At 37.1% G+C, this 288,358-nt stretch overlaps 9 protein-coding genes and 1 long non-coding RNA gene across 19 annotated transcripts in view; 4 read left to right on the forward strand and 6 right to left on the reverse strand.

Annotated features, from left to right (window-relative positions):
• The first annotated feature begins 35,840 nt into the window (after window positions 1–35,840).
• si:dkey-22o22.2 (neural-cadherin) lies at window positions 35,841–156,189 on the forward strand. Of its 3 annotated transcripts, none has more exons than XR_009266505.1 (33): window positions 35,841–36,727; window positions 95,928–96,116; window positions 99,267–99,492; window positions 101,094–101,298; window positions 105,424–105,535; window positions 109,728–109,977; window positions 111,149–111,291; window positions 113,131–113,303; window positions 116,422–116,590; window positions 117,035–117,205; window positions 118,002–118,174; window positions 120,204–120,371; window positions 128,302–128,551; window positions 129,912–130,039; window positions 130,383–130,569; window positions 131,560–131,703; window positions 134,913–135,196; window positions 135,658–137,275; window positions 138,183–138,276; window positions 140,315–140,499; window positions 143,677–143,912; window positions 144,785–145,062; window positions 145,206–145,420; window positions 146,934–147,061; window positions 147,341–147,468; window positions 147,807–147,930; window positions 149,079–149,426; window positions 149,544–149,808; window positions 150,786–150,966; window positions 151,044–151,297; window positions 152,779–152,936; window positions 153,436–154,040; window positions 154,128–156,189. XR_009266505.1 is itself a non-coding variant. In XM_058747743.1 (33 exons), the coding sequence occupies exons 1-33, from the start codon at window positions 36,001–36,003 to the stop codon at window positions 153,907–153,909; spliced, it is 8,205 nt and encodes a 2,734-aa protein (XP_058603726.1). In that variant the 5' UTR covers window positions 35,841–36,000; the 3' UTR covers window positions 153,910–156,187. The 3 variants fall into 3 exon arrangements, 2 of the variants coding, with proteins under 2 accessions (XP_058603726.1, XP_058603725.1); XM_058747743.1 differs by having other exon boundaries at window positions 135,658–135,760; window positions 135,941–137,275; window positions 153,436–156,187; XM_058747742.1 differs by having other exon boundaries at window positions 153,436–156,188.
• A 1,492-nt stretch (window positions 156,190–157,681) lies between these two features.
• Window positions 157,682–163,025, reverse strand: ccne2 (cyclin E2). 2 transcript variants are annotated; one of them, XM_058746882.1, is made up of 11 exons: window positions 162,936–163,025; window positions 161,985–162,025; window positions 161,795–161,870; window positions 161,619–161,669; window positions 160,938–161,086; window positions 160,492–160,627; window positions 160,193–160,339; window positions 159,822–160,052; window positions 159,623–159,734; window positions 158,841–158,998; window positions 157,682–158,756 (listed from the first exon to the last, which is right to left on the reverse strand). In XM_058746882.1, the coding sequence occupies exons 2-11, from the start codon at window positions 161,996–161,998 to the stop codon at window positions 158,649–158,651; spliced, it is 1,182 nt and encodes a 393-aa protein (XP_058602865.1). In that variant the 5' UTR covers window positions 161,999–162,025; window positions 162,936–163,025; the 3' UTR covers window positions 157,682–158,648. The 2 variants fall into 2 exon arrangements, with proteins under 2 accessions (XP_058602865.1, XP_058602864.1); XM_058746881.1 differs by having other exon boundaries at window positions 161,619–161,672.
• A 2,155-nt stretch (window positions 163,026–165,180) lies between these two features.
• On the reverse strand, window positions 165,181–173,397 carry tp53inp1 (tumor protein p53 inducible nuclear protein 1). The gene is made up of 4 exons (XM_058748036.1): window positions 173,156–173,397; window positions 170,523–170,843; window positions 168,164–168,515; window positions 165,181–167,489 (listed from the first exon to the last, which is right to left on the reverse strand). Exons 2-4 carry the CDS (start codon window positions 170,716–170,718, stop codon window positions 167,237–167,239), a joined length of 801 nt encoding a protein of 266 aa, XP_058604019.1. The 5' UTR covers window positions 170,719–170,843; window positions 173,156–173,397; the 3' UTR covers window positions 165,181–167,236.
• A 2,588-nt stretch (window positions 173,398–175,985) lies between these two features.
• On the reverse strand, window positions 175,986–197,715 carry nagpa (N-acetylglucosamine-1-phosphodiester alpha-N-acetylglucosaminidase). Its single transcript, XM_058746561.1, has 11 exons — window positions 197,485–197,715; window positions 195,878–196,357; window positions 194,013–194,152; window positions 193,727–193,835; window positions 189,553–189,681; window positions 189,268–189,467; window positions 188,493–188,540; window positions 187,865–187,993; window positions 186,648–186,779; window positions 183,077–183,158; window positions 175,986–180,290 (listed from the first exon to the last, which is right to left on the reverse strand). The coding sequence occupies exons 1-11, from the start codon at window positions 197,568–197,570 to the stop codon at window positions 180,065–180,067; spliced, it is 1,761 nt and encodes a 586-aa protein (XP_058602544.1). The 5' UTR covers window positions 197,571–197,715; the 3' UTR covers window positions 175,986–180,064.
• ndufaf6 (NADH:ubiquinone oxidoreductase complex assembly factor 6) lies at window positions 197,716–208,920 on the forward strand. The gene is given in 10 exon segments (XM_058746562.1): window positions 197,716–197,923; window positions 197,925–198,112; window positions 198,771–198,870; window positions 199,057–199,179; window positions 199,477–199,533; window positions 200,910–201,012; window positions 202,400–202,533; window positions 205,538–205,639; window positions 206,578–206,634; window positions 208,175–208,920. Coding segments are annotated over 10 exon segments (1,032 nt in total). The 5' UTR covers window positions 197,716–197,884; the 3' UTR covers window positions 208,304–208,920.
• A 4,908-nt stretch (window positions 208,921–213,828) lies between these two features.
• On the reverse strand, window positions 213,829–216,824 carry LOC131522246 (beta-2 adrenergic receptor). Its single transcript, XM_058747615.1, has 2 exons — window positions 216,401–216,824; window positions 213,829–215,711 (listed from the first exon to the last, which is right to left on the reverse strand). The coding sequence occupies exon 2, from the start codon at window positions 215,591–215,593 to the stop codon at window positions 214,532–214,534; it is 1,062 nt and encodes a 353-aa protein (XP_058603598.1). The 5' UTR covers window positions 215,594–215,711; window positions 216,401–216,824; the 3' UTR covers window positions 213,829–214,531.
• A 1,713-nt stretch (window positions 216,825–218,537) lies between these two features.
• Window positions 218,538–243,140, forward strand: plekhf2 (pleckstrin homology domain containing, family F (with FYVE domain) member 2). 2 transcript variants are annotated; one of them, XM_058747832.1, is made up of 2 exons: window positions 218,538–218,827; window positions 238,687–243,139. In XM_058747832.1, exon 2 carries the CDS (start codon window positions 238,698–238,700, stop codon window positions 239,430–239,432), a length of 735 nt encoding a protein of 244 aa, XP_058603815.1. In that variant the 5' UTR covers window positions 218,538–218,827; window positions 238,687–238,697; the 3' UTR covers window positions 239,433–243,139. The 2 variants fall into 2 exon arrangements, with proteins under 2 accessions (XP_058603815.1, XP_058603816.1); XM_058747833.1 differs by lacking the exon at window positions 218,538–218,827 and adding an exon at window positions 218,856–218,986 and having other exon boundaries at window positions 238,687–243,140.
• A 5,762-nt stretch (window positions 243,141–248,902) lies between these two features.
• LOC131522073 (T-cell differentiation antigen CD6) lies at window positions 248,903–285,580 on the forward strand. Of its 6 annotated transcripts, none has more exons than XM_058747311.1 (20): window positions 248,903–249,026; window positions 250,179–250,312; window positions 275,159–275,227; window positions 277,287–277,577; window positions 277,678–277,986; window positions 279,568–279,630; window positions 279,725–279,862; window positions 280,407–280,523; window positions 280,843–280,887; window positions 281,898–281,987; window positions 282,101–282,157; window positions 282,249–282,335; window positions 282,765–282,836; window positions 282,958–283,041; window positions 283,142–283,228; window positions 283,341–283,427; window positions 283,536–283,646; window positions 283,731–283,811; window positions 284,866–284,973; window positions 285,157–285,580. In XM_058747311.1, exons 2-20 carry the CDS (start codon window positions 250,246–250,248, stop codon window positions 285,276–285,278), a joined length of 2,085 nt encoding a protein of 694 aa, XP_058603294.1. In that variant the 5' UTR covers window positions 248,903–249,026; window positions 250,179–250,245; the 3' UTR covers window positions 285,279–285,580. The 6 variants fall into 6 exon arrangements, with proteins under 6 accessions (XP_058603294.1, XP_058603289.1, XP_058603292.1 ...); XM_058747306.1 differs by having other exon boundaries at window positions 248,906–249,026; window positions 280,843–280,992; XM_058747309.1 differs by having other exon boundaries at window positions 248,906–249,026; window positions 280,843–280,992; window positions 282,961–283,041.
• LOC131522075 (uncharacterized) lies at window positions 263,236–266,898 on the reverse strand. Its single transcript, XR_009266438.1, has 3 exons — window positions 266,405–266,898; window positions 265,414–265,633; window positions 263,236–263,479 (listed from the first exon to the last, which is right to left on the reverse strand). It is a non-coding gene; the product is annotated as an uncharacterized LOC131522075 (long non-coding RNA).
• A 144-nt stretch (window positions 285,581–285,724) lies between the features above and the next one.
• cfap418 (cilia and flagella associated protein 418) overlaps window positions 285,725–288,358 on the reverse strand; it is a 5,787-nt gene continuing 3,153 nt past the window's right edge. Inside the window, exon 6 of the mRNA XM_058747312.1 lies at window positions 285,725–286,074. Within this exon, the coding sequence (XP_058603295.1) occupies window positions 285,915–286,074 (160 nt within the window). The 3' untranslated portion in view covers window positions 285,725–285,914. The remainder of the gene's footprint in view (window positions 286,075–288,358) is intronic.

The following is a 288,358-nucleotide window of genomic DNA, read 5'->3' on the forward strand; positions in this document are numbered from 1 at the left end:
TAGAGGTTAAGGGTTTCAGGCCCTATTCATTTTAAAGTCATCCTGTCATTAACAGAGCATCTTTATTCATGTACAATGTCTTTTCTTGCATCTGTGCTTCTTTCTAGGCAAGTGTTTTGAAGACATCACAGGGAGCTGTAATTATGTTTCTCTGTTATCCCGTATGTCTCAGACAGATAGCCATGACCTGGAGGTGCTGCGGTGCTGGCACAAATGTGATCATGAAACTGCATGCTATTTTTAGGTGGTGCAGATGCTTCACACAATGGGAGCCAGAACACTTATTATACTCCATAAAAACCTTCCCTCTCCCACCTCTGCTAAAATTACTTGATGTGATTCTTTTGTCTGCCTTCTAAGCCAATAACACAGGATGGCTGATACAGACACACGAGACAATAACATGTCAATATTATCATTCTAGCCAAGGGAAATATGGTAATGGATAATTCTTAATGGACTTGGGATCAAACACCATAATTGTGATGTTTTTGTACTTTTCACCATTACACTCACAAATAGGATAATTTTTCCTCACAATGTTAAACCTTGCTCCAAATTAATATTTATTTGAACACATAATGGGACAGTTGATTTCCCATGTTGATTTATATATACACAACATAGGACAATGTATAAATTCTAAATATATTATACAAATAGAATTTAATTTTTGTAATAAAATTTATAGTCTGCAATTAAAAAATCAGTTATGTGTTCTGATTGAAACCACGAAAAAATATATACGTATATATATATATATATATATATATATACAGAGCTGTGTAGATTACTTACAAATTGTAATCCGTTACTGATTCCAGATTACATGACAAAAATTGTAGTCAGTAACGTAATCCATTTCATTACACATTTTAGGTAATATAATCAGATTACTTTTAGATTACTTTTGATTTAACTTGTTTATCACATTGATTTAAATAGCATTATCTTGTACCATAATGATGTAAAAAAATGCAAAAAGTAAGAGAACTTGTTCCATTCATTGTAATTTACAACATGAAGTGCATTAAACATTATATTACATCAAGGTTTCCCAAACTAGGGTTTGTAAAGGAACTGCAGGGGGGTTGTGAGTTTAATGAAAAGCTGACAATTAATTCAATCATAAAAATTTTTACTGAAAATAAATCATTTTAAAACAAACGTCTCATCATTCGGAATCCTGGGGGAATCCTGAAATCTCAAAAACAGCTGGCTGAACTCACAATTAAATTACATATGTCAGCAACAAAAATCTGAAATTAATTGCCCCATGAATGTTGTTTCTTATGCTCAAATAGCATTTAAAGGGCTTATTTTTCAGGCTAGACCAGCCAATGTGTCATAACATGCTTAAGACTGCGCATGTGCATTGGCTGGTCTGGTCAGGGCTGCGTTCAGCCCCGACAAAACGTTGCAAAACATTTTTTAAATGGAAACGGTGGTGCGTTGAACACTCTGTTCTGATGACGCAAGAGTTGCAACTATGGCAGCTGAGAAGGCCATTCTTTGTGTTCTTTTTGAAGAATTTTCGGAGCCTGATGAAATCGGTTTAAATAAGTGTTTAAGTGTATGAAATTTGGTATATAAATAAACTTGCCTTGCAATGAAGCTAAAAATATAAGCAACTACATCATCATGTTGATATGCTATATTGTTACTATAAAACTCTTATGACAAACATGTCTTCTAATATCTTAAATTGTTGCGTATACAGCGGACACATTTGTAAATGACTTTACTTGGACCCATTGTGCAAGCTGTCTCTTTAATATCGCGTGGTTTATATACATGTTGCTGCTGATGAGAAAACATATCTCAAACCCCGTTGCACACCGTTTCCAGGAAACATGTCGTTCAACCTGGAAACCATAGCAAAACGTTGCACACCAGTTTGAGCTTGAACGTGCCCCAGGTTTCTATGGGAAATATGGCTCTTTCATTTAGAAGGTAGAACTATTCCTCCATACTGCGCGTTACAGTTTCTCCCATTCATAAATATAGGAGTGAACTCTCATAGTGAACACTTACTAAAAAAGATGAAATATTTGTATTTACCTGCATGCCATGTGATCATTAATCAACATCAAAGAAACCGTGAACATGCAAATGTGATACTTAATTATTTAAATATTTATTTTAAAATCTCAGGGATACTTCAAGCAAATATATTTGGTGAACAGGATTTAAATGAAAAAAAGTTTTGTAATGCCTGCATTACGTGTAACTAAGAAATAACATGAATATGTGCATTTTAATTAGTTATAATTAAAAATACATGGTTAAAAAACCTACAGAGTAATAATTCAAATAAAAATGAATGTGTTCATCAGTAGTTGATGCAATGTTGAAACCCTTCTTAAACCTGAAATGATTTTTGTAAATCCAGTGGTCAAATGCAGTCGCCACCTGACTAATGACTGATCTTTGTGTGAATGTCCACAAAACTGGACTATATATACATATATAATATGTATATAATCGGTAGGCTATTTTAGAAAGGAAAATTTAAAAGATGAAAAAGAGAAATTAGGGAGAATCAATGAATTATGAATAATTTATTGCTATTGTGTGAATGTTAAATTAAATGTATTAGGCCTATCTTTTATCTTTTAATATTTTTCTTATTGAAAATAAATATAAACTTTGAATATGAGATTCTTCCAAGTGAAAGATGAATTATACTGTACAATTGACTAGATGCATAACTTTTGACATCAACAACATATAACAGATATCATGGGAAGCATTTTCTCCTTATATTTACAACTCTATGAGTTTATTTTGCTATCCGTTCTATGCGTGAACATAGGATTAGGCTTATACATTTGATCATTTTCATGAAGCATTTTTTTCCCTTGCTGTCAACAATCCCATCAGCAAACCTGCAACCCCCTTTTGGCTTGTGACCCACCAGTTGAGAAACACTAGAACATGAATTAACAAATGACAAAGTTCTAGTTTATCTCTATCCAGCCCTTCCAGAAGAGATATCAGTGTGGCAACATCTGACCCTGATTTCCACTGGCCCCTGACAGGCTTGTAACCAAACATGCCCCGTGAGTTATGCTTGTATAACAGAATGGGAGGCGATCCATCCAGCAGAGGTCAGGATTCACAGCGGTTGCCAAGGCGAACGACTGCGTGCTGCCATTGGCTTCTGATTACAGCAGGCGAAGGTCAGCTGGGGAGACGGTCAAATACGGATGAGATGAATGGCTCAAGCGTCAGAGACAATGACACAGACCGTTCAGGGTGCATACTTCTATATTTTTAGCATCTTAAAATACAGTGTACAAATCACTGTAATGGCTAGCAGGACAGATATAAATGTGGCGAATAAATATGGCAGCTGTTAAAGGTGCAATGTCATTTTTTCAGAGGAAACTAAGTGGCACTATAAAAACATTGCAAATATAGGCTAGAAGACCATGGCTAGGTAACTCTATGGTAGTCTTTGAAAATTCTAGGATGCCTGATTGTGGTCTATTGTTAAAATACCATTGTATATAATATTATATTATATTATATTATACATTGGCATATTAAAGTGTATATTAAAGTAACATCGATTTTAACGTCTGATACCATACTATACTTTTTTGTTAGCAGCAGTACTGTTTTTAGACACAGGGGGGAGACGGAGATGCAGTCTGATCATGAGCAGTCATCACACCACTAACCAACTATCTTTATCCTTGTAAAAGTCTTTTTTTTTTATCTTTCAATCCCCCTTTATCTCTGTCCCAGTAATTACAAATTTCTGTTGCACACTGGCCACACCATCCGCCTTGCCTAAGGCAGAGTGAGAACAACGGCACACACACACACACACACACACAAAAGACCGTGTTACTGGTCACCAAGTAGTATTTCTGTGCATTTTTTTTTTCACAAACCAGCTCAGGATTAATTTATTTTTTTCTCAGAATGTAAAAACTTGCTCCAAATGATCTGTGAAGGGATATTTTAATAAAGGAATGGTTCACCCAAAAATTTGTAATAGTTGCACCCTCATGTCATTCTAAACCTGTAAGACCTTTGCTCATCTTATGAACACAAATTAAGATATTTTTCCCTCCATAGACAGCAAGGGAACTGAAACGTTCAAGGCCCAGAAATGTAGTAAGGACATCATTAAAATAGTCCATGTGACATCAGTAGTTCAACCTTAATTTTATGATGCTAACGAGAATACTTTTTGTGTGCAAAGAAAACAAAAATAACAACTTTATTCATCATATTCAACAACGCAGCTTCATAAAATTATAGTTGAACCACTGATGTCACGTGGACTATTTTAACAATGTCTTACTACCTTTCTGAGTAGTTCTCTAGCTGTCTATGCAAGGTCAGAAAAGCTCTCAGATTTAATAAAAAATATTGTGTTAATAATTTGGGTTCTGAAGATGAACGAATGACATGAGAGTGAGTAATTAATGACAGAATTTTCAAATTGTAAATAAATATGAACTTTGGAAATCTTACAGGTTTGGGACAATGCGAGGGTGAGTAAACTGTCCCCAGCCAAACATCTGGCCATCATCCTCTCAATGCATGACTGAGGTGATTTACTTTCCTGGGTTTTCCTTCTACAACTCACAATAGCTTTGGAATTCCTCCATGACTCCTTTAATCTGCGTATTAATCTTACATATCACACTAATGTAAACATGCTGGTACACTTCCACACACTCCCAGGATCTTTTGACTTTGCGGAGCTGCTACAGGGACAGAGGCACTGCAGCGGAGAGAGAGAGAGAGGGAGAGAGAGCTGTGGGGTTGCAGGCTGCAGGTGAGGAGGGTTTCCGGACTGTCCTGGAGCGGATTTGGGTCAGTGGAAGTGATGAAACAACTGGGAGGAGCCAGAAAGAAGACTGGCTCTTAAGACTCATATGGTAAAAAGAGGGAGACCCCTTACAATTGCTCTTTGGCCATAATGTGACCCTGGACCATAAAACCAGTCTTAAGTCGCTGGGGTATATTTGTAGCAATAGCCAAAAATACACTGTATGGGTCAAAATTATAAATTTTTCTTTTATGCCAAAAATCATTAGGATATTAAGTAAAGATCATGTTCCATGAAGATATTTTGTAAATTTACTACTGTAAATATATCAAAATGTCGTTTTTGATTAGTAATATGCATTGCTAAGAACTTAATTTGGACAACTTTAAAGGCAATTTTCTGAATATTTAGATTTTTTTGCACCCTCAGATTCCAGATTTTCAAATAGTTGTATCTCGGCCAAATATGGTCCGATCCTAACAAACCATACATCAATGGAAGCTTATTTATTCAGCTTTCAGATGATGCATAAATCTCAATTTCGAAAAATTGACACTTAAGCCTGGTTTTGTGGTCCAGGGTCACATATGAATATATTTTACAATAATAGAATAATTCCTGAAAAATGTGACACTAAATAATGGCTGCTGAAAATTCAGCTTTGACATAACATTTTAAAATATAATAAAATAGAAAATAGTTATTATAAAATGTAATATTTTTTAAAATCTGATTTTACTATATTTTTTGATTAAAAAAATGCAGCCTTGGTGATGAACAGACCTCTTTTAAACAAATCTTATCAACTCAAAACTGTTGAACAACAGTACACACACACACACGTATATGAATTTTGAATAACTTTTTTTATGTTATTACTTTTTAAAATGTAATTTCTTCTTCTGTTGTCAAAGCTGAATTTTTACCAGTCTTTACTCCAGTCTTTAGTGTCACATTTGTCAGAAAATATTCTATTATTGTAAAATGTATTCACTGCTAAAGAAATATTCCTTATTATTAACAATATTGAAAACAGTTGTGCTGCTTAATATGAAACAGTAATATATTTTTGTAAAGTAATGAGTAAATGTTAATGCATTTTATTAAAATTAATATTTTTACCCATTTGACAAATATTTTTTCTTGTTAAAACATCACTTGACAGATAGATACACAAAGATACAGCAGTCAAGTAAGAACTACTGTAGCAACAATAGTATAGTGTCTTGCTGACCTCCATCTCTGTATTTGCTGTAAGTGTAAATGCACCTTAAGCAGAAAAAAAAAGTGTTCTTTTCATTGGGTTGCACTGGGTTGTGCAGAATGGAAATGGATGCAGAATTTGTGCTTCCATAATGAGTGAAGCATATTTCCCCCCCATTAAAATGCCTATTGAGGGCAATTCAATTACAAATAGGAATTTTAAATCAAAATCTTTTCGGGCTTAATCAGCGTTGATAAAAACCTTGCTTATGCTTTCATCATATTTTCAATGTACTTGCTTCTCTCTGATGGTAGACTTTAACTCTGACACAAGTCATCTTCCTTGTCAATTCTTTCCTGCTCTGTTTTCAACCTTTTTCTCCTTCTGTCCATCCTCATTTCTCTCCTCAGCAGAGAGAGTCCCCATGTGTTTGCAGCAGGCCAATAGACTGTGAAAATGTATATTCTGTACCGGTCACTTCTGTCAGGGTTCAGAAACAATGAGGCAGGAGTGCACGGAAAACAAGCGGGGCAAAATGAAGCGGGCCCTCACGAGCAGCAGAAGATCTGTCACTGCCAGCAGACGGGCGACGCGGTGAATCGGGCAGCTTGAGCTGAATGCTGATCCACCGCAAACTGTGCGCTCTCTCTCTCTAACTCGCTCTTCTGCTCTCTGCTCATGATGTTTAGAAAATGGCACAGTGCCGCGGTGGGGCCCTAAAATGTGCCCGCTGAAGAATGATGTCATTGATGGGTACTGCTGAGAGGGAGAGTGAGAACTCACCTTTATTTGACTTTAATGCTACAAGGAGCTGAAGCATAAAGACTGCGTGTGTGTTTTCCTTCAACGTGCATTTGTGAGGAATTGTGTTTAGTTTTCTTCTTTCACTAAACTAAACATGAATTAAACTGAACTGAATTGGATCAGGGTTAACTACAATTAAAACTATTAAAAACATTTTTGTTGTTTAAGGTGTATATTTTTCACTGTATCTGGTGTGTGTTGGGGTGGGGGGGCTTTTTTGTATTGTGTGTGTGCGCTTATTTTATGTAGGTAGACCTATAGGCAATAGCATATACATTTTTGTATACATTTTGAGAGACTTTTTGATTTGTTTTATGTTTGTATGAAAATGGCTGCATATAAAATATATATTTTTTTGTTCATTTAAATACAGATGAAATAAAATAATAAAATAAATAACAGTAATAATATAGAAATCAAATAAATATAAAATTTAATAATATGTGACCCTGGACCACAAAACCAGTCTTAAGTGTCAATTTTTTGAAATTGAGATTTATAAATCATCTGAAAGCGGAATAAATAAGCTTTCCATTGATGTATGATTTGTTAGGATCTGACAATATTTGGCCGAAATACAACTATTTGAAAATCTGGAATCTGAGGGTGCAAAAAAAATCAAAATATTGAGAAAATTGCCTTTAAAGTTGTCCAAATTAATTTCTTAGCAATGCATATTAATTATCGAAAATTAAGTTTTGATACATTTAACTAAAATTAAAATGAAAATTGAAAATAAAAGCTACTTAAAAATCATATAATATAAATAAAATATATTATAAAATATTTATATTAAAATATATTATAAAATATTTTATATGTTATAAAAACTAGAATAGTGTATAGAAAATAGTAAACAAGCACTGAATTGAATTTTATAGTCTTGAAATGAAACTAACTAACTACAATAAACTATAATTCACAATTAAATTGTATTGAAAAGAGCTAAATTGAAAAGTGAAAAGTAAAATAGAAAAGAACTGCACTGAACAGAATTAAATCAAATTGAAATGAACAGAACTGAATCAAATTGAACATAATTGAGTCAATGAATCATTTTGAGTCAATGATCAAAGGCAGCTGATAAAAGTCGTCAATTTGAATTAAATTGATTAAATCATAAGATTCTTTATGCATTAAGGCTTTTAAATGAAGTCATCTGAAACCAATGAAGATCTACAAGCCAACATCTGGGCAGTGAAAACCGATAGTTGAGGTCTTTTATTCCACACTGTGTTTGATGAGATGTTTCAAAGCAGTCTGAACTTCACCATTCTTTCAACATCATGCAGTGATTCTTTAGACCAGCTGGTAAAAACACTTTAGACGCACATAACGTTACTGCCTTGGCTTTCGTAGGCCAAAAAACTAGGAACTGTCATGGAAAATCTGTTTCACTGGATGCCATGGGAGAATAAAATCATCTGACACACATTTCAACACGACTTCCTGTGGACGTTTCCCAGACTGCGAGTGTCACAGGCCTAAATTGTTGAGTTGACGTCACAAGAGGATTTATCCGTCTTTGGGTTCTGTGATCACTGGCTGCTCCTGATGGAGACTGCCGCTCCACACGCCCATCACATGCACAAACACACACACGCTCGCTTATACATCAGCTTTGGTCCGCAGTCGTTTGTGCCACGCCACGGAGAAGGGTGCACAGTCTGAATATTTTATACTTAATTGGACGGCAGAATCGAGGCTGCATTATTAAAACTTTTCCCTCTCTTTTCCCCATCTCCTCCGCCACGCTCTCTCATCCTCCTTTGTGCTGCGTCTCCTTCTGTTCTTGCTTTTTCAAAACAACACATTGTCTTTGATCAGCCCTGCATAGTCGATGCGGCCCACCTCATTTCTGCACTCTGATTTGTCAGACTGGTGGCAAAATGTGAAGGGCAGAGGAATTATAGTGGAATCATTACTGCTCCATTTCATCATTTCATCAGTTTTTTGCACTACAGACCTCAAGTTTCACAGTTCAACCTGCTTTTCCGACTTCAGCTTCTAGACCGACCAATGACCGACGCTTGAAAAATCTAATAAAAGTTATTAACAGAGAGCAGCATCACACAAGTTTACTAACCACTCCCACTACAATATACACTAACAATTAAACACGCTCACTGCACTTGAAAGGATGCCTACTTCATAAAGCATGAAAATGACCACACCAGATGCTATTAATATAACAACATTATCTAATGTTTCCACATTCCTCATTTTATTTCCTTGTACCCTTTTTCTTGGTTTAAACCATTATTAAACCATGAAGTACTTAAAACTTATTAATGAAGCTTGTTAAATAGTGATTAACATGTAAATTGTACATATCCAAAAATGTCTTCCTTCATCCAAGGAATTGGTCTAGGGTTGTGTTTTGGTCTAAATATGACAAGACTCCGCTGGTCAAAATGATGTAAATGCAAATTAAACTTAGTCCAAATATGCAACATACAAAACAATAGAAGAATAACAACTCCAAAACCACAATATAGTAGTATAAAACAAGTAAGTAGAATAAAAATGTAAAAAATGAGAAAAGAAAAAACAATGATTTAAATGTAAAATGTATATAGAAAAAAACATGGTGAGAAAAAACCCCCAAAAACTTTTATTTTGGATGCGATTAATCGCGATTCATCTTTGCCCACCACTAATATGAATAAAATATTGTCTCATGTGATTTGAAAGTCTTTAAGTTATCATTTTATTCAAATTTGAAAAATGTCCCAACATTTCCGGAATTATATATATATATTAGTGCTGGGCAAAGATTTATCACATCCTATATAAAAGTTTTTGTTTATATAATATATGTGTGTGTACTGTGTATATTTATTATGTATATATAAAGACACACACATACAGTATATATTTTGAAAATATTTACATTTATATTCATAAATATATATATATATATATAAATATAAATAAACATAACATATATTTTTTAAATATATACATGCATGTGTATTTATATATACATAACAAATAAATGCAGTACACACATGTATTATTTACACAAATGTTTTTATTTTGAATGCAATTAATCGTTGCCCAGCACTAATATATAGTAAAAATATCTTAATGGAAAAATATATTAAGATTTCTTTTTCAAACAAATACCGTTTTTTTTTTTTTTTTTGAGCTTACTGTTCATTAAAGAATACTGAGAAAATGTTTCCACGAAAATATTAAAAAGCACAACTGTTTTTAATTGTAATTTAAATTTTTAATTTACAATATTAATTTACAATTAATTTTTATTTACATTGATTCAAAATTCAACAAATGTTTCTTGAGCTGCAAATCAGCATAATGGACTGATTTCTGAAGGTTAGCTTTGCATCACAGGTTTAAATTATATTTTAAAATCTATTCAAATAGAAAATAGTTATTTTAAATTGTAATCTTACTTCACAGTAATACTGTTTTAACTGTATTTTTGACCAAATAAATGCAGTCTTGATGAGCATTGGAGACTTCTTTCCAAAACATTAAAAAAAGTTTACCGACCCCAAACTTTTTAGTGTTTAGATGCAGCTTCTATACTGAATAAAATTATTTAAAAAATTCTTTTTTTAACTTGACTAGACTCATAATGTTGTAAAGGGCACCCTATTCGATATCTGTACATCGACTGAGATCAGAGAAGAGAGTCGATGATTAGCAGTTTCCACAAGATCTGTCGCCAGAGGCCTCATCAGCCTTCAGCCCCTGAAACGAAACGGACTGGAGGCATGAGGGAGAGGAGAAGGTGGAGAGATGGATAACTAAACAAAACAGCAAACAATATTAAAGATGCAGCTCAGAGAGATGTAACCCCACCAACTGCCAACATCCAAATGAGATCCAGTGGTGTTTAAAATGTGGATAGAATGAAGGAGGTCACATGAATAATGAACACTGAAGGGCTCTCTCTCTCTCGCTCTCTCTCTCTCTCTCTGTGTGTGTGTGTGTGTGTGTGGACCCTCAGTTTCCTTTGTCAACTTAGCAGGCAAGGTCACATTTTTAAAGCTGGCCTCATACTGGCAGCCACAGCAATCTAAGACCGCGGCTCCTTATTATGCACCTCAGCTGCTTTTGGAAATGTCTTTTTTTTTCTTTTTTTTTACTTACGTATAAAAATTCATTTTTTTTATAGCATTGCTGAAAACACATCTGCCTGAATCTCTCTCTCTCTCTCTCTCTCTCTCTCTTTCTCTCCTGAGCAGTAGATGCCATTAGAGAATTGGAGTTCCCCCTCCCCTGCTTCTGTCCCCACTCCCCTCATTATGTCCATGCACCAAGGTGAAACACACTGCCACAGCTTTCACTCGCAGGCTAAAGTTAGATTTACCCATTATCTCCCGCATCAGAATCGGCCTCCAAAGTTGGTGCTCCAAATAGGCGATGTGAGCAGCACCTGCTGCCTCGGTGAGTGTCTGTACAGTGGAATATCACTCCTCACCTCGGGTGACTGGTGCTGAGGATCTGCTTCATCACTGGATGAGGCTGCAGTTTTCAGAGGCACTGCAGATGTGCTATATTTAATCGCTAGGTTGGGATGGCTGTGGTGTCTAAATGGGGCGAACAGATGCTGGCTAGCCAGATCTCAATCACTCAAGTATTTTTAAAAGTCCTGAGTTGGACACATCGTCTGTTCGTATGCGCCTGCACACAGCTCCCTACTGACACACACACACGTGCAGGATAGTACTGTAATATATGAGAAGAAGCAAACAGAGCACAAGTAAAAAAAATTAAAAATTAAGATTAATAACAAATCAGTTGCTCACTATACAGCACAACAACGGTAACACATACACAATATGCAATATTACAGTGAACTGAACTGTAAACCTACATTCAACGATGAATACCCTTCTAAACCTGTTTCACACACTTTTACAGACTCTGCAAGAAATCAGATCAAACTTGATCTGATTTGACCCCAGCCGCAAAGCATGCTAGGTTACCAGCAGTTCCACATTATGCCAAGGTTTAGAGGTACTTAACTTAACACATCCCCAACAATGAATCTAAACCAAAATTAAACAACAACAACAACAACAAAACCTATGGATCAGGATATGGAACAGAACAAATAGAGAGCAAAATACAATAAATAAAGTAAAATAAAATAAAAATAAAGCTTAAATCATTCATTTTTAATAACTGTAAATTATTATATTTAAAAATTTTTTCAATTATATGAAACAATTTGACAGAATGTTAATACATTTTGTAAGACATTTTTGCATATATTTTTTGCATAATTTTTTTAACAAATTTTTCCCCCCATTTATTTTATGCAATGCCTAACAAGGGTTAAAAAGATACAATGTAAATAAATAACTTAAAAAAGTCCCTTTATATCAAACTTGTATTTTGACAATACAAAAATTAGTGGAAAAGTTCTTCCAAGGTCAAAATTCACAGAAAGAAGGGGTAGATGGTGAGTTTCCCTTCATTTTAAAAAGCCGGTTTTACTCAGTTTAAATGTACATATTTAATTGGTGTTACACTGTTTAATGTTTATGTGAAAGACTTTGGAAGCATCTATTTATACTTTTTTTTTTCTTTTTATAATTTGTAAGTAGCATCTAAATATAAATAATGACAATATCTTGCTTGCACATAGTACAAAAAGGTGCAAACAAAAATAAAAATAAAAATGCATTCACATAAAATTACAAATTAATAGCTATTTGTACAAACAGTAAAATAGTTGTGAGTGAAACTAATGAAAAGGGCCTTTGCCAACAAGGTTGACTATTTGAATTCAGTGAAATCAGACATTGGCAAAAAATTTTGTGCTTTTAAAGGTTTTGATTTCAGTCTGATAAGCGATGAGGTCGTCATAACAGGATGTTTTGACCTTTTATGTAGCATTTGCATCACTTAGCAAAACGTATTGGTAAAAAGTGATCAAATGTGATGAGGTAGATGTGAGGGTTTGTGCTGCAGAAATATGGAGAATTGTTGCTGCTAAAACTGTTTAAAGTTCCTCATAAGTTATTCATAAGTTCAGAAGCATGACTACTGATTGGTATTAGAGTCACATGACCGTCCTTAAGAACTGAAGAACTCTGGGAACCGGCCCGCTATCCTAATGCCCGTATCTCGCACGACTTCCAGTGCCAGCCCTTGATTGTGCTTTGTGAACACAGTTTAAGGCACAGACACCACAAGAGGATCTGCGGTCCTGAGGCAGTGTAAGGGAAGCTGATTTAGCATCTCTCCAGCAGATTATCCCCAGAGTGGGGAGACGCCACTTAACGGCTGCAGGGAATACAGTGTGTGTGTGTGTGCATGTACTGAAATCCTCTCCGTCTCTCTAAGCTCCTCCAGTCCAGTTCTGCCGCTTGGGGCGGGCCCAGCACAGCAGTCTGGGATTTCCTTCGAGTTAAGAGTTGAGCAGAGTTAAAAAAGTGGCAAAGCTGGAGGATGATATTTGCAGTAATAATGAGATTAGCGTGTGTGTGTGTTGGAGAAAAGCGACTTCTCATGGAAAGCGGATCTCCACTAAGTGGGACTTGATGGCGTTCCTTGACAGATGTTTTCAGTTTTTGAATAAAGACGGGCAAGGTTAGCGCATGTGTGAAGAGCAGTACTGGTGTTCACGGGGAGCTCACATGCCGAGCTGTCAGTGGAGATTTGCGCTGAGGAAAGCATTGTTTAAAGGTTAGCTGTGAGGCCAGGCATTCCTCTGATGATAACAGCCCATTGAGAAGGCCATTGCCAGACTGACTCTTTTCTTATATTACATCTGTCTTCTCTGTCTTTCTGGAGGATATCACTTCTCATGCTCTGGCAAGTGAGCTGTGTGGAGTTGCGGTGTGTGTTTTTACCCTTAGAGTTCAATAAAGTCAGACAGTGACTGATGCTGACATTCCTGTGTTTGTAGTCTGTGGAAAAACATGAATTGTTATATAGATTTTACTGTTTACATAGATATATGTGACCCTGGACAACAAAAGTCATAAGGGTCAGATTTCTGAAATTGAGATTTATACATTATCTGGAAGCTGAATAAATAAGCTTTCCATTGATGTATGGAAATTTTGTAGGATAGGCCAAACTATTTGAAAATCTGGAATCTGAGGGTGCAAAAAAAAAAAAAAAAAAAAATCTAAATATTTAGAAAATCGCCTTTAAAGTTGTCTAAATTAAGTCCTTAGCAATGCATATTACTAATCAAAAATGAAGTTTTGATATATTTACAGTAGGAAATTTACAAATTATCTTCAGTATAATCTGTAATATCCTAATGATTTTTGGCATAAAAGAAAAATCGATCATTTTGATCCATACAATGTATTGTTGGCTATTGCTACAAATATACCCCAGCGACTTAAGACTGGTTTTGTGGTCCAGGGTCACATATAAATTAGTTACTTATTTTTCCGTCAAATTTGTATCAGTGTTATTTTAGTATCAAGATTAATAGTTTTTATTAATGTTTTATTAATGTTTTGAATCACATTTTATATTTTATATTTAATGTTTATTTAAAGATTTAGTCATTTTGTTGTGTTTTGGTAATTTTAAAAATATTTTTTGTCTATATTTACAATTTTGTATATTTATTTAAATAGAGATGATAACCCTTAGTTTACTGCATTAATCATGATTTATTGTCAAGAATATATTTTAACATGACATTTTACAATTTGCATTTAACTACAATGTATTTTTCTAGTTTTCTTGCCCCTTTAAATAATTTTGTAATTATTTTTGCACTTGAAAGTTAAACAAAATGTATTTTCTGTCTAAAATATATATTTAAAAAGTATGTAATAAAATATGTAAAAAATATAGAAAAATAGTTTCCTTGAGCTGCACTACTATACAACAAACAGCCACATTGTCTACTGTTTACACAGACGGCTGTCCAAGATAGCTTAAGTGTTAGCATTTTGCATGGAAGTAGCCTTTGCCCAGAAGGTTGGCTATTTGCACTTTGTGTAAACAGACAGAGCATATATTTAATCAGCATTTCTCTTGCATGAATTTCTTTACTGTGCTGCATTCTGGGACCGCCTTATCCATGAAAGATACATGTGGTTCTGACTTTGGCCGAAACTGTGTCATTTAACATCATGCTTTTGCTGGCTGAGGACTGCTTTGTTGTTGAGCTTTAGTTTTTTTTCCTTTAGAAATTCTAAATGGAGTCAAAAATTAAACAATCATACAATATAAATTAAGCGAAAATATTGATTAAAAATAATTATTCATATGAGGCGCTCATTATGGCCCAAAAACAGATGCATGCAAACAAACAAACACACAAACACACGCACACACACTCCTCTCAGGCCCACATCAGACCCACCAAACATAAATAAAGAAAACATAAAAGAGGCCATGAAAAGTAAAATCAAAAGATCAAACTCCCCTTCTCAAATGAAAGATGAGAAGAAATCAATAAGCATAAAGTAAGCTTTAGATTTTTCATCTGATCCTTAAACCCAATTTCTCTCGTTTGTTTGGCTTTTTCTCGGAATATTGCAATGAACATTGTCCAGAAGAAGGGAAATTACAAATCTTTTAATCTCTTTAAAATCTCAGTTGTTTTTCCTAGAAATGAGATGAAATAAGGAACATATCTGCTTCTGAGCTAAACCTGTATTCAGATTCATAAAAGATATATTAAAGCACATTTAAAACTGACTGCTTTCGAAATCAGTGTTTTTAGTGTTATTTTCCAATATAGTATTTTGAATTACCTTTTAGTTTTATATTTACAGTTTTTATTTTAACTTTAGTTTAAGTTTTAGTGATTTTGCTGTGTGCTTTTCTCATTTTATTAGTATTTGTTTAGATTTAATTGATTTAGTCATTATAGTATTTCAACTTACACTTATTTCAGTCAGCTGCCAAAACAAAATTTAAATTTTTTATGATTTTCATCTGATATTAATTTTTTACATTTTATTTCAGCTTCATTTCAAATAATGAAAATGATTAACAGTACTGCTTTGAATGTGGTTTGAATAATCAGTTCACAAAAAAATATTTTGGACCATGTTTACACATTTATTTAGTACAGTCTAAATGATCAGATCACTTAAAACGGATCTTAAGACTAGTCATTGTTTAAGTAATTTTAGACATAGGAGATAAATTGTCTCCTGTGCTAAGAAAGATCAACTTCTGATAAAAAAATGTTCCTCTGGGGGAGGTTTGGCTGTTCTCTGATGAGCTGCAGTCTCCAGGTTCAACGTGGAGTAGGTTAGATTGCTCTGATCTTAGATTCTAACACATCGTAAGCCATTACGAACCACCTCTGAGGCTGTAGTAAAGCAAACTGCCACACAGAGAAAGAGAGGGTGTAAAGTGAGAGCGAAAAACACACAGAAACGTTTCATCTGCAGAGGACACAGGGTCTCAAGCACCGTGGAGCACATGTTCATTAGTGATATATTTTTTTTTTTTGTCTCTCTTTCTCTCTGGAATTGAGTATGTCTCAGTAAGGCCCATTAAAAACAGGCTAATGGTTATTACTCTGCTCTCCCATTATCAGCCGACGTTCATTTTTTTGTTTATCTTGTTCCACTGTATTGAGTACATGTTCTATGGAAATGCACCAGATTAAATTGCCAATTCATTCCTCATAATTCTTTGGCGAGAATTAAATTGCTTTTAGAATAATAACAGGGCTTATGTGTTGCACTCTTTGGGAGTATCTTTGTAATTTTCCATTTCCACAGAGGAACCGCTTCTGTCGGCTAGCTGTAGAGCATCTTCTGGGGCTCAGACACACTGCTGCGTTCTGTGTATAGAGTATCGAGAGAGTTTGTTTGTTGTAAAGTCTAGAGACGTTTGAGTGCCTGAGGATTTTAGTGTTGAGAATGTGGTTGGAGCAGTGCTATTTTAGTATTATTTATGTAGTATTATAATATTTATTAATGTTTTGAATCAGATTTTATTTTTATAATTAAAAATTGTTTTCATTTTTATTAGTTTGTTTTAGTATTTGTGTGTGTGTGTGTGTGTGTGTGTGCCATTTTTATTAATTTATTTTATAGTTTATTTTATAGCTTTAATTCAGTTTTAGCTTGTTTCAGTTAGTTTCTGTGGCAACATTTCTAATTTTCTTATTAATTTAATTTACCAGAAACTATTTTTTAATAGTTTTAGATTTAGTTAACAGTAACAACATTGGGCTGGAAGTCTTTTAAAGGTTGGAGACTGGGAGAGCTTTGGAATATGACTATATTGTGATCCAAGAGGTTATGAGTGAACTTTACATTCACTTGAGCTGAAACTGAGGGATCTGTTGAGCCTCTTTCCAAATACAAACAGAAAGAGATGATGAGAAATGTTTCAGGTGTAACCAGTTAACTTGATTATCTGTTCTTTTTTTCTCTCCTTCATTTCAAGGCTTCTGTTTTGAAGTTTCTTTGTTGTTGCTTTCTGTAGAAGTCCAGTTAACAGTGATGAGGAACATTAACATTAGCCTTTCTACTCCAGCCTTTCTGTGGTTTGGAAAATGTATGGATATATGGATAAAGTTTTACATTATTGTGTTATTTAATTTTAATAAAATTCAATTTACGGTATATTGATTCATTTATTTTTTATTATTATTTTTGTAACACTTTCTAACATTTATTTCATTTCATTTATTAACATTCAAAATATTATTATGTATTTAGCTTAATTTTCAGGCAAACAATATATATAAAAAAAAATCTGATCTCTTTGTTGATAAATAATCAGATTTCTTGAAAACATTGACACACACAAAGTGTGTTTAAAGGGACAGTTCACCCAAATACAAAAATTCTGTCATCCAAAGGAACCAGAAAATGATTGGTTACCCACATTCTTCAAAATATCTTCTTTTATGTTCCACAGAAGAAAGAAACTCATACAGGTTTGGAGTAAATGTGAACTATCCCTTAAAAAAAAGAAAATAAATCTCATTATCTAATGCATGCTGCTTGTTCCACATCACCCCCAACACTGTCAAATAGAGAACAATGCACTGGACTGGGTGTTTATGGTGAATTGTGTATGTGTACATGGGCACATTAATACTCTCAGTGGGACGTGGAGAGAGGGATGTGTGGCCTTCTCTCAAAGCAGGTTTAGCCAGGAATCTGCTCCCTCTCCTGCTCCGAGATGAAAGATTGATTGGCAGATGAAGAGACTGGCAGTGTGGCGGCCTCACAACAGCGTCATGCTAAGCTTTCCGACTTTGGTGGCAGATGCGTTTGCTTTTCCCTCTGCTTTCTCTCTCCCAGGGCACACCAGCCAAGCAAGTCCCCATATCAAATATTACGCTGAGCACATTTCAAAATTCATTGTTTCGTTTTGAGTTCACGCTATCTTGACTTTACAGTATAGTAAACGTTCTCATTTGGGCCAACTTGGGATGGTTGGTGAAAATCGCTCAGAAATTGGGTATCGGTTTGATGTGAGATAAGAGGCAGTGATAATCATGTCCCAGTGCCCATGGCATCTCTCAAATCATGAGGGAGGTGGTTTTGTGTCCGGTTGCTTAGAAACAGTGGGCTGAGAAAATGAGTTGCCATTGTAACGTTGAGGCCGAAAAGATTGGCAAGACCGCCGAACGCATTCAGCCATTCAGTGAGATTGCTACTGTGAGAATGACATTATTTAGCTGCCTTTCTGCTTTTGTGCTTCAGAGTTTGTGGCTTTGTGCTTCTACAGAACACACACAGATGAAAGAGAGGTGGGTCTTCACAAATATAATTTCTTAGAATATAATTAAATCTGCACTACATTGGATGGCCTACTAATGTTTGTGCATCAGTTAGCAAGCAAGAAACAACAACAAAAAAACAACAGACCATTTTTTTCTGATTAATGGTAAACAACTGCCTGCAAGTAAAAATTTTTTTACTGAATCAATTTGAAAAGTCATTGAATCATTTGCTCAACCCATTCATTTAAAAACAACGATTCATTCAGCATCAAAACAAGTGTTTATGAGTGAGTCATTGAAATGTTTACTCAACCGATTCGCATATTCGTTTGAGTAATCACATACTCTCTGAATAGGTACTTTATAAAAATAAAAAAAAGTACTTATATAGTGAAAAGTGGCCTCATGGTATAGTAAAGTGTCCAAATGACTACTTCGAAATCTCACTGGAAGTAGTAAATCATTTGGGTACTTTTCGCCTACTGTTTTATGAATACTATAGACATACTACTCTTTTCACATACTGCTTTTTTGTCTACTATATGACAGAAAATTGTGCATATTCAGATGCCAGACATTTGACTCTGATTCATTTTCCACTACTGTTTGTTGCTGTGGCTTTTGGATGTAGTTATGTTGACTAAGCAAAAATAAACAAACTATTTTGCATTAATATGTCTAAAATGTAATTTACTCAATTATTGTTGTATAAATGCTGCATAAAAGCAATATCACACACAAACACGATTATTATTGTACTTTGCACAAATATCTAGTTTAGTTTTTTTTTTTTAAATGTGATGATATGTACATTAACACTATACCTTGTATTACCCTGGCATTCATTTACAAAATGATTTTTTATTTGTGACCCTGGACCACAAAACCAGTCTTAAGTGTCAATTTACATCACTTGAAAGCTGAATTAATAAGCTTTCCATTGATGTATGGTTTGTTAGGATCGGACAATATTTGGCCGAGATACAACTATTTGAAAATCTGGAATCTGAGGGTGCAAAAAAATCTAAATATTGAGAAAATCGCCTTTAAAGTTGTCCAAATGAATTCTTAGCAATGCATATTACTAATCAAAAACGATGTTTTGATATATTTACAGTAGTAAATTTACAAAATATCTTCATGGAATATGATCTTCACTTAATATACTAATGATGTTTGGCATAAAAGAAAAATGTATAATTTTGACCCATACAGTGTATTTTTGGCTATTGCTACAAATATACCCCAGCGACTTAAGACTGGTTTTGTGGTCCAGGGTCACATTTAAATAAATAGTAACTTATGCAGTGGGATTTCTAATACAGCTGCTGAGAAAGTGACTGTAATTTTAGTGGGGGGTTTTTTTTCTTTCTCTATTCTGACTGAAATATTTGCTGTGATTTTCCATGTACCTGCTGTTCTATACTTTTATGTTCCAAAACTATAAATGTGAGAAGGGTCCAAAAACATCAGCATTCTGATATTGCTTGATTCTAAATGACTTGTTGATTATCTATATGTAGGGTAAATGATGTTCCATTTACCTGTGTAAACATCAAATAAAACTAAAGCAAAGATAACCAAACCCTCATTTCAGAAGTCCAGCACACGCCACTGCTGTCAGTATCATGTCTTCAAGCATCAGAGGTGTTGTGGTTACTCAGAGAGATTGCACGCCTGTCACGTAGTATCGACTGCTTATAAATTTAAGTAAGTGAATAACAGTGTGTGAGCGAGGGTGCTGTGTGTGTGTGTCTCACCCGGTGGCCTGGAAAAGCATTTTCACTCCAGTGAATCCGTCGTGACAACAGGTATTAGGGTATGATTTGCCACTGAGCTTAATGGAGCTTAAAGAAAGTGGCCCTGAGCTTCTCTCCTGTCTGTCCCTCCCATCACATCACGAGAGTGTTCGTGAAGGCTGGTGTCACCTTGATATCAATGACCTGCCACTTTGCATGGAGGATTTAAGACCGTGGAGCAGAGGTAATGCCTTGCAAACAAAAGTCCAGCACAAGTTTTGTTTGTCTGTCTGTTGAGTTCTCATTTTATTTTTTATTGGTGTACCGTGTTCTTCTTTAGGTCACAGGTCATGAGCTGGTATGGTGGTTGTGGAAGGTAGGAGAGCGAGAAGGAAGGCACACTGGATTAGAGTAAGCTCACCAGAGAAAGAGGTCACAGTCACAAAGACAAACAACAAGATTTCAGGAGCAAACCCTCTTAAAGGATGGAAGTTTAGGCAAAATTGAAAATGGTCATTTACTCATATCATTCCAAACTTATTTGATTTTCACATTTAAGATATTTTAAGAATGTCTAAACTGCATTTAAAATTTCTGAGGAATAAAGGTCCTTGCACACTGAGTCCAAAATTTTCGTATGCGTTTTTCGTATTCGTTATCCTTTCCTATCAAAATGCTTGCTACGGATGCGAAAACGCAGAAAATCAAACCTGATCAGATTTTTTTTTATGACCGACGAAAGTTTTGGAGGCAGTGTGTAAACGTGATTGACACAACATGAGGTTGTATTTATTTTTCAACATGCAAAAATTTTGGACTCAGTGTGCAATGGCCTTTAATGTGGACTGGAACTAAAAATAATAATAAAAAATAATAATAATAATAATTTATATATTGGGGCAGTATGAAGTCTTCTGAAAGCATACACTGAAAAAAAAAATTTACTCAGAAATTGCTAGTAAAGTTGTTAATTAATCACAAAGAAACAGTAAGTAAAACAATTAACTTGAGCAGAAATGAAGTAGAAAGTCTGAAATAGTATTTTATTGTGAAGTGTAAACTGTGAAAAAAGGGTCTATGATTAACTCAGAACTTGAAATTGTGACATTAGAAAAACTGAAATAGTAAAGCTTTTTTTTCATATTTGAATGGTATTTGAAAGCTAATGTAGAGGGAAAGATTTTCAATTATTATATAATCTTTTGTCTATTCCTCAGACAAATCTGTTGCATGGTTCCCCAAAAAAACTTTTTTTTGTCAGTCTAACCATTTTACACAAAATATTCACTGAGGTTTTAAGTTAATATTTTAACAACCAGATTTACATGTTTTAAATTTCTGTACTGTATGTAAAAAGTCTTTTTCATCATTTTGGAGCTTAAAAGCTTCAGTCTTTATTCAGTTACATAGGGAAAGAGAATAACTTGTACATTCTGGAAAATATCTACTTTTGTGAAGTTTGAATAACACGAAGGTGAACATACGATAACAGGTTTTTCATTTTTGATTGAACTGTCCCTTTAGGTGAAGAGGTCAGTGCCGTTATCATGAGATTAGGGTGCAATCTGTGACTGCATTGATCTCAGCGATGCTAAAAAAGCCTCCATATGTTGTCCAATTATCAGGAACCGTTGGATGAATGTACCTCCATACACAGGACATGTGAAATCCCTCAGAGACCGTTCTGTGAGTCATTACCCATCAGCACAAAGATCACACATGCTTTCTGCCTCAACTGGTAAAGGTTAACGGTGGTGTCTCATGTCATTCTGGGGCTTTACGACAGGGAGGAGGAGGTATAGGAGGCTTTTGTCTTTAACCGTCAAAGACAAACTTTCTATTCACCGAGACAGTGACCGTTACGTCTACACCCAATCCCATTCCAGTCATACTCTACTCAAAGCTGTCATTTTAAAAATTCATGGCCTGTTTTGTCCAATTTGAGCCCCTGAATGGAGGCTCTTTTGTGTTTTGTTGAGGAGATCTTGGGTGCTAGACATACAATGACATGTTTAGCTTGGAAACAAGCCAGCTTCTCATGAAATATTATGTGTCTTTCAGATATACGCCCTGCATAAACACACTCTGACGCTGTCAAACATGTCCAACAAAGCAGTTAATGTCTATGTAATGGCCGCCTTTTAACATGGGATTTAGAGACCCTTGGAGAGACTTCTTCCTGGCATTGATGGAAGAGATCAGCCGTGCACCAGGTGTGATAAATTTTCCCAGGTTTCCCGTTTAGCATGTTGTTCAAGAGTGCCAGGGTTGGTTGTTTTCTTTTGTTACCCAATGACACGCTGTCATGTAAAACGGAATATAAAACATTCCTATTAAGGGAACGAGCGATTAAACATGAAAAGGCTTGGATGACTCTCTGTTATAAATTAATAATTCCGAAATCCTTTTCCCCTCACTCTGTGTCTCTAGGTGTCAGCCTTAATGACTAGCTTAAAAAAAGATATGCCTACCGCGTACGTCTCTGCAGATGAGCGGTCATCGCGGCATTGTGCCTTAAAATTGCTTGTCATAAATTACCCCTCCCTGCGTTCGCCCGCAGCACTTGATGTCTTGAATTCAGGCCATTTTGCAAGCTGTATTCAAGCATGAACTTCAATTTGCTTTTCATAAAGGGATTACACAGCCACTATTGTCACTCTCCACCACATGTACCTTTCACTTATGAAGCACAATTGCGTTCTGATTTCCCAGCAACTGGTGTGGGCCCCTGTTGCCGTTCCTCGCCCTTGCCTTTAGAGTCATCCCATTTCGGCAGGACGTCTGAAGCAATAGCAGATAAAGATGAATACAGGGGTGAGGTTATAGAGGTTGACAGGAGGAGTGAGCGAGAGAAGATAGCAAAATCATTATGAGAACTTATAAATCTCTTAGGTGTGTATGTGGAAGGTTAACTGTGCTAGCATGTGCTTTGAGAAACTTTCAGAGCTGTTTTGGTGTTCTCCATAAATTCCTGGAGTACATAAAGTACACCTTTGAACACCTGGTATTTTCATGATCTATCACCTCATTGCAATGCAAAATGCTGAAAGGATGGAGACTTAAGTCAAGCGTTCTGATTCATCCACATTTAAGCACTGCCAGCTGTGTTTCTCAAGACGTTTGACCCGAGTCTGTTATCCCTGGTAGGTCAAACTAGGATCTCAGTGATGAGACACGCTCCACTTCACCAACTCACAGCCTCTTAATTTACATTTTCTAACTTTTAGCATTATTTGCTCTGATATAAATCTTAAGTGGACACAAAAGGGCTACTGAGTGAAGCATTTGAGTACATCATTTTACAGGGATTAGAAACAACAGATTTGTCTCTGTTTATTCTTTTCTCGTTCCATTTCACCTTGCCTCTTCTTGTCTCAGTGTCATCTGTTCTTTTTTTGTCTCTTGATGTATCATTTCATCCAGTCTCATCTTTTCTCCTCATCTTGACCCATCTATTCTTCTTGACTCTTTTCTTGTCTTAACTGTCCTCCTCCCCATATCTTCACATCTCTCAGCATCTCACTTTTCTCTCATCTTGATTCTTTTCATCTTATTTTACCTGCTCTTTTCTTGTTGTATTGTTAAATGTCTCTCTCAATGTGCTCCTATTTGTTCTTCTTTTTCTCTTCTCATCTGATCTCACTGTCTTCTCATGACTTCTCATCTCAACAGTTCTCCTTTTGTCTCTTCTCTCCACACCTCAACTCTTTCCTCTCTTGATGTCATCTCAGCTCATCTAGTCTCATCTTTTCTGCTTTTTCTGTCAATGCTTCAGTCTTTTCTTCTCTCATCTGTTTTTGGTCTTGATTTGTCATCTCGTCTTTTCTCTTATCATCTCAGCTGTTCTCCTGTCATCTCATCGTTTCACGTCTCTTTGCATTTCACTCATTTATCTTCTTGTCTCCACTTGTCATTTTTGTCATTTCATCTGTTATTTTCATCTCTCAAATCTTCTTGTCTCATCTCTTTCTCTTCTCTTCTCTCTCTAATGAGAAGGCCGGAGGCTCACGCTGGAGGCCAGTAGACCAACAGGCACATCACGGCAACTGTGCAACTTTGGACTAACAAGCTGTATGCTTGTCACAGACAAACCCACCTGAAGTGAACTGCGGTAAGCCGAGCAGCATTCCCGAGTGAGTGTGTGTGTGTGTGTGTGTGGGTCGAGTCCCGGCTCTGAGTGTCAGCTGATGTTTCACATTAAGGCCGCACAGAGACACAAGCCCCCCTCAACCCTCTGTCCAAACTGTCACATGGCAATCTGAGAGCAATCAGACCTGGTGAAGGCCACATGTTCTCCTTGAGCACCAGTGCTGCGCTTGTCTTCCTGTTGCAGGTACACGCTGACAGCCACAAACGTTGCCTGATTAGCCAGCTTCCTCCAGGTTTTTCTTTTCCTCAGGGCTAAATAATGGCAGTCCTTGGAAATAATTACTCACAATGAGTGAGGTGCCAGCACGAAGCTTTAATATCTCTGTCCTTCACTACCGTGTTTTTCCACTAACCCTCACACAGGTCCTCAGCCATTTAATCTCATTGGCCTTAATGGAACTCCGCAGAAATGTCAGTCAAGTGAGTTGCTGGGTGCCGGGAGTCAGCTGAAGATGGCTTTGCAGTGCTGGGAGACGTAAAGAAGGGGGAGAATTGTTATTGTTTGTTTACTTTCCAATGGCATGCATTTGGATGGATTTATTCAGTGAGCTGACCACAGGCTTGAGGTGATTTACTTGGATTATTCCCAGACTCCCTCATCGGGACTCTGACTGACAAACAGGGAGAGAAGTCAACTTTAATACTACTTAAGCCAGGTTGTCTTATAAACCTGAACTTTTTTTCCCCCTCCTCTGTCCTTTTCGGCTTAATATAGTACCAGTGAGTGTGCTACAGCAGCAAGAGCTTGAAAACTTATCACAAAACTAACTCGACCTTGCTCTCAGGATAGCTTTCCAGAGATTTCTCTCTGAGGATTCTTTGTGTGTCTGGGGTTCATGGCTTTACAGATGTTGGCTATTTTCTTTTCAAAAAGGTCATAGTCACATGTGGTTGACATGGGTTCTGACACTTCTCTTTTGAAGGAATAGTTCACCCCAAAATGAAAATTCTATCATTATTGACTTCATGCAGCTGTTTTCCATACAGCAACAGATAATGTTTGTATATCTCTGAAGTTTGTTTATTTATACGGCATATAGACCACTGTTCAAAAATTTGGGTTCGATAAGATCTTTATAAGTGTTATAAGATAATTTACTGTTTTTGATGTCTCTTATGCACACCCAGGCTGTATTTATTTGATCTAAAATTAACAGTAAAAATGGTAGTATTTTGAAACATTATTACAATTTAAAATAACTATTTTCTATTTTTAATGTATTTTACAATGCAATTTATTCCTGTGAAGGCAAAGCTGAATTTTCAACAGCCATTACTTCAATCTTCAGTGTCACATGACCCTGCAGGTTTGTTTGATGAATAGAAAAATAAAAAATGCAGCGTTTATAAAAACAAAATACTCAAATAAAATTATACATATAAAACATTATAAATGCCTACTGTCATTTTTTTTTTTTTTACCAATTTAATGTGTCCTTGATAAGTGAAAGTACTAATTTCTTAAAAATCTCACTGACTCTAAACTTTTGAATGGTATAGTGTAAAACACAAAAGCATAATTTTTATTAAATTTTGAATTTAGTTTGGGTCTGTTCTTCATATAAATCTATCAGATGACTGCAGTAGAGATTTTTGTGGTACTGCTTTGGTGGCTTATTTAAGAACATGACAATGAGCAAATAAGGACAGTATCTTAATATTTGAGTAAACTATTCCTAATTGAAGAAGCTAACTGGCTTTTCAGCCAGTCATTTCTTCATGTTGAAATATTATAACTTCATCTGTCACCCAATTCTTTGCTCTAACCTTAAAATTGCACTACTTCAAAACAAAAAAGCAACCAAAACCAGAAAACTCATGATGATTTTACGCCTATGTCTTAAACCATATCCTCAACCGCAGCTTTTAACCTAGGGTCATTCATGAAATCTCATTATGAGATGAGTTAAATCTAATCTCCATTCACTGTGTTTTGCATCTCTACAGGCATCACCACTTTAATTGTGCTTCACAGCAATATTAAAACTCAGAGTTGATGTCTGTGTTTGTATTTGCTGCTTTGTGTTTGTATTGTACAAGGTTATACCTTGTTATTGGTGTTCCTGCATTAATGTGCTTTTATTGCAGTGGCCTCTTTTATATGTGCCGGCTTTGTTTTCTGCAGCCATCTCTGTACAGTGAACTCTGTTTTTGTCATCTTTTTAAACAATACTATAATCAAGGGAAGATGTGGACTCACAAGTAACAGAGAAATACAGGGTACAAAACCCATAGAGCATACAAATCCCTCTTTGATGGTGTTTGAAAATAGTCAGGTGCTCCATTTTTGTCGCAGATGCAAAGAGGAGACGATGGCGCCCTGAAAAAGGGGCAGAGAGCACGTGTCTGCTTGAGAAGTGTGAGAGGAGCGAGTGAGTCACACAAAAGCTTGTTTGTGGATGTCGCAGCAACAATGCGGCCACGCTGAGTGTATTGAGGCGTACAGGGATGTACAGAGACAGCTTGTTTGTGAACCGAAAATGAGACTACCCACATTCTCTGAACACCAAACCGTACACGACTCCAGGCTCTCTGCGATGCTTTGTTAAACCCACATAGTCATGAGGTTTTATAATTAGCCCGTTCCTCCAAGACAAAAAGCGAGCTGTTCTTGTTTTTGCCCCCAACCTTTGAGGTGTATTTTTTTTTTTTTCAGGTTTCTGTTGTCATAGCACTTGTCAGGAGTTTTTTCTGTGCTGTTGCATTTCAGACTGACATAAAAACAAATGGAGGACATCAGTTTGCTCCAAAACAGTGGCTAATGTGGCTCTTCCTTTCAGAGCTTGGAGAAGGGTCCTATTCTGTTATCTAGGTTAGATGCAAGCACATCCTCTTCATTCATTAGACCACAATAACATCAGTCCTACTTCAGATTGTAAATCATAAAGTCAGCTCTAAATAAAACATGGTGTTATGTTAATTAATCTGTGCATACATTTTATAGCTTTGAACAAAAACCCAGTGAACTGCCTACTTCAACAGCATTTTAAAAATACACTATACACAAATGCATTTTTCAGTCAGCCATAATTTATTACATTTTAGCAAAATATTCAATATAAGAGAATGGTTATCAAGTGTGTAGTATTCATTATGATTTTTCTTTTATGAGGGAAAATGTACTTAATTTCGTTTTGGCAATTCAGAAAAAATTCAAAAACAAAAAAATTAAAGCTCGTGGATGAAGTCAGGAGAAATGTTGGTTGTAAACACTACTATTCAAAAGTTCAGAAAGATTATTTTAATGTTTTTGAAAGTGGTCTCTTATGCTTGCCAAGGACCCATTTATTTTACATAAAAATACAATAAAAACTGTAATATTCATTTATTTTTCATATTTTAATATATTATTAATTCCAAAAAGACTTTTTGTGGAAACTGTAATACATTTTCCAGGATTATTTTATGAAGAGAAAGTTCAAAAGAACAGCATTTATTTCAAATGGAAATCTTTTGTAACATTATAAATGTCACTGTGATTGCTTAATAAACATATAATTTTTTCAGCATGCTAACATACACCAAAGAAGAGAAGTGGTAGTAGCATCATTAAAAAGAACAAAGAGAGACATAAGTCCCTTACTTTGTCATTGATGCGAATGCTATTCAAATATGTCTGTGATTTTGAATAAGGCATGAATGCATTTTTATACACCTCTGCTAATTGTCACATTCCTTCCAACAATAGTGAAAGTTCTTCATTTTTTAAGTGAGGCCTCAGAGCTGAGAGTCTGAGCCGATGAGGGGAATTGCCTGGGATTCGCCACAGGTACAACAGATGATCATTTGTCTCAGATGATACACTCTGTCACAAATGGTTAAGCATTAACTGGTTTCAAGGGGGCTTCTAAATGGAGCGGACAGAATTAGAAGGTGCTTTCATTGATTGCAATCAGAGGGACTTGGGGGGGAGATTGCTGGCACTCTAAGTGGAGGAGACAGTGTGGAGAAATGGTTTGGAGGTTCAGGGAGGGTAAGGCGCTGTACTGAGAACAGCGTGCGTGTGGCACGGAGAGAAAAACAACACTGATTATCCATAAGACGTGAGGCAGGGCGCTGATGGCAGAGCTGCCGGAGGCCTGATTGAGTGATTTACGTGGCTGGCGGCCAGAGAGATGGAGGTGCATGCTGGGCACAGGTGGCACGTTTAGAGTTTAGAATGTGCATGGCTCAGCACAGCAACCTCTGCTGGCCATCGATAGAACTGGAAGTTGGTTTGTTGACTTGTTTTAGAATGGAAAACCTGTTAAACATCAGCTTGGCCAGACTTGGAGACCATTTTTAACTAACCCTCTTAATGTTGATAAAATACAGATACAGTGTGAGGTTTTTCACTCTTAATCCTTCCTTTATGGTGAAACTAAATGATAATATTACATATGAATGCCATGCAAGCTGCTTTGAATACAATTATCTGTCAGATGCATAAAATGCAAATGTAACGTATGTACACTACCATTCTAAAGTTTGGGATCAGTGAGATTTTTCTCTTATGCTAATCAAGGCTGCATTTATTGAATCAAAAATATAGGAAAAACAGTAATATTGTGAATTTTCTATTTTAATATATTTTAAAATATAATTTATTCCTCTGATGACAAAGTTGAATTTTTTAATTTCTTTCTTCAGTTTCACATAATCCTTCAGAAATCCTTCTAATATGCTGATTTGGTTTTCTAGAAACCTTTCTTATTATATATGTATTTGGACATATAACTTCAAAAGAACAGCATTTATTTGAAATAGAAATCTTCTGCAGCATTATATATGTTTTTACTGTCACATTTGATCAATTTAATCCATTCTTTTTGTATTATGTAAGAAATATAAGGGTTTTACTGAGTTTGAACGGTAGTGTATGTATCATTTAAAGAAATGTAGTCAAAACACACTTCATGAGACAAACTTCTCATAAACAAAGAATTCAGATGCATTTTTGTGTCTAAATACTTTTTAGGGCTTACTACTGACAAAAAGGATCTCAGTCGAACAAGATTCAAATCCCTCACTATGAAAGCGAGAAATATTCCACTCAGCCCCAACAGCTCATATGAGGGTATAGGGATGAGGGGCTCCAGAATCGCCCCTGGTTGGTCCAAAGTGATGTTGATTGGAGTGAAAGGAAAGCTGCTGTCACAGGCAGAGGGCTGGAGTGTAAATCTGTTGAGAGGAGCTGAGAGGTAAGGACACATGCATTAGGACAAGACAGGCTGTCCCTCCATTGGGGGGGATGGAGACAGAGAGTGATGTTCAGCCATGGGAGATTGATGAGCTGTCTCTACTCTAGCAATTGCATAGGTCACAGGAGAAGAACGGTGTCATTCTCTCTCTCTCTCTGTTTCTGACGCTCTTTCTCTATCATGCTCCTCTCTTTCTGTTCAACTAAGCATCATCTTTCACACAAACATATCTACCTGTCAGTCCTAGTCCTCAAAGAGCACAGGAGATCTCCTTAATATACAGTATCACCTGTTTAATGTACACTGTAAAAAAAAATAAAGTTGAGCCAACTTAAAATTTTAAGGCAACCAGCTTCAGCAGATTTTTGAGTTTTCTCAACATGTCGTTTTAAGTTTATACAACAAAAATTTGAGAATCTCCCACAAAAATAAGTTGAGCAAACTCAAAAATCTGCTGAAGCTGGTAAAACAATTTTTTTTAAGTTCGCTCAACTTTGTTTTTTGTTTTTTTTACAGTGTAGAGCAAATAATCTTCTGTATAATTTTTGGATAGCAAAATAACAATTGTTTTCAAATATATTTCCCAAACATTCCCTCGTCTTCCACTGACCAGAAAAACAAGGATTCGTGGCCCAAACTTGTACAATTTTTGGAGACAATGTTTCCAAGTTTAACTGGTTTAGATGCTGTAATTACATAATCTGGGACAAGAAATCTTTCTCCTTTAACAGGCATTCAAAAATCAGCGTGTCCTGATATATATTATTTATTTATTTATTTATTTTCCTAACAAATAGTCTCTTCCAGGTATTATAGACCTCTAAACCTTAAAAGTGCTACAAAGCCGCAGCATATAAGCTATAAGCACTTTCAAACGTTTTTCTCAAACTTCAGATCCCAATGTTTAAAACCTGTTTTCAAAGCTTTGCCAAGATACAGAAGTTTGCAATGATTGCCAGTTTTCCTCTGGGAAGGTAGGCCATTAAAGTTTTTTTTTTTTTTTGCAGGCATGCACAATATATATTAAACCTTATTGAATGACAGGTTGAATTTCAGCTTATATGCATTTTTATGTGTTAGTGCTAATAATTTATTGTCACTGTTAAATGTAATCTTTAGCACATCATTGTAGTATTTAAAAGGGTTGATTTTAGTGTTTTTTTATTTTTTATTATTATTTAGACACAATAGGTTTTAAAATGAGCTATTATCAGTTTAACATCAGTTTTGTTATTTTAATACAGGCCCATTTTCATTCTTTATATTTTAATTGCCTGTAATTTGCACATAATGATCAAGAACCTTTAAAAAAAATGAGCCAACTTTAAGGTAAAGTAGAAAGTTGTAATGAGCACACGTTTCCACAAGAGAGAAGAATGCAGATGGGATGGGATGAAGCCCGAGGAGCAAAAGAAGGCAGGAGATGGATTTGGAAATGACAGAGAAGTGCTGGTAGGAGGACGATGTGACAGAGAGAAGCAGCTCTGCAGACTCTGATTTAAGATGTTATCACTAGAGTTGCGGGGACGGGCCCGGGGACCGTCCCACACGCCTGCCTTTCTGTCAGCGAGCATATGAGGAAGCAGTCAGCAATCTGATACACCAGACAGGAGAACAGAGACCGATTCTGTGTACACAGAGAGGAGATGGACGAGCAGGGCTACTCTCGCTGTTGAATAATTCTTTCTCTGTCTGTGATACAACAGGGGCGGAGGCAAAAGAAATCCACCTGGCATTCATTTGACTGTCAGTTCTCAGATTAAAGAAAGAGCGCACGAGGGACGAAAAGAGGAGAGAGAGAGAGAGTACAGATGGAAATGAGGAGGAAACAAGCCAGTGATGGCGAGAGAGAGAATTCCTGTCAGTTCTGGTGACCTTTGACGGAGAAACTCAAGGTTTGCGAGATTGCCGTCTTTCCCTCTCCATTCCTGTCACTTTTTCCACAGAGAGGCATGCCAAAATATGATGAAAGACTGGCGTGAGTGGCTGTGACACGACATTCGACACTGTCAACTCGAAACCCATTCTGCTGTCACACGCACACACTGCCTCTTGGGGTAAATTGCTGTAATTTGTGTTATGCTTCTCAAAGAGAGGTAGTGAGGAGGAGGCGGGCTGCTGCGGGGGCTTTCATGCTTAAACAAGTCTATTTGACTTTAGAGAAATGTGCAGGTGATTGCTTTAATCCATTTAAAGCGTGCACACATCTTTCAGCTGTATAGCTTTCCGAGCGTACCGCAACATTCAGATGGTTCTTTCTCCCCAAATCAAGCAAAGACATTTCAAATAGGGAAATTGAGGTAGTATTAACATATTTCTGAGAGCTTATGTCATGTCATACCTTGTATATACAGTATTCTGTATTGTGGGGATGATTACGGTAGAGGTATGACAAGGTGAGGCATATGTTGAGCTGATGGGAATGAGGATAAATATTTCCATGTGTGGATCTTTTGTTTTTCCACCTTGCCTCATCTTTGGCACTGCACTCATTCATCACAATTGACAAAGGTTGAGCGCACATCTGAGTGCAATATGGACATGTGCACAGCACAGTACCATCATACGAGATTGTCTCTCAAGAGACATTAAAGGCATTACTAGTTCACCCAAAAGTCAGAATTCGGTCATTGTTTACTCTTCATTGTATCATTTCAAACCCATATGACTGCACTTTCATTGTTTGGAAAAGAGAAGTAGGGCTGGGTATCAATACTCATTTCCCGATTCAACATACTATCTCTGTATTTAAAAAATGCATTTAGTTACCGCTTGTAGTACAATTGAAACCATTTTTCATACACTGGTACACTCAAGTGTACTACACGTAGTAACTAAATACATTTAAAAATAAATAAATACAGAGATAGTATTTTAAAAGCACATTGTAGTTCATATTCATGGTGTCCCAAAATAATTGAGTACACTTAGATGATCTTAATTTTGGTCAAATTAACAATAGGCCTATGCAGTTAACTATGCAGTTCAGTTTTATTTATTTAAACAATGATTTTTTTTTTTTTTAATGATTCATTCACATAAATTCTTTAAAAGAGTGATTCGTTCATCAGTCGGATGATTACATTTTTGGCTATGTCGTCCACAATAATCCGTATGAATTAGAAAATGCATCTTTTTTTCTACATTATGGCCTTTCGTAAACACTTAGATTGCATTTTTGTCCAGCAAAAATGTAGCTTTTTGAAGTTGCTCTCTTATGAAACTGTGAAAACGTATGTTCGAAACAATAGAAGCCAGCAATGGATTCTATTTACACCAAGTGTATTTTTTAACGATATGCTATTTACACTAAGTGCAAATAGCTAGATTCTATTTACACTGTTAAAATAGCAAGATTTTCTGCTATGTATACTACTTATTGCAAATAGTGGCAATTATCTGCACCTCAGTATTGTAGTACATTATAAAACAGTACGCAATAATAATGTATTGAGTGTAAATTATAGTTTTAATTCATATTAGGCTATTAAATGGATTCCACCTTATTGAGACAATAAAGCCTTCCCTAACCCTACTATTTTATTTTCAACTTTTTTATTATTTCTTTAATTTTTATTTTAAATAAATGCCTTTCCGATGCGATATGAGATTTGAAAAGGGAGAAAAAAAGTTAGGCAAAAAGCAGCTAGGTTCGAACTCGGGTCGGTCGCGTCAAAATGCACATGCTTTATTATCTATGCCACTGAAACTGATGATCAATGAGCGTCTTTTTGCAGTTTTGACTAGCCCAATCACACGTTGGTGGGCGGAGTTAGTGTAAATAGCCTTTACCAACCAGGCGGGCTATTTGCGCTTAGTGTAAAAAGACACTCCGTAAAGGAAAGCCTTGACAATTTTATATTTCTGCAGCAACAATTAACTGAAAATGACTTTAAAACTCTGAAATTAACAACAATTTTGCCCATTTACAGATGCCCAATGTATGTTTGCAGATCCACACAGAGCTGAGGGGAAAAAATACTGTGTAATGAATCCCCCACTACAGAGTCATAATAGCACTCATATCAGTTAATTTCATTTCCATTTGAAAAGCGTTTCGATTTGAAAAACATTGTTACATAACAAAAGAAAGAGACTGGAATCGGGCCCATCCTATTAATCTCCTTACCTTGACAATATGGACAATACATGCAGTATGTGCCCATTATGCTATGATGGAACATCACGGAATACCCAGCACATGCAGACTAGCGCTAATTATCAAACTGAAAAGGAATGAAAAGGAAAAATTAAATGTGGTTTAATAGGAAAATAATTATGATCAGCAGTGTGCAATCGCGAACTGACCTCATGCCAAAAAAAGAAAAGAAAAGCCTTTTGTTTGCAATACAAAATGATTCCATTTATTAACATACGGAATAAAATATTCTCTAGGTCGGTTCTAAGATGTCTGATGTCACTGGCTGTTTGTTTTGATCTCACCTGTCTGTGTGTGTTCATTGTGCCTCAAACCGAATCCATCTGAGTGAATTCACTGAGTGAAGTGTGATGTAGTAATGGGTTCTACCAGCAAGGCTACTAAAGCTAACCAACCAAACCTTGATCCCCTGTCTTTCAGAGGCAATATGCCACCTAACAAAGGCAAAATGCAGTAACTATGCCAACACTGAAGTAATAAAACTGGCTTTAAAGTTTTTTATTACATTTTGATTCATTTGATATCAAATTTCACACTCCATTATCTTTGGATCTGAGAACAGTTGAGCTAAAGCTGTCTATCACAGGACGGATTATGGTCTAAAAGACCTGCTGTGGCCAGTTACATAAACTGCATAGACTAGTCTTATAAGTCATATAATTTTGATAAGACTGGTCATAACTTTTTTAATCATTTACATAAAACATAAAATGGCCTAATTTGAATCCTAAAAGTATAAGACCCTCTGTCTAACTGCGACTTGGTCAGACTGGTTCTTAAGACACAGCAGAGTAGCTGTGTTTATGGAGCAGCTGTGATTTCATCATAATTCACTTGTAGAAAATGTGTAGTTGCAACGTTTTGCCTTTTGTAGGGCAGCGAGTTACCCAGCATGCACTTGACAAAGGTTGTGTTTTACACGTCAATCTCTGGGTGAAGGAGGTATTTGGAAAATGTTCTCAGTTAGATACATTTAAGTACTAAATGTCGGTATAGCATTCTGGGAAATTTCTATGAATTAAGCATTACTCTGTCACATATGTTGGTAAGTAATATATTGGTAAGATTAAAATGTTTTTCAAAGAAAGTCTCCTATCCAGGCTGCATTTATTTGATTAAAAATACAGTTAAAAACAGTAATACTGAGAAATATTATTACAATTTAAAATAACTGTTTTCTATTTGAATACGTTTTAAAATGTAATTTATTCCTGTGATGTCTAATCTGAATTTTCAGCACCATTATCTTGTCTTCAGCGTCACACGATTCTTCAGAAATCATTCTAATATACTAATTTGATATTGAAGAAATATGTGACCCTGGACCACAAAACCAGTCATAATATATTTGTAGCAATAGCCAACAATACATTGTATGGGTCAAATTTATAGATTTTTCTTTTATGCCAAAAATCATTAGTATATTAAGTATCGCGTTCCATGAAGATATTTTGTAAATTTCCTACTGTAAATATATCAAAACTTAATTTTTGTTTAGTGATCTGCATTGCTAAGAACTTCATTTGGACAACTTTAAAGGCGATTTTCTCAATACTGAGATTTTTTGAACCCTCAGATTCCAGATTTTCAAATAGTTGTGTCTCAGCCAAATATTGTCCGATCCTAACAAACCACATCAATGGAAAGTGTATTTATTCAGCTTTCAGATTATGTATAAATCTCAATAAAAAAAAAAAAAAAAAAAAAAAAGAAGACCCTTACCACTGGTTTTGTGGTCCAGGGTCACATATGCCTTCATATTATCAATGTTAAAAACAATTACTTTTTTTGTGGAAACTGTGATACCTTTTCAGAATAAAATTATTAGTCTATTAAAAAACAACAACAACAACAAAAAAACTTCCTGACCCCAGACTTTTGAACGGTATAGGCCTAGTCGTTTTAAAACTGCAAAAAGTACAAATCTCAGTCTGAAATTATACAAAGACCCTTTGAACAATTTAAACTGCATCCCTGCACACGTTGGTGACTGGTGAAAGCTGCATATTTATTTAAATTTAGTAGGAGGGTCTATACCTCTAGTCCAACCCTTCCATCACTTTGATTGGCTATCATTTTGAAGGCGGGGCCTCGGGTACCACATGGAGATGCTGTGTATCGGTGGATGCGGGAATGAGTGAGAGTATGGTTAAATGATGCCGGTCGAGGAGCTACACACAAAACACTGACATCTTGTATTGAAAACTTAAAGTGCAGATAGTGTGCAAATAGTTTATTTATCTTATTCAATGGTGGTTTGAGCTACATTTGTAGCATGTTTTTGATGCATAAGGGATAAAAGTCAGATTTTATGGACAGACAGAGTGGCAGAATTGATGGAATAATGAGGGCGCATTCACGGAATCCGAATTTTTTCAGATTTCCTACCGCATGTTTTTTAATTCTTTTTCTTGCCATTTCTAATGTGCATTCGGCTGTTTTTTATGGACAAATTGTGGAAGGCGCACCTCCTGGAACTGTTGTCGCTGGCTTTCTTTTTCCTCTGGGAGACAAATGCAAAGAATTAAACTTGGCTGGACTTAAAACAGTTTTGACAGGGGAGGACTCGTCGGATTTTTCACTTGAATATCTGGACAACGCAGGATTCGTTTTAAAAACCACCAAAACTTTTAACAGGGGATCCAAATCGAGCTATACAGTGTGCGCGCGCTTGCCGCGCTGCAGTAAGACAGACGAAGAAGTGTCAGTCAAGATCAAGATACTTGATAAAAACAACAATACGCGACAATTTAACGTAACAACCGACAGGATAGAGATTCTTGCCGATGTTAAAAGCCGAGTTAGGAAGCCAAGAACCGTTTCTGAAGAAGTATCCTACACCGTTACAGTTTCTGAAGATGTGAAAGTCGGAGATTTGATCTTTACTGTACCGGACCAGAAGTTCGAGAAGAAATGGTTCGAGGTGGTTTCGGACGGAAACTCCCCGGTCCAGATGGAAAGAGACTCCGGACGCGTGTACTTAGCGTATCGTTTGATGTCAACAGCCGAGGTCATGGTCAAAATCCACAACATGAGAGGTATTTTATAGGCTACAGCTTTTTTAAATTCACAGTTTTCGCGTTAATTTGTATGTTTTAAAGGGATAGCGTAGTTCCCCCCAAAATGCAAATTCTGCCGTCATTCACTCATTATTATGTTGCTCAAAAGCGGTACTGACTTTCTCTCTGCTGTATAACACAGTATGACGTGACTAGGGACTAACAGCCTCAGTCACCATTCACTTTCATTGCATCTTTTTTCCGTGCAATGAAAGTAAATGGTGACTGAGTCTCCCTAACGTCTCCGTTAGTGTTCTGCAGATGAAATTATGTCAGTTGATGACAGAATTAGCATTTTTTGGTGAACTATTCCTTTAAGTTCGCATATTAATCTGCAGTTATGATTTGAAAACTGAGCGCTAAGGAGAGAGTAGCTATCATCTCAGACCCTCGATATTTCCATCAAAAGGGGTTATTTGCATTTCCACTGCGCCTCAGTTTTAGTGAAATCACAGCGCGCCTTTCCAATTTAGTTTTGTGACATTTTTTTATGATAAACTTAATATAATACCACACTCAAAAAAAAAAAAAAAACACGTTTTTTTTTTTTTTTTTGTTCATGAGATGCAGCATATGTGATGTTTAATGTAACGTTATGTCTACTTTTGATATAAATGACATGCATGCATTTAGCTGACACCTTGATCAGAAGCAATTTACGTTGCATTCAAGATACACTTTTTATCAGTTCATGCATTTCTTTGGAATCAAACTTGTGACACTGGCATTGCTAGTTCCATGCACTACTAATTGAGTACAGGAACCATATAAATTCATTGAGAGAATTTGTTTGGGTTGTCAAGTTTGACTAGTTCCACTTGTGAGATGTTTGTCCTCATGGTTTGGTAATCAGGTAAACAAATATTAGAGTAGTGGCTAGGTTTAAGTGACAAGCTCAAGCTTCAGAAATATGTTCAGATTGCATTAAAATGTTTTCTTTAAAAAACTGTACTGAAATCATCAAAGAAATGTAGAAACTGGAGCAAAGGAACAATCTGTGATTGGTACATCTCTGACTGTAATACACTAATGCACTTTGCTGGGTAACTCAGCTTAAATTATTGTGAAACAGATACATTAGGACATGTTGACTAAACTCAAATGAGCTCACTCGGTATCATCAAGTAACTGGGTTCAAGTGAACATAAATGTTATGGAGAAAGTCTTCTAATTATGACTGTGAGTTTAGTTTAAGTGGTTGAGGTCATACAGGTCTGATTTCGCTAATCAGAGCTCTAAAAGCAAACCCTTATTCAACTGTTTGTTTGGGATAATTAGTGATATTTATTCACCTGGAAGTCACCAGACAGCACATGTGGTCTCAAATACCTTCGCTGTGGGGCAGGATGTGTAGTTGACGTTGGGGGATATAAATGTTTGTTTTTGCAAGCGAAGGTCCCCGTCCATCACCTGAATACGCCATTGGGGTTGTTTGTGGCTCTGATTGAGGTCGTCTCAGTGATTGTTTGACAGAGTGAATTCAGCGATCGGATGAATATACCTCTTGACATGTTTACTGAAATTGCTCCTCTGAAATAATGGCGCCACGTGTTCCCTTGAAAAGAGAAATAAGAGTTATTATGTGCATTTCTTTAAAGTATCTCAAGCAAATCCGCTGAGGAATGTCTTGTCTGTTGTAATGATCCTGCATCTACTGATTGGAGAATTACAGGATAATTTAAGTTGGGATGAGAGCTTGTTAGAATGCTCTATCATCAGCAGTGAGCAGAACAGATGTGGCCTTTTAAAAATTAAACAAGAGGTTTTTCCTACACTTAAGAATCTGCGTAGCGTCTGCCGAACACATGTCTGGTCTTTGGGTGGGCGGTATGACCAAGCTTCTATATATATATATATATATACAGTATATATAATATATATATATATATATATATAATATATATATATGCACAATTTTATTACTCATATACATCATGATATAATTATTTATGCTGGAAAACTATGAAAAAATGTTTATATATTAAATAAATGTGTTGTAAAGCCTATTTTGTCAGATAACGTCCAGTGTACTTGAAAGATACTTCATGTCATTTAATTATTTTCTGTTATTTATTCAGTGTTGCGTTGATTTAATTCCAAATTCACAAGCTCTCTGTTAGATTTTTTTTTTTTTTTGATTGTGATTTCAGTGTTTCAGGCTGATTTAAACTGGAAACTTGTCTTTTTTAACTGTTTGTGTAGTTTTGATTTGATTGATTGTGTAGTTTACTAAAAAAACGGTTTGTAGTTGCGTTGTATGTTTCTTTGGCATGCCGTCCATTTCTGTCGCTTCACCATACATATACTGTTTGGTCTGCATTTTCTATCCTAGTCTGGTCTACAAAGACCAGAACTCGTGTTTTAGCCTCTCTGTCATTCCTACACAGCCCTCTCTTTAAAACACTACAACACAGTGGAGTGTCCTCTCCACTTTTCTGTGAGATTTCAGCACAATGGGAACACAGTCCTGTTGGCAGAAGAAGAGCTTTGTGTCTCATTTTCGGAGGCAGTTTGAAGGACTTTCTCTCTCCAAACGCTTGTATGGTGAAGTCAAGCCAATGCAGGGTCTTCTGGGAGACAATTATTTTTGAATCTATTGTGAAGCCTCATGCTAACACAGTCCGTTTGAGTGCTTTTGGAACTGCACTGTTTGTTTTGTCCCGTTTATGTGTGAAGTTTGGATGAGAAAGTCCCATCTGTGTTAACAGAGTGAAGACATACTCACAGACATACTCAGACATAGTCCCAGTCTTTGATATCTGACTCGTAATGTTGCTTCTCCAGGTAACAACTGCACAGTTGGATAGATTTAGATCTGTTTTATGCCAGACATATTTCATTTGAGATTTTCCTTTTGTTGCAATTGGGATCTAATCAGAATTAGCAGTTTTATTTGTTCTCATTGCCAGCAAAAACAAGATATTATCATGCACTTAAAAATTAGGGCTGTGCTCATACAATAACAGTATATTGTGATTATGTTTACTCTGATATTTCATTTAGATACTTTAGATCACCTTTTGCTATTTTTTACGGATTTATGTATGCATTAAACAATTTATTGATCTGTCCAACTTCCTGGGACTCAAATCTATGACTTTGGCACTGCTAGCTCCATGCTCTAGCATTTGCCATCAGCATATCAGTTATATTATTGGCCTGTCACATTTGTATTACAGCAGTACTGGATGAGAGACACCAGTATGGTTGACTCACCCCAATGTCACTTGCCATTTCATCAAGAAGCCACTCATAGAGCAGAGAGGCTTAACAGTTTGTCCTGCACAATTAGCATTAGCATTACTATGCAGTGCACACAGTCGGGGACCGCAGGCCAGCTTTCTAATCCTCATAAAGACCATCCCTGTGGTGCCTTCATTGGCTTGGTAAACACTGATAATGGCTTGCGTGTTGTACGCATTCTCTTCTTTTCCACCCTTAAAGAATCCATACACCCATGAAAGCTTAAAATATCTGTATGAAGAACTTTATCTGTCTTTCAACACTGTGTAGTCTGTTTGAAGAGATTGTCTAGTGGGTCAAAAGAGGAAGCAAGGGCAAATGATAATTTTTAATTTTCCAGTTTTTTTTTTTTTTTTGAGTGATTATCTGCATTACTATTACAAAATCAATATTTTTTATTTTGCTTAGTTTAACCACAGTTGCTGTCTTTTTGTCATGGCCTGTCATGACATTTACAAAAACTTTAGTTTCTTGAAACAAAAACTGATCTCTTGAGTGCTTTTCAAGGTACGTGTACATGAACATTTTGCATATTCTTGTTCCTTAGACCTAGAATTTAAGTCCAAATGTAATGATCAGGAAAGGTTCACTTATAGGAACCTTTACAAACTTGGGTCAGTTTATAATGCGAAGGGTTCAAGTTTACCTAATTTGGAAAAATGAAAATGCTCAAACATCCTCCATTGGACCACTTGAGATGGATTGACCCATCTGACATTGTGTCCAAAGTGTGGTTTTCTAGCATTTAAAAAAAAATCAGTATTGACAATTGTGGTTTTAGTTTAGATACACCTATTCCAAGTCAGAAAGACCATCTTTTTGTTGTATAAAATATATTTTATTACAAGCAAACTACTGTATTTTGTAGGGTTACTGTTTGCTTTTCCACTGGTAGTCACTTCATTGTGTCTTTTATGTCGCCACAAATTGTCAACTCTCATTGAAAATGAATAATGTCTGTTCACTTTTCAACAAATGTCTGACACATCTCTGTCATTGTGAATGCTGGTTACTAACGGCTGCGCATTATTAATGAACCTCAACCATTAACCATGGAGTTTCCATCTGGCTTCCATTGGACATTGTCACCCTCAGCCACCTCATTCATGTCAATAACAGCGAATCAAAAAGGGGGCAGCAAAGTGCAAGAGCATAGATTTGGTGACCTTGTGTGCTTCACTGTGATATTCGCAGCTCTGAGACAGTGGAGTTTAGTGGCTTCCTTTTGGCTCAAGACCCATTATATTCCAATCGTCCTTCTCCGTTGAGTGTACTTTAGTTGTGATTAGGGACAGTTTGCCCTTTTGTCTCCCACATGCACTTGATTTGTTAATAAGGATTGCTTCTTCTATCACACACCAGCCTAGCTTGAGCTCTGTGCACACCCAGGTCAGAAAGAGGCCTGTCTACTCCTGTCCCCGACACTTAAGGTGGAAAAATACATACCCTATGTAAATAAATGTATATTATTCCTGTGATGGCAAAGCTGAAATTTCACTACTCCGGTCCCCAGTGTCACATGATCCTTGCTGATTTTCTTATTATTATCAGTGCTCAATGTAATTTAATGTAAGCTTACTGAATAAAAGTGTTCAATCCTTTCAAAAAAAGGAGAGGGGGCGGGGGGTCTTACTGTCCCCAAACCTTTGAACAGTCATGTACATAAAATGTACAGTAAAATATGTAAAAAGATAGCGAATATATGCACATGTGACCACACATAAGATGAATTCAGTATTAATGCATCAAGTTGGGATATACTTAAAAGTTGCAGCGTAGTGTAAACCAGAGAGGGCTGGTAACTGGCAGATTGTTACCTTGGTCCTTACAAGAACTGAGCCATGAACCATCACCACTGCAAAGCACTTAACCTTAGGTTACTTCAGGGGGATTGTTTCTTTAATAAGCCCCTTACACCATATTGGAACAATAAACGATGGGGTGTTGTTATTATATGTGAGATTTACTGTAGAATGAGAAATAGGAATGTTGCAGACGGTTTTGATGGCCACCTTGGGCAGGTGATTAGAGATGTCACTCATTAGTCATCTGAAGAGATGCTCACTTAGGCGTGCTGTCAGTTTGAGGAGGTTTGTTTATCTGTAGTGGTCCATTAATTACCTCTTCATCGCTTATGCACTGACAATAAATACAAAAGAGAACAATGACCTACTCTAATCCCCTCCCAGACACCTTTTAACTAAATATAACTATTTAAATATTTCAGCAATCCCCTGTCTTTAGATTATAATTCTAAAGAAAGTTGCTTTCCTTAATCTTATTGTCCCCGTGCCCTTCAGTGACACATTCAACCAGCAGAAGGAATTCAAATGCTTAGAGGCATCTCAGACCACCCGTTTCTCACCCGTTCATTTGCTTTGTACAATAAGTCCTTTCCCCATCTGCTGTGGTTAGCCTAAGGACCTGACCATGATCCCCTGCTCTAGAGAAGGACTATTATAGCAATGTGCATAGGAGATTTCACTCGGCGCTGAGTTATTCTGAAGATCACACGTTGCGCGTGGGGTGATGGGCGGCTGTTTGAGACAAAGTGATTTTAATTGTGCCTTTAAATTCATGCTGTTGTGAGTGAGCGTGTGCGTACGCATTCAGAGAAGTTCAGACACCGCTGCAGGATATACTATTGTGAGGAAGCCAGAGCTTTACAGAATGATCTTTTTTGGTTGTAAATGAAGCCCTGGAGAGCTGTCTGGGTCAGTTTGAATCAGTGTTACTGAGGGCCGGACAAGGCTGGTGAGAAAAGAGGATTTGTGTGTACTTTGAGTGTGTGTGTTCATTGCACGCATATGTTTATGTTGTTTTTGGCAACGGTAGTAAAGTCAAAGCTGTCGGTTTTTGTCAAGCCTGCTACTGGAGGACAGAAGAATATTTTATGCTACAAGTCAGTTTACATCATGGTAAAAGGACACAAGTAAATAAATGAATAAAAAAATTAACTATTTTTTTCTAATAAATGGATTTATGAATTAATTATGCATGGTAAATATCTAGTTTTAGGAATCCTAGATGATGGATATTCTTTCAAACTACTGCTTTTTCTGTCTCTCCCTAGTGTAGTCTATTGCTCAGTTTCTCTGTTGTTTGTTGTTTGTTCCTGTTTTGATCTCTCTGTCCGTACCCTGTCCTCAGAGTTAATTGAACTTCGTGCCAGCATGGCAGGCCGCCTGTCCGTTGTGCTATAATAGTTTATTGACAGGATATGTAGAGTGGCCCAGAGCCATGGAGTTTTTTAACGATGAATTAGGGCAAGGTCATCAGAAACCCTGTCCTCTCACCCCGTGGTAAACTGCACCAAGCCTCAGCCACACGGGGCTCCCGTTTCAGCCTCGGTTTTTGATCTTAATTGTTAAATTGGTCACGCTGGCTTGGATTTATTTTAATTCCTGGAGAAGAACGCTGTCACTCCTCTTTCCTCCCTCCCTTTTGGAAATCCCTCACTTTCATGGCAAAAGAAATTGCTCTTGAAGTGCATTCAATTTAAACCTTCCGCTGTGGGATTTCAGTCACAAATTTATTTATCAAAGTCGACGATCAGAGTTTCAGCTGATTGAACTGATATCAGTAAGCTGGGGGGGAAAAAAAACAAAGAGATAAAAAATCCCATTCTGCCAATGAGCGGTTTTGATTCGTCTTTCAATCTAGCTGAACACACTTCCATTAAGAGATCAATGAGGACGAACTGTTCCCTTTTGTGTGGAAAGTGCAGCCACTGGAAAGAATTGCACAGTGCTTATCATTGTGTAATAGCCCTTGGAAATATAAGGTGGGATGTTTGCCACTGTGATTGTCCACCTGAGAACAGTGCAGCTTGTTTTTTGCCACTTTTATTTAGACCAGGCTTTCTCAACTAGCCTAGTAATTTGTGACATTTGTAATATAAAATAATATACATTTTTGAAAAGACTAAATGATAAAATTCCAAAGTAAATAAATAAAAAATAATACATTAAATCAAAGAAATGATTAAATTAGCTTAAATAATTTGCAATAATGATATGAAGGTATGGTGACACTTATTGGGGGTATTCCAAGTTAACAATTTAAGTCAGAGGGGTTCAGCTGAGAAAAATTTTGGTGACTCATTGAGTCCTGCACTCTATCTAGAAATAACAATCTTCATTATTCCATAGCATGAAGTTGATTTGAAAGGAGTGCAGATACTTTGTTAAAGTCATTTGACAGTTAGAGCCATTAACATGAAAATTGTATCCGCCAACCGGTTTGTGTGCCAAGCATTTCGATACAGTTTGTGGGATCAGCATGTTTTCTTCCTGTATTCTCTTCCTTTGTACGGTGGAAATGAGAGCTCTCCAAAGCCCTGACACACAGTAATTATGTGAACTCTGTTTGTGGCGAACATATGTCTCTCTCTCTCTCTCTCTCTTCTTTCTACGGTTTGCCTGCGTCTGCTGAATCTTGGCAACTGTCTGATGTCACCGCTAGAACACAAGTTGAGTGCAACCCAAGGAAAAAGGACCCATTGCATACATTGGTAGGGTATAGTTCACTCAAAAATCAAAATTCTGTCATCATTTTCACATTTAAGCTATTAAAATGTTCCACTCATACAGATTTGGAGCTAAATTAGGGTGAGTAAATAATGACACCCGTGACCCTAAAGTGGACAAGTGGTTTGGAGAAAGGATAGATGGATAAATGATGACAGAACGTTCATTTTTGGTGAACTGTGCCTTTAAGTACATGGAGGCCTAATTAGATCATTAAATATGTTCAAGCTTGGCTTGCATTTGGTCTTGAGACCTGGTGGCAAAGAATTATCCTGATCTGTATGCCTCTCTTTCTCTCTGTCCCAGTACTATGACCCAAATATGCAGCATGTTGTGAATGAACACCTGGGCCTGCGAGGCTTTTAGCCCACAACTGGAGGAACACCTGCGCCACACACTTGCACATCCCGTAGTCTCCAGGAGTCCGACACCAGCTGTTCCTGGCCTATGTTCTTGGAGTAAAGCTATGGAAGCATGTGGCTGTATGTTCTGCTCCGGTTGTCAGAGGAGACAGATAATTTTGATGAGGAAAACACATCAACATGTGTTGGAAGGTCCATGAGCCAATAAACTGTGATGGGAAATCAATATTATGTAAGCACGCAGTCGAAAATCTCTCCACTGTTACTTTCGATTTCATACGGGGCCGCGGCACAGTCCTAGATCATCATTTGCATATTGCTTTGCAGCTCCCTCTTTTGAAATGCCAACTTCAAAGAGCAAAAATAAACTGACAGAAAGAGGGACTCGTTTAAAGATTTAAAAGCTGCAGAAATCAATTAAGCAAATACGCAAAGATTTCTTAGGTCTGTACACGGCAGAAAATCAACAAACAAACACAGTTAGTTTAAGATTTCACGTTCATTCGGAGGCCATCCCGGAGACGTCTGCGAGTAAACTAGTCTTGTGAAATAAACACATACCCTTCAGCAATGATGCTTGGCCCCATGGGTATAGTTTTATAGAACTATTGCTCACTTGGTGAGGTGTGACTCTCAAAAGGCATCATTTATTCAATTTCACATGACAGGTGTGTGAAATGGATATTGAGTTGACTACATGAATCTGAGTAAAAAATGACTTAGTGGAGGAAAATAAATGCCCACGTAGGATTTAAGGGGCGACCTATTGATTGCACACAGTGAGCTGTATTCCTGGGATTCGTTTGTTTTGTGTTTTTAGCACACAGATGTCATTTTAGGAAACTGAGAAGAAATAAACTGAAATGTTTGATATTTCTCTGGTTTAATATCTTAACAGGAAACAAATATCAAAAGTAGCACCCAAATGAGCGATTTTAGAACGCAAAGCATTTTATTCCAAGATTGACTTAAAATGCTGAATGTGCTCCAGTTTTCTTTTTCTTTTTTTTAAATACAAGTGGGTCTCAGTGGCAATGAAAGTGAACGAAAAGGCATGAAAAGTGAACGAAAACTAGATTTTTTCCCCCCTGATAATACTGTATACAGTATATATTAGAATATTCTTTGCTAGTCATATTGTCCACAAGTGCAAAACTGTGAGACCAATCACACAAAATCACACAAATGACAAAGGCAAGTTATGCTCTGAGGGTTTAATACTTTGGGTTTGGAGTTTGTTCATAAGCATAACCCTAGGTATGAGCAACAATGACTACGTTTACATGGACATCAGTAATCTAATTATTTGCCTTATTCTGAAAAAGACAATATTATGATCAAGGTGTTTACATGAGTTGCTTTTAGAATAATCCTTTCATGTTCCCGTTTTACATATTATAGTACATAGATCGATTAATGGCACACGTCATTACGTCACCACGAGACGCCATCCGACGTCCCCTCCAGAATTTCACGTATAAACATATAGTTCGCCTTTGTGATGATGCCATATACAGATTTGGGTGTTTCATCTTTAATTTTATGAAAGCTTCAAATGCAGTTAATTATTTATACGTGCACACAGACGACGGCGGTGTTGAAGCTGTTTTATTTGCCGTCAAACGGTTGACCATTGCCGTCCTACACGATGGCAATAATGTGATTAAGGTGTGTATATGTCTATACTGCACTTCAGTAATGCGACTAAAATAGGAATACTCCACATTCGATTTGTGTTTACTTCGATTATGACTTTAGCTGGATTAAGGTAATCAAAAATCTCTGTTTACATGGTAGATTCTTAATCAGAGTATTGTCTAGTATTGAGTATTGATGTCCATGTAAACGTAGTCAGTGATGCTTGATATCAGTAGGTGCGTTTACATGTACACTTTTTTGTCATTCCGATTAAAATCATTCCGATTGAAAGATTCGATGAACTGTTTACATGAGACGTTATCTAATCCGATATGGTGTTTACATGTGCCTGTGCTTTCGATTTTAGGATATGCTAATAGCCTACAATGACAACAAAAACAAGTCACCAGAGGAAAAAACGCCCATATTTACGTTAATATTTTTAATATCTGTTTGCACTTGCTTAGAATAAACGGTTAATATTTGAATCCCTTGCGTTCATTCGAGCGCTCAGTCATATGGCCAGAACGCGATCATAGAAATCATATGTCCCTCTGTAATGCAGCTGAGATTAATTGTACTCTGATACTACAAAGTTGTACTGTACTTAAATGGAACAAATACACGATTTCTTACCAAGAGTTGCTGAACAATGAATCAAAGGAGCATTGCTTTATCACAATCGTGTTTCGTACAACATTCATGGCGTGAGCACGTATAAATTCAAGCAGACCGGAAATTATGAATCTGTCATCTATACAAATACAAATGACAAAGGCAACTTTTGGTCAAGTTGTTTATTTTCATTGAGCTACTTTCACTATCATCACTGTGTTGTTTCTAAGCTGAAAAGCAGAAAATTGCGCTTCATTTTAGATCTGTTTTTCACTCCGGACATGAGAGCAGATAGTCCGTCACACAGCAAGCGTTCTCCTTTCTAATGTGTTTTTAACTGTATAATGGAAATTTTAACTTGTACCGTTGTAATGTACCGTTGCCGACTTCACGTTCACGTTCTGACGACCCGACCTCTGGACGTGATGACGTAGACGCAAAGTAATCGGTTTAAAGTGTTTACATGGCAGGATTTTAATTTTGTTCGGTTTATAGAAAGGTTTATCCCACCCCTCTCAAACCGATTACAATTTCATTCGGTTTGGGCATTTTTATTCCGATTGAGGTGTTTATATGGAGCATTTTCATTCGGATTGGACTTTTAAACCGATTACAATGCTCCATGTAAACGCACCTAATGATGCAATGATATCAGTAATGATATCAATCATTGTGTCTAGTTTCCCTGTCAACAAGGAAATACATAAGCGAAGTTCCTCACGGTAAAGCTTTGGAAGACTACCTTACTCTGTTTCGCCACACTTCATGCTCTGAGGCCCAGTAGGTCAGTGCTGTTGGAAGCTAAAACTATCTTCACTGTGTGGGAAGACAGGTTTGGGTAATTTACCTCTGACATTACCGTCAGGTGAAAACTTAATGGAGGGCAGTTAACCCTAGGGCCCCATTTTAAAGAACATCTTGTCTGTTGGCTTTATTGTAGGACAAAAACGGGCATTTTGCTTTGAAACAGGTCTTGAACTGCAAAATAAAGAGATTCAGATCTAAAATGTTAAGTAGTTAGATTTGATGTGTGCAACTGTAGGTCCTGGTCAAGTGATGTTTGATTTTTGAGGATACTCTATTCTTTTCCCATAACTGAGTTTCTTGTAATATAATATAAATTGTACTTACTTTAAACTGAATTTGTTTTTAGGTTGTTGACAGGCACAGTTTACAATACTCATTCTTGTAGACCTTCATTTTTTCTCTAGTCTTTAAAATTTCAGTTCATTTCACTGTCTGGCGACAGTGTCTGACTTTGTTCCTTCGTTCTCTCTCCATATGCTAATGAAGCCTGATTCTTGATGTGATTTGGCTGATCATATTTTACTTCTTAAGAGGGGTTGTGTGCTTTTATGCTGTTTTACCAAACCACACAGCTTAATACTTTAAAGCCACTTTGGAAGAAGTCTCTTTTTTCCCTTACAAAACAGATGTTTCTCCAATCAACTCTCCATAATGGAGTGCTAACACCAGCATCCCGCTTCCATCAGCTCATGAAATCTGCCCAGCACAGACAGGAAGAGCTGCCCTAACCAGAACATTATGCCCGTCCGGTCAGCATGCTAGCACCCGTTCTCCGGCACGTCCCGCGGAGCCAGATTGCATAACCAGGATGTGATTGGAAACATGAAAGCTGCATTGTGTTGCCTTGAGCCATGTCAGATTCAAAGCCGAGTCCAAACGACAGTCAGAACCAAACGCTCCTCCAGAAACGAGGGCAACATGTCCACAAGGCATTTCCGCATCCACGGGCAAATATCGCGCAACAAAAACGTAACCAAAGGCTGTTCCTAACTATATCACACTGTCTTGCTAGTTTTGGCTGCCTAATTTCTCTATTTGATGCTGTTGTTACATCATTTTACAGTCCAGCACCTTAGCAGATGGAATTAATTATTAAAGGTTTGATCTCATGTACTATTTATGATCTTAAACAACACTTTCCAGCTTACTGCTTAAAGCAAAGCAATGAAGACCAACAGCATTCAGTCTCAATTTAAGTGGCTTTATGTCAGAAGATCCTATGACACTTTTCCCTACAAACTGGCACTGGTTCTTTCATAAGTTCTGAAAACATATTTAACATCCAGAGTAATTAATTACAATCTTTATGAAACCACAACCTGCTTATAATGCAACCTGCTAGATCATTCTCATTCACCATTCCTGGCTGGTGGAACGATCTTCCCACCTCTATCCGGAATGCTGGATCCCTGTCAATCTTCAAGCAACAACTGAAAACTCATCTCTTTCGACAGCACTTGACTTCATCCTAAACATAAAAAAAAAAAAAAAAAAAAATTATCTTTACTTATTCCTTCCTTTGGTAGTTTGTATTTATTTGAACAATGTCTGAGACTTGGTGTTGCAAGCACTTCGTATGTCTGATTGCCTCTTCAAGATTAATCGCTCGATGTATTCCCCAATTGTAAGTCGCTTTGGATAAAAGCGTCTGCTAAATGACTAAATGTAAATGTAAATGTAAATGTAATGCAGCGGTCAGAAATTATAGCGAATAAAATTGCACAAGTCTAACTAGACTGATTTGTTGCTTTGAAAACTTGACTTGGTTCCAGGTCGGGCACCAACACCCTGTCGTTGGTAACATGTATGCACATATTTTGCACTGAGCAGATGCGATTTCAAAGATTAATGGAGGTGACTACAGGGGTCTGTTTTGTGTGAGTCTTATAGGCTATTTAAGACGCCTGTTCACCACACAGGGTATTAAGGCTTCAGCTGCAGCTTGTGGAGTGTTTGTTGATTTATGAACAGGCAGAGGAAACTCAGTTAAACAGAAGGTCCCCTTAATGAGCAGACTGTGTGAAGTTTTAACTATCTTTCTCCCGTGCTTAGAATATCAGGAAAGGTTCTGTCCTCACTTGAGCTTCACAGGAGTTTCCCGTGACCTGTTTACCTTCTGTGTTGCCCAGGCTAGAGGCTAAATTGCGTAGCACGGGCTTCTCTAAACCCTCTATCAGTGTGACCGGACAAGCAGGTTTTCTCTCTTAGCCCTGATAAAGTGAGAGGGAGTGGAAAGCGACTACAGGAGATAACTCTTTGAGCATGTTAATTTGTGGCATTTCATTTCTCACTTGTATGATTTGTTCAGTTTGTTGAAATCTTTGTCATACAGGGCACCTCACGTTTTATTATTTGGAAAGAAGCACAGTTTTTAATAATAATAAAAAAGCAGTTCACTTTTTTCGGCATGCCTAGTCAAGCCAGTAGTTTGCAAATTTTTACTAGCTTTGCCAATTTTTTCACTGGCCCCATCAAAAAATTAAAAATAAATAATAATAATAAAAATAAATAAATAATAATGCATAATATTTATAATATTTTATATATGATATATTATTTTTAATTTTTACATTTTTTTATATTTGCTAGAAATTACTGTATACTATTTTTCATTAAAGCTAGAAATTATACAGACATAAATTAATAAACCTTCCTTTTTTGTTGTGCCTTGCATTTGCTTTCACATTCTTTTGTCATTATGGGGTCAAGGATCCTCCTTTGAGTAGTCCATCATTGGGCTCTTATTTTTTTGCAGTTTCTATAATCTGATGAGTTGAAGTGCATTAAATCTAAGACTTGTGAAAGTATCATGCCCATCATGCTCTTATAAATGATATAATAATCTACAGGATTTAAACATTGATGAGGATCTTGAGTAATTCATCATTGTTTATGAGGGTAATATAAGATCATTCAGCAATGAGCACAAGCTGAACAGCATCTGTGTTCGCTGTTTGTCTTGGTTTGCTACTGTCACATTATTTTGGCAGTAAACTACAACTATGTCTCCTTGTGGAGTTAGTCGATGAGAGGAAAGGTATGGGATAGAGAAATAAATGATTAAGAGTAGGATACCTATGAAATATGACTGAAGCCAATGTACAACCATAAACTATGCACATATATAAAATAAAATAAAATATTGGCTTATTGTTTTATTGTACCACTACTGTCTCCTTCTGTGACTAGAAAAAAACGCAAAACTACTAAAAGACCTACAGATAAAGAAATGACCCCACAGCTCCTAAAGAGACATGTGTTTCAGATTTCCCCTGCAGGAAGGGTGACCCGTTGCATCTCTGACACCCACTGTCTCCTTCCCCCTGAGACGCTCTGACCCAGAGGTCAGTGACAAGCAGCCTCCAAACAGACAGTGGACGTGTGGAAAGCATCCAGCCAGTGTTTCCAGATCCTGGACTCTCTGCCCACCATGGGATACAGAGACATTCTTCCATAAGTCTTGGATTTAATGCACTCCTCTAACTCAACAGATTATACTGTACATACTGACTACTCAAAGGAGAATCCTTGAGAATCCCATAATGACATAGAATGTGACAGTAACAAACCAAGATGACACGGAGATCACAGATGCTGTTCAACTTAATTTCACACTTTTTCCCATATGTGCTCATTGCTGAAAGATCTTACATTACTCTCATAAACAATTATGAATTATTCAAGATGCTCATGAATATTTAAATCCTGTAGATCAGGGGTCACCAAACTTGTTCCTGGAGGGCCGGTGTCCTGCAGAGTTTAGCTCCAACCCTAATCAAACACACCTGAACCAGCTAATCAAGTTCTTACTTGGAATACTTGAAACTTCAAGGCAGGTGTGTTGAGGCAAGTTGGAGCTAAACTCTGCAGGACACCGGCCCTCCAGGACTGAGTGTGGTGACCCCTGCTGTAGATTGTTACATCATTTATAAGAGCATGATGGGAAGGTATGCATAGTAATGTCTATTAATGTTTTTAATATTACACTAAATGTGACCACGTTTTCATCTTTTATGCAAAATGAAAGATTTTAACTCTGCATGGTCACATCAAAATATTTTTTATGTTATACATTGCAAAAACGACCTACATTATATTGCATTCATCACTTTTGAACTAGCAACCACCCAGAAGACCCTAGCAACCACCTATAGCACATTAATAAAACTCAGAGCCCCATGACAACCTCTATAGCAATGCTGGGCAAGACTCCAGTCATCTATTTATTACCTGTGATGAGAGAAAAAGTTAAAAAATGGATCTTCTGAAGCTGAGAATGTGAGAGTTTTTGGATGTCTCACCTCTGTTCTCTAGGGTGCAGTACGTCAGCTTCCATTAAAAGGTGTGGATGGTTTGAAAATGAAATGTTTTGAGTATTTTAAGAAGGTGAGGAAAGAGCTAAAAATTTCACAGTGTGTCGTGGGGAGTGTGGCGCGTCGAGACTGCGATTGTTTTTGTAATGAGGTGGTAGACTGTAAACCCAGCATTGCAAGGTGTTAAAGCTCTCTGCTTAAGAAACCTTCCCCCATTTAGCACACACACACACACACATACACATCACATACTTGCTCTGTATAAATGTAACGTTTATATGTGATGTGATGAACATCTGTGTAATCATGTGTTTGTGTCTTCTACCCCACAAACACACACACGCACACCCTGAGGGGTTAAAAGCGCTGCCCTGTTTAAGCAGTGTGCCTGTGTTTGCCCCTGCTGTGTGCACTGATGTGGATGTGTAAATTGTGCTGTGCGTCGCACGTCTGTGTTGTTGTTTTTTTGTCTGGGATTAGGGAGAAAAAGGGAACAAAGAGGTGCTGGCGTGCTCAGAAATATCTGCTATGCTTATTTTCAGCCCCAAACACCTTTTCACACTGCTTGTGTTACCAAGACATGAAAAAAAGAAAAGGCAGCATACAGAGGCCTGATGAATGGCACTGATTTCAGTGTATTCCTTTTCAAAACTTCCTTTCTTTGTGTCCTTTTGGCAGTTTTTACACTTAAGCCAACATGAAATCAAAACTGACCTTAAAGTATTTTGTTAGATACATATTCATGGTCATGTTGTGAACAGTGATGGGAATAACGATGTTATAAATAAACGGCGTTATTTTTTTCAGTAACGAGTAATCAAACGAATTACCGTTTCCCCCATTACAACGCCATTACCGTTACTGAGAATAAAATGCAGCGTTACTTTAATTTATTATAATATTATTAGAATTTTATTTTTCAGTTCCTCTGAATGGATGCGCAGTGTACCTGTATTTGATGTACCATAAACTTTAGTGTGAAGGCGCACAGCTCACCGTCGCTTTGTCTCACAAGCGCAAAGAAAGATACAGAGCAAGAGAGTCTTTCATAACATGCAGAATTGACGCGCTACATGTAAACGATATTGTTTGTTGTATTTTCCTGTCAAAATAACCGAGTTCCCTTGGAATTCTTCAGCTTTTAAGAATTACCGTGTTTCCTGGTAGTGGGCGGAATGCGCAAACGACAATCTCTTTGGCTGGCGCTCACCTATTATCGTCCCTGTTTTGATTTCAGCAAATCAATTCGAGCGAATGCAGACTACATGATTAATGTTCATGAACCCAGCAGCTCATTAATCCTTAGTGCATTTTATATTGTTATTAGTAGTAGAATTCGTAGTAGTTTTGTTATCTTGTCAATTTTTTCCCCCCTTTTTTTATAGAAACACTAAATGACAAACAATATCTTAAGCACCATCATCAGTCCCAAGTTCAGTCAACATGACAAATATGCATTCATACTTGGTTATTCTAATTACTAAAGTTCCATCGTCATATAATGATAAATTATCCTAATATCATATTATAATGCTTGACTGACTGATGCTAAGTGTCAGTGGATAAATAGTGTAGATTAATGTACAATGTTTTATAATAATAATTTATTCTATTTAGTATCCATTTCATTAATTTAACACATTTAATATTGGGGGCATCCAAGTTATTTGACATTTGAATTTTTTTTTTTAAAGTAACGCAATAGTTACTTTCCCTGGTAATTTAGTTACTTTTATAATGATGTAACTCAGTTACTAACTCAGTTACTATTTGTAAGAAGTAACTAGTAACTATAACTAATTACTTTTTTAAAGTAACGTGCCCAACACTGGTTGTGAATGATTCATTTAGTTATTCTAAACAATGTCTTTGTAGTCTTACGTTTGTACGACCTTCCTTTTTCAGGTTGCGTTTCAGTGTAAACAGACCAAAACGAAGACTTTTGAAAACGATGGAGTGGCTGCCTACATTCTCTCTGCGTATCCTTGACGACTGTGTAAACAGTAACATCATGCGCATTGTTGTACCCGTAGATATGTATAGGTAGATTCACCATTCGACCGCTCCAAGCACGTAGACGCGTCCGCCATGTAAATAATAGGGAATCTACCTATACATATCTATGGTTGTACCTGCATGAATGGTCACGTGACATGCGTTTTTGGTTGTGTAGTGTAGACGGAGATCATTTCTGAAACGCAGCAGAAACGGCAGTGTAGATGAGGATCGTTTTCGAAAACGCACTAGTGTAAATGGGGGCCTTAGATTTTTGGCATGTTATGATTCTGTGGGAGACTGTATATGATATTGAACTCTATGATATTGAAAAATAAAGGTTCCAAAAGGTTTTTTTTAGTAGTGATTCTAGAAGAAGAACAATTTTGGGTTCCCCAAAGAACCTGTCAGTGAACAGTTCCGAAAATAACCATTTATTTCCTAGTATGAAGAACATTTTATGATCTAAAGAACTTTGGATGCATGTGTTTCACTTGGTCTCTCGCAGGTGTAAACAGGGACCGGTCCCCATTTAGTTCACTGTGCGAATGTTAATACCGGGTGTTTTTGAAAGACTTGCATGAATCAAAAGTTCTCCAGAAGCATTCAGTAGTATCTCAAATTTCTCCAGGTGCATTTCAATGAGGATGCAACTCAAAGGAGACTGTATATGTGAAACAATTTCCTCCCCCGTCCCAAACGCTCGCTTTTAATTATGCCACAGAAGTCAATTCTCAGGTTGCAGTGGTGCCTGAATCCAGTATGAAATTGCCACAGTGTATTTGGGGCTGTTATCTTGGGCGAGCTTTAGCTGAACACACATATTTGCAGTGAGTAACAAGTCCAAGCTTTGAAGTTGTGCTCCTAGCGAGTGTGAGGGACTCCTTTGATGTTTTCTGCCTGGTGTGTTTCTGCTGGGAGAGTCCTGACAGAGACAGAAAGAGAGAGAGACGGAGAATCCGCAGATACTACCTGGCCTCTAAGGGCTCACATAAAAGACTGTGTCATCTTACACAGTTAGCAAATGCCTCACTTAGTTAAGGACTATAGAAATTGGTGGCAGGGTGAGCAAGCAGGGTGGCAAAAAGACAGCGAGAGAGAGAGAAACAGCCAAAAGACCATTTTTCGTTCTCTGTTTTCCCATGACTCCAAGTGATTATGTCACGGTTTGTCCCTCTTAGTCATAAATTTAGGTTGAATGACGTGTGACATGTCTCCCCGACCTTGGCTGATCTTCGAAACCCTCCTGTTCAGTAAGACAGGATTAAATTGCCAGGGAACTTTGCGTCTGTGTCCACTGTAGCATGAGATGGAGGTTCCCAGGACTGAATTTTACACTGTTGAACTCTTGAACCAGGGAATGCTACGCCCACCGTGTCCAACTCTTTACTTTGATGGGTGAGAAAGTGCTAAAGATCACCCCACAACTCAGTCATGTTGTTTATTCTCTTCTCAGATGCTCCCTGCCTTTTTTCCTAGACTGCTTTGATAATAACTCAACCTCCTTCGGGGAGAGAGGTGCTAAGGTGTGGATGTATCACGGTTAGCAAGAGATTTGTACAGCCATTATGCTTGAATAAACAACTTGAAAGCATTATACACATGATCTAAAATTAACACTCAACATGCATGAAATGTGAGTAAAAATTGGTTTTGACATGTAAATTAAAAAAATACTGGCCAGTAGGAATTGGAACATAGTAAATGGTTTAAATCTGCAGTTTTTTATTATTATATTGCACAGCCAGTGTTAAGTATGTATTGTCCGATAATGGTTATTTAATATTTATTTTTTAGAATATTGGTAATAATTCAGAATTTAAATATTGTCCACCCATAGTTTTTTTTCCTTAATGAAACATTGCAGTTTCATGGCTTTTGAGAAATATTTATGGCTGGCAAATGTTCTCAGTTCACTCACTATTGGCAGAATTTATTTTTGGACCATGAGAAAACAATGAGTCATTAATTATGTGCTCATTAAATGTAGCATTCTAGATTAAATAAGTCAGTCTACCAGTTGTCTGTCTCAGCAGGCTAAACAGGAAGTGTAAGAGTTTGGGCCAACATCGTTGGGTGTAGGGGAGATGCAGGGTCTCGTTGTGTGGTTTGCACTCCACTCGTGTTTTATAAGCCTATATCTTGGTTTGTTTATTTCCCAAAGACTCCAAGATCCCTCAGCACAGAATGCGGTTTGTCTTCTTACTAACGCTCCACCTGCATAAAGGAACATCAGAAATGCTACTTCAAGTTTGTTTTTTTAAAGCATATCTTCTGGATTGAGAAGTCCTTGCAATCACTTACATGTTCTGAGTCTCTTTGTCTTTAGCTGTCTGTCTATTCTTTACAGCTTTTCAGTACTGATTCCAGAGTGGCTCCAACTCAAGTTATCACTCTCCTCACTTTGTCTGGCTCATAAACTCTGGTAAATATGTCAGACCAGTAGAAAAAGTGAACATGTCCTTGCTTTTTCCATAAATTTAGAGCATTTTATGTGAAACTTTATAGAGAATACATGTCCTCAATGTCCTAGTGAAATGCAACTGGAGTTTGGACTGGCTTTTGGATTCTGCACTGGGCGGTCTTCCCGTGGGGCGCTGTTTATGACAGAGGTTTTTCTAGTTGCGTCCAAAGCAGATGAAGCACTGATTTCCCTCGCCAGAGTCCATCTGGACTCTCTAGCCCTGTGATGGGTAGAGGATGAGGGTGGAGCGATCTCTCTCTGGGCCTCAGCCCGGGCATCCAGCTGCCTTCATCTGGGCTGTATGGAGTTCGTCCAGAGTCTGCCAGGCCAGGGAGTCCAGTACTCCCACTGTGCTCACCTTCTTAAACCCTTCAGACTGCTGTCTTTCAACTCAACCATGACCATAGTTACTATTTAGTGTTTTCACTTTTGCTTTTTTTAGTTTTTCATTGAGTAGATACTGAATTTGATTTTCCCCATCATGCAGGTCTGGAATGCTTGAAACTGTTCCAAGTTGCAGCAAGTTTGCAAAATAAAAAAACTTCAAATAGAGATGTTGATTCAGTAATAGATTTGTTTGACTGTTAACTCCTGAATTTGTGAGTCTTTATTAAAAATTAATTAAAAGAACCTTCTCATAGAATTCAATAACCACTCTAAATTATTCATTCTGTGATGAATTTATTAGAATTTGTTCAGTTGGTTAACTCTTGAATTTTGAGTTCAGTGGACCAACTCACACGAGTCACATGCTCAGTAACTGCTCTGACCAGTCCATTCACTGATTCATTCATTCATGAACTGAAGAGTCTCATTAAATTAGTATTATGAATCCTTCACCAAGTAAATCATTCAGAGAAGTTACTGATCACATTAGCAGGTTCTTTTAATGAACCGTTCAAATTGACTAACACATTCAGAAGTTGATTTGAATCAGTCTAATAAATGTGTCACTGAATTAATTGGTCAGACCGCTTACCAACTCTTATGAGCAGGTTATTTCAGTGAACATTAAAGGTCATCAACTCATTAGTAGAGACTCCAAGACCTGAAAGGAATGTGTCAGACATGCAAAGAAGACATGCAAAATGTGCTGTGTTGAGGGGGCTTCAGGAACTTGGTTGGGAACCACTGCTATAGAGACTTGTATATGCTTTTCTGTTGTTCTGACAGAGCACACTTTCAAACCCCAGCAACAACAGAGCGAGGGGCACTCGCTCACACATCTCCATTTCACAGGACGACTTGTCAGTCGGTACTTGTGTAGTGTCCAAAGAGCTGGCAGATCAAAACCCTTCTCCATACTTCTAAAAAGCGCTCCAAAATTCCCGTCACAGCAGAGAGAGCGAAGGCCCTGGAGCGCCCCCCTCCCCAAAACCTGCCGAACAACACGCTGCCCACGTCAGCCCATGACAGCTCCCATCTCTCATCTGCTCTTCAGTGAGCGAGTCGACTCAGACAGGTTCAGGCCTGGGAGGCTCCATCATCTCACTGTGTCTCCTAATGCTTCCATTCAGTGTAGCGTCAGGCCTCACGGAAAACTTCATGCTTGCTTCCTGTCTCCTTTCCGTTGGGTTTTGTGTTGAACATTGAACCATGCAGCTCCACTTAAGTGCAGAGTTGCATTCTAAAGTTTTACTTGAGAATAAATAAACAGCCTTGCTGAAAAAGTGTTGAGGTTTGGATGCATCACTTCCCATTTGGCACTCTTTATTTGTTGCCTGTTAGTGCCCATAATTAATAGTAAACCAACAAACAGCTCTAAACTCAGTTAACTCAATTACTCAATCATTTAAATGAAGTCACAACAATCGATGCAATCTAACAATCTAATCAGGATTGTGTCGTTAATCAGCATTGTCATTTACCATCTATTCAAAGAAATACAATGTGAAAATACAGATAAATGTACAAACTCTACATTAACTTTATATGTCTATCTTCACATATTATCTTTAATATTAAAATTGTGGCTGATATAAGCTGATGTTTTATTCATGTTATTTCCAATATTTAAATTCAGTTTTATTTGTCTAATAAAATTGTGCTATATGTAAATTTAGGCATCAGAAAATTAGGCACCAGGATGTACCAATATTATATTATAAGTCAATAATATTTCAGTATTATAACCAATAACTGATAAATGGCAGATATTAAAATTCCATACTATTTTGTCTAAATAAATAAAACGCTAAAAACTAAAATAAATCATTTTAGATATTACAAGTGAATTTACAAGAATAAGTGCATTGTAATATTCATGAAACTTACAGAATACCCTTTTTTAAAAAGTTTTTTCCCCTCTCAGTTTCTATTTTTTATTTATTTATTTTTTATGTCATTTCAGTTGATACAGTATATAATTCAATAAAGTGAATTTACATGGGATAAACATCTAGACATGAATAAAAAAGGCAAGGAAGCGTGGTCTCGGTGCCTTCCCTGACTATGTGTGTTGGGTGGTTGCACTCCCTTGATGAGACAGAGATACGCTCTGACCAAATACAGAGCCTCTCTCACCGCTGGATACACTTATCGCATTACAGCAACTTCATGTGCCCACAGTGTCACAAATACACACTAATGTGTACAAACTCTTCATGCATACAAAAGCACTTGCATGTATTGTAGCATCTCATTAATTTACTTCCTCATTCAGTCACTATTTTTCATTTGCTTTCGCCTCTTGTCACTCTAACCTCAATCCCCCCAATTATCTTTCTCTCTGCATTCTTCGTTCCAGAAGATAATACAGCGGAACGCCTTTTTTAATGCATAGCAAAATAACCCTGAAGTAAAATAAATTCCTTATTTGAGGCAGCTTATTTCATCTGTAATTATAAAGAGCAGTGAAAGGACATTCCAAGTGAGCGGAGTAAACATTCTCTCTCGGCTTCATTAAATTACACCGAGTTGCCAGCCGCTCTCATTCCATTCCGCTCTTGTTTTTTTTTTTTAACACGCTGTACCGCACTTGACTGAGCTGAAACCAGGAGGATAATGAAAAAAGGAGGGATGGGATGTGCGCTTGTTCTTCAAAGAGGCCCCCATATCAGCGCCCGAGCCAAGGGTCAACAGGGTCACCCGTCTGCTTGTAAAGCAAAGCACTTTAGAGGCAGGCTGAGTATGTGTGAATGAGCTCTATTCTCTGTGGCGCTGAGTGATACGAATCCGCTTTCAACACATCTCATCCCAAACAAGTTGTTTTAAAGGCCTAGGCTGCATCCAAAATCACATACTTTCCTTCTGTATAGCAGTGCAAGGTCTGAGTTCACTTTGTCGAGTCCGAGTTGGGTTTAATTCCTTAACCAGTCAAGTTTGAGTGGGAGTCATTTATTAATATCTTCTTGTCTTAATTTTATGTTATTTATTTATTTTTTATCTTATTTCCTTAGAGTCCAAAATGTCTGAGTCTGTGTCAAGTTTGAGTACAAATTTAATCAAGCAAGTAACAAGTGCGAGTTCATTCATAATTGGACTCAAGTCCGCACTTGAATCTGAGTCAAGCATCAAGTACTCTTCCTTTTTGAGTTTTGAATGGCAGTGAAGTGAGGCTACTGACACTAGTAGGTCACATGACAATGACAATATGACTAATGTAGTATGTCCAAATTGCATTCATACTACACTCATTCAGACTACATAGAACATACTTTTTTAATAGTTGCAAGGTAAATACTTCAAGTGCAGTACCTGTTCAGAGAGCATGCGATTTCGGACGCAGCCCTGGTTTTTGGGCCAAGCTTCCCCAAGCCTCTCGTCTTGACCGTTGATGTCGTCAGCAATTTAAAGACCACAGCATTTATCATAATCGTCCTTCTTCGAAGCCGCTCTTGTTCTCCGAGTTCCCCATTTCGACTCCTATTACGCGCCACGCTGTGCTAATTGATGTCATATTTCACTCTGACATTCGGTTGCATCCTTTCGTCCTATCCGTTCCTTTTCTCTCAAAGATTTAAATTGTGTATTTTCCCCTCTGTCAGCTATTTCCTGCAAGTCTGTGCTTTACAAGCAAATTCACCTCCTGTTTTTTTCTCTCATAATGTAGATCTAGGCAATTTTGGAGGCTTCCCGTTTACATCTTAAAGCCACTGCCCGTTCTGGTTACGTTTTGGACCTTATCTGGTACTCCTCAGTGCACCGACAAGCGCTGATGTCCCCCCGGGGGCAACAGTGGTCGAGTATGAAAGTGGGTGTGAGACGGCAGGCGACAGACCCAAATCTTCGCTGACAGGTAGACAAGAAAACCCCCAAGGGGTGAGACAGGGCAAGGTGCGTTGTGCTCCCACTGTCAGGTGATCGGTAACCAGCATTGCCCTCCTTCCACATGACCTGCCACCCCTCAGGGGGGCATCCCTTCACGGCAGTGACCTATCGTTGGAGCTAATACGTTTTAGCCTTGCCGGCTTCAGTGGCGGTAGCGTTATAACCTGCGTTGCACTGAGGCAGTGCGACAGCTGCGCAGGCCTGGATATAACAACTGAGCATATCAGCTTTTTTTAAAAAAAAAGAAGCAGGAACAAGATCGAATCAGAGATGGAAAGAAGATATGAACAAGTGGGTATTTGTTCCAAGGGTGCAAGGACACAGAAACGTTGGCTGTGAACAGGCATCAAAAGTGGCAAGCTACTTATTTATTTATGTCATTGCATACCTTGTCTCTTAAAATATGGATGCATTGTTAAAACGAGGAGAACAAAGAGGTTGAACAAAGGACTAAAGACAGCCTGTTCTGTCCTTGCCAATGGTTGATAGTAATCGCTCTTTCTCGGTCTACATTTGCTCAGCCCTTCAAATTCAGACATGAAACTTACGAGCATAAGTCTCTTGATTTATTATTACAGGTCATCTATCTATCTATCTATCTATCTATCTATCTATCTATCTATCTATCTATCTATCTATCTATCTATCCTATTTAATTTTGATTTCAGCATTTTTAATAAGATATCGAGACTTGTTTTTATAGATAACAATATATTTACCATTCAGTTTTTAAGTTTTAAATGTATGATTTTAAAAAGCTTTGAAACAAAAAAAATGTGAAATTGGCTTCTATTATAAATACCATAAAAATACATTTCTTTCACAGTTTCTTTTGATATGTTGTATGAATGATATCTTCATTTCCCTTTACCTCAAACTTCTCAACCAAAAATTGCACCAACTCAACCAGCCTTGGCAATATGCTGCGGAAAGCCAGTCATCAGGAACATGCATCATAGGAATTTGTGTGCGGTATTCAGAGTCCATTTCCCAGGCTAAGTAAACAGAGGCGGCATAGAAACCGCAGGTGCTGGCAGCCAGGATGAAGGACACTCAGGCTTTGTTCAAAGAGCTAAACAAACAGAGATTGGAGCTGTCATCAGAACAGTGTGGAAAAATCAAAGCCGCCTTTTCCAGAGAAATAAAACCATGATGTGTCTCATCTCTGGTCTGAAACAGTTCCAGCAGGGAGTTAAAATGCGTTTCAGTTTGTGAATAGAGATCTAAATCCTGCTCTGCTTTTGTGTGTGAATGGGACTAGATTTTAATTAGAAGTAAATGTGAATAATTCCTTAACAAGACTCTACTCCTAAAATTCAGCAAACCTCAAATCATGTGGCTTGTTGAGAAGGGAAATACTGTTACTTTTCTTCAGAAAATCTAAATTTCTAGTTCTGTTGTGTTTAAAGGCAGGCTTTAATGAATCATTGAAGGTCAGTCCATGACTTAACAGTCCAGATTCGTTTGAATATTATCGACAGCTGTGTTTCACAGGTGCGTATGGCTACTTCCCATCTCTCAGCATCCGGGCGAGGTGGTTTTGAGCACAGATTGTGTTTGTTGGTGTCGAAATGTGTGTGAAGTGGGACACATGACAGGATGCTGAAAGATCAAAGTCTGCATCATGTTCTGAGCATGTGATGTTAAACCTCAATTCACAGTGGTAGGAACGTTTTCCACTGAAGTTTGTTTTGCACTGTAGACACTTCTGGCTTGGCTTGACTAAAAAAAACATGCATGACATAAACACAGTGTTGGAAGTGTGTAGCAGACGTCTGAAGTCTCTGTGAGGGTAAATGAAGGCTGTGTCAGTGGACACAGAAACAGGCTTTGATCATATAGAGTTGATCAAATTCAATCCCATTCATCCCTCACATGGCTCTCCTTCCCAATTCCGTGTTTGTGTGTGTGTCGGTGTGTGTTTAGTTGATGTCTGAAGGCAGGAAAGCACAATCCATGCTTGAAGTATGTGTTGGTGTGTGTGGTTTTAGGGGATGGTGGAGGTCCCGTTCTCTCCTTCCCTGGAGCTGTGGCTTATCCCTCAGTGTAGAGGCGTCTGGAGCGTTCCATACGCTCTCAACTTGAGGCCAGCTGGCATGGCCTTCGTGCCGCCCAGAGAGACTTGCACACATTGATGGAGACCTTGAAGAAACACACTTTCTGCTCTCAATTTTACACAGGCACACACACACGTTATGGCCTAACAGGCTCTTTCAGATTCTGTGCTGTTTCTGCCACCTCCCATGATGCACTGCAGGGCCTGGACACACACTGGAGCATGGAGAGAAAAAGAAAGGAAGAGACATAGAAAGTTAGAGGTCAAATGCCCTCCGGCTATGATGTGGCTACTGTCTCACCCAATCAGATTCTCAGAATCGAAGATTTGTGCTGTTGTGACAATGCAAACACGAGAGCATTACCACAAGCACTATACACATCCACACACGCAGCTCCACACATCTTTCTTTTTTTTGTGATGGAGAGAACTTTCCATCAACATTTATTTTTTTATTTATATATTGACAATTTTGTTATACCTTAGCAAAAAGTTGTAGAAATAGTTGTATTACATTATAAATGTCTTTACTGGCATTTGATCATTTTAATGCATTTCTGCTCAATGAAAGTATTAATTTATTTTTCTTTTTTTTTTTTTAAAGGTTGCAATTGTGTTTTATTAAAATCACAGCTATGAACACATTCTCATATTTAATTCAACTTGGCATAATTTTTTTAATTTATTTTATGCATTTAGTTGAGGTCATTTAGGACCTAACTTTGGCTAACATTATAAGTGGTGCTGAGTGGAAAATATGGCGCTTTTCCACTGCGTGGTACGACTCGGCTCGGCACGGTTCAGAACGGCATGGCGCGGCACGGTTTGAGTTTCCACTGCAGATTAGTACCGCTTTAGAGTGGGCGGGATTATTCACGTGTCGTTATAGTTGCGCCGCCTCTTCTGCCGTGACTCCTGAAAAACTTTTTAATTTTGCTTCGCTTCATCACGCTCCTGTTCAGACAGGTTTCCCAAACACATGTCCTGACGTGCCATTGGCCAGACAAACAGACTCATGCCAATGTTGCTGTGTCAGACTGGTCGGGTTGCACAGTGTAAGCCTACAGAAGACTTGCTTTAAAGTTATCTTTGCATATTAAGCTAAAATAGGGGAAAAGATTACACACTTCAGCTTTCAATCCAGTTCCCTCAGAACAATCTGGCCTGTTAGAGAGGTTTACTTAAGAGGTTTACTTTGAACACAGAACACACACAAAACCCTGCAGCATTCTGCCTAAACAAGAGTGTGGAGAAGAGAAGGAGACAGAGGGAGAGAAAGACAATACATACATGCGTTTAGATTCCTGATCTACACGGGGATCAGCCATCTTCAGCAGACAGATTTAGGACACTAGTCAATCAGAAATCCATGCAAAACATGCAACATAAGCACAATATAAAGTGAAATAAAACCTGAAACTGATCCATCTGAAGTTGCACAGTTGGACATCACAGCTCTGACCCGTCTCGCTGACCTTTCTCTTTAGCTCAAATCTACCGATTTGCAGCTGAGCTTCTGTTTTAACATCACAGAGTCAAACTAACGCAAGCAAAGGCCAAAGAGTGTCTGATCCAATCCTCTTACATATACACACGTGCACACATCAGTAGAGTGGGCAGACAGTCGCCGCCTGCATCCCGCTGAGGGGACATTAACTGCCATGTGAACTTTATTAGAGAGCCCTGCTTTAATTATCAGAAGCCTCTCAAAGCCGTGTTTGTTATTTGAGCCCAGTAAGAGAAGAAAGGGTTTGAGATCAGGACTGTGTTCAAGCCCTTAGGGTAGAGGGCAGTCATTCGGGTCAAATATGTGTGTGTGTGTGTGTGTCTCCGGAAGTTAAAGCCAGGTGTGCTGTAGTGTTAGTACACTCAGTAGACTGACCCCATGAGGAAAAGAGAGGGCTTCATTAAAATGAGATGCGACTGCCACTGCTGCCACCAGAGAGTTGGGAAAACAAACAAACCTTTAGAAATCACTCTCTTTCTCTGTCTTTTCCAAAACCTGGAAAGTTGCATACCTACACAGCATTTTAAGGCATCATAAGTAAGCTGTTCCACATGTCATGTTGTCTTTTAAGATTACTTGTTTGGCAGAATTCTATTGTAGATGCAATGTAATTGACACAGTATGTATTTTTGTATTTTTTAAATCAACATCAAGATTTTAGGACAACATTTTTTGAATGTACACTTTAAAAATATTTTTTGAAGTTAGTATTTCTTTTTCATTTTTAATCATTTTGGGACACATTGTTTTTAAAAATTATTATTAAAATATAAAAATGTATTGTCATAAAAGCAGCATGCAAAAAATATGCAGTCTAAAATAGTGATAGATAAATAATAAAAAAATGTACTTATATTTTATTTAATACTAATTTTTTTTAAAGAATAGTCAAATCTACAATTTCTAGCTCTCATATTCATTATCGATCTGTGGAGTGTATTTTTAAACTTGCGAGAGTATCGTTGTTTTAGCAATATGATAATGGAAAAATCAATTGTGAGTGAAGTCTTGCTATTTGTGTTGCACATGAGGTTGCTGATGAAATTGAATTTTAAATTCAGTTGAGGTTCTATTTCATTTAAGATGTTGCCTGTGTAGAGCTTCTTTAATTATTTTATTCACCCCTTCAAACCATATTTTTTGGCAGACCTTTCCATTAAGAGAGAGACAGTCAGTCTATTTGGTAAACCATCCGTAAGCTTGAATTCAATTATACTGCCAAAAAATTGCCTGAACAAACAAAAACTAGTCTCTCTCTCCTCTAAAAACATGTCTAGCACGAGTCAGCACCCCCTGTTATCCACAGCAGCATGTGTCATTGAAACACAAGGATTTATGATTGCATGTTTAATTGATTTAATACAGAAAATTAGGGAGGAAAGCTGCTTATGCTCTTCCGCTATCTGCTCCAGGGGGGAAAATAAATAAATAAATACTGTCCCAAATAATTACAGCTGCTGTTTGGTAACACCCCCCCTTCAACCCCCTTCCAGTGACAATTAAGCAGAGACCCAAAATACCAGGCCTTGTAACAGGATTAACTCTGTATGTTTAAGAGGTAGAGGAAATAATTAGTCTTATTGCTGATAACAGTAATCAGGTTAACGGCCATGTCTCATTATGGGCTCTGGTCCTGGTATTCACTCTACTATTGTCCTTCCTTACTTCCATCCCTCTCTCTCTCTCTCTCTCTCTCACTCTCACTAAACGCTTGATGTTGTGTGTATATGTGTAAGTACAGAACATGCTGATGACCATTTTCTATCAGGATGCCATCCTGCTTCATCTTCCTTAGAAAATCCCATCATTCATATATATATATTAAGTTATATATATTAGTGCTGTCAATCGATTAAAAAATTTAATCGTGTTAATCACAGTCATGGACTGTGATTAATCATGATTAATCACAAATTTAAAATACTAGGATTTACCTGTAAACGTGTTGAAATAAAGATGCATGACAAACTAGTTTAAGGAAACAGAACCTTTCACACTTCTGCCAGGTATGAGACATAATCCTTATTATTCTTTTATCATTATTCTTTTGTTTTTATTCAGCCATTATCAGCCTTTATACTGACAATAAAACATTTACCAAGCCACATCGCTTCAATTCAATCGAAGAAGAATTGGACCTGTTCTGCAGGTGCATTAGAGCTAATATTAGCGTCATGCTTCATAAGACAATTTATGAGATTAATAGTACACTTTTACTCAGAACTCACTTCAAACCACCACCGAGTGTTTGTAATAACTTCCTTTTGCGATCACATGTGGAGTTTGGTCGTTTACTGTTGTTAAAATATGCTATTTATAGCCTTTTATATCGCTGTACAAATGAGCATTTCAGATGTACACATTCCACTCAAGAAAATCACATACAAATATTCTATCGTAATCGTGTGTTTATTATCTTATATAATCTATAGTGGCTGTTGTCATGTTTATTTCTGCTGTGTAAAAGCCTTAACGTGCTCTGGCTGAAACACACGATGTTTGTGATGTTACAACCGTCTCTCTGTTCTTAAGTTGCCAGGGATACATTCCAAGTATAATACACATTAGTAAAAGGATCTATTTTAATTTTTATTTGTCTATATACACCTTGGTAGTGGTACATTATAAAAGTAGCCCAAAAAACTGCAACCCACGGCTCTGTAATTTTTCCCGCTACTGTATTTTCAAAATAGCCCACTTGTGCCGTTACCCTGGCAACACTGTTTCGCTGTACCCTCATCACACAATTATAGATAACCTTCCGCGCTGTGATGATGGGATGAAGTTGGGGTCAAACCTTATCAAGCAGTTAATTTGGTTAAAAAAATATTAACGCATAAACTTTTTTAGATTAATCGCATGTGTTAACGCATTAACGTTGACACCCCTAATATAAATATATATATATGTGTGTGTGTGTGTGTGTGTGCATGCATGCTTGTCCACTATGAATGAATACAGCACCACCTTCAAGGTAACGTAAATACAACTTTGTGAAGTGTACTTAAAAGGAAAGCCGTGTGAATACATTATCGTAACGTCACGTTCTGTGTAGCCGAGCATGTTTGTTGCCCTTTCCACCTTGCCGCTTTCTTTTTCCTCAGATCAATAAGCACAGACAAGCATGGGTCTGCAATCTGCTTTAAATTAGATAAAATATTCTTTCAAGTGACTGTTAAATTGATCTTTTTAGCAAACACTCGGCCGAGAGAGGGAAAAAAAAGCCGTCAGCGAGAGCTGTTATTGAAATAGGCAGCGAAATGTATTCGGGACAGACGATTCCAATCTATTCTTGTCTGCTTCAGACATTGATGCGTGTGGAACTGAATAATATCGAGCAGTGGAATATCTGTAAACAAACTGTCAAAGCAGGAGAAAGGCACGTAGTGAGATAATCATTTTAATATATTCTCGCAAAAGAAAGCTTCAGATTGCTGTTGTGGATATCCAGTTTTGGCTTTTTAGTAAGCAGGAAGGCTTTAGATGAAAACCTTGTCTAATTTGAGAGGGGGTGAATTAAATCTGGAGTTGCATTAATGGTGTTTCAACAGGATGAGGGCAAATCCAATCAAATCTCTGTAATCCGGTTTGCCAGGGTGAGGCTGGCACCTCTGGGATTTGCTTTAAAATCTCTTGCCCATCAATGTGCCACACAGCTGGTCTGGAATCACAGCAGATGGACCGAAAGTGTTTTTCTTGCAGGATTACACATATGCCTATAACATGTAGGGTCATTTAAAACATGCTTTCCTGTTCTGCTTTTGATAAATTAATTAAATAAAGCAGATTATGTTTATTTTCAGATGCAACAGACTCAAGCTTTTTCCGTCCATCTCTTTCTTTCCACCTTCTCAGGCCCTTAAACAGCATTCCATTAGCCTTACTATTTTCTTTTCCCTCTTTTCTGCACTCTATCATTGTTCTGACTGTCTGAGTCCGGGCACTGAAAGCCTCCAGCCCCAGGACGTCACTCACTCTTCAGGGTGAGAAATAGGCGTGAAGCTGGAGGTTAATATCCATGACTGGGAGATGAGAGATCTTCTGTGGCTGAACAGGACAGAGAGGCTCCACAGACTGACAGGAGCAACATAAAAGCTCCTCACCTTCCTGCAGAGGGGCGAATCCAGGCCAGGAGGGCAGTAGACGAATGCTAATGCACCGTGACAGTCCTCTGTGTCCATTGCTGCGCCATGACGCCCTGTGAGGCTGAAGACAAGATGAAGGGATGATTGTGTCAAACCCCATTTGAAGAGACCATGGGAATCCCAAAGTCTGTTTATAGAATGAGCCAATATCATCATGTCAAGATTTGTGACATCTAAGGTGTTTGTCGTCTAGAACTATAAATTTCAAGTGTGGAATGGAGTATGGAGAGAGATTGGTTGTTCCTACCAGGGTTGGGCAAAATTCATTTGAAAAATTTGAAAAATTGACTGCCTTTCAATTCATGAGTGTGAATTTGAATTGAATTGGCCAAGGACCACAGAATCCTGAAATGGAAATTGTATAAACAGGAATAGGAAGTTACTAAATTGCAATTAAAAGAAATTCAACATTGATAGTGTATTCTTGGAGATGAAGTATTCTTCCACTTGTTTATCTATCTATCTATCTATCTATCTATCTATCTATCTATCTATCTATCTATCTATCTATCCATCTGTCTATCTGTCTACCTGTCTGTCTCTGTCTTTTCATAATCCATCCATCCATCCATCCATCATATGGTTTTATTTCTCCTTCCCTATATTCAAATTTGAATTGCAATTTAATATCCTGTTTACTGTTTAAATTGCAAATTCAATTCAAATTCCAACTCTCATTAAAAAGGAAAATCTTTCAGTTGCTTGGTTGCTACAAAATTGCTTATTGTAAATGCCTCTTGAGAATAAAAGTATTTACATTGACCTCTGGTCATTGTCAAGTATATGTACATGCTGAGAAATAATACTTAGACCAGTTTGGACCAGCTTAAACTGGTTTTACTGGCGCAAACTAGTTAATCTGGTTATTGTTGTAGGTAGATCGGCTATGAGTTGGCCAGCTAAAAGTTGTATGAAACTGCCCAAAACTTTCATTTTACTGGTTATAAGATGGCAAAAAATGTTATTTAAGCTGGTTACCAGCTAAGCTTGTAATGCAGGGTAGTGGAGCATTCTGCAATCATTGAGTAGTAAGCCGTATCCTCTCTCCAGCTCTATCACCTCTCTCCTCCCTCCCTCACTCACTCCTTGGTTAATTTCTGCTGTCTCCTCCAGGGTCATTACCTGTATGTAACCTCAGTGTCAGTGAGGGAATATGCTGATGGTGTTTAGAGTCAACCCCACTTAGCCTTGCTCCAGTACCGCCACGCTCTGCAATATCGATAACAAGAACACAAAAAAGGTTTTGCCCTCGGTTTAATTAAAAGAATTAAAGACCTTGTTTCTACTTTGTAGCTGTGTCTGGCAGATCAATTCTCACCTGAATTGTTTCTGGGTGCTGACTAATTGTTTCACGCGGTAATGGCTGGATCAAAGGGCCTCTGCCTTAATTGGTAGAACAGAGAATGAGACAGATAGCTGCATTAGAGGAAACAAAAGCAATTGTAGTCATCAGAGAGGTCTAGCACGATTGTGGTGAGCCAGCCAAATGATAAAGAAACACATTTTCTTGTGCTAAACTTGCCTTTTGTGTCAGTTATATAAATAATTTAGTAGAAGGGTATATATGTTTTAAGAAAGTATTTACAAAGTTTTGGAGAAACTTTGGAAGTTAGCATTAGTTTGACAGTGGCAGATTCAAAGTATGATGATGAGTGTTAGCATAATCAAGTAAATGTCCTTGATGGAAATGTTGAGTGTCGTGGAGCCTGATTGGTGATGTTACCTGCCACTGGAAAGATGGTGGTAATCTCTCTCCACTTTATATGTCTGAAGCGCTATTGATCCCTCCTGCAATCATGCTAGAGAAACACTTGGCGTATTCATTATTGAATCCACCAGCCTCTGCAAAAGCGGGATGAGTGTGTTTAATGAAAGGAAACAAAGGCAGACGGGTGCAGAGCACACTTGCCAATCACCATACTGTGTGATGAATAAGCAGAGAAAGGAATAGACAGAGTTGAGAAGAATTAGCTCTTCAGAGTTGGTCCGTGGGGCGAAGTGGCTGATGCAAGCCCAGTGGCTCCTCCTGAAATCCTCCTCAGGCCCAGACCCAGACCCTGGGCTGAAGTGAAAGCTTCCCCCTAAGTTTGATGCATCCCGCTCTGTAAAGAAACATCCCGCCTCCCCTCCCTCCCTCCCTCCCTCCCTACCCAGCACATGGTCTCCACTCGCTGGTGAATCACTCGCTCTTCCTGCTGGTTTTTGCTATTATTCAAAGCTTGTTGTGCTGCCAGTGCTCCCGAAGGCAAACGCACATCAATCCTGACTAATCCCGCTCTCTGTAGAATGAAGATAAATAACACACTGCTCTCTCTCCCCCCTTTAATACATGTTAAATGAAGTGTGCCGTCTCCGTTTTTTCTGGCAAAAGTTAAAGGCCTAATACATTTATTCTTAAAACGATAGGCAAATATATTCCCTTTGCTGGAGGAATATGTAGAGCAGGTGCGCAATACTGTAAAGTTCAATTTGCTATTAGCGTTGGAAGTTTTTTTTGTGAACAAACAATTTAGCCATGAAGGAGAACCAGGCATTTGCTAAATCCTCCTTTTAATGAGGAATTTGCAGGGTTATTTATTTATTTATTTAATAGATTCTATTCATTCATTCATTCATTCAAATATATTCTACTTATTTATTTATTCAAATATATTTGATTGATTGATTGATCAATTTTTTTCCCCCTGATATTTAATTATCTATTATCTTTTTTAGAGAGCTTTGGAAATTAACAGTGATTAATTTGATTAGATACAGGTGCATCTCAATAAATTAGAATGTCATGGAAAAGTTCATTTATTTCAGTAATTCAACTCAAATTGTGAAACTTGTGTATTAAATAAATTAAATGCACACAGACTGAAGTAGTTTAAGTCTTTGGTTCTTTTAATTGTGATGATTTTGGCTCACATTTAACAAAAACCCATCAATTCACTATCTCAACAAATTAGAATACTTCATAAGACCAATAAAAAATTTTTTTTTAGTAAATTGTTGGCCTTATGGAAAGTATGTTCATTTACTGTATATGTACTCAATACTTGGTAGGGGCTCCTTTTGCTTTAATTACTGCCTCAATTCGGCGTGGCATGGAGGTGATCAGTTTGTGGCACTGCTGAGGTGGTATGGAAGCCCAGGTTTCTTTGACAGTGGCCTTCAGCTCATTTGCATTTTTTGGTCTCTTGTTTCTCATTTTCCTCTTGACAATACAGGTTCAGGTCTGATGAGTTTGCTGGCCAGTCAAGCACACCAACATTTAACCAACTTTTGGTGCTTTTGGCAGTGTGGGCAGGTGCCGAATCCTGCTGGAAAATGAAATCAGCATCTTCAAAAAGTTGATCAGCAGCAGGAAGCATGAAGTGCTCCAAAATTTCTTGGTAAACGGGTGCAGTGACTTTGGTTTTCAAAAAACACAATGGACCAACACCAGCAGATGACATTGCACCCAAAATCATCACAGACTGTGGAAACTTAACACTGGACTTCAAGCAACTTGGGCTATGAGCTTCTCCACCCTTCCTCCAGACTCTAGGACCTTGGTTTCCAAATGAAATACAAAACTTGCTCATCTGAAAAGAGGACTTTGGACCACTGGGAAACAGTCCAGTTCTTCTTCTCCTTAGCCCAGATAAGACGCCTCTGACGTTGTCTGTGGTTCAGGAGTGGCTTAACAAGAGGAATACGACAACTGTAGCCAAATTCCTCGACACGTCTGTGTGTGGTGGCTCTTGATGCCTTGACCCCAGCCTCTGTCCATTCCTTGTGAAGTTCACCCAAATTCTTGAATCGATTTTGCTTGACAATCCTCATAAGGCTGCGGTTCTCTTGGTTGATTGTGCATCTTTTTCTTCCACACTTTTTCCTTCCACTCAACTTTCTGTTAACATGCTTGGATACAGCACTCTGTGAACAGCCAGCTTCTTTGGCAATGAATGTTTGTGGCTTACCCTCCTTGTGAAGGGTGTCAATGATTGTCTTCTGGACAACTCTCAGATCAGCAGTCTTCCCCATGATTGTGTAGCCTAGTAAACCAAACTGAGAGACCATTTTGAAGGCTCAGGAAACCTCTGCAGGTGTTTTGAGTTGATTAGCTGATTGGCATGTCACCATATTCTAATTTGTTGAGATTGAATTGGTGGGTTTTTGTTAAATGTGAGCCAAAATCATCACAATTAAAAGAACCAAAGACTTAAACTACTTCAGTCTGTGTGCATTGAATTTATTTAATACACGAGTTTCACAATTTGAGTTGAATTACTGAAATAAATGAAATTTTCCACAACATTCTAATTCATTGAGATGCACCTGTACATCATGTTAATTTGATTAGATACATCAACTCTTTGATTTTCATTTTCAATCGATTGGCAGCCCTAATTTTAAAGGGATTTTCTCTGGCGAATTTTTGCAGGGATAATTTAGAGGTCGTAAATGAACTTTTTGTTAGAACTCTAGCGTCCTTGATGGAGGTGTTCAATATTGATAGGACAAATTATAAAACTTAGGAGAGCTTTTAATGGTCTCATTGCAGGGACCTGGATACCTTTTCTACAGCATTACTCTCTGTTTCTCTCTCTCACTCCCACTTTCTCCCCCATCCTTTTCTTTCTTTATTTCCTCATTGTCACTAGTGTGTTTCTGAAAGCATTCAGCTTCTGTTGAATGCATTAGCTTGGCTCACATTGGAAATAATACAAGACCATTTTAATCAAGTACATTTAGACATCAATATTTGAGATAATAGACACATAATAGACCTTTGTCAAAGTAGACAGCATATTTGATTTGACGTAAATAAAGACAAGGCCATGAGACATTTCTGTACACTCAGTATTTGGTATTGTAGTTTACACGAATGAAGATCATTAGGTTGGTGAATGATTGAAATTATGTCTTTTTACAAATCAAGACAATGCATTGTGGAAAATATGAGTTTGTATATTTTAATTTTGCATTAAATGGACTGTACACCAGTCCCTCAAAGAAAGGAGAAAAGAGAATGAGATATTGACAAATAGGTGAATACTCAGGTAGAAACATTATTCAAGGCGACTTGCCCTCAAGCATACGGGCGTTTCAAAATAAAGATGCTGTGGCGCGATAGCACTCCTCTAAATGATTCATTGAGCTCCACACGAATGTGTGACTTCTTTGTCCCCTCTAATATCCATTCACACAGAGATTGAGATATTTACCCTGGATAGCCAGTAGGATAGCATCTTATTAATGCTGCCCATTAGTAAGGTTGTCGTTAATGCAGCAAGTGGCCAGTTCCAGGAGGAAGCTTCATTAGCATAATTGCTGTCTCTCTGCTTCTCATTATTGACACAAACACACTTCCTCTGTCTCTTCCTCTCTTTTTTCATCCACTTCCTCCCATTGATGTCCTGCTCAAATAGTGCATAACTAAACGTTCTAACCTTGCTTCTGGAAGGATTCATAAATATTTTTTAAATGGGTGTTTCTTCAACTTTTATGTCCTAGGGGTTGACTTTTATTTAAAGTAATAGAATGCTTTTTTCCCCCTTATTCATATGAAGGTCACTGCAACTGTCTGGGAAAGTTTTTTGCCATGCTATCTACTTTTAGATCCACTTTATGTTTAGATTTTAAACATTTTGAAATAAATTAGCCAACTTTTTTGTCTTGCCAAGGGTAATTTAAATTTATGTATCCTACACTGTAAAAAATAAAAAGTTGAGAAAGCTTAAACGTTTAAGGCAGCTTCAGCAGATTTTTGAGTTTACTCAACTGTTTCAGTTTATACAACAAAAAGCTGAGAAAACTAAAAAAATCTCCTACAAAAACAAGTTGAGAAAACTCAAAAATCTGCTGAAGCTGGTTAACTTAAACTTTTAGGTTTTCTCAACATTTTATTTTTTACAGTGTAGATATACACAGTTAAATAATATCTTTCACACATTTTAATTTTTTTTTTAAAATTTACCTAAAAGATGACAGTGTCAGTGTCATGTTTCACTGTAGACATCGTCCGATGCCAATTTTGTTGACATCGCCCAACCCTAGTCCAGTTAAGACGTAATTTTGTTATATCATGCAAAAGTCTGAAAAAAATTATTTATGTGTGTATTTAGAAATGCATAAAATGCTAGAATGAAGTCGGCCATTTTATTAAAAAAATTAAAATAAAAAAATACCACCACACAATGCAATCAAAAACAATACATCATTTGAGATATAATGGAAATCTTAATGGCTTTCAAAAAAATGACAGAATTCTCTTGTAATGTGTGTACAGTATGTCCACTTTTGGACACTATTGTTGGTCAAATTAGTGAGAGACAATTCATCATAAGAGAGTTATGATTGTCAGAAAAACAAAGCTGTTGGATGGCTCACATGGTGGGAAATATTGGTAAATTTTAGAATTTCTAGTCCACTTGTGTTTGAGACTCAGATGGTCATGTGTCATTTCAACACGTGACATCCATGCTGTATTGCATTCCTTGTTATTTTGTGTGTGTGTACTTGTGTGAATGAGTCACAGTCATGTGCGTATGAGCTGGATGAGATAGACCTCACGACACGGCAGCAGGTTCTAGTTAGATTACACACTGTAATTGGCTCATCACCCACGTTTATGTAACCGGCACACAGCAAATGACTCTAGGTGTTGGATCATTGCATAGAATACAAAGGTTTAATTACAACTTACATTAGTTAGAGTGTGTACTGGCATATTTTATGTAGTTAGGTGCTTAAAATAAACGGACAAATGCGAAAAATTTGCAATACATTAAACTTTCATTATGTTTCATAATTGCTGTTGAAAGAGTCTATTATACTCTTAAAAATTAAAGTTCCAAATGGGGGGGTTTCACAGCGATGCCATAGAAGAATAATTTGTCCTCCTCAAAGAACCTTTCAGGGAACAGTTCTCAAAAGAACCATTTTTTCTTAGTGTGAAGAACATTTTAATAATCTAAAGAATCTTTTTCCACTATAAAGAAACTTTTGTGGAATAGAAAGGTTCCATGGATGTAAAAGGTAGAAACGGACAGGTTTGAGAATGAGAGAGAGCTCACAAAAAGGCAAAGCAACAAGTGAAGACCAACGCTGCTGCATCTTCCTTTTCCTCCCCTACTCCACGTCCACACCAAGACCTCCAATACCCATCCGTCCTCTCCAGAGACACTTTTCCACACCATCTATCATTTCATGAAAACGTGTAGCCTGTGGACAACTTTCTGAAGTCTTTGTTTTAAGAGAAACTTCGTGTGCTGCTGTTTCCCTGTAGCATCTCAGAGGCTAGACAGCTTCAGTCAGAGCGTGAGAGGAGAAAAGAGCAGAGGAGTGAGGTAAACAACTTTATCACTGGAAATCCGATTGGAGAGCTGGTGTGAGTGGTTGCTTCTTATCTAGCTGCCTCCCAGCAGTGAGATCCTTTAAACAAGCGAAGGGAGACTCAGGCTTTCGATTAGAGCCTCTGCAGGACTTGAATTTCATAAAGCTCCGCAGTTTTTGTCAGATATCTCGGAGCCAAAGAGGAATGTAAAAAAGTAGTGAGTGGTTGAGGAACAGGGGGGAGAGAGAAGAAACGGATGCATAGGGAGTAGAGAAGAGGTGACTGGGGCAGAGATGGAGGCTTCCTTAATCATACTTCAGGTCCCAGAGTGAGAACTCAACACCAGCATCTAATCCTCTGTCTCTACAGGCCTGAAGTCTTGAAGTCACACTTCATGAACTTATTAGAGAATGAAACAAAGGAGAGAGAATGAAACCAACTCAGAAATCTGAGGTAGACTTTGACGACTTCTTGTTTCCCATGATTCTGTTCTCCTGCAGGAAAGGAAGCCATTGTGGCTGCTCAGTGAGATTATGCCAGATTCTCACAGTCATTGTTCGGCGTCTCTTTGCAAGTTGTTCGCTTTTTGAAATCGCCATCCCTCCCCAAACACACAGGCGGCTTAGCGTTCTTTATTTAGCCCATTTTGGTAGCCATTTATGCAAACAAAAAGACAAATCTTCCACTTTGATCGCCGAGCCATGTCTTTGCTCTACAGGGATGCAGATTGAGCCGCGTTGTGTGAGGGGGGTTGGGTACAGCCTTATTTATATTCTATTATTGTATTTATTCATATTTTGAATTAGATTTATATATATATATATATATATATATATATATATTTAATTTTCTTTTTCATTTTAGTATACGTTTTCTGATTTTGTCATTTTTTTAGTTATTTAATATATTATACTGTATATCTATACAGCTTTAATCGAGTATTTATTTACATGTCTAGTTTTTGAGTTTAAGTTTTTCATTAAATACATTTATTTTTATTTTTTATTGATTTCAGCTTTATTTCAATTATCAAATATACCGTAATTCCTTTTATTTTAGTTTTAGGTTTAGTAATTTTAGTACTTCAACTTATTACATTTTTTTAAGTTTAAGGTCTTCATTTACATTTTACTTTTGTTTAATTCTGGTTTATTTCAATTATTGTTTTTTTATTTCAGTTTTAAGTTTAGTAATTTTAGAACTTAAATTTCAACTTATTTTAGTTAGCTGCTAAGGCAACATTTCTAGTTTTTAAGTCTTTCGTCTAATATATGTATTTTGTTTTAATTTGAGTTATTTCAGCCTTATTTAAATTATTGAAAATTACTTTTATAGTTCTAGGTTAACAGTAACCACAATGGCTGGGTACATGTGTTTGTTTGGGTACATGGGCGAACCCCCCCATCAGACGGTCAGATGGGTCAACCCTGAACCTAATTTGCGGCGCAGCTGTAGGTACCTTTAATCTCTCCCAAACATGGGCGGTTCTGCTTTCACTTCATCTTTTAGTGTTTGAAAACATTGGCATTCATGTGCCCATGTGTGCGTCTGCTTTTTGTAGACTAGCCCAGCGGGTCTGCCAGGGTCCCATCCAGCTCTGTGTGCCACTTCTTCACAGAGTCACTTGAGTGGAAAATCTAGACGTGGAGGGGAGCATTTCACCTGAATGGGACATGGGAATGTTGGCAGTGGAACTCCGAGATTTCCCTGTGGGGATTCCGGGGGCCGGATGAATGGCTGGAAGTTTTTCAGGATTTGCCACTAAGCTCGACCAGACCAGCATACGCTGACTCGTTCCAGCGCGGCACTTCTCCATTCAAAGGAAAGAGCGTAGCCTCAACAGGGGTTAACGACAAATACAAGCACATTCAGCCTTGAGGAAATGAGCTTTCTTAAGAGCACACAAGCCCTCCTTTGGTTTCTGAGGGCTTTAGGTCATTATCTGTGTCTATAATTGCTTTCGTTAAAATGGAATGATGTATTGGCACAAATCCTGCACTTTACATGTTTTTTCATCATTTTTATTCTTGTAGGGCGCTATGCATGAGTGATGGAAGGATCCACTTTGTTTGTTCTCATCCCGTTGGAGCATCATAAATCTAGCCAGACATATGATACGCTAATGAATAATGAAGAGCAAATCTCTTTCTCGCTCTCCTTTTCAGTCTCTCTCTTCTGTTGTTGTCTATGGAGACGCTGAGGCCTGAAATGCACATTTTAACAAAGAACAGCAATTATGCTCCTCATTTGCATGACTTAACATGCATTTGCATGTGCTTGTGCAGAATGCTTTGTGTACGGCCTGTGTTTAACACGGCAGAACGTGGAGCCGTTAACAAGCTTTATCCTGAGACCGAGCCTAATGGACGACAGCCCTGCTGGAAGTTTAATGAATCTTTGCTCACAAATGTAGTGAGAGGTAGACGGACAGATGGAGTGACAGACAGAGGCATTAGCTTGAAGACTTACATAATCTACACAACTAATGTGAATGCAACAGTTTCATTTTACATGTGATTGCCCAATATTTGTTGCCTAATATCGGTACTATATTAGTTATCTGCTGATATTAGAGTTTTTTCAAATCATCGGTATCAGTTGATAATTCAGATGATATTCAACAAATTAAAAAAAAAGTTTTCTATAATTTTACATTTAGATTATACATTTGTTGTCATTTAATGCTCATATAAACTTCATCTTTAAAAGAGTAATGCTATTAAATTGTAGCCTATAGCAAATCTCAATATGAATATCCATTTTTTTATACTGTCCGTTAAAATGTTTAATGGCTAATTTCACTTTTATGATGTAAAATGATGATTTTAGATTTTAATGTTTTATTTAAAAAAAAATGTATACAATTTTGGTGTCCGCCATTTATCGGCTATTGGCCATTCAAATTAAATTAATTATTGATTTATTGGTATCATCCATCATCCTGTTGAAAATCTGCCCTTTCTTCTTCAGGCTTCATGATATCGACGTGATGAAACCACACACATGGTGCACAGCATCTCTGATTGTAGCTTATTTAAAGAAATTTCCTGGCATAAATCATAAATATGGTATGAGCCCTCGCATCAATTTTTCAGGGCTTTATTTTTTAATGCTGAACAAAAGTTCTCAGATATTCATAATTTAAATGACAGTTTCCATGTTTTAGATTGGTCTGTTTCCACAGAGCTTATGAAATGTGGATCCTCGACGTTTGCTTGATGATGAAAACCACATTGAAAATAGTCTTTATTCAGGGACCCGTTATTGTAAATGTGAGGACTGGTGAATTATTGAGAGTGTGTCCTGAGGGTGCAATGTGAAAAATGGGAAGTACTATACACTAACTTCTTGAGTCTCTCTGTCTCCATTTCTCATATGTCTTTCTTTGAGGTGGTTTATAGGGCTCAAAAACAGCTGTATTATTACATGCGGTTTGGAATATTAAGCTCAACGAGAATGTGTCTGTTTTTTCTTTTAACTGTTCCTCCGCTCGCTTTATCTTTGCCATTCATTGTTTAAGTGCTCCACATGGACTGAGTCTTCTCTTCCATCACACCTGTCTTACATTACAAAAGAAATGAAGCTCCCTGAAGAACATATTGATTTATTTGTCTGAATAAGCTGCAGGTACTGACTGCCGTACCCACAGGACTATTTAAGAGCATCCGATGAGACTATTTCACAAGCACATACAGCTTACTGCATGACAATCCTTATTGCTAGTGTGGAGCTTTTTGATGATATACACTGTAAATGTATATCCCAGAGGAACTGTTTATTGCTCAGATGTGGCTCTTTAAGAGCTCAGGAGTTCTGTTCAGTTAGATTTTGTTTCATCAAATTAGTGAAGGCAAATTTATTTAGCTATATAGTACTTTTCACAATATACAGTACATGGGTTCAGAGCAGCTTTACATAATTCATGATGTTAGAGTTTATAATTTCTTAATGTATTAATGCCCTATAGTCTATTTAGCAGATTAGAGTTGGGCGATAATGTAGTTTAAATTTTGCAACGATTCAAGCAATCAAGCAGTTCAGATATGCTATAGTATATATCGCCATACTATATATAGAAAGCTGTGCAATAATATATGAGGTGAGATTTGATATACAGCATATATCACTTTACATAAGCATACTACATGTATGCAAATAAGGTTGAATGTAGAGAATAAATGAAACAAATTAAAACGGAAACAGGTGAGAAGTTTGTTCATGTATGTTTCATTTTAGTTTCAACTTGGTCTCAGATGTTTATCTGAAATAATAGAGGGAAAAAATGTTTATGTATGTCAATTATTGACATACTGTAGAATTCTAGAGCTATAAAATTCATATAGTTTTATGGGTTAATATAGATAATTTAACCCTGAAAGAATGAGTCCATATTGAGATGTCAGACTTATGATTGCAGACTTCTGGTCTGAGCACAGTTTGAGAAATTATTTGATCTTTTCTCAAAATCTAGATGAGAACTGTAAGATTGCAAGAGTCTCTTTGTTTCTTTTGAAGAAATATTCTGAAAAGTGAAAGTCTCTATTTTTATCTCATCACTGTCTAGGAGAAGCAATTGAGATGTTAAAGAGATCTTATTGGTGAGTTTTATTTTGTCAGAGGAAGCATATAAAGAGAATCTGACTTGCTTTGAGAACATATGGAAAGAGATGTGTCTTGCTAAACCCCAGAAGCGACAGGGCAGTCAGCCTTTGTACGGAACAGATTGACTCATTTAATATGACTTTTCCCACATGGTCACCACTGAACACAGTTCGGTCTATTCTAATGAAGGAGTAGGAACAGCAAATGGAGCAGAAGACTTGCAGGTCATAGTTTTTAAAGTCACTTCTAGATGTATTGAGAGGGAGAGAGACCAGATCTCAACGGTGGAAGGGTGCTTGCAGTTCTCCTAACATCAATTTGAAAATGTTTCCCATGGTCCCCACTCCAGTAAAGCCGGTCAGACTCCACCAAGGTAATTGAGTTTCTGCAGAGGCGAAATGAAACTGAAGTTTCAGCAGCAGCATCAAAGGGAAAGGCGCTGCTTGTGGTTTGTCTACTCCTCACCGCCCAAGCGATCGATTTAATTCCTTGTAGTAAAGGGGAGAGTGGAAAGATGGATCCAGGATCAGGTATCTCATAGATCCGGCAGAGTTCTGCAGAGCACCTCTATGCCATGTGGGAAAAAATACCTTGATGTGCGAGATGATGTATGTGAGCAACCTTAAACTAAAAGTACCTCTCGTCGGATGGCACCTTTGATCACATATTGATGGTGAGTTGGGGTAAACAGACACCCTTGCTGTATCGCTTTAACCCAGTGGTTTTCAAAGTGAAGGGTGTACCCCCTAAAGCAGTGCCACTGTTCTTTTATTTATTTTAGTATGTTGTAAATATATCATGGCGTACCAGTTTTTTTAATAATTAACTCTTTCCTAGCCATTGACGAGTCATCTCGTCTTTTATGAGAAAACGCGGCTTCATGTTTTCACGCTCGGGGGCACTATTTCGCATCTTTCGATTGAGACCAGAATCTCCCGATCAAAAACACAAGTGAGAAAGTCGCAGAAATGAGTGATCTCATATGTAAGCAGATGCATATGAAAAATAACGCAAATCAGAACTGCCTAATGTTAGAATGAAATATCGATCCAGGTTGTGATGGAAGCAATCTATTGCATCTATGCTTTGATCATCATACTGGATATGATCCAGATGTAGTTTTTGATAAAAATGCAATTTTATTTTTGCTCAAAATGTTGCTTTTTATGAAACTTACCTACATTCAAGTATTGATAAAAAAAGAATGCTTGAAGCTAGAATAAAACTGATATTTGGCAGTGGCTGCCAGCTTTTTTTCAAAATCACTTGCAGGGAAAGGGTTAAATATTTTTGTGTACTTCGTCAACATAAAGTAATTGAACAACAGAAAATAACTGAATAATGTAAGCCTACTGAAATAAAGTATAACAAATCAGTGAAAAAAGAATATGCCTTTTTAATAAAAAAATATTGTCCTTTTTAATAAAAATATATAAGAATTTACACTACCATTAAATTTTTTATTTTTTTTCAGTACTTTTATTCAGCAAGGATGTATTAAATTGATCAAAAGTGACACTTTTACTGTTCAACTTTTACATTGTTTAAAAAAAAAATGTTCTTTTGAACTTTCTGTTAATCAGAGAATCCTGAAAAATATTAGCAGCACAACTGTTTTCAACATAATAATAAGAAATGTTTCTTGAGCATCAAATCTGCATGTTAGAATGATTTCTAAGTGTGTGACTGTATTAATGGCTGCTCAAAATTCAGCATTGTCATCACATTATATTAAAAATTATTACAAATTAAAAATTACTTTTAAATAGTAAAAAATAAAAAATCACAATATTACCGTTATTGTATTTTTGATTAAATACATGTATCCTTATATTTGTGAATATGTTATCTTATATATTTGTGAAATAAAAATGATTTATATAAATGTTTTTTTAAATGTTTTTTTAATTAATATTCACAATTCTTTGATGTGGTGGATACAAATGTTCATCTTTAAAAGCAGGGCATCACCAAAAACAATTAAGAACCACTACTTTAACCTGCAGTGCAAAGCCATATGAAATGGCAGGTGGCACATAAAGACATGTCAGACAAGGTTGGACAGTACAGACTGGACTTGAGTTGATCAGTTAACGCAACAAACAAAGTTAACTTGCTTCTCCACCTACTCTCAGCGCCTCTTCGCCCTCTACTCTTTTTGGTTTCACACTGCACAGACATGGCATGGAGCATGTGTATAGAGAGGAGTTCTCTCGCCCTTTAATGACTCCAGGTCTGAGTTGGAGCAGATCAGAGGTAATGAGACATCCTTTGATATAACGGCTCCACTCCATCCAGGAGAGTGAGAGAGAGCGTGTGCCGCACTGGCAGGCTTCCTTTGAGAGGTGTGTGCTGGTGCTGATCACGGTCATTATCTCACCTTAGGACTCAGCAGCCGTAACCCTTGCACACACATGCAGAGCCTCTAATTGAGTTTCTGTGTTGTGCTGACTGGGCTTTGATTCGCCCACGAGTGGTCAGAGAGAGGTGCTTGCCTTCCATGTTTCTAAGTCTTTTACTATCTCTCTCTGTCTCTGTGGTCAGACAGCATCTTAATCCCAGCATCCCAGATGATTTCTGACACACTCTAATCATCTACAGAACAAGATTATGAAATTAAGCATTACTTTGACCCTCTGTTGGAAAACCAGGTCATCCAGCTTAAGGTGGTACAGCTGTGTTGTAGCTGGTCCAAGCTGGTCTAAAATGGTTTAGTTGTGAACACCACCAAAAAATTTGGTAACATGTTTTAAAACCCAAATTGACTATGGTAAAATAGTATGTTCTAGTTTTTCCATCAGGGCTCTTGACTGAGATTACCTAGTTTAGTCAGGACTGAACCAGCTTGTAGGTTAGTTTGCCAACTACTTAAACTAGCTCACTAAACAGACACTACCATAAACAGCATGAAATGGCATTCACACCCCATAAATACATTACTGTTCATTTATTTTCTGTTTATTTATGTATTTATTTGTTTATTTATTTTTTTGAAAGAAAGAAATTAATACTTTTATTCAGCAAGGATGCAATAAATTGGTCAAAAGGGACAGACTTTTACAATGCTGCAAACATTTCTATTTTTTTTTTCAACTCATCCAAAAATTCTTAAAAAATGTATCTTACTTTCCACAAGAATATTAAGCTGCAGAACTGTTTTCAATATTGAAAATCAGCTTATTTTTATGATTTTTGAAGGATAATGTGAAACTGAAAATTGCTTTGCCATCACAGGAATAAATGGGTCGCCGTGATTTTGCCAAGTAAGACATGTTCCTGGATCAACATCTTTTGTTGATCCTGGATCAACATTATTGTCCAAAAATATAGACTTAACCCAATCTCTACCCCTAAACCTAACCCTACCCATAATTTATTCCTAAAATCAGTGAGAAATGATAGCTGATTAACAAGGGTGTCGAAACACCTAACCCTGATCATAAGCCTAAAACTTACATTTCCTGAAAAGTTATCCCTCAATTCTGATTGGTTGATTGGAATGACGTTCCAGGATCAACAAAGATGTTGATCCAGGAACATGTTGTACTTGGTGAAATCACGCTCACCGGAATAAATGACATTTTAAAATATATTTGAATAGAAAACAGTAATTTTAAATTGTAGTAATTATTCCACAATATTACTATTTTTTTTACTGTTTTTATTTTTATCTAATAAATGCAATCTTTGTGAGACTACAAAATCATTAAAAAATATTACTGACCACAATGCTTAGTAACCATTGCAATTATAAAAGTGAAAAAGAATTTAAAAAGAAAAGAATAGAATGCATTGTACTGTATAAAGCAGGCACCATCAGCAATTCTTACTTGTAACTATAGTAGTCTTAAGTAACTTAAGTTGTTGAAAGAAGCAAAAATTTTATAATGCACACTGATGATAGTAAAAAAGGTACATTTTGTCAACATTTTGTTGATTTCATGTTGACTTTAAGATGGTTTTAGCTGGATTATCCAAAGAGTTCAATGAGAACATTATGTTCATTAGAAAACCTACTGATTCTTTAAAGTACCTGCAGACCAATATGTTGATCTGAATGTAGCACCAAGTTTGTTTAAACTCCAATGAGCCTGAAAATTCAACCAGTTGAAGAATCTTGATACAGAGAAAATTCAGAAGATTTGGATGAACCATTTCTTTATTTTTAAGAGTATGGGTCTGAATTCAGTCCAGTTTCCAAAGAAAGGAGAAACAGTTGGCGACCGGTTTAGAGCGGCGCATGTGTGTTTTTGTAGTTTAGGTCAGCGCTGTGCTGTCCTGCGCGGTGGCTCCCGCTGTATTTCACTGCGGAGTGAGGACGTGTGTCTACAAACAGCCTCGAGGCTTTCAATCAGATCTCAGCCGCTGAAATGAAAAGGAAATAAACAGCAAGAAGAAAAAAGGGGAGCGAGAGTGAGAGAGAAAACACATCACTAAGATGGAGGATATATCTCTTAGTAGCGTTGTTGCATTTATCTGAGTGGTTTCTCTCCTCTGTGTAACAGCTCCGCTGCTCTCTCTCTCGTTTTTTTGAAAGTCTGTTTTCCTTTTTCCCCCTGGTGCAGTATTGCTTGTATTTTAGATGACAGTGTATGAAATATACAACATGCCCAAGCTTTGATATAACATAGAAGAGAATAGAGCAGTTGCATTTGTCAGTGAGAGACAAGGACAGTGTGTGTGTTTGTGTGTGTGTGTGTGTGTAAGAACATCCCACACAGATGTCAGTTTGAAATCAACAGAACAGAGGAAACATAATTATATGTGTTTAGTTCCTCCCCTCATCTCTCTCTCTGCGTGCTCTCATCAGCGGTGAAAAATGGGCTTAATTAACCTGCAGGAAACTTTGTGAATGTGTATGATGCGTGGAAGCGTGTGTGTGAATTATGTTTTTTTTTCAACATCTGTGTCTAAATGAGTGCGGAGGAGAGAAGCAGCATGTTAAAACGGGCTTTGTGGTGGATTTCTCTCTGTAAAACATGCTTCATAGAGATGTGGCTGTATTGCCATATGCTATATGCTTTTAATTGCTATTAATCAGAAAAATAAATAGAATACATATATATATATATATATCTGCATTGTTTATCCTTTTGATCTTTCACTCAAAAAAATTCACAAAAATCTAACCTATCATTGAAGTAAAACAGTTGAAAGTGGGGAGAAAATCTCATTGTGAAATAAATGTTTTTCTCCAATGAATGTTGGCCACAATTATTGGCACCCCTAGAAATTCTTATGAGTAAAATATCTCTGAAGTATATTCCCATTCATATTTACATTTTTTAGCACACCAGGGTGACCAGGAGCATGAAATTGTCCAGCCATGACTTCCTGTTCCACTGGATTATAAATATGAGGAACACAAGGCCAAATTCCCTTAATCATCCATCACAAGGAGTAAAACCTAAGAATATAGTTCTGATGTGCAGAACAAGATTGTTGAGCATCACAAAATAGAAAGTGGCTGTAAGAAAAAAGTTAAAGCATTGAAAATCCCCATTTCCACCATCAGGGTAATAATTAAGAGGTTCCAATCAACAAAAGATGTTAAAAATCTGCACGGTGAGGAGGAGAGTTTGAGTGGCCAAAGACTCTCCAAGGATCACAGCTGGAGAATTGTAGAGATTACTTGAGTCTTGGGATCAGAAACCTAAAAAAATATATATCAGACATCCCCTGCATCACCACATGTTGTTCGGGAGGGTTTCAAGGAAAACTTCAAATGGCACTGACTTCTATGGTCAGATGAAACTGAAAAAAAGAGCTTTTTGGCAGCAAACCCACCAGATGAGTTTAGTACAAACAGGGATAAAAAAGTACCCCATGTCCACGGTTAAATATACTGCTGGATCTTTAATGTTTCTGCCAGAGGTCCAGAACATCTTGTTCAGATGCATGGCATCATGGATTCTATCAAATACCAACAGATAAAAAATCAAAACCTGACTGACTCTGTTAGAAAAAGGGCCGTGGTTGGATCTTCCACCAGGACAACAATCCAAAACAAACATCAAAATGGGTCACTGAGCACAAAATGAATCTTTTACCATGGCCTCTGTCCCTGTCCTCTGACCTGAACCCTACAGAAAATGAGTGGGGTGGCCTGAAGAGAAGAAGTACTAACATGGAGCTGTGAATCTGAAGGATCTGGAGAGATTCTGTATGAAGGAATGGTCTCTGATCTCTTATCAGGTGTTCTCCAAACTCTTCAGGCATTATAGGAGAAAACTCAGAGCTGTTACCCTGGGAAAAGGACATTGCAATAATTGGGTGCCAATAATTGTGGCCAACTTGAACTAGAGAAAGCATTTATTTCACAATGAGATTTCCCCCCCACTTTCAATTGTTTTACTTCAATGATAGGTTGGAATTTTGTGAATTTTTTGAATGAAAGATAAAAAGGATAAACAATGCAGATACATTTTCACAGCCGCCTTTGCTCATATTTACCAAGGGTTACTTTAACAGTATTATTGATAATGCGAGATGATATCCAGTATAGCTTAAGTTACACAACCATTCGAAAGTTTGGGGTCAATAATATTTTAAGTAATACTTTTATTCAGTAAATTTATTAGAAGTAAAGACTTTTGCAAAAAAATTAACTATTTTAAATAAATGCTATAAACTTTCTATTAATCAAAGAATCCTAAAAAAATAATGTGACATTGAGGACTGGAAAAATGACAGCTGAAAATTCAGCTTTGCGATCACAGGAATAAATTAATTTAGCATTGTAATAATATTTCACTGTATTTTTGATCAAATAAATGCAGCCTTGGTGGGCAAAAGAGACTTCAAAAACATTTTAAAAATCGAATTGCCCCCAAAATGTTGAACAGTAGTATAAAACAAAAACATTTATGGTTTGCAATCAACAATAATTTATTAAAACAATGGCATCAGTTATATTTTAATTAAGTAAACATTGATTTAAGAACAGTGTCAGGGTGAAATTGTTTTACTGTGTGTGTGTGTGTGTGTGTGTAATATGGTATGACTAAAAGTGGGCCACAATGCGAGATCATTAATTAGGATGCACTGTGCTTTCGTGCTCTGGCTGGGTCAGAACAGCCCCCACAGTCTACAAACACACACACAGTACTTCAATAATGAGGCCCTGTCTGTGTCACACACTGCCCTCTGTCACTGCCTACAGATTAGTATGCACTTACACACCTACACTAACGGTCATGCTTTCTCTCCCTTTGTGTGTGTGTTTGGGTGTTTGGTTCATCAAGCTAGAGTCCTTTCACCCTGCTCAGTGTGAGACATCGTTTTCACTCCTGGCTCGTTCAGAGCATTTCTAATGCATTTTTCTCATTCATTCAGTGCATTTAGGCATATATGAAGATGGCGAACATGCTTGGATCCACACCAAATCAATCGCTTCGAGATCACCTGAACAGGGTTGGTCTTTGCCTGATTAAAAACAAATTCTGGAGCAGCTCGGTGCGGATATTGTGTGTCTGCTGATGTTTCGTGTAGATATAACTATAACTAAAACCCAAAGTAGTGTTAAAAATCAGTTTCTTTTCGCACATCTCTCACTCTTTGAGATGTCTCACCCGGAGTAATTTCAGTGTGCAGTTCATGAGTGAGGGTGACAGAGAGAGAAAAAGACAAAGGCCCTGATTTGAAAACTTAATTACATCCCTGGAAAAGCATGTCATCAGAACAACAATGAGATATACATCGTTGAGTGTTTAATTGAGCATGAAAAGAGCTCTCTTTTTAGATCGCAACGCAAAAACCGCTTCTGCCAGCCCAGCAAGGACAAGGCAATTACGCGAGCTCACCGGCGTGCTGTTTGCATGTCACAAAGACTTAACCCTGCAAAGCGGAGACTTGACTCAGGGGGACACCTGCACTGTCCCAGTCACTATGACAACTTGGCCTACACTGTCATTCACCAAGACACCTGCAAGTCTTTCCCTATGCTGTTTGTGTGTGTGTGGAATTCCCAGAGGTGGAAAGTAACGAATTTCATTTACTCGCGTTATTGTAATTGAGTAGCTTTTTTGTGTACTTCTACTTTTTAAAGTAATTTTTAAAATCTGTAATTTTACTTTTACTCAAGTATATTTTGTTTGAAGTATTGTACTTCGCTACATTTTAAAACACATTAATTACTGAGTTAAAAAAATAAAATAAAATCGCTCCCTGGAAACTACTGCAGTAAATAATGGGCAGGAGAACAACCTGGCGCTAAAATCACAACAGAGATGCAGACGGACAAGATGCTAGTGGTGCAGACCCAGCTGAAAACCAAACCCCATCGTATTCTACTTGAAAGAAATGAAGTGAACCCCTGGCCATATTTATGCTCTATTATGCAGTGTAAACTGTGTTTGCCTAGGAGACCAAACTAGCAGCTTATAAAATCTGGACATCAACCCTTTGCAAGCATGTAGAGGTAAAGTAAAGACTTGCATTGTTGCATTGGTGGTTAAAATGAAGCTTTGACAGTTTAGCAAAAGGTTTTGCACAAATTAGCCAAAAAGACAGTGGTGCAGGGTGTTCGATATATATCGTCTGCGATAATATCCTAATTGTTGTTTTAACGATGTGTGATTTGACATTATCAGTATTTTGCAAAAACCAAACAAAACACTAGTAGATTAGAGTAGTGCGCGCGCGCATTTAGAGTGTGTTCTTTCACTGCGTGATTCAGTCTGTTAAAATGCATTTAGTGTGATCACAAAATTGAAGATATAGGGCAGAAAATGTGTATATTTGTATCATTTCATGTAGTAAATCAATATCACACGAAGAGTACCATTTTTTTTTCTCCAAAAATCAGCATGACTAGCCTACATATAAGCAAGAAGTTAATTAATAGACTTGCCTTTTAGACACCATATTACCTGTTTTTGCTTTATTTCGACAACAAAAATAATTCCAAACAGCCACCATAGCACAGTTTTGTGTCTCTGAGCAATGACGGTGTTTCGTTCCTGAATGAATCAACCGCTTAAATGATTCAGTTCAATCGCAATGACTCACTTATCAACAGTGACACCTACACCTACTTTTACTCATTTAAAGTATCTTGATTTGTATATATATATATATATATATATATATAATTTTAAATGAGTATTCAACATTTTATGTCTTACATATCAAAAAAAATAAAAAATTCTACATTTGTAACTGCAGGTTCAATTAATTCATGTCCTGCATTAAACTGTATAAATACATCTAAATGCCACTTCAGATGAAGCTTCTGTGTTTCCTCTGCATTGCAAAGATGAATTTTGTTTATACTGATTTAATTTGCCTGGTAACAGCCCAAATGTCTTATTATTCTAAATAACTGATTCCTTTAATTAAAAACAACTAGTTTGAGATTTATAGGCCTATCCCAGGGGTGTCAAACTCAGTTCCTGGAGGGCCACAGCCCTGCAGAGTTTAGCTCCAACCCTGCTCCAACACACATACCACGTAGTTTTCAAATAAGCCTAAATGATTAGATTAGCTGGATCAGATGTGTTTAATTAGGGTTATATCTAAACTGTGCAGGGCTGCATGTGGCCCTCCAGGAACTGAGTTTGACACCCTTGATCTATTCCATTTTTTGCCTCCCTCCCACTAAAATTTTAAATGTAACTAAGTAATTTTTACTCTGAGTAAATTTTAAATGAGCTACTTTTTACTTTTACTTGAGTAGATTTTTAGACTGGTACTTTTACTTGTACTTAAGTAAAATTTCATTAATGTAATGGTACTTTTACTTGAGTAGAATATTTTCGTACTCTTTCCACCTCTGGTAATTCCAGATCATCTGTTCAGGTGGTCCTGTAGGGAGGTACTGTATATGGCTGCAAGAGGGACTTCAGGGACATGGTATCAGAAAGGGCTCAGAGTGATGAGAGACATGGTTTTCAGAGTCTTTGGTTTGGTGCTGATGTAGTCCTTCTCAAACAGACCAACAATGACACAATTTTCAAGGACTGGGCAATAATTCCTCCCTTCTAGCAACATGTCACTCACATGAGATCACAATGATTCATGAATGATTCAAGTCTGGCCATGCATTTTTTCTTTGTTCAAGAAGTTGTTTTAGTCTGATAAATGTAACAAAAGAGAAGAAAAGATGAATGAAATTTACGCTAAATGTAGACTTTAACTGCTGTGATCAGATCATTGAACAGTGAGTTGAATTCAAAACCTGGATCAATCCAATTCATTGGCATGCACGAGCCCCTGCCCCTTTGAGGTCCAACACAAAAGTGCCCTTGCTGTCCGGTGTATGTGCCCCTGGTCCACAATCTCTGCTGAGGGGGTGCCCCCCACCCCCGATCCCCGATGGGGTTTTTTTTTCTGTTTTTTTTTTTTTAACTTGACACCCACATTGATTTTCAAATTCTTAATGATTTTATTTATATTTGTTCTGAAGAAGAAATAAAGTCATGCATTTTGCTCTTGCTTCTTCCAGATTCTTCCAAACCAAATTATCAATGCTTTACTGTCCAAAGATTTGAGATTAAAAGCATATATAAAGTGTTTGTGTGTGTATATACAGTGTATATATATATATATATATATATATATATATATGTGTGTGTGTATAACATAACTTTAATCTGTTAAATCATGAAACAGCAAACTCTAAGCAATACAATTTTCCTTTGTCGTTTGTGTATTGCGCTTATAGTGAATAAGCATTGATTCATCGCTTCATATCCGCTCAAGGCATCGCATCGTATTCTTCCCATCCTCCAGTTCCTTTGAGTTGCTCTTTAGATGCAGACAAACATGGTAACAAAAGAAAAGCTGCACATGTTCGATGCGGCTGACGACCATTTAAGTCTCTTTGAATGGAATCTAATTTTCCCCAGTCGGCATCGGCTTCTGTTACATCCTCTCGCCAAATTACCGTACACCAAATTAGGCCAAAAACACAACACAAACACAGCACGCACCGTTTCCGTCCCTCTTTCTTTATCCGCTCTTCGTCTTGTTGTTGTTTTTTTAACGTAACAATCCGTGACATCTTCTGTATTGATATTCAAATTAGTACAGAGCTTTGGGTGGACTTAGATGAAATTCACCAGCTATTTATACACGAAGCATATTATATCCAACGCTTTGCTTCACCGCCATCCAGGCTTAGTTTGGATTAGCGAGGCGTAAACAAACGCACGAAGGCCTTTGCGCTTTCTCCTTAGATTTTTTCTCACGTTATCTGAGCTAGCAAACTGCGATGCCAAATAGATCAAGCAATTGTTTCATTGTGTTTTATGCACAGGGTGAGAAAGAGATCCCAGTTGGGATTCCATATTGTTCTTTTGAAACAAAGAGCAAGATGCCCAGTCATGAAACAGATAGAAAAATCTCACTCTTTCATTACCAGACAGGCTTGTTATTTCTATCATAGGTAAAAAGCATTTTTACCCGTTCCTTCCTCCCTTATTCTCTCAATACGAGAGGTGTTTATCTTTCTTCAGGATGTGGTGATGCTGTCACAGCTGTTTTGGAGGAGTTGAGCAGAGATCCATTTGTTGGAAGCCTCACCAGGGTTCCTCGGGTGTCCCTTGAACTGCCCTCTCCCTGCTGGAGGTTTGTTGACTGAGCCTGTGGCCCATTAGCCTCTCAGGTGTGGGTGTTGGCCGTTGGGGTTTGATCCACATCTGTTAGACCTTTAGGCCACCCCATGGTGGGCTGCACACAGAGCTGTGTGTGAGGTTGGTTGGGTCACTTGTAAGGTCTGTGAGTCCACATGGAGAACACAGATCTTTAGAGATACATGAAAATGTGGAGCCCCTAAATTACACAAACAGTGTCGGACAGAGTTGAAGTGTCTGTCTGCCCTCTCACGCCACCACTCAAGTCACCTACCTTTGCCTTGTCTGCCAACCATAATTTTCCAAAAACACTCAATACCATCCCCCATTTTGAGAAAAAGTTAATTCATAAGGATTCATTCTTCATTTTATACATATATGTATATATATATATATGGTAACACTTTACAATACGGTGACACTAATATGCATTAATTCATGCTTAACAAATGCACAGATAATCATGAGTTAATGTGTAACTTATGAAGAACTAAACCATTTATTAACAATTACTGCATCAGCAACAAATGAACATTCTAAATGATTCATAGAGTAAGTAATCAATATATTGTTATCAGTTAAATGCGTCATAATATATTAACTACCTAATAACTTATTTTATTAACTAATGAAGTAAATTCATATGTTAATTACCACATTGGGTCGAAGCCATGCCTTTAAACTTCCAGTTGTCTGCTTTAATTAATCATTAGCTAATGATTTGCATGGGTATCATTATGTTATGACTTTACTTGTTGAGGCACTCGACTAACTAACTAATTCAAAATCTATAACCACAATGACATATTACTTAACAATTAGTTAATAGTCATTATTTGCCGGGGGTGGGGGGTTTCCCCCCCTCTGGTCTATGCATCCCTGCCTCTGCTGAATTATTTTCATCCCCGGTAGGGATAAAAACATCCCACGATCTCGCACCGAGGTCCCGATCTAAATCAAATGATTCGCGATATGCACTTTGAAGTCGCGTTCTGAATCAAATGATTCGCAATACACGATCCGATTGGATCGCTTCGAAAATAGAAATCAAAAATCATTTTGCGACTCGATGGTTTAACTGATTCGGAGTTTCAAAAAGCTCCGTTGATACTATGTTCTTTGCTCGCTTTCTCTATAGGCCTATAATTTATTCGTTGCTTGAATAACCGTGGAAATGAAATCATTACAATTGATAGATCTAACTTACAATGTTTTTAATAGATTGTGATCACGTTAAATACAGTTTCCGTCGTATTAAAAACATTTCGTGACATGACACCCATTGTATATTACTTGCCTAAAAAGACAGGTTTATGATGTGCGTTATTAAAAGCATCCCCCCTCTGCTTTTTAAAAACCGCACCCATATACAGTATATATATATATATATATATATATATATATATATATATATTTTTTTTTTTTTTTTTTGACATTTACATTTACATTTATTCATTTAGCAGACGCTTTTATCCAAAGTGACTTACAATTTGGAATACAAGCGATTCATTATAAAGAGGCAAATAAACACAGGAAGTGCTCGAAATACAAAGTTTCAGGCATTGTTCAGATTAGTTTCAGGCATTGATATATTATTTGCAGAAATTTTATCTACATTTAAACATCGTTAGTGCATGATCAGCATTTATCCTCATCATGTTTTCATCAACAGTATATTTTTGGTCTTTTATAATAAATTTCAAATAATTTTAGCACAGAATATTATTCCGCTTAGCAAATTCATTATCCTTTCACTAGAATATACAGTTCCTGACATGTAAAAATCGAATAAAAATGTATTCAGTAAGGCATTACAACTCTGTTTCTTGCCGTGCTGCTAAAGCCGATGTCTCTTCATTTGGATACATTTATGCATGTATTTAGCATACATCTTGCTAGGTTCAGTCATGTAGACCACTGATAATTTATCTGTATTATCATCAAACGTCAGTGAATCACAGCGGCAAGTGGACAGCCACAGAATTTGATTACACTAACAGCAACTTTGACGGGATTTACATGTATTTGCATAGAGAATGTCACTTTTTGTTGACTTTCACATGTGCAGTGTTCTGTGGGGGTTTGTTGGTTTGTGTTTTCACTCTGCTTGTATTGATGTGGTTTTATCTATTTGACTGGCTGCTCAACGTGAGCTCCAGTCCATCCGTTGGCACGACACATCCTGACTCCACAGACGATCACAACACAGAGACGTGGAAACATAGAGGCGAGACACCCAAACCCCCGACCCTTGTATCTCTTTGCTCTCGTTGTGCCTTTCGTCTTTTCCTTGCATCTCCCTCGTTCAGTCTCTTTTGACATACTCCAAAGCATGGCTATGAAACACAGGAAGTGAGGGTAACGGTAGTATGTTCCCTCTTGACGAGGTGCTTAGAAGTGAAGTTTCTTCTTATTCTCACTCTTGTCTCGCTTTTGCGTGAAATGTCAAAAACAACACGATGCAAGTCTGGAAACAAACAAACAACAGAGAAAAGAGAACACAAAAACACCCCAAAAAAGATATTTCTGTTCTGTTAAGTCCTTTCTTTCTCCGTCTGATCTTCCGAGGCCGTCTGAGGGAGCGGATCGTGTCTCTGACAGCAAACTTCCTCAGGACCTACAGGGGAAGTCAGAGATGACGTGTTCTACAGAAATGTCATTTCTCTCTTGTAGCTGAGCGTCCTCGGGCTGAATGACAGTCTGAAGCCGAGAGGCGTCACTGAACTCAGGGTGGCTAAAGGCTTTCCCTATCCCTCCTGCTCTTTTGGCTGGTATTGAGATTAGAAGATGTGCTTTCAGAGGCTATAGATGCAACACTGCGGCTTGGTAGATGTGTTTGCGATTTTTTTGCTGAGATTAAAGAGATTATGAAGAGCATTGTGAACATTCTCCAAACAGAAGACAATGAATGGGATAAAACAAGAAGAGTGTCATGAGAGGGAAGATGACAGCAGGCCTTGGATTTCTCTCATTAGGGCCTATTGTATTATTATTGCTTTTTTAATTTTTTTATCTTTGCTGTTTGTTGCTAAGGTGTTCTGAGGGGGTTTAAGTTTGTTGCTATGTCATTGGTTTCCAGCCCAAGTTCTTAATTAGTCTCAGTTCCCTTTGAAACCACAATAGTTTCCTCCCATAATCAAGTAATCTCTAATTTAAGATAATTACTAATTAATGACAATATTTAATTAATTTAACTTACAGAAGAAAAAAGTGAAAAAAACATTAATTAATCTTGCATGAACTTCTTCAAGTAAACTTACATTATTTCATGTATTGAAATGCATAAAGTGCATTTTAAAAAATCTGCATCTTCCTTTAGTTTTGTATTTGTTCCTGATAAACACCTGAATTAATATTTTGTAGGCTGACTTACATTGTTGTTTTCTGTATTGTAATGTAATGCATAAAATGCATAACAAAAAACATTCATTTTGTGCATCTTCTTATGATTTTATATATTTTTTTCCAATAAATAACTGAATGAACTTTATATAAGTAGACATATGTTGTTATTTATGTATTATTATGCATGTAAAGCATAACAAAAAACATTCATTTCGTGCATCTTCTTTTAATTTGATATTTTTTCCTGATAACTGACTTGTTATTTTATTTATTGTAAAGCATAAAATGCAGACTTCTACAATATCTCAAAATAGACAAGTGAAATAAGTGTTTTTGGTATGTGATTTGTTTCTTTATTAACTCAAAACATATTTGTCTGTCTCTCTCTCTCTCTCTCTCTCTCTCTGCAGGTGATGAATGGTACCTGTGCCGTCTGACTCTGACTCTCCCCAACCTGTCAGATCTTCAGTGGGCCATGTTCCCCTACCCCTACCTGGCAGCCGTGGGCCCTGACACTGGTGCTGGCTCTGTGGTCTACAAGCTCGTGGCCCGAAGTGGCGATGGCTCAGTGGGAACAGCTCACTTCATTTTAGTTGATGGTGGGTTTGACGGCCAGACTCTTTGACCATCGGAAAACTGTCAATACAATCATTCTGCCAGAACGCTGGCCCACTTTAGATGAAAAGGAAATTAAACTGATGTCTCACATGCAGACATACATGATCAATAATTTTAACCCCTTGAAACGGAAAGGGTTTAGCTGGAGCGTTTAGCTCATGTTTGAGAGAAATTCAAAAACTGCCAGGATATCTTAGTTTTGTTTTCGTACCATAAACGTGCTTTTATTTCTGATCAATAATTTTAACCCCTTGAAACGGAAAGGGTTTAGCTGGAGCGTTTAGCTCAGGTTTGAGAGAAATTCAAAAACTGCCAGGATATCTTAGTTTTGTTTTCGTACCATAAACGTGCTTTTATTTCGAAACAATGGCAATGACGTGTCTTTCTAATGAGCCAGTTGGTTAACACTGTAATAGAAATAGCATAAAGCACTAAGTCACTAATGTAATCCATGCCGTTTCCATAGTTATTCACTCGTGGTTAAGTGATTTAATTTAGTGCACAGAGAGCAACAAAGGTTAAATGAATCTGAGGCATACTTAGAATTCAGTCTAATTAGTCTAAATGTGATTTAAGCATACAACTCTGATCTGCTCGTATATGTGTGAGTGTATGTGTGCGTTTGGACAGGTGTGCCACACTGGTTTTATTGTACCTCCAGGACATCTTCAGAAACATCATAACCTCTCATAATGGCTAGTCATTCATCATCTGATATGTTGTGACATTACAAAATTACTTCTCTGGTCCATAAGGATTTAGACTCTGCTATAAATATTCTGTCTCTGGTGATATTACACTCTGATGTTTATAAACTCTGTCTTTCGGTGCCGTTGCCTGTAGCGCTCTTCCTCTTCCTTTTTGATCTGTCTTTTAGTTGAATGTCATTCATTGTCAGTTTTACTAGATTTGCGCTGACAGAATAAATTACTAGTCCTTGTAGGACAAAAGGGTTAATGTTTCAGGTAAGCATAGATTTTAGACCTTGATTCTGTAGAAATAAGACCGAAATTAAACGGACAGTTCTGGTCCTGGATGCTAATTGGTCAGTTTGGTATTCTAGCCATGTTATGTTGCAGAGTGGCACTTAATGAATTTGCTTAATATTTTAATGAAAAATTGTCCTTAACAAAATCAAGGCCATGTTGTATTATGAATATTTTCACAGCTAAAGGGCTGCAGGCTCTCTACTGTACGTTGTGCCTTACAACATCCTTTGGACATGACTAATCTACCATCTTTGTAGTGCAGACAGATATAGTTGGTACAACACACAAATCATAATTCATTAAGCAAATAAATGCAAGAAAAATATTTTATTGCATCACATTGATCAAAAGTGACATTAAAGGCATGATATAATTTTACAAAAGATTTCTGTTTCAAACAAATGCTGTTCTTTTAAACTTTCTATTTATCAAAGAATCCTGAAAAAAAGAAACGTATCACAGTTTTCACAAAAATATTAAATGAATCAGTTTTCAACATTAATAAAAAGAAGAAATGTTTTTTAACACCAAATCAGCATATTAGAATGATTTCTGAAGGATCTTGTGCTGCTGGAGACTGAAAATTCAGTTTTGATATCACAAAAATAAATTATATTTAAAAAATATATACAATTTTAAAGCAGCTTTTTAAAATTGTAATAATATTTCACAATATTAGTGTTTTTACTGTATTTTACATCAGTTAAATGCAGCCTTTTTGAGCATAAGAGACAGAAACATTAAAAAATCTTGACCACAAAGTTTTGAATGTATATGTATGCAAATACAACATTGATATCATTGTTGTCAGATCATCCATTTTTTTTCTATTTGTTTAGTAGCATGTAAATCTGTACCTGAATTTTCAGTTTTGTTCTTTTGCCTGTCCCTAAACAAAACACCTAACAGTAATTGCAATAGTCTAATTGGGCAATTCTCAGTCAGTATAAGGTGCAAAGTATACATAATAGGAATAGATCATTCATTTCACACCATTAACAGGAACTTTTTAATTATTTGAAAAGAGCTTGTAAGGACAGAATCAAGCATGATTCTGGATCAGAACCTCTGCTTGTAGCAGATGAGCATTCAAGCAGCTGCAGAAAGAGCAAGCCGGAGCGGGTACAGCTGGGAGATCTGCTCCGCCTCAGCAGCTGTGTTCTTCATCCACCTCCTCTTCCTCTGCTCCCAAATAGCGACATGCTCAAGGGGACAGCAGTTAAAATGAGCTCTTGTCTTGCTATTGTCCTGAAGGAGGAACGGAGGGGAGCATATTGCTCCTCACACACGTGCAGATGCACTGAACCACAGCTGGCAGAAGGGTCCCTCACTCCTAATGTGTGTAAAAAGACTCCAAGGCTTTTGTGACTTTGTCTTTGTAATGCTCTTGCACTTTGAGCTGAACTTTACAAGAGTTGCTCTTTTAATATGTGATTATAAACAAGTTCCACATCACAGTTTTTAGGCAATGTTTCAAATTGGTTACAAGTCATCATTTTTAAAGTTAGGTGGGTTGTTTCTACTACAGTGCTATAATATGTATCTTAATGAAATATTCACTTTTTTTTTGGAAAATTATAATATATTAGTTAGTTTCTGTTTACCATAATCAGTCTTATTTTAGTATTATTTTATTTACTATTAATGTATATATTCATATCTTGAATTAGGTTTTACATTTTTACATTTTTAGGTTTTTATATTTTCAGTTACATTTTAATTTAAGTTTTAATTGTTACATTTATTACTACAACTTAATTTATTTCAGTTACTGCAACATTTCTGAGTATAAGTTTACACTTTTTATCTAATTATTCTAATGCCAAAAATGTGGAAAATAATACATCATAAAAATACAGATTACAAAAAGTACATTTTCTTTTCTTTTCTTACTTTAGCTTAATTTCAAATACTGAAAAGTATTTTTAGTAATCTTGGTTTTGGTTTTAGTTTAATTAACAATAACATCACTGATCACAATATCATTTATAATATATATTTTTTATTATTTTATTTTATTTTATTTTATTTTATTTTATTTTATTTTATTTTATTTTATTTTATTTTATTTTATTTTATTTTATTTTATTTTATTTTATTTTATTTATTTGCTACATTAAATGGGTGTGTATTTTGTGGCAGGTGGAGAAGATTCATTTGAAGTGGACCGAGCAACAGGAGAAGTAAAGACCACAGGGCGACCTCTGACCCCCAGTAAGGAGTACACACTGACCGTCCAGGCTGTGGACTCGCAGGGCAGGAGGGGTCCGCACGCCTCTGTGTTCATACTGGCCGGCTTCCGGCCCCCTCAGTTCACCAACACCACCTACACGATCTACATCCCAGAGAGCACCGGGGTGGGCCAAGCGTGAGTACAGGAAGTGTTAGTGGGCGTGTTTGTGTGCATCAACATGTAAAAAAGATTCAGAATTTGCTGCTCATTAGAGGGTAAGAAAAGGATTGTGTGAACATGGCCAACTCCAAAGCTTTATGTGTCATCTGTTGCATGAAACAATTCACCCGGAGGGATAGCGGAGGTTGAAAGAGGGGGGACGGAGTGAATAGAGGGGGTTGTGGCAGAGAGGGGGAACACAGATGCATCATTTTGTCCCCAGGCTCTGAATTTGAAAGCGTGTTCAAATTCAAATATTTATTAAAAGAAACTTCTGGATAAACATGAAGAGCAGTGTCTGAACTCCCCCCTTCGGGCACTGGCACAGAACTGAGCATAATAATCTGTGTGAAGGAGGAGAGGACAGCTAATCATGGAAAGAGAGACATATTAAAAAGAGAGGAATAGAGACACATATTAAAGTTAAAGAGTGTGGAAGGGGGAGATGACAGGGGACGCGAGCCACAAAGAACAACTTAGATATTTCAGACATGCATTATTTCCCATTTGTAACTGTAGAGACATTAGCCCTTTTCTAAAATCTCGTAAATTGCATTGCTGTCTACAAAAGCAAGTGCATTCTAAAGCTTTGTTTACATTGACAGCATTTATATGGCAGGAGGTTGCCAGGTCACTGTATTTTGGCCACTAATGGGCACTTTTTTGGTGGCTTACTGGCAAAACTGGCCAGTAACTATTTTAGTTTTTAAAACTATTTAGTTTTCTTGCTGCTAAAAATTATGTTCTGCAGGGTCAAGTGCAAATGTGGTTCAGGGAGCATTTTAACTGAAACGAAAACTCATAAATGGCTAATTTGAAACTCTTTTCATTAGTGCAACATCTGCAATACTTCTCATGTGAAGCAGACTTAAATGTTTAATGTTAGCATGTATTAGAATACTTTTTTAAAGAAATTAATACTTTTATTCAGCAAGGATGCTTTAAACTGATCAAAAGTGAGGGTAAAGATGTTTATAATGTTAAAAAAAAAAAAGATTTCTGTTTCAGAAGTACTGTTCTTTTGATCTTTCTGTTCATCAAAGAATCCTGAAGAAATGTATCATGGTTTCCACAAACGTATTAACCAGCACGACTGTTTTTGAAATTGATAATATTAATAAATTTTTTTGAGCTCCAAATCAGCATATCAGAATGATTTCTGAAGGATCATGATGAGACAAAATGAAGCCTAGTTGCTGAAAATTCAGTTTTGCCATCACAGGAATAAATTATATTTTAAAATGTATTAAAATAGACATTTTTATTGTAATAATATTTTAAACTATAATAGTATTTCAGAATATTAAATAACTGTTTTTGAGATTATTTTCCAAAACATTAAAAAATCTTACTGACCCCAGCATTTTAAATGGTATTGTACATAGTACACACAAATATTGTGTGAAATAGTCCATATTTAATAATTTTTTTAAAACCCTTTTTTTAAATATTATTAAATACTGTCTCAGTAGGTAGCTCACAAAGTTTTGTAACAGAACTGTAGTTTCCATCCTCCAATAGTGTATTTATGAAATGCTGGCCTGTGCACTGATTCTATTTCCTTTATGTGTCTATAGGGTGGCGGTGGTCCAGGCTATCTCTTTCCAGAGGAAGACTCTGTCTTACATGCTGCTGGTGAACCCAAGCAACCTGTTCAGCATAAACCAGGAGAGTGGCGCGCTCAGCCTGACACGAACTGTGGACTTTGAGAGTGGACAACATCTCCATCACCTGCAAGTCAGAGCTTCCGAACCAGATACTGGACTGAGCAACATGGCAGAGGTAAGCACACATTTACCTAGCTACCTAAATGGTTTTCAACCATTTTTATCTTGTTGTTATATATTGTTTTCTCTCACATACTTAATGAGATAAACCAGCTTAGGCCTGACATTAAGATGCTGTATGTGTGGCTGTCAGTCATTCTTCACATCATGACACATCTGGTACTTTCAGAGGTGAAAAATGCATATGCTTTGATACACACAATAACACACACACACACACACACACACACACACAAAGGCATACTCAAGCACAAACAGAAACAAAAACATATCAGCAGAAAAAGCACTAATGAGAGATTGTGTGTGGCGCTGAGGCCATCAAACACGCCACAGCTGTGGCTGTTACCACTTATGAGACTTAGCGGTGTATGTGTCTTTATGTGGAAGATGAAGTGAAGCGACTAAGGCAAAGAAATATGACAGATGTTTGATGTATTTTACCCATTGTGTTGTTGTTACTGTTATTTGAGGCACAAATGTATCCATTTGTGTGTGCGTGTTGCTCACACTGTTGTTGTTCCGTGTTGATCTTCTTTGTTTGGCAGAAGTTCCTCCACATTAATTGAGTCCTCTTGATGGACTTGGCTGAGACACAATGATGTGTAACTGTGTCTGTGCCAGCACCAGTCACACACACACACACACACACACACACACTCGCACATTTTAGATAATTGTCGGTGTCACTGCCCCCTGCCAAATGATTACACCATCTGTGAAGTCGACTCCATGAGTAGGACAGGCTAGAACAGAGATGAGACGAAACAATATGAGAGAAGAGGAGAAGAGAAGAGACAAGGCCAGAAGAGACTAGACTGGACAAGACTAAATGAACAGAGAAGAGATTAGACAAACAATCCAGATGAGATTAGAAAAGAAAAAGAGATGAGATGCAACAAGAGAGGAGATCAGTTGAGACAAAACAAAACAGAAGAGACCAGAAAATATGAAATGAAACCAGATGAAAAGACAATAAGAGACGAAAAAAGACAAGGTTAGACATGAAAGAGAGGAGACAAGATAAGACAAGAAAATTAAATGAGATGAGAGAAGAAGAGACTAAATGTATTGATGAGACAGCAGGAAAAGAGGCTAGAAAAGGTCAAATGAGACAATTAGAGACAAACAGATAAAAGGACAGGTCATGAGAAGAGATGAAACTACAGTAGACTAGAAAAGATGAAATGGAACAAAATGAGAGTAGAAGAAAAGATAAGAGATGAGGATAGAAGAGACAAAAGGATATTATATGAAAAGTTAAGAAATGAGTCCAAATGAGATTAGAGGAGACAAGAGACTAAACAGAGCAAGGTGAGAAGAAAAGAGACAAGGCAAAACCAGAAGAGAAGTGTGTAAAACATTAAATGAGACAAGAAGGATAAGATGAGAAAATTAAATGAGATGAGACGAGAAGGGACTAAATGTGTTGATGAGACAGTAGAAAAAGAGACTAGAAAAGGTAAAATGAGACAAAATGAGACCAGAAGAGACGAGATAAAAGGACAAGTATTGTAAAGAGATGACACTAGAATAGACTAGAAAAGATGAAATGGGACAAAATTAATGTAGAAGAGAAGATAAGAAATGAGACCAGATGTGATGATAGGAGACAAGAGAAGAGACTAAACAAGACAAAGATGAAAAGAAAAGAGACTAGAAAAAGAAGATGCAGAGAAGAGAAATGAGATGAGAAATGAGATGAGAGGGGAGGAGACTAGAAGAAACGAGAAAAGAAAAAAGGAGCGAAGAATGAGCGCCTGTCCTCTTAGCATGTGAAAAATGATTTCATAAAGATGAAGCTCTACATTAAGACTCTTCATCTCTTTTAGACCCCTGTTGTTGTTATTAGCAGTGATTCTCCTCCAGCAGCAGACATCAGACTCATTACTACCATATTCAACTTCCAGCAGCTATGAAACAAGCACAGAACGTTCTCCTCCATTGGGCAGATTCCTGAGGGATAACTGAAGAGAAAAAGAAACCCGCAATGCAGAGCTACATGGGTTTTAAGGCTTTGGCCTGATGGTTTCAGAGCTGTATGGTCAGCTACAGTGCAGTGTGTGTTACGTGTAAGGAACTTTTCCCTCTTGGCAGTGCTGTTCCTCTGAGATAAGCAGTTCTGCAGGACTCACCCTCACCATGACTAACGCTCCCACTGAGAACACGTACCCTGCTTTCCCTCTGCCTCTGTTCGGTCAAAGTCAAATCCTGTGCCAGTATTCTGTCTGAATGCTCACAAATCGCTGCACAGAGAGAAGCCTGAATGTAGATACAGCCCTTCCATAAGCTATCATCTGAGCTTCAGCTGAGATCTGCTACATTAAAGTCTACACACTGAGTTTGACTGGGGTTTCTGTGTGTGTTTGTGGGGTGGTTGAGCCATTTGCATTTAGTGGCTTCTGCCGCAGCTGTTCTGTTCTGCTTCAGCCTCTTCTTTTAATGTTATTCCTCTCTCTTATGCCTTCGTTCTTAACCGAAAGCCTCCAGAAAGCCAAGTGATTCAGGACACTAAATGTGTCCATGCTCATACAGGGTTTTAGTCCCTGTTTTACAGATTACCTTCTGTGCAAATATTGAGGTCAGCCATTTTTCCAAGAAGCTGGTTGACCAAATAACTTTTTCATAAATTTATTGAATTTTAGTAATTTACTGAATTTTAAGAATAAAATAGATAAAAACAGAAAGAATGATGAGTGATGAGTGATGAGTAATAATTGTTTGTAGCTCACTTACTCTCACATTGTTGTAAATATTGGCATGTTTGTAATCAATATGCAGCCAAAATTTTCCTTGAAGGTCAGTATGGAGAATATGTGCACAGAGGTTGCGTGATAAATAATCATTAAACATCATTCTGATAAGCTGGTTTGCAAATGTTCTGTCTTGTTCTGTTTTAATCTCTCAGTATTGTTCTGATTGGCATTTTGAATGCAACATAACAAGAAGTTCTTTGACAAGAGCTATTTTAGTGTTCGCATTAAAGACATTTCTGTGAAATTCCACTGGAAATAGCGTAGTAATGCATGAAGCACTGTTCACCCAGAAGCCATTTTCAAACTGTTGGTCTGTGCAGCAAATTCATGTGAAAATGTAAATTCGTCCAAAAAAGATTCAGAACAGTGGTAAATGTGTCCACAACTCATCTCTCGCGTCTATATTCACTGGTCACTTTAAAACTCCCATTTTACTCTCCTTGTCTCCACTTCTGCTGCCTTTTAGCATCCTTTTTTTTTAAAAAATACTCCTAAAGTATATTAAGGATATTTAACACAATCAAACAGATAATATATAGTCAAACCAAAATTTATTCAGACACCTTCAAAATTTCTCACATTATCACAGTTTATTCACTATAGTTTAGAAAATGGTAATAAAATATTACAAGAACTCAAGAGTTAAACTGCATCCGAACAAATTCATCTTGATAATGTCAGATAACTTTGTTAGAAAGGTATGTAATGAATTAGGTTGAATAGCTGTCAGCTGTCTGTTAAATTTAAGTACACAATTACATAATACCAATTTAGGTCAACCAATTACCAAGTAATTCTTAAATTTGTTCAGTCTGTGGTATAAAAAGGTCACATTAGCAATTAAAGAAAAAAAAACACTTAAACAAAACATGGTTATGTCAAAGTGTCTGAATAATTTTTGGTCCCAAATTTGTATGAAGAATGTTTGGGTATAATATGTCAGAGTTTACTTTATTTTGCTATCCTCACTTATATAAATGAACTACGTAAAAAAAAAAAATCTAAAATGATATCTGGTGTCTGAATGATTTTTGGTTTGACTGTATTTTAAATATATTTAGTATTTTTTATCTGTCAACATTGTGGAAAGCATTTTTAATTACCCATTAATGTTCTTATAATTATAAGTAATTAGAGAAGACGAAATTGAATTGATGGCTAATGCTTCTGCACTCACCTGTCAGTGAACTCTATTACTACTATTGTCTAGTGATTTTGATGCTTTAAAGACCTTTAAAGATTCACTATGGAGTGATGAAGCTATTTGAGTATTTGTAGGGAGGTTTATTTGGGAAAAACCATTCAAGTTTCCATACTTGTCCCCATAGTAATGTTGCTTTCTCTGTGTCTTTCTCTTACTAATGCAGGTGGTGGTTCACATCACAGATGAGAATGATTGCACACCAGAATTTATGCACTCCATTTACAGTCGAGACAACGTCCCTGAGACCACCCCTACTGGCACATCCTTACTGCAGGGTGAGTGTCTAGCTCTCGATTTGTCTCTGTGTCCGTCTCACTTTCTATCTCTCTGTCCGTGTTTTTCCCCCGGCAGTCCCGCTCTTGAGGCAGGTGCTGTTGCTGCTTGCTCTGCGGGGGCGAGTGTCTCTTCAACTCAGTCCTGTAATTATGAAATAATTCATTATGGCAGCGCTTTCTGGGTGGTAAATGGATTGTAATCAAAGCCAGCTCAGTGGCTTCCAGGCAGAGAAGCTTTTCTGCCCCCGTCTTCCTCTCCTCTCCAATCTCTCATCCCCCCGACTAGCTCTTGTCAAACTAGTCAGACCATCAACCCTCCATTTTGTGTCTTTGCTGACGTTGTGGGCTCTATAACCACAGGTCTGAGACTGTGACCCAGGAATAGAGGTGAGATCTCCGCTGTGGCCGAGTGGGGGGCTATGACCCCCTCTATGTTCTTCAGATAATCATGTCTGATAGAGAAAGACAGATCTGAAGAAGAGGCATGCCTGACCTCCTCCTCCTCTAAAACACAAGCGTTAATGGGATGGGACCTGTTATCGCGCTGTGCTGGCCCCATCTACGATCTTATCACTGTAACTGAAGGTGTTTTAGAGGCTTAAAAAAACATGAATGAGATGTCGTGTTGCGTTTTAGAAAGAGGTTTGAGTGCATTAGTTGTTTTAAATAAATATTCATAAGCCCTAATTAGTGGTGCTTGCTAAGGCAGGCATTACTGTTAGTATTGCTCATAGTTAGCTTTTGGGATTTGAACAAACCTCTAACCCTCATTATTAAAGGGATAGTTATCCAAATCTGTCACGATTTACTTACCTTCATATCCAACTAAATCCATAAGACTTTGGTTAATCTTCAAAACACAAATTAAGATATTTTTAATGAAACCTGAGAGATTTCTATCCTTCCATTAAAAGTTCTGGTAACCAAAATTTAGAAGATCCTAAAAAGGTCATATATATACATATATACACACAGTATTGACTGATGCTGATAAATTACAAAAATCTCTAATATTGAAGAATAACCGTTATGGTACCATATGGCAACATGTTGTGCGTTTCTAGTAAAAATCCCATAGACTTCCACTGAAGGAGCTATATCTAGAGACCAGAATATCAGAGAGACTTGTGGGTGGGCTCTTTTTACCTGGGCAGCCTTGCAACCACATAGCAACATGCTTAAAAACCACTGAAAACCCACAACATTACTATATGTGAAATAACATTTAAAAAATAAAAATATTTATGCACTAAAGTCTTGGTCAGTAAAACTAGCCATGATCTGTATATGTTCAGCTGGACGTGTGAATACATACATGCATGTGTCTTTTTTATCTCTAATTCAGTTGTATTAAGAATTTCCAATCTAATAGTTATCTTACTATCGAACAGAAGCTAATGAGCTTTGTGCTCAACGGCCAGGAAATTCTTCTCATCCAGCGCTCATCAGAGATCGAAAAGCTCTGCGCTGCCCACCGTTTCAAAGAGCTCCCCACCTTCTCAGTGATTAACTATTCTTCATTTAGACTTTGTTGTGCACAAGCCTACGACACTGATGAAAAGAAGCAGAAAAGAGAGAAAAGCAAAGCAACAAGGAACAGAAGCGAGTCAGATCTGGCAGACCACATGTTTTGTGAGACAGATGCACAAATTTAGAATGCCAACTGCATTTATGCAATTCAATTATGTTTACATATCGCTGCACCCAATGAAAACACGCACTGTTCGTCGTATGCAAACAGAATGGTTCCTGCCTCTGATTCCAGTTGGCTCTCTGTTTTAGTGTGGTACGCAAAACAACTTTCTTTTTCTGTCTCTGTGTCTTCTTTCTCTTCTCGTTTCGTCTCCCTCGCTCTCTTTCTCTCGCTCACAACATGTAAAAGCAGCAGGTTCACACAAACACCAGCTGGGGCTGTTATTTGCTTATCAAATGTGTTCTGTTGTGAGCTGAAAAAAAAAGAAAAACACGGCGCAATCGCCGACTGTGCGAAGCCTGGCAGAAGGGAGAGAAGATTATTATTGTTGTTTACCTTAAAACGGGATTAGACTGTAAATTGGGTGCCGGCTTTTAATAGGGCCTAGCAGGAAGAGAAGTGCAGAACGCGCTCCAATTATCGCACGGAAAACTTCTCGGAGAGGATTTAGCGCACGGCGAAGCAACGCACTTAAAACTCGCCCAACCTTAGCCCACCTTCCTACCAGCCTTTCTCTCTCTCTCTCTCTCTCTCTCTCCCAAGCTGCCTAACTGGTATGTTTAATTTAGCGCTGGTCTCTCGTTCGCATGCATTAAATATGGTAATAGGTAGCCCTAAGAGACGGTGTATTAGGGCTTGTATTTTTAATGAACCTTCTGTTTGAATCCTGGCTGTATGATTTCACATGCGTTCACGGCCGCTCCGAAACTTGTTTATACGCGTGCAGGGCGCTGACACCTACCCTTACCCACCTGCTTCCTACAGCCGCAACAAGTCCTCAGCTTAACTGCCAGAGAAAGAGGGTTTCTGCTGAACGTCTCTACATCTGTGGGCGCTAGCTATTTGCCTTGGAGATTAGAGGGCCGTCATGTGGCTGTAGTAAATGAGTGTGCTGGCTGGCTGGGTGTGATGACAGCTTGCCTGCAGTATAATGATACAGGACCCTGACTTTGGCTGTGGGCCTAATGACAGCAAAGCCTTCCTCCACTTTTACTTTTGATCTGCTTCAGTCAACAGCAGCTTTTCACCGTGCCACTGACAGATGGGCACTTAAATTGATCAAATATAGAATTGGCCTCTGCTACATAGTTTTAATTAATATTGGCTCTATTACTATGACACCGTACGTAATTTAAAAAGCACTTAGCACAAGAAATCCAACAACTTCAAACAAGATGCTTTTCAGTGTTATACTGTGTTCTAACTGCATAAATATCACAAAACTCTGAAATCTTTCTATATATGATATTGGGAGTTTTATACAGGTACAGGTATTACAGGTATATATTATTTTTATGCATACACTACCAAAAGTCAAAAGTTTATGTAATAGTTAAGATTTTTTTAATGTTTTTGAACAAATTCTCTTACCCAAGCTGCATTTATTTGATCAAAATGTAGTAAAAATTGTAGTATTGTGAAATTATTATTAAAATGTAAAGGAACTATTAATATATTTTAAAATGTTATAATTCCTGTTGATTACATTACATATTTATTTAAAAAATATTGATATAGAAAACATTTTTTTATTGTAATAATATTTCACAGTATGTTTTTGATCAAATAAATCCAACCTTGGTGAGCATAACAAGCTTTTGATCAAAAAACATGAAAAAATCGTCTACTGTTTGGTTGTGTGTCAAATTGTTGTAATTATTATTTTTATTATTATATTTAAGTTGTTTAGTTATATTTTATTTGTCATTATATTTTTAAGCTGCAGTCCGTAACTTTTTTGTGTTCAAAATTTACAAAATTTATGTAATAAGCGAGTACACCATGAATCCATTTTCCAAACCGTATTTTTGGCTTGTCCTGAATCACTACTGTACACTAGGGGTGTCCCCGACTAAGGATTTTCATAGTCGAATCGGAATTTTCGATTCATGCCGATAGTCGACTGATAGTTGAATCATATATTTGGGGGCGGAGCAAAATTCATTACCAAGAGTCAAGTCAGACGTTCGACAGTCATAAATACACAGGGAAAATGTGTAACGGACGCCGTGCATTAAAAAAAGATTTTTTTAATGCACAATGTGATGTCTTATTTTTCTTCTTTTGATTTAATTAAACATTAAGTATCTTCTGGCTGAATTTTTCACTTCAAATTACTTGACACTGGAAACTTGCATGCATGGTTAGGACACGGTGTTACACACAAACATACATACACACACACACACACACACACACACACACACACACAAATCCATCCTTAAAACCTCACAAGCATTGTCATAGTGACATTAAAGCTTATAATTGATAGTGAATACCCCCATATCAGAACTTTCCAGGCCTAATGAGAACACAACTGTCTGAGAAAAGCATAGAGATGATTAAGAACTGACATTTGTTTTCAGTGCCTGACCCAGAGCAGATCTCCGCCAAGGTTGCCTTCGCCGCAATTTACTGCTGTGTTATTGCTAGCTGTTGCCTTTAGTCAACGTGACCTGATGTTTAACGTGGCTCTTTCGTCCCTCTCTCTCTTTCTAGTTCTGGCACGGGACTGTGATACAGGCCTTAATGCAGAACTGTCCTACTTCATCCAGAGCGTGGACTTTGACATCTCATCTCAGGGAGTGGTGAGCCCCAGTCAGAGGCTGGACTATGAGAGACCCAACCACATGTACGAGTGCACGGTGGTGGCTGTGGACAAGGGAACGCCCCCTCGCACAGGCACAGCCTCCATCCGAATCCGCATGGCCAACGTCAACGATGAAGCCCCTGTCTTTTCACAGACTGTGTATGATTCTTTTTTTTTTTTTTGTCTGCTTTCATTTTCCTTTTGATTGCAATGCTTTCTGGAATACTTGATTCTGGCTGGTCACAACATTCTGCAATCAAATATTTGCATATAATCACTACTTAAACTATATAATTAATCGTTGATCTCTCAAATCACTCCACTTTTTGTTCTCACATAATGAATGAAACGTATTTATTTAGCAGATTTTCATTTAAAAATTGAATTATATTTGCATACAAAACTAAATTGAACATTGATCTTTCAAATCACTCCTCGGTCTCTTTCTTCTCACATAATGCATTTATTTATGTATATATTTACATTTTCATTATAAATCAAAAATAAACATGTATAAATCAATTATTATTATTATTATTTTATATAAAGTGCATTAAGTACACAATTAGTTGTTCCAATTTAGCAGACCTTAAGTATACCAGTTTAGTATACTAAAGGTACAATTGCAGGGTATTTGAGTTAAGTACATACATATGTAAATGTATTTGTAGTATACTTAACATGAAATTAATGCATTTCAAATACATTTTAGTATATTTAATTTTCCACTAGGGTAGTAATTTGAGTTGACATATATTAATTTGACTTATGTATTTCACTGCTTATTTCTGTTCTAATTTAGGTTTAGTTTTCTATTTTGTTCTCCTCGTATCTCTTTGGAGTGCCTAAGAATATACAGTTTTACACTCTTTTTTCGTCACAATGGGATTTCATCAGAGCAGATCCAAGCAGAGGTTCTTGCAAAAGCTGAGCATCAGGCTATACGGCTCTGGCATTTATTGAATGTAGCCAGAAGGAGAGGCAGACATTTGGTCCGATTCAGCAGAAAGACAACAATCACAGTGAAGCAAGCGAGCCTTCTACACACACACACACACATAGAGCTCTATTTGAGAACATCATCTCCCTTGGTAGGAGTTTGGGAGACACATAAAGGAGCTGGTGGTGGTGTATCATCATTAGAGCTGCAGTATGTGTGTGTGTTTATGTTAGGATTTGCTCTGGTTCTTCTCAGTGCAGGGACCGCGTGGTTGTTTGTGTGCGCCCTGGGATACGCTTCAGAGGCCGTGTAGGGGAAGCAGATGGTGGGTCTGTGATGTTCTGAGCCTGATCTGTCTGTCTATCTATCTCTGTCTCCCTCTTTCTGCAGATATAAAACCTTTCTTTCGGAAGACGCCGGCCCGGAGACGCTAGTGGCCATTGTGCACGCCAAAGACCCAGATGGGGATGGCGTAACATATGCCATCACCGGGGGTAACGAAGACAGCAATTTTGAGCTGGACAACCAGAAGGGTGAGTCAAGTGGCATGCAAACTTAAAGCTCACTGCTCTGGTAACAGCGTCCAGGCATCCGGTACAAGGCCTCAGGGATGCTGTCTTTAACAAGAACATCCAAAGCCATCAAAAAACACATTTCCTCTTCCTGTCTGCTCAGCACGCATCTTTAATCCATCATTCAACTCACGTTTGTGGTATTTGTAGAAAAAACAAACACCCCTTGTGTTGTTTTTGGTCTACAGCTCATGTTTTTTTGTGTGTGTGCACACTTGTGTGTGAATGCAATGTTTGTCTGTTTTCATGCCTGCCTGCCTGTGCGCTTTCAGTCTCAAGGTTACATTTGTCTGCAGTGTTTGCTTTTCGTTTGTTTACCAGCACATTTTATGCCTGAGAGCTGGAAAACAGCAGTATGCTAAAGCTCTCTCCTGTCTTATCAGCCTCTCGGCACGGCTGTTCCACCACCCAACCCATTACAGGCCAGCGTAGCGAGATGGCCCATGGCTTTAGCACTCAGAAAAGCTGCGTGGAGTTGTCACTTCAAAGATGCAGCAGCACTTTTTTTTTTTGCGCACAAGTTGTTTGGTGAATGTGCAACCATTAGAAGCCCATTTTGCGAGGTTGTTAAGCATGATGCACAAAGGCAGCTGTCATTCTTTACAGATATTAATGTTTTCAATTCAAGAGGTTGTCACCTTGGGTAAAAAAAGCGCTTGTATTAACAAACAGGCCTGACAGCGACTTTTTTGGGTGTACGTCCTTGTGAAAAACAAAGTACACTTTTGCACCAAACTTATTATGGAAATAATACTCTTTAACACAGAATTTTTCCAAAGTGTGAACTGAATGTAATGTTTTGGGCACTCAATTTGTACTTAATTTTAGTTATTATTTACATTATATTAAATGAAGTTGTTGAACTTTAGAGTTCTTTTTTGTGCTGCTGAATGTTCTGACAAGCTTTTATGATAAACTAAATAATACTTTAATGTCATTTGGGTAACACTTTAGTATAGGGACCAGTTTTCACTATTAACTAGTTGCTTATTAGCATGCCTATTAATAACATATTGGCTGTTTATTAGTACTTATAAAGCACATATTCTGCATGACCATATTCTACGTCCTTAATCCTGCCCAATACCAAAACTTAACAACTACCTGATTAAGAATTAATAAGCAGCAAATTAGGAGTTTGAGGCAAAAGTCGTAATTAACGGTTTGTTAATGGTAAGAATTAGACCTTAAAACAAAGCATGACCGTCATTTCTAATGATATTTGTAATAACATTTTTGTAATGATGAAGCTGCTATTTAGTAAATTTGAAATATGTTAATTTTAAATTTGATATTGTCACACTACAGTTAAAATTATAATACCTTGCATGTGCTTTAGTATGTTAGTCAGCACACATAAGTGTACTTTAAAATATAACAAAAGGTGATTAAAACAATGATTTAAAATGTACTTAAAAGTAAAACAGTTAATTTTTTATTATTACAGTGTGCACTTAAGTGTGTTATGAAACACACTCTTTTTTTTTGGCGTTTTTTATTTGCCTTTATTATGATAGGACAATGTAGAGGAGACAGGAAGCAAAGTGGGAGAGAGAGGGATGTGGGATCGGGAAAGGTCCTTGAGCCGGCATTCGAACTTGGGACGCCCTTAACGCAATGGCGTCATATGTCAGCGCACTGCCCGCTAGGCTATCGGCGCTGACTATGAAAGTGTACTCTCTTTAACTGGTCTTTTATTTAATTAATGTTAAATTAAGTGCAGATTCAATGCAGTTAAGCACACTTGTCTTTTACAGAAACAATGAGATGAGCTTAAGCATTCTTTTGAATTATTTACAGGCATCATCAAACTGCGGCGTAGTCCTCCTCCGAAACTGCGCGGACCTCAGTATGTCCTCAACGTCACAGCGACTGATGACAACGCAGCCGGTGGGCCACTCCCCCTCAGTAGCTCCGCCCAGGTCATCGTTGGCATCAATGACATCAACAACAACAAGCCAGTATTTGATGAGGTGAGGTTAAAAGATTTAAAACTATATGTCAAAATCCATTTCTAGTGAGTGATTTACAAGTTGAAAGACTAAATCAGCGGACAGAGAGGAAACATAACCAAAAGTGTGTACAGGAGAAGAGGTCTAGATATGAGTACAGAATTCAAATATATTCTCTCATTAAATCTGCCTAGCATGAAGTGCCTCAGGCTTTTAATACCAGTGACACTGTGAACACCTCACTAATGGCAGTGTTTAGAGACAGAGATGAAGTCTGAGGGGACAAAAAGTAAAGAATGATGGGTGGGAGCTAATATACAGAAATAAGAGAGCGAAAGACGTACTGTAAGATAAAGCAATAAACAATGAATTGCGTCTACTGATGACATGATGACATGCACACAGTCTCATTTTATATCCCAATTCACTAAAAAAAACTATAGATCATTGCTGAATGCATTTTCCATGACCATGACACAATTCTCAGTTTTCAGGTTTGCTTCTAAATGACAGCAGACTGCCGTTAGATGACCTCCTTTACTCAGACTGTGAACCAGACACCTGAGTTGGTTCTTTAAGATGCTGAAAATATGTTTGACTATATTTACATCTGGCTAAAACTCTATTTCATGAATTCGCCCCAAAATAAGCACGTAAAAGAGAGCAAATATTAAAGAATGTGTGCAAAATGAAACACGGCGAGAAAGAGACAGGTGAAAGCAGAGCTGAGGAAAGAGCAGACAGCTGGCAGAAGGAGATCTAAAGGCTCTCGGAGGTCTCTGGTGGGAGAGCTTTTCCGTGCAGGCCGGTGGTGCAGGAGGGCTGTGCGCGAGTGTGTAGGAGGCAGAATCATGTCCCTGTACACTCCCCGTGAGCCCCACAGGCCCTACTTTTGCTGCCGCCGCTGCCACCTCCTCTGCTGCTGCCCATGAATATTTCAAGGGGGAATTACTCACCGGCACAGGGGATGCATATGAAATAGAAGCACTAAGTGAGCCCCAGGGGCAACATCTGGCCCTGTTCCTTCCTCTCACTCTCTCTGTCTCTATGCCTGCCCTGCTGACCAGAGTCTTTTCCTTCTGTACTGTATCACTGGTTCTCAACTGGTTTCAAGACTCTTGATTTTACCTCAAGCACTTGTTTATTGTACAAAAATGTCTTATATTCCAACATTGAATGTTATTTATGTATTTATTAATGGTAATTTATTAATATTACCATGAAAAATGTTTGAACACCTCTTCTTTTTCTGTAGTCTGTGTTTGGTTTGTAAATGCCTCTTGAATTTTGATGGTTTTATGCTCTGTGCAGCTAATAAATGATTGCACAAAACACATTTGCATCACCCCAAAATAAAATATATTAGAAAATATATTATGCATAAAGAAAATGTTTGCATTGCAAATTAGCACTTCAAAGCCAAAAATGTAATTTACTTATAATGTATAATGGAATGTTGCAGTATATAAAATGCAAGTATATATGAAGTTCAGCATTCAAAATGTAATTAGAAGCGGAGACATCATTATATTTACTTTGCGAATTGGATAGGTCTGCTTTCTTACATCTGTTTGCAAACTGAATTGTGATAACTTTAAATTTCATTAACACAAACCCAAAGCTTAAGTCTTAAATTTCAATAAAACTGCATTGTAAGAACTGGTATTTCCATAGGGAAATACAAATGTAGTGTTTTATTAAAGTCAGCATGAGTTTAAAACACTACAACAAATATTAAAAACTTTCAGTTTACTTTTTTTTTTTTTCCTTACACTAATGTGTTATGGAAATGTTTCCACCACAGGATAAAAAAATAAATTAAAAAAGGTAATTGTGACTTAATATTTTGCAATTCTGACTATTTCAGATTTTTTATTCTAAAATTTTGACTTTTTTTCACAATTGCCACATATAAACTGTCTCGCAAATATATCTGGAAATTCTGAGAAGAAAAGTCAGATTTGTAAGATATAAACTCAGAAATCAAAAGAAAAAAGTCAAAATTGTGAGATAAAAAGGTGCAATTGCCTTTATTTTTATTTTATGGTGGAAACAAAAAAAACGGAATGCCAAGATGTAAACTCAGAAGTCTAAGAAAAAAAAAATTGCAAGAAAGAAAGTCAGAATTCTGAGTTTATGTTTCGCAAATCTGTGCGAGTTTATATCTTGCTATTCTGATATTATGTCTCAGAATTTCTCAAAGAAAACAAGTCTGAATGTTTTAGATAAAAAGTCACAATTATCTTTTTTATTTCTTTATTCTGTAGGGGAAACAGGTTTCCACAGAAATGTAATGAAAATTGTCACAAAAAATATTAATGGTCTTTATATTCAATTTTAAGATATTTTTTCTTTTTCTCTTGATTTTGAAGTGCAGTATGACCTAATCATGTGAGGTTGTGATGTTCACCCAAAACACTGCCTCATCTTGGTAACACATGCTTTTCGACATTCCGCCGAATACAACTCCTCACCCTGCTTTGTGGTCTCTGGTTGCCAGCGCTCTTAATAGCACCACAGATTATGGCAATAGACTATCTGTTTGAGTCTTTTCCCTTGCTAAACTGAGAAATCCTCTCTAAGCCCTCTCAGAAGGGTGAGTATGTGTGTGTCGAAAGACAATGAGAGGTGTGAAGTGCAAAGCGCTGTGAGAATTCTCTTCAGAGGCTGGGAGGGAGGCTAATTCCAGCTTTTAGCCCCGGTATCGATCTAGTCACTTGATTAATCGCCTTAAGTTGACATGCCGCTCCCTTGTGGGCACCGCTCACCAGGACGCCCTGCCAGATGCCCGCTCTGTAATGAGAGCATGATGAGAAAGCAAGTGGAGGAGGAGGAGGAGGAAGGAGGTTGAGGCCTCATTATGCGTGTGTGTGCTCCTATTATGGACTTCAAAAGAGGAATTTATAAACACTTTATCCTAAATACAAACTTTATTCTCTCTGTCGTCATGTCTTGGTGTCCTGTTCCCGCTTTTCTTGCTCTTTATCTGTTATTATGAGAAACCATATTTACAGCATACTGTACATCCAGTACTCTTTAGTTTTTGTTTGATCTTGATATTGGGCTTTTCCCAAGGCATTTGCTTAGTACGTATTTCTGGCATCATCCATGTCTGAAACTCGGGTTTTGTTCTTTAAAGTGCAACAACTACAGCGTGAATGCACTGGTCCTGGAGAATCAGCCCCCAGGAACTTTTGTGCTGCACGTGCAGGCTCACGACGCCGATACAGGGGTCAACGGGGAGGTCAAGTACGGGATAATGCAGAGGGACGGGGCCTCACCCGGGTTCACTATCAACCCTGACACAGGTATTTCCTTTCTTCTTTACCAGATCATTGATTACATGCAATTGAACCTGAGGTGTCATGTGTTTCTAGTCAATGGGCCTCATTCTTTAAACATAAGCAGAATGCATTTCTTTATTCTTGGACGCCATTGAGATGTATGTAACAAAAAATTATTTATATTTAATTTTTAAATATTATTTAACTTTAATATTTATTTATATTTAATCAAATAGAAATTTGAGAAATGAAATGTATTTCTTTTTCAAAAATTTCTTTTTAATTTTTAATTTCTCTCAATGTTTAATTGTTCAGATGCCAGACATCGGAATGACTTCAATTTGGTATCCTAGTGTGTGAAAAAAATTAAATAAAAATCATGAATTCAAGCCATTTAGTTGCATTAAACTTGTGAAATATATAAAGTTGCAAATCACCAATGAAATGTGCATTGTATGTGTTGCACAGGTGTTATTAGTACGGCGGTAAGTTTTGACCGAGAGAGGCAGCGAGAGTACACACTATCAGTCACGGCGACGGACCAAGCACAAGAACCCCTCATTGGCATCTGTCAGATCACTGTCCTCATCGCTGACCAGAATGACAACGACCCCAAATTTGAGAATAGCCGCTATCAATGTAAGAACCACTGAACAATGTTTATAACCCTTATGAAAGACCTATTCAAATTGATGCAAATGTTACAGTGTACAGCATATTTTTCTGATGTAAAAGTAAAAGCATTTTTAAAAAAATGGGTACATAGTGATATTATGGTATGAAATTTTCCAAATGGTCCTCTGTAGTGATAGGATCTATTGACGATACTTAAGATCTGTTCGTCTGCTGTGAGGATATCTAAAGGGGTGAGAGGAGAGCGAGAACATAGTACCAACTCACATTGTAGCTGTAGACTTTTTAAACATTTATACATGGACCTTTAACATTGCACTTAACGGCAGGAACGGATTTTGCAAGCTTAACAAATTCTCCAGTCCAGGATTCCTGAGTGTAGTCAATACACATTAAACCTTAATATTAAAAATGCATAACAGTCTGACTAAGGTGAGCTTTAATGCGCTGAACACAGTATAAACACGTCACTAATCATTTTTAGATGCAATCGGATACAATCCTGGAAAGCTCGCTTAGCCTAGAAGTGTGAGAATTTGCTTTGCTCTTCCAAGTCATATTATTTATAATTGCAAATATAAGTTCAGTAAGTTTGATGTCAGAATTCCTTTTCATCACATTAAAAGCGGTACTGAGAAAGCTCATTAACAATTAAACGGCAGGATTGAAACGTTTCTGGGACGCACATTCTTTTTTTCTTTTTTTTTGCTGCACATGGATTTTAATAGCAGCGAGCATTTCTTCTTTTTAGACTGTTGTTATTTGTTTTTGTTGATGCCTGTGTTAACCCTGCCCATGCCAGACTTCCTGCGAGAGGACACGCCGGTTGGGACGAGCTTCCTGAGGGCGGCGGCTCATGATGATGACCAGGGCACCAATGCAGCCATCACCTACTCTCTGTCCCAGCAGAACCCAGCTTACTTTCACATCAACCCCAGCACAGGATGGATCTACGTCAACCACCCCATCTCACAGGTACACATACACACACCTTTACCTAGCTTTCAAAATGGAATGGACTTTATTACCAAGCAAAATCAATTTCTATTGGGCAGACCCATTGAGAAATATATAAACAGAAATATACCTATGTAAAATGAAATAAATAAATATATATGTGATTCAATAAATAGAATTAATAATTAGTAATAAATACAGTTGTTGCATTTTGCTTTATATTTATTTAAAATATTATAATATATTTATATATATTATATTAATATTAAGGATTCATAATAGTATGGCTTTACTTGTTTTTGTTAAAAAAGCTCTATTTAAATAGTTTTTTTCTTTGAGGTTGTCTCCAAATTGAGGTTTGTTAGATTTAGTTAACCTTTGTTTTTTCCCTAAAGTAAACACATATGCAAACTTGTATGAACAAACTTATGTTTAAAGATCACATGCACACATTCCTGCTGAGAAAACTCAGTACTGCTTATTGTAGTGCAGGTATTTTGTCTTGCATGTGTGTGTTTTATAGAGCACACATTCTCATCCTCCAGAGAGACCAGATCTTATTCTTTTTTTGAATCCTCAGAGTTTTGCATATTAAACATGGTAGGGTCCCAAAGAGATGCTATATATATCTATACAAACCTTAAGTCTGGAGGGACAGCGTTCTGTTATAATAGGCATAAAAATTATATTTCCTTTATTCAGGTGGGAGTGTGATCTTGCCTACTCATTTTTTTTTTTTTATTAAACATCATTATTTTTTCTCTTTCCTTTTTTCTTTTTTATTAAACTAACAAACCTTTTTCTTTTTGTTATAATTAAACTTATTTCTTTTATATTTTTGTAACCTTTGACTGAGACCCAGGCTTTCAATCTTAGACTATAAAAATCAGTCATAAACATATGATATTATAATGTAAACATTAGTGGAAAAAAAAAAAACATAAATCATTTTAGTATTTATTCTGCAACTATTTTTAAATTGTGAGAGTTATGGCATCATTTTCAACATGACCAACAATTTTTCCTCTAATAAAAACTAATACACAAATTAAACTAGTGAGAGTGCGAAATGTGTTTAAGGTCAAAATATCCCATAGTTGAAGAAACATCCATTCTTTTATATGTGTGTTGGGCAGAAATGCCAGAAATGCCACCGTCTTCACGTTTCTGCCCACGAATGGCTGTCTGTGTCATTTCTATGCTGGATATATAAGCTTTGAGAGATCGGGGGTTGATTTGACATTAAAACGCTGTATGTGCATACAGAGCCATGGAAAGAAAGACAGGCTCAGCTCCGGTGAAATCTCCTGCATCCTGTTTATAGAGTCATAAGTGATGGCAGTGTTCAGGTAAAGCATCAGAGGCTGGACTTTATTAATGCACGGTTCATGTCCAGTACTACACTGCTTTTAACATGCTTTCATCGCTCTTAACATAAATGGATGTGGATGCAATTTCCTCAGAGCAGGTCATTAAGACGTGTATACTGCACGTCTGGTTTTTCATTAGCCAGTCTGACCACCTTGCGTCACTTATGTCTGAGTGGATCAGTTTTAGAAAGGCAGACGATGTCACCCACACTAAACTCACCTGTCTTCAAATTGACAACTTAAACTGCCCCCACTGCTGTTATTCCTACCTCCTCTCAATCTGTCTCTTCCTGTCTGCCTCTTCCTTTCCCTCATTCTGACCTGAACAAGACAAAATTTTGAAGCCAGTTAAGCTAATTTTACTGCTGACTCAATCTTAGAAGTGCTTTTCAGTTATTAGGAGTCATTTGAAGGAGTCTTTAAAGTCAAATAAAAAAAAACACATACACACATCTAGGGTCTTAGCTCCCGTACATGATATTCTGGATGTGAAACATCCAATGGATAATGGAGACCAATTCTTCAAGTGGAAGTATCAGGGATTTCTCTCATCTCTGAACTACCGTTGACAAAAAAACTCATCTGTCTTCACTGGTATCAGTGACAACCTGTATTATTTCAGTGTATGCTGATAAGCCCCTAGGCTGGATTATATCACCTGTCTCTCGTCCTGACAGACATCACGGATCAGCCAGCAGATCATCGCTACAGACGGAGGAAGTCGGAGCAGCTCGGTCGACCTCACTGTCATCATCACCAATGTGCACAACCAGCCCCCGCAGTGGGAGCAGGCGGAATATTGGGTCACGATCCCGGAGAACACACCCCGCGACACCAAAATAGTGGTGAGACGTTCATATTCCACCAGAGTTTCCTCTCTGCTTTCTATAAGAGTGTGAAATATGCCAAACATGAGGTACAACCACTACATTTCATAATTAAAAGCCATGGAACATAAAAGCATGGCTTTGCAGTCAGTCAGATTGTGCAGCTGTTCCTAACTGGTAAAATAATATATAATTATATACACTACCATTCAGAAGTTTGGGGTTGGCAAGATATTTTCAGGTAGGTAAAATTTAATTTTTTCTTGTGCTTACCAAGACTGCATTTATTTGATCAAAAATGCAGTTAAAATTACAATACTGTGAAATATTATTAACATTTTTAAATAACTGTTTTTTTTTTTTTTTTTATTTGAATATATTTCAAAATGCAGTTCATTCCTGTGATGGTAAAGCTGAATTGTCAGCATCTTTAGTTAATTTTCAGTGTTACATGATCTTTCAGATATCATTCTAATATGCTGATACGATGCTGAAGAAACTTGAAGAAATCTTATTATGAATGTTGAAAACATTTGTGCTGCTTCATATTTTTGTGGAAACCACGTTAAAAAATTTTGGATTCTTTGATGAATAGAAAGTTCAAAAGAACAACCTTTATTTAATCTTTTGTAACATTATTAAAGTCTTTATTGTACCTTTTGATCAATTAAATACACACACACACACACACACACACGTTTGTTTTTGTGGGGACATCCCATAGGCGTAATGGTTTTTATACTGTACAAACTGTATGTGCTATTGCCCTACACCAATCCTACACCTAAACCTACCCCTTACAGGAAACTTTGTGCTATTTCAGATTTTCAATACACTCCATTCTGTGTGATTTATAAGAGTTTTGAAAAGTGGAGACATGGGGCAATGTCCTGAAAAGTCACCTTCTCCTTGTAATACCTATGTCATATCCTTGTCATTATACAAATTTATGTCCTCATTTGTCACAAAAACGCACACACACACACACATATATATATTCATATATACACACACACACATGCATGTGTGTGTGCGTGTGTGTGTTCTTTTCTTTGCTCTTTTGACATGTAGTATGTGAAATGTTCAACATAGCAACTCGTATGTGTGTCATACAAATACTTGACTCACTATTGATTTGATTACAGGTGAAGCGAGAGAAATCACATAAGCATACATACACATAGTACACAAATGTTTGGTCTTTTTTATTATTTAAATATTTATCAATATTTCTCAGTATTCCATAAATGATAAGTATATATTGTAATCAAAATATTTTTTTCTTCATCTGCCATATTGTGTTTATTTTTACTAAGCTTTTCTCAGTTGATCTCTGACTACTCAAAAAATAAATGCAATGCTGCCTTTAACCAAAATTATACATTTTAACAAGCAAGTCTGCATTATTAATATACTTGCTTTTTGTAACAGCCTTTGCATCAGGGCTGCATCTATGAGGTCTTTAAATGCAATTCAGTGGGTTTTGGAACAGAGGAGTGGTTTTCACTCACAATGCCTCTTGCTTTGTTGTGCTGTTGATAAGCAAAGGTAGAGTGTTGTGACTTTCTTACCGCTGAGGCTTGTCACATCTTATCCAGCCTTCATCTTGTTTGCTATTTCAGCCTGTTTCATTTGCTGTCACATTTTACATTCGTCTGGGAGCTTGTACCCACAGAGAGATCAGCATCCACAAACAACCTCATCTGTCCAGCAAACCCAAGCAGACTGCTTGTCTGAACATTCTATTCTAATTCATTCAAAAGGGACGAAAAGGCCAGTCCTCCGAGTCCGTTTTCCTCACATACAGCAGATTTATCAGTGAAGAGTGCCAGGAGGAGTTCTGCTGGAGTCACTGTGTTTTCCTGACATCAGCGGCTTCCTCTGGCTGCTGCCAGCTATTCTGCAATCTGTATGAACCTCCGCATCTGTCTTAGCAGTCCTCGGTGGCACAAACTGTGGCGGGGATGTTCTCTTCTTCGTGTTACCACAGGATGTAAAATAGGCTTAGGTGGGATGTTTGATCTTAAAATACCTTCTTTCCCCGCTGGCTTGTAAAGGGTGGTTGCATCGGCATGGGTTTTAGTGCACGGACTGCTTTGCTAGTCATTTTTACAAACCTGTTTGTAAAGAGTTACAGGGTTTACACTGAATTGGAGGTACATAGACACACTTATAGATAGATGTTCTGTTCTAAAACCTACTTACCTGCTTACCTAGACAGCTTTTAAACATCACTTCCACACGAAGGCTCTTCCAAAAGTTAAGCAATAACCGTATGTTGCCTTATAATATGCAATATGTATCATTTGTGGATAAGGAATTCCAAAAACTTCGACAAACCTATATATAATAAAGCAAGATAAGATGTTTGGAACAGAGATTTACTGTATGCACATCCACAGTCTACTTGAATCCTTTGATTGTACGTATTCATGGCGATGAAGAACAGGAAAAAGAACTCAAATGGCATGTTGCATAGTAGTTTCTAATTGGCTGGGACTTGACTAGCAGCGTGAAGCTCAGTTAACTGCATTCATCTCCTGACAGCCCGCCTTCCTCTAGGGGCTTCTGTTAGCATCCCTGTCAAAGAAAATTAATATCGTCCTAATGTACTGTTCCACACACCAAATGTTGAGCATTTCAATACAGATGTATTTTTTAATCTCTCTACTCACCTTCTATAGAACTCACTTCACTCAATTATTTATATTACTTAACATCCTCACTTATACTAATAGCATTCTAACCTACACTGCTTTCATATTTATACCAGGCTTTGCTCTGAACTAAATGATGTCAATTCTAAGTATAGACTCTTATATACGTATATACACTCTATAAACACATGTAATTAAAATTTATAAATGTATGTGTGTATTTCTATATAATCTGATCCTCTACACAGCATGAATTCTGCTATTAGCAGGGTATTAGCAGTGTAAGTTAAACTGTCACTTTCTAGGGCACAATATCCAATGTGACCGCACTGAAGCGTATTTTATGACGGGCACTGAAAAAGAGCCACCGCAAGGCATTTCTGATCAGCTTTCTTTCTGATGCCATTGCTGTTTAATGAGATGATTTCTAATTATTGCTAATTTCATGGCACCTCAGGCTGTGCTCATTTTGCTGGGAGTGCCATTACCCATCTTATCATCTAGACGTGTTTTTTTTAACAGCTCTCTGCACCGGATCTCACCAGCTACTCTTTGTCTCTTTCAGTCACTTTTGTGCGATTATTTCTGATTTTGTAAACTGATTTTCTTTGTTTATTACAGGACATGAGACCATAGCTCTCAGAATGTGTTTTGTTCTGCAATCACTCCATTTATGGTCTTGTTTGTACCTGTTGCCAATTCAGGGCCAAGAGTTTCTCATTGTGTTAGTTTTCTACAGTGGTTCTTAATCCTGGTCCTCACGACTCCCCGCTGTGCATATTTTGCATGTCTCTGTTGTTTAACACACCTGATTCAAATTACCAGCTCGTTAGAAGAGACCTCTGTGAATGAACTGTGTTCTGATTGACATGGTCCCTACACAGTAGCTGTGTTTCCATCAACCTATATTTTGGAATATCGCATAAAAACAAATGCTGGATGTAAATACCAAGATCCACATAAATTCTAAAAATATACATAAAAAACTTCTGCGCACAATTGAGTAGGATAAAAGAAAAATGCTCATAAACTTTACTGTATTTATTCCACCATTCGCATCAGAAAAGGTATGTGACTTTGCACGATGGGATGGGATAGCTTGACTAACCAGCGGACTGATCTCATTGCACAGCATCTGAAATGTTTTTTGGTCGTTCTGAAATGCCTGAGCAAAGTCTGTCATCAAATTAAGTCTGTTTAATTGTTTTACGCGACTGCGTTCCCAAACAGCAAGCATCCACCTCCGAAAGCAAAGATAATTATTCAATATAATAATTTTCTCATATGATGAATTACTTCCCCCCAAACAGATCAAACTTACTACAGAAGTAAATTGGAACGGAATGGAACATATGCTCCTTTTGAACTTGGTGGTATCTTCTGTGATGTCCACGTTGCAGGGCACTTACGGTCGAATGGAACAAGCGATAAGAGAAACATACAAAATGTGCAATGTGGGGGGTCAAGAGGACGGGGATTAAGAAACGCTGGTCTAGTATATGAATATTTCATGTTGGTAGGGACTACCCTGATTAAAAAAAAAAAAAAACTAGTCACTAGTATGTTTTGAACTGTTCCTTTAACTAATATAACTGGAAAGATTTCCTTGCTCAACCATTACAATGCTGAATGACTAGCTAAAATTCTCAGGGAATGATTGGCACCTTGTGGGACCATCACATACAGGCACAGAATCTTTTTCCAGAAGCTTCTCATTCGCTGTTCCTTACCGGTAGAATGATCTTCTTAACCCTACACAGACAACTAAATCCCTGACAATATTCAAGAAAGTAATCTCTTCAATTAACTGCATCCTGCCGACTCTTTTGAAAAAAACAAAACAAACTTCTATGCCTTCATAAATCCCTCCCTGTTCAAGCTTGTGTAGATGATGTTTGAAACGTAGTATTTCTAGCACTTCTTGTTTTGTTGCCTCCTTAAAATGAATTACTTGTATTTTGTTAATCACTTGGATAAAAGTGTCTGCTCAATGAATAAATGTAAATTTTGCATGGCTGATAAACAAGCTAGACCAGTACCAAACCAGCACTAACTAGCTGGTCAGCTATGACTAGTGTGAAAAATTTAGCATTAGACTGTCTAAGCTGTACTGTATATCCTCCCTAAGTTATCTGTAGTTTCAGCTTTTGAGTTTCTGCACGTCTGTGTGTGTGTGTGTGTGTGAGTGAGTTAGCGTTAAGTTCACCACAGTGTGCATATGAAGGTGATGGTCCTGAGGGCAGTGTGTCAGAGCAGATCTGTGCGTCCCTGCCCACTCTCATAGCTCTGCTAATGGAGGATGTACCTGGAGGTCACCTTCAGTGTCTCTTCAGTCAGAAAACACGATAAGTGTTGTTCCTCAGAGCTTTTTATCACCTCCCTTCCTGCTCTCTCTTGAGTTTCAGTACTTTTTCATATTCAACCACTACTTTGTCAGCCCCTCCACACTTTTAGTAGGATGGAATGATTATAATTGCAGTCGAGGGGTTTCAAAACACAGGTCACACAAGTATTCAGATGCAATCACTGCCTTTGTTAATGGAACGCACCTTGACAATTGGACAAATAACCTAATTTTCTTTATCCTTCCTTTCGCGTGTCTCTATTTCCCTCCCTTCGACGCCCACACCGACGGCCGAACTCTAACACCGATGTTCCCCGTAATATGACTTGAAAAACAAAGCACTTTACAACAATTACAGTCGATCTCTCTTTCGCGTCAACCCTGCAAATACAGTATGAACTCCCTAATGTGAAATAACTGTAGCAACTGGCTGTTCAAATCTGTTCTGTGCATTGGGATCCTTCATGCTAATTCATCCTCAGAACTCTAAATACAAATTAGGCTTGTTAAACAGTATAATGCATTCATTAGCAACACTGAGTAGCCTTGTTGTGCGTCGAGTGCTCCTATTCATTTCTTGCTCTCACTTCCCCCGCCTTTCTTCTTCATCTATCTATCTGTCTCTCTGTCTAACTAATTAAAAATTTAAATATCAGTCAGCTCATTGTGGTATTATCTCAAGGAATGCTAATTAACACATTTTCAAAAGCAGTAATTGCAACCTTGAGGATGTAATTTAAAGGGCCTTGTTCGTGTGTATGGATAATGAGAACGCCGTTCTCATCAAGCCTGAGAGACGTCCGCTAATAAACTCTTGGAGGGAAGATTAGACAGGTTGGGATTTGAAAGTTGACCAAATTTCTGTTTAGTTGAATAGGGGAACTTTCGGTAGTATGAATAGTTTAACCCCACGGGTGGTTAACCAAAAGAATGGTGTGGTGGGCTGGTAAATGAAAGGCTGTAGGTTCAAATCCCACAACGGTTGATCTGTGAAATATCATCATTGTACTCTTGATCAAAACACTTAACCTTGGGTTATTCCAGATGGATTGTCCCTGTAGAAATTGCAGTGTAAGTCACTTTGGATAAAAATGTCAACTACATGATGAATTAGTTGAAATTAAGGTTTTGAAGTGAAGGCAAGATGTCCCAATGGACAGGAGCACAAGCCTAGGTAACTTCTGAGAGATATTTGATCTCAAAATATGCCGTTTTGTGGTGTGTTGAGAGTGTGTAAGTGACTGTTTCAGGCCTCACAAGTTCTTTGTATGAATGCCGTTTCACACTATTTTTTCTAATAATTTCGAAAGCATAAGAAAAAAAAATTGCATCAAAAAATAAGTCTTTATAGTACTTCTCTTTGTATTTATTTTTTATTTTTTATTTTGTGACATTATTTCATGCACATTTAAACCCTCACATTTAAATTTACATATCACATTTAAATTTATATACTAATTACTTTAATGAAATTTACTTCAAAATTGTTAGATCCGAGATCCGCATCAGCATTGAGACAGTCAAGATAGCATAGGTCAAGGAAGTTAAAGGATCTCTGTCAAAGTGACTGTGGCAAATAAGTTCACTGAATAGGTCATTTCTGTTGGGGAACACATACCGGATGGCAAAGTCGACCCTTAAAAGCAGGAAGCAAAAGCCACAGAGCTTTTAAGATGCTTGTTTTCTGTGTTGCAGTGGGCGGATGCTCTCAAAACCATGGCCAGGGTTGATTTAATGGCTGACTGGACCCATGTTCTCTCTCTACAACTCGTCATTTCTCCATCTCTCTCTCTCCACTCACCTTTATTTTGCACTGTCTTTTCACCCCTTTTCTCTGTCATCTAAGTTTTATAACCTGTGCTGTACACCAGGCATTCATTACTCTGGATGACCATACATGGTTTAGGACTTTCTCTTTGACTTTTGACTGTTGGCTTTGCTGTGCCGTTGGCTGTATTGTCTCTGGAATGTTTTGTTTGCTTTATAGTGTCATTTGGTTGATGGTGTTTTGGGTTAAATGTGTTTAGTCAGCTAAAAGACATTTGAGTTCTCATCACAGACAAGTTCCAGCTGTAATATAGGATTTTCCAAGCCAAAATGGGTTGCATGTCTTGTATCCAAGTACTATGCACATGTTTTTGGCTGAACACTGAATAAACAATGACTTTGGCTTTTAGGTTTTGGCATTGCACTTCTAGCCAAGGTATGAGAACAATAAAAAAGTCCATTTATTCAGGTTAACAGCCAAGTAGTAGTTAAGTTTTATATGTTTTTTTATAGTAAAACATAAACGCTTATGTTCATCGCTGGTTTAATCACTGTTATTTTGCAGTTAATATAGTATATTCGGATCTGGAATAAATGATCACATTCATTTATTTTGAACCAGAGAAATACTGCTCTTATTAAATTATAAGTAATATACTAATTATGGTTATAAAATCTATTTCTTACCCCTTAAGTAACTTTGTTTTGTTAGTATAATGCAGCTCTGTGAGACAGAAGTCTGAAAACTACTACTGCAGAAAGTTACTCCATTACTGTCAATATCAGTTCGATAAGCAATTGGATGGATTATAGATGAACCATGTCTAATGTATTCACACGCTGCAGTCAGCAGGCACTTGACCGACGGTTCTGCTGATTTCAAATGCCTTCTCACAAATAATGCTAATTATCCTGTTTGAGCTTTGGGAGAAGGTGTTTACGTCTTACTCTAATATATGTTTCATAATGAAAAAATCTTATAAAATATTATAGCACATCCAAGCAGTTTTTACCCAATTACTCACACAAACTCATATACACATCAAAAGGTTTTTGATGTAACAGGATCCTTCACATCACTACTGACACTTCATCCCTATTCAATATTTCACCATGTAGGCCATATTTAATTTTATATCACCAACCTAAAGCTCATTAATTTTATAACCCCCCCCAACAGACCATCAAGGCGACGTCCCCTCTTGGTGACCCCAGGGTGACTTACAACCTGGAGGAAGGTCAGGTTCCCGAGACCAACATGCCTGTGCGCTTCTACATCAAGCCTAACCGGAGGGATGGTTCTGCCTCTATCTTGGTGGCAGAGAATCTAGACTATGAGACGACGCGTTTCTTTACCCTCCGAGTACGTGTACAGAACGTGGCGGCTGTACCACTAGCTTCCTTCACCACTGTCTATGTCAACATCACAGGTGAGAGATACTCTAATCTTCTGTAAATTACATCAGAATTATATATAAACGTAAATATGAGTACCACACATTTGGGGTAATTTTCTATATAGCATTTATTTATTGTACATGCATTGTATATGCACTTTTAGTATTGTTTGATGAATAGAAAGTTCAAAAGAACAGCATTTTCTGGAATATAAATCTTTTGTAGCATTATCAATATATGGTACCATGTCTAGAAATCATGGAAACTACTTTACTTAGCGTAAGACAAAGAAAAAGAAAGAGAACAAAAATGCATAAATCTGACACAATGATAATAGTCCATGTTGACACCTCTCACTAGTGCACTACAAATATGCCTCGACAACCAGTTCCACGCTGCCTGTGTGCCCTCAAAGAGGTAAACACATTTGCGGTGGTTTAGCAATCAGCATTTCATGCCAGCGCGGTTTCTCAGAAGCACAGCAGTGTCTGATCTGATCCACTGATTGTGTTTGAGCCGCTGACGCTAATGTTTTTTTTCCCTTTCTTCATAGCTCATTTAGCCTGTGTTGTGCATTTGTACACAAAAGTGTTCTCTGCTGTCATTGAGTGTATGTGGAAATCCACAGTGCTGATGAGTGCATGACAGGCGGAGGGTGGGGGGCGTAGAGCGACGGTGTGTGTGTGTGTGTAATAGGAACAGCGAAGAGCTTTGGCACCGACACTCAACACTTGAGACCACATCAGCATTAATTAAGAGGAAAATGGAGATTGAAATAGAGGGAAAAGGAGACAAAAAGCCCACGGAAAAACTAGTTTAGAGGGGCTGTAATCTGCGAAGAGCAGAGAATCCAGACAATAAACCTGCATTAAGTGAATCCACACATTAAAACCTGCACATATTCTTGCCTAACGTACTGTATGCACAGTTAACCACAAACCAAACGTGAGCACAATTAATGAAGATGTAAAATAAAAAATAATGAAAAGACCAACAAATAACCCCAAAAGTGACTTTTTAGTCATACTTAAAATTGCCATCGAATTAGATTAGATTAGATTTAAAGAAAGACATTTTTTTTAATTAAATGTTTTTGAATTGTTTTCAAGTTAAATGTTTTAAATGTATTTATATGCTATAATAGTACATGTACCGGTACTTTATGGCAATCAGAAATAGTGAAATATTCATAAAAGTGAGAAATGTCTTGAATCGTTTGATTGCAGAAGCCTGATTTTGTATCTAATGCAATTAAACTTCAGCTACTTTTTGGGGCCACTGTATTTACTATAAAATAAAGTTTTCCACTTATCTAACGTGTCCAAATGAATCCATTGGATGATTTCAGTAGTGTTTAATTTGTAACAGATTGCTCTTACTCTTTTTTTCCAGACGTCAATGACAATGTTCCCTTTTTCATGTCATCCACGTATGAGGCGACGGTCCCAGAGGGTGCGGAGATTGGCACATCAGTTGCTCAGGTCTCAGCAACTGACCTGGACTCTGGTCTCCATGGAATGGTGAGACTCTTCTGATAATGTTCCCTCCTGGTTCTCTCTAATGGCAATTCACACTGCACTGACAGATGCAAAGAAATGGCAACACACATCAGTGCGCTACCCCTGTTGGCATCTGTTAGTGTTGGTTGGCATTTGTTTTCATTTTTTTTATTGATTCTGCATTTGTCTGGTCTTGAAATGTTTGAGAAGTGACGTACTGTTATCTAGTGACTGTCGCCGTTGGTCTGCATATGTTGGTGCAGTGTGAATTGGCCTTAAAACTCTCAAACTACCTTGCAATGATTCTTAGAATACTTGATGCAAAGTTCTTTTTTAATCTTGTTTGGCACTCTTTCCTACCTAGATTAACTACATCATTCTGAAGGATCAAAGTGGTGACTCGCAGTTCTTCAGCATTAATTCCTACACAGGCATCATCCACACCCGGGCCACCTTCGACCGTGAACAAAAAGGGTCCTACTTAATCGAGGTCCAGTCTCAGGATAGCTCAGAGTCAGCCCGACCCGGTCAGCAGGGCCAACCCAACACAGGTGTGATCCATGAAGCCTGTCTTCTTAACCCCTCAGTCACTCTGTTTCCCCCTCAACCAATTACAGCAAGGCACACCAGCCTCCAGGATGAACTCCATTCATTAAGACTTCAATGAGTCACGCCTAATGAAGAACTAATGCCATCCCAGGGATTTCTGTGTAATATAGGCTGCGTATAATATAATAAGTCCGCAGTTTTAATATTAAACAGTCATTAGGATGTTTAATACAATTTATAGAATAAATCATTGCTACAAGTTTTCAAAAATAATAATTTCCCATTAACACTTTCTACAGAGTCTGTGTTTTTGGAAATATGTTTTAAAAAAAAAAGCTATATGAGACCATTAAGACTTTTATTCAGCAAGGATGCATTGATCAAATGAGACTGACACAAAAATGTTTGTTTGAAATCACTGCTGTTCTTTTGAACTTGATATTCATCAGACATTCCTGAAAAAAACTGCATCAATGTTTCCACAAAAGTATTAAATAGTTTTCAATATTGATAACTATTGATAAATGATTTTTGAGAACCAACGCATATTACAAAGGATCATGTGACACTGGAATAATAATTGCTTAAACACTTTGCCATCACAGGAATAAATTACATTTTAAATACAGTAAACTAGAACACTGTAATTTTAAAATGTTTCACAATATTACTGTTTTTACTGTATTTTTGATCAAATGCAGCCTGGTGAGCATAAGGAACTTCTTTCAAAAACATTTTTAAAAATCTTACCAACTCCAAACTTTTGAACGGTTGTGCAAATATATACGTATACACACATATTTACATTTCACTTGAGATTCGATGATAATTACATTTCATCATACAATGAATGCCAATGACTTTGTTTTTGTTCTGTTGTCCCATCTTGGTTTGAATTATAAATTAATTATCCATAAAGAACGGCTTTTCTCTTGAGAGACTATGTGCACTGATGTGATCTGGAAGTAATGCACACCTCTTCTGCCCTTTAGACACAGCCTACGTGAGGGTTTTTGTCACAGATGTTAATGACAATGCTCCAGCCTTCTCTCAGCCTGTATATGAGATCAGCGTGGAGGAAGACAAAGAAGTGGGCTTTGTGGTCATTACCGTTACAGCTAACGATGAAGATGAAGGTAATTTTTTTTCCGTTGCATGTAGGTGTATCAAATATTTTATTCAGGTGGTCCTGTCATTTGTCTTTAGTTTGTGGTTTTGTTGTTTTAGTTTTGTTTGTTTGTGCAATGATTTCTATCTGACAGCCCACTGATATATTTGACAGAGATGGAGGAGGGGTTGCGAAAAGAAATTGAGCGAAATAAATCTAGGTGGAAAATTCACTCCTTTTTGTGCTGAGCTTGTTAGCAAATCTCTGTGGTGAATGTGGGTGTAACAATTTCAGAACCCCATTTGATGTTTGTCTCTTTGATTTGTTTTTCTTTGTTGTCTTCAAGAAAAAGAATTAAATAAGTAGCAGGCCTTTTTTAATGATGGAAGTAAACCCTTGTGTGAAAGATTTTGCGTAGAAATTTACATGAGATGCGTGACATCTGAGGGACCAGGCAAATAACCATTGAGATTTTTAAATGGAACGGAATAGGCAGCTCTACACTTTTGAAAAATATACTGAAATGATAAAAGTACTGTGTAATGGTAGATTTTTGACAAAACTCTCGAGAGGCTTTACCAGGTGGCGTAACCAGAGATTAAATGAGAAAGAAAATAACAAGTGTATTAAACAAGCTGCACAGATTCATTCGTCTATTGTCTGTCAGTCAAACTAAAAAAAAAAAGTTTTTTAAAGAAATAGTTCACCCAAAAATGTGAATTCTGCCAGTGACTATTGTTTTATTCTGAGTGCTCTTTTCCGTATGGCACCACATTAATGCCATAAAAGATTCTTTATTCCATGACTTGAGGAAAAGTCCAAAATCTAAATGTTTTGTTATCCTCTGTCGTTCTTATCTTGTTTGATATTGAAGTACTATGTTTGATGCAGGTTACATATTGTACAGGCTTCTGTAGTTTAAATATTTTGACTTTTTTAAATATTTTGTTTTTTAAAAATAAATATAGATAGTAGTATTTTTTATTTTTTTAAATTTACTTTTAGTTAAATTTGAAGTAATTATGTTGTATTCTTTTGTCATTTTAATACATATATTATTTCAGTTAACTTAAAAATCACATAATTTTTTTTTTTAAATTTTCTGACAAACCCTATTCTCTTTAAGATAGCACCGAGAGGCAGAAATAGGGACAACATGCCATTTTTGTTGTCCAATCCGCACCGCACAGCAGCATACTTTTGGTATTGTTACCAAAGTATGCTGAATCCCTCAAGGGCAAGCTGAAACTGCAGGGAGTTCATGTTTATTTCAATAGCGCACAGACTTTGCAATGATGTAACTATCACCATTACACCATTTTACACAAGACAGCCTGTATTTTTTTTTGTCCCTGTAATGTAAGATGCCAAAATTAGCATGTGTACAAGCATTGCTGACAGCGTACTTTACCTTAATGCTATGCATTGTTTGACCTCTGAAATGAAACTTGGCTGTTTAGTAAATGTTTTATTTATGTCTTTAGAGAGCTCTGTATCCTTCAGACAATCTCAACACTGCCTGAAAACTTCGCCTTAGCTGCTGAAACCATGTGAATGCATGAGCGGCTATGAATTAGTCAAGCAAACTCTCGGTGGTCAGTTAAATTTGCATATTCTGGAGCGACTTCTACAGTTGATTTTGTCCTGTTGGAACATTTGGTCCGTCGCTCTTTCCTCCAACAGCCATAGAGTCGCTCCTGTTAATCTGAGCGCGACAGGCTTGGACAAATCACCTATCCGTCCAATGTAGCGTGGCAGCCTGCCTGTCTGCCCACCCCCTCATTTCTCATCCTCTGCCTGTAGAATATTCCAGGCTGTCACCTCCACACATCTCAGTGACACGATTCCTCCACCTGATCTCGCTCTGATTTCCATCAGGGCATGGTGACTTCGGCTCATCTGTCAACATAAACAAACAGGCGGGAGCACGATGTCTCTCACGGCGACGCGGCTTCACCTGTTACATATGCATGACAAATTATGTGTGGCGTGGAGCCGTGTCAACAAGCAGACTGAAGCGAAGGAGACAGGGGCAGCGGGATGGAGACGTGCAGGTGTCTGATAGCTCATTAATGATGAGACGCCCGCGCTGCCGTGGAGGTGAGAAGGGTGACGTGACCTGCCACGGCTGGATGGACGGTCCGGAGCTGAGCGACAGCTAATATCTCACAACTGTCATGAAGGGGAATGCAAATCGAAGCTTGATGTCCCTCTGTCCCCTTCCTGCTTTGAAAGGCACAATGAATGAGATCGCCATTAAAATGCAATATTTCTTATTACGCTGGGGATGAAAATGGGGAATAGGAATAATTAGGAGCTGATTTGCAGGAGAGAAGGAATTTTATGGTCCTGTTAAGTGTTTCCTAAAGCTGATTAGCAGTGCCCTCTCTGAGCTGTTCATTAAACTCCAGACTGATTTCAAAGATGGAATATGTAAAACACGCCGAACTTTCTTCAACAGCCGATTGAGCACAAGGTCTCCTGGACTTTCAGCTGTCTTTCATCACCAATGACCATTCTATAGATCACATAGTTAGGTTTAACCTGGTTGGCCTGTGGTGGCGCTGTGGGGAGGGCCGCCATATGGCCCGGGTAGTCGTTAGGAAGCTTGCTTTTGGCAAAATCACTGGAGCTCCCCTCAGCAAGTGTCACAGCACATCACAATTCACAACCGTGATGGCCGTAGCCAGGATGAGCATGACACGTTCTAATGAAATCCTCACATATCACGCCCAGATGGTGTTTGTCTCATAGAATCTGATCCGGACTGGTAAACAGAGCTGGCGCAAAACTAGAGCCCTTCCGCCCAGCAGTGTACCATGGGTGGATAAAGCCATTTGGGGTCAAGCTGGGGAGATTTAATATATCAATACATACAGTATATTCAGATATATGGGATTTCATATGTCAGCCGAGATAGGTTATTAAACATTTGGAGTATCATTTTTAGAATGAAACTGTCATGTGCAAAGGATCAAATTGAATTTGTATAATAACGCATTGACTAAGAAAAAGTGTAAACAAAAAAAGTGTAAAATATGTACAAAACATTTTGTATGTATGTTGATTTCAGTATTTAAGCACAATCATATCATGCCTGTGTGCATTAGAGCTTTCTTGTCCTTTATGTAATCCTCATCAAATGAGCACAGATTAATACTGACATTCTCTTTTTATCCAGCTCAGCCAAGCTTAACACTTCCTAGAATGCTAACGCTTCCCAAACCCCCCAAACAGGTGCCAATGCCAAACTGCGGTACCAGATTACCTCTGGGAACACCATGGGCACGTTCGATGTGGAGCCAGAGGTTGGCACGATCTTCATTGCCCAGCGGCTAGACTATGAGCAGGTGCAGCGCTACGAGTTACGGCTGGTCGCGTCGGATGGAAAATGGGAAAACCAGACAATGGTTGTCATTAACGTCATCAACCAGAATGATGAGGCACCCCTTTTTACTCAGACTGAGTACCACGCTAGCGTCATGGAGGAACTTACAGAGCTTCCTGTCCTTGTACTAGAGGTGAGGGGTTAAAATACTCAAACAGACACATGTAGTTGAATGAAAAAGGCAATAATGTTGCAGAGAGGAATATCAACCTTTTTACAGAGATATGAAATGATTTTGTGAGTGAGTTGTACATATGCTATAAATTAGTTCTAGTTTCGTTATGGGTTTATTAAAGTTCTCATGTAGTTTAAAGCTTAGAAAGAAAAAGAAAGCCAATTTGAAATGAATATTTTGACACGCCCTGCCACGGTTTTCATTCTCTGCTAGCGTGTCTCAATATTGCTGTGTATTGTGCTGTCAGTGTAAAAAATACACTTCAAAGGCTTCACGTAAACATACCGGAAAAGAGGCGGAGAGAACTATCGGCATTCCTTTGCTGTGACTATTAACTTTTAATTGCCTCATATGTTCTGTGACAAGTGTGTTGAATTCTAATATGCATGCCTGTTTTTTCCCATCTGTTCTTCACACAGGTCTCAGCCACTGATCCAGATCAGGAGGCGGACCAGCGTGCAGTGCGGTATTCTCTACATGGGCAGGGAGCTGGTAGCGAATTCACCATAGATGAGATGAACGGTAGGATCTTCGCCCAACGTCATTTAGATCGTGAGGTTCGCTCGGCCTGGCAATTCCTTGTACTTGCCACTGATGAGAATGGAGCAGGTCTTACTGGGTTTGCTGATGTTCTAGTCGAAGTGCAGGATATCAATGACAACGCACCTGTTTTCCTGTGTGCAACGGACAACTGCTTTTTAGGTCACGTGCCTGAGAACTCCCCAGCGGACACTTCCATAATGGAGATGCGGGCCACTGATCTAGATGATCCAAAAGCTGGGAAGAACGCTATCCTTACCTACAGAATTGTTCAGAATGTGCGCAATGAGATCAATCTTAACCTCTTCTCCATCAACCCAGCCACTGGCACAATTTATACTGTTCTTCGCTCTTTGGACAGGGAAGTGGTGGATCGATACCTCGTTGTGGTAGAAGCTCGTGATGGAGGAGGACTTTCAGGCACAGGAACAGCCACCATCATAGTTTCTGACGTGAATGACCATCCTCCAGTGTTCACCCAGAGGGTCTACATGGCCTCTATGCCAGAAAACTTGGACATCAACAGTGAGGTAGTGGTAGTGGCTGCCACCGATGGTGATGAAGGTGAAAATTCGGTCATGACATTTAGTATCATTGGTGGAGATGAAGACCGCAAATTCTTCATCGAGACTGACAAGGTGAACCGTCGTGGCATAGTGAGGCTAAAAAAGAAGATTGACTTTGAAAAGCCACATGAGCGCACATTCAACTTGACAGTCAAAGTGGAGGATGCTGACTTCTTTAGCCTGGCCTACTGCATCATTCAGGTGGAAGACTCCAATGACCATGCTCCAGTCTTCTTCCCACAGTTCTACGAGGCAGGATCTATGTTCGAAGACGTTCCAATAGGCACCATCGTGGCACAGGTGACAGCCATGGATCTGGACTCTGGTCAAAATGGGAGATTCACATACAGCATCGCCTCAGAATCAGACCCCTTTCAGCAGTTCCTGGTGGATAAGAGTGGTTGGGTTGTGGTAGCTGACTCTCTGGACAGGGAGAAGGTGTCTCAACATAGGCTTATGATCCTGGCCACAGACATGGGCAGCCCTGCTCTGACTGGCTCTGCCATCGTGCTAGTGACCGTACAAGATGTCAATGACAATGGACCAGAGTTTGAGGCTCCATATCGGCCCATTCTGTGGGAGAACACTATTGCACCACAGGTCGTTCACATGAACGACACATCCATTCTGTTGAATGTTATTGACAGAGACACATCATCCAATGGAGGACCTTTTTCCATCCGTCTGCTGATGTTGACCTCTGACGTTACTAATTTCAACTTGACTGATCTGCGGAACGGCAGTGCCATGATAACCGCTCTACGCAGCTTTGACCGGGAACAGCAGAAGCAGTATCTTCTTCCCATCCTGATGATTGACAGCGGCTCTCCACCAATGAGCTCCACCAGTACACTCACCGTCATAATTGGAGATAAAAATGACCATCCCCATGCACCTGGACACAGCGAGTTCATAGTGTACAACTTACAGGGTATGTTCCAAATAAATGTCATAATCTTGCTACTATGGTACTAAAATTCAGCAGGAAGTTATTTACATCCCTTATGCTACTTTAATATATACTATGATACTAGAATTAATATACCATGTTTTTTAAGGTACTTCCAAGAATACCATGATACTACCATTGTGCAAAATACAATGGTTGCACTTTTTGTAAGAGTAAGCATTTTAATTTAGCATGATATTTGCTTGGTACTCAAAAGTACTTCAAAATATACCATGGTACTGCCATGGTAAATGTGTAAAAACCGATGGTATTGCCATTGCTACATGTCCAGAATACCATGGTAGTGCCATGCTTCACTTCCAAAGTAATATGGCATTACTTTAAGGTACTTAAATATATTTCATGGTAAATATGTAAGAAAAACTTTGGTACTGCCATGATGCATTCCCAAAACACTATGTTTTTTAAGCCTTCTTAATATACTGTATCACATTTTAGGAAAGAAATATAGTATTATTTGATATATTTTTAGCATTTTTCTCTTTTCTCTGATGGAAATGCATTAGCCTTCTAATAAGAATTCGTCATGTAGCTCAAACATGGCATGATGCTAACAATTTACTTAAATCCCAGGTTTAAGAGGCACATAAACAGGAGCCATTTTAAAGGATGTTGATTTCATGACTAACAGGATTACAGCATTTCGTTTTGCCTTTTGGAGAAATGGCAATGCTGCATGCTAATAGCATTGCATCCCCCCCACTGTGCTGTTTAAGTGGGTCCATATGTGCCAATGAAATGCTCTGCGTTTTGCTTATCTTTTTAAAGATATGTCTCCTCCGCCCACCCACACACGCGCATCGCCCCAGGTATTGCACAGCCTGGATGGAGGTAGCTTTTCTCTAACCTCATTATGTATTTTCCCCAGGTACACTCCCTACGACGGTGCTTGGACAGGTTCAATCCCCTGACCTTGATGATTGGAGCGAGAAGGTTTACAAGTTCGAAGGCAAACCCCCCAGGTGCTTTGATCTTCTATTGAAGTTTGATTCAAACTCTACTGTGTCAAGTGACACTTACAAGAGAAGAAAAAAAGAACAAAAGTGAGGGGAAGATAAAGGAGGAGAGCGTGCAGAGCACGGCATATTAGCTGACTGACATCTTGCTTGTCACTCGCCTTTTTAATTTCAAAATTCACTCTGAAGTGATACACGGGTTCTCTCCTAACTGATAAGAAAGATTACGTTGGCTAGAGGTTCTCTCTAATGAGCTGCATCTAAGTGATGGTCTTTGTCCAAACCAGACTCTGTGGCTCATGCCAGCAATGGCACCTTTAAGCAAAGCGATTATGCTAACACTCCAGCAAGCAATGCCAACTCAATCAGTTTAGTCTTGAGTTCAATCACAGTCTATTTCAAGTTCCATCCAAAGCTGTGCCCGACGGTGTGTTGTGGAGGATCTGCTCTCATTAATTTGGATAATTAACACATTAATACATTAGCAGTTTGATGCTAGCTAGTGTGACACATCTCTTGGCACCGAGAGCGTAGCTTCGATCCAAGCAGTTTTTCATTTGCTTACTTGACAGTTAAGTACCTAATTTGGCACCGGAGCTGAAGGTTACCATCGAGGTGGAACTCTATTCCTGTTATATGAACATGATTGAATTTAATTTGAGCAGTGTGACTACTGTGAGTTTAGCGACCTTGCACAATGTTTGAAGTTACAGGGCCAAACATAGCTTCATAGCAAACACCATATTAAGAGCCATAAACGAGTGTTGCTTTAATAGACGTGTCAATTTCATTTTGTGTCCTGGTCCTTTTAGCTCATGCTACAAGACAGAAGCTCGTCACTCACACTAGTCTGTAATCACAGATGCCACAATAAATTTTGAAATCTGGTTCCAAGAGAGACATGAGCAACAGCCAATGACATTGCGAGTCTTATTTTCCAATTATTTTTTCAGCTTGTGCAAAACATTCCAAAAAATGACCATAAACCCTTCCTCCAAGCTGTCAAGTACCAACTCTTGCATTACTATGTGCGTTAATTTATGTGAGAAAATGCAAATTCAGGATAGTGGATACGGTCAGGGAAGCCTTTGTGCTTCTCAGTATTCTCAGTATAAGTTCAAAAGAACAGCATTTATTTGAAATAGATTTTTATGTATAACAAAAAAGTCTTTACTGTGACAGCTGATTAACTGAACGCATCCTTGCTAATTAATTCCTTTTAAAAAATCATACTCACCCCAAATGTTATGTAGTGTAATTTTCTATTTTTAAGCATAAATCTAAAACAATTTAGTGATAGTTTATACTTAAAAGCAAGAAAAATGCAGAGAGATAATACAGCTGTGACCTAGACAGAGGAGTGTATCCATACAAAAGAGAGAGAGTGAAAGAGAGATTGGTGCAGCCCAGCTGTTCCTGGAATCTCTTATCCAGAACAGCAGAAGTGTCCCTGTCCTGGTCATCACATCTGGAGACGGAGACAGGAGTTGACATAAGTGCTTTCACTGATATATACACTGCCATTAATAATACAGCTTGAGTCATCTTACAGCATCAGTGCTGCTCTCTCATGTGTGATGATCCAGGAATGAACCTTGGAATGAATCTCCAGTTGCTGTTTGTAAAAGTTTAAAGGGATAGTTCACCAAAAAAATGGAGAATCTGACTCAGTTTTGTCACCCTCATGCTGGTCCAAACCCATATGGTTTTCTTTCTTCCGTCAAACACAGACAGAATGTTGACATTGCTCTTTGTCTAAGAATAAAAAGTGAAGGAGTACAGATGCTGTTGAACTCCAACAAAAACAAAAAAGCAACATCAAAGTATTATAAAAGGCTTCCATCCAAATGCTTTGTACACTATATTCCAAATACTATTCCACACATTCTCCTAAACATCATTTATTTTTTAATCCTTATTGTATATTATATTTAAGTAAAAATATTTAAGGTGGAGAATTGAGATGATCATAAATACACAAGTTGAATCTTGAACCATGCATTAATTCTCATCCTTTTACCCCATTGAACATGAACCCACACAGGCAGTTCAGCCTGAACCAAAATACCGGTCAGCTGAGCATCCGAGAGGGAACACCAGCTGGATTTTACAGCCTGCAGGTGAGGGTGGCAGATAAGAGCTGGCCTGATGTCACCTCATCGGCCGAGGTCACGGTGATGGAGCTGGAGGAGGAGGCGCTGAGGAATGCTGGGTCCATCAGACTGGCCAGTGAGTGACATTTTCTTTCAAAAAACTAAAATCTTAATATAGAAAAGCTCATTATTGTTTTGATTTATTAATCTATTAATTCTTAAACTTGAACATAACACAGTGTTATATTTAACCATTGTGTGACAGGATTTTCTTTTTCCCAAAAATGCTTATTTCATTGAAATAAAACGTATTGACTGGGTATAACAACTTCCTTTAATTTTTGTACTTTTTAAAAAACAATTTTTAAAAAATAAATGGCTTATGTTGGCTTCAGTAGCCTTGTGGGCAGCGTGCCGACATACAGCGCCCTTGCACTATGGGCGTCCCGAGTTTGAATCCCAGCACGTGGACATTTCCCGATCACGCCCCCCTCTCTCTCTCCCACTTCGCTTCTTGTCATTACACTGTCCTATCTAAATAAAGGCAAAACACCAAAAAAATCAATCTTAAAAATAAATTATGCTATATTATTACCAAATGGTGGAATCAGTAATTTTATCATCTTCTAAAATCATTGAATATCTAAAATTAGAAACCTGAATGCTTAGCATTTGCATCCCTGTATCCCATTGGAAAAAATTGCTGATATTTATTCCCAATCATTTTGTTTGACCTTAAAAGTTTGTGCATCACATGTAAATCTGTCACATGTAATGCAAGCTGATATTGATGATTGAGCATAATGCAATCTGCAGCCTGACAGTAAGTACAGTGGCCGGGAAGTGCAAAACAACATTACAAAGTGTGAAACACTTTTACGAAGCTCGAGACAAATTTACATTTTGGAAAACATTTTTACCTATCATAAAACACAATTACATGGGGAAAACACTTTTACCAAGGACGAAACAAATTTACATTTTAGAAAACAAATTAACAAGACGCAAAACACTTTTACCAGTCCCGAAACAAATTTACAATGACAGATTCTTCACGGAAAGGGAATGTACCACACACCGGAAGTGACGCGGTGAAAGCACAGTTGCCAAGTCCGCAACTTTGGGCTTCTTTTTTTGTAAAGTTGCGGGAAAAAATCCCTGGTCGCGGGTTGCAGTTTTTTAGGCTTATTTAAAAAATATGGTTGCTTGTTAGGGAAATCTGACAAGCAACTTCGTTTTTTTATTTATGTTCGCCGTATTCTCCAATGCATTGATTGACACTTTGTCTGCTCGCAGTTAATAACCAACCAGTGCAATAATATAAGTGCTGCAGCGTAATTTGCCATATGTTCCGCTCCATCATTAGAGAAAAATCACATTCAAAAAGAAGACGCGTGACGCTGTAATCCAAGCAATGATAGAAGTAGACGTAGAGGAGTGGGATGACTTTCTTTTAGCCTATTTTTTACAATGCTTTTATAATGTATTAATTATCACGGGCGTCGGGATGTAATAAAAAAAACAAAAACAAGTAGTCATATCCTAATACTGAGTAAATACATTTGGTTCTAATAGCCTGGTATGGCAAGATGTCTTAAAATGTATTTCTTGTTTTAACATTTAAACTTAGACCACATTAATAGATTACCTTTTTACTTCATGAATACACATAAATGACAGCTTAATGATTTTTTAAATCTTTTTTATTCTATTTTTAATAATATTTTATTTTTAAATATAATATATTATTATTTAATATAATACTTTATATTTTTTTCTATAATATTTATGTGGCATTTCGTTTATGTCATTTATTTGATAGTTATTTTATTTTGAATGGAAGAAAAACCTGTTTTTGACCTCAAAATAAAGCACTTTCCCTCTGTGGGGACGAGCAGTTTTGTGGTGCTTGGAATTCTTTATAATTAATTAAAAACAAATATTGCCACATTGATGGCTCAAGAAGGTGTAATTGTTCAAATAACACATTATTTCATTAAAAAAAAAAAATAAATAAAAAATAAAAAAAAATATATATATATATATATATATATATATAAATTGTAACCAAGTGTTTTTCATGTGTAATATTTCGGGAAAGAAAAATGGACATTTCCATAGAATGACCCCTATATATTTTAGGCTATAAATATGTGGCTATTACAGCTCCCCTTTGAAGCTCTTGTGTTTTTCTCCTTTTCCATCTCTCCAATCCTATTCTGCTCACAGGTGATTAGAGACGAGTTTTGATCCCACTTTTGTTGCAGTTTGCTCATTTTTATAAAATAGCTTCTGTTTTTGCTTTTCAGATAAAAGAGTGGTTTCAGTTTAATATGTTGCAGACTCGTTTATTGGTAATAATTGATAATAAATCATCCAAAAATATATATATATTGGGCTTGTTTTGGGCTTGTTTTTGAAGCTGCGGTTGCTTATTTGTCTCGCGAGAGTTGGCAACTGTGGGTGAAAGGTGGTGTTGTGGTGTAAATGGCGTAAATAAAGTTTATGGTGACCGAACATGGACTGCGGCCGAGGGATGTTTTGCCCGTTTTGTGGCAAACACATGAGCAGCTTAACGCGGTTTTGCTTTACGTGTGGTAGGTGTTTGGAGTTTCTAAAGGACGCGGACCAGACGGAAACACAGGGGACGTCTCGACAGCCGGACAGTGTTCAGCTGCTCATGTGTTTGCCACAAAACGGGCAAAACATCCCTCATCCACAATCCATGTTCGGTCACCATAAACTTTATTTACGGCATTTACTCCACAACCACAACACGAATTTACCGCGCTCACCAACAACAACACCTTTCACCACGTCACTTCCGGTGTGTGGTACATTCCCTTTCCGTGAAGAATCTGTCATTATAAATTTGTTTCGGAACTGGTAAAAGTGTTTTGCGTCTTGTTAATTTGTTTTCTAAAATGTAAATTTGTTTCGTCCTTGGTAAAAGTGTTTTCCCCATGTAATTGTGTTTTATGATAGGTAAAAATGTTTTCCAAAATGTAAATTTGTCTCGAGCTTCATAAAAGTGTTTCACACTTTGTAATGTTGTTTTGCACTTCCCGGCCACCGTAAGTAAGTGCTCTTACTCATTTCACATTTGCATAGAAGTCTTAGCATAGAAGGGACAGCATGAAAAAAGTCCTACAAAATAGGGTCAGAGAGATGGTGTAAATCATATGGCTAAAAAAAACCTACATTTTGGAACAAGGAACATTTTAAGTTGTTAAACAGATGTGACCATATTAATAAATATGCTTGGGTTTTACTTTGATATCTAGTTCTTTGTTTGTGTGTTTGCTATGCACAGACCTGACTGCAAATGAATTTTTCCGAATATCAACGAATGAGGAGAGCCGATACATGCGTCTCCGCCGCCTCTTGTCCGACCTCTTCCAGACTGATATGGAGAATGTTGATGTCTTCAGCCTGGCTAGTGGCAGCCAGCCAGCTCAGCATCACCTCAGCGTGTGGTTTGCCGCCCATGGCTCGCCATACTACAAGCCCGAGAAACTCCACGGCTACGTGGCAATGCACAAAGCTAAGGTGACAAAGACAAGTGCACAAAAACTCACACTTTCACACCAAACCATGTCTCCTGTGTTTCTCACATAGGCACAGACATGGAGTCTATGAGACCGTTCACATTTACATGCATCTCACACCTGCAGCTAAAAAAGAGACACACTTTGCAACGGGTCAATGAATATTTCATTTCCATGTAAGGTATGAGATGGTGGGCTGATGTGGGCTGGGCCGGGGAGGCAAGCAGGATTTCTGAAAGGGAGTGAGGGAGGAATGGATAGAAAGAACATGTTGCTCCCTGTGCAGCATCCACCAGTCTATAAATCAGGTGTAGAGTGGGCGCTCTTCACAGCCCAGCGTGGTGCTAATGCTCTCACCGAGATGATGTTGATGCACTACACAGGAAGCTGCTCTGACATTTTTAGAGCCGCTGCTGAGAGATGTGATGGACTGCCCTTGAGTCCAGAACAAACAAACACACTCATACTAACAACACGTGCAGAAATGATTATGGTGAATCAATTGTGTTGCATTGTTCCTCTTGTAAATTGTTTTGGATAATAATGTATTTGGATAAAAAAATTATGCTAAAGAAATAGTTCAACAAAAATGAAAATGTAGTCATCCAAACTTATGCTCTTGTCGTTCCAAACCTGCATGACCTTTATTTCATATCATTTTATTCAGTAGAATGAATAAGGTGTTCTTTTATTTATGTTGGGTGACCAACTGTTTCAGTATGTTGTGCAGTTTTGCTTATGTGTACAAAAAAAATCATTTTAATAAAATAATTTTTTAATAATTTTATCAACAAATATAGTAAAAAAAAGGAAAGTTGTGGAAGTAACATTAATTCAACAAATAATTAAATAGGATTTGTTGTTCTCTTTCAGTTGGAGTCTGCTCTGGGTGTGACCATTCTACAGGTCGGGGTGGACGAGTGCACCTATGCAGCCTGTGGTCAGACAGGTGGCTGCTCTAGCAAGGTGACATTCAGTGACACCCCTAAAACACTGAACAACGGGAATGTCTCTTTGGTGTCTGTCTCAGCCAAAGCAAGCGCTCAGTGTGGCTGCCTCGCTCGAGAGGGCGTTCACCTGCACTGCTCTTCATACTCGTACAACCCTTGCCTGAACGGAGGCACCTGTGTGGATAGTGAACTAGGCTACAGGTAAAACAGACTAGCGTTCTTGCACTCTTGTTAGCAAGAGTGTCTCTCGTCAGTCTTGTTAATAATTGCTTGTTTTTCTATATAATAGAATAAATGTTGTTCACTTTTGGGGAAGCATTGGCTGATCAACCGCTCTGTTGCAGGTGTAAATGTCCCCCTATGTTTGATGGACCAGAATGCCAGCAAACCAAGCACAGTTTCCTTGGGAATGGTTATGCTTGGTTCCCTCCCATAAGGCCTTGCTTCCAGAGCCACATCTCTCTGGAGTTCATCACAGAAGCAGGCAATGGCCTGCTGTTCTACAATGGCCCAATGGGAACACCTCAGCCTGGAGAAAAAGAGGACTTCATTGCACTGGGTATGTATTGTATGCATAATTGTCGCATTTCACTGTTTATTTGCATAGTGCATAGTTTTAGTAATTTTGTTCTGTGCTTTTGTCATTTTTATCATTTATTTATTTATATTAATAAATAGATGTATTTTTATTTCAAGTCATATTTATTTTTAGATTACTTTTAGTTTTAGTAAATTTCAGTACTTAATTTTAGTACTTAAAATTATTTCAACTAGTTTCTATGGGAACATTTCTCATTTTAAGTTCATTTAATATTAGTTAACAATACCATATGCACCACATTCTGAATGATGGGAAAAAAATTAGTTGAAATCTGTTTGGACTGAAACCACATATGTAAACCTTTACTATTAACCTGGGGGTAAAAAAACCTGAACAAAGCCTTTAAAAACAATCTCAATAATGGAGAAAACATCTGTCGTAGTGCCATCATAATTTAAGATTCTCCTCTTACACTGCATGACATTAATTTCCTCTACCAATTAATTGTGTTACTAAAATCGATTAATGGCAACAAACACAATCTAAAGTGAGCCATTAATTATAGATGTTTGTAAATGTGTGTGGTCAGCAGTGGTGTGAATGGGTTTTGGGTCAGCATTGATCTTGACCCCAAGTCACCGGTGAAGGTCACATATTCAGATTCTGCGCCACCTGTCCAATACTGTATTGTGCAACTGGTCGTATGATTTCAGGAAACGACCCTCCCGTGGCCTTGCATAAGCTTACATCATCAGTTTGGTACATGTTTTTATTGAACTGGGGCCAAAACCCTCCACTGCAGTGACAGCAATTTCAAACTGACCACAAATTGATTACGAATAAGCATTTTTTACTGCTGGGGTCAAAACCAATCTTAGGGGGCATAAAACAGCATTAGACTTTCATGTCACATGTGTTTGCAGCACTGGTGTCATATGCTTTCCTATGATGAGTTTGAGAACTTGTTAAAGGTGAAGTGTACTAGTGGCACTAAATCTATGTGATTGTTTCGACATTTTATCATCCTCTGGACAAAACTGGTCTGATTTTGAGGTGTTATTCATTTTCGTAGCACAAAAAGACAAGTTACAAAAGTCTTCAAGCCCAGAACTGCCTTTTTTCATATTAATTCACAGTTTCCACAAAAATATTATGCAGCACAAATGTTTTCAGCATTGTTAATAATAAAAAATGTTTCTTTGAGCACCAAATCTGCAAATTAGAATTGTTTCTGATGGATCATGTGACACTGAAGACTAGAGTAATGGCTACTGAGAATTCAGCTTTGCCATTATGAGAATAAATGGCATATTAAAACATATTAATTGTAATAATATTTCCCAATATTACTCGTTCTAATGTATCTTTATCAAATAAATGCAGCCTTGGTGAGCATAAGAGACTTCTTTTAAAAACATTAGAAACTTTTACCAACCCAAAATTTTTGAATGGTACAGCGTACCTCTTGGCACTCATATTAATATTCTGTGTGTCTTCTAATGAAATTCCATGATTGTGTTTCTTTCATTAGAGCTGAAAAATGGAGTTCCTGTGCTGAGTGTCAATCACGGTTCGGGGACCCTAACACTGCAGCTGCCCACGAGAGCCACTGTCACGGACCGCCGCTGGCATCACCTGGACATCATCAGCGATGGCAAGGTACAAGCGTAGATTGAAATGAAAGGCATGTGACCAGGATGAGACACTGGGCATTTGCCATTCCCAGAGGAATTTTTGTTTGATTTTATAATGTTCTTGAAACATGAAGCTGTCAGAGAGTCCAGATCATCACATAGCTTTGAGGTTCACACCGGGTAAAGCAGATTGTGAGCTTTATCGCCTTTGGGATTTGGGTCTAAAATATTCCATTATGAAACGTGACCTCTTGTGCACTCAGATGCCTTGAAGTTAAATCATTGTGTGTGTGTTTTTGTGTAGACTGTGCAGATGATTCTGGACCACTGCTCTGGTGCTATGGTGAATGAGGTGGAAGGCTTGGGAGCTGAGATGTTTGAGACTGATCAGTCGGTGTGCAAGGCCTCCGGAGAGACGCCAGGCAGTGAAAGGTCAAATTAGATTTTTGTATTTAGAGAAATACCCTGCTGAAAAGATCCACTTAGACCATTTGCATGCTGTCCAGGATTCCCAATTTTATAAAATGCCAAGTTTATTAAAAAATTTTCGTGGCCTCATACCTTAAGCCCATCTATATGCTAGTGTCTTTCTTTTCCAGGACAACACACCAAAATGCTGTTAACTTATCTTTCACTCAGGCATATACAAATATTTGTCTTATAAGTGCTCTCTAGAATACCTCCTGCCTTTGACTAGCAATAGCAAGTAGTAAATCATGGTTCCTGGCTGTGATGTAAACTAAATGCCACATATGCTCATTTCTCTTCAGGTTTTTGGATGTCTACCAGCCTCTCCAGCTGGGTGGGGTTAAAGAGACACACTCACTCCGTAGGTCACACCCCCATTACAAAGGATTTGTGGGATGCATGAGGAACCTGGTGGTGGACAGTCAGGTAAAACCAGTGTAAATCTGTTTATTCATCTAGGTGCTACTTTGTTTTGAACTTTTTAAGTCTGTTCTGTATAGTATAGCTTTCTGGAGGGAGTCTTGGCGGAAGTAAAATATAACTTAACAAAGCACGTTAAATAAGACTATTCTTAAATACTTGTACTAAGTGCTGGAAGTATTTACTTCACTGATAATGGGAAAAGCTGATACTTTTAAGTGTGTCCCACATCATAAAATTAAATCATAACTTCTCGTTATGCAATGTTTGCATTTGCCTTTAATCATTACCTCAAAATACATTACTATTTAACATTACTTGCCTGCTTAAATTCTGTGGTAGCAATGCATTTTTCTGCATTTTTCCCAACTGAAAAAGTTGAATATTAATTATTACAGACTCCTCTTCTTTCATTGTGCAAGAGGTTGTGGGAAATATTGCCAAAAAATACATACACAAACGCACACTCCAAAAACTGTTTGGCTTAATATTTTCAGTATGCTATTTTCAGTGGATTTGGTAAGCACTAATTCTATTTGGATGGATTATTTGTAAATACATACATGTTGTTTCTATTTTAAATATGATTGCATTATTAAGAGAACAGGTAACACTATTGGGACCAATTCTCATTAATAACTAGTTGCTTATTAGCATGCCAATATATTGGCTGTTTATTAGTGCTTATTGTATAAAGCACATATTCTGCATGACCATATTCTACATCCCTAATCCTACCCAATACCTAAACTTAACAACTACATTATTAACTATTATTTTGAGGCAAAATTCGTAGTTAATGGTTTGTTAATGGCGAGAATTGGACCTTAAAATAAGGTGTGACCAGAGAAGATTATGCTTTCTAGTTTATTGACAATGGGCCTTATTCTTAAACATAAACAAAATGAATTCTGCTGAAAATCATTCGTAAAACCACTAAAATTCATATCTTTACATATGAATGCAGAAATGAATTATACTCACATTTCTGAATGAATCTGTCACATTCCGACTGAATGTGTTCCAATCTACGATCTTTTGTTTGGACGGAACAGAGGTTTACCTGAGCCACTTTCTGACAGTCGATACGGATCAATGATGTTCAGGATTGTGCTGAATCAGGCCTTTCTCTGTGTGTGTCTGTTTTCTGTCAGGTGTACGACCTCGGCAGCGCAGCAGAGAGTGAGAACAGCACCCCGGGATGTGCCCTAACAGATGGTGTGTGTCTGACCGCTGGAGGACCCTCCTGTGGGGTCCATGGGAAATGTCTGGGGGAATGGGGCTCCTTCAGTTGTGATTGCCATCCTGGATATAGTGGACACAAGTGTGACAAAGCCCTTCCTGAGTGGTCGTTTGAGAAAGACAGTGTGCTGAGGTACCAGCTGAGAGGTGGAGGAAGTCCTCGCAAAACCCAAGCTCACTTCCTACTGAGAACCCGCTCCTCCATGGGCAGCCTGCTCAGCATGGCCTCACGTGACGCCAACGAGTTCATTATTCTGGAAGTGAGTGATACGCATGATTGCAATACCATCTGATTCAAAAGCATTCAAATTCAAGTGTCCAAATAAATCTGAAAATGTTTTAAAGCTGTAATGCTGTGCCATTTTCTTGTCTCTCAGATAGTAGATGGGTACCTCACTGTCCGTGCTAACCTTGGGGACGGCGCTCACTCTCTGAAGCTAACAGGTCATCGTGTGAACCTCGGCCAGTGGGTCTTTGTCAGCCTTCACCGCCATGACAACATCTTCACCCTGCGACTGGAGCAGGGTGGGGGTTCGCGAGAGATCACGGGGGTCCTGGGTCAGAAGAAGGAAATAGTAGTTCACCCCTCCAGTGTGTTTCTGGGAAACAGCGCCACTCCAAACACACAGGGGGACTTTCAAGGTGGGATTCAAATCAATGAGTTTGTCTGTTTTGCTTTGTTGAACTCCTGATAAGAGTGAATTTGTTTTCTAATTCTGTTTTTATTATTCACGCTTTTGAAGATTAAAGCTTAATATTTAACTTAGTTACACAACTCTCTGGAATGCTTGATTCTGATTGGTTAGTCTCAGCATTTTGAGGTCAAATATGTTTGTGTAATTACATCTAGACTGTATAATTGACTTTGTCAAACAATCACCTGCAATGTGCAATGTATAATATTATGTTTCATGAATATTATTGTAATATACCCCAACTTTCAAAAGGATGAGGTGGGTAAGATTTGATTTATTTTATTTTATTTTTGCAAGGACACGATCATTTGATTGTAAATACAATTATAATGTTATGAAAGATTTTTTCTTCCAAAAATCCTCAAAAAATCTCAGTTTCCACAAAAATATTAAGCAATGCAGCTGTTTTCAACATTGATAATAAAGTTATAAAAGAGTAATGGCTGCTGACAATTCAGCTTTGTCATCACAGGAATAAATTATATTTTAAAATATATTATATAATAGTTCAGAATAATAGTTAATAATAATTCTAATAATAATTAGAATAATAGTTCAAAATATTACTGTTTTACTATAATTTTGCTGAAATAAATGCAACCTTGCTGAGCATTTAAAAACATGAAAAATTCTTATTGACCCCAAATTTTTGAACAGTAGTATGAAATGTAATGTTTTAATATATTTTTTAATAAATATTTACAATATTTTAAATGTCCATTTATTGATTTATTTAGTAAGTAACTGTAGTGAGTGAGATTGTGCATAGTCAGGTGGTCATTATTGCAAAATAAACCAGATGATCAAAATTACAGTCATTATAAAGTCCAAGAACACGTTATATATTGCAAATAAAAGTCACAGTAACAAAAACGAAATATTGCATTTTCACCATGTTTTTTTTTTTTTTTTTTTACCATACAGGCTGTATGCGGGATGTAAGACTGAACGGTCACTCTCTGCCGCTGGATAGTCAGGGCACAGAGTTCAGTACTGTGCTGGAGCGCCGAGGAGTCGTGCCCGGCTGCCACTCTGACGCCTGCAGTGCCAAACCCTGCCTGAGTCCACTGTACTGCGTCGACCTGTGGAGGAAACATGAGTGCAGGTGAACACTCTCTCCCACACGGTTGCCCATTGTCAAAAGTTTCATCCTGTGTCTCAACGTCCACTCTCTCACTCCAGGTGTCCAGCCAATCAGGTTGCAGTGGTGGATGAGGTCACAGGTCTTTTGCATTGTGCCCCGTCCCCCTGCGGCCCCACCACGTGTCGTAACGGTGGCACCTGTTTGGCTCACTCCACCAAGAACTACCAGTGCCGCTGTCCAGAGGGCTTCAGGGGCCAGTGGTGTGAGATCGGCCAGGTCAAATCTCTCCGTCTCGCCGCGCTCAGCCCGAGCTCCATCCTAGCCATCAGCATGTGTCTGCTCGTATTTTTCGGTAACTATCACAATATCATGGAACGCTTTTCATGAAAAGCGTTATAATGTCTCTGTTATCAGTGTGGAACCATGATGAGACCCTCTCGTTTTGAGTTTACTATTGAGAGATTGAGAAAACTGTCAATACAGAGCCAACACACAGAGGTAAGAATGATGAGATGGGCCAGTGTGTGTATGTGTGTGTGTTTGTGTGTGTGTTTCTCAGGTGTGACAGGTACAACAACGACGTGACAGGCTGGCAGTGCCCTCCAGGCCTCTCTGCCAGCTCTGACACTCCGTCAGCCACATCACAAGCAGACACACAAATCCTTTTTAAAGCATTACTGCATGCAGGCAGGAAGAAATCACTCATCAACTGAAGCAAAAATGAGAAACGTGCTGCCAGATGATGGGATTGGTTGGGCTTATGGCCTTCAGAGAAATTTGGCAGAAAACGATGGGTTATTTTTGGATTGATCTGTCTTTAATTGAAAAGAGGAGTCTTACCATCCATGAACTGGCAGGATTGCATGAGCTGGTGAAAGCTGCAGCCTGCAATAAGACTTTTGCACTTGAAAGTCAAAATAAAATCAAAAATTGACCCTGTTTACTGTAACTTTTTTTGTGGATGATTTACAGATTGTGCATGTTATTCCAAAAACAAAAAATCTTTGTAAACTTTCATCAAAATATAAGATTTTTCTACATCTCTGAATCATAAACGTGGGATCCAAAATCTTATTTAAACCTGTAAATAATATAATTTCGTAATTAATTTATATTATTGGTAAATATAATAATTTGTTAATATATCAATTGTGAATTTAAAATATTTTTTTATATTTTATTGAATTACACTCTGTCTGCATTTATTTGATCCAAAAATACAGTAAAAACAGTAACATTTAAAATAACGGTTTTCTATTTTCATATATTTTAAAATGTAATTTATTCCTGTGATGCAAAGCTGAATTTTCAGCATCATTACTCCAGTCTTCAGTGTCACATGATCCTTTAGAAAACATACTAATATGCAGATTTTCTGATCAAGAAACATTTCTTGTCAATTTTGGAAACAGTTGTGCTGCTTAATAATTTTGTGCAAATCATGTTTTGTTTTTTCCAGGATACTTTGATGAATAGAATTCCTCAAGAGTTTAAAAGAACAGCATTTATTTAAAATATAACATTACAATTGTCTTTACTGTTTCAATTTAGTGTATCCTTGCTGAATAAAAGTATTAATTTATTTTAAAAAAACTTATTGACCCCAAACTTTTTGAAGAGTTGAACAGTAAAAATAAAAATAGAATAAGCAAAATAGAAGCATTTTCAACTTCTTTAGGACCACTGCATGTCACAGTATGGAAGTAAAATGTGTTGCAAAGTATTTACCATGATTTACCTTATCAAGCATCCACACTTCCACCAACAAAAATATACTTTTTATAACTGATTTCATATCATTCTTGTATTAATCTCTCTCTCTGTCCTCTGCAGCCGTGCTCGTGGCAGTGACCGTATGGAATCAGAAGGGCAGCCGGAATAAGTTCCGCAAGCGAGGTGTTTACCACATCCCAGCGGAGCACGAGAGCTGGGAGGACATCCGGGAGAACATCCTCAACTACAACGAGGAGGGAGGAGGAGAGCAGGACCAGGTATTCCATTAACACAGGGCAGCCGGGGGAGATATTGATTTACTTTCAGTAAGACTCAGGTCAGGGGAATGACCTCCATCAGCAGTTACACTGCCATGCCATCCTCCTCTAGGTGGCAGCTTTCAGCACTTTAGAATTTCAATTTGCACAACATGATTTACACAAGAGCACAGCTATGCTCAGAATGGAATACTAGCATGCAGTCTATGCTATATTGTCACATGCAGGGGCGTAGAATTAAGGGGGGACACTAGGGACATGTCCCTACCAATATCCATCGACTACCAAACTGTCCCTAGCAATAATTTTGATCAAACTATATGTATATATGTATATGTTTTTTTGGACGCATCTGAAACTTCATACCATTGATATAACCTAAGAAGTTAAGGTTCTCTGTGGTTCTCTTATGTCCCCACCAATGTTCAAGCATTTTTTTTCATCTATAGATTCTATAACACTTCCCCAGAATTTAAACTGTAGCCTATGTGTCCACCAGAACGCCTATGACATCACCGAGCTGAAGAGGCCGCTGTGTTCCAGCTTGTCCCAGTCCTCCTCCTGCACCACCGCCCCACTCATCAAGTCGTCCCAGGGCTCTCAGGAGGAGGTCCATCCCTGCGGAAACATCACCAATGGAGCCACCCTTCCCTACCACCACAACGCCAGCTGCGGCGGTCACTGCTCCATGGACTTCAAGAGCTACGTGTCGCGAATCATCTGGGAGGCCGACAACGACAGCCTGGCGTTCCCCATGGACACCTACCACGTGTACTGCATCGAGGGAATGGGCTCCAGCGCGGGCAGCCTCAGCTCTCTGGGATCGGCCATTTCAGAGGAGGCCTTCAGCTATGACTCCCTGCGGCGCTGGGGCTCCAAGTTCGAAGGCCTCAGTGAGCTTTATCGCCGACCGGAGCTGGCCATCCCCTACATGGACACGGTGCAAAGCCAAAGCCAGGAACAACAACAATAACCGGACAACTTCAAGCCCAGCGTTTGTTTTCGTGTTAGTGTTTTATAGCCTTTATAGGGTTCCAGTTTGAACGCTACAAAAACGTGTCCTAAGAAACGGTTTCTGTTGATTTGTGATACACAGCTTTAAGGGTGAGGAGCAGCTGAGGTTAGAGGACTGATTTGTTTTATTTATTGAGTGAAATATTAAATGTACTGTATTTATTTTTGCTCTGATAGGGAACAAAGCCAGCGAATCATCAGGACTTCACCATGATGAACACATCCAGCGTGTCACAACTGAGGTGCGTTTTAGTGAACACACGTGACTAATGCTGCGTTTCATTTCACTTGGAAATCCAGCTTGCTTTCTGGAAATGTGCATTAGAATGCCACTTTAATGTAAGATTTTCATCTTAGAAGCTTGCACGGAACTTTGATTTTGCCAAAATGTGAATTCACACTGCCGTTCAAAAGTCTGGGATCGGTACGATTTTTTGGTTGTTGTTGTTTAAAAAATACAGTAAAAATTTATATTGTGAAGTATTATTACTTTTTAAAATAACCTTTTTATATTTTAATGCATTTTTTAAAAAAATATGTAATTTATTCCTTTGATGGCAAAGCTGAATTTCTAGGATTTTTTGATGAAAAGAAAGTTAAAAAGAAAAGCTTTTGAAAAATGTAATGAGACTTTACTGTCATTTTGATCAATTTAATGTATTATTGCTGAATAAAAGTATTCATTTCTTAAAAAATAATAACAAAAAGATAAAAAATTAAAATAAATCTTACTGACCCCATACTTTAACTTAAACAGGGAAACCATGGTACTGGAAAACCTAAAATAAATTAAATTAAAATAAATAAAATAAAATATTTAAGTATTTCTTAGGATAGAAAATATTTCATTCATTGAATTCTATACAATCTCTAAAAAAAAGAACCATTTAAAAAAGTAATAATTAAATTAAATTATTGAAGTCATCATAAATTACTTGAAAACTGATGGACATGTCATGGAAATTGCACAGAAAAGAAAAATTTGTCAGAAAGTTTGGGAACACTGCTTGTTTAATACCCAGTTAACAATAAACATTCACTGCATCAATGAGACAAATTTCCTACATTTATACACTGATGAAACCTGTTCAGTTTGCAGTGACAGGTGTAAAACACTAAATGATCTTCTCCGGATCATCATACACCAGCAGAGCCATTATGTTATTTTATGTCATTCAGAATCAGACCACAAAACATGGTTGAAATTAAATGGCTCCCACATCCGCATCTGAATGGAGCGCAGCATTATTCCCAGCAGTTTACTGATCAGGGCGTAACGTTTTAGAAATCTGCACTTGACCAAAACTCTTGCTTTAATCGACCCAGCTGCACTGGTAATGGACGCCCACTTCTGAATTTTAACTCTGAAGCATAAATTTGCCAAAAGAGGGTCATGAAGACACCGACAGACTTCATAGGTGACTGATGTGCCAATGAATCACAAATCCGCTCATGCAAAAAGAGCATAAGTTACATTACTTTCGGTCAGTGGCGGTATAAATCTGCATTATGCCATGAATATTCATTGTGTAGTTTTTTTCTTTCTTTCTTAGTGTGTGATGCCAATCATTTCTGATGCTGGTGGTGAAACGTGGCGACACTATCGTCTGTCTCACAACACCAGATGAATGTATTGTGTTTTGAGTAGCCGAAGATGAAACTCCACTGTGTCAAAGTCTGTTTTAAAAGATCAAATGTGGCCAGACACAGCGCAAATACAATCATTAAAAGACTTAAGGATATTTTAAATTGCAATATACTTACAAAGGATCTGTATAGTTCTATTTTTATTGTTGTGAAAACGAATATTAGTCTGCTCAAATTTGCAGGCTGCGTTTTTGTAAGAACAATGAGCCATAAGATTGTTTTTTTTTTCAGTTAGGTTAGTCCTCTAATAAATGCTCAGCAAAACCTATACAGCAACATAAATAGAGTTGAAGACACATGGCCATTGCTCTTTTTCTGGAAAGGTCCAGGCAATGTCACTCCATGCCGCTTGTAAACCTTCTAATAAGAGCATAAGGTCATTGTCACAATGGCTTATAGTTGACTTGAAATGTTACTTTCAGCCCATCACAGACCTGTGCTGCTCGTTGAACCATGTAAATAATGTAAATACAGAAATACTTTTTCTAGGGCCTTAACATTTTCCTTTTTGTATATGAATTTGAATAAATGAACTGTTTTCCTTGGGCAACCGTGAGAGCGTGGTTATATTGTCATGTTTCCTCATCCTATATTTCACGCTTCAATGTCACTGATTTTCTTTGGTGTTGTTTTACTGCCACCCAGCGGTGATTTACAGTAATCGCAGGCTGGTTTTTTTTTCAGAATTATTGTTTGCAGTTGCTTCGTGATCTCTATTTTCCTGCTCATTTCGGTCTTTTTTATTATCATATACATAATTTCCATGAGTTTTCCAGTCTTTTTAAACTACCTGATATGTGAAACATGTAAAGTTTGCTCTCATTCTATTACATGAATTCTATTTCCTGAACCCTAGATCTGTTAGTGTTGCTATTCAGAGACATAAATTATCTTTTAAATTTCCTCTTTATTCTTGACACGCTTCTGTTCTGCACCAAACATTTTTAGCAGCTGTGTAGGTCAGTATAAAGAAATTTGCTGTCTTTTCGTCTCTGTGGTAATACAGTAATATCTATCACATATCTTTATATATATTTTTTTTTTTTTTTTTGAATTTTTGAGCTGCATAAATCACTTCAGTGAGTGTCATGAGTTTTGACACATTTCTGGTTTATCTTTGTGACCTTTCTGATACCTTAGGTTGTGCTTTACTTATTAAATGTATTTATTTACACACAAACATACTATATCTACTATGTACTAAATATATACTATACTATAGTACAGTAAAGATAGTTTTATTAGTCTGAAAGTTCTCCAAGCCATCATAATGCAGTGGTATGTGGGACACATCATTAAAAGTAAAAGCATGTGTAGTTTGAAGTGAGGTCTTTGTCTCAGAGGTTCTTGCAGGGGGGTGGGAGTTCAGGGGTAGGAAGCCCACTGAGGAGGGGACACTCGTTCCCAGAACTACACAATAACTTCCACAACAAAAGCATTGTAAGAAGAGTCCATGTCTTCAGCGCCAGCCACATGTCTGGCAGACACCTCTACATAAAGACCAGCTGACTACTGCATAAACACATGCAGCCTCTTTGCTGGAGGAACTGCTTGCTATATATATACCAAAATGGCAAAAGACCATTATACAACTTTAATATTGAGGAAAAACTCTTTATCAAAGAATTGACCTCTAATAAAAGCCAGTGGCCTCTGCAAAGAGCTGTTGTAAGAGTTTCCTGTCATAGATGCTCCACACACTGTATATCAAAAGGTGTTTGTCTTCATCGTCTTTCCTCTCAGTTTATCTGGAGGTGAGGACAGCAACAACTTTTTGGGAGACTCCGATGCAACAACGACACCTCAACACCCTCATTAGGACAATTTGCAATTCAGATTTGTTTTAGTGCTTTTCCTTTGTTGCTCTACCAAAAGGTACATCACCGCCTCCCCCATCATACTCACATGCTACAGAGGCAATAGGGGACTGACAATGGCTTCACATTAGACCAGCAATGTCTTCAACACTGATAAATGTTTCTAAGCAGCTATTTAGCATATTAAAATGACTAATGCAAGATCGTGTGACAGTGAAGACTGGAGTAACGGCTTCGATCAAGACAAAAATACACAGAAAAAAGATGACTCGTTTCACTTTTTAATAACTTCACATTGGAAATTACACATTAGTCTTGAAATTGTTATTTGTACACATATACATCTTATGTACAATTCATAGTACATTTTTACACTGTTCTTAAATCAACAATGAAGCTAACATGACTGGCTCAATTCCAGGCCAAATTTAATTCAAGCTATGCTACAAACAAAAGGCATTAAATTCATAAATAGCAAGCACCTCAAATTATTAAATATGCCTTTGGCATTGAGGAACACAATTGAGGAAATTCAAATATTAAAATGAAAAATCTATCTATACGAAATAAATACGCAGGTTGCTTAAATTCAGTTTGGTAAATTCACTTCTGAGGGGTGAAAACAGTCAAGTCTTACAGGAGTATCTTGAGAATGAAAACAAGGTTTAAGAAAATAAGCCAATAACTGATTCTGCTGGTAGTACAGGCTCGTCCTGTTTAACAAGCACAGTTAGCACCTCTGGGTTGGCATCGGACCACATTAACGCCAAAATTCAGAACATACGTTTCACATCACACACACACACACACACTCACAATAAAATTCAATTGTATTTACATAACATAAAATAGTAACATATGATCCATGAAGCAGCAGCAGCATCTGTACTGAACTGGCAACATAGCCAGAAGCTCTTAAGCAGGTTCAGTCTGAGATCATTAACCTTTCATTTCTAGCTTCAGAAAATGGATATTAATCCATTCTTCGATGGAAGGCACTTTTGAGTGCTTCAAATACTGCTCTGGGAAACCAAACTTAGGTTCTCCCTCAATTTCACACAACAACTGAACATCTGGTTTGTTTGTTTCAGCATCTCAGCCTGGATTCAACCCCCACCCCAAAAAAAAAAAAATAATAATAATAAAATACCGCACACAGCTGCAAGTCTCTGGGTGTGTTGTGCTGTGATGGCATTACATAAAGACTAGCAATAGCAGGTTCTCTTCAAACACGTCAGGCGTTAGCAGGTTTCTCAGTGCTTTTAGGAGGGGTCAGTATTCCAGCTACAGCCAACGGAGACATCCGGTCCAAGCTGTCCTGCTGCCGATCATGTGCTTCACTCTGAAAAGACACACACATAAAAAAAAGGATGTGTTAAAACTCATTAAATAAAACTGATTGAGGAGACAATGAAAAAGAACGCACCAGCATGGCCAGGTAGTCCACGTGGGTCTGCATGTTGTGTCGACCTTCTGCCGCCACCTTTTTGAAGTCCTTCAGCTGTGGTCTGGGCCATTCACGTACCGCCCGTGCAAATGGGTTCATCCACCGCACACAGCTTGATATGCTGTCCCATGTGAGCCCTGGTGGGGAAGAAAAGAAAATATTTAGCACAAATCAACCAACTGATGCAAAAACTTAAGTGCAAAAAAGGTCAGGGTTTCTGCAGGTTTTATGAAGGTAAGTTTAAGTAAAATTTAAGTAATAAACTGAAGGGAACAAAATACATCAGTGTGCAAGTAATTGGTATGTAAATGTCTAGGGAGCACACCATTCATTCATCAAAAAAACCTTTACCTTTAAGTGAATTGCAAAAACCATGATCTTCCTCAGTAATTTTATCTTGTTTTCCAGTGCAAAAGCCCAAAGATTCAATCAATCAAGATACATTGAGAAGCAAAATGACAGAAGATAAGAGTATTGTTCTCTGTAAAACTGATCAAAATAAAGTGTGTTTTACAATTAAAACAAGAACAAATGTGCTGGCAGAGTCTTGATTGATGTATCTTGATTTAAGGATGTTTAGATATTTGAACTGGAAAACAAGACAAAAATACTGATGAAGATGTGCATTCTCTGCAGTGCATGTAACACTTAATGCCATGGCTTTCTGGCTTTTCCTTTCAAGGCCTTAATTTGTAGACAGGGGAGACCTTAAGAGAGAGCTGCAGAAACCCTGAAAATCCCTAAAGGATATCTCAGCTCACCTGATACTTTATGGACCGTTTCAAAAGAAGTAAAGTGACAAAACGCAGCAGCAGCGAGGACTCCATACTGGTAATCCAAACAATTAATGTCCAAAATGCAAAGATCCAACAACTGCAGAGAGGATTTAAGAGTCAGAAGAGGCATTAAGATAACGAAACAGCTATATACAGGTTTACTTCAAAGGATCTGAAGTCTCACCTGTGTGATTTGGATGTAGATTTCCTGCGAGAACTGAGGAATGAGGAAATTAGCATCGTCCTTCGAAGAGTCCACTTGGGAGTAGAGCTTCAACCATGAGATGACGGTCTCAGGACAGAGCTCCCACTTCAACGCCTTCAATATCACAAGCTCTTTAGCAAGAATCTGCTCCTCGTTGCAGGCTCCGTCCGTCACATAAGCAAACTCCTGGAGCTTTGGCGGGTAAATCTCCTGTCAAACAGAGACACGTTTTATGAGAAAAGCGGTACCGTGGAGTTCTGTGATGATCCAGGTGACTTGTATTAACAAATCGTACAGAAAAAACCCTAGTTCTGTAAAACAGATTTAAGTTGATGTCAAAGTTTAAGTACCTCTATCTTTGAGGCAATGAAGAGTGACGTTATGCCAATGAGCTGCAGCTGATCTTTGCCGATGTCTTTTTGAGTGAGCATGAAGCGATCAAAGATGTCCTGAGACAAGTAAAATGTCTCCCGGTGGAGAGTATAAACTTCACTGACCTGTATAGAAAGAATTTAATATCAGATTAAACGAACAATCAGGTGACAAAACCAAAAACCCTTTATAAATGTGAATTAAAAAAAAAATATATATATATATATATATATATATATATATATATATATATAGGATCAGAAATAATAAAACATACCTCTATGAGCCAGTCCAGCAGAATGGACCTCATTTTGGGCTGCAGGGACGGATGCTGCTGGATAAAGCCCTTGTCATGTACATACTTCAGCTCCTTGTTTAGCATCTTTATCCACACATCATCTGAACTGGCCCAACTGACAGGACAACAGCAAATTAGTACTGAATGATATTAAACACTCAACGAAACATGTTCATAGATGAATTATGCTTGCATATTGCAAAATGCTGGAGATAAAAATCTTCCAAAACTAGCATTACATAACTCAGGAAGTGTTTGAAGTGGTTGCAATAAATTAAGCCAAGCTGTTTTCACTATGATTCGGAATTAGTTTCCTCAAAGAAACAGAAAAAGGGTAATAATGTTGTCAAGCGGATTGCTTCATTGAGCATTATTTGTAAGAGGCTTTGATTTATTAGCATTTCTTCACTGTGATCATGTGTTACCTGAGGCATGGCAGCGGAGAGGGTTTCACAAAGAGGTTCTTGAATCTGAAGCGCTTGAAACCAGAAAGATTACCGGTCTCCTGATGAACCTCTTTCTGAGGAGTCTCGATTAACACACTGGGACTAAGATCACCTTCAAAACACCGGTTCTAGAAAAAGAAAACAGTTTCCATTTAGATTTATGAATAGGACTTAACCAACTAAATTTACATAAGGCACGAATAAGAACATTTCTTTTTATAAAACCTTGTTTAGTGTACATTTAGTATTGCTGCAAAGGAATATCCTTTCAGGCATCAAAGAACATTTTATGCTTATGAACTTATGAATACAGCAGCTGCAAAACAGAACGTTAGGAATACTAAAGATCATACGCAGAATTCTAAACTTTTTCAGTAATCTAATTAAATAAGATTTTCTTTTCGCGGGCTGCTGAATAAAGGAAATAAACGCGGGAGGTTCTGGACGTGACGTCACGGCGCGCTGATTAACCCGGTGACACCATTACTGCGCGTGACCGAATTACTGCATAATAAACAGACTGCTAGTGAAAAACTAACATTTATTGCCATACAAACTTATACTTAATATAACCAGTCTGGCTCGTTTAGCGGTGTAAAAATAATACGAATAATGTACAAATATATGTAATATCGATAATAATACATATCATCAGCTCACCTGAATTTCATAGTGTTGTTTCTTAGCTGTTGACGGGACTCTTCTATTGCACTGCTGGAATAAAAAAAACAAACAGGTTATGATATTTAAAGATTTGCGTATATTCTTTAGAAAATGATACACACTGCAATTTCAGTAACGTAACGTAATATTCAAAATAAATCGTAATATCTCACCTCGCTTTTTCTTTTTATCTGCGGTTTATTTTGTTCTGGTGCATTTTCGTTTCTTTCTTGTAATGTGTTGCGACTACTGTTAAAACAAAAATGTATAAGTAAGAAATAAGTAACGTTATTGGGTTTTTAAGGGTTAGCGAAGACAAACATTTGACAAACAAATTCAACAAAAGAAACTAATAATCCTTACCTGCGTCTTGACATCTTCTAAACAAATGGTGTGCTTTTCTCCTGTGAAACAGAAACGGTTACACTGTTATTAACCAGCCTAAACTAAGTGTAACTTAGTTACTACATATCTAAAACGCATTTATAAAAAAAAAAATTAAATAAAGCATTTAAGAGAAATACTTGCAAAAAAAGGCTCAACAAACACTCAAGCTTCAGCCATTTGACCAGAGAGAAGTAGGCTACATACATGACCAGAAATATCGAACGAATAATACGAATTTAAAATAATTTAAAGTCGAAAGGCACCGAGAGTAAATGCAAAGTCTACACAAGCAGCAGTGTGATCATCCGATGTTTTTACAGAAACCAGAAATACATGATCCAGTTTTGTAGGTTTATGAAAGGACAGTCCGCGCCAATTTACATGAAGCGGGAGACTACAGCTGCCCCCACAAAAAACCCATCGAAGATGTATTTAAAGCGCATTAAACACCAGTTTAACCGAAAATACAGTTCAGGTAACTCTTTGGTGTGTGGAAAACCCATACCACTTTTCACAATATCAGTTATTTTCCCAATTTCAGAAAGAGTTTACAGACGCACGTCCTCGTACAAACAAGGATCTAATCTGGCGCCTAGCAGAGCTGGCTAACTTTCAGCAACATCCCCCACTTCGAGGTCGATGTTACATTAAACTTTTGCCTATGAGATACTTCTAAACACATTAATTGCGATTCCTGCCTAAATAATGTAGCTAAAACAGCTGCTTTAAGGGGTCCCGAAGGGATCTTCGACTTTAGTCGTAACGTACATGACTCAGTTAAAAGGCACAGACTTCCGTTTTAAAGCCAAAGCAACATCAAACAACAGCACTATGCCTTCTACAACATGTTTACAACACAATTTTAACGAAGTAAAATTAAAATAAAAAAGATTAAAGGTGAAAGAAGACTAAAGTAAGTGCTCTTACCGCAGTGTTCAGTGCGAATGAATGGATGGATGGCGCCAAGCATTATATAGTCCAGCGTTTCGCGGCTACTGCGCATGCGTAGCGCTCTTTTAAACCTTTAAAAACAACCCGAAAAACTATATATAACTTTGTGTTTTGGGGCTCAAAGTGACCAGACAGCCTGATGTGTGATGGTTTAAAAAATCTGCATGGAATTAGAAACGATAATATTGATTGTTTGTGAGAAACCTACAGGAATGCTTGTGGTTTGTAGACTTGCATTTAGCCGCGTCGACCTTTGGTTTAAATATGTAAAAAACGCGCTTTCCTGCTTTCCCGGTTAAACGAATCCGGGGCTCGAGGACCTAATGCATCATATGCGAGTAGGTCTGTATGTTAAAAGTCGCATTTGTATGAAATAACGAAGAGTTTTTGACTCTTCCTAGTTTGACAGCTTCTAGTGGGCGGGGATTTGAATCGGTCGGACCAATCATGGTTATTCTGCGAGAAACAACGTGCTCTTGTAAACAAACCCATGAGAGAGGATTCTTATTCTGACAGGCAATGATAAAGCGTATTGAAAATGATGCTTACCATTAATCTTATCATAATATTAGTTGCAATTCACAAGCATAGATGTCAATTTATCAACTAAAAGCCTTTTCTGTTATTGTTCTTAAAGAAATTAATAATAATAATACACTAGAGAAATTATAGTTGTCGATACAAGATCAATGCGACAGCTCTGCTTAAACACGTAACGTTAAACAAGCAAAATTGTGTTGTTTTAACCTTTTGAAAGGCTACAAAAACCTTGGAATAGCTTTTGGAGGGCTGTGAAAGCGGCGGGCTCACCCTTTTGTTTTGTGTATGTTAAAATACGTCACATCCGGGGTGAGGGGAACTGTAGCTACGTGCAATATAGAAATAATGTTTTCCAAATGCAGACATCCCCAACATTCTATTTTGCATTAACATTTACAAAAAAAAGTTCTGAGGAACTCACAGAGAGGACCTTTCCAAACAATTCGTCCAGTACAAAAGCTACTGCCACATTCAGAAATGAACTTTCTTATTAACAATGTAATAAAATGCATTTTAACTTGTGAGGAAATAACATTACGTTTCCCTGCCATATAAAAGAGTGTCACCCAAATATTAATTAAGATATTATATATCAAGTACTAAAGCAAGTCCACAAGTCATTAAAAAAAAAAGCAAATATGGTTTATTCTGATTTATATATATATATTTTTTAGACCTGATTTTAGTCAGTAATCAAAGCCACTGTATTAGCTGCACATTCAACATTGTTGAGAGACTACAACACTATACATGCTACAGGTCACTAGGTACAAGAGGATTAGGAATCAACAACATCATAAAATATGTGTCCCTGGACCACAAAACCAGTCATAAGTAGCACGGGTATATTTGTAGCAATACCCAACAATACATTGTATGGGTCAAAATTATCGATTTTTCTTTAATGCCAAAAAAACATTGTATTAGCCTAAGTAAAGATCATGTTCCATAAAGATATTTTGTAAATTTCCTCCTGTGAATATATCAAAACTTAATTTTTGATTAGTAATATGCATTGGTAAGAACTTTAAAGGCGATTTTCTCAATATTTAGATTTTTTTGCACCCTCAGATTCCAGATTTTCAAATAGTTGTGTTTCGGCCAAATATTGTCCGATCCTAACAAACCATACATCAATGGAAGCTTATTCATTCAGCTTTCAGATGATGTATAAATCTCATTTTCAAAAAATGGACCCTTATGACTGGTTTTGTGGTCCAGGGTCACATATCTCAAATGTTCGATAACAGAAAAACAAAATTTATTAAACTGATATTTTTACCCTAGCATTTTAAATCAGTATATTGTGCATTTTTGACCCTATCAGTAACCTCTGAAAGCACCATTGCATCAAGGAGAAGAACGAGGAGGGCATGATTAAACTGGTACAGTTAGAAATCTACTTTATTAAGGTTAATACCCACATTGGTACAATGAATAATAGGCTTGGAGTAATCATGGCTTGGGATTCTTTACAGATTAGTTGGGTTGAGTTACAGGTTGGGATGGGTTCTTGAAATGCTCATGAGTGGAAACCTTTCATTATAATTTGGTGTGGTGATTAAGTTGCAGTATAACTTACACATGATGCCTGAACATGCAAACACCTACCTAGTCTAAAAGACTTATGTCATTATATTTTAACATTTCTGTTTACAAACAGAAAAGACAGAAAGCTTCATTTTGTATTAAAACATTTATTGAGAAGGGAGTATACATAATGACAAATAGTTGGTTTCGAGACATGAAATGAACAATTTATTTGCAAATTATACTACTCATATAAAACAGTCTGTGTATGACAAGTATCCAAAACATATCAGTTCAAGAAAAAGATAAATAATGCTAAAACCCTACACTTTTGGCAAAGTGCTGTATTATTCCAGTAAACTAAAAAAAAAAAAAATCAACCAAAGCATAGTCTAAAACTTAGCAATGCCACAGATAATTTTCTTCACGCATTAAACACAGAAAACATTTGCTACATTTCGTGTAAAGGTTGACAGAGCAAGTGGCTCACAGAGACAAGGTAATCCTCTGTGCATAGTAAAATTACATTTGTTTGTGTCCCTTTGGACAAATTTCAAGTTCTTCACGGATGCATTGTCATACTGTTCACCTGGAAGGCACATGATCCCCAAATGCAATTCAAGGCAAAATGAAATCCCTGTTATGAATACCAAATATCAGGCGTCTACTGACATAGGGAAAGAGGGCCTCTCCAGTATTACTCAAGGAATATGAAGAGAACCTTATGTCCCTTCCATTCCCTTCGTCCACAGAAAGAAAGAAAAAAAAACTCAGAAAATGCAATATACTGCTCAACACAGACTGCAGCAAGCGAAAGAAGAAAAGCTGTAGGTGTTTTCCTTGAGTTGCTCATGCATGTAATATGCATTCGACTGAATGACAGAGTTACTGAATTCAGTTTCATTCGTTTAAGGGAGACATTTACCTTGGCAGTGTCACCAGAAATTTACAACACCAGGTCGCGCGAGATAAAGGAATAAAGAGTAACAAACATAACCTACGAAGAATTTTAAGTTCAAATATTTCGCTCAGCAAATACAATGTGTAACTAGTAAAATAAAACATGAAAAAGGCATATAACACAAAAAAGTCACTACATTGAGAGAACTAAAAAAAAAAAAAAAAAAATTTTTAAAAGGCTAACAGTTTCACTCCATCGTCAAAGGCTTTAACAGTCAGTTAAGAGAAAGAGTTTGTTTTCACAGTCCTCGGAGGAGCAAGCTTTCATTCAAAGTGTGAGACACACGTTATGTTAAAGATTTACATCAATTACAAATATTTCCACAAAGTAACATACACAAGTTAGAGGTTCTCCAGTATGTACAGAGACAATTTACCATCTGCAAGTAATCTGCATTTTTAGCAAAGAGTAAAGGTGAACAGTGATGACCCTGAGACATGTACTGCAGATATAGAGCAAACATGAAAATTAACATTACAACACTTGATGTCTTTTTTTGTTTGTTTTTCACCTGTTGGAAAATTAGCACTACACAGTCATACATCAAATCAGTCACTAAAAATAGGAAAAACTGCTTACATACATATCTATGCAGATAACATACACTCTTATCAACTTCATACTGATATGTAATATATTCAATATTTTTTTCTTTTGAAAATATTTTGGAAGTTTTTTTTCTTTTAAATACATTTTACATATTTTTAAATCTACTATGGAAACAAGGCTCTTAGTGATAATAAACCCAGTATTTTAAAAGAGAAAAAAACTAAACAAAAAAAAACAAAGAGGAAGAAAGCACTGATCTACAGAATCACAGGCAGGTTCCTTCTTAACCAGAAAAGTGCTGCTGATGATTTCATCACTGATGTGATGTATGAACTTAGTATGGCTTTAAAAAAAGAAAAAAAGAAAAAACAAAACAAAAGCAAAGACAACAAGTTAAAGGCATTGAAATTGCCAAGCTGCCTACACATGCTCCAACAGAGCACTACAAAATCGTGCTCACTATAACAAAACACTTGGTTATTCAATCTTCATGAAACATAACATAAGACAGAACCAGATGGAGCTTATAAAGGAAACACGATGCAGACACATTCAGGTTAAGCAGAACCTGCCGTGAAGTAAAGTGACCTATGGCATTGATTCTAAAGGACTCCGTTCCTTCTGGCGAAAGACCAATTCTCCCAGTGTGGAAGGGGTGGCGTGCAGGGGAGGACGGGGGAGTGCAGTGGGGACCGTCTCAGTAGTTGTACTGCCTCTGGCCCGGCTGGTGAACGTAGCCTCCGGTGGCTTTGGCCTGTCTGGCTCCGCCATCACGCAGCAGGTTGAGTCGGCGGAGGGCATTGCGTGACAGATGCTGACGCTCCACGTTTTCACGGATGCGCTGGGCCAAGCGGCTGTTCTTGGTCTGCTCCAGAAACCCGGTGTGAGCAGCGACCAGAGCAGCCGTGTAGCAGCCAGAAGGGTGACTGGGCCGGCGCTGAACATCAGATCTGCAAAGCCAAACAGAATCTGTGAGATTCCACTATTTCAGATTGTTATATAACATTATGACATGGCCCTCTGACATTTTTTATTATGATCGGTCAGATGAAAAATGTTGAGGTCTGGTGGTTTCGAGGATGATTGTTTTGTAGATTGTAATGCATTATAACTCAAACAGTTCCAATTTACATCAGTATTTCATATCCATTCATATTTATATGGTGAAAAGCCATGTAATAAGTTGTATGATTGTACATTACCCCTAAAAATGTTTGTCTTGGCTCAAAGCTGCTTGCTAGGAACTGTTTTACTTTGAGCTAATAAAATATTTCAACTCAAATCAATATTTCTAGACCATTTATTTACTTATATGGCCATGTATTAAGCGAGATAATGTACATACAGCCAGTTGTTATTACAAAATAAACCCCTTCAGAGTGATACACTTTCAAAAAAAAAAAAGGTACAAAGCTGTCACCGTGATGGTACCCTGTGGTACAAAAGCCAAAAGGTACATGTTTGTATGTTATTTTTCCCTAAATGGGACATATTATATTATAATTCTGTACCTTTTTTTCTGAGAGTGCACAATAGAATAAATCCCTGCCAGGTTTTATTCTGTGATAACAACCGTCTGGAAGTAAACTAACTTTTACACACAAACTCTCAATCTGCCTTTTACCTTAAAATCGACGGCTCACGGGTGCCGTCCTTGGCAGGTCGTTGACGAGGGCTGTGAACGGCATACACTGACATGCTGGGATGCTCGATCAGAAGGTTCTCCAGAGGACTGGTCTCCAGCAGGACTGGAGCTCTGCCTCCAGCCATGAAACACGGAGGAGGGGTGATGAACCAGCTCTCTTCCAGCCCACATGTCGCCTCTAGACGCAAGAAGTTGCCATCCTCTGCGTCAGTGTCTGCAGCTGAATCCAGAGAGGAGCAGGAGGAGCAGCGCACGGGAGAGTCCAGGGGAGCGACATTGTCAGAGCACACCTCCACCAGATCATCTCCACACGCACCGGAGCAGGCATTCGCTACAGGAGCAGAGAGCAGAGAGGATGTTACTACAATAAAAATGGCTTCCTATAGTAATCAGTTCATTGGATTTTAACAAACTTCTCTCTGTAACATTTAAACATCAGTGTTTAACTTGTTTTGCACTGTTCACACTATTCATAAAACCCCAAATTCAGCATGAAAAGGAAATTGTGATCATTTTTCTTCCCTAATGTGAGTGAAACGGCTTCTTGAGCAAGAAAAAAAAATGACGACGAGGACACCAAGAATAATGTGCCCAGATAAATGTTTTACTATAAACACTACAATAATATTTAAACTGTCCATTTTAATTTCATGGTGACTTCAAAAAGCGATCGGATTCCGGAAGACAAAACAATGAGGGGGAAGAAAAAATAAAAAATAAAAATAAAAATCACATTGACACTGAAGAAGTTCTAGGTCTATATTTCCTCCAAATCATATGTAGAGTGTAGAATATAAAACAAAGTAACTTGGAATGTTGAGAAACCATAATTCATCACTGGTTAATATTGAAAACATCTGAACATGTTTGAGATATCAGTCTATATAATTTAAGTATCACCAGTTCTATCGAAAACAACTCATATGTTTAGACAGAAACTGAGAGAGTAAATATTTTGCACACACTTCACTTCTATTTGTACTCTTCGTGGCTCCTGGCAGGTAACCAGAAATGGTGTAAACAGCTGGCTTTTGGGCAGAGCCTCTGAGACGCTACACATTTAGTGGCCTCTAGAGGGCAGTGTAATCGAACTTAAAGTGAACAAACACTGCAGAAACTTGACAGCCTTCACATGAAGAAGTTTCTGTGACAAATTTGAAATTACAGTGGTAACACCTTATATTTACACCAAATGTAACACAAGCCCAACTAGTGATTAGAGGGTCCCACACCCATAACATGGTGTTATAGCACACACAGAACTTCCCTTGCACAGAGCCACACCTTGTTTATCTGTAGCCTTGCAGCGTCCTGCCAGATGACATCAAACATATTCTCAACTCAGCTGGTTAAGGCGGCTTTTAACCCTCTTACAGCACTCTTCAATGTCCCCGAGAAGCCAGTTAACCTTTAATCCTCTGACCATGATGGGAAAATACTCACTCACTTCCATCAAGCTATATGGTTATGAAACAAGAGAAATGTTTTTAATCTCCATTCCCTTCCTGTCTACCTCAGCCTTCAGGCAATGACTGATGCTTCTAATCGTTCCATGTTCAAGGCCGACTCACTTTATGTTCATAAAAGGTAACTTAATCCGTCCTATTTTTATCGTAGACCCCACCATAGACACTTTTGTCTGACAGGCTAAAAGCGTTGTTGCCCATAAACATGTCTGTCGCCCCCTGTCCTAAAACAGGGAACTGGACCATCTAGATTGCCTTGCACCTGAAATATTCACACACATACACAATATGAGAAGGCCTGTATTTGGGCAGGCAGCTTATGAGAGGCATCATGTTAATGAGGACGTCGTGTCTGTGCCAGGGGTATCTGTAATATGGCTCCTGCAGACCAAGTCATCAGTATCAACTGAGGTGATCTAGGGTCGTCTGATGAATAAGAGGATGTCTGCATAGCCAGTTTGCACTAATTTTGGGGGGAAATAAGTGGAATTCTGTTCAATGCATGTAAAGTCGATGCAAAATGCAGTTTGCAACCCCTTTTATGTCCATCTTTGGAGATATTTGAAAGGAAAACAGGATATTCTATATATGGCATATGTATGTATGCACCAAGAGCTTCTTAAAAAACACAACAAATCCCTCGTGTGTTTGCCCACACTTGGCGAATAAAGCTGATTCTGATATATACCAATGTTCACAATAATGTTACAAACATGCATTAAAAAAGGTTACGATTACTTGAAATGCTGAGACTACAACACCCTCGTTCTTTTGATACAAACTGCCTGTTCATTTCTGCATTTATGGAGAAGCTCTTACACAAGATCCATATTTCAGTTCACCAATCAAAAACAGGATATAAGCTCTCTCACCTAGATAATCGACCAGAATCCACTCATCGTCCTCCTCCTTCTCGTTGAAATCGGTATCCACAGGACATCCACTGTCCTCCTCCAGGGAGTCTCCAAACAAGATGCTGGTGAACCTCTGGAACATGGTGTTGTCCGGGGCAGAGGCGAGGCTGGATAGACCTGCTGGGAGTGGGCGAGGGCCGGGCTCTTTGGTCATCAGCTGCGGGAGCCGCTCACTGAGATCTTGGTAAAGGTGCTGAAGTGCATTAGTTACTCCTTCTCAGTCGAAGAACACCTGATGAAGGTCAGCCATAGCTCTTGTTGATTGTGCAAAAACAGGCCCTGGAGGACAAGCAAGAAGATAGCCGAGTTGTTAATGAAAATATACACAAAAACTGACCAGCTTTCAAGTACAGAACATTTCCTGGTATCTATCATGTTCTGTTGCGATTAGCCATAAATTACAGGTCATAAAATACAAACGGATATTCCTGAGAACAGACCAGCCAAAACAAAGCAGTCTAAAGTGTCTCTGCTGTCACAGATACTGCCTGTCCTCTTCACACGAAGCTGAAGCCTATGAAAACTGATCTTTGTACAGATACACCCAGCCTCCTTCAGGACTGTGACTCATGAGGGTACCTTTATCCGTTGTTTTGCTTGCGACAACAATGAGAGACAGCTGTGAAGTGAAGGGCTACAAGCTGTTCTTCACCCCACTACATCATTAAAACAAGACAACCAATTCATTCTCCCTTCCACCTGCTCATATAGTCATGGCAGCACTCTTTGTTTGTGTGTTTAGGGGGTTGGGGGCTATTATGGGGGTCACATACATATAATAAGCACCCTTCAGAACCCCCCAAAAAGAGGATTAGACTGACAAGCAGAGATAAGTAGGATTGGGATGGCCTTTGTGTCAGCAGCCCAGAGGAAAACTGTATTGCTGAGAGGTCACTCTTTTATAGCTAAGGAGATATAAATTAAATACACAGAGAACTCCATTATGTATAAACTTGATTTTTCATTATATAAGATATCTTGGTAACACTTTATTTTGATGGTCCCTTTTGAACATTCTGTTGACACCAAGTAATGTTGCAACTACATGTCAACAAACTCTCATAAGAGTATTAGTAGACTGTCTGCTTCATATCTACTAACTCCTTATTGTGTTGGTCTCCCAACAGATATTCTACTGACTATAAGTAACTTTGCAAGAACGTGTCAACTTAATCTAACCCTAACCCTACCAGTCAACTAATACACTACTAACACTCTAATGAGAGTTAGTAGAAATGTAGGTGCAACATTACTTGTAGTCAATAGAATGTGTTAAAGGGACCATCAAAATAAAGTGAAACCGATATCTTCAGTACATTTCTCAAAGAAAAAGCAGTCAAGAGAATCCCATTTAATCTCTCTATTGTTGTAAAAAACAAAAGGAAAAAAAAAAGAAAAACTCATGGGAAATGCTCTTAAAATAAATCTTGAAATTGAACAAAAATGCCTATGTAGTTTGTGTAAATGTGGTGTACAGACAAAAAAACAAAAAAATAAAATTTAAATTAAAAAAAAAAAAAAAAAAAAAGAAAAAAACAGAACTGCCATCAAAAGTGGAGAGAGAAAAAATGCAAAGTGCATATAAAGCCATATTTACTTGGAGTAAACACAAAAATACAATTAAAGCAGAACATATCAGAACTGCACTTCCTTTTGAAAAATCTTCTTAAACCAGCCCAAGCTTGGTCTTAAATTTGGATCCTAGCCTGGGCAAGATTGTCTTCAGCTGATTTAGCTGGTTTCCCTGCACCAGAACTGGCCAAACCTCTTCTAAAACCAGTGAAACCCAGCAAACCATCTTAGACTGGTTTAACGTGGACAGTTAAACGTGTTTTAACTGGTGGAACGTACTATTACGCATAGAGGCAGCATAGAAGATGTTTATTATTATTATTTTATATTTATTTATAAATTTTTTGCAGGCCCAAAACTGAACACTGCACATATTTCAATGTTCCTTTACTGATATTGTTCAAACTGCTGGTCCAAAATGGATTGAAATGGGGAAAACATTTAATGTGGAAGCACAGAACAAAACAAGATACCTTATACTTAAGGTAACAACTGCTCAAGTAATACTAATAACGCAACCATGCACTGAGAAGCATGCACCGTCGAACTTATTAAAATCTGAATAACTGTACAGGTACACACATATAAGAAAGCTGCATTTGTTTGTCATATGTGATGGTTTATTGACCCGCACATAGAGCCTAGCAGGGGGAGGGATGAGTGTAACCCTACACCGAGCGGCAGGGCGGACCGCGAACCCAAACGCTTCAACCTACTCTGCTGAACAAAGCTTAATCCGTAAAATCCGAACATGCTCACATTGCAGAAACAAACAATAAACATATCAAATCGCCTGCAGGCTTTGACAGGTTACGCTATGCAGAATGTCGATATATGTAAACACATTTTTTTCTTCCATTTTTAACATTTACATGTTCGACCAAAATTGCGCTTTTTTTCAAAACCTATATTGAGTAAATTTTGATTATGCATTCATAGTATTCTTTAAGTCCAAGACGTTTCCATAACGTATTAACGCCTAATGTCCGTCGATCCACAACAAAGAGGTTTTAACTCACCTGCGGCAAAAAGTAATGTAAACAGGAAGAGGGTTGACTTCAAGAACAAAAACAGATCACTTCTAGTGCTTGAGGTAGATTATTTGCCGTGCGATATATAAAAATATATAAATACAATTCTTCCCGGAAGAAATTAAAAGTTTCTGGACCCTTTAGTTCGGAGTTTTGCAGTCGGTGCTTTTTTCGTTTCTTCTCCGAGGTCTCAACTGCTCCCTTTGTTATTGTTGTGGAAAATTAACAGCTGATCGGTCGTTACGTAGTTGAGGACAGCCTATGGGCGGGGCTTGTCAGAACCCTCTCAGCCAATGAAATGGGGCCCCTGACTATGACTGACTGTCACCAACGCACGTGACCTCATCCCGGGAAAGGCAAGACCGGGCAGAGCACTCCATGTTAAGGAGTGCCACTCAGTATTTGTTGGGCTACACAAAGTTTTTGAAAATATTATTTAAAAATATAATAGTTCAATAAGCCTTACATATTATCCTCTTAACTTTTGAATCATTATTGACTGAGCAGGATCATGTAAGTGATAAAATTTACTGAAGACATAACTATAAAATCATTTGGAAGAATCTACTCGCATTACATAACTGAAATGACTGGAATTTTTTCATGAAGTTTATCTTCAACCAGACAGGACTAAAGCATTCTGATGGCTTTAAAAACTTTTAACTATGTTAATGTGTACCTCACACAGTTTTCATCCAACTAAACAAACTGTTAAACGAAAACAGCATAAGATTATGTACAGTCAGCTGGTCACCATGAACCATGACATAACATCCTAAAAATGCATTTATTTACTTACCAAATAAATAAATTGACATGAAATATAGATTTGATTATTGGAAAAGAACATGATTGCAGAGCTTCAAAATATCTGACCACAGAATGCATGACTGACCAATCAGAATCAAGTGAATCTAATAATTATTAAAACACTTGAAAACTGTAATTTTCCGGGTAAATTGTAAATGGTATATTGTTTTTAGCTCCTTATTGAGTGAAAATGTCTAGAACAAAACATTGAAATCCTCCCCATTATAGATGTAGGTCACCAGTTTTTTGGGAACAAAGCACTCCACCCCCCTCAACACAGCTCAGATGGATGTATTCAAGAAGCCTGTTTTGCTAAGGGAGGCCCGTTCTAAGATTCAGCTATCTTCCCCCGCTAAGACACTATAGGTTGAACAAAAGGACTTACCCTTTTGAGTCAGCAGATCTAACAAAGCAAGCTAAACATGTTATTGCATCATCCATATATTCAGATAGCTAGATTAATCTATACAGATAATATATAATCATTATTAACAGCTAGTGATATTAAAACACATTTTAGGAATAATGTTAAGAAATGTGCATTGTGCATTTAAAAAAAAAAAAAACACTCCAAATAAAGTTTAATTATAATTTTATTTCAGTAAGTCTTAAGTTATATACATCAATGTTAAAGGATTTGAAGTATATTTAGTATGAATGTATTTTAAATAAATTATTACTGTATATACTGCATAATTGAGAATATAAAATTCAGTCCTTCTCAGCGTTCGTACTCTTTGTCCTGTCTTCCCTTGAAATGAGACAGATAACCTTTTCATCAGGATGGGGAAAAAAAAAAAAAAAGTAACTTTCTTTCCTGGTTTGGAATTATGTCTCTGACACAGCCCTTTTTCTAGTTTCAGTCCACTTCCACTTTTTCAGACCACAACACTAGTCCTGTTTATGTACAGGAGGGACAATTTTCTTGTTGGATAGATATTATAATGTAGGATGACGTGAGAGTGAATCAGTATTCTCATGTGCTTTCATCATGTTTTTCTTCTGTTTCTGGATATTTCCTTTATTTACCCTCCAAAACAAGGCCACACCTGCTCACTCTGGGTTAAACAATAAAGATAAGCCACAACCCACCCTGACCTCGACAGGCCTTGTCTGAAGTGGTGTCAGAACATCCAGTCATTTAACTAACTGATTAAAATGTCAGTCAAAAGTTTGTTGACTATTTGTAAAAGTAAGACTTTATTGCATGCTATTTATTATTTGAGCAATTTTTATAAAAGATGTATTATAATAAATTATTTTTAAAAAAAGCTCATAAAATCTGAAAATCACATACGTAATTCCACCTACTAGGCTTAATATTTCTAATCTGGGGCGAGTTGCATAAATTTAGCCACCCTGTTAAGACTGTCTTAAGAACTAGTTTAACCAACTAGTAGTTGCCAAGGGGTAATCAGTCTTACTTTTCCAATACAAATGAGACCAATCTACCTTTTCATAACTGAATTTAAAAGTTATGACCATTCTTGAAGAAAAAAAAAAAATGAGACGACTAACTTTTTAAGACTATTCTAAACAGTTTATGCAACTGGCCCCTGTTGTCTGAACTGATTCTTATCAAGTCCTGCCATAACAGAACATATTGTCTATTGTGTTCATTATGATTTCACAGCAGTCCTGATATAAACAACATATTATCCACTGTCCACCGTTCAGAGGTCCACACTCTGATGTAATTCTGTTAATGTTTAGGGCATGTACCAAACCTGTTGTGCAACAAACCATAGTCAAGTTATTTAATTTGACATACAATGAACAAATGAAAACAAGGCTGCGAGAGATAGTAACACTATATAATCTCACAAATGGATGGGAGTTTTTGTGGTGGTCTTTACACAGGTCCATACACATATTCTCAGTGGCAACCTTTTTGTGAGTCATTATTTGATGTAATACAAGTGTCCACGGATGACGAACCTCATGTGTCACAGAATCCTTGTGGCATTTCCAGAGCCTCTTTTACTGACGCAACTAAAAGTCAAAAGGGGAGCATGACGAAGAGTTTAATCACAAAAAGCACTATATACACAGACATGATCTCTGAAACGACCTGGTTTACTACCTGACACTTAGGTTAAACAAAGCAGACTTAAAAATCAAACGCATTGCATAAACTTGCAATGGCCCCAAAATGTACATTTATTTTCAAGAAATACTATCACAGTGATTACATTTCAAATAATAATAAACTAAAATGGAAAACTGGATTTGGGCACTTTCTGGACATGTCAAATGTTATGAGCTACACCTGTGAACATCAACCGAACTCAAAATGTACATAATTTAATGTGTGCCTTAAAATTTGTATCTAAATTTTTAGGATACAGCAATTTGACGTTCTAAAGACATCCATATAGTCACAAATGTTACAAGAAAGCACTACCCTGAAGGACAAATCATCTAGAATGCATTTGTAATTGTAAACATACGTGCATGGTCACAAATGTCAAGCTTTTGACCCCAAACAAAGTTCACTTGAAAGCAAACTGGTCTGATACCATCTGTAATCACATTGCAACACATTAGAATCCTCAGTAATATCTAATATAAATCAAGTTGAAAATGAAAAGGCAGACTGAAGCTTAAAAGCACCTAAGGCACATGTGTGACTGTTAGGGTGGAGAGTGATCGAGAGAGTACAGATGATGATGATGCAAAGAGGCTTACAGTGTGACATCTGGGTAGAGGATTGCATCATGTGTAAATGACAGACAGGCAGGTGGATGCACGAGCGTGTGTGTGAGTCAGTGAGCTGTCAGCCGTGACATCCTGTCAGTCAGAACCTGTAGGTCTTGTGGTTGTGTGAGACTGCATTAGTGTTGAGGCTCGTAAAGAAACTGCTGTTAAAATGTCGCAGGAATCTTGTGCCTCTCTAAATATTTCTCTGCATACAAAACACCTTAAAGCATGTAGTAACAAAAGTGACAGCATGATGCATCAAGCTAAGGCCTGAAAAGCACTGAACAATTTTAAAACGTCAAATTGAGGAAGATACTTTGTCATTGAATCACACTAGTATGCCTCAAGGTGTACAGTATTGCACTTCTACTGTTGTTAAGAAGCTTGAGAGGAATACAACATAAAATGGTTTAGATGAGGGATGACCCCATCTTTAACCTGGTCAGATGCAAATATGACAAACAGATGAGTTTTGAGTAATGTAGTGGAAAAAAAGTGAAAATTCCAGACAATCGTGAAAAACAATGACAAAGCACACAAATGGCTTTTATTAGTCATTTTGTTTGTTGTTAAATGTGACCTGATTTGTAACCCATTGACTCAATGCTATTTAACAACTTTTGAAAAGACAAAGAGAGTCTCTCATTTGCATTATGTTAAGAATAATGTTCCAAACATATTGCAAGGAGTTTAATGGAATAGAAAGTGGCAAACAATGCTACTGGCATGGCATTTAAATATTACTGACAAACCAGCACAAAATTAAATGAAACATGATAAAGCAAAAATATGTTCTTTGTTGAAACGATCTAGTCAGAACAACCACTTTTTAACAAAAATTTAACAGCACAATAAAATCCACATCTTCATGTTCTGTGACACATCTGTTTCTGAACACAATTCTCAAAACAGATAAAACAGCAGTGTATTTGATTAGCAGCCTGACAAGTATGAAGCAGTACATTAACAATCTTTATATAACCTAATGAGTTCATTAAAGGCAAATTTTATTAACTGATCCAGTGGATGGAAAATAGAAATTTGGACTGTAAATGTATTTTGGGAGGATGCTCAGCAGAAAACCAGCCATTTTGTGCACAATCATATATGCAATGTAAAAAAAATAATTGCCATTTCATATAGAAAAATCTCATTGTTCATATTATTTTGTAATCATTTTGTTTCATACATTCATTGAAATCCAAAAGGCTATCCACCAATGATCCTGCAAGGACATAAACGGGTGAAAGTAATTAACACACAGGTTAGGCTGTAACTAACCTCAAAATCAAGCCAACCTGACTATCTGAATTAGAGAGATCCAACATAACTTTCAATCAATCAAATCCTTAATCGCACAAGCAATTGTGCAAACAAACTAAATGTACCATTATTTATTATGCATATTCTTTTGATAGCAATTTCTATTGTTTAAGAAAAGGACACGCAACATAACAGAATCACTCACTTAAAATGAGTGTCAGCAGCCTCAGACGCTCTGACTAGCATCATGTACAAGTACCCTCTCTAACCTGTGCGGCATCTGCCTGCTTGATTAGATTGAAATCAAAAACTACATCAGAAACCTGGATTGAAGTCTTTGTCCCTGTCTGCTTTACACTTACAAGGCGAGCAGCATAGAGGTCGCTTGCAGTGAAGAACATATGCAAAGCAGGCAGTGAGCTAGGTGGAAGTTAATAAACAGTCAAATGTTTCGCACTGCTGACAAACACCTTTCCCTTTTGTTTATGACATGATATTTCTGTAACTTTGTAACTAAAGACATCACTTTATGGGCGGAAAGATGTACAAGCTAAATTTCACCTCAAAACAACAACAAAAAGAAATGATATTTTGTGTGAAAAATGTTGTCTATTCAAATATTTTTGTGCTTCATAACGTCATTTTTAATGACAAGCTAATTTCCCCAAAATTCTCATTATCATCATGTATCTAGGTGTTTTGCTTTTACTGTATTTTATTTAAATTAGCATATGTTAAAGAAAGAACAAGTACCATCAAGATATATAAATAACTTACAATTTAACAGATATATTTTTATGTGTTATAGTTATGAGAAATAAGAGATTATTATACATTCCAGATGAAAAGTGGGCATTGCTGTCATTAAAATACTATCACAAAATGTTAAAAAAATAAAGTTTAGAGTGCAAAATAGGATTCATTTTTAAGGGGAAAATGTGATTATTTATTCAGTTGATTCTGGGGTTTAATATGATCTGGAATGTTTTGACAGTTTTAATGAAATTCATCCTTCCACACGTCTCCGTGTCTGCTTGTGAAATTTTTAAACTCTTAAAACAAGACAAGCCTAAATCTATTTGAATGCTGAACAGGAAACAACACAGGAACTACAGACTTGTGTAAATGTTCCTCTTCCATAACATTTGTCATGCTTCAGAGCTAAAACAGAATCTGACAAAACACTTCATCTCAAACCTCTTCCCAAAGCCCAGATTCACTGCTTTAGAACAGAGAAAAAAAGAGCAACTTTGAAAAGAAATGTCCTTCTCTTGCTTTCCTAGAGAGTGTGAAAACAATCCAGGCCTTGATTTTTTTGTTTTTTTTTTCATATCGAGTTTCTATGGCTGGTTCTAAGTGCCTAAGACAACACACAAAACAGCACCATGATAAGGCTGGCAGGAGTTGGCAAGGCGAAACAAAAGGGCTGAGGGCTGGAATCAAAATAAACTGAATGACCTCTAGAGCCACAGGAGGAAAAATAAATCATTCAATAAAACAGTTTCAAAATAGCAGTTTGGCAAGTTCCTGCAGGAAGGATTCTGCAAAAAGAGTTCATAGTTCAAAACTCGTCTGTTCCTATGGCAACAGGTGGAACAACTAGGCCATTCTGTCAATAAAAAGGCTTAGTGGTGATATTGCTGCTCTTCTCATTTGAAGACCAAAATAAAAGTCTTCATTGCGGTCAATGAAATAGTATTTTAAACTATGAGTAATGTCACTTGAGAAACCGGTTCTTGCATTGCTAGCAGCTACAATGAAAGTGTACTAAAAACCCAAACAAACAAGAAACTGTGCAAAATGCAGTCGGACTGCACAATCAGGGCACTTGGCATGTGTTGAACTAGCGTCTACAGACTCAGCAGGGGCGAATGTAAACGCACTGAGCCGCGCAGACAGCTGTTGGGATGCTAACGCCCATCTCGTTGTCCATCAGCGCCAATTTGTGCACCCCAGTCCAAAGACGAAGAGGCCCTTCCAAAAGCTCATCGATTCACAGCATGAACAAACAAACCCTTTACTCATCCTCAGACTAATGAGGGCTTGTTCTGGCTATCTAGCTCACTCTCTGCTGGATGACACATTGGCGTGAACCCGCACAAGTGCATACATTTTGAAACACGGTTATGATGAGTCTTGCGAGTCAGAGTTTTCTCGCTGAAAAAGACCTTTCCCAGACTTCGTCCCCTTTCTTCGCTCCACGGACCCGTTGATCTCTCCCAGTGGCAAGTAGGAGTAGTCCGCCCTCTGCCCGCGCGCTTTGCATTTTCCGCACGTCTGGATAAGGTTACCGGCGAGGCTGGCCAGCAGCGACGTTGCCAGGATAGCGCAGACAACCAGCCAGCTTTGTCTGCACACATAAACAAAACACTCTCAGGGTGAGGAGTTGCACTTTGACCTCTGACTCCACCTCTGCTGCCCACAGCCTCCACAAAGCACTTGACTGCAACCAAGGCAACACTGCACAATCCCTTACTTGCATGTGAAAGGCCGAGCTGACTAATAAATTCATCTGTGCCACTCTGCTGCCGCAGAGTTGTTTACCAGTACAGTCGGGGGAACTTGGTTCAGATTTGTCCCGAAAGCACGTTCTGCTAAACAAGGGCCTGGAATTTGTCAGAGTGAATTTCCATGGTAATAATCAAGTTACTCAAACAAGTTACTCAGATAGGGAATGGTATAAATGACAAGTTGTTTGAGATAGGCTAACAGATTTCTTTTCTCATGTTGTGGAAACTGTGGCTTTAAGGCATAGGAAAACATGTCCTATAATTGTAGCTGACATTTCGTTTTTAAAATAGCAACATTTCCACTATGAACCAGAGTTGATCACTAGAATGTTCTAAACACAAATGTACCACTGTGATTGATTTATTTTATCAAAACCTCCTTTCCTGAGTCCACAATCCAGTGTTTCACATATTAAAACATCTATATTAATGTATATTTTTATAATATAAAATACAGATTATTTCTCTTTTATATTATATATACATATATACACACACACACACACAGTAGGTATGTAAAGTATTCAGACCCCCTTAAAATTTTTCACTCTTTGTTAAATTGCAGCCATTTGCTAAAATAATTTAAGTTCATTTTTTTTCCTCATTAATGTACACACAGCACCCCATATTGACAGAAAAACACAGAATTGTTGACATTTTTGCAGATTTATTAAAAAAGAAAAACTGAAATATCACATGGTCCTAAGTATTCAGACCCTTTGCTGTGACACTCATATATTTAACTCAGGTGCTGTCCATTTCTTCTGATCATCCTTGAGATGGTTCTACACCTTCATTTGAGTCCAGCTGTGTTTGATTATACTGATTGGACTTGATTAGGAAAGCCACACACCTGTCTATATAAGACCTTACAGCTCACAGTGCATGTCAGAGCAAATGAGAATCATGAGGTCAAAGGAACTGCCTGAAGAGCTCAGAGACAGAATTGTGGCAAGGCACAGATCTGGCCAAGGTTACAAAAAATTTCTGCTGCACTTAAGGTTCCTAAGAGCACAGTGGCCTCCATAATCCTTAAATGGAAGACGTTTGGGACGACCAGAACCCTTCCTAGAGCTGGCCGTCCGCCAAACTGAGCTATCGGGGAGAAGAGCCTTGGTGAGAGAGGTAAAGAAGAACCCAAAGATCACTGTGGCTGAGCTCCAGAGATGCAGTCGGGAGATGGGAGAAAGTTGTAGAAAGTCAACCATCACTGCAGCCCTCCACCAGTCGGGGCTTTATGGCAGAGTGGCCCGACGGAAGCCTCTCCTCAGTGCAAGACACATGAAAGCCCGCATGGAGGACTCCAAGATGGTGAGAAATAAGATTCTCTGGTCTGATGAGACCAAGATAGAACTTTGGCCTTAATTCTAAGCGGTATGTGTGGAGAAAACCAGGCACTGCTCATCACCTGTCCAATACAGTCCCAACAGTGAAGCATGGTGGTGGCAGCATCATGCTGTGGGGTGTTTTTCAGCTGCAGGGACAGGACGACTGGTTGCAATCGAGGGAAAGATGAATGCGGCCAAGTACAGGGATATCCTGGACGAAAACCTTCTCCAGAGTGCTCAGGACCTCAGACTGGGCAAGGTTTACCTTCCAACAAGACAATGACCCTAAGCACACAGCTAAAATAACGAAGAGTGGCTTCACAACAACTCCGTGACTGTTCTTGAATGGCCCAGCCAGAGCCCTGACTTAAACCCAATTGAGCATCTCTGGAGAGACCTAAAAATGGCTGTCCACCCACGTTTACCATCCAACCTGACAGAACTGGAGAGGATCTGCAAGGAGGAATGGCAGAGGATCCCCAAATCCAGGTGTGAAAAACTTGTTGCATCTTTCCCAAAAAGACTCATGGCTGTATTAGATCAAAAGGGTGCTTCTACTAAATACTGAGCAAAGGGTCTGAATACTTAGGACCATGTGATATTACAGTTTTTCTTTTTTAATAAATCTGCAAAAATGTCAACAACTCTGTGTTGTTCTGTCAATATGGGGTGCTGTGTGTACATTGAGGAAAAAAAATTAACTTAAATGATTTTAGCAAATGGCTGCAATATAACAAAGAGTGAAAAATGTAAGGGGGTCTGAATACTTTCCATACCCACTGTGTGTGTGTGTGTGTGTATATATATAATATAACATAATTGAATATATTATTAAAAATATAATTTTATTTTGATTTAATATTTTAGTATTAATAAAATACTGAGTTATGGTCTTAAAGTATATTTTCTGTGTCAATCATATCAGCTCTATTTCAGAAAATATAAAGAAATTATTCTGAATTTTTAGAATCATTTTCTCATTTAGAGGAGGACTGATTATCAACTAGAAACACCAGAAAAACAAAACAGCCTCTGGATTTAATACATATTTGCTATGCAAAATTAATTATATTGTAATTGCATGCTATACTTGTAAATATTCATAAAAAGTATTTTACATGAAAGTATACATGACTTTTGTATCTGACAGTACTGGCACATAGTTAGTAATAAAAAGTTGGAAAATGTTATGTTTTGTCTCATGTCTCAAGAAGTGGTGAAATGTTGGCTGCTGTTATGGTGTGTGTGTGTGTGTGTGTGTGTGTGTGTGTGTGTTTGGAGGGTTTTGGAGCACTTACTCGGATAAATAGGGTTTTGGAGCATGAGCTTCCTCCTCTTGTCTCCATTCCCTCCACATCTGGGTAGCCAGGCAGTGACCAGCTGAAAGATTGTGGGAAAAAAACAATGTTTTTGGATCAAATCCCTTTTTAGGACAACAACCCTCCATTACAGGCATATTTCTCCTTTCCCCGCTTTCCTAACTTCAGATGAACTGTTGTTTTGTTGGTAAATCAGTTCTGTGTCTATTGCGATCAAATAATGTTTTTTTTTAATTTTGATGAACATCCAAATGTGCCTGTAGAGTAAATCTGCAGCCACACTGGTGAAAATTCTGAGAAAAAAAAAAATTTGCAGACAAAAAATTAGCATCGTCTATGGTCAATAGTGTAGTGTTGTATAAAGCAGGGTTGCTGCAGGATTTTTAAGCTCAAATTTAAGACTTTTTAAGACCAGCACAAATAAAATGAATACCATATGAGCGGGGTAGGGCAACGTCTATGGTAAACTATTAAACTGTAAAATGACTGTAAAAAGCATGATTTACAGTTCAGATACAAGATTTCACAAAAACAAAAAGATTTATAAAATGATACACTTCACATTTCAGCCTTTAAAGCATTTTTAAGAAAATGGATGAGTCAAAAGTATTAATTATTATATTAATTTAAACAATTATCAATAAATTATTATATTAATTAAATAACATACAAAACACATTTTACTGTTTAGATTTTTATAATGAATTATCTTCTTATCGATCCACCAGTTCACATTTACAGCGCTGTGTGTTTGCAGGGTAAAAATATGGGTCGATTTTCGCATTGGTCTGAACAAAAACAACCCAATGTTCCTGCAATACTGGAGACTGCAGTTCAAGGACCGCAATTGTAGGACCCTATTTTTTGGGACAGTGCCATCTAGCCGATTCTATTCCAACAGAGGAGACCTGATTGAAAACATCAAACAAACATATGCAAAGATTAGATCCATGGAAACTATTAATTAAGTTTTATTAATTTTATCTTTCCATTTTATTTTTAATGTAAGGACTCGTGTGAACTTGAGTGTTCGAGAGGGTGTCAGCAATCTCCATTTAGCCTATTTAGCTGTGCAAAACAGTTCATTGTGCTGCTGGATGTTGTAAATTAGTATTTGTATTCAAATTATTTTACATTTATCAAAGTACTAATAATCACACTAATTTGTACCGCAATCGTTTTTACCTTTTTCTGCACTTTAAGTGGGTCACACATCAGACGTGAAGTATTGCGGCTAATGAACTGATTCTCGCACATACACAAGTCTTTCTTTCCAAGAAAACAGAATTTAAAACCAGAATATATATAGAATATATTGAAATAAATTAGGTTACATATTTTAGGCGTACATGTTTAGGGTTAGGAGTTGGTTAGGACAATAATTAAGTGTATACAATTAAACAACTACATAATTCCTTTAAAATAATAATATACAGAATTGAATGTCAAGTGCTATAAAATAGTATGAGCCACTAATACATGCATACATATATAAAAAAATAAATTAATAAAAAAACAAACAACAACAACAAAAACAACAACTATAAGGTCCTAGAAATGCAGTCCTGAAACTGCAGCATCCGGTATTACAGGAATACCCTACTCACAACAACAGCCTTATTGAAAATGCACATTAATTTTCTGCCAGCAAGAGGCACTTTCGGAACAGTTTCCCCGGTAACGGCAGTACACAAAGCAGCTTAGCACCGGACTTTGAAACGTCCATGTTTATTTAATAAAATCATAGCCTTTTGAAGTTTTATCTGTATCGCAATTCTGGCCAAATATGACCACACCTTAATAATTCATAATGGATACTGACTTTTAATATATAATATTATTTAAGATCAAGAAAGTATTAAGATGTGTCAAATATCGTTTTTCTTTTTTCCCTTAAAGTTCAGTTATAATATTAGTCAAGCTTTTTGCACAAAAACAATTAGAACGTAGCTTTTACGGGTCGAATACAGCTTGCGCTGTCCCATTATTCAGTTACAGATTTTGGAAAGCCAATGTTAGATTGTGCAAGATTGCAAAGATCAGGGACCTTGCTAAAAATATAGAGTCCTTTTTGCAGTTCCAAATTCCAAAAAAACCCTGTCTTTTTCGGTTTGACATTTTGGAGTCCAGAAAATTACAGAATGTTTTCGTAGTGCAACATTTTTTACATCAAGGACAGATTCAACTGGATATCAAATCCTTCACATGGAGCAAATAATAGACAAGCTATCACCTAGAAGACAGGGAAAGACAAGCAGAAAGCTGTCCACGTGCACAGCAGATGGGATCGTAATGAGTCCGCAGTGTCAACGAATGGCCTGTTCCTGAACTCCACAGAACAGGGGTTTGGGGTTTATTATTTCTCTGTAGGGAAGTCTGAGAATGCATCTTCTTACGTTAAATGACAGAGGTCAGAGAGTTGGGATAGAGTTTTTTTTTGGTCTTGACACAAATAGCTTCTCTGTGGCAGAGGTCATTAGTAACACGAGGGGCTGCTGGTTAGACTGATTCTGCGAGGTCTCTTTTCTCAACATTCCCTCCGCAAACACCCGGCAGCTTTGTTTATCACAGACTGTTTGAGGATGTGTGTGTGCAAGTTTGAGTAGAGAGGTTGCAATCATGTGATGGTGAATGAGCAAAGAAGAGAGCGAAATGGAAATATAGATATAGAAAGAGATACTTTGGCTGTCAATCCATTATATTTTTAATAAATATAAATACTTGATATGCTGATAAATTAATCAAATTAACTGGAAATAACTGCTTATTAAATTTTAAAAACCCCTGAATGATTATAAGTAAAAATAAAATAAAATAAAAAAAAGACAAAATGTGACTCTGTGTGTGTGTGTGTGTGTGTATATATGTTCCTATATACACGTTCCAAAATACAAATATAACCTGGAAAACTCAAGCCTAAAAAAAAATGTTACAATAAAAAATATATTGCCAATTATATAATGTTATAAATAATTATATTGGCAGTACTGCCAATTTTTTCAAGCTTGAGTTTTTCAGATTGTAGAAATAATTATCATCACGGAATTTATTCAAACAATTATATTGCCAATTATATTATGTTATAAAAATTATACTGGCAATGACATATCACAATTGCCACTATATTTTTTTCAGGCTTAACTTTTCAGATTGTAGGAACATTGTTATGGCATTTGCATTATTAAGCTTATTTGATTTTTTTAAAATAAATAATTGTCCTAAATGGATGGGTTAAATGAACAGTCCTAGTAAAAACATTTCCAACTAAATCAGCCCAAAGTTAAGTGGAAAAAGGCTGGTGAGAAATTGAGATATGTTAAGGCTCGTATTTCAGCCAACTTGCGTGCCATGTTTTACAGTAGAGAAGTGTGGACAGACACTAGCATACGCACACATATAGAAGGACAATGAGGAATGCTGATGGCCGAAGCTATAAGCAGAGAGAGTTATGTGCTGAGAAAGTGTGAACATTAAACTGATCTATAAAGACGTCACACGGGGAATGTGTTGTTTACATGTCGTGTGAGTGCTAATAGGGGCTGTACCGCACCTCTGTGCAGGCTGATGTTTCTCTCTCCTTGGTATGTGGTGTTGCAGCTTCCTGTGGCAGCATCACATGGGCACATGTGGTGGCATTGGCATGGCTGCTTGCAGTTCAGCCCGTAGAATCCAAGAGGGCACTCTGGGACGACAAAGAGAGCAGAAACACAGTTAAGATAATCTATTCTAAAGCAGCATTGCATGCATTACTTAAGGCAATTCTAGAAGGCATTGCAAGAAAGAAAGGTTGCTTAAAAATATGTTTTAAGTTCTGAAAATTTCACTTAATATTTGTGTGTGTTAATTATTTTTTGCGCTTATTTGAGTACGTGTTAAGTTTTGTGCTAATGTCAAACTATTGGACTCAATGAAGAGTGTTAGTCAAGTATTTTGTTGATATTAACCATTTAATTCCACCGGTCACAAAAGAAGGTTTTCATTTATAAAGCTCTAAAAATTTTACTGACTGGTGTTTTAGTGCATTTCCTGCAAATATGGAAAAAATAAAGAGTCTCAATTAAATATGTGCAGTGCCGCATGGATAGTACAAATTGCCACATGACCAGAGCTGTTTACTTCCTGTCTGCACCATGAAAAGATGATGGCTGCCTGTATCAAAGCTCCAAAACAAAAGGCTAGTAAAGATATGACCAAGATTTTTGGTATGTTATCTTTAAGGTGTACAGCATTAATATATGAACTAACAATTATTTGTTGAGTGTTGTCATTGAATGAGTAAATATGTAGATAGCACCAATAGTGACCGGTGGGATAATACAGTGCATGTAGGAATACATAAAAATGTATTCACAATTGTGACCGACCATAAAACAAAATAAACACACTTTTCCAAAAGATTTTCAAAAACTATTATTGATTATTTCAAAGGATTACTAATGACACATCATTTGGATATTTTCATGTCTGGGAAAAATTTGGGATTAAACAGGTTAAGTTCCTGCCAATGAACAGTTTTTCAGATCAGACAAATCATTGCTGTAAAAGTAATTAAATTTACATTCAACTGATACTTTCATCCAAAGTATTTATATACATGTTTTATGACATAAGCTTTTTTTTTTTTTATGATAATCATTTTTTAAACATATGTCTGGAAATATATCTCTTACTTCTTTTCAATACCTTCTTGGTAGGCAACACATTCACCCAACTACATGTTAAATAGATTTATCAAATGTGCATCTGTTAATATCAAAAACTGCATACCTTGTTCGCAGGAATCTCCATGGAAACCAGCAGGACAGGTGCACCGTCCGTGAACAGAATCACATGAGCCTCCGTTTGCACATGCACATGTTTGATTGCAGTCATCGCCATAGAAACCTGCTGCACATGCTGTGAGGATACAGACAGATGTTATTCACTGTAGAAGTATAAGCGTATTGGTTTAAAATAGTTAAAATGACCACTGCTGACTTTAATAAACTCTTAGCCATTCAGATCTTTATTTGATAGTTAAAGGGATAGTTCACCCAAAAATGAAAATTCTGTCATCATTTACTCACCCTCAAGTAGTTCCAAACCTGTATGAATGTCTTTGTTCTGCCGAACACAAAGGAAGATATTTTGAAGAAAGTTTGTAACCAGGCTGTTTTGGGGCACCATTGACTTCCATAGTAGGAAAAAAAAATACCATGGAAGTCAATGGTGTCCCAGAACTGCTCTGTTTCCCACATTCTTCAGAATATCTTCCTTTGTGTTCAACAGGACAAAGACATTCATACAGGTTTGGAACTACTTGAGGGTGAGTAAATGATGACAGAATTTTCATTTTTGGGTGAACTATCCCTTTAAGTCGGAATCTGTATGACAGCCAAGCTGATTTTGCCCTTACCTTGGCTACAGTTTAAACCCATCCATCCAGCATCGCACACACATCCATCTGTTCAGAGAGAGGGATAAGAAAGGAAAAATAAAGAGAAAATTGTAGTTAAAAAAACAAAAACTTTAAATACTACCTTAAATGCAAGATCATTTTCTCTGTTAAAAACATTCATTAACTACAAACAATCTGTAAGTTTTTAGCAATAAATTTAATGTAATGTAACGGATGCCGTTTAAGCTACATGTCTTGTACAAATCAATGTCAAATGTTGGTACCACTTTATTTTACACTAGCCTTTATATATAAATTATTAGAAAGGCATTCATCGTAATGCTTATATATATATATATATATATATATATATATATATTCACATAAATAACTGTAACCAAAGTTAAAATGCATTAGCCTATAATATTTGCAGATTACTTGTTACATCTGAAATTGATTGTTTGTCATGTGTTTTTTTTCAATTAAACTTAATTAATACAAGTTATGTGGCTACTTCATGTATCCAGTCATGTTTTTAGATAAGTAGACATAATGAATGTTATGATGAATAATACTTATTATAATATAAGGATTAATGCATTATGTTTTCTCAAGGTGTATCAATGTATAGATGTGTAATGCATTATAACTGTGGTTAGAATTATGAATGAGATCATACAATGCATTATAGCGTGCATTACAAGGCTCAATTAATGCATTAAAAAAGCTTCAAGGAAAGTGTGACCATAATGTCCTTTTGTGATATAAAGGAGTGTATGAGAGAGTGACTCACTCTCAGTGCAGATTCCATGCTCTCCACATTCATTCTGGCATGTGAGACTGGCACATCCTGGGCCTCTCCAGCCCTGCTGGCACACGCACTGGCCCTCCACACAGTGCCCATGTCCGCTGCAGTCCTCCGGCTGGCACAGCCTCTCATGAACACACAGCACAGTGGATACCACCCGTGGGCAGCGCCACTTCGGAGGTTTGCTGGAATTTAGGTGAAAATGTTGTGATAAAATAACCAAACTCAGCACACTGTTGTTTACAAATGTGTAGTTTTGCATTTACACACCAGTGGTCTGAAGGGTAGTTGGCCAGAGATCCGTTGAGGATATAAGTGGCCGAGCCGCCTCCATCCAGATTGATGGCGTTAATGACATTCTGTTCCTTCAAAAACTTTGCCACTTGCCAGAGGTTCATTCTGCAAAGACAGCAGTTTACTAAACACGTGTAAAAATAAACTGAACTAAACTGTACCCGAACTTCTGGTATGCACTAGTATGTTTTTGGATTTAGATGGCCCACTGTGGTTTAAATAAAGGTTTTAAAAATAAGCGGAAACTTTTGAAAAGTAAGCTGCAAAAATGGGTAATTCAGAAATCAGATGTCACAACCATGAGAACACAAACATAACCACTATGCAAATTAGCCAACCATAATAAAGGTAATTTATATATAAATCTTTAATGATGAAAGAACCTCAGATACTTTGATCTCCTGAGAAACAGACTGTACAAACATGCACAGGCATCTTCGAGACACCCCACAGAGTGGAGGTGCAGGAAACTTCCATTTGTTTCTTCTTAAATCCCTTCACCCATCCTTCCTTCTACTCAGTCTGCTCAAAATGGTCAATAGTAGATTGTAATGTTCTACATTAATGCAAGTGATATTTACAGTCATGTTTGGTATCATTTGAATTGCCTCAGGGCAACTGGTACAATGGTCTCATTCTTATAAGAAGTAAACTAAAAGGTAATACAGATCCTAAGAGTTTAGAGATATTTTGCACACTGTAGAGGGTGGGTCAGTTCCCAGTGTCTTTCATGCAAATTACCCTCTGTTCCAAAAGGTGTTAACTCGGTCAATGCAAATTCTAATTGTTAGTTCCTGTCTCCATGTCGGGGGATGTTGGTCTTGGTCTGAGGTACTTAAGGAAATGTTGCAAAAGGATCAGGGCCTTCTGTAGCCGGAATGAGCCTGTGATATGGAGTGTGTTCGCACACTTCATATTATGTATTATATATTGTAAGTCAGGTATGCATCTTACTTTTAGATTCATCTTTGAGATTTTGATGTCTTGTATTGATTTGATATCTTTGAATTGGTTGTATAATTGGTATAATACATATTTACTTGACTGATAATAAATTGTTACATTTGATTTTAATTCTGATTTACTCTGTAATTATTGACTCTAGTAGATTACGTTGTATCCTTGTTACTGCATTTCCTGCGTCAGGTTAGTAACGGACTAAGATTCAGTTGAGATGGAGCATAGGGCACACCAACTGTATCTTTAGAGATCCGGCTAACACTTGGTATTAGTTCAAGTGTACTTACATTGTAAGGGCTTATAAGGAATTTCCGTTTAGGTCAACTGGATGTTGTTCGACCAACCTAAATAGGGTGTGCCTAACCTCTGTTTATTGTAATATTATTCTAGCTAAGTGTACATGGGGTAACCATGGCATGACCATACTAAAGCTACTACCAGGGAAAGTAATGTTGGTCGGCTTATATCTGTAGTAGTGGTCGTGACCTCTGACTAGAAATAGTGTTGCTTTATTCAAGTGTGTACAAATCTATGAGGGCTAATTAAAGGTACTTTTAGAATGAGCAAGCATAGGAGCGGCCGTCTAAAGTATTAGCCAATTACCTCTGTCTAATAACCAAGACTGATGAGAATGTGACCATAAGATCGGCTAACAGCTGAAGCGATATCTTTGAGCGTCATGAGCACCCGAATGAACGAGTACAATAATGGTAAAGAGTTGACTAGAATAATCAAATGTCATAATAAAAATAATAATAATTAGAAATGAACAAATAATTAATTGGCATTTCAATCTAAATTAGAGGTCATAATAAAATGGAGTCAGATTAGTTAATAAAATGGAGTCAGATTTGAAGTTAACCTAAATTTAATAACTTTGCGCGCTGAAAAGACCAAACACTCAGGAAACCTTCATCCACGATTGGATACTGTTGATTACAAATTTATAAAATGTTAAATCTAGGTTCCAATGTAACAGTATATAAACTGAAGAAGTTATATACATCGTTTTTAGCATTTATGGTGAAGATGATGACATCAGATGAACGATTCTGTTATACAAAGTTTGTAGCAAGAGGTTCCTGCATGAGGTTCCTGTTCTCATATTGTAAGTCAAATGAGCCAGATGACGGAGACTCTCACCTTTTGTTTGTAATGGCTATTGGTGCCCCTGTCCCAATCTTTGGGCAGTTATGCTGATTGGATTAGGAGTGGTTAAATGGGGCAGGTTGCTATCCCTGAATACTTCATTTGCATGCTTTGTTTAAGGTCGTCACCCAGGTGCTTTGTTTCCATTCCTAAGCACTGCCCCCTAAATGTATATAAACTACTAGGGATGTCACGGTACCAAAATTTTTGTATTCGGTACCGATACCAGTGAAAATCCACGGTTCTCGGTACCAATTTCGGTACCAAAGCAAAACACAAAAACATGCTAATTAAAAAACACAATTTTTTTTAAATTAATAAAGTCAAACAAAAATAAAATGTATAAAAATCAATGCCATTCTTTATACTTATTTAAAATTGTGTTTCAAGTTTTTCCGCAAGTAATAAAAGTATGAAAAACAGTAAACAAATTTCACCCAAATTTAATTTGTCTTTTAATTAATGAAATTTAAACTTTTTTTTTTTTGGTAAATAAAGGGGATTTAGGCTACTATTAAAATTAAAACTAAAACATGGAAGAAATATTGAGTGATTATTTCTTAAAAAATAAAGTTTTATTAATTTTTTCAACAGTAGTAGCAGTAGCCTATCACATACATTCTACTAAATAATAGTAGCCTAATGGTACAAAGTCTTTAGTTAAACCGGACTTTTATTTTGACGGGTTGCCGTGAATACATTTAAATTGACGCTGGTTTTACTCAATGAAACGGTAAAATGCTCGTGAGGTGACTCTCAGAGCAGTTCTGGAGATGTTGTTTATGTATTTATTTCCTCACTGAGACGGCAGATGCTGAAATCACTGCGAGTGTCACTGGCGCTTCAGTGTATAGTAAACAAAACCGCGGGTCTCTGCCGTTCATTCATTCACACAGAGACTCGCAGAACATACAGGATTCACATTTGAATCGACTTTTGCGGCTTAATATTTGCAGATACTGGTCCATATCGCGATTTGATCTAAGTGTAATGACCTACTTTGACAAATTCCGTGACATTCCGCGTTAAACTGTAAATTCCGTTTTTATAACTGGATTCCGAGATTCCGTCCGCGTTTTCTGCATCGCGGAAATCACACGCCAAGAACCGGGTCGAACGGGTACTCGGTACCACCGGTACTTCAAAAAACCTGGTACCGTGACGTTTTCATTTCTTTAGTACCGACTTGGTACCGAAGTACCGGGTCTTTTGACAACACTATAAACTACAATGTATCATTGCTTTAGTTAGACTTGGATGACTGCAGCAACGCACAGCGAGTTCTCAATAAAGAGTAACTTCTGTATGAAAGACATCCCGATGTCTCCTGGTCTCTGGTTCAACGAGGAAAAAGTTTCCTACAATACCGTCCTTGGACCAAATTCGTGGACCTTACAATCTTATGCATGTTTAATTTCAAGGGAATTTTTAAGTGGGTTTAATTAAGGGCCAGAGTGACAAGATTTTTCCTTTTCTTTTTAAATATTTTTCTAACGTAATAACATTAATATTGTAAAATATCATTATTAATTATTTCTATTCATCATTCTAACATGCTGATTTGCTGCCCAAGTAATATCAATGTTGAAAACAGTTGTGCTGCTTAATATTTTTGTGGAATCCATGATATATTTTTCTTCAGGATTCATTGATGAAAAAAAAATGTTCTTAAGAACAGCATTTATTTGAAATTGAAATCTTTTGCAACATTATAAATGTCTTTAATGTCAGTCAATTGAATATATCTTTACTGGAGAAAAAAAAAAGTTAAATTCTTAAAAAAATAAAAATAAAATTACTGACCCCAACCCTTTGAATCTTACTGTATATTATGACGATTTGTTGCAAGAAACCTTAAGTAACATTACATGGAAAAAAGGAAAGGAAAAAAACATTCTGCTTCTGTGTTGTCTTCTTGAGCAAGGTTCATTTTGGGTTATTTAGTGTTGTAGCATGCACAGACAGACAGACAGAAGGGGAGGAATCAATGTTTACAGTGATAAACAGCTGAGATCGGCTCAGGTTCAAAGTCCATTCTCACCCTCTTACACCCGTCTGACCATCGACGTGGAAGAGGATGAGTTTGCCCTCTGCATCGTGACCCACCGCCGTACGAGCAGATATTACGTCAACAAAGTACTGGAATTTTCCTGCAGCATAAAAGATCAATAACCTATTGAATCTTATATTACAATCTTTGAGCACAAATGTTTGAAAAGACTGAACTATTGTTGAAAATACAGTTTTTCTGATATAAGGAAGAATTTTAGGGAATAGGGAGTCTTATTATATGCTCACACTTCAGACAGAATCTTGTCTAATCTTACCGGTCTTCTGTGTTTCATCACATTCTGCCTGGATGCTCTCACTGATGTAGATCTCACCATTTCTCAGCAGCCACACCACCCCACTGATCAACTGCACGAAGGGGTTTACCTGATCCAGGATGTCATCCTCAGACAGGTACCTAAGAAAATGCACAAGTGAGACAGATCAAGACAGGATGGCGTAGCCTAATAGTTAAAGATCTAGGCTGGTAACTGAAAGGCTGTACATTCAAACCACATAAAGAGTTTTTCACTTTGAAATATGTTTTAGGCACAATTTTCTTTCCTGTGTTCATGCATCTCAAATAGGAAGGTGGGGTGGGACATTTTTTTTTTTTTGTAAATAACCAGTAGCCATTTAAAAGTCTCTTGTTCATGCTCATTAAAGCTGCATTTAATCAATCAAAATACAGAAGAAAAAAAAAGGTGCACACTATTTCTTACTTATTAAAACATGTTTTCTATTTTAAATAAGAACCCATGGTGACATGGGTGTCACAAATCCTGGTGATTATCCGGAAAGGTCTTTTTAAAGTATTATCCCTCACTTTCAACTCAGGAAGTCCCTAAGTGACATATAATGAACACCCAGGGTCAGTCATGTGACAATGTGTGCATTTTTTGTTGCCATGGCATCATTTCCAAAATGGTGTCCTGTCTGGTTACCACAGGTTGCAGTGTCAGCAATTTTTAAAAAACACTTGTTTTTGTTACAAAAGGTATGTTTCAACCCATGCAACAATTCTAATGTTTTAATAACATATCCTAGATTACTCTTAACCTGATTTTAATACATTTCTTGAACAAACTGATACAAAACAAGTTACAAAGATATTGTGGTGACATGTCAATATTAACCTTATAAAAGCAGGTGGAATTTTGATGTGAAGAATTTGTCACATTAAGAAAAATGGTAATGAGCTGCTCAATTAATTTAGCTGATTCAATTATTTTAGTGTTATATATTTTCTGCTGCTCATTTCAAAGCATATTTTAACAAATCTACGTGCATGTTTAACATGTTGACCTCCAGTAGTTATTTATTTTTATTCAGTTTGCCCATTTTCGAGTTGTGAAAAAACAAATCTAAAAATTAATTTCTGGTTAAACCATATACCTGAAAAGGTAGAACTTTGATATGTTACAAAAGAGTTGTTGTAAAATTTTATACTTTTTGGACTATAGGCTGTTTTGAATTCCTTAAAGCTCATCCAAGTGAATGTCCAAATATGCTATATAAACACCTTATCTAACGTCAGAACGTTCCGGTTAAAGGCCCTTAACGTCATAATGAATGACAGACCGAGACACTCTGGGTACACAGCGTTCCAAAGTACTGCCTATTATTAAGAGCACCAAGCATGTTATGCAATATTGCCATGTTTTTGTAAGGTTTCTATTTTAGGAAACAGATGTTCTAGGGGCCCTGTGTTCCCACAACTTACTTCCTCCAAATTTGACACCCATATTTAGGTTGATGTTTGTTACAGCACCCTGCAGAGGAGGAAACCACTTTGTGCTTATAGACGTATGCTAACTGATAATGTGGCAGCGCACTCCAGTGCACTCTACTACATATCTTCTTTTGTGTTCCACAGACGAAAATAAATACGGCTTCAAACAAGACATTGAGATAATTTTCATTTTTGGATGACCTATTCCTTTAAGGGCGTGTGACACAGATATAAAAGCACAGCTTAATTGTAGGCAAGTCAAAAGTACACCAGCGCCCAACCAGGAAAGTCTAGCTCAATTTTCTATTGTTTCCTGGGTCGCCACACAAAAACAAACCCTGTGGTTTTGCAAAACATCACACAGGCCAGGAGAAAGACTGTAGAGAGTGAGAACTCGGGCTGTGTTCTTACCCAAACACTAGCGTCCCATCTTTTCGGATTCCAAACTGAGCATTTTGAATTCCTCCACTGTTCCTCACCAGTTTCCCATCACTTATGACATTCCCCAAACACTGCCCGTTGTTAGTGTCAAAGAAGCCTCCATTCTGGGCGACAAGGCACTTTCTAGTTTTGGCAGTGTGCTCCACCAGTTCTCTATGACTCCACGTGCACCCTCCAGGGCCTCCTGGTTCCAGAACAGACACGGATCTCAGTGGGTCATGAACCTCTGTGATGTGGCCACTCACCCATCTGTGCCCAGAGTCATCGGTGATGTCAGAGATGAATATATTTGACTCAAACAATGAAGAGTTAGAGTGTTTGCTTGCTGCCCAGGTTTCATGGGTTACATTGCCATGAGCTACGGGCTGACAGTCCCTCACATGGCGGTGGGAATGAGATGGGCCGTGGGATTTGGAGTAGGGTAACAAGAGATCATCATCCGAAGAATGTCTGTGGAAAATGAACATGATTAAATTAGCTAGTTAGGTTAACTTGGAGCATGTGTGTAACTGATTCAGAGAAAACGAATCCCTCTCCTAGATAATACATCTCAGCACGCAGATGTGGTTCATTGCTCTGTTGAGTAAGCACATTTTCATGTGTACATGTTTCTTTCATAGACACCTGCTGTTTTGCATACTTCTCAGTCAATACCCAAGACAACATTATCTGAAGAAAGAGTAAAAATCAGTTGAGGAGCAGCAGATGTTTAATTGCGCAATCCTTATGCAAGTCTAGGTTTAGCATGTGGTTGCTGGGATCCTCTTACACCATGCAAATTAACTGTAGATTCAGTTGGGTGTGCGGTACTGTACTGCAAGTGTGTGTACACAAAACCTAATGAGAACTCCAGTTAAGACAATAATGCTTAAAAATAACTATCTACTATTCCGCAAATGTATCTCAAAGTTTCTATATTAGGAGAACTGATTAAAAACAGACCGCAGGGGACGCTGTTGTTATTTAGGTAACTTTGACAAAATATTAATAACATTACATACAATACATATATAAATTTTAAATATTTATATTATATCATTAATTAAAAATAAGAAGAACAGAAATTAAGGAAATGGTTTATCTTATATTATTTATAGCAGATTATTTCTGCATGTTGATGCTCAGTGTAGGCCTAGATATTATGTTCCAGTCAGTTAGCTGTAGGGACTTCTGCGCCACTAGTGTCACTAAGCGGAACTGTTTCCGAACAAGCTTCCCAATTGTTTTTTTGTTTTTTTGCTGTTTACAAACCCTAGGTCTGTCAAAGAGACAAATAATAAGTTACATAAGACATTTCATGTATTCCACTCAAAAAAAAAAAAAAGAAAAAGAAGCAACCATATATTTTTCATCCTTGTGCAATAATAGGCAACTAATGAGGGATGAAACTGAAACCTAATTATAAAGTCTTTTATAATAAAAAGCTAATTCCAAGAGATTTTCAAAATAAGTCAAAACTGCTAAATACATCAACTCAAGAAGAGCAGGCTACAAAATTGTAATTCTAAATCTCCATCCCAACCAAGGGTTTGCAAACATTCAACTTCAAGAGCTTTGATCATCATACACGTCCTTACCGGATGTCTTTGCATTGGGACAAACATACTCCTAGGTATATAAGAAACAAAGAAATCTGATCGAAATTCACGGACGATGTTGCCATAAGACATACGTATAATACAATAAAATAGAATAGACGTTACTATCCCGTTTACATCCGTCTTCTTCGATGAAAGGTCTTTCACATGTGCTGGTCATATGATGCGAATCACGTGATCAACTGATCTTATCTGTCACTCATTTCTTCGCTCGCTGTAAGCGCAAAAAACTGTACAAAAACACTTCATGCATGTAAACTGCATTCGATTGAAAAATGACTACATTTGTAATATGGTTCACTTGGAAACTAAAGTTAATTTGATTTACCTTTGAGCGGAACGTACTATCAGAAGTGCTTGCTTACAGGGGAGTTGTAACATGACGCACAGGCAGGAGGAGGTACAGCTCAAGGATATTTAGATGCATGAGGTTTGCAATGGCATCCAGTATAAGCATAAAGAATGGACTTTTAGCTACCAAAAATTCTCTCCACAAAAAGATTCCCTATCCCACTTTTATACAGAGGCCAATAGAGATCAAATGCACGAGAGCATTAACAAATTCGACTGGACAGCACAATGAACAGTACTGTATTGATACTGTAAGGTAAGTTAGTTTAAAAATCGATTTACTTTTAGTAGTTTTACCTAGAAGCAAATAAATCTCCGTTTTATCTGTGTAGACTTGAATACCTTTTTTTTCTTCTTCTCTGTCTTTGTCAAATAGAATAAGAATATGGCGGGACGCTTTTTAAATCATGTAAAATGCAATATATACAAACACAAATTTTTTGTGTGCTTAAAGTTCATGGTTGAAATTGATGTCAGTTGTTAAAATCAGTGCTAGACATGTCTAGGTAATGTATATGTCCAGATATACTTTAATGAAAACTGTTCATTAAAAATGTTCCGGGACTTTTTAAAATGAGGAAAGCAATTAATTTATGTCATAAATGTATAAATTCAGTGTACAAGGAAATCATTTCAGTACTTTTTATTTAATGGTTTCAGTACTTTTTAGACATTAAATCATTTGAAACCTTAAGAACTTGGCAAATATGCTTTTGGCTAGATATTGTCTTTTTTTAAAATAATTTTAGAAATCTTTAATTGTCCCTTATAAAGTAGTCTATATGTAATAATTGTCATGCCTACAAAAATTTCAGTCTCTGACTCGGTCTCAAAATTTAAGCTTAGTTTTGTAAATGTAGGTTAATGATACTACAGATCACACTAAGTGAATAACACTGTACTGTCATCAATAGGAAGAGGGACTATGAGGGATTTTTGTGTTCATTGCTTTTTCCTGAGGCTGTTCGTCGATCTGCACTGGCACTGAGGGCGTTCAATGTAGAAGTGGCACAGGCAGGTATTCCAGCTAATGAGTGCAACAATGCACAAACTCATTTAGTCAGTTTGGTTTAAGCTTATTTACTTTTTGTACAGATATAACTGTGAATCATAGTATGAAAACCAACTATTGAGACATAAAATTGCATGTAGTTAAAGAAACACTCATATATGCTCATGTATTTGCTTCTACTCTTTTAGATTAAGGACTCTGTTTCTCAGAAAACCATTGGTTTAATGCGAATGCAGTTCTGGAAGAGCGCCGTAGAGGATATTTACAGAGATGACCCTCCAGCCCAGCCTGTCAGTGGAGAACTGTGGAGGGTGGGTCTTCCTTCTATAAAAGAAAGATTCTGTCATACTTTATATTAAAACTACCATTCAAAAGTTAATTTTTTAAAAGACTTTAATGCATTAAATGGCTAAAATGCATAAAATAGACAGTAAAGACATTTCTAATATTACATTTTTTTTTAAATAATGATTCAAATGATTTTTTCTGTGTAACACATTTTTGAAGAATGTATGTATACAATGACAGTCAGTGTCCAATGTTATTTGGACCAGAGCATTCTTCAAAATATTGGGCACTGATATACTTTAACTATTCTGTGTTCTCAGGCAGTGAGGAAGCACACATTAACAAGGAGGTGGATGTTAAGAATTATATCTGAAAGAGTAAGTAATTAGATTTGTCCTAGAGTTTACATGTATCAGTTTGGAAAGGGTTATAAAGCCATTTCTAAGGCTTTGGGACTCCAGCAAACCACGGTCAGAGCCATTATCCACAAATGGAGAAAACTTGTAACAGTGGTGAACCTTCCCAGGAGTGGCTGGCCAAACAAAATTACTCCAAGAGCACAAAGACGACTCATCCAGGAGATCATAAAAGAACCCAGAACAACATCTAAAGAACTGCAGGCCTCACTTGCCTCAATTAACGTCAGTGTTCATGATTCAACAATTAGAAAGAGACTGGGCAAAAACGGCATCCATGGAAGAGTTCCAAGGCAAAAGCCACTGCTGACCAAAAAGAACACAAAGGCTCGTCTCACATTTGCCAAAAAATATCTTGATTATCCCCAAGACTTTTGGGCAAATATTCTGTGGACTGATGCGACAAAAGTTGAACTTTTTGGAAGGTGTGTGTCCCGTTACATCTGACGTAAAACCAACACAGCATTTCATAAAAGAACATCATACCAACAGTCAAACATGGTGGTGGTAGTGTGATGGTCTGGGGCTGCTTCGCAGCTTCAGGACCCGGATGACTTGCCATAATTGATGGAACCATGAATTCTGTGCACTATCAGAAAATCCTGAAGGAGAATGTCCAGCCATCAGTTTGTGACCTCAAGCTCAAGCACACTTGGGTTATGCAGCAGGACAATGATCTCAAACACACCAGCAAGTCCACCTCTGAATGGCTCAAGAAAAACAAAATTAAGGTTTTGGAGTGGCTAAATCAAATTCTGGACTTAAATCCAATTGAAATGCTGTGGCATGACCTTAAACAGTCCATTCATGCTCAAACCCTCCAATGTGGTTGAATTAAAACAATTCTGCAAAGATGAGTGGGCCAAAATTCCTCCACAGCGCTGTAACAGACTCATTGCCAGTTATCGCAAACGCTTGATTGCAGTTGTTGCTGCTAAAGGTGGCCTAACCAGTTATTAGGTTTAGGGGGCAAGCACTTTTTCACACAGGGCCATGTGGGTTTGGATTTTGTTTTCCCTTCATAATAAAAAGCTTCATTTAAAAACTGCATGCTGTGTTTACTTGTGTTATCTTTGATTAATATTGAAATTTGTTTGATGATCTGAAACATTAAAGTGTGACAAACATGCAAAAAAATCAGGAAGGGGGCCAACACTTTTTCACACCACTGTATGAGTAAAAACATACTGGAAAGTTCTCTTTAAATAACTCTGACAGCTGTCCGAGAGACATGCATGGCTAATTCTTGACATTAATCTGTCATTCAGTGAGTTGGCATATTACGCACATTATACTGTCCTCTGGCAATTATATTAAAAACATTATGTTTTGAAAAGGAGAAAGATCTGGAGGACAAAGCGTACAGGAACCTTCAGGAGCTGGAGGCCTATGGCGAAAACACACAATCCTCTCTTCTTTACCTGCTTCTGGAGACACTTGGTGAGCAGACTTTTCTTGATCTCGAACTTAAAGCAATAGCGTTGTGAGGACAGTATGACTTTTATTTTCCTCGGTGAAACACTAGATATTCGGTGGAATATTAGGGCCTGACAGCCTCAGTCACTATTTACTGTGATTGTAAAAGGAAAAAACTGCAGCAAAATACCTGAAGGATAACGGAATTCATTGCTGCCATTTTGAAAGGAACTATTAAAATGATGTTATTATAACTTAAATTCTTGTCATTTGTTGATTTGCACTGTGGGTTTGCTAGTATATGTCCACTGTACACTACCATTTGAAGATTAAAGGTAAGAATTTTGATGTTTTTGCAAATCTTTTAGGCTCACCAAGTCTGCATTTATTTGAATAAAACTACACCAAAACAGTTATATTAGGAATTATTGTTATTATTCAAAATAGCTGTTTTCTATTCTAATATGTTTTAAAATGCTATTTATTTTGATTCTTTTTTTTTTCTTTTTTTTCCATTGTGATAGCAAAATGGAATTTTCAGCAACCAGTACTCCAGTCTATAGTGTCGCATGAAATCATTTTAATATGTTGATTCACTGCTCAAGAAACATGATTATTATCAATGTTGAAAATAGTTGTATTGCTTTTTTTTTTTTTTTTTTTTAAACTGGGATAAATTCTTTTTAGGATTCTTTGATGAATAGAAAGTTCAAAAGAACATAGTTTATTTGAAATAGAAATCTTTTGTAATATTATAAATGTCTTTACTTGACTTAACTTTTGATCAATTTGTTGCTTAATCAGATTATTATTAGTGCTGTCAAACAATCGCATCAAAATAAAAGTTTTTGTTTACATAACATGAGTGTACTGTTTATATTTATGTACAGTATATATAAATTCACACACATGCATGTATATATTTAAGAAAAAAAGTGTTATGCTTATATATTAAATATATTTATATATAATGTAAATATTTTCAAAATATATACTGTATGTGTGTGTATTCATATATACATAATAAAAATACACAGTACTACACATATTATGTGAACAAAAACTTTTATTTTGGATGCGATTAATCATTTGACAGCACTAATTATTATTATTTAAACTGTTGTGTAGTTTGCATTACCCCATCCTTCAAAAAGTCATAATCAGAAAAAAGTCCACTGGTAATATGTTGAAGAATCTAAACTAAGGAATTTCTTAGACTAAGGAGTTTTTGACTTCTGAAATTTTATTGCTTTAAACGTGGAATATTAGATTTTTCATGATATGACTCAATATAGTTTGAGAACACTTTTTTTGATTAGCAAGTCAGTATTGGAAATTCACTCTTTTACGCAAATCTGTTTTAAAACTGGTCTCGTAAAATTGTATGCTTTGTGTATCTTTTTTAATGTAGGTGTGAAAAATGTCCATGCAGACCACGCTGCAAGCCACATTGGCAAAGCCCAGGGCATCCTGACCTGCCTTCGGGCAACTCCCTACAACAGCAGCAGACGCAAGGTCTACCTGCCCATGGACATCTGCATGCTGGTGGGTAAATCTGCTATCACCGTCATCTCTGTTGCTGCATGTAATTCCATGCTTTTCTAACATTAGAGGCACTAGTGAAGGACTAGAGACAATCCATGTGCCAGTCAGAATATATGTGGGTGAAGCTGTCCACTCCAGTGCCCTCTTGTCTGCTAAGCCCAAACCCATGGGCTTTGTTTCATCCATCTGTCGCCATTTCAGCATGAACGAGCCATTAGAATTGGGATTTAGAAGATCTTGCCCTTAGTGTAACAAAAGAAAAGAATATCATCTGACGTTTATCCTCGACTAATCTCAGCTAGAGTCAGTGTACAGTATTAAGATCAAATTATGTTATTGTAGACTGTTTGCCGTATGATTGCACATTCACCAAAAGGGGGCACTGTTGTTTCACCATAAACAACGTGGACATGTTTGGTTTCTGAGGTTATTAAATGCTCACTTAAACATTTGAAATAAATACTTCTTTATTTGTAGGTTTTTAAATGTTTGGCTACTTCATAGGTAGTCATTTGATTGTAGCACGAGGAAGTTTCTTAATAATTGTCTTTACTTATCATTTTGAAACTTCCTTTCTTGAGGCAATAATGTACAGATATGCTTTTAAACCTGTAATTGATGTCTTTAATAAGGCATTGGATTATGTTGAATTAAAAGAGACAGCAAAACTTTGAAGGTTTATCTACATTGCAGTTGTTTAGAGAATATTTGCTCTGGGAATTGTAAACAATAGTAATGGGCAACCTGTCAAGATTAGCCAAATATGTTTGTAAAACAATGCGAGGTGTGTGTGTGGGTGTTTCTTTCTTCGGTAGACTGTAAATACAAGCCTCTGGGTGTCTGCAAGCCATTTTTGTCAAAGTTTAAGGGCTCTGTTTGACATGAAACCCCAGTTCGGGAATCAGAACAGATCAATGATAGCCTCCCGCCAATTACACTGCCTGATTATTCATGATGTTGATTGCCTTGCCAGTGCTTTATTTTGCCATACAGCTTTTGTTTGAGGAACAATTGGCTTTTAAATTAGACGCTAAATGAAAGCTTCTACGGTATGCGTTTATTGATCACTTGCTATCGTGGATTTATTCTTGTTTGTTCAGATCTTAGTTGAGGCAGTGCTATCACAGGGGGACACTTGAATGATGGAGGAATTTCACACTTGTTTGTTTATGTCATCGTTTGAATCAGTAGTTTCTCACATATAACTAAGTGCGATTTCAGTAAATATTTCTTCTGAAGAAGTCTTGGGATGCCAAGTCGTAAACATCACTTCACGTTCTGCATACAGATGGCCACATTTTCATCCAGCATACTAATTTCTTCTGCTGTTCAAGTATTTTTGTTGAATGCTGGAAAATCTATAAAGATGAATTTCATGAAAACTCGAAATGCCTGGGTTGTATTTCGCCCAAAACTTTTTTTTTTAATTGTGAAATTATATTTATTATATATAAGACCATGACAGTATTGTGCCATTATTTTTGTGAATCTAGCACATCCTCCTCCTACAGTGAAGTGAAAATGAATGTACTGAAATTAATGAAAAATAATAAAAAATAAAAACATTTCTTAGAAATAAAAGAGAATATATAATTATAATATAGCAAATAATAATAATATAATTGCTAATTAAATAATAATGATATTTATTACTGATGAGTGGGTTTTTTGTACTGTAATGAGAAATTAGGAGGAAATGTTCTTAATAGTATTGAAAATATGACTATATATATGTATACACACACACATATATACATACAGTGGGGGGGAAACATTTTTTGATCCCCTGCTGATTACGTTTGCCCACTGACAAAGAAATGATCAGTCTGTAATTTTAATGATAGGTTTATTTGAAGAGACCACAAGACCATCGCAAAGCAGCTTGGTGAGAAGGTGACAACAGCTGGTATTCGCAAATGGAAGAAACACAAAATAACCGTCAGTCTCCCTCGCTCTGGGGCTCCATGCAAGATCTCACCTCATGGAGTTTCAATGATCATGAGAACGGTGAGGAATCAGCCCAGAACTACACGGAAGGATCTTGTCAATGATCTCAAGGCAGCTGGGACCATAGTCATCAAGAAAACAATTGTTAACACACTACGCAGTGAAGGACTGAAATCCTGCAGCGCCCGCAAGGTCCCCCTGCTCAAGAAAGCACATGTACAGCCCGTCTGAAGTTTGCCAATGAACATCTGAATGATTCAGAGGAGACCTGGGTGAAAGTCTTGTGGTCAGATGAGACCAAAATTGAGCTCTTTGGCATCAATTCAACTCGCCATGTTTGGAGGAGGAGGAATGCTGCCTATGACCTCAAGAACACCATCCCCACCGTCAAACATGGAGGTGGAAACATTATGCTTTGGGGGTGTTTTTCTGCTAAGGGGACAGGACAACTGCACCGCATCAAAGAAACGATGGACGGGGCCATGTACCGTCAGGGCATTGAAGCCAGCCAGGGCATTGAAAATGGGTCGTGGATGGGTATTCCAGCAGCATGACAATGACCCAAAACACACGGCCAAGGCAACAAAGGAGTGGTTCAAGAAGAAGCACATTAAGGTCCTGGAGTGGCCTAGCCAACAAGTACTAAGTCATGTTTTGCGAAGGGGTCAAATACTTATTTCACACATTAAAATGCAAATCAATTTATAACTTGCGTTATAAAATGCGTTTTTCTGGATTTTTTTGTTGTAATTCTGTCTCTCACTCTTCAAATAAACCTACCATTAAAATTATAGAAATTATATATGAAATTATATAATTTCTTTGTCAGTGGGCAAACGTACAAAATCAGCAGGGGATCAAATAATTTTTTCCCCCACTATATATGGACTTCAATAATTTTTTTTTCTTTAGATTTTTCAGGTAAAATACAGGAGTATTGTTGTGATGGTGCCTGAAATATGGTGGGATGAGTAAAGGATTGTGGTATCATCAAGCTCATTTTTCTATCTATCAGGAGAGGGTTACTGATAATGCATTTTCACTGTTTCTCATCCAGCATGGAGTATCTCAAGAGGACTTCATCCGCGGCAGCAGGGACCAAAACGTCAGGGACGTCATTTATGACATTGCCAGCCAAGCCCATGTCCATCTCCAGCACGTAAGCAAAGCCCTTTAGTTTAATATCTGTGGTCAGATGGGAGATGTTGACTATGTTGTATGTTCCCCAGTAATTTTCAATTTGCATACTAACTTCATTAGATTTCACAAGCGATATTACCTCTCCTCCACCAGCAGCTCTGATGACCCTTGATTGTTGCCCTCTCCTCATTACTGAATTTATTAAAAGCCCAGTGTAACCACAGGGAATATCTCAAGGAAATGCTAATCAGAGAATTCGTCAGATATTGCTCACCCCACTTTGCATATCTGGTCAGGTGGTATGAATCAAGGTTAGCGCCAAATAACATCGGTGAGGACCACATTAAAATCACAAACAAGGGCCAAACTGAAATTTGATACTTTTAATCTAACTTTTGATGAAATTGTGTGGGTTAAAATTTAGTGTGAGTCATGAAAACATGCCTGAGTCACATTTCACCGCCTCAAAATACCATATTTTTGATTTTCGTGATAGTTAAGTTTGTTTCCCCCATAATCTGAAATGCATTCAGATGTTTAACAGTTTTTTTGTGATTCCTATTATTCTCTGTGGTGATTCTCGTTACTATATACAGTATAAAAAAAATCACTGTATTAATAAAATGAAAACATGAGAAAGTACTGTAAAATACTGTATTTTTATAAAATACAATAAGTCTTATAAAATAATACAACATTTATGCAGATTCAGATCAGAAATTGAGAATGATTATGGACTGTCATGAACAAAGTTAGTGCAAAAAAAGAAACATATACATTTTTTTTATATATTTATATTTATTTGCTTTTATTTTCTATATTGGTGGTGAAATATGATCTGGACGTGTCCAGGTTTGTTTGACCTAATTTGATTCCCCTAGTTAGGTTTGTGTGATGTACTATATAGCTCAGCTGAGAGAATTTGATATCTTGACGCGTTACTATACTGACTTTCAGGCTAGATCATTCAGCGAGAACGTTCCACACGCTGCCATGCCTGCCTTCCTGCAAACGGTGAGTAATTTCATCTCTTTCAGCTCCTCTCCCCTCCCTACGCCTCACTAATGTGATGTGACACAGAGAAGCTCATGGCTTATCCTCATTCTGCCTCCAAAAGAGGCGGAGCCCCATCGAGCCACACGACTCCTGCCCCCTGGAGGCACCACTACTAGCTCATGGTCTGATTACACATCTTAAGCCTTTTTTACTCTTTTACAGTCATTTCTCTTAAAGGGAGTCCGCCTCAGAGGAGCTGAGGGAATAACTCTTAGCGTATTACGAGGCAAAGCATAGGGAGGCAGTCTGTAATTTTCAGTCCAATTTCAGCCTGTTTGCCGACGCTTCAGTGTTTCAATTGCTTTGGACAATGAAATGCTTTCTGTGAACTAAATGGCCTGTAAAGCATTTTTATATCACTTTATATTACTGTAATGTTCTGCTCTTACTTTCCATTTCCGCATCCCTGTGTTTAACTGTCATTCGCATTCTTTAAAGCCATCGTTTCCCTGCAGGCCGTTTAGTGACACATTGCGCTCCACTTGCTTTGGCTGGTGTTAGTCGTAGTTGTGTTCTCACGAAAGGACTTTAATGTAAGGTTTGGCATTTAAGCATTGCACTTTGTTTTTGGGTTCATTTACAGTCACAGGAAAAAGTATGTAAACCCTTAGGTGTTCTTGTTTTGAACTAGTCAGTAGCCTAGGGATTCAAATGCATTTTCCCACTCTGTACTGTGAATCTTTATATGGTTAACCTTTTTTTTTTTTTTTTTTTTTTGAAAGAAATTAAATGCTTTTATTCAGCAATACAGCAAGGAACATTAAAATTATTTAAAAAATGTTTATTCATTCAAGAATCCTGGAAAAATATTATTTCTACAAAAAATATTAAGCAGCATAACTGACCTATTGAACATTAATAATAATAAGACATGTTTCCTGATCACCAAATAAGAATGATTTCTGAAGGATCATGTGACACTGAAGACTATAGTGATGGCTGCTGAAAATTCAGCTTGTCATCACAAGAATAAATTACATTCTAATGTATAGTAAAATATAATACTGTCATTTTAAATTGTAATAATATTTTACTAATATTTCACTACTGATTTGCAGTATTTGTGATCAAGTAAATGCAGTTTTAGTGAGAATAAGACTCAAAAACATTAAAAAAATCTTACTGACCCCAAATTTTTTGAACAGTTGTGTATGTTCCATGAAGACAATAAAAAATTGTTTTATTGAAGTCATTAAATTATGTACATATTGTTGTGATTTTTTATTATGCAAAAACCCAGATAAATTGCATACTTTTTCCTGCAGCTGTATCTCAAGCCCACAATATCAAGATCATTTAAATTCTTTCTTAATCGATTTTGAAAACGCTTGGCTGTGTTGTCACCGCTTACTTCCAAAATTACCAGCTGTATCATTTTTGCCTTTGGTTCTTTTTCTTTATGCTTTTAAGTTCTTTCAATAATGTATTATCCTCCAAGCTTGCACAAAAGTAATTAAATGAATAGTTTCCGAGCTTCTTTGTGTTCTGTGTCCCTCAGGTTGTTTTGGAGGACTACCTGCAGAGAGTGAGGAAAGCAGACTTTGATGTGTTTCACCCCAGCCTACAAAAGAGGAATCCAATGCTGCCCCTTCAGCTCTATATACGATCATGGAGGAAGATCTATTAATTTGTTTGATTAAATCATCATCTGATTGTTTCAGATGAGCTCCCTGTCAGAGAAACCAAGCAGTTGTAATAAATTATCTAGCTTCTATATGTTCAGAATGTTAAAGTATTCCTGTCCTTTTTCATGTCGGAAAGTAAAGTGTTTGATTACTCAATTTCCAAGCTTCCCAGAAAATAACCACAATCAAAACAGTCCATTAAATTAAATTAAAACATGTCTGAACTCAACAACAAATATCTCCAAACATATTTTGAGAGATAATACAAACTATGTTAAACTGTTTTGAATTTGTTAAAAGTATCTGCATAGTGTTGGTGGCATGAATTGAAGCAAATATTTTCCCATCTTGGTCTGTAGAAAACATTTTGTAATAAATTCAATTATTTAAAACATTTGCGAACAAATTGGCAACGATTTTACATATTTATAGGTACGGAATGTGTCACATGCCCTTTCTGATAGGCAAGGTCAACCAATAATGTTTCACGATGCAAGGTGGCATATTTTAGTGGCACAATCATGAGTTTATTTAGTCATGAAAAATACAGTCCTCTCACTGCCACAAAAGCTCTTATCTGATCGACAAGAAAACAACTCCTGGCTGTTTGTGACTGCTCTTGAACTGCAGAGAATATTTAGCTGGGAGCGAGGTCCTCTGCGTTGCTTTGCTTAACTGGTTCAGTCGCTTTGATTAAGGACAGAGAGCAATATTTATGTAAGCATTGTTTTTTTTTGTTTTTTCGGTAATATGTGTATTCATAGCTAAATATATGTGCTTGCTGACTAGCTAAAGTAGCTTGGCCAGGCTGAGAGACCAGCTAAGACCAGCTTAGGCTGGTTTAGGATGCTTTTTTTAAGGGATAATTTAAGGTATTTTGAACAAGTTTGTGTTTCCAGATGAGTTTAGTTTCAGAAATAGCACATATGTGACAAGACTATTAAAATTCTCTCATTCGTTAAACATAAGAACAGGGACTAGAAAAGCTTTTCAGTTGCACTTATATAAACATAATTTTACAATATGCATAGATAATATGCATTCTAATAGCATTCATCTGGTAAAAAGTACAAATGATTAATGAGCTCCTATAGGGTTCAAATGATTTGGTTTAAAGCACACATACTTTTAAGACAAAAAATGTATCTGGAGCTCGTTAGTCTACTTCTCATAGATAATAAGCACATTTAAAGCTAATTTCTGTTCCTAAATCTAGTCAGCTGGGGGTCAGTGATTAAGTTCTGCCCCTTTGAATGGAGGTGCTGAAATGAAAGGAGACACATGACAAGTAATTATCATGGAAAAACTTGCAAATAATTGCCTTATTATGTCAAGGTCATACTGAACCTTTTTTTATTATTAAAAGTGAGCTGAGACGTTCTGATCCTGACATGGAGTTCTGCACTTCTGTTTGGCCGATTTAGGGATCTCATCCGATGCTTTATAGCGTTATGTTTCACATTTAGATGTTAAGCATCACATTTTTATGGAAACCTGTTTTCACTACACAATAAAAAATATATACATTTTCAATTCTGAGAAATTCGTCGAGATATAAACTCTGAGAAGAAGAAAAATCAGAATATATAAACTGACAATTGTACAAAAATAGCAGAATTTTCAATGTTTAAAAAGAACACTGTAAAAAGCGATAAGTTGGCATAACTTAAAAAAATTGAGGAAACCCGTTGCCTTAAAATTTTTAAGTAAATAATAAAAATAAGTAAATAATAAATATTTTAAGGCAACGGGTTTAAGTCAACTTATCACTTTTTACAGTGCAATGAGTACTGTTTTGTTTTTTTATACTGTGGCAGAAACAATTAAAAAACAACAACAACGACACAGAATTGCAAAATGTAAACTCAGAATTCTAAAGGGGAATAAATTCAGAATTGTGAGAAGTAAATCCAGAATTCTAAAAAAAAAATTGAATAAAAACTGAATTGTTAGATGTAAACTCAGAATTCTAGGTGGGGGGAAAAAAATCTGAATTCTGATGCAATTCTGAAACTCTCAACTGTGACATATGTATGGTCTTCCATACATTTCCCTCTTTTGTGCACTTTTGTGACATTTTCTTGGTTTTATATCAAATATTTTTTATTTTTGTGCCTCGTTAGTCTTCTATCTAATTCTCTCAGGATGAATTGGTAGAAGATGGAGAGGTTGTTTTCAGAAAGTTAGAACAGGTTTACCTTTCATTTGTTTAGGTTGTTCTTTCTGGCCAGTGGAGATGTGATGCATTTTGAAAACAGTTTCTAATTGCTGCACTGCACCTCTAAAATGGAACTGACAGCTTCTGTTGGCCCATCACGATCCTCGTATTCACATTCGAATCTTGAGATTAACTGCCTTGGTTGCCAAGGTGAATTGCTTTTCATTTCTTGACCCGAGGCAAATACCATGTCTATTATTTATAAAGTGACAACTACTATTCATCAAATTAGGAGATAATTGGCAACAAATTAAACACCTGTCATTACAAAACATGTCCAAATGATTAAATACCCATCCATACCCAGTTTACCGCCAACCGCCACTAAGATCTCTGTTCAAACTGTTTGTGATCTCATCGTTTCATTGAGACCAATATAATTGGATGAAATTCCATTTATCCCTTTGAAATATTGGCTACAAGTGAACATCAGACTCTTTGGATGAACGGAAACGCATTTCTTTGTCCTCTGATTTACTTCATTGTTGATCTTCAAGAACAACAGCGGAGTTAGAAGCAATTTTGATTGTGTGAACAGGTTTTGGCTCAGACTTTCTGCTCTGAAAAACCACACAAACATGAAAAGAACAGATTATAATTAGCATCTAGATTCTTGTTGGCCATTTGAATACTATAGAATTATATAGCACGGTGGGCAAAGATTTGAGTAGCAATAACAGCAGATCTGCTAGATAAAACCTCTCATCAATACTTTTATCTTTCTGAAGAAACGTGAGGACAGATAGTGAGAGCCTATAGAGACCTTAAGATCCTAAAGTGTTTTCATCTGCACATTTTGAAAAAATAAAAATAAATCCCAATGTATTGGAAGTCAGTGTGTTGTCATGAGGATGAACCAACTCTTTAAAAGCTTAAAGGAATAGTTCATTAAGAAATATTTTTTTTTCATCTGCAAAAGGAGAATCTTTTAATATTCTGGCCACTCTTTTCCACATAATGAAAGTGAATATGAAATTATAAAAGGACAGAAAAGCACCATAAAAGGTTGTTCAAATGGATCAAAGTCTTCTGAAATCATAGCTTTGTGTGAGGAAATGAAGGAAAACAGAAGAATAATGTAAGTAAATTAAAACTTTTGGGTGAACTATATCTTTAAAGAAGTTTAAATGCACTAAAAAAGATCTCCTACCCATACTTAAATCATACTTTTTTTTTTTCATTTTTAATGCTTTAAGTAATTATGCAGCACATAAAAGCCTGAAATTTCTTCATGAAAGTAAGATTATGAACTCTCTGAGCCTGTCTACATTATTACCAGCCTGAATCAGCACTGAATATCATCACTTTAGGTCTTTTATTCTTTCAGACACTATTATCATGTTAGATCACTGGCATATGAAGTCACTGAATGCATTTCATCCTTTGCATCTCTGCCACGTATAATGAGGGGTATTGTGTCTCTGATCAACTGTTCTGACATCTGGCTGCCATTTCTCATTTTCGCATGGATTCCACCGAAGTGATATATTTAGGGTAATTTTCTTCAAGCACAGACAGACCTGTAAAAACGTTATACTGACTGCCAAATAGAGCAGTTATGGAATCTGAAGAGGAGTAAATAACTTGCAAATGTTGCTGGATTTGGTCATTGCTCATTTTACAGCAGACACTACGTGTATAACTTTTTCTCCCAATGTTTCCTAAGGTTTTAATTGAAATACTTTAATGAATATAACTGTCCCAAATTAAACCAACACATCATATGTGACTTTCACATGTTCCATGCAAGCAAACAGCCACCAGCAAAGGCAAATTAGAGTAATGCGACCTTCCTCCTAGTATGATGTGCCAGTTTTAAGGAGGCAATTCCGGGTCATATTTTCATTTTTATTTTTTTTGGATGCCAAACACGCATCCTTCATTATGTCCTCATAAACGTCAGTTTAAATTGGCTTGTTTTGCAGGGCATAAATGGACAAACAAGAACTCTGGATTAATGAAAACCACTTTGCCCAAACACTTCTAGAAATGTAGCATTTCATCAACTCTATTAAGATAAAATATGGGATGACTAAGATGAAATATAATGCTACAATACCAGCACTAAATTCAATTACATTTATGGCACAGAATAGTGTATTTTATGATCTCAAAGTGAGGTGAACATACATACACATGTGTCCTGTCCTCCTGCACATACACGTGACTGGCACACTCTCCAGAAGGAAAAAAAATGAAACACATTGTTTACCAGAGGCCCTATGAGTAAGGCAGCTGCCATATTTTGTTGTGATAAATAACAATCTTGCTATTACTCCACTGACATGACATTGAAATAACCCAAAAAAAGCTAAAGCCAGGCCATCTGCCCTCCTCCCAAGGTCTTATGGGAATTGGACAGCCCCTGGGTTCAAAACTGGACCCTCCAGGCTTGTCACATCTATGAGGGGACGAATGATTGGAGATTCACCAGAAAGTAATCTCTGAAACAAGATTAAAGACGGTTTAGCAAAATTCTGATTTAAGATTAACATGGCTAACATTTGTCTACTCTGCTGGACCTTCAGATGCATTGTGTAGTTGCATCACATCTGTGTGAGAGTATTTGCACGAAGAGAGATAAGAGGTTTTGACGGGTAAGTTGTCCATTTGAGCTGTTAAGGCACGTGTAAAGCACTGAGATTGAGCTGTTCGATATATTGCATAATTTTGATAAAATATGCATAGTATAGTTAAAGAGATTGTCCACCCAAAAATGAAAATCACCACCCTCAATCTCATGTCTTACTTTCTTCTGTGGAACATAATAGAAGCTATTTTGAAGAATGTTGGTAATCAGACAGGTTTGTTTCCCATAAACTTTTGTATTTTTGTCCATACAATAGACACCCATGGTCACTGAAATTGGTTACCAATATCTTCAAGTTCCACAGAAGAAAGAAAGTCATATAGGATTGGAAATCATTGAGGGTGAGTAAATGATGACATATTTTTAATTTTTGGGTGGACTATTCCTTTAATCAGTGTAGTCTATTTAGATATTAGAGGATAAGTTGCTTAGCAAATTTAAAAGATAAGCATTTTAAATGCACTGTCATTGTCAGATGTACTTTAAAATTCACCAAAAACATGATTGGAATTCAATTAATTAAAACAGACTTTTAATGAAGAATACTTTATTGTATATAGTACAAAACTGTGCAAAAGAATAATGGCCTAAATAAATAATAAACATCAACCATGGTGTTTTTGGTATAATGTCTTGGCCCTTGTTTGAAATGAGAAACAAATTACGCATTTGATATGAATACACTGATAAGAAAATGCATTTGTCTTTTATGACACAGCCTTCTAACACTGTTTTTATTATAAAAAATTACATAAGCCAATAAACAATTAACCCTATAATAATGTGTACTTTATCAGTTCTTGACCAGTGTATATACACACATTTTATTAAAGCCACAATGTCTCAAAATATCAGTTCTCCACAATGAATAAAGAAGCCAAATTAAAATTCTACAGAAGCATCCATGTAATATCTATGAAGACACCCCCCACCCCTTTTTTTTTTGGTGGGACTGTATTATCCATGCTTATGGATATATTCAAATACAAGTTGAGATCTTGTGACATAATGCAATCAGTCATGCAAAGTTTAGAATAAATCAAAAGAGGTGACCTGAGAATAGTGACATATGCCGCTTAACAGGTGGTTATGAAGGCCTTAAATCACACTGGCATCAATAGGCATCCTGTGGCCTAACAGTTGGATATTTAGGCTAGGATGATAATCAAAACATTTTATTATAAGGAATGATCCATATCCTCAATGTGTCTTGGAAAAAGCCAGTTAGCCTCAAGTCGATCCAGGGGGACTGGAAAAGATGGCAGGTTAAGCTGGCAGCTGTATTTCTAGTTGGTCTGGTAGACCTTGGAGCAGCAACAAATCCATTTTAACCAGCTTGGTCCATCTAATGCCCAGCTAGAAACCAGATACTAATACAATAAGCACCGCCTAAATCGGGCTACTGCTCAGTAATATCATTAATTAGGTTTGCTTGACTATTTCCTCATTGTCTTTCCCTCCATTTACAGTATTTTCATACTCAGTCTTTTTAGGCGCAGTGTTCAATTGAGCGGATATGAGCAGCTGATACGCGCGACTTCTAAACTTCTGGTCTCTTACGCCATATATAATAACATTACAGCAGCTGTTCGAGGTCAAAATCCAAAAGGCAAAAAAGGCAAAATTGCACCATTCGTTTCCCAGCACATTTCCAACTACGAACACGGCGATGGGAGTGAAAGAAGCGGTGAAAGCCAACGTCAGAGTGCCTATTGTCTTGGCAGCTTTGATGTCGGAGAAGGTTGGTTTCGTTGAGCTTTGACTCTCGGTTTCTGCGAGGTGTTTTCTTCTTTTTGAATGCTGGCGGATCGTGGTGAGGGATATGATATTGATGACAATAGTACCTCCGAGCAGCGTAAAGTCAAAGGCAGGGAAGAGCAAGAGAATGTTCCAAGCTTGGGAAGGGAAGTCTGCGCTTCCAAGCGCGTAATTGCACATGCGGCTGCAAGGATTGTACTCCAGCGCAATTTCATCACTGAAAACCAATGGAGCTATTGCCAGGAAAAAACTGCCCATCCAGGAAAAGACTATTAGTATGCTTGTTCTTTTTTTAGTTATGACTGATTCCTTGTGCAGTGGCCTCAAAACCGCAATGCTCCTTTCAATGGTCAGGAGGAAAATTGTTGTAATGGAAACTAAAGTGCATCCCGCAAACACAGGTCCGATAAAATTGCACGGGTGGAGAGGTGTGGTTTGGGAATTGCGCGCTGTCCACTCTGGCATTGAATTGTAGATCATGAGAGATACTTCTGCGTAAACGGAGACGGGCACCACAAAAATTCCCACAGCCAGGTCTGCCACGGCCAGTGAGGCTTTTAAATAACCCTGTGGAGTGTGGAAATGTTTAGTTCCAACGACCACTGCTAATGTCAGGAGGTTTCCGAAGAGTATAGCCAGTATCAGTGATATCATGAAGACCACCATGAATATCTTATTGGTCGTGGTACAGCAACACACAGTGCAGTTTGCGAGCTCCTCTGGCATCCTTGTTCAGCTGCGCGTAAAATTCCTGTCAGTAGCACAGTGATATTTCTCCTTTTGGCTCGGAGGCAAGGCACGGCAACCTGCGCATGGTGGTCTGTCCAAATTAAGAAATTCACCCCTGCCAAGAATGATATAATGATGAATATGACGTTGTGAATAATGGTCACACTTTCTCAGCAAAAGGATATCCCACGAAAATGGTGCCTTAATATTTGTACCCAAAGATATTAAATACTGACACCAAATACAATCACTGGCATTAATTGGCATTTTAGGCACATCAAAAAAAAAAAGAAAAAAAAAGAGTGTATTAGCAATAATGCTCGCTGTGACTGAAATCGTACAAGCTATATTGTATTTTTTCAGTCTGTATTTTTTTATTTTTTTTATGTTTTCTCATTTTAGTGTACATTTATATAAGTTATAAATCAGATGCATCAACCCTACCATTGTAACTAGCCATTAGTAAAACAACACAATTCCATAAAATAAATAAATATTTTAAGCATGTTAACTTTTCATGGATAAATCTATCACACACATTTTTATGCATTTAATTTAAACATTTACCTGTGAGTATGTTTAAAATCTTGAATAACTTTATTTTAAAACCACGTTTTCAAAATGGAAAAGACACAAAGACGCTCACAAAATTACACAGGGAAATGTCAGAAAACACCTCAATATTAGAACAAAAGGGTAAAGAAAAACCGTTTGAGGTACCAATTAAACTACTACAAATAGATATGTGGATAGAGCATATAGCATAATTGTATTGCGGTACAGCTGATGCTGATGTGGACGTACCTTAAAATGAAAATCCATATATCTCCAACTTCTCGGCGTCTTCCAGCACATCTGAGAAAATATTCTGTCCGGAATATTCTGCCAAGACTTTTTTTTTTTTTTTACAGTTTATAAGCAAACCCCTTGACAAACTTTGCACTAGTAATGCATTTGGAGAAATGGGGAAATGTCCACTACAAGCCCCTGTCTCTGACTGCTCTGTACATTACGCGTGTGCACTAACAGCCTTGAGCGCGAGGAGTGATGGCAGTCTGACGCGCGCTGCTGCAGTCACTGGATTCCCCAGTGGCTATTGTTTACTTTTCCCTCAATTACTATGCAGGCATAATCATTAGAGAAGCTATAAAATGATCAATCACGAGTAATCAGCCAGTGGCTCCGTTATAAGAGCACCGCAACATGCTCAAAAAGCAATTGTGTGTCTCACTGACATGCTACTACATGCATCGAACAAAGTCAGAGCTAAAATACCAGATGAAAGAAAAAAAAATGCAGTTGTCTGAATCTTTTTTGTTGTGCCGTTGTGTGCACACATACAGGCACCTGGGGGCAGCAGAGAGTTATACTGTTGACATATTCGTCCCACAATTTCTAACCAGAAAGTACAATAAAGCAATATAAAATAGCATATTGCATTAAACATATTTCTATGTGTTATATGTATTCTATGTATATGTGTCAAAATATAATTAATATGTTATTAATGTTAATTATTAATATGAATTGCCTAATATTAATTGATATAATAATATTAATTGATAATATGAAGTTAAACATATTGCCATCTATTCAGATCAAACCAGAAATAAACTGCAACCTGATTAGCAACAATGAAAATGATAAATTAACTCTTTAAAACAAAACAAAGAGCTGTGACGTCCTCAGAAGCCAGGCTACTCCATGATGTCCAAACTGCTGTCAACTTTGTAAACAGAAAAGCATTTACAGTTTTAGTTTTAGTGTGGTGCACGGGTATCATGTTTAGATGACAAGGCTATTCTCTGCAGAAACAAGAAATACAGTTAGTGAGCCTAATATAGATATGCTGAAACACCAATGGCCACTTCCTTCGCACAACACAGGAAAACATTCTTGGGATTCTTTAGTACTGCGAAAACAAAGAAATGCATGCTGCCACTTTTAGTTTACTAGAGTTCTTACCTGAAGTGCCACAATATACAATATTTAACACAACATTTATGCTTTTCAGTCTTTTTGAAAAGAAAAACAAGCAATATGGCAACAGCTAAATAAGAGGCTCATATTTACAGTATAGGACGGTGTATATATCAGTGTTTTATTAAAATTATGCTGATAGGCCAAAGGTGAAAGGTTTCCGCTTCCTCAAATGTGATATGTGACCCTGGACCACAAAACCATTCTTAAGTCGCTGGGGTATATTTGTATCAATAGCCAAAAATACATTGTATGGGTCAACATTGATTTTTCTTTTAAGCCAAAAATCATTAGGACATTAAGAAAAGATCATGTTCCATGAAGATATTTTGTAAATTTCCTACCGTAAATATATCAAAACTTAATTTTTGATTAGTATAATATGCATTGCTAAGAACTTCATTTGGACAACTTTAAAGGCGATTCTCTCAATATTTTGATTTTTTTTGCACCCTCAAATTCCAGATTTTCAAATAGTTGTCTAAATATTGTCCTATCCTAACAAACCATACATCAACGGAAAGCTTATTTATTCAGCTTTCAGATGATGTATAAATCTCAGTTTCGAAAAATTTACCCTTATGACTGGTTTTGTGGTCCAGGGTCACATATTCATAACGTATACTCTACAAAAATACTCAGAAGGCAACAGAATATTGGCGAAACACTGCAAAATGCAGAATTACCCACTTGACCCACTTGCTGTGTTTTGCATAGTCATCATATGCGTCAACTTATCCGAGAAAGACAAAGGTAATTTGTGTCGGCTGCAAACCTAAATCATTGACCTCATCATAATAAAGATTATGTCTTTATAACTACTCTAACCCTTTAACTACTCAACTGGGTTATTAAACCACACACAGTAACTCTCATGACTCAGGCAGTTATAAAGGCGGTTATATATCTGTGGTTTATTTCCAAGCAACATGTAAGTGCATGTTTCCAACGAGAAGGAAAAGCGAAAGGCGCTACAGGAACACTAGTCTGCGATAAATACAAGGATCAGTGTTTATCCAGATTAGTCCCTGCCCCTTCTCCCACACCACCCCGACCCAGAGTCACGCTAGTGACGCTTACATTCCCTGCTCCTGCTCTCAGCCATATTGAAAGTGCAGTTTTCGAGTTTGGCTGCCCGGGAAAGTGGCAAAAGAACTTCCATCTGACGCTTTTTGAATTTGGAATTTAAGTATTTTTGCCCGTTGGAAAACTTACCAGAGGTTGTGGCTTCGCGTCTACAGCCGCTGATCGGTAAGTGCGCGCGTGCCTGCGTCTAAACTCACCAAGCGCTGGTTTCCATTCGCGCCTGTCAGAGCAAGTTTGCGTTGCAATTGTTTAACTACTACATGTTTATCGTGGTTCGTTTTATTATTTTGCTACATTAGTGTAAGCGAAATGTGCTTCAGTCAGGTAAGTTTGAAAGCTGTAGGAAGAAGTCAAGGAACTATTCGTGCGCTATGGGACAGTCCAGGCGTCTTGTTAGCTTGTAGCATGCTAGCGTGAGGAAAAATGTTGTCAAAGACGAAATGTAAAACTAACTTGACAACAGCAACGTAGTTGGTTTGCCATTTAGATATGTTCCTCTGATTCATAGCTCATTTTAGCCAGCCAGTACCAAGTTCTTGTGCAAACTCTGTGAAAGTAGCTAGTTTTTTAGTCTAGTTGTCAGTGTCTAAACAAGAAAGCCAAAAGAAGTTTAAGTTAGAGCTATATGACAAAGTAAGTTACCTTAAACCAATCTGGTTTAAACATTTGCGTTTTTGATCTGACAGCACATCGGAAGTTTTGCTGTTAACTTCGCCTGTGTGACAGCCAGTGTTCGGTGACTCATCGAAACTAACGTTACTTAGTGACAACCACCCAACCCTGTTCCTTGCAACACCGCATGGTATCAGTCATATAGTGATGGGAAAATTGAGGAGTAGCAGATTTTCTTCTCTCAAAACGCTTGTCAACGAGAATATTTGCAATTGCTTTAGATTTAAAGTCACGTGAGTTAACTAGTTACAAGTTGTGGTGGTTAGGAAATACTTGATCGACATGCCATGGTAATGTTATACACAAAATGCAACTGTAAAATGAAATAAACACATGGATCCAAAAATATTTTAACAGTAGAGGCATTATGAAACTTTTCAGTTGCTGTTAAACCATGAATTAAGGAAGCAGCCCTAGTCTGATACTTTTGCTTCCTAAACATTTTCTGCTTCCCCAACAAAATATACAAAGAGATGCATATACATAGTATTTATGAAAGGCTTTTTTATGACTTCACACTGAACATTAATTTTAGAGCTTTTTAAGATGAGGTCCTCAGAAATGTTTCTTATATTCTATCATCACAGTTTCACTTCTGCATTCATATGGCTGTTTGATTCACACCTGCACTTTTAAAAAGAGCACTGCAGTTGGGTGTTCGTATTTGTGAAGATGGATGCTGTCATACATTCATGGATGTATTTTAATGTAATCTTGTAAATTTGGCTTTGTCTATTCATACCTTTTTGGACTGTGTGACTTTGCAAAGAAGAAGAGACTGATCTCTCTCTCTCTCTCTCTCTCTCTCTCTATGTATACATACATGCATGCGTTTATGTATGGTCAATACTAAAAGAAAAGAAAACATTTCAACGTTTGATTGTCTGACACCTGATATGCAGGAGAACAATTCTAAAATGTTCATTTCTGCTTTTCTGTGCAGAAATAATAATTGGACTGCGTAAATAAAAATGCGTTATGAATACTTTAATTATTTTAAATGTATTACTGTTACTTATAATTATTATTCATATTTCAAATTAATTGTTTAATATGATTATTAACTGTCACTGAAGAACCAAAAACAAAATGAGTAGAAATGTGTGAATATCATTATTAAAAAACAAACAAACAAACCTCTACCTATCTCAGAGCATTTGCTGAACATGTGCACATTTTCAGAACGAAGGAAACAGATGTTGTCATGGTGCATTCCTTCATTTAGCTTTTTTTTATTACCTTTGGTGCTACTGTCCAACCAGGATTTTCAGACTTGAAAAGCAACTTAGTGGTTCAAAATATCCATCTTTACCAGCTTTGCTTCATACTTCCACTTCTTTACTTGATGTTCACATTGAATACAATTGGTCCCATTTTCCTAATAAAGTCAAAATAGATAGCCTTTCTTCAGAACAATGATATATTATTAATGGAAAAGTCAAGATTAGCTCTTTAAAGTTTCATTCTGTTAGACTTTGAATAGATTTTGTTTCTGCATTACAGTCATTACTCTGCCATCAACCTCAGCATGTTTGCTATGATTCTGTGCAATGATTATTTTAAGCAAACATCTTAATTGTAAATGTGATATGTCTCTTGAAGATATTGAGTCAACCATTTATAATGCTTTAAATGAATGTTTTGTAATAATAATATGATTTTCATATTATTACATCCAAGAAGCAGTCAGTGCTTATGCAAGTCTGTCTTAGTTGTCAAAGTAGAGGTTATTGAAATTGTGCTACCTTCGTCATGTCTGTAATGATGGGTACAGACATACGGCCAAGCAGTGTCAGCAAGACAGACAGCAGGGTCAAACTGACATGTTGTGCAGTGTAACGAGGGAAAACTAGTCAGTGATTTTTGTTTTGTTATATGCAGTTATTCACCAAAGGTTGTGTGTAGAGATGTTCCGATACCCTTTTCCCCTTCCTGATACCAAGTACTGATCTGATACCTGGGTGTGTATCTGGTTATACAGCTGTATGTACTACTAGACCTGTAAGAATATTGTTTACATACCAAGCAGAATTGACACGCTACATGTAAGACTCTCTCCCTTTTTGAGTGTGAGGAAAAAAGCAAAGCGACAGCGAGTCGTGCACTTCACACTAGAGCTGACGGTACGTCAAATACAGGTGTGCTGCGCATACATTCAAATGATCTGAAAAATAGCACAGATTGCTTGACGGAGAGTGAAACTCTGAAGCGCTCAGTCAGAGTGTTCAGCGAGTGAAAATATATCTGTGCTAAACTTATACATAGCCTCCAACTCACACACTGGCAAGTAAAATCTGAGCATTTATTAGCCAGTGGCTAATATTATACACTATTTAGTCGCCCAGGGTGAAGATTTAGTCCCATGTGTGAGTGATATACTGGCAATGTGCTAGCACGTTTGTATTTATTCTTCGCTGCTCTAAATAGTGGTTGCTTGTGGCAACACAGCACAACTTCCTATGTTTGCATTCTGAGCAGCGAAGAAGAATTGATTTCTGATTTGCAGCGTTAAGCAAAGCTAACATGCATAATTATAGGTCTTGTTTAAAAATGGTATCGGATCGGTACATGGGTTCAAGTACTCGCCGATACCGATGCCAGATTTTTTTGTGGTATCGGTGGAATTTCCGAATACTAGTATCAAAATCGGAACAACCCTAGTTATGTCCTATTAAGAAGTCCTTGAATGACCTGTTTGAATCCCTCCTGTCTTAAAAGCTGTGCGCAGTTCTGTGCGCGTTGTCAAATTGAGCATTGCCTGTATTGCTCTACTCATCACAAAGTCTAATACAGCATTGGAAGCTGAATCACTTCTGCATCACATTTTTGTAAACAATTCTGAAATTGGAAATTAATTGAACATTTTGGTTTGATGTAAAATCATGAGCAACATTGGAAAAATAGCACAATGGGTGCATTTATTGTCTTTATATTAATTTGCCACAAGTGATTGAAAGAGTGCATCTTTTATTTTCTGTCTGTGAATTGCCATGAGCACAGTCCCTTTTTTAATAGTTAAAGTCTAACGTTATGCAGTCTTTGTTTTTCTTGTTATTTTCTTATATAGGAATTTTTGATTGCACAAATTTCATATTTTCTTTATACCTGAACTGCACATTGAATATATTGGTTCAGTGACTGATAATTAATAATTGGCTTTTTTCCCCCACTTTATTGTCAGTATCAACTATTTATCAGCCAATGAAGAATTTGGAATCAAATTGTGACTCCCAGGTCACAATTAAATTGAATTGTGAGGTTGAGGTGCCTAAAAATTCCCACCCCTTGCCATGCCATCAAAAAAACAACCTTAAACAGACACAGAAAGTTTCTGTCGTTTAATCCATAGAACCGATCCAGCTGTGATTAGGAAATTGGCTTATGTCTTCAACGTAACCAAGTACCTGGAAATAGTGATTGACCTCATTCCTGAACACAGCTTATTGAGATGTCTTTTGAGCGCACAGTGCATGTTGAGCCCAACATGCCAAAACACTCCAGTAAACCTTGTGTAAAGCTTCAGTAGTCTGAACATGTTGTTTGGCCAGAGATAATCTGTGGCTTATTACCAAGCGAGTTGTTTGAGTTATAACACTAAGCAGAGCATGCTTTATGTTAGGTTTGAAACAAAAGATTTCATCCAAATTAAAGGGGTGGTTTACTGTTTTTTTTTTTCTAGGCTTGATTGTGTTTATGGGGTGCAGTCTAACATGTGTTCATGCTTCGTTTTTTTTAAAAACACATTATTTTTCATATAATTTACCTTTATTCCACACCGCTCTGTCCCTTCTCTGAAAAACGCCTCGATTATTTCCTGTTTTTATGAAGCCCCTTCCTTTAGAAATACGTGATGGGCTCTGATTGTTTAGCTGGCTCAGTGTGTTGTGATTCACTAAACCGCCAAGCGTGTGTCTAAATGTCCCGCCCCTCAGCTCAGCGACATGTGCTCCGGTTGTATTGTAAACAATGGCGTCGTCTATATTGCTAATCAATTTGAGCCCGATTGAGACGCAGAGGATATTACGGCAAGCACGGCTCTTAATGGTATGTTTGTCTGATACGCTGTTATTATGCTACTGCTTATGTTAGCTTTTAATATACGGTTTTATTCTGATTAAAGCTTTAATACAGTATGGCAACCGCACACGTGTCCATGTATAACGCTTCTCATTGCTATGTGAAAATGTATAATTGGAACAGTTTATTGGAGCTGATCTGACGATTTGAATGAGAGAGAGAGAGAGAGAGAGAGAGAGATGCAGATCAGGGCGACGCAAGGAACAGTATTAAGAACGGCTGTTTTAGAACATTAATTTTGAAACTTGTGAATCCATTAGAATCGTTAGAAGACAGTCGCGATTCATATATGAATAGATTTTTACGTGCACCCCTAGTTTTCTCTTCCTCTTCTCTAAAGCAGCGCAGCATGGCCTCGCCCCCTTCCTTACATGTTCCCGAGGGTGGGGTTTATCTGGGTTCGTGACGTATCAGACCCGGGAAGTAGTTCGTTGTAGTCCCTTACCAGCCGTTTTTGTAGGCATTAAACTTCCAGAATTTTAAAAGACGATATCTCTGTTTGCATTGAACTTTCATCGCTGCAACTTTGCAGATATTGTTTATGCTCAAACAGCAACATTACACACTAATGTTAAATGTTTTAACTTAATGTTAGAAAAGTGAAATTTCAATCAACCACCCCTTTAACACACGGGCACACTGACGTTTCTATGAATTTAAGGCAAAGTCATTGATTTCATGTACAGTAACAGGCTGTGCTAAGCAGTTTATTGATGCTGGATGATGTTTTGACATTGTTAGCATGAATATAGTTTTTAACCTTTTTCAACACTGCAAAAGGCAAACTGCTTTTAAATACTTATTTACTTATAGCTGTGAAGCCCAAGTCCTCAAATTGTGATCTTATCTGATCTGTTACCTGCGGGTTATTTATGCGTACTGATGTGACAGGATGCATGGTTAGATTTTGTGTGTATGTCTGTAAGAACAGGCTTAATCAAATTTTGTGGGCTGAAAAGTTTGAGAAGCTTAAAAAGGGTTCACTTTGAAGATCTTGTTTATGTCTTGAGTTGATGGAGAAACCAAAAGATCTGATTGTAGTTAAGGTTTAACGGTTAAAAATATCCCATAGCGTTGCTGAGAATAGTTCTGCTGTACTTCCTTAATCTTGACTTACTGGAAGGCAACGTGCTGCCATCAATTAACTGTGTTTAATTTGCCCAGAATGGTTTATTGGCTGCATTAAGGTCAGACATTTACTTACAAAACTGCTGATTACAGGTACTTTTTACAGGTTTGTTGAGTTATCTTGCTCTGGGACGAATCCAGAAGTGCAATCATGCAAGTTTACAAGTCGTCACCTACTTCTCTTTTACGGTGCTGACATAAATGCTTGTTTCAAAATACTATTTGATCACAAAAATGTAAACTTACCCAGTATGTTTTACCCTGTCACCTCAAGGACATAATATGGAATAGCTTCAGTGCATGATTAATTGAAATAAAACTGAAAATGTGATATGGCTTAGTGAGATTGGTAAATTGAAAAGATTGACATTTATGCATTTTAATGAAATATGTACTGCTTGTTTTAGAGTGAAGTGCGGCGCTGTGTTTTAAAACGTGAGCTGCTTTTAGTGTCTCAGTTACATGCTTCTCCTCACAAACTCCATCTTTGCAGCTACTCTGAGTGCATTTGAAAATGATGCCAAAAACATTGACAATCACAGAATCTGGCCATTTAAGAATTTACTGTTTAATGTCATGGAATTTGACACATTTTGGATGAATACAAAGGGCTGAAATTCTAAAAGGTCTTAACTTCAACCTGCCAAAATAAAAGTTTAACTTGAAGGAATTGTGACAGAAATATATTATTGTTGTAAGATGAACGGAGGTCTTATAGGTTTGGAACAACATGAGGGTGAGTAATTAATGACAGAATTTTCATTTTTGAACTAACCCTTTAAATTGCAATTGTAATTTTTATCAGAGAAATCACAATTCTATTTTTATCCTTAAAGTGTGCAGCACTAGATTCAGTCCTCTTTGGAATGTTGTCGTACAAGTCCTGAGTGTGTAATGAAATATTATGCCATTTTGTATAAAGAAAAGCTTGCTTCTTTCTTTCTTTCAAGAGGAAAGGCAGTCTTTACCATCAGCATTCCAGAACTTACTACACAGATATGTTGAAATATAGAGATGTATGAATTAGTTCTCCATTCCTCTAGGGATGTAACGGTATGGAAATTTCTAATCACAATTATGGTGACCAAAATTATCACGGTTATCAGTATTATCACGGTATTGTTCAAATGTGCTGGAGATGTTTAAAAAGTACCGACACACATCACTTCAACAACTTTTATATTTAAAAATCAACAAACAATAAATAAAATGACTCTTTGTTTGCATAATCACTAAAACAATAACATTATCAATGATGTTCGGATTTTAAATGACAACTAAATGACAACAGTTTAATAGCATGTTCAAATATCTAATGTTCAAATAAAGCTTTGAAAAAGTTTCATAAAAAGGTGAAGCTCACATTTCAGCCTTTAAGTCAAAATGATAATTGATTTAATAAATGATTATATGTATTTTATCTGCTCCATAAATAATTCTAGATAACGTATCTGAATTGTTTAAATATGTAGAATCCACATAAGCTTGTTTTTCATCAACTGGTCAAAATTTACAGCAGGGCATACAAATTCAGTCCGTTTTTGGCAAGACAGAAACTGCACACAGGCTGAATGTAAATATAAGTGTCTGACAGCAGGTGGCGCTTATGGAAAAGCTGAATTACAGCTGTTTTCCTGTAAACTCCGTATTGCGATTAAGAACACTTCCTTTAGGTATTACATGGAGCGAAGATGAAAACAAAATGCCATTGAATCGTTTCTGAAGACAGCCAGAACCTTCAGAGCTACATTCATATAATGAAATCATTCATATATTCATTTGTATAATTCCCTCAGCTTTCTCAAAACGAAACTACTCTGCATGCTGTGCGCACGTGAGACTGTTACTTAAAACTGTGCTTTATGCTGGACTGTATTTATTTATCGTAAATTGTTCAAATTGTGGTAACCTAATACGGTTTTAATGATAATTAAAATATGGAACGGTAATACTAACCATGGGGAACTTTATCATCATCAAACCGGTAATCGTTACATGATACATCCCTACCTCTTCTAAACCTTTTTAAGCGTGTCCTTGGGTATGAGAATATCACGACTGGGTAGTATTTGCAGCATACAATTTGTTTGGTCTTGTGAACTGACCTTTATATGATCATTAAATCATTTGATATGATGACTCCCATGAGATGGATGTCTATACAATAACAAATACTTTTTTGACGGCGGACAGTGTGGTTTGAAGGGATTCTTTGGTTTTTCTAAAAGTAAACATCCTTATTTTGGCAGTAAGGTTGTTTTGGAAACAATACTTTTAGGGAGCATTTTATTGCTTTTCATTTCTCAAGGTGTCAGGTTTTGTGCTTCTTATAGTGGATTTTCTTTTTTATGCGCACTGGACTTTGAGACATATGGTTTCCAAATGGCAACCCTGCCATAAATTCCAGATTTATGAAGCACATAATATGTTTTTGTTGAGACTTGGTGATTTTCTTGGGCTCTCTCTTTCTTAGATTTATTATTTATACTGTAAAAGTTCCTCTCTAGTCTATACCAGTCATAGCCTGACCAGGTGTGATGCAATGAAGCATTACATAATTTCAATCACTTGGTTTCTGTTTGCTGTGCCTAATAACTCCACTCATATGAAATGTCACTGGTTGCAAATTCCGATTTGTATATCTTTATATTAAACATCAAAAATTGGCATGTTGCATCAAGCAGCATTTTCACTTTCAGTGTGGACAGACAGTCTGGAAAGATCAGAGGCGAACTGTGATTGTATAAAACTTTCATCATATAACTTTAGCATGGCTGATACGCTGATGGTTTTCAGTGCATCTATATTTAGTATGCAAGGCTAGGTATTAGACTGTTTTGCAGGATCATTTTATTGTTGTTAGTATGCTCCAGACATGCTTGAATAAACATGGAAACTAAGCACATCATTAATTAGTTGGTGTAGTCTGAGCCTTCAGTTGTCTTCTCATCTCAGAGCTGTTAGTCTTTAATCTTCTTTCACGGCCTCTCCCATCTCTTTCCCACCTTATATCACCTTCCTGACACAAGTTGAGGAGGCTTGGGACTGAGGTCATACCAAGCTCCTTCACTCTTATGATACATTGAGCTCATATGTGTCATTTAATTCACAGCATCATTGTGATTTGCCACTAAGCTGATAGTACTGACTCACGCCATTCACAATCGCATAAATCTGCATCAGAGAAAGCAGTTAATTCCTATTAGTGACCATTTGTGCATTGTTTTTGCTGTTGATTGACGTGTCTGACAGCTCCTGCTTTCCTCCGGCAGATGGACTATCAAGTTGCTTGGCTTCTGGAGGGCCAGGTGCTGGCTGTTAGACCTGCAATGTGTTAGCGTTCTGCAGAGAAAGAGCGGTCTGGTCTGCACCTGCTGCTCCTCTCCCACCTGCAGCTGTCTCTGATCTCCCATACAAGTGTCCAAAAGCACCAAGATGGATGCGCTTTTCTGCTTAGCAGCTGATGTACTGCAAAGCAATTGTGAAATGGAGGAAAAACATGACACCAATATGTTTGTTACTACGATTATAACTAATTGCTTGTTTTAAAATACAAAATGTGACCTGAAAAACTTTATAAAAGGACGCATTAAATTAATCAAAAGTGACATTAACCCTATAAAACCGACGGGAGCGCCCGCTCTCCGGTTTGTGTGTCTCTGTTTAAAAGTCAATAGAAACCGAAACCAAAAGGGTAGCGGAATAATTATTTTTGCATTCAAAATCAGAGACGTTACACAGTCAAATCAAATCTACAACATGCTCCTGTTGCATTGTTTTCACCCTCTAACAAGTCTGCACAACGTGCATAAAATGTGTATACAACAAAATACACTTAAAAAAAAACATTGCACGTCTTTGCACACATGTTCTATAGATCTGAGGTTGCTAGCGGTTGCTAGATACCTTTTCCTACGTCTACTATGACGTAATCACGTTCTGTGCACTATGACCCCAAGGTGTGTCTCATGTGGTGATGTCATAAGCCGCGACATTTGACTTTCATTTGCTGTACGTATATACTACTGCTGCTGCTGCGTTCTATTCATCACTCTTATTTATTTATCATTGCAATCTGTTGCTTTTTTTTCTTTTTCACACATGCACACAAATGCACCTTTACAAATGCAAGCACAATCACACACTCGCGTGCATAATGTTACGACTGCATGAAAACATAAGTAACGTTACATGGACGCAGAGGTTTTGGCGCTACTAACGTTACTCGCGTGCGACGACGAGTAACTCTCCGACTGCTCATCTGCTCCAGAATCTGTTTCTAGTGGGGTTTATTTTTGTTTTATGTATTTGTTTTGTTTTGTTTTTACACAAGAATAACTGAGATGTTCTTTATGTATTTATTTTTCAATCAACATCGCTCTCAAAAGCAAAATGTTATATTTTTTTTTTACCCCACAAATTCAAATGCACTCCATTCATCTGTGAGGCATGCCACATACCCCTCTGCATTATTCTAGTCAGGAATTGTCACAAGTGTTATCACAGCCTTTCTGCATTTTTAGTTATGATAAATTACAGATTTTAGAGTAGTGTAACTGATTATTTTACATTGTCTTTTGTAGTTGTTCAATCAATATTGCTCTCAAAAGCAATATATTATCGATTGACTTCTAGCATACGTTTATAAAAATTTGTGCATCTCACAAACAAATTTATGTAATCAGTCCAAATCAATTGTATGTAGTTTCAAAGTGTTTTACGCAAGTTTTTTACATTGACAAGTTTGAGGTTTGACATTTGTGATATTTCTGTATTTAGTAAAATATATATATATAAAAAAAAAAATAGATTTTCATATTTTTGTTGGTTTATTGCACTTTTGAGCTATTTATCTAGTAATTATGGATTACTTGCATACACAGCCTTCAAATTGGAGGTGTAAGGATTGTATTGATATATGGCATTTGAAAATACTCAAAAGAATGACAGCACAGCATGTAAAAATACTAAGATATACTCTGGCGGAATTGTTCTATGGCAGGTCTTAAAGGGTTAAAGGCATTAATAATGTTATATAAAGTTTTCTATTTCAAAGAATCTTGAATATTTCTGTTTTCCACAGAAATATTAAGCTGCACAGCTATGATATTAATTAAAAATATATATTCTTGAGCGCATATAGCCTAATTAACATATTAGAATGGTTTCTGAAGGATCATGAAACACTGAAGACTGATGTGATGGCTGCTGAAAATTCAGCTTTGCTATCACAGGAATAAATTATGTTCTAAAATATGCTAAAATAGAAAACGGTTATTATAACTTGTAGTAATGTTTCGCAATATCACTGTTACTGTATTTTTGATCAAATAAATGCAGACTTGGTATGCATAAGATATTTCTTTTAAAAATCCTACTTTAATAAAATATTACCATCTTAAAACAAGCAAACGTAATGTATAACTACAGTACATATGTACATGTAAGGGCGATCTGATCTTTGCCATTTCAGCTGCACAAGTATAACATTTCTTTTATAAAAGAAATCAAACTCGAAAACATTTTACACGTAATCAATTTCCAGAAAAAAAGTGTACTATTTTAGTGAATTAGTAAACTTAATGGCCAGATAGAAGCACATTACAATCATTGTGACATTCCCCATGTTGCCTAATTTTATATTACATAATTTTATATATTGCAACTAGGGATGCAACGATTATAGATTTTGTTGGTACGATTATAGTCTGAGGAATAATCACGGTTTCACGATTATTACGATTATTATGCATTTATTCATTTCACAACATAAAATCACATAAACACTCTTTAGATATTAAAGTGTTATTTATTGCTGCCTTTTGAAACAGAAATAACACAGTAACCAATAATACAGCACAAAATAATAATACTAAAGAAAAAAAAAAAAGTCCATCTCTCCTATTGGAATTAAAAAGGTGACCTCTGCTCTGTAAATATCCATGTCAGTATTTCCTTTTGAAAATAACAAATGTATTTGGTGTTTTCATTTCATTCTTTCTACATTTCTTTTGGACCTGAGGTACAGAACTTGGAAAGATGGTGAAAAATAAATTGACTTATGAATAATACTATAACAGGGATGATAAATCACAATATTAATGAAGTATTATTAATATATGACTAATATTAACTTTATTTATCCCACAGAGGACACTGTTACTAATGAGGGGAATAAACTAAACTATTATTGTAATCAACTGTCATCAATACTTATTCATTTTAATAATCTTTATTCATCTGATTTTACATAAGGCCTGAGAAAATCATGTCTATTATTTTGGTTTGTGAGATCGAGATCGAGCTGCCCACAAACATTTAGGAGGACAGAAACGTGTTGTCAACGCTGCCCAGCGACTTTCATTAATAAAATAGCTTAGATACTGGATCGCTACATTATATTAATCAGCAAAGAGGGGGTAAAATGACTGTTTAAATAACTAAACTCAAATCTTCATTGTTTGTAGTGACGCAGATGCAGGTAGGCTAAAGCCTCGTTTATACTCGCGCCTGGCTCCGCCGCGAGCCTCCGCTGACTGCGCGCTTCACACACGCGCCGCGCTCTCTCTCACCGCACTATTTCATCTCTGAAGCGGCAGAATGTTCGAGCTAACGAACGTCGCGTCAGGTGGTCCTTGCCTTCACGTCGTGCATTAAAATCGTTTATTGCACAGCCAGAACAGGTTGGCTAGCTGTGCATTATCCCTTATGTATTCACTCTTTAACAGCGATTTTTACGGCAATATTGATGTACCCAAATTTAAAATGGTCCCACACTATCGAATTCAGTCATTTGTCTGGTGGAAATAAAGGATCGCTGTTTGGTTCCTCTGTCATAGTTAATCTAGTAGCCTCCGTGTCTCTGATAAGCACGGCATTTTAAGCTGGTGCACCGCTAGTGTAACTTTGTTTTCGTTTTGCTCATGTTTCAACAGTTCTATTCCATACAACAGAAACACTCGGTGTAGCAGAGCCTTTACGATTAATTAACCGTGACGTTTTAAAGCGCGGTTAATCGTAAAACCGGTAAATCGCTGCATCCCTAATTGCAACATCCCTTGATAAAAGATTCTCTTTGGTTCCTGCCTGTTGCATGATGAAAGAGCTTTTGGAGGATTTGAGAACCGGGTGAAATAGATGCTGTGGCTAATGCTGTAGTGAGTCATGCCGGAGAGAGTCTAATTATGGAGACCGGCACCCATCCATCAGCCTTTGTCATGAAGGATGGCAGAATTAGGATGACATCTCTCTGCATGGGCAGTGTTTCCAGTGCAGGCCTTCCAGGCCTCTTTTCCAGATCAGATTCACTTAGTCATTGCCAGCAGCCCATCTAAGCAAATTCAGTCAGGGACTTAATAGCGAGACCCATACGCTTCAGCAAAGGAAATTAGCGTTTGAGCAATCTAGTGAAGCAGGCAAGAAATATGGCTCTTTATCTGTTGTGCTTTGAGGGACTACAGTGATTAATATGCACTTCCAAGCATGTTTGTTTTTATTGATATCTGCATCTACAGTTTTGATGCGATGCATTCAAATTAAGTATTAATATTAATAACACAGCTTGACACCATCTGACTGACGTCTTTACAACCCTTGTATGTTTTTTCCTTTAAATGTGATTTCAAGTTGTCCTTTCTCTTTGGAGTGTTACAAGCTGTTTGTGCATAGATAAGATCCCTGAAGTTGCAAAGACTAAAGTCTCAAAACCAAAGAGATATTCTTTATAAAAGTTAAGACTCGTCCACGCCCCCCTAAAATGGCTCATTCAAGCACGCCCTCACATGTCTACGTCACGGTGTGGGGAGATTTGCAAAACACCGCCCAAATGTATACGCAAAAAAAGAGGGCGGGACTTTTATTCTCGCTGTAGTACTGTTGCTGCCGCCGGCGTCATGTCCTGGAGACGCTGTGTTTCGTTGTGAAAGCGAAACTACTTTGTTTAGGCTTCCAAAAGAGGACACAACTAGAAATCAGTGGTTAAGTTATATTTACAACACTGTTCCAGAACAGTTCAACCCAAATATTGGTGTGTGCAGTACTATTTCCTGAACCTGGGAGTAGTCTGCCAGCTATACTCAAAGGCTGTTACTATAAAGTGGGGCAATTCCAGCTTTGCAAGGACAGCCTGGCGCTTCTGACTAACAGCCTGCAAGTATGTTTTCTTATTTAAAGAATTTGCCACTGACTATTCAAACGCGAGTTTTGAGCTGTAGTGCTTGTTTGTCGTTTCTCCGATCACAAATGCAGACATGGTAATGTTTACGTGGCGCGATGCGATGCGATACAAAACGCAACGCAACGCGTAAAAAGACAGTATGAGTCATTATAATCAGTAATTACTGTATGTCCCCACTGGATGCAATAAATGCCTTGTTTGTAATGGGTTTTATTGTTTTTGTGTCGTCACGCCGGGACACGGCATCACAATACGGTAAGGGCAACATTTCAGTCTCACGCTTGAGGTATTCGGCCAATCAACGCACTGGATAGCTGGCCAATCAGAGCACGCCTTGCTTCTCAGAATGATGAGCTTTGTAAAAATCGGTGCGTTTCAGAAAGGTGGAGCATAGAGGAGCAACAATAATGTACAGTATGTGGAAAATAATGTGTTTTTTGAACCTTAAACCGAATAAACACATTGCATTACACCGAATAACAAAATAATGTTCTTTTTAGCAACATCATATGACCCCTTTAAACTTGGTGTTACGTAGAGTGTTGGATATCAAGAAAAATCATGCTTGCTTAGAGTCTCAAACATCTGGTATGTCATTCATCTAAGCCAATGATTTCACATTGGAATGTTCCACGTTTGTGAGTGATATGCATTCTTTTGCTGTGTTTCTGATCCTCCCATTCCTGATTTGTCACTATTTCTTTGTATCGAGATGGAGAATTTATCAGCTTTATCTCTCATAAATGCCTGAAAGAAATGAGCTTGAGTTGCTTAATGTGTCATTGCTAAGAGTTGCTAAGTGCTCATCACTGACCTTTTTGTCACTCAGCAACATGAGGGCGAACCTTTTACAAGGCAGCTATTTGGGTACTTTGTGCTTCTCGGGTTTAAACCCGAGGCTGTAATAGGGAAACCTCTGAAAGGAGTTGGTGTTTGGAGCACAACATGACACATTTTGTCCTAGCCATGCATTTCTTTTCTCTGTGGAACACAAAAGAAGATTTCTTTTTTTCATGTTCATACCATGAAAGTCAATTGGGCCCGGTGTTGTTTGAAGTGCATGGGCTAAAATATCTTCTTTTGTGTTTCTTTGCAGAAGAAAGTCATACAGGTTTGGAACAGCATAGGGATCAGTAAATGAGTATGGATTTAAAAACACTGAAACTGGATATTCTCAACAGATAAAGTGAAAGGTTTTAATGTTTTGTCTACAATACTGAAATTTTACTACGATTCGGGTGCATTTTTGTTTGGATTTGTGGGCAAAAATTCCTGCTTTCATGTTGTATTGCCATGACATTATGGCTGATTCTGTCTAGACTTTGTATTTGTATGTTGCATTGTAGTACATTGTAGTATTGTACTACAGATAATACTGCAGAAACATGTAAAGAACATTGCTTCTAATACTCAAAGCACCACTGGTTTTCACTTTTTAAATTAAAATGGTAGTAAATGGACCATGTTTAGCTATTCTGAACACACAGTATTGCCCACAGCATGTGTGGAATACCCTTGCATCAGTTTTCTTTTTTTATAAGAAGGAGGAAGTGAGTCAGGAAAGTGCTGCTGTGTAGGAGGCTGTGGTGTCCTTTCACTGAGTTTCAGATACACAGAGCTTCTCTACTACCCATCGTGTTACTTCAAAATGATTACTGAGCTCCTCTGAGTGTCCATGTGAAAGACTGTGTATAATTGTTAACATTTTGGTCTTTTCCTTTTTGGTTTGATATCATTAACCCGACATTCTGCTGTTGTTTCCCAGGCGCCAACCGTTCTGTACCCTGCGGATGTCGAAAAAAAAAAAGCACGAAGGGTTAATGCTTCATTAGTTGTGCTACAGCTGACTAGTCGATTAGTGTTGCGTTAAAACCCTCTCCGAAAATTCAACTTCTTTAAAGCACTATTCAGACAAATGTCTAATGGCTGTTGCATCATGTCTTATTGTGTTATTTGGGTATCCTACCACAAGCGATGTGTTTTAAGACACTTTTGTTAAAAATAGTCTTAACCTTTGAAAATGTGTCTTGAGACCCATGCATTGTGTTCAAGTGACACTTCTTTTTGACACTTGGTGAGATATTGTCTGATACAGTGTCACAGTTGCAATTTAAATGTACATATTTGCTGACATTAAAGGAATAGTTCACCCCCCAAAAAAGATCATTCTGTCAGCATTTACTTATTTCATTTTCTAAATCAGTATGACTTCCTTGATACTGTAAAGCACAAAATACTTATGTGGTATTGTGTAGAATAAATCCAATGTTGTTTTGGACCCCATTAAGTATGCATGGACACAAAAACACTTGTGTAGCATCTTTTGAAGAAAGAAGTCATACAGGTTTGGAACAAGACACACCTTTCATTTGAGTGAATTATCCCTATCACTAGTAGTAACTCTAGTTGGGGAAGATTAGTTGTGTGATGAAGTTTCCTGCTCAGGGGCCGGGGTGGTGCGATTGGAGGAGATTGCATTAGATAAATATGTGGTTTGTGTGAGAGGTTTGAAGTTGTACACAGGCAAGCTTGCTTTTTCAACATTGAGGTCAACGTGTAGGATGTATTAAATGTCACGGCGTTCCTCTCTTGGTGAAGGGGCTCGTTTGCTGGGCCTTGTCATCGGATTACAATATGATAGTCATAACAGAGGCAGAACTGGGGTTTACCTTATCCATGGCATCATGGAAATACGCCCAGTATTGTTTCTGGTCTCTTAATCCCCTACATCTTCAAGTGACTTAGTTCACCAAGCTTCACATTGATACCCTTTTTACCCTAGGAGTCTACGTACCTCAGATTTCTCTTTTTTTTCAAACACTCTCTGCATCTTGGAAACCCAGTTGGCATGACACTGAGATCGGGTTTGATCATTTCTAATTCACAATGAGGAAACCAGTGGAGTTGATACCAAAGATGTGAAAAGTAGCTTTTGCATGAGACTAAACCAGTGTGTGTTCGTCATGATCTGCTCTTTCCATCTGAAGCAGCCTGGTAAGCTCTGGATTATGTCATTTGTTTACGTCTAAAGGCAAGTGAATAAACAAGGGTGGCACTACAGTATTACACACTTGTGTTAGATTTTAGCACCTACTTATTAAATGAATCAGTAGCATTATGAGATGTCTGTCATTTGCTGCCACATGTTGTTTATTTATACCTAGTGCAGTTCATTTCTTAGACCTGCACAGATGAGACTGAAGAGGCAGGCAGACAGGATGTAATGTGAGAATGATCAGATCCTGTTGTCCTACCTTGAAAAGCTCATGTAGCTCTGTTTCTCTCCAGCCCTGTGAAAAGAGGATTCTCTGTTATAATGTGGTGATCAAAAATGCAGTTTGATTGGAGGATTACTATTAGAGCTGCAATTAATTTTGATGATTTGTTGATTTTTCTGTGATAAACTGAAAAAAAAAAAACTTTTGTATTTATAATTTTATTGTGAAAGCATTGCCATTATACATCTTGACTCATGCTCTCCATCAAACAATCTGGAGATTGAAGGCTATTCGAAAAAAAAAAAAAAAAAGAAGCCCACAATGATGTATATTGTTCTGCAGGAACACTCATTTTTTCCTTTGAACAGGCTTGTCTTTCTGGTGATGTATGAGACCACTCTTTATTTTTAGTAATATTAGTCACAAAAACTGTGGTAAAACTTGGGTAACCTTCTCACAATGCTTAATTTTCATCAGAAACCTTTCACAATTCTTGTTACCACTGCAAAAAAAAAAAAAAAAAAAAATACTGTCCTGGGTGTGTGTTTGTATGTGTATATATATATATATATATTTTTTTTTTTTTTAAATAATTATATATTATATTATATTATATAGTAAATATTATAAATATAATTATATATTAAAATTTTATTTATTACTTTGGCAAAACATAATTTTCAGCATCAGTACTCCAGTCTTCAGTGTCATATGATCCTTTAAGGAATCATTCTAATATGCAGATTTTTTTTTTTTTTATTATTATTATCAATTTTGAAAACAGTTGTGCTGCTGAATACTTTTGTTGGAACCGTGATACATTTTTGCAGGATTCTTTGAATAATTGATTTGAAATATAAATATTTTGTAATATTATTAATGCCTTTATTGTCACTTTTGATGAATTTAATGCATCCTTTCTGAATAAAAGTGTCATTTCATCAAATAATTAAAATATTACTTATTAAATTACTGATCCCAAACTTGAATGGTATTTAAAATCAATGTTATGTTTGCTTCAAGTGTTTGTCAACTAAGAACACTGCTTTGTTTTTTGAGTAATTGTTCAAGTTAACAGTCAGTAATATGGAACAAAAATATAAATTAAGAGCAGGGAATGGTTGGATGCATTATTTTGCTGTAAGTTAAATAATGATATCAGTGGTTAGTCAGTTACATGCAGTGTTAATTTCGTTGATGAATAATTTTCATCATAATTTGTCAACAACATTTTTTTCACTGACGACAATGAGACCATAACGAACGAAAACTCTTTTTGAATGACAAAAATTATGAAACATCTATTGACATTTTCGTCAACGAATAAAAACGAGACGAAAATGTTAGGGAGGGACGATTTGGGAAGAGATTAATTCAAAACGAATCTGCTGCATAGGAGGTTAGATGCGAACATATGAACCGGCAGGACATAAGCTAAAATACACTTGCTGCACGGCGCTTAAAACGTTCAAAAATGCAAATATGTGGGAGTAAGAGAAGAGCATGCACATAAATCAGATAAATCTGACGACGCAAGAGAGAACTCAGTTCGGTCCGGTTTTCTGAACGCATACACACAGAAAGCGTGTCTCTCAGCGCATGAGTACTCTTTCACGTCGCATGAACGGAGAAATACACACAAAATGATGTCAAAATGTCTGTTTTGACGAGTATTCACGTAAACACAGTTGATTAGGTCTTAAGTGAACGTAAACATTAGGGAGAACGTGTATCTGTACAATGCATCCATTGCATCCGTGCATTCGTTTTTAAAGGGACAGCAGCCTAATTTAGTCACTATTGTCCAAGTCATTGATGTTAATCAAGCAACAAAAGAGAGACACAAAATCACTCACTGCTCTTGACTGAATCACTTTAGTAGCCCTAAAGATTAATCTACATTTATTTACAGAAATAAATATGTCTGCTTGAAAGAATGAAGAATATGGTAAACAAGTTGTTATAAAGAATGCATAATTAGCCTATATAACCATTGGTATTTCATTAAAAAGAAGACCATGTTCTTTATGAGAAGTGGTTTTATTTATTGTTAACAAAGGCATGTTGTGTGTCACCGCAGTTAAATCGCAGTCTGTCATGATAAAACAGAGTTTGGACATGTAACTAACCCATTAGATTTTAGCCGACTAAATCTACTGTAGATTTAGTCGACTAAAATCTTATGATATTTAGTTGACTAAAACTAAAAACAATTCAGATGACTAAAATATGACTAAAACTAAATGGCGTATTAGTCAAAAGACTATGACTAAAACTAAATCAAAATTTGCTGTCAAAATTAACACTGGTTACATGCATTGATAATACTTACATTTTAATGAAATGTTCTTTTAATGAAATAGTCTTTCAAAGCATTTGGCAACCTGACTCTGAGTGTGAAAATATGCTGATGATTTTCTTGGAGGCATTGAATATAGAAAATGTAAAATTATAAAATGCAAAACAGAAGCATTTTCACTAGCAGTGTATGACTTCCGGACCTCTTTGTATGTATAAAACAAAAGCATTTGCTTTTATATAGGCCTAAGTAGCCGTTGCTTCAGAGTTGACTGGATACGGAACAATTTAAAGGCCACAAAGAATTGGTAAAGATTTGATAAACCGCAAGTGTTCCTTCCTTAAGTCTGTGTGGTATCATCTCTTTATGTGTGCTGATATTGTCTGAGTAATGATATTTGATTTCTGTTCCTGCTCCAGTCGTAACCTCTTATTTTTCTCCTTCTCTTTCTCAGGGGTGTGAAATATGGTGGACCGCTTGGCAAACAGTGAGGCCAACTCTAAGCGCATCGGAGTCGTGGAAGCATGCTTTGGCACAGCAGGTCAACCGCTGGCCATCCCAGGTCGAGTGCTGATCGGAGAGGGCGTTCTCACAAAGCTGTGCCGCAAAAGGCCCAAAGCCCGGCAGTTCTTCCTCTTCAATGACATCCTGGTGTACGGCAACATCGTCATCCAGAAGAAGAAGTACAATAAGCAGCACATCATCCCTCTGGAGAGCGTCACCATAGACACGGTAGAGGACGAGGGCGACCTGCGCAACGGCTGGCTCATTAAAACGCCCACCAAATCCTTCGCTGTCTACGCCGCCACAGCAACAGAGAAGTCTGAGTGGATGAGCCACATCAGCAAGTGCGTCTCGGACCTACTGGAAAAAAGCGGGAAATCTCCCACCGGCGAGCACGCAGCCGTCTGGGTGCCCGACTCTGAGGCGACCGTGTGCATGCGCTGCCAGAAGATGAAATTCACCCCAGTCAACCGCCGCCACCACTGCCGGAAATGCGGCTTTGTCGTGTGCGGCCCGTGTTCGGAGAAGAAGTTTTTGCTTCCCAGTCAGTCGTCCAAACCGGTGCGTGTGTGCGAGTTCTGTTACAAGCAGCTCTCCACAGGCGGCACCCTCCCATCCCGCTCGGACTCCTACAGCCGTTCAGAGTTTTCCAGCAACATCTCAGATGACGATGACGACGATGACAGCAGTGACTGAGGGTCACTTTTAGGAATATTGACAATCCACAGATCATATCCCATAATTTTAGTCTAATTTTCAGGGTTTGCAAAGGTTCCTGTGGCAATAACACTTTCCCAAAACGATTAAAGATCCCTGTGCATATGAACAAAAGGTTTGATGGGAATTGTTCCTGCGTATTAATGAACACTACTTTTCGGCTCGCTCTACTTTCACATCACGTTTTTCACATAAAAACTCTCATAGTTTATTTTAACCTCTTTCATATAAATGCATTTCTTGGAAATGGTGCTCTTTCATCTGTACCCCCCCCTTCAGCTGCCGTATTCTTACTGAGCGATGCTGCTATCCGCTGGAGAAAGAGAATGTTGGGTAATGTGATTGCGGGCTGTTCCTAGGCATATACTCCCTCAGGTGAAACCGTGTAGTGCATTATAACTAGGTTTTAAACAAGGAGCTTTTGCTTTTTGAACAACTAACCACTAACAAACCGTGAAAGTGTGCGTTCATCAGGTGAAGGTCTTCTGTTTCTCACTTTGCTCAGTTTCTAGTAATTGCAAATGACAAATCAGATAGACGCTACTAAGCTTGTAAATGCGTGTACATAATGCTGTGGTGTAGGAAGTCTGTTGGAAAATTCATCTGACAAGGTCGTCACTGCCTTAGTGCCTTCTTATTTATCCTCAGGATCCTTAAAATGAGAAACTATTTATGACTCGGGCTGATTTCTTCACTTTGAGACACATCACATGACGTATTCTGTGTAGAGGTGCACAGGTATTTTTATTCATATGACTGTAGTTACGATCAAAACTAGACCAACAGTTTCAGTTGAGGACAGTTTATTATAACATTCCCATGAATCCAGCTAAAGTATTTTGTGACATCTTGCATCTGTAGTCCACATGCCCTAAACTATGTCGGCATATCTCTCCAGCCCTGATTTCAACTCTATACATATATACACATTAGCATGCAGCCCACAGGAATCGCATGTCACTAAGGCGAAGGACGTGCTATCCATTCGCCCGCCCTCTCTCATTGGGGTCTTTGTGTTAGAGAAGTCACATGTCGGGCCTTGACAGTCAATCCTACACGTTTTGAACGGGAATCGAAAGCATTATGAGGAAGCGACTGTCACACAGCCACCTTTTTTTTCTCGTTTTTTTTATATGGCTGTTCGACACAAGAAAAACTGCACTAACAGCTTTCCAAAGTGGTGTGATGTTTTAATAAATGACTCTGTTGGACACTTTAGAGAGAGACAGTAGTATATTTCATCAGCGATCTTCCAGGTTTACAGTGGTTTTTACTTCTACACAAGTCAAGCTGGTGGGAGAATCAGCTATACTGCTTGAGAACTGTGTCTCAGTACTGAATACTTGATCACCTGTGAAGATGGCATATTTTGTTTGCGTCAGAATAACAAAACTGACATTGAAAAGGGATATTTAATTAACCTAACTCTGGCTAAAGAGCCTGCTCAGACCGTCTAGTTCATATGCAATGACAGATACACTTAAGTCAAAAGTATTTTTTTGCTTTTACACATTTATGTGAGATTTAGAAATAGATTTACAGTGATTGACTCGAGGTAATTATCTAATCTTCCTTTTGGAATATAGTGTTAGATTCCCGGATAGTTATATTTGGTATAATGTTTGATTTAATGAATTGTTTTAATCTTTCCAAATTTAACCCGAGATGATTTGTTTTAGTTTTACTTATATGTTGTAATATTCTGCTTCAGTTGTAATATTCTGAGATTCTGAGATATTCTGTTTTGATTTTGCATGATGTAAACTTTTGTACAGATATTTTTTTTTTTTTGTATATTTACTCTTAGTTGGGCTTGCTACTTTTTGTTTTTTTCTTCATAGCGTTTCCGTGTGGTTCATGTGTGCGTTTCCTGAACACCTCTGGATCAGCTACCAGCACTTTACTCTCTCTGCTAACCACACGAGAGGGGCAGGGCCTGGTTGGGGGAGGGGCTTGGGTAGGATGTGGGCGGGGACTACATGTCTTTACAAATTTGGCCTGCAAATACAAGAGAATAGATCTGAGTAGAGGATAAACAGGATTGACATTTACTTTCCATTTGTTTTCTTTTGTGATTTCTTGAACATGTAATTTATGATTCCCTTGTTCTTGGATGGATTTTAGGGGATTTTCTATTTCTTGTACATTTTTGCCATTTTTAATTCTCATTCAAAACTCTGAAAGGGCTGAAAACTGAATGTAATCCATCATATCATCATTATTAGATACTAATTTTGAGGAAAATATATGCATTGCTTAAACTCTTGTGTCTTGTCTTCTGTAATAATTGCCAAAAACAAGTACCAACGGCTCAGCATATGCAACAGAGAGTAATAATGTCACTAGAAGTAGAATTTACTAGGATCAGAACTGAACTGAACGCTTGCACACCGCTGGGCTAGCCTGTCATTGTTATGGATAATCTGTCTGCTACAGTTTAGTCTGTTTGTGTCAGCCTTTATTATGGTAATCCATGGCAAGTGCACTAGTATGGTAAGGGGATTGCTCTTTCACTGGGGTTCATGTGCCATTTAAATTTTTTATTTGATTCCTTAGTTTATGTTTGATTAGTTTAAGTTTGATTAAACTACGGAGTCACGGAGTTCTCTAAAATCTTTAAGGAGCTTTAAGGAGTCAGACTTTTATGGTGTTATTGGCACTCTCTTTGAACAAACCACTGAAGCCTGAAATACAAAAATCACACATTTCTATGATGCTGATGGACAAGCAAGGAAATAAATGGCTTGTTTAATCCATTCATTTGTGCTGTGGTTTGACGTGACTGTCAATAATATTCAGTCATTTGCCACTCAATTCCTTCATCCAGTTGACAGTCTGGATTTTTAATAGGCTTTAGAGGTATGGTGCGCTTAATCCCTGAAATGTTGTCAAATTACCCTGACCACCAGACCGTAAAGAATATTTGGGTGTGTCTATATTTATAAAAGGTTTCACTGCGGATCATTTTGCTGGTTAATAACCTGTTGGAACTGCTCGTTTCAGAGGGCCCTCGGCTGCAGATGTTGAACCCTTCTGCTCTGCACATGTGGATTATGCTGCTGATATAAGCGATTAAATATCACGTGCATGTCACGATGCAAGAAAAATCTCCATAATACAGTTATCAATCTGGGTTTATCTAGGGTTAAAACAAGTTTAAGCAGGGCATTTTATATGCTAATATGACCTTTAAACTTTTGGAAAACAAAATCAATGGCTTTGCGTAGTCCTGCACGAATTATAACTGACCATAACCAGAGTAATCTTTGGTCTTCTGTGCTAATACACAAGTAAAAGTATAACATATAAACAAGATATGCACACTCATTAAGATTAAGATGTTATCATGACTAGTGCAAGGAATGTTTTTTTCTGTATTCTGAAGTCACATGGTCTTCTCTCGTAAATAAAATGTTCAGCCTTATGCTCAGAGAAAGTGCCGTTATGAAGAGGGAAAGCAAACAAAAGGAACGACAAGTGCTTATTTTTTGTGAACAGATGTGTGTTCAAAATAAAGTTCATTTAACTCGCTCTTTGAACTGCAATATTCTCTAATTTGAGAGTAGCTTAAAGGAATAGTTTGCCATATGATGAAAATTCTCTCATTATAGAACAGAACTCAAAGGTATACAGAACAAAGTTAGTCACACAGGTTTGGAATGACATGATGGTGTGTAAATGATGACAAAATTGTCATTTTTGGGTAAACTGTTCCTTTAAACAGAGTTCACCGTAAAATTCAAATTCTATTGTTGTTTACTCGCCCATATGTATGACTTTCTTCCATATCAAATGACTTTTCTTCCATGTATAACTTCCTTGTATGATTTTCTTACATCAAACACAAAAGATGTTTTGAGGTCGTCATGTTTCAAGAGAACAAAAGTATTAGAAAAGTAGTTTCTTCTTCAAGCGGGAAAAGAGTTCCAGGTGACTACATATACATGATATGGTAGGCTATGTTCCAAATTTGAATAGACCGAAATTTTATAAGTTTTCGAAATCACAGTTGTGTTATTGTGTATTCAGAATAGTCTTGTGTTCTGACGCCATGGCGACAGAAGGCTTGGAGTAGTATGGACTGCTTTTATGATACTTTTTTGTCCTGTGGGGAGCTTTGAAGGCACCTGGTTTCAATATACTTTCGTTAAAGCTGCACGAGCATTCTTTAAAAAAAGTTTTTGTTCCATGGAAGAAAGTGATACAGAATTGAATTAGCTTGAAGGGTGAGTAGGCCTAAAACGATGACAAAATTGGTGAACTGTCTCTTTAAGGACTGAATGCCTGGAGGAAAAATGGTGTATATGCAATTCAAGCAGCTTACAAATTGTTAGTTATTGCAAACATGCAAACTCATGCAGTGTATAATGATATTCCAAAGTCGAAGTAAAACTAAATTGAATTTAGTCCTTGAGATGAAAAATCCAAATGGAAAATTTTTGATACGCCTGCATAAGTTATCGAGCATCGGTTATTAAGTTTGACAGAATGCGCTTCTGGTATCAGATGAATTTCAATGAGCTGGAGTTCAGTCTGTGTGTAGTTGTGGGCGGGAGCATAGAAACTCGTACAGAATGTCAGAGTGGCTGAGATTCCATGGCAGTTTTACAGTGTGCTTCATAAAGACAGCTAAAGTGCGCCCCCTTCTGGCACCGGATAGTGCTGTGCTTTTTCTACTTCAGTAATGGTGTGGCAGTCAACAATTGTACAGAACATAAATATGATAAAATGTGTATAGACTCTGTAATCATAATTTCCGCTTGTCCAAAAGTTATAGAAACCGACTATGCCACAGAAATATTAGTCATGGAAATCTATACTCTTAAAAATAAAGTTTCCAAAAAAGGGTTTATACAGTTATGCCATAGAAGAAATATTGTGGGTTCCCTTAAGAACCTTAGAAATATTTATAATATCAATAAATATGTCTTAAAACAGACCAAGGAGTAGATGTTTCAGCCTGTGCTTTCTTCAGTGCTCTCACACAATTCCTGTTTGAGTGAATAGTTCTTGAAATAACTACATTTTTCTTGGTGTGAAGAACGTTTTACTAATATAAAGAACCTTTTGTGCAATGAAAAGTTTACTTGGATGTTAAATATTCTTTGTGGAATCAGAGATGCCAATAAGAACCTTTATTTTTAGGAGTGTGTTGTTGTCATGGAGATATTAGGCTTTTCCACTGGTACAACAGAAAATTGCTAATTTATTTTACTTTAACTACTTCTGTATTTATTTCTCATTGGATGTGTTACTTGGATTGAGTAGGTGCATTAAACATCAATCCTTATAGGAGGAGTGGAGCCCTGTGCTTTAAACTATAATGATCAGAAGGAAAGCACCCACACACTGCAGGATATGAGGCTTTCATCTGTGTGTTGGAAATGCTGGACATGCTTTTGCCCTTTGTGTCTGATAGCATAATGCATGAGAGTAGGAGAGAAGATCTTTTTTCCATTCCTTGACACCCATCATTACTATGCAATAGTCTTCTTTGTGACCGCACAATTTATGACTGGCTGGGCTTTCTGATATTACTTTGCATTGTGTAACACACAACCCCCTACAGCACTGCACCGCACCGGAGGCGTCATTTTTGAATTTTGATTGTTCCTTTTATAGTGGGTTTTTTTTGGCCCTTTTTGGAGCATGACAGCGCAGTGAAGCATCATTATATGGCAAAAGCTGTGTAACGATTGTTCAGAAATGTCTACTTTTGTGTTCCACGGAACATAACCGCATATGGCCTTGGAAGGACCATTTTAATTTTTAGTTGAGCTATTTCTTTACCATACACTCCTTAGTGAAGGACAATGGTTAGCAAGGGAAATATTTTTGACTGAATGTTATTAATCCCCCCCCCCCACCAGATAATGTTAATTGGACGTAAAAATGTCAATTATTTCTCTGCTCTAGAAAATATTAGGCCATTTAAAAAAAAAGATTCATATGTTTTCTGAAGAAAAATACTGATTGACTTAATAATAAATATATTTATAAAATATATATAAAATAATTAATAAATATTAATGGAATTATACTCAAGCCGCCTATATGTTATGTAATTCAATGTACATATTCAATGCAGAATGCAAAAACAATAATCTTATTACTAAACCATGTCTTCTCATTCACCATCCACCACAGTAATCACTCAAGTTATTCCATTTCCCAAAACCAAATTGCCATATTTTGAAAGAACAAACACAATTTTAAAACAATTAACTTTCATGTAAAACCACTGAAACCTGTGGTTAATGGTGTGGAAATTGCTTTTCCTCAAGAAAATGTGATTGACTGTGTCAAAACGTGGCAGTGCCCCGCTGTGTGGCTTTTTTTAGAGATGAAGTCTGAAAAAAGGAATCGATGAAAGAAAAAAAAAAAGAAGCTCCACAGCTGCGGCTTGACGAATGCCATCTTATCAAAGGCAACACGTCTTGTGTAAGAGAAATAGTATTTACAGAAATCTTGAAGGTTTGAGAAGTGTTGTATTGCTGTCATTCTCATGCATTACGCATCCTAACTCTGGCTTTACAATTGTGCACCTATTACCTTTCTGATCTACACCTCTCTGCACTTTGAACCAACGAATTAATGAAAATGCATTGTTCCACAAATGTGGGCCTTGAATTTGAAGCAGACATCTGTGACGTTACTCATCGTGTCATTTTGTCAGGTTGCACTGTTCAAACTGGCACAATGCATAATAATAATTTTTTTAAAGACAAAGTCTGCTTTAGACAGGGTTAAATGGAGAATCCCTCCCAAGAGGCTAAATCAAACTGACAGCGTGAGATGTTGACAAAAGGTTTTCGAAGCACTTGTCAGTTCACCAAATCCATGTTAACATTAACGCCTAATAGCTGGGAGATTAGACTTGTACGGTAATTAGAAGGTCAGGAATGTGCTGGATGTGACAGGCAGAAGAGGAATGCGTGACTGGTATAATTGTGCGTGTTTCTGGAAGAGTGCAAAAGATGTACTTCATATCAGCTCGAGTGATGTCAGGTGGTGGGTGGAACGATTTCGCTCTCTGTCTAAAAGCTGTGAGATAACACCTAATTAGTGGTTACAACATTAACACATACCCTCTATAGACTACATGGAGCAGCTGGGGATGTTTACATACACTTAAACAAACAGCTCAGTTGGTATCTTCGAAAAAATCCTATCTATTGGTATAGAAATTAATATGAATTCATTTAAATAATGAAATTCTTTCGTTAGAAAGAAACTTTGGTTTATTTGGACATTTTCACTTAGGGGTGTACTCACTTTTGTGGCCAGCGGTTTAGACATTAATGGCTGTGCGTTGAGTTATTTTGAGGGGACAGCAAATTTACACTGTTATACAAGCTGTACACTCACTACTTTACATTGTAGCAAAGTGTCGTTTCTTCAGTGTTGTCACATGAAAAGATATAATATATTTACAAAAATATGAGGGGTGTACTCACTTCTGTGAGATACTGTGTGTGTATATGTGTATATATGTATATGTATATCTATATATGTGACCCTGGACCACAAAACCAGTCTTAAGTCCCTGGGGTATATTTGTAGCAATAGCCAAAAATACATTGTATGGATCAAAATGGTCCATTTTTCTTTTATGCCAAAAATCATTAGGATATTAAGTAAAGATCATGTTCCATGAAGATATTTTGTAAATTTCCTACCATAAATATTTTAAAACTTAATTTTTGATTAGTAATATGCATTGCTAAGAACTTCATTTGGACAACTTTAAAGGCGATTTTCTCAATATTTAGATTTTTTTGCAACCTCATATTCCAGATATACAAATAGTTTGTAGTATAGTATCTCGGCCAAATATTGTCCTATCATTAAAAAAAATCATACATCAATGGAAAGCTTATTTATTCAGCATTCAGATGATGTATAAATCTGAATTTCGAAAAATTTACATTATGACTGGTTTTATTTATATATATATATATATATATATATATATATATAAGATAGATAGATAGATAGATAGATAAACATTAAAAAATATAAAAACAAACAAATATATATTTTTTGTGAATCTGAGACTTTTTTTCCACTTTATATGATTTTTTAAAAAGGAGGTTCAAGGATTTCTTTTCAAAACCTATGAAGAAGTATTTCACTCTACTCTTGTTTGGATATCTGAAAGCTGTGTAAAAATGCAACTCTGTCATTTCAACTGCACAATTACCTTTACCTATACTCACACAGCAACTCAACAAAAAGTGCACATCTCTCACAGAATTTGCAAAAGCTTTTAGGAGATGCCAAAATACAGCTAACAACCTCACCATTTGAGAATAAATATTTGCCATTTGTCCTTCATAATCTATATCCCTGTCTGTGGTCTAATGCACTGTTACTTTGAAGCCTTGGATGATAAACAGTTTTTCATCCTGTTTCTTTACTTCGTTTCCACTTCTGGCCTCTTTAAAACTCTAGTCTCAAGGTTGTTTACTAAAAGTCACCTGCCTGCTGCATTTGCTAGTGAATTCTCTCCTGTTATTCTGTTGCACTTTGCTGACTGTGATGTTCGGTTTCATTGTTCAGACAGCATAAAGGCAAAGCTGCTATTATGATGAATCAAACGAAATAATTTTTGCATATCCCATATTTCATCCCTGCCATTGCAGGGAGATTTTGTGAGGAACATAGCCATTGTGATGTGAGGCTGTCCAAAAAGATAATGGTGCAGCTGACATGCTGAGTGGGTGAAGTTGGATCCTCTGCAGTGAATGGGTGCCATCAAAATGAGAGTCCGAACAGCTGATAAAGACATCACAATAATCCACAAGGAATTCACACGACTCCACGTCTTGTGAAGCAAAAACCTGCTTATTTAAGACTCTTTAACACTCTCTTCAGTGAAAAAGTCAGTCCTCTGAATCAGGAGAGATATGCACAGATTAAGCACTGTTTACAAGCGAAAACAGTTCTGAAGAAATATGTTGGTGGATTTCGATGTAAGAGCACACCAGGGGATGGACGTTTTCACTGGAGGAAATATTATCTATTATCAGAGGTGGGTAGTAACGAGTTACATTTACTTCGTTACATTTACTTGAGTAAATTTTTTGGGTAACTAATACTTTTAGAGTATATTTAAAAATAGGTACTTTTACTCTTACTCAAGTACATTTTTAGTGAAAAAACGGTACTTTTACTTCGTTACTGTGGGCGACGCTCCTCTCGTTACTTTATCTTAATGCGATATAGTTAAAAATCCTTCAATTTATTCCAAACGCACCGTCTACTTTTTTTTCTGGGCAATGAGCGATGCCCGTTCACGAATGATTCATTCTTTTGCGTCAATTCTGTTCGAAGGCTTGATCAGACCAGTTGGCAAACCAAGTGAATCGGTTCGTGAATCAGTTTGAATGATTCGCTCAGTTGCCTGCCGCACGCGCTAAGTTGTCTGAAGCGGTTCTCACTCAGAGTTGTAACATCAAGAGCGCTGAAGACGTGGCTCTGGATCAACAGTCAGTTGAAAGCAAAGGCTATGGTTTGCTAGCTATGAAGATCTTTATTAGACGAACACCGCGTGTGTTGCCGGTTCCACAGGTATAGATTCGATTACAATACACGACACCACTATGACATTACAGTATGTACCTTACACATTAAATACTATGTATAATTTATTCATTAAATAAGCGGTCACAGAGTATGAAATAAACACCCGCCAAACCCACGTTAGTTCCAGGAGGAATGCCTTTGCCTAGACACAATTAATATTGATATTTTCACAATATTTACGCTTGCAGAAATAAAGGCTACATTTGTTTACATTTTGCAGAACAGACGGAAGAAGATCCGTCAATGTGCATTTGTTTCGTGATGTTCAGATGTTCTGTAGCGGTCATGTGAGGAGTTTTCACTCTTCTCCGTGTCAGAGGTTATATATGTACATATATATATATTATAATACATAATTAATATACTTTAAACTATAATTTAATTTAATTCAGTGATGCAAAACAGAATTTTTATCAGCTGTTACTCCAGTTTTTAGAGTTGTATGATCCTTCAGAAATCATTCAAATATATTGATTTATTACCAGTGTTGTTGAAAAAACCAGGATATACTGATTAGGTATGTTTTAGCTGGTCGGACCAGCATAAACCAGCAAAGGACCAGCTTAAATCAGCTCAAACCAGCATCCCATGCTTCAAAACATATCTTACCAGCATATGCTGTTTTTTCAACAGGGAACAGATTTGCTGCTTAATATTTTTGGAACCTGTGATTTTGTTCAGGATTCTTTTATTAATAGAATATGTGTGTGTGTGTGTATATATCTATATATATATATATATATATATATATATATATATATATATAGATATATATACAGTATATGTATATATAAATTTAATCTAAATATCTATAGATAAAAATAGACTATATTCAGTATATGATCCAAAGTAACTAGTAACTAACTACTTGAGTAGTTTTTTTTATCCGGTACTTTTTTACTCTTACTCAAGTAACTATTCAGACTATTACTTTTACTTTTACTTGAGTAAATATTTCTTCAAGTACTTTTACTTTTACTTGAGTACAGTTTTTGGGTACTCTACCCACCTCTGTCTATTATGGACTTAAAAATAGATTTGTTTCTTACAAACACGCAGCTTTTTACGTCACAAGATGTTAATGGATTGACTGGGGACATGTGCATTACTTGTGGATTATTGTGATGTTTTTATCAGCTGTTTGGACTCTTATTCTGCCGGCACCCATTCACTGTAGAGGATCCATTCGTGAGCAATTGATGTAATGCTTAATTCCTCCATGTCTCTTGCGATGAAGAAACATAATCATCAACAACTCGGATGGCCTGATGGTGAGTACATTTTCAGCAAATGTTCCTTTTTGGGGAAACTATTCCTTTAAAGACAGAGGGAGTTCAATCTCACTGTCTCACACATGTGACAGTTCAGAAAGCAAGAAAAATTTTCTTTGAGCGTCATACGGGGTTGCCAGGGGAACTGTGTCGTTCATAAAGGATTTACTGAACAAGTAAATAGCATTATAGTTTGAAGTGGGACTAAGAAAGGCCATGTTGTTGACATGAAGTGCCCTTGAACAAAAACACAGAGACTCACAATTACTATGTTGTACAGTTCATCTTCATCTCCCTGAGACACCAGGGGAATAAAACAGTAATTAGTCTAAATTGAACACATTTGCAACAAAGTAAGAAAAGCAAATTAATTCAATTATTGTAAGGAGTCTGCTGTGCTTTTTTCACGTTGTGTAGTAATTATTATTTTTCTTTTGCTGTACAGTTGAGCAAAGACTTGAGTCAGTATTTAATAGAAGAAAATCAAAAGAAGCAATGCCTTTGAATACCTTAACCCTTTAAGCCCTGAAGGTATTTTCAGAGTTTTTGTTTTCCTGAGTGACATAAAAAAAAGTAAAGACTTGTAACTCCAAAACTGTAGCAAAGAGAGTCGTTTGAAAAATAAAATAAATAAATTTGGACATTCTCATGCTGAAAAACTGCTAATAAACAGCAAAAAAAAAAAAAAAAAAAAATTGTGTTAAAGGGAAAATGTAGATATCTTTCTAATTTGACATGCAATATCTCATGAAGGAAATAAGGTAGGGGGATCATTCTTTTTTTGGTGATGTTCCTCTATATGTGAGCTGTATCTGGATCACATTTTATGGTGATGATCGCATAAAGAAATCAAAAGTTACAGCATTTGGAACCAAGGTAGCCTTTTTTTTTTGTTTAGCATTTGTCGCCCCCTAATGGGCATTTGTTTTTTAAATCGTTCTTTCATGTGGAGTAACTCATGATCGAAGCATGGGATTATGTTGATCTTGGACTCATTTCAATCGGGAGCATCCACTTTAAATAATGATGTGCCATTTTCTACAATCTATGCATGTTTCATGAAGTTATATAAATGCCACGTGGTAGCTACATTTTAGTTTTAGTTAGCATCTGTGGGCCTGTGGGGGTTTATGTGTCGTAATTGCGTGAGCAATATCTCGTGATCGATTTATTGGATTATGTTGATGTTGGATGCATTTTAATGGTGATAATCTGCTGTAAATAATGATGTCAAATTTTCCACAATCAGAGCATGTTTCACAACCCTCTACAGACACCTTGGCAATTTAATCGCCATTGGCTAGTAAAAGTAAACTCTCATTCCGGCGTAATACGCAGCGCCTGAAAATAGACTAACTTCAGTCAACGTAACCAACTTGACCACCCATAGATATCATATAGAGACTAGATACCCTATTGGCCGCTGGGCGCCGAGAAATACGGCCGCCATCTTGAACCGGTCATACTCCTAGTTTCATTGCGTAGCAGCAGTTAAGATGCCAGAGCACTGTGGAGCATTTTCTTGTTCTAATCGGCGAACCATCGCAAATAGGGTCAAGGGGATTACTTTTCACAAGTAAGTTTCAACATTTACCGCACTATTGGTTGTATTTTGTGAATAGAATACTACCAGATAAATGAGAAGGAGCAAGGAACTTTGACATTATAGTCCATGGGCCAAGCCAGAATTTGGTACCACCTAAGGTGGCAAAATCTCTTTGGTACCAGTTTGTTTGTAGAGTCCATATAAGTACTTTGAAATATGGTAACCATTTCAAATGAGTAGCTTTACTAATCTTTTGGGACAATCATTATTTTAGCCATTATCGTCCTACAGTATCTGCACAGCAGGTTTGTATGAAGTCAAAGATTCTCTATGGGGTTCAGGTCAGGCGAATTTGCTGGCCAGTCAAGCACACCAACACCATGGTCATTGAACCAGCTTTTGGTACCTTTGGCAATGTGGGCAGGTGCCAAGTCCTGCTGGAAAATGAAATCAGCATCTCCATAAAGCTTGTCAACAGAAGGAAGCATGAAGTGCTCTAAAATTTCCTGGTAGATGGCTGTGTTGACTGTGGACTTCAGAAAACACAGTGGACCAACACCAGCAGATGACATGGCAGCCCAAATCATCACAAACTGTGGAAACTTCACACTGGACTTCAAGAAACATGGATTCTGTGCCTCTCCACTCTTCCTTCAGACTCTGGGACCTTGATTTTCAAATGAAATGCAAAATTTACTTTCATCTGAAAAGAGGATTTTGGACCACTGAGCAACAGTCCAGTTCTTTTTCTCCACAGCCCAGGTAAGACGCTTCTGATGTTGTCTCTGGTTCAGAAGTGGCTTGGTAGCCCTTTTCCTGAAGACGTCTGAGCGTGGTGACTCTTGATGCACTGACTCCAGCTTCAGTTCTCTCCTTGTGAAGCTCTCCCAAGTGTTTGAATCGGCTTTGCTTGACTGTATTCTCAAGCTTGCAGTCATCCCTGTTGCTTGTGCACCTTTTCCTACCCAAATTCTTCCTTCCAGTCAACTTTGCATTTAATATGCTTTGATACAGCACTCTGTAAACAGCCACACCTTTCAGTAATGACCTTCTGTGACTTGCCCTCTTTGTGGATGGTGTCAGTGTTCGTCTTCTGGATCATTGCCAAGTCAGCAGTCTTCCCCATTATTGTGGTTTCAAAGAACAAGATATACCCAGAATTTATACTGTAGGGATGGTCATTTATTCAAACTCAAATGTAAATATTCTAATATTTTGAGATACTGATTTTTGACTTTCATGAGCTGTAAGCTCTAATCATCAAAATTAAAAAAAAAAAAAACTTTTGATATGTTTTACTTTACATGCAATGAATCTAAAATATATGAAAGTTTCACTTTTTGAAATAACTTACAAGAAAAAAATGAACTTTTTCACAACATTCTAATTTATTGAGATGCACCTGTAGATTCATGGAACATACTACTCAGAGCAGCTAAAATAAGAGGCTACAGCCCCATCCTTGATCTTGCTAAAGACCTACCTGAAGGTAGTGTACCATCAGTATTGTATCACAGGAAATGTCGTAGCATCTTCACTATGAAGAAACTGCACTCCTACATCTCTAGTGGAGTTTCTTCAGATACTCCTAACAGGTTCATTCATTTACAATGCAGGAGAGCGCAGAAATGTGCAAGCTACAAACCTGCAGCAATCAGAGGGAGGAGGAGGAGGAGGATACTGATGTCATGAAACTAGTTGAATATGATGATGATGACGATGATGATGAATAAACAGAAACAGTTTGCAATGACCAAATAAGCTTATGAACAAGGTAGAATTATGTTGTTTTTCTTTGTATGACATGCTCTGTTCAAATAAAGTTACAAGATATTTTCATTATCTGGCTCAACGGTTAGTGTCATTGAAGGCTGATTTCTGTGACAAAGCTACCACTAACAAAAGGTTATCATGTTGTAATATCATCTAGAGATATGGACTTAAAAAAAAAATCAAACTAGAATTTGCCACCTTGGGTGGTACCAATTAGTGAAAAATGTGGCCTGGGCCCATGGACTATTACTACTGGAATCGTAGTCAGCTAACGTTAGCTAGGCTATGTTTACTGCACCGGCATGGAGAGGTGGGGTAAAGTAATAATTACAAGTAATCTTGTAATAATTACAAGAACGTCTCGGTTATCAGATACAAGCATTCAACGGCCATGTACGTTAGTATAAATATATATTGGTAATTTCATTTGTGTTTGTGCACGTGATTTCAGGAAGCAATGTAATACACACATGACGACGATACGCAAATCGAGTTACCCCTCCCACTTCTGCTAGTTTTATTGAGATATCTTATCCCGTGTGAATTGGCCATTAATATTACAGAGGTCCTGTGGTAAAATTACATTATTACTCCATCTACCCTTGTAAATTTAATCCCGTCCGAATAGGGCTTTAGATTAAAATCGACACAATAATTCTATGTAGATTTTTTTTATTATTATTATTGGTATATTAACATTGGCCAGTGAATTTTACACAAGTGTCATAGACTGTATTATCAGTCTTTATAAATATGTCTTATTTTTATTATTATTATAAGGTGCTGAGAGCTGCAGAGAGGGTGATCCGTCGAGCTTCAACAATACAAGCTCCTAAGGTGTCAACAGTCACGCACATTGTGCGGGAGGAGATTGGAACAGAGGATGTTTTCCTTCTTGGGGAGCACATTGAGGAGACCCAGTTTGGCATCGACAACCATCAGTCTGACTTGTTGTCATTGGTTGTGTCTGTGTTTTTAAAGATAAGGCTCCACCATGTTGCCCAACTCGCCTCTCTTGAACTACAGAAAGGGAGCACGAGAAAGAAGCTCTGCAAAACAGTCCACTTTCAGGGGTTTTAGTGTGTTTGTGTTTGTGTGTGAGAGCGAGTGTGTGTGTGTGTGTGTGTGAGAGCGAGTGTGTGTGTGTGAGAGAGAGAGTGTGTGTGAGAGAGAGAGAGTGTGTGTGTGTGTGTGTGTGTGTGTGTGAGAGAGAGAGAGAGTGTGAGAGAGAGAATGTGTGAGGGAGAGATAGTGTGTGTTTGTGTGTGTGAGACAAATCATAATAAATTGTTTCTTAAACTTATTAAAATACCTTACTTTACTGTAACTATCTGTTTTGCTTCTTTATCATATTTATAGTGTGTGATTTATAAAATACCTTATATCCTACATCACATATTTTGATTTTGGACGTCTGGTCACTTTATATCTCATATCAGAATGTTATATTACTGTTAAGTATATTAAATGAATATTAATTCCTGCTATGAATATTAAAATATGCCGAACCATGTGTCCTGTATCATAGCTACATATATGACCTTTGCAGAAAAAAACCCGCGTAAAAAATCAGTTCGGTTTTAAGTGAGGTATGATTAATTAAATGCGCTGACAGCTCATTGCACCAGCCAAACACATTACAGTGAATGGAGCGGGTGACCGGTTTAAGATGGCGGCCCCACCGCTCGTCAGCGCCAATAGGCAGTAGCGGTCGATAGGGCGTCTATCTAATATGATGTCTATATGACCACCTGCTTGCACAGAGAGCGTGCCTTGCAACCATTTGTGATTGACGCTGCGTAATATCATTGCACCTGCTGCCTGCACCCATGGTACGGCAGCAAAGTTCCTTGATTATTAGGCCGGAATGAGAGTATAGTTCCTAGCCATATCGGCCTAGAAAATCGCACCTTTTCATTTTCCGTCAGTCTTAGTACACGACGTAACTACAGAAGAGTCAAGTTTTAAATAGGAAGAATATCGAAACTCTTTGGTCATTTTTGAGCGAGATGCTATCGGTCTATACCCGGAGATCGGTTGAATGAATTCGAAAACGGTAAAACTCAACTGTTTAACTCTTGGGGAGTTGGAAAATGAGCCTATTTTCAAAATAGTGGCGTGTTCCTTTAAGCTCTTCCACATTGAACGTCTATATATAAATACTTCATAAGCAGACTTTACATAAACTGATGTTAGGTTGTCACTCCCCTGCTAAAAAAACAATAGAAGCCCAATAGAAACCATCACAGAAATTCTAATGGTTTCCATTAAAATACCATTATAAACCATTAGCTTTTTCCAGTAAAACCATTACAAAATTCATTTTTGTAGTGTGTTTTGGGCATTTTTCCAATAGGATTTAACATCCCACCAATAGAATCCATCACATACCAGTAGACACCATTATAGTTTCCATTAAAACCAATACAATTCCCATTATAACCATTAAAACCATTACATTTTCTATTGTGTTTTGGGCAGGGTTCTATTGTTTTTTTCAGCAGGGTTAATTAAGTTAATCGATTTTCTATGGATTCTGTCGACTCAAATCTGCAGACTGGCTCTGATCGTTGGCAACTAGCATCAACTTTTCCAGATTTAAATCTGTGGAAAATCGGGGCAAAAATCGTGTAGTGTATTCCAGCCATAAGAGACTATAGATAAGTTGACATCCATTTAACAAGAGGTTTCATAATGAGGCTAGTTTCTGTGTTCATTCCCATGAATTAAATGTTTTATTGGTTTGTTTTATTTGACTTTTGGAATGTGTGTTACTTAGCTGAACGTGGACTAGCCTAGATGTTGCAATGTGCTTAAATTACACTTCATTATGAATATATAACTGTTCAAATTGTATGCCTTGTTGCTTGATTTTAGTGTTCTGTTTTTTTTTTTTTTTTTGTGTGTTATTGACTTTGTACCTTCAAAAAATATATTTTTACAATTATTCTTTAAAAATTTTCATTAAAATAAACAAGAATTTTTAATAAAACATGATGTGAACTTAATGGGAACAGGGGTGTGCTTAAAGGGTACAAAAATGTACCCATTAAGCACAGCCAGACTTTTTGAATTTAATGATGTATATCTTAATTGAAATACTTTTGTCATTTAAAATAAAATTAAATATTTTTGTGTGAGAGATTAATATTTTATTTTAACATAACTTTTTGTACTGAAACCAATATCTTGTGCACTAAAAATGTCTCAATGTAGATTTTGGTGAGCTTAATAAGTACGTTTACAATTGATAGAATAGAAAAATAATAGGGAATGCTAGTGTTAGAGGGTCATTTTAAAATAATAATAAAACAAGTCAATAGAACAGAAAAAGAATAGATAATACTAGTGTTAGAAGGTCATTATTTATAATAAATAAAAAGAAAATAAGAAAGAATAGAACAAGAATAGAGAATGCTAGTGTTAGAGGCTCTTCTTTCTTTATAAATAAAACAAGTACTTGGCATAGAAACAGTATAGAGAGTGCAAATGTTAGAGGGTCATGTTAAAAAAAAAACAACAACAGGTAAAATCAGCATTAGAATAGAGAGTGCTAGAGTTAGATGGTCAAGTGAAGATGAAAGAGATGTGTTTTCAGCTGTTTCTTGACAATGTTAAGGAGCTGCTTGGATTGAGTTGGGCAGGTCATTCCACCAGGAGGGAACAGTTAATAGTCTTAATTTAAAAGTCCATGAAAGTTTTATCACAGGTAGAATGCAAAATGTTTCAATACAAGCATTTCAGTCAAATGTAATTTATGCAATATTTCAAACCTTTAACCCACTTGGGAAAATCAGCCCATGGCCACAGTTTAAAAGTAAGGCAAGGCAAGGCAAGTTTATTTATATAGCACATTTCATACACAATGGTAATTCAAAGTGCTTTACATAAAAGGAAGTGAAATAGTCATTAAAAATAATAAGAAATTAAAAATAATAAAAATCAACAATAAAAACAAAGTGATTTAAAAATTGATTTTAAAAGAATGTAAAACATTTAAGAATAGAAAGTGATTATACATAGTGCAATCAGTTCGGACATAGCACAGTGCTCATTCAACAAATGCACAGCTAAACAGATGAGTTTTGAGTCTGGATTTAAAAGTGGCTAATGTTTTAGCACATCTGATATCTTCTGAAGCTGGTTCCAACTGCGGGCGGCATAATAGCTAAAAGCAGACTCCCTTGTTTTGTGTGAACCCTTGGTATTTCTAACTGACTCGATCCTAATGATCTGAGTGGTCTGTTAGGTTTATATTCAGTGAGCATATCTCCAATGTATTTAGGTCCTAGGCCATTTAGAGACTTATAAACGAGTAAAAGTACTTTAAAATCAATCCTAAATGTAACTGGAAGCCAGTGTAAGGACCTGAGGACTGGTGTAATATGCTCAAATTTTCTGGTTCTAGTCAGAATCCTGGCAGCAGCGTTCTGGATGAGCTGCAGCTGTCTAATGGTCTTCTTTGGAAGGCCGGTGAGGAGACCATTACAATAATCCACCCTGCTGGTGATAAAGGCATGAACCAGTTTCTCCAAGTCTTGACTGGAAACAAAACATCTAATTCTTGCAATGTTTTTGAGATGATAGTATGCTGATTTAGTTACTGCTTTGACATGACTACTAAAACTAAGGTCTGTCTCCAGAAATACCCCAAGATTTTTGACTTGGTTTTTAGTTGATTGACCCCTAGAGTCAAGGTATGCATTCACCTTGATAACTTCATCTTTGTTTCCAAATGCAATGACTTCAGTTTTCTCCTTATTTAACTGAAGAAAGTTCTGGGACATCCAACAGTTTATTTCATCAATGCATTGGCAGAGGGAGTCAATGGGGCTGTAGTCATTTGGAGATAAGGCTAGGTAAATCTGCGTATCATCAGCATAGCTGTGATAGGCAATTTGGTTCTTTCTCATTATTTGACTTAGTGGGAGCATATACAGGCTAAACAAGAGCGGTGCAAGGATTGAGCCTTGTGGGACTCCGCATGTCATGGACGCCCACTTAGACTTATGCTCTCCTATACTCACATAATAACCTCTCCTTCTAAGTATGACCTGAACCATTTGAGTACCATCCCAGAAAGCCCGATCCAGTTTTCCAGTCTCTCTAGAAGTATGTTATGATCAACAGTGTCAAACGCAGCACTAAGATCTAGTAGTACCAGAACTGATATTTTGCCTGAATCAGAATTGAAGCGAATATCATTTATTATCTTAATGAGTGCTGTCTCTGTGCTATGATGTGCTCGGAAACCAGATTGAAAATTGTCCAGGTATCCATTTAAGTTTAAGTAGTTGTTCAGCTGATCAAAAACTACCTTTTCAATAATCTTACCTATGAACGGAAGATTTGATATTGGTCTATAGTTGTTCAACATTGTGTTATCAAGATTGCGCTTTTTCAGAAGGGGCTTAACAACTGCAGTTTTCAGGGAGTTTGAAAAAGTCCCAGAAAGAAGTGAAGCGTTCACCGCTTCCAAACAGTTAAGCACACTTTTGAAAAAAGATGTGGGAAGTGTGTCAAGATAGCAGGTTGATGATTTAAGGTGCTGTACTATTTCTTTCAAAATTTTGCAATCAATTGCTTCAAAAACAGACATAGTCACTTCTTTTTGAAATTGCGGTCGAATCTGTGTGACCTCTGCAAAAGTAGATATGCCAATCTCCTTTCTGATATTATTGATCTTCTCAGAAAAGAAGGAAGCAAACTCATTGCATTTACTGTCGGAGAGCATTTCACTGGGAATCTGACTTGGGGGGTTTGTCAGTCTCTCCACAGTAGCAAAAAGAGTGCGAGAGTTGTTTAAGTTACTGTTTATAAGGTTTGAGAAGAAGGTCTGTCTAGCTGTGGCTAGTTCCACATTGAAAGCATGAAGGCTGTCTTTATAGATGCTATAGTGAATTTCAAGTTTTGTCTTCCGCCACATCCGCTCAGCTTTTCTACATTGTCTTTTCATACTCTGAACTAGAAAGTAGCCCAATTCTGTGGGGAAAAACGCGGACTTGGCAACCCTGCATCCAACAAGAGCTGTAGGAGTCAGATTTGACTTGAGTATTTGCTGCTCAACAGATCCTGGGCTCATTGACAAATATCTGATTTTGTAAGCTCCCTTTACACAATGCGTGTGATCGCGAAATCGAAAGTGAAAGTAAACAGTGCAAACACAGTGCAAACACTTATCCTCAAAAATATTACACCTCATACAGATAGCGCCAAAATTATATACAATATTAGAATGTTTAAAGGAGTGGATGGCAGACAGAAGTGTAGGGCTGCTGCTGTTGCAATGGAACATTCTATGGCTTTGACTTCTTGTCAGTATATGTTCTTTGTTAAGGATTAACCAGAGCCGTTGAGAGACATTTCAAAACAACAGCAAACACAGTCTTTAACCAAGGTAACTTTAGCCTAAAATATGTTAACAAGGCAAGTAGCGACAGTTGACTACATTAATCCTCAAATATTAGCCTATTTTATCTTTTAAAAACAGCACTGATATAACTACATATGCATACTACATATACATGTTGATGTATTTTATAAATAATGTAAATAAATTATTTTATTGTCTACTAATTACCAAAAATCGCAGTTCAACGGGGCCTAACTGAATGTATTACAATTGCCCGCTATGAACTTCCTGGAAGGAACTATTTGAAGTCTATGCGAATCACGTGATGATCGAGCATTTCGAACTTCCGTTGTCGCAACTCTCTCTTCTTCTTCTTCCTCTTGTTTAATGGCTGCGTAATACTATAACACTATCTCCCTGTGCTACTATTATCCCATCTAATTTGCCATTTATTTATTAACTTTTTCTTTAAAATCGACTTTGCCTCCTTTTCCCCCATAGGCACTTTAACATCGACCTCCATCTTGCCTAGTGCTTTTTTTGCTAGTTTATCAGCAACTTCATTACCAGATACCCCAACATGTGCTGGCACCCAACAAAAATACATCATTATTCCAGCCTCTTTCAATCTGTATAAAGATAGATATGCTTCCATTAATAAATCTTCTCTGTCTGACCTCGCTTGTGCAATACTAATTAAAGCTGAAGAAGAATCTGAACATATTACTACTTTATTTGGTCTGACTTGTTCAACCCATTGTAGTCCTATTATTATAGCTGTTAACTCTGCAGTGTATACTGCTAAATCATCAGGCAATTTCAGACTAATTCGTATTTTACATTTTGGAATATATACACCTATTCCAATCTTTTGAGTAACAGGTTCCTTAGATCCATCCGTAAATATTTGTAATGTTGAATAATATGTATTATTTAGAATAGCATTAACCTCATCTTTGGGCTTGTCTAGTAAGCTCAAATCTACAAGCAGTTCAGGGACTCTCCATAGTGGGGTATCAGTGAGTGGTATTATCCATGCCATGCTCCTTGGCCCATATTCTACTCTTCCATCCAAAACTAGATCCTCCATCATACGAATATTCCCAGCACTCCTCCAGTAGCCTACTTTATGAGTGAGATGAGTACTTGCTGATTGTTGAAGATTCACCCAATATGTCATTGCCAATTTTATCCTTATAAGTTCAAGAGGCATCTCGCCCATTTCTACCCCAATTGCATCCACAGGGGATGTTTTAATTGCTCCACAACTTATTCTTAATGCTCTGCATTGTATGATATCTATTTTTTTTCAGTAAAGATTTAGCTGCTGACCCATATACAATGCATCCATAGTCAAAGCAGGATCGAATCAATGCTTGATATATAGCCTACACAACAATGCACTACGACTAGCTCCCCAATTGTGACTAGCTACCGTACGCATGCAATTTATGATCATTCTACATTTTGATTCAATTTTACTTATATGCAGTTTCCATGTAAATTTTTCATCAAACCATAACCAAGGTATTTAAAAACAGGTACTCTTTCTCATGTTTGATCATACAACTTCAAATCTAAATGTTCAATCTTGTTCTTAGTAAATAACATATATTTTGTTTTTGAAACTGAAAATTTTAAACCCCAATCTAGGGACCACTCCTCCACTTTTTTAATTGACTCCTGTATTCCTTTAAAAAAAATTTTAACATTGCGTCCTCTTTTCTGTAATGCTCCATCATCTGCATAAAGTGCTAATCCTATTCCTGTTTTTTTTTTTTTTAATCAAAATCATTATTAATCATTAAATTAAACAATATTGGACTAATTGCACTACCCTGTGGAGTTCCATTTAGTATGTTATAAGGATCTGATATTTCTTCTCCAATTTTAACCTGAAAGGTACATTCAAATAGAAAGTCTAAAACCCAATTATAAAATTTTCCACCTATACCTAATTTATTCAGTTTAATTAGCAAACCTTCCCTCCACAAAGTGTCATAAGCATTCAAATAGTATCAAAGCATCTACTGTAGATCTACTTTTCCTAAATTCACTTTGGAAAGTTGATAACATTTCCCTTTTCACCAAAATGCAATTCAGTCACCATAATTTTTTCCATTACTTTGCATAGCGTGGAGGTATGAGTGATGGGTCTAAAACTACTGGGTTTTGTTATGTCTTTCCCAGGCTTAGCTAGAGGAAGCACAATTGCAGTCTTCCATTGCTTAGGAAGGATACCCTCATTATATAATTATACAATTCCAATAATGCTTCTAATGATTTAGCTGGTAGTTTCTTTAAGATGTTATAACTGATCATATCTTTACCTGGTGTTGTATTCTTTGAATTATTAATAGCTGATTTTAATTCAAAATAATTAAACTCATTGTCCATATTACTATTAAAATCTTGATTTTTCTTGCAAGTATTTCCATATATATTCTTAATTTGCTGTCTTGTTAAGAATGCCTCATCTAAGTTTTCAATGCTATAAGCTTTAGCAAATGTTTGAGCCAACATTGTGACCTTATCTTTATTTGTTATTTGTAATGTCCCTCTACTGACAGATTTTCAAATTGTTCTTCGCATAACATTTGAAATTTCTCCCAATCTGCCTTTTTATATATCCATCTTAAACCAAAATTACAATTTTCTATTTGAATCTTATTTTGAATTTCACAGATCACTGGAAAGTGATCACTTCCAATAGTATCTTTAGATATATGCATATGCATTTACCAGCTAATGATGCTGAAACTATTGTGATATCTAAATATGACATTGCACCTCTTATTATGTCTATTCTTATTGGGTTGCCATCGTTTAGACACACTAAAGAGTTCTCTTCCATGAATTCTTCTATTACTTCATTTTTATCTGTGTTCCTGCTACCCCAAATACACTGTTAGACATTTCAAAGGGTTTTTACAGTAACTTACTGGCAACACTGTTGCCAGTAAGTTACTGTAATTAAGATTTACAGTAGCAAACAGTATTTGATTTACAGTTTGAAACTGTACTGTTTTACAGTAAATTACTGTACAAAAAATCGAATTCATCAGTATACTACTGTAATTCATTCATTTTAATATAGATTTCATTGAGTTTTATAATTTTTATATAGAATTAATTTTATTTTTACTCTACAAAGATACTACTGGCATTCAGTTAAAACAGACACGATAATTTCAAAATATCAAATGCTTTATTTAAAACATTGCATGAATAACACTTAAAAATACAGTCATCCAATGCTGGAACAGTGCATCTTCACCATTTCTCCTGTCTTAGGACATTTTGCAGTGCATTATGATGTGTCCTCTGGATTTATCCTCACAAAGAATCTTTAGGCAACAGAAACATAATGGGGAAAAAAGACAAGCAGCCAAAGAATACATAGCCATCTGCAAAACCCAGGTGCTGCTCCAAAACGAAAAGGTGCTGCCACCACCTTTGCTCACCATCCACTTTCTTAGTGACAGAAATGTCTTCTCTGAAAAACAAGAAGTAGAAATGGCACACTTTTAAAAGGCAAACCTCATATAGAATACACAAACCTCTCAAAACCATAGTTGTTCTCTTAATATGAATCTCAGATTATAGAGTCTCAGTGTGGCTGGCATGCTCATGTCTTGCTTGATGCTTCATTGCAGCTGCCTTTAAAACACATATACAAAAAACGATTTGCTCTCTGCATTACTTTCATTATTTACATACCTGTATATCACATTTTCTTTCATGAATGTTGCACATCCTCCACCTCTACCATTATTCCTGTCTGTCCTTATTACTTCATATCCATTCAGTTTAAAATCCAGTGACTTGCATAACCATGTTTCTTGTATACAAACTATATCAGGAGATTTACTCATATCTTCAACATATTTTTTAAACTCCTGCCCACTAGCGATCAAGCTTCTGACATTCCAATGAAGCAATAGGAAAGACATGATAATGTTATATATCACTACACTGAGATGCATCATAACTTGTTTTTTCTTCTTCAGATTTTAATATCTTGTGAATTTGCTCTGCCGATATACCAATGCAATTCAACAATTTGCTTGCACATTCCACCACAATTTTTATTTTGTCTGATCTTCTTTCCACCTGTGCAGTGCCATTCACCACTGCACAGATAAACGACACAAAATCAGTTTTGCTCATGTTAATACTGTCTGTTGAGCCATTTTTAACAAGTTCAGCTGTTTCATTGACTCATTCGTCTGAGAGGTTTGTGCCTGTTCCCTTTGGATTCTTGTTTCTGCTACTTGTTTCACTTTACGAGCTGCCTCTGCATATGTTCAATTCTGGATGGACTTTACCTTCTGGATCTCACGAGCCTGCTGTTGCACCGGACATCCTGCATATGCAGCGCTGTGCTCTCCCCCACAATTGCAGCATTTCATCTTAGTTCTTTCCTGACATGCTCTTCTCCACATTTTGCACACGCATTTTCCCTTTGCAGACAGCAGCAGTATGCCCTATGCGTTGGCAATTATAACAACGTAAAGGAGGGGGAACATATTTCCGTACCACATAACTGATGAAACCTAGCTTCACCTTTACTGGTAAATTGCTGTCTTCAAAGTGTATCAACACAGAGAGACTATCACATTTTTTATTGTCTTTCCATGTCATCAGTCTTTTGACCGAAGTAGCATTGCCTCCAATCAAGTTTCCTTTTATTTCCTCTATTACATTTAAGGGCACTCCTGAAATCACCCCACTCTTCCTCATACCTCAGCACAGCTTATTCTACCACCAGCCAGTGATTTTAATTTTAGGATCTTTGCTCTCTGAATTTCATCTTTACACTTAATTCAAAACTCTTCCATTGTTCAGACATGTTGCCCCTTTCACTGATCCTATTTCTTTTTCTATCGCTTTCGATAATTTAACAGGATGCATATAGCCTACTGTTCTGCTTGTTTGGCAAATGTGACCCTGGACCACAAAACCAGACTTAAGTCGCTGGGGTATATTTGTAGCAATAGCCAAAAATACATTGTATGGGTTAAAATTATCGATTTTTCTTTTATGCCAAAAATCATTAGGATATTAAGGAAAGATAATGTTCCATGAAGATGTTTTGCGAATTTCTTATCGTAAATATATCAAAACTTAGTAATATGCATTGAACTTTATTTGGACAACTTTAAAGGTGATTTTCTCAATATTTAGATATTTTTGCACCCTCAGATTCCAGATTTTCAAATAGTTGTATCTCGGCCAAATATTGTCCGATCCTAACAAACCATATCAATGGAAAGCTTATTTATTTAGCTTTCAGATGATGTATCAATCTCAATTTCGAAAAATTGATACTTTGCCCTGTCTCCCTAATTTTACTTGAACACATTTGTTCACATTCAAACTCATCACCCATGTAATTTCTTTTTTTTTTTTTCTTTTATTATATCGTACTTCATGGAATTCCATTTCTTGATTATCTTCATCCGAAGAATCATCCATTATGTCCACCTACTTCACTCCAAGAACTGTTCCTATTTTGTCTTTCTGAATCTGAATTCAGATAAGAATCTGTTGATTTTCTATTGCCATTGTTGTTTTCGTAGTTCGCTCTCCTCTCGCCAGTTTGCTCCTCCCTCTGTGCAAATCGAAACTCCCGGATGTGACAACCTCCCTACGGATCAACATTCAGTTAAAACAAGGACAATAATCTGCGCGCACAAGATCACATTTTGAGCGTGCAAAAAGGCTGCATTTTTTATTTAGGATGGATAGTATGCACATTGGGATGGGATGCAGGTTTATTCTGCCTCACTGCAATTTTTTAAAAATCTAATTATGCAAGTAATTATATAGTAGAAGTTGTGTGGGTCACACACCCAAGATTTTCACTTACAGTTATGTCTGCATATATTATGTTTGCATTGTTACCCACATGTCTTTCTTTTTCTTTTTTTTTTTTGCAGTGAGGGGAACAAGCCTGCATCCCAATGTGCACACTATCCATCCTAAATAAAAAATGCAGTCTTTATTTTTTTAGTACGATAGTTGTTTTACAGAACATCTCTGCTGTGAATTTTTTTTGTTTAAATAATTCCAAGGATATGAAGTAGATTGATTATTATTTTAACGTTATTGCAGTGCATTTCTACGTTTGTTTGATGGCTCTTTTTATTCTGATTCGAGTGATGTACCGTTTTTACACACTTATCTAATTAAAAGGGGAAAAGTCTGTCCATCTTCATTTCTGAAAACGTATAACATTTGAGACCCCAGCTCGGTCACATTCATATTCGACTAATGTTAATTAAGTTACATAACTTGCAGTTCAGAAAGAAGTTAGAAGTAACGTTAGAACTACCACTTGAGGTTTAGGAAACACTGGGACATACTATTATGTACAGTAATAGTACGATTTTATTTTTATTAAAAATAAGCTACTTACGTGTGGTCGTCGAGTGGTTGACATTTAAACTTAAATTGAAGTTTTCAAGCCATTAAACAAATATCTCTTCCACCATGTATTTTTTCTCTTCCGCCGTCGGTGATGCAGGGAGTCTTGTGATTGGTTGTCCAGCCAGCCAATCAGAATTTAGCAGCCTCATCTCTGATTGGCTGGAATTATGGCATATTGTAACGCTGGTTTGTGTTGAGCACGCGAACCGTCTGCACTTGAGAGCGCACAGGGCTGGTATGAGAGGAGCAAGAAAGTGAAACGTTGCGCATGCGAAAGGGAACGTCTGCGCACATCCAAATACTTATTTTAAATGCAAAATAAATTTTTGTTCTCTCAAAATATTTTCTTATCTGCGAGACGCACATTTCTCCTCAAAACTTAGTTCACGCGTGTGCGAAATGCCTTTTGCACGCTCAAAATGTGATCTTGTGCGCGCAGAAATGTGACCGAAATCTAATCCCATATGCAACTCTCTTTCTCAACGGCTCTGGAATTAACGAGCTGCTGGATTCATGAATATTAATCAGGTTGTGTGCGTTCACTCGAACTGATTCGATGAAATCAAAACAGGGACGATAATAGGTGAGCACCAGCCAATGAGATTGCCGTTTGCGCATTAGTTCTGCTCACTACCGGAGACCCCTGCGGTTCTTAAAAACTAAAAAAAACCAAAGCAACAATTTTGACGGGAAAATACAACAAAGAATATCGTTTACACGTAGCGTGTCAATTCTGCATGTATGTAAGACTCTCTCTTGCTCTCGCTGCTCTCGCCAAAGCGAAGGCGAGTCGTTCGCCGTTACACTAGAGTTCACGTACGGTGCGTCAAATATAGGTGCGCTGCGCATCCATTGAGATCCATTGAGCACAGATCGCTTGACGGAGAGCGAAACTCTGAAGCGTGCAGTCAGTGTTCGGCAAGTGAAAATACACCTGTGCTAAGCTTATACTTAGCCTCCAATTTACACACTTTTTTCACAGGCAAACACCGTTCAATGAAATTAAGGTAAAAAAATAAAATAAAAATAGGTTTGATGTCTGATCCCTCAAATATTGGTCAGGGGTTTTCTCTCTATACACTTGTGTATGAATCATTTATTAAATGATTCATTTCTAATGAATGCTTTGTGGTAGGCTAGGCAGCTCTTTGGCATGTGAGTGTTGGAGGAACTCTTGAGGAATCTCAAGAGCCTTTTATGTTTATATTGTGTTCTGTTTTAATTACTGCCACCAACATGCTAATTGCCATGATAACTAAGAATGAAGCATTACCATTTGCATTAGTCATGGACTGTCCATGGAGAGACAGACATCACCAGCTCTATGACAATAAAGTCTGTAGAGGCCAGTTCACACAGTCAGTTTGCTTGTTGTCATGCTTTCATTGAACCAGGACCAAAGGAGTGACAGAACGGACAGTTTAAATGACACAAAAATATATCCCACAGGACAGTGGCTGGTTTTATTTGTGGTTTATTTTAATTTAGAATTTTAATGGTTAATTAGCTGGTTGCAAATTGATATAGGCCTAATAGACAACATAATTATTATAATTTTTTTTTTGCATGAGTTAATTTTTAGCGGCATTAAGCCACCATGGTTACAATAATAAAAGCAGTTTGTTTGTTGGAATATTGAGTGATGTGTTCATCCTTCGCTTTCAGTAGATATTTTACTTTACTTAGATATGATCTTGCCTGTTTACAAGAGTTTGAACAGCTGTTTGTTTCATGCACACACATGTAAATACAAAACTCTAGCTTCGGGGTATAGAAACATTGAATAATATACGGGTCAAGGTGTATTTCCCGACTCACTCGGATCTCAGAAAGTAGTAGCAAGACTATAGCAGTTGCCTGTGAAAAAAAACTTGATTGAACTCTGCATTTTATATCTTAACTGAAGTCAGAGAACTCCTCAGTGAATAGTGTAAAATCAAACATACTGTCTTTATGGATTATTGCGAATTTGCTTGGTGTGAGGGGGTCTGAGTAAAAATAAATGTCATTTGAATGACCTGAGCTGTAGCTGTATTGAAAAAAATAAGCTACTGCCACTGATTTTCACAAAGTTTAAGTGGAAGAAGTTTTTTTCCACAAGCAAAAGTGAAGTGTTGAGCTTTAGTGTTTGAGTCAGAAAAAGTGGATTACTGCATTTCCAACAAAATATTCTGTTTCTGTGGCTTATCCTGCAGCAGATTTTATTTAAACCAGATTCACTTTTGAGAATAACAGACCCTTTTCTTGGTGTGACGTGCTGCAAATGAACACATTTGTTTCATCAGGATCAATTATAGAGGGACATTTCCAGATATTGTATTTGAGGTTTGTTGTATGCTTTAGAGACCATTTATACAAGAGATTCATATGTCAGTCAAATCATTTTCCAGTCAGCCGTTAACCTGTGATCCTTAATTCGTTGATGAAAATAACATGCAATTTCAGCTCAGTCAGTGTGACAATAAACCTGTTTCACGCCCCGAAAGTAATTTGTTGTTTGGCAGCTGTACTGTGAATGGTCAGGTCTCCTTGTCGCCTGATGTCTCTTCTAAAATAAACAATGGAAATTAATGTGGCATGACCTCCAATAAGTGGATTTATTCAAGATGTCACTTGGACAATGAGTTCCAGAAGGGGCCCATCAAATCTGGTATGCTGAGCCATGCCTGTTGGACTAATATTTTCATCTTTATAGCTAGATGTTTTCAAATGTAATTCTGATTGGTCAGTTGCACCATTGAGTGCTAAACTGGATATTTGACCGTTGTCCATGGCAAGATACCCCTGTCTCCTGTAACACTTTTCATGCCAATGTAATTTAGAACAGCTCAATGATGCCACCTTGTTGCTGAAAATTGTTAGTTACCAACAGAAGTAAAATGGCATTGGAGGGCATTAGTATTAATCTTATATACAGTCAAACCAAAACTTATTCAGACACCTTCAGCATTTCTAACATTATCACAGTTTATTCAATATAGTTTAGAAAATGGTATTAAGAAGAACTCAGAGTTAAACTGCATCACAATCTTGATAATGCCATCCTTCTAGGGCTGTAGCTATCGAATATTTTAGTAATCGAGTATTCTACCGAAAATTCCATACACGAGTCCATACACACAACATTTATTAACACATTTTTCAGCAACATGAATTTAAAGTTATTTGGAGAATAAACCCTCTTAAATGTCTCTCTGCATACTGGTGTGTGTGTGTGTGTGGAATCCTTTAAAGGAGCATGTGGTTGCAAACACAGTGCTCTGTATGCAGTTATAGTAAATGATAGGGATTCACCAAAATGAAAATTCTGGGCCGAAACCGAGAATTCTGGATGTGCTTGGTCGAAAACCGAAACCAAAAATGCCTTGTAATGGCTTTAAAATAAAGACTTTTTAATTCAACTCAGTTTTAATGACACAGAATTGAAAAAACACAGGCCAATAAAATAACCACACTTTTATTGAAAGAAAATTGGAGAGAAAATATATTGATATTAAATATCAATGTATTATTTTTATTCAGTTCTATGCAACAGAATCAGACATAATTGTTGTTGTTGTTGTTTTTGATTAATTATCCAAATAATGTATAGTCCTGCAAACAGGGTTGTTCCTTTCTCAAAATGCAGCGGAGGTGGTACCATCCTGATCATGTGCACACAATGTACCCACCCTTCAACACTTTTTACATGCAACATATTTTAGGTGTTATAATAATTATAGCTACGATTAAAGAAAATGACAATTATAAAGTTATGTTTTATTTTCTCTCCCCTAATGTTTTATTGTTATTTATTCTTAAAATAGCCTTATGAAATGTTAAACGATTCTTCGAAGCACATAATTTGCCTCGATAATTTTTTTTGTATTCGGGTTGCTCGAGGAATCGTTTCAGTCCTACATCCTTCTGTTAGACTGTCTCACAAATGAATTAGGTTGAATAGCTGTCAGCTGTCTGTTAAATTTAAGTACACAATTAGATAATACCAATTTAGGTCAACCAATTACCAAGTAATTCTTCATTTTGTTAAGTCTGTGGTGTAAAACGGTCGCATTAGCAATTAAAGAAAAAAACACTTAAACAAAACATGGTTAGGTCTAAAAGTGTCTAAATAATTTTTGGTTTTAGTGGTAGTCTGCTGTATGAAGAATTTCTGGGTATAATATGTCACACTTTACTTTATTTTGCTATCCCCACTTACATAAATGAACTTACATGAACTATAGTGTCCTCCACCCACTATAAAAAAAATATCAAAAATTATATCTGGTGTCTGAATACTTTTTGGTTTGACTGTATATGGTGAGCATAAAGCCTTTGATGCACAGCTAGACACAAAGAGCAGGAAAAGATAACTTAAGGTATTACTTAGTATGTAATTATGTAACTATCATAGTAAAATAAATATGTCTAGCAAATTAATTTATATATAAACATATGTTTATGGTTTATTAAAGCAACAAATCTGTTATTGGTTGTACTTTACAAAGTGGATAGCATGCATTTAACAATCTTATCCATCAAAATGAAATTAAAGAAATTAATACTTTTTTCAGCAAGAATGCAATAAATTGATCAAAAGTGACAGTAAAGCCATTCATAATGTTATAAAACATTTCAGTTTCAACTAAATGCTGTTCTTTTGAACTTTATATTCACCAAACTATTCTGAAAAATTACAGTTTCATCTGAAATCACATACAAAAACTGGCAGGAGAAAAACAAATTGTACTTGTACAAAGACCCTGAACAGCTTTGCTGTTAGGCCTGTGTACTGTTAGCATGAAGATTACCTGAGAGGGCCATAATGGTGAGAAAGTCATACTCTGTTGTGTCTTCTATTAGCAGAGATGAGAGAAAGATCTCAGTGCATTTGTGCTGTGGAGATGCAAATCTTTTTCACTCAGCAGTGTTTCGACCAGCAAATCATCTTTTCTCTGGCCGACAATGCAGCCACAGCAGTCAACCTGAAATCACTTACCAACATGAAACAGACATTGAAATATACACACAAATTTAAAGAAGATAAATAATAGCTGGTGGACACTACTCCTATTTTCACATCTCAGCTGTATTTCAGATAACACTAGAGCTTCTCTTTGTGGTTGTGCACAGAGATGCTGCTAGCTAAAGAGAACTAAAGAGCAGGTGAGCTAGCTTTTCACATTTGATCCTATATGCTTACTGGCTTACTGGCAAGTCAAAAGAATATCCTTTGTTGGCTCTGGTTCCTCCTTTAATGAAATTTATTTTCATGACTTCACATGAAGTCGCCCGTGTTAAGTTAAGGTATAATCGTCAACCTTCGTGTGGTCAAACGTGGGAAACCGGCTCAGGTCTTTAACCATAAGCCACACCACCCCATAATGCTCAGTTCATTCTGTGGGTAGAAACAGCATTATATCTGCAACGTTTGAGTCTCAGTTTGAGTAATCCCCAAAATATTGTTAATCACCGCACTTAAAGTCCACATGCAAGAAAGCTCAAGTTATTCTATATTGTAATTTCGACAGTCGATATAAAGCATTTGCTACAGTTTTCCAGTACTAGCAGCCAGATATTATATTCCTAACAGAAACACTAAACTGGTTTACGTTGGAAAAGTGAAGACTCAACACAATACTGTTGTCATGCGTAGGACCAACAATATGCAAAATAAAAGTGGATGAATAGAACAATTAAACAAAAAAATTGGCTTCCACACCATAGATTGTTTCATGCTCCTGGCAGCCAATAATTTACCACAAAACACATTGCGGTTGGCACAAACTTGGTTATTTTTAATGCAAGTGAACCCATATTTAATGTAGTCTTGGTCAAATTTTCTTTTCACCTTGCACTGTATTATTCTTGAATTTTAAAGATGAAGGTATGTTATGCAACCTGTCCATGTTGGCATCTCTGCCTAATTTGGCTGGCGTGTACCAAATGACAGGTAAATTTACATGAAATGTGTCCATTTGATTGGACACATGGCCTTTGATGTTGACAACAAAAGATATGGGAAGCCTTTTCTCCATTTTAAAAGCCTGTTTATTTTGCTAGATGGATTTTATTACTTGCATTTGGCTTTTTTCTCCGCTCCCATATCAGAAAAAAATAAATAAAAAAATAAAAATTTGGGAGCCATACCCACCAGTTTAAATCCAATAGGATAAGGTAATGGCTATCTTGCTTTTGGTGTAACTGAAGTTCTGGGCAGTGGTAGAGAGGGTAGAAATCTGCTTTGACGTCTTAAACTTGTAATTTAGGCTAGAAGATAATAACAGACAATTTATCTACAGACAGCTGTATTCATTATCCCTTCAATTCATTAATTGCATGCCAGGCCAATGATGAATGATGAATTAGGCTTCATGATGAATTCTTAATCGATTCTGCCTAGCTTGAGCATTTTGTGTAACTACTCAAAGAAACTCAATAAAAGTCTTTAACGAACTGGGGAGAAGTGAAAATGGTTGCAAAACTATTGCCAGAATCTAAACAACTCCATTAGCCACTAAAAACATATTTCAGAACAGTCCAAAATGAAGTGAAAACCTATACGCCGCAAACATGTGCACTTGACCTGTGACAGTAGCAAAATAGGGTGTGCGTTTGTGGTAGGCAGTGCATTTGTGAGGCATGATGCTCAAATTCGCCCCGTAGTGGAAACCACATGCAGCAACTGCACAAACACCAAATGCTGAAGGTGCAGGGTCACGTTTTTTCAGTCAGAGTAATTCTCCTTCAGGGACGAACAGAAAGCTTTGGCTGTTAGGCTGACTGACTGACTGACTGAGAGATGCTTCTTCTGCTGCTGTGTGTTGTTCTCCAGGCTTTGTCCTTGTCTCAAGGTAAAATGGTTCTGGTGTATGGTTTGTGTAGGCAGACTGGGGCTTTCATCTAAAGAGCTTGAGTTCAACTGCGATTATATTATATTCAATATTCTGGCACTTTTTAAACATATTCTAATATTTAATAAAGGACCTAGCAGTGTCTCTATTAAGTCGATGATACTTGAGCAGAGAGGTTTTAGAATTCTCAAAGAGTATTGCACAATCCGTCTAACTAGCTCTTGAGAGACAATCACTATCATAGATGGAAAATCAAATGTGCACTTTCAACAAAAGACTTGATGTAAGACACTTTGTGGTTGAAACAAAGCTCAGTTTAACTAATGCAGCACAATGCAATCTGAAGGCTTTTTTAAAAAGCGACAAAAGAAAGTTCAGCGATGCCTCGGCTCATTACGTTGCTTTTGTAAAGTGCTGTTTGAACAAAGTGCAACCAGAGATTCGTTTATGCACTTCAATGCACTGACACATTGGTAAATAATAAGCTGAACTTCACAGGAGATTGAATAAAGAAAGATGACTTCATTTGGTAAGTCAAATGCATATGATGGCTAAAAATAAAGAACAACATCTTATCGTTGAATTTTCCTAACAGCCATTTTTAGACTACATGGAGGGTGGCATTTACAAGGCTCGGCATTTATAGAAAAGTGTTTCAATAATAGAATAAGTGAAATGTTATATTTTTCTCCAATGTTCTGCTATAAAGAATGCACGGATCTTGACAGAAACGGAGCGTACAAATTGGGTTTTGATGAATAAGACTGTACACACACCTGGTCTGTATAAAATAACTGTTAATCTGAGGAAGATTACATAATGCAAATTATCTTAAAAGACAATTCTTGCCAATTAGTTTTTTGTTTTCATTTTGTAATACAACAAATTCATTGTTATAGAGAATATTAAAATATTAATTATAAAACTAAAAACATCATTTGTGTATGTCATTTTATATGTTTAATTCCCAGAAATTGCATGATTTATTAGAATGTTGCAAGGCTACGCTGAATTTTATGTAAGCAATTTTCCTTTTTTTTTTATTTAAATGTATTTGGCTCATATAATGTATAAATAATACACAGCAATATTTGTTTTTTTTTACATTTATTTCATTCTGTGTGAGTAATTTATTTTTTATTTTTTTAATTATGTACCAAAGCAGACACAGACATCATGGCATTTTTGTAAGAAAAATATTTTTAGATTCTCTGAGAATGTCTAAAGAGAGAGGTTACTCACAAATGCAATTATCATTTTTCTGAATGAATTTCATACCGTGCCTTTTTTAGAGTACGCTTTAATGGCCAAGCCGAGTGTCTGCTCTGATTGAGGCAGATGGAGAAACTAATTTAGAGGACCACGCTGTGTTGAAATACAAGATCAGCAGCCCTTTTATCTAGTTTGCGTTAACACAGCAGGTTTTCAAGAAATAGTCCTGTAGTTACAACTTTCCTATGTTATTATTAGATAACTTGTACGTATTTCATCTTGCGGTCTCATTCATATTGTATAAAACTTTTAATTAAGATTTATCTACGTTCTCTTTACACTGCGAGCCATTCAAACCTATTCCATGTTGTAAATGTTCTTGTTTTGATAAAGTCTTCAAAGGCAAGTCTTCGAATGTGAATTCAATGCAAAGTTAACTTTATAACCTGACACGAGCATTACCAATGTTTTGCGGAACGTGATTTTTTTGTAGTTGTTATGTTAAGGCAGCTCTTTTTATGAATCTTGTTCAACAGGGTCTCATTGCAGTTGTCTTTGCAGACAGTGACGACTGATAGCAAATTGGAAGTTTATTTAAGCGTTCTGTACGCTTTAGACTGAAATGAGAGTTTTCCTTCTGGCCTCAGGCAACATGTTCTCAGCAAAACTCATGATGTTCATCTTTTCATCTTCAGGGCTCAGTGGTACAGATGACCGACCTTCCAAGAGTGTGAAAAAGCATGCTGATCTTTCAGACATACAGAGTGAGTTGAATGATTACTGCTACTCATGCCTTCCTTTGAAAGTGTCTTGTCTACATCTGCATCTTGTCTACATGAGTGTTATCAGTGGGTGCTGTTAGCCGCAATCTCACGACAAACAAACAAAACAAAAAAGCTAGCTTATTTAAAAGAGGCCTGCAAAATCAAGCAGTTAATCAAGATGTTGAACAATATGCATGAGAACTGTGTTTGAGGTAGGCCTGCTGAGACTAAGCTATCATCAAACTGAACAGAGAAAAGACATCAGCGAGACCACCCCAAGATTGCACAGAACTGTGAGAGCAATCTACCACCCCAGAGACAACCGCTTCATTTTATTGCACGCTAGAATTCATTTTAAAATTGCTAATCACTGTGTGAATTAATGATGTAATGATGAAAATTATGTACGCAATCACACAAGCATGGAGTCGAAAGGAAAAGTCCTTGCACTCGTTTGGGAGAGTCTCTCGACTGTATCAACAATTAAGCTCAACGTCATAATTTTGAATTTAGGTACTGATTAATTACTGATTAATTTAAATGATCAAAAACATAATTTTATATAAAAGTATTTAACAAAATTTTGAGCCTTTCCGCAGCATTACAGGAAGACGCTTAAATAATCTCAATCCATTTTCCGAATTTGTACAAATATTGCTGTGTTCATGGCATTCATTGTTGTTAAAAAAGATCCAACTAATATTTTTCTTCATCGTATTGAAAATGTATTTTTACAAACATTTGCTTCCAAATTAGTAAGCCCTTTGAGTGATTTATATTCATTATACATATATTGTCTATTTCACTTTGATGCTTATTTAATGTTTAGCGTTAGAATGAAATGACACAAATTGGGTTATAAACTTCCCAGATTGTTAGCAGGGTTGTAAAAAAAAAAAAAAGCTCTTATAATATTTAATATGATATTTTCAGCAGATTAAGCACCTTCTTCCACCAACCGTTTGTTGAAAAAGACTTTGTTTTTTAGGTTTCATGCTCTGATACCATGTTTCCATGCTTCTTCACCAACTACACCATCATTCAAATGTTTGGGAATCTTTATGTGTGTTTTTAAAAGAGGTACTTTATGCTCAACATAAAACAAAAAGTACAAAAAAATAATATTGTAAAATTAAAATTTAAAATAAATGCTTTCTATTTTAATGTTATAAAATGTGATTTACTGCTCACACTACCCAGTCGTCAGTGTCACATGATCCTTTAGAAATCAGTCTTACATGCTGATTTTGTGCTTAAGAAACATTTCTTACTATTGTCAATGTTAAAAATGTTTGTGGAAACCTTTTATTCAGGATTACTTGATGAATAGAAAGCTCAAAAGAACAGCATTTATTTGGATCAATTTTAAAGACTTTACTTTCACTTTTGATCAATTTAATGCATCCTTACGGAATTAAAATATTAATTTCTTTCAAAAAAAAAAAGAAGAAAAAAAACCCCTACTGACCCCAAACTTTTGAACGGTGGTGTTTTTCACCACCACAGTGGAACATCAGACCAGTGACCTCTGACCCTGTTGAGAAGTCACCCCAAAGCAAGACCTTCAGAATGAGTCACAATTCCATAGATGATAGACACAGACACAATCTGCATCCTGTAGTCATAAATCAGGAGAACTTCATGAGCTCAAACCACACTGCGGAGGCAATGTCATAAACTTTCTAAAAAAAAAAAGTTCTTTCCCCAGTGTCCTCCATGCTACAATATGACATTTCCACAGGAAGTGACTCACGGGATGTGGCTGTGTTGCAGTGTACTGCTACAACGTTTTGCAACACAAAACAATGCCCCACGGTTTAGATATTCACTTTGCTGTTTGGGTCTAAATAAAAGTCTAGTGTCTGATGTACTAGAAATACACACTGAGAACAGAATCAACACTCAGATAAGATCAGCGCCAGGATGCGATGTTGGAAAATTTTCTGACTCAACACAGCATGCTGTAAAAATACTGAATACATTCATGAGAATGATAGAAACAGTTAAGACAATTCAATGAAATCATTTAATTTCTTTTTTTTTTGTCTTTCTGATCTAGTTGAGCTCTCCACACTAAGTCTGTCCGAAGGCTGCTTTGGTGTGCCTAGGGCTCTTTACAAGAACACTACTGTCGATGTGACCCTCAACCTTTTGGATGCTCAGAAAAAGAACGAGCTTGCTCTCCAAATCTGTGAACGTTTAAGCTGTGGCCGAGTTTTCAAGCACAGCACGACTGCAACAGTGCACAATGACACTTGTCTTGCAGACTGCATCCTGAGAGATTCAAAACTGCACAACTGCACTACAGCTGCAAAAGGCGACTGCATGAATGCAACTGAAGTAATTTGCGGTGAGTCATCTGAGATCTTCTCAGAGATCTTTTGATAAGTGTTCTACTTTTGTTTCATTGCTGCAATTGTGCATTGTCTGGGCTGACCACTGTCTTCCAGAGCACAGTGCTGTCCGATTGGTTGGAAGACGCGATCACTGTGCTGGTCGGGTGGAGCTGCTCCATTCTGGGAATTGGGGAACAGTGTGTGATGATAATTTTGACATCAATAGTGGACATGTAGTTTGTACCCAGCTGGGATGTGGAAGTGCCATAAGATTGGCCTTTTTTGAGCCTGGAACAGGTACCATCCACATCAGCCAAATGAAATGCAATGGCTCTGAGAGCAGCTTATGGGAGTGCAACTCAATCAACACCACTGCCAGCAACTATTGTGGACATAAGGAAGATGCTGGCATTGTGTGCTCAGGTATTGTACACATTCTGATTCTGTACGCTCAACAGGCACGTCCTAAATAATGTAAAACTCCACTCTTTTCTACACAAAGGTGAATTGCAGTTTGGCATATGCCATATTTCAGAGTATTTCACAGTATTTTCAATTGAAAAATAGAGTGGGGAATTTTTATTTGTCAGGAATTGATTGGATAGTAAAAAAGTGAACATACCCAGACATGATATACCCGATTGCAGAATGCAAATTTGTTTAATCAATATTAAATAGCTTTTATCAATTGTTTGATATTATCCAAGCATCCACATGGCCAAATAATGTCAAAAGAAAAGAAAGCAAATTATTATATTTAGATTAAAAATTACAAAGAACATTTTAGGAGCACTTTATTTTACTGTGTCCTTGTTACTTATAATAGTAATAACAGTAAATTGCACATAATTATATGCAACTAAGCCTAAACCAAACCAAACCAAACCAAATTAAACCATAATCTTAACCCTAATCCTATAGTAAGTAATGTATAAGTATGGTTCTCATGAGAGCACCTGGAAATTTGGTTTGGTAATCACACTGCACATAGTGTGACTCATTAAGTATAAATAAAAATAAAATAATGAATAATAGTGATAATAGTCTTAATATACTTCTTTGTATTAATAATAAATATAGTATGATACTACTATTATAGTTTAAAATAAAAAGTGAGTGTTATTTTACAGTACACTTAAAAATACAATGCTAGTATTTACATTTTTATTTTATATTTTTTTATAAAATAAGCAAGCTTTTATTTTGGCGGGTTGCGGTGCTGGTTTTAGGTTTTAGCGCGAGTGAAGAAGCGCATCAGTGAATGAAATGTTTTCACATTTTGATGTGAAAACGGCAGCCTAGATTTGTGCTTTACGTTTGAATGGAAATTTTATACAGTATTACAATTAGTCGATCTAAAAGGGTGATTGTGCATTAAAGCTGTCAACCATGTTGGTATGCAAATGAGTGGTCTGAATTTACTTAACGTACACAGCACATTTTTTATTTTTGTGGCACATGCGCACCCGCTTATGGTAATGTTAGCAATGTGGTTAATTAATATCACTCACAATTATACTGTTACAAGGACACCTTAAAATGAAGTGTTATCCGTTTTTGTTTGGAATAACATAAGCTGTTGTATCATTCAGTAAGACAAGGACATGTATGACAGTAAATAGGGCTTCGTGTTGACTGGAGCATCATAATATTTGCTTTGTAGACACCAACTTTTTGTGGCAAATGTATTACTTAGCAACCAAATTTCATGTGTGTATTTGAGGTCATAGTAGGTGACCTCTTGAGGTGGAAAGTTACCATAATTTCACTGAAACGCGGTCCAGAATGAACTTTTAAGGGTGGTGGGAGAGAATTTCCATGTCAGTTGGTCTAAAAAAAATAAGACAAAAGTAGGGCAGGCTTACAACAGTATTTCTGAAATGTCAAAGCACACATATATAAGCTTTAGCTTTGTTAGTATCTTGTTGTGAAATCCAGACTGACAGGTCTTGGTAATTTGTACTCCTTTGATGTATCCAAATGGATTAATTGTCTTTCATACAGAAAGTGTTGAGAGCATAACCACAAGCGGCACAACCGAGCTGAACTTGGTAACTCTGGTGGCAGGTGATGCTTCAGTTTAAAAAGAAAAATAAATGATTAGAAACAGTGACATAATCTGCATGATTTCTGTTAATATAAACCTCTCTGTTTATTTTAGTGTCAACTGCTATGGCACCTGCACAAAGCAGCAGTGGTGTTTCAGCAGCAGCGATTGGCTGCGTCATCTTATCTATTGCTCTGCTTATGGTTATTGTTTTAAATGCTGCTGCCTACGTGCATTTCAAAAGAGCAAAGGGCAAGTATAAGCATGTTTTACATGTAAAAGCACTATTCACTCATATCTTCTGAAGCGGTGGAAACAGTGGCATCGGAATGTTGCAATAGGGTTAGAAAGTAAATACTATCCACTGTACTAAAAAAATACAGTGGCACCAAAATATATTCAAACCATTTTACTGTTGCATCAGAAAATAAATAACACGTGTTTTCTTAGAACTAAATAAAATGGAACTGAGTTACAGACTTGTAGTTATTTTTTATCATTGTCTAACTCTGAGAGCATTATGCGTATGAATACAGCACTGATGTTTTAATACTATATTGTTATGATCTTCAAAGGAATTCATTGACTTCTTGGCCAATTTCTGTGTGCATTCAGTGCATTCCATTCAAATAACAGGAAGTTCTTTTTTTATAGAATATGAAGAGCGTCAAACCTTTTGGGGACTATTAACTCATTCTTTTGATTTTAGTTAATAGGACAATACAAAAGCTTAAGGCAACGGCTTAGTGCTGGATGGGGAAGTTTAAGGCATTTGTTTTATCCTCTTTGCCAACAGAATGTGTGATTCACCAACAACACAGTGATTCTCACACAAGCCTGGAGAACCAGTCCAATGCACAGATAGGAATCTACAACACACAATCTGTCCACACTGCTAGGGGGTATCAGTACGGTTTGTATTGCTATTGTTTTTATTTTCTATATTTTATGTCCTCACTGATTATTTATTTTTAGTATTTATAAATATTCTTAAATATATTTCAGAGTATGTTCTGTTGTTATATGTAATTTTAACCCATAAATATATATATTTTTAATTTTTAATCTGTTATTATTATGAATAGTGTTAATACGAATTAATACTATAATTATACTACATTATTTTAACATTTATTTTAATAAGCGATTCAATTTTAATAAACTGGGTCTGTAATTATAATTAAAAAGTGTGACTTGCATTTCTGTAATGGTCAATGTTTTTCACTCCTCAGAAAGTCTTGGTCCGAGAATGAGCTCAAACTATGGCCGCAGATTTAGTAAGAGAACAAATCGACCCACACATAACTCTGACAACTCCACTGATTCAGACTATGAACATCACAACAGCGATCGACCGCAAAGACTGCAGCTAAACGCATTAAGTATGCTGGTTTTAGCAGACACCACATCTATTGCAGATATCAGCTAAAATAGATATAATCAGTCCTTATTTAAAATTACACACATCAAAAAAGAGTTGTTTTACACAGAACCAGATATTACTGGTTTAATTGCATAAGCCATTTTTACATAAAACGGAGTCAGTGAGTGTCGGTGCAGGAAAATAGTTTCCTTTTATACTTTAGTCCACATTAAATCTAAACTCATCTACATTAGAGAGAGCTTTCAGACACACCACACTGCAATCGTTGAGCACACAAGTATTCAGCTGACATCTTCCTTATGAAAGTTTAAAGCTGTTTTGAATGTGAAGAGACAATAGAGAGAAAATGGGGCAGAATGTCATGCACTACCATTCAAAGTGTTAGGGGTTGATAAGTTTTTTTGTTTTTGAATTAAGTGTCTTATGCCCACCAAGACTGTATTTATTTGATACAAAATACAATAAAAATCATTGCAATTTTAAACAACTCTTCTCTATTTTAACATGGAAATTATTTCTGTATTGGCAAAGAGGAATTTTCAGCATCATTTTCAGTCTTCAGTGTCATGTGATCCTTCACAAATCATTCTAATATGCTAATTTGATGCTCAGGAAACATTTCTTATTAGTAGTAGTAAATACAGTTGTGCTGCCTTTTTGGAACAATGTAAAGGTTTTTACTTTAACTTTAGATTAATTTTACACATCCTTGCTGAATAAAGAATTATCTTATTGGCTTCAAACTTTTGACAAGTAGTGTACAGATTAAAATAATCCACTAGTTTCTCTGTTTTAACATTATGGACATATCATATATTCTTGTTAAAGAAGTCAAGGCTGTGCATTGAATAATAACCAGTGACTTGTGAGCAACCGCATTTAAAATGTATGACTTCTGTCTAGCAGGAGATGTGAATGACGTAGACAGCACATGCTCTAGAGAAAGACGTGTACACAATGTGGAAATCAACATGGACACCTTCCAAAAGTCAGGTATGCACAAATAAATCATAGTCATATTCATGGGAAATTTTGCACTTGACTATTGATCGTTTTAATTGAAAGAAAAATCCAATGATATTTTATTTTGTTTCTTTGTTATGAAGGTGATAACCCCCCACTGACATCACTGTCTTTTGGAGCTCCTGACACCCACAGGCAACGTACGCAGATTTCATGTGACACTGTATTTGTTCAACTCTTAATAAGGAAATACACTGGAAATGTATACATTTTCCTTTCCCCTATACACAGCAGTATATAAGAATGATACAAGCAGTACTTCTTCTGGAGAGTTCTATCAAAACACAAAGACTGACACGGACAACCTTCTCCAGTCACGTATGCACAAATAAATCATATTTTGGGTTCATTTTATATATTGATTTACCTTTATTTGATGAATCCAATAACAATATGTCTAGATGTATGTGCCGTAATATTGATAAAACATGAATATTTAGTAACGCTTTACAGTGAGGTCCCATTAGTTGATGCATTACAATGAGCAATAACAAATACTTTTTTTTTTTTTTTTCCGTTTTGTTAGCTCAGGTCCATTAAATAATATTAACAGATACAATTTTTGATTTTAATCAGTTTATTAATAAATGTTGACATTAACTAAAATTAATATATGCTTTAAACATATTTTTCATTGTTAGTTCACATTAACTAATGGAACCTTATTGTAAAGCGTTACCAAATACTTTTATTGTTAATGTGAATATTTATTAAATACTAATATTTGAACATTTTTCCCTTATGAAGCACTTCAAGAAAAGTTACCACTGACACTCTTGTCTTGTGGTGACCATCACATACCTGGAACTGACAATAAAGGTAAAGCGCTGATTTAACACTGATGAAACCTCAGATTTTTTATATTTTTTCCTGTAAGAAATTGGATTTTTTTGTAAGGAAATGAATTCCAGATTTATGAACCCTCTTTTGACTCTTGAAGTAGATGTTAGTGATTCAAGCAGTACATCTTCTGGCGAGTTCTATCAAAACACAGAGACTGACACCGACAACAATTTCATGTCACGTATGTAAAACAAAATCATACATTGGATTAATCTGATTAATCCAGAGAGAACATGTTTAGGAGTATACACTAATATTTCATCTTTTTTCCCTTAATGAAGGTGAGGAAAGACCATCACTGCATGAAAAGTCACCATTATCACCCCTGTCTTACGGTGACCATCACTTGCCAAACCCTGACAGTCAAGGTAAAGGTCTGATTTAAAACTCTTGATGAAATCCCCTTCCACCTTTAAGGTTAAACAGTATCTTGTAATAGGGAAATAAATTTCAGATTTATGAATTCTCTTTTTACTTCAGCGGTGGATGTGAATGAATCAGTCAGTACATCTTCTGGCGAGTGCTATCAAAACACAGAGATCGACATGGACAACAGTCTCCAGTGTGGTAGGTTCACATAGATCATTTAATATTGAGGCTCGAAGGGTATCTTCACTGAGCATTCTGAGGATTCATTCTGTCAGGTAAATCTCATGTATTTGGTTTCTCTATAAGACGAGGAAAGCCCATCACTTCCTGAGAAGTCACTCCAGACACCCGACAGCACTCAGATGACAGGAAACACTGCTGATTACAGCAGCACCCCCACAGCCGCCCACAGTCACGGTACCTATTTGATTTAACAATGTGACAATATCAACAACCATGTATTTTGATAGGGATATGTGTGAATTCTTCTGTGCTTGGCAGATGGGAATGATTCAGACAGTACTTCATCAGAAGAGTGTTATCAGAACACAGAGATTGATGAAAACGCCTTTCCTCATTGTGGTATGAATGAAACATACAGTATATAAAAGCCATTTTATGTTTTATAAGACCACAAGTACATTTTTCTAATTTAATGCTATTTCATTATAATTATATCACCAGCAAAACAATTTGAGAAGTTTCATTGAAAAATTCAAAGTTTGATTAGTGACCGGTGCAGAATCTTTAATATCGCTTCTTCATTTTATTGTAATGTTTCTTTGTTTTAAATACATTTTTCAATATTTCCAGGTTTAAATTACACTACTGCACTACTAAAGTTTGGGTTCAGCAAGACTTTTTTAGTTCAATTTTACGGTGACGCATTGCTTCCACACACAATATTTGTTTTACACTCAATTATGTCGTAATAATTAGATGTTATGCCGTTTTAAGGACATCTTTTCTCATAACAAGATATGTCTTTAAAACAACATAATTATCTCGTTGAAACTAAATTTTTTCTCGTAATACGACATGCCATAAAGACGATGTTTTTAACGGTTTAATTTTATTATTACTATTATTATTTCATTTTGTTTAAGAAACAGAAAAACAAAGCTATATATATATATATATATATATATATATAAACATATAACAATATCTATATAATGTCATTTTGACGCGAAAAAGATGTCGTTAAAACAACAACACATTATTATAAGAAAAGATGTCATTAAAACAACATATCTCGTTATTACGATATAATTGAGTGGAAATAAATAATACGTGTATTGGCAGCAATGCATTTAACAAAAAAAAAATTATGTCGTTTTTATGACATATCTTGGTATTACAAGAAAATGTAATTTTAATGATATAAAAAGTAATATGTGTGGCAGTAATGAGTCACCGTAAATTTTATTCTGCAGCAATGCTGCAATTCATTTATTGTGACAGTAAAAACATTTACTATGGCACAAAATATTTCTGTTTAAAATAAGTGCTGAAAAAAATAAATGAAAGAATATGCATTATGTTTTCCAAAAATTACATTCAAAAATGTTCACAATATTACTGTTCTTATTGTATTTTTGATCAAATCTAAAATTTGTGTCTCGTTTTTTGAAAGGTGAGGAAAGCCCATCACTTCCTGAGATGTCTTTTCAGAATCCCCACATGATGACAGAAAGTACTGACGGTTACGGGGACCATCATGTACCTAGAAACTTCAGTCAAGGTACCTCTTGTACTTAACCATGTGACAGTACTTCTCCGCTCAGAGAGCTTCCTTTCTGAAATCCCCCAACTCCTTTGAACCTGGATCTTTTGTACAGCAAACCTAAACTTTAAAGCAAGCAGTATAAGTTTGCAAGTAAAACAAAACACTAATTCAAATTATTATTATATTTTTTCATTTTAGAAACAGATAACAGCAGCACAGCATCAGAGGCATCGTACGTTAATGTACCACCTAAAAATGAGAGTGAGGACCATTCTGCTGCATCTTTAGAGAGCGACTATGATGAAGCTGGAACCTGGTGAAATCAACATGACAACTGCAAAAGATTTTCTGAGCAGGTAAAACCTTCAAAAACACAAATGATTCTTTTAATTCTTGATTCTATTTATTCTGTGGACAATGATGTTGCATTTATTATTTAGGACAGATGATTCACAACAACACGTCCCTGAAAACCAAGGAATGTAACACAGACGGGCCCTTGCAATACCTGAGTGTTTCTTAAGGAATATTCTGGAAGAACAAAAAAAATAAAAAAATAAAAATCTACATTGTATATTTTATAATAAACATTAAACTATAATCAACCATTCTATTATTAACATCCAATCTCATTCTTTTTTCATTTCCAACTGTGCAAAATGTCTAAAAATTTACGTGTATTTAGAATATTTGTATGTTACAGCCTTTCATTATTCAAAATAATAGAGTCTACACAATATACACCAGCCACAGTGCTTCATCATTCTAAGGGAGAAGGCAGTGTTGACAAAGAGACAAGAGTTACTTCACACAAAAACAAAACTTCAGAAGAGAACAACTTCTTTTTGTTATCCAGCCCCACAAAGCAAATTTTGAAAATGGCCAGCACTCTCCTTTGTGAGGAGGAGAGCATGCAAAACTTGCTGGTGGACACAGATAAGATTGCAGACTTGTGCTCATACTTTGTGTTTGCCACAAACCCACTTTAGCTGCTGTTGTTCCCTCAGGTCAGAGAGCGACACGACTGAGTGCCAGCTACACTGACAGGCGTACGCACGCCCACCCTTTTTCCTTCTCAGTTTGGCTTTTAGTTTGTGATGGTCCGGCATGTTATTCCTAAAGCAGGGGACAGAAGAGAAGCTTTGTGAGGATTTGAAAATATTGCTGTACTTGTAGTTCACAGATGTCCAATTCCACCTGCAGCGATTCATCACACAGCTGACTCACTGCTTTAGTTTATCGACTGAACTTTATCTGCAAACCTAATTTTTTTTCAGTATTTACAACCCATTTATAGAACAAATTGCAAAAACTATTATCTTGTGTGTGGGTCTGCTTCTCTCAAAATGTCAAATTGATGCTGGATGTTGTCAACGAGCAAACATATAAGAAAGTTCAAAAGTCCTCTGGATACCCTGGACTCACCTTAACAACAACAACAATAATAATAATAATAAGATATTGTAATATATTATATAAAATATAATAATATAAGTGAAAATAATTGTAACAAATATTGTTTATATTTTGCACTGAAGATGGAAGGCTTTTTTTTTTTAGATGTAATTTAGAATTTCTTCCACAATAAAAAGCACATTTCTGCCCTATTTTAAGGACCAAATAGAATTAGTTTTTTTGTGTGTGTAAATAGATTTCTAGGATTTATTTTTTCACAACAAGCCTGGATTTTAATACAAGAATCATTAGTATGAAAACCCAATGCACATAATAAAGCTGTAAAGTCCTGTGGTCCCATTTCACCCAAGTATCCTAATAATAATAATAATAATAATATGAAAATTATACAGGTGTTGGTCATATAATTAGAATATCATGAGAAAGTTGATTTATTTCACTAATTCCATTCAAAAAGTGAAACTTGTATATTATATTCATTCATTACACACAGACTGATATATTTCAAATGTTTATTTCTTTTAATTTTGATGATTAGAGCTTACAGCTCATGAAAGTCAAAAATCAGTATCTCAAAATATTAGAATATTACTTAAGACCAATACAAAGAAAGGATTTTTAGAAATCTTGGCCAACTGAAAAGTATGAAAATGAAAAGTATGAGCATGTACAGCACTCAATACTTAGTTGGGGCTCCTTTTGCCTGAATTACTGCAGCAATGCGGCGTGGCATGGAGTCGATCAGTCTGTGGCACTGCTCAGGTGTTATGAGAGCCCAGGTTGCTCTGATAGTGGCCTTCAGCTCATCTGCATTGTTGGGTCTGGTGTCTCTCATCTTCCTCTTGACAATACCCCACAGATTCTCTATGGGGTTCAGGTCAAGCGAGTTTGCTGGCCAATCAAGCACAGTAACACTATGGTCATTGAACCAGCTTTTGGTACCTTTGGCAGTGTGGGCAGGTGCCAAGTCCTGCTGGAAAATGAAATCAGCATCTCCATAAAGCTTGTCAACAGAAGGAAGCATGAAGTGCTCTAAAATTTCCTGGTAGATGGCTGCATTGACTGTGGACATCAGAAAACACAGTGGACCAACACCAGCAGATGACATGGCAGCCCAAATCATCACTGACTGTGGAAACTTCACACTGGACTTCAAGCAACATGGATTCTGTGCCTCTCCACTCTTCCTTCAGACTCTGGGACCTTGATTTCCAAATGAAATGTAAAATTTACTTTCATCTGAAAAGAGGACTTTGGACCACTGAGCAACAGTCCAGTTCTTTTTCTCCACAGCCCAGGTAAGATGCTTCTGGCGTTGTCTCTGGTTCAGAAGTGGCTTGGTAGCCCTTTTCCTGAAGGCGTCTGGCGTGGTGACTCTTGATGCACTGACTCCAGCTTCAGTTCTCTCCTTGTGAAGCTCTCACAAGTGTTTGAATCGGCTTTGCTTGACTGTATTCTCAAGCTTGCAGTCATCCCTGTTGCTTGTGCACCTTTTCCTACCCAAATTCTTCCTTCCAGTCAACTTTGCATTTAATATGCTTTGATACAGCACTCTGTAAACAGCCACACCTTTCAGTAATGACCTTCTGTGACTTACCCTCTTTGTGGAGGGTGTCAGTGTTTGTCTTCTGGATCATTGCCAAGTCAGCAGTCTTCCCCATTATTGTGGTTTCAAAGAACAAGAGATACCCAGAATTTATACTGTAGGGATGGCCATTTATTCAAACTCAAATGTAAATATTCTAATATTTTGAGATACTGATTTTTGACTTTCATGAGCTGTAAGCTCTAATCATCAAAATTAAAAGAAATAAACATTTGAAATATATCAGTCTGTGTAATGAATGAATATAATATACAAGTTTCACTTTTTGAATGGAATTAATGAAATAAATCAACTTTTTGATGATATTCTAATTATATGACCAGCACCTGTAAGTAACAATAAAAAAAAACAAAAAAAAACATAAAAAAATATTTTGCA

This window comes from Onychostoma macrolepis, chromosome 16 (assembly GCF_012432095.1).
Source record: "Onychostoma macrolepis isolate SWU-2019 chromosome 16, ASM1243209v1, whole genome shotgun sequence".
NCBI lineage: Eukaryota > Metazoa > Chordata > Actinopteri > Cypriniformes > Cyprinidae > Onychostoma > Onychostoma macrolepis.

Excerpts from the sequence above, each read along its gene's own strand:
- nagpa (XM_058746561.1), bottom strand. The coding sequence starts at position 197,570 with ATGGCAACATCGTCCGTGAATTTCGATCAGATTTCTTTGTTTCTTATA. Across the intron at positions 196,358-197,484 it reads TCCCAATGCAAAGACATCCG|ACATTCTTCGGATGATGATC; the intron begins GTAAGGACGTGT and ends CATTTTCCACAG. Across the intron at positions 193,836-194,012 it reads TGATGAAACACAGAAGACCG|GAAAATTCCAGTACTTTGTT; the intron begins GTAAGATTAGAC and ends TTTATGCTGCAG.
- LOC131522073 (XM_058747306.1), top strand. The coding sequence starts at position 250,246 with ATGCTTAATTCCTCCATGTCTCTTGCGATGAAGAAACATAATCATCAA. Across the intron at positions 275,228-277,286 it reads TGATCTTTCAGACATACAGA|TTGAGCTCTCCACACTAAGT; the intron begins GTGAGTTGAATG and ends TTTCTGATCTAG. Across the intron at positions 282,336-282,764 it reads GGACAACCTTCTCCAGTCAC|CACTTCAAGAAAAGTTACCA; the intron begins GTATGCACAAAT and ends TCCCTTATGAAG.
- plekhf2 (XM_058747832.1), top strand. The coding sequence starts at position 238,698 with ATGGTGGACCGCTTGGCAAACAGTGAGGCCAACTCTAAGCGCATCGGA.
- ccne2 (XM_058746881.1), bottom strand. Across the intron at positions 161,087-161,618 it reads AACAACACTATGAAATTCAG|AACCGGTGTTTTGAAGGTGA; the intron begins GTGAGCTGATGA and ends TTCTTTTTCTAG. Across the intron at positions 160,340-160,491 it reads TGCTGGACTGGCTCATAGAG|GTCAGTGAAGTTTATACTCT; the intron begins GTATGTTTTATT and ends CTTTCTATACAG.
- tp53inp1 (XM_058748036.1), bottom strand. The coding sequence starts at position 170,718 with ATGACCAAAGAGCCCGGCCCTCGCCCACTCCCAGCAGGTCTATCCAGC. Across the intron at positions 168,516-170,522 it reads GATTCTGGTCGATTATCTAG|CGAATGCCTGCTCCGGTGCG; the intron begins GTGAGAGAGCTT and ends CTGCTCCTGTAG. Across the intron at positions 167,490-168,163 it reads CGTGAGCCGTCGATTTTAAG|ATCTGATGTTCAGCGCCGGC; the intron begins GTAAAAGGCAGA and ends TTGGCTTTGCAG.
- si:dkey-22o22.2 (XM_058747742.1), top strand. The coding sequence starts at position 36,001 with ATGGACAGACAGAGTGGCAGAATTGATGGAATAATGAGGGCGCATTCA. Across the intron at positions 117,206-118,001 it reads TGAGAATAGCCGCTATCAAT|ACTTCCTGCGAGAGGACACG; the intron begins GTAAGAACCACT and ends TGCCCATGCCAG. Across the intron at positions 128,552-129,911 it reads TGTCTATGTCAACATCACAG|ACGTCAATGACAATGTTCCC; the intron begins GTGAGAGATACT and ends CTTTTTTTCCAG.
- LOC131522246 (XM_058747615.1), bottom strand. The coding sequence starts at position 215,593 with ATGCCAGAGGAGCTCGCAAACTGCACTGTGTGTTGCTGTACCACGACC.